Source organism: Arvicanthis niloticus, chromosome X (genome assembly GCF_011762505.2).
Source record: "Arvicanthis niloticus isolate mArvNil1 chromosome X, mArvNil1.pat.X, whole genome shotgun sequence".
NCBI classification, from domain to species: domain Eukaryota; kingdom Metazoa; phylum Chordata; class Mammalia; order Rodentia; family Muridae; genus Arvicanthis; species Arvicanthis niloticus.
Genome location: NC_047679.1, coordinates 11,833,074 through 12,121,431, shown reverse-complemented (window position 1 = coordinate 12,121,431; position 288,358 = coordinate 11,833,074). Strand labels below are relative to the sequence as shown.

Genomic DNA, 288,358 nt, shown 5'->3' with positions numbered 1-288,358 from the left:
TGTCAGAACACCAAATAACTCTAAAATAATCTAGTCACCCAGCTAGAGAAAATACCAAAGTCTATTTACAATAGTAAAAATAGACTCTTGGCTTTTAAACAGGTGTCCTGTGGACTAGATGTCTTAATTCTTTCAGAAGCCATTTTGAGATGTTTCATATTAACTGCATTTTTATGGATGAGAAATCAGAGGTGTGGATTCAATTGCCTTTCTCAGGGTCTGCCAGTAAGTGTGAGTTGAGAGATCCAGATTTACCTCAGGTCAAATTCTATGTTCTTAACATATACTGAGTTCCTAATAGATCTATGCTTATTAAAGAACAAAACTCTGTAAAGCAGTGGTTATCAACTATGCTAATGCTGTGACCCTTTAATACAGTTCCTCATGTTGCTGTGCCCCCAACCATAAAGTTACTTCCGTTGCTATTTCTTAACTGTAATTTTGCTGTTGTTATGAATCATAATGTAAATATTTTTGAAGACAGAGGTTTGTCAAAGGGGGTCTTGACTCATAGGTTGAGAAACACTGCTATAAATCTGAAAGAGAAAACTCAAAAGTAAAGTAAAAAGTAATGAGTGAAAGTAAAGTACACTCCTGATTGGTTAAAAAGCACTCTCTAATATAACAAAGCACATCTTATCTCTTCTCAATTCGGCACACTAATTCAACACATATAGTACAAACATAATACTCTCTAGTTCAAACATACATGTGATGTTAATTTAAATTTATAGGATAATCTTACATATCCAAGGTGTTTAGTAATAGTAACTTTACACTGGAGTAACTTTACTCTTTAGTCTCTTGTTTATGTGCATCTCCTGATATGATATCATCTGTATTTCCTTCTGGCCTAAAAACCATATTACCCAGTCTAAGTATCAAATATCATCAGACTGACACAAAATGAATTCATATTATGTACCACATCTGAGCAGAACAGACTTCAAAAAGCACAAGGAGATATTTTAGGGTGCTAAAAATATTCTACTTATCTTTATAGGGGAAATGCCCAACAGAAAGAAAGAAAGAAAGAAAGAAAGAAAGAAAGAAAGAAAGAAAGAAAGAAAGATGGAAGAAAATAGACAGGCAGTCAGACAGATAGATAGATGATAGATAGATAATAGACAGGCAGACAGACAGACAGACAGATAGAAATACATCTCTCAGGACTCGTCAAACCTGTACCCTTAAATTTACTGAATTTTAGTCACCTAACAGGTCTCAAAAAGGTTACATTATGTACATTAAGTCAAATGTATGTGTAGGGCTAGGAGTGTAGTTCCGTGACAGAGCATACGCTTAGGATGCATGAGGTTTAGGCTCAATCCCAGGACATATGCGAACATATTTAAACTTAATAAACACCTATGGGGAAACAGTTGCTTTCCCTGCTCCCGGCCCTTTTTCCTCCACCAGAAAGAAAGAAAAACTCTTTTTCAAAAAGTCTTCATTTCCACATCTCTCTGACTGGGATCTGAGCCATCTTTAATGTATAGAATCTCTGTTTGGTTCTTTCTTTTTGTCTGTGGTGGACCAGAATAGGATCTTGAATGTTCTTCATTATGGAAACTTCCCTCCTATATCTTAGCTATATCCCTAAGGTGAGGAGGTCCCCAGGTTAACTCCTTATCATAAAAGTTGTCACCTCAGGAAAGGCTTCCTTTATCACCACGTCATCTTGCCTACAGCACCCTGCCTTGTCTCTAATCACACAAAATGATATATTCTGTTTACCACTATTTAGTTGCTTACTGACTGTCTCTTCACACTAGTACGCTGACTTCAGGAGCCAGAGGACCTGTGTGTCTCGCCTGCTACTGTACTCTGAGCACCGAGTACAGTGCTTAGCATATAGTAGCAATTCAATACATGTATATCAAATAGCAAATTTCAATACTCCTTAGTGGGGAAAAATAGCACTGGGTTGTGAATCAGAAAAGTTGCCATTAACCTTAGCTACCTCACTTATATAGCCTGGTGTTAGCTTCTCTACTTCAAAGGGGGAGATGCTAATCAATACATTTCATACACACCTCTCTGGAAATGCTATGACGACCAACAGAGGCAATCAGAGTGAAAACATTTGAAAAGAATGCCTAAATGGCCCATTAAAGCTTCAAGACAAAAATGGTAGTAATAATAATATTTATAGATTTTTTTACTATGGTCCAGACATTCTTCTAAGTGTTTTCTAGAATGATATCACCTAACCTCTCCAGCAACCCTATGATGTAGGTACAATCATTATCTCATCTTAGAGATGGAGTGACTGAGTTCCAAAGAGGCTAAGTAATCTCTGGAATGAAATGAGTACTTTGGCTGAAGGAATCCAGCCTGATAGATAGCCATAAGTTTTCAAAAGGCTTTTGCAGGTATGTGGCTTGGCTCAGAAAGCCAAAAGCTACCTCAAGGCACTGGGACACAGCATAAGTGATATCTGTCCTTCTCCCTAAGTTCAAGTGTTAAAAACACAGCCCAGAGAAAGATTAGCTCACGTGGTTCTTCACTTCTTGTTGTGTGGTAAAGAACAACTAGACATAGGTTTAACATAGGAATGCACTAATGAGAGACAAAGACAGTGCACCCAAGAGTCAGAATGGTGGAGGTGGAGCTTAAGGTAGAAGTAGAGGTAGAGGAAAGGTTATGGGGCATTTGGGGTCAGGACACAGGTACTTCAACATTTTAACAGCTAGTAGGGTGAGTTGTATGCATAAAAATTGAGTGGCAGCCCTAGGTTGGAAATTCTTTACTGCCTCCTTTTCTCCCCAGGCTTTGGGAATTCAGAATTGCACCTGACCTGAGTCTGAATGATAACCAGGGAGAAGGCAGAGAATGTACAAGTTGCATTCTGTCTCACTCAGCTCTGTCCTTGAATAGGTTTCAGTCTTATTAAAGTCCTGGTTTTGTGTCTGTCTTCCAACTGGACTAGAAATAGATGGTAATAAATGGACATCAAAAGCTTCCCACCTACTGGGCAGCCAGATAATCAATGTTTGTTGAGCCAAGCATGACCTGCATGCTGATTTGGAATATCATGCTGTGTTAGACTCTTTTCACAAATTCTCTCATCGTATCTTCACTCCAGGCTTGTTGAAGCCGTGTTTTGCAACTGAAGAAGTGAAGACAATGTTTAGAAGCTTACTGTTATCTACAATCAAGCTTAAGCAAAACGATTCTGAAGTATGCACCTTTAACTCTCATGCTAGACTTTAGTTGGTGGAGGGAAGATATGTGCAAAAAGTCAGAAGCGAATCAAGTATGGCTTGTTTGTGAATATAGTTGTGAACATAGTGCTCAAGAGAAAGTTGGAGGTGACAAAGTCAGGTCAGGTGGTAGCAGATTGCATATCACAGTCTTTTTTTTTTTTAAGATTTATTTATTTATTTTATGTATATGCTACACCATTGCTCTCTTCAGACACACCAGAAGAGGGCATCAGATTCCATTACAGATGGTTGTGAGCCACCATGTGGTTGCTGGGAATTGAACTCGGGACCTCTGGAAGAGCAGATCACTGCTCTTAACTGCTGAGCCATCCATCCAGCCCTGTATATCACATTCTAAAACGGTTTGACTTCTAAGATCAAGAAGACTCCTGGAAGATTTGAACCCTGAGATTTCAGCTGAGGGGTGTACTGTGGGATGCTGACTTCCTTTGCTGTGAAAAGGAAGCATTGGAGTTAGTGGCTTACTTCTTAACTTTAAAAAGAAGTATTTACTTCTCTTCTTCTTCTTCTTCTTCTTCTTCTTCTTCTTCTTCTTCTTCTTCTTCTTCTTCTTCTTCTTCTTCTTCTTTTCTCCTCTTCCTCCTCCTCCTCCTCCTCCTCCTCTTTCTCCTTTCTCCTCCTCCTTCTTCTTCCCCCATAAAAAATGTGAATACAGGTGCCCGAGGAAGGCAGAGGCATCAGACCCACCCAGAGTTTCAGTTACAGGTGGTTGGGAACCATCCAGTATGGGCACTGGGTACTGAATTCAGGTCCTCTACAAGAGTGATATGTACCCTGAACCATGGACCGTCTCTCCACCCCCTTGTTTATCTTTCTGAAAAGTCAATGCCAATCTTGATGAACTTTACTGAGGGTAGAAAGGGTTTCTCTGCACCTGAGGCAATACTGTGTATGAGAAAGGGAGAGAAGGGAGAGGAAATGTGCCCCTCATGTCTTCCTGGAAACTTCCATGTGACAGACACATTGGTCAGGGGGATGTTATGGGGTTCCTCTTTTCTTTCCATGATGCTGCATTTTGCCTCCCAGACTATATTTATTATCCTCACTCCCACTACATGCCAAGAACAGTAGTGTACAGATTCCATACTCTCTCCAACTCCAGATGACACGTGTATGTATCTTCTCTGACACTAGGGTTGTTTAACACAACACTTCCTTGAAAATGTAACTCCTGTCCCTGGACTCAGCAAGAGTAAAACAAAAGACAGAAGCAAACACCTTGCCCTACCAGTCCTCCTCTCAAAGACATTGCTTTTGGAAAAGGAAATTCTCCTGCCAGAGATTGCAGGTATCTTTGTCGTGAAACCCTGTGGCATAAACCATCTGGCAGAGGGAAGTTATCCAGAGAAAATGTCTAGAGCAGCAGTTCTCATCTGTGGGTCATGACCCCATTGAGGGGGGTCACATATCAGATAGCCTGCATACCAGATATATACGTTACAATTCATAATAGTAGCAAAATTACAATTATGAAGTAGCAATAAAAATAATTTCGTTTGGGGGCCACCACAACTTGAGGAACTGTATTAAAGGGTTCACATCCTTAGGAAGGTTGAGGACCACTGTTCTAGAGATACATGATCTACATCTGAACTACCAAAGCAACTTGGTTCTAGTAGTCCTCCCTGAGCACTCTCCAATCAGGAAACCCTGGAGAGATTTAGGGTGTTATCTCTCCATTTGCCACTAAGTATGCTCTCGAGAATTCATTCCTACTTCTCTGGCTTTTCATTCTCTTATATACAATTATATCTCTGTCCATCTGGTCTAGCCCATGATCTGGTCTCATCAATGTTCTTCTTGATGGTCCTACTCCCTAGCTGAGTAGGCCCAACTAGGAAATTGCCAAAGAGAACCAGTGACGGAGTTTGGGTCCTAAAGGATAGAATCAGAGGAGACAGGAGAAAGGGTAAGACCAACTTCTCCCAGTTGTTTCTTCCCTGTGATCCTGGAACAATTAAATGCATGCTCTCAGCCTGCCCTACTCCAAGAAAACTCTCTATTCAGCCTGCAGTGTGGATGTGTGTATTTCAAAAACTCTTTTGTAAGTAATGTTTCATTGCCCCTTTTTATTTTGAATAAATTAAATCCTACAGAATGTTTAAGATTAGTCTTGCATACCCATACCTTTCATCTAGCTCCAACTGCTAATATTTTGCATCTTGCTTTATTTAGCACACAAATAACATGTCATGTATCAATAAAAATTATGACATAAAAATCATTTTGCTGACCTATTTTAAGATTCAAGCAGACATCATGATGATCATCAATGTAATATGTATTTTCTAGAAATAAGGCCATACAATTTATATGCAATCTTCTTAAACATCTCAATAATAGCTTTCAAAGCTGCTACCCTCAATGTCATCCAAATTCCATGTATTGCATTTATCATATCCTTTTAGTCTCCTTTTATCTAGAATATTTCCCTAGCCTTTCCCCACCCTACCCCCCTTTCCTCTTTTGTGATACTGGCACTTTTTAGAAGAGTTTTTTAGCCTGAGAAATTATAATCTATAGCCAAGATTAATTTTTTTAAAACTTGGTTTGGAGGAGTCACGAATAGACAATGAATGAACTGGAAGTCAGAATGGAGAGCTAGGAACTGTGAAGCCGAGGCAAACACTGAGGAAGGATGGTTGGCAAGATATAGTATATGTCTTAGACCTGGAAAATTACTACATTCAAGCCTTTTCAATTTTTAGATGAACAATCCATTGTTAACTACCTTCATCCTACTATCCTTTAGCTAGATATGGAGTGTTGTCTTAGGTCTGTAGAAATGGATTTATTTAGGTTTTCAGTCTTGACTTCACTAGTATGCTTTAGCTCGTGCCAGAGAGGCTTCATTGTGCCATTTGGTTCATTAGCCAATGAACAGCCACAGCATATGGGCATTTACTGAGAACGTAGTAAGTGTCAGGTGGGCCTAAGCACATTGCACGAATTTGCAGAGATGATTGACTTTCCTCACAGGATCAACACAAACCACGGTCGGTCAGTTGGGTCACAAGGAGGGTCGTTTAGCGGAGTTCTAAAAGTGTTGGGTCCGTTAAAAAGACAGTTTCCTGCGGTTTTGAGAACTGTTGATTCACGTGAGAAGGGCAGTTTAAAACGGTTCTGAGCATTGGGTCTGTGGAAGTGGATCTGGCTACATTCTAAGTCTTGACTTCCGGGACCAGTTAGCATACGTCACAGTGTCTTCATCAAGCAATTTAGGCAAGGTGCGTTTGGGCTGAGGGCAGAGTGTTGAGGCGGAGTATTCAGCTTTCATGAATGAGGCCTAATGTTCAACTCAGCCCTTCCTTTTTTTTTTTTCAAAAGGTTCACTCTCTTCTGATCTTTTATATTCCCTCATATGTTTCGCTTTTCTGGCCACATGGGAGGGAGGAGAGAAAACTGAGGAGAAAAAAAAAAAATCTTCACTTTTTGTCCTTACAAGGTTTGTGATTAAGTTCTAGTCTATTCAGAAATAAAACTCATGATACTTTTATAAGTAATATTTTATATTAAGGTTTTTCTAATGAGTTTTTGTGTATGCATCTGTGTATATGCCTGTGCATGTGGGTCCTGGTGGAGGTCAGAGGAGAGATTACGATCCTTCCTCCAGAGCTGGAATTACTGGTGGTTATGAGTCACCAGGGAGGTGTGTTGGGAACCAGACTCTGGTTCTCTGCAAGCGCATCAGGCACTCTCAACTGCTAAGGCCCTCAGCTCGCTTTTAAAACCTGTATCACTATGGCTCTCCAAATAAAGGGCCTTTAGACACACTATGCATTCATTATGTTTTATATAAGTCAGGATTCTCTAGGGGAAAGAATCCATTTATTGAATCATCTTACATGATTGGAAGCTCGGCAGTCCCAACGATTGCTGGAGATCAGTCAAAAGCAGTAGTTGCTAAGTCTAAGAAAGCTGCAAACTCAGAATTTGAGGAACCAATAATGCAGAGTCAGTCTGATGGCCTAGAGAGCTGGAAGTAGGAGTTTTCATTGAAAGGCAATGACGATAGAAATAGATAAAGATGCACATTCAGGAGAAAGGTACTTTCATGAGCTGGCCAGCTTCTTTTCCGATTTTTCAGTACCCCAGACCTGAAATGAGAACATCTACATTCAACGTGGTTCTTTCTCCCTCAGTTCCTATGCCATATATCAATCCTCTCTGGAATCATTCTCAAAGACACACTAGAGATCCATTTTTCTAAGGATTCTCCATGTGTATCTCAATGCATCATGTGTGCCTATAGAATTCATTACCTCTTCATCTAGTCTTCCCTGTTCCAATGTCCCACCTCCCAGTGAACCCCCATCACTTACCCTTCTGTTCAATTTAGAAGCAGGCTAGTAACTTGCTCTTGCTAATGTCTGCACCTTACTCTGTGAGTCCTCATCCTTCCTTCCACCAGCTAAAAGTACTCAGCCCTTTGTTCTCTCTCACCCGGAGTGTTGCTAAAGCAACAGGTGCGATGGGCAGTGCTTTGTTTTCTTTCTTCTGCTTCTTGCAGGCTGATTTCAGAAAGTTGCAGATTTTAATATCCCAAACTGAACCCATCCATTGCCAAGGAACAGAACATTCCCAGCCTCCAGGGATCCCTTTGTGCTTCCTCTCAAACACTACCCATTCCATTCTCCTTGTAGCCAATCACAGCACTGACTTTTAACACCACAGCTGGATTTTACCAATAATAATAATAATAATAATAATAATAATAATAATAATAATAATAATAACCGGGGCTGCAGAGATGGTTCAGCAATTAAAAGCACTGACTGCTCTTCCAGAGGTCAGGAGTTCAGTTCCTAGCAACCACATGGTGGCTTACAACCATCTGTAATGGAATCTGATGCCCTCTTCTGGTATGTCTGATTGTTACAGTGTACTCAAATAAATAAATCTTCTTTAAAAACCTTCATGTATAGAGAGAACTATACTGTGTGATTTTGAGCATCTACTTTCCTTAGCTAAACATTAGGTTTGTGAAATTCAGTGATGCTGTTGCATATTGTTTTATTCTCTGTGCTGTATAACATTTTCAATGTATGTCATATCATTCATCTTAGACATTTGAATAGTTTCTAGATTGGACGTTTTATACATGTCTTTTAATGCTCATTTATACTGGATCTCTATCTAAAATATTTCTAATATATACATGTTCTACATTGATCAACACTATCAAACTCTGTCAAAGTGTTTGCACAAGTATCAAGTGATGACATGTTTATGTCCTTTTTCTATTTGTGTGTTTCTCTTTTCTTTCCCTTCTGTCAAGCAGGTAGCTACTTCTGGCCCTCTTGACTCTCACAGTATTTCTAACACATCAGAGAACTGACATTTCCAACAACACTTACTGAGTTTATTAATAGCCCCCTTGAGCCCCAGAGGGATGAAAGTAAGGTTGGCAAGTAAAGGAAGGAACATGCAGGGAAAAGAATTTTCTCAGCTTCAAGGAGATAGTTCCTCAGGAACAGGGGGAGAAGAAATAGTGCCAGGTGCCGGTCCTAGTTATCCTGGTTCTGGCAAGTTTTCAGCTAGCAAAACCTCAGGACAGTGAGGAAGGGAATCAAGGAAGTTAGGACAACCGGAAAACGTTAAACAAACAAACAAACAAACAAACACCATTGTGCTTCCAGACCTGCAGACCCTGCCCAGGGACCTATGAATAGCTCAGCAGCTGCCAGTGTGAGCAGATGACTTGACAGGATTAGATAGACTTTTGACAGGACAATACTCCAATGCAAATAAAGCCTCAGAACTTGGGCACATGACTCTAAGTGAGGTGTCACAAAAGTAACCTAGGGTAATTTCCCCTCAAGACTAAGAATTAAGAATTAGAAGTGAAATATGCTCTAAATTTCTAAGGAGATGTGATGTTTCTCAGGCACTTTGTTATTCCTAGGGAGTACTACTGGAACACAATCTGGTGGAAAAAAAATAAGGATAAAGACACTACCTCTTGGGATAACCTCTTTTTATCTTGGGCTGGCCGTGTTGTGTCAGGGTAGAATGGTGGACTACCACACAGAACCCAAACAACTACACACAGCCATCCTCAACGGGGGGCTCTTGTCCCAACACAGCCTTCCTGTTATGAACAGACTTTTTGTTTGAGGCATATATCAATCATACCAGTTCAGCGGTGACACAAATGCATTAGCCCCACCTTCAGCCACAGGTGCTTCTGAATCATTGTAAATGTGGCTATTTCAGATTAAAATATGTTGCCAGTGTAAATACATAATGATGTCATGTCCAGAAACACATTTAAATGTCACTGATAATCATTGGTCTTTATTACATGTTAAAATGATAGTTCTGGATGTAACTTTCCTCTTTTATTATTATGTTTTATTTGGTGCTGAGAATGGAATTCTCATGCACTGAGCATGCGCTCTACTCCTGAGCCATATACCAGCCTCCTCCTTTTTTTTTTTATTAGTGTAACTGCCAGGAAATTTTATACTGCATGTGTGGCTCATATTATATTCTTAATGGACAATGATAGTCTAGATAAACTCCAGCCACCTGACTTTACCACTAAAGCACATTATATCTTGGCATTTGCCTCTTTTGTGGCCTTATCTCTCCTCTCCTCTCCTCTCCTCTCCCTCTTTCCTCCCCACACTTCCAAACTGCATATGCACATCACTCGCGCGTGGGATTGCAGGTGCTCTAATCCCCTTATGCATTTCCTCTCACACTGTTTACTTCTATAAAAGCTTTTCCCTCTTCCTCCAAATGTATTTGTCTCCCTTGGGTCTTAATTTCTTCATGCATCAAATTAAGGAAGAACAACAGATCGCTAACAGTTCTTCCAGCTGAGTGGCTCCATAATTCAGCCTCCAAAGAAGTACACAGTGGCCTGGACAATTGAAAATTCATTTGTATTTTCAGTCAATGGGAGAAAATAAGGATAGAGAATATGCACTGTTAGCCTGGTGTATAACAAGCTCTGTTTTCATTATTTTCCAAATTACATAATGCCATCAGCAACCCTATGAGGCAGGTGCCATCACTGTATGCCAGGTGTCCACCCTGGCTCAAAGAGGTAACGGTAATTTGCTAAGGTTACCAAAACCTCACAGCTTACTGTCTTATACCACATCTGATAGTTTCAGAATTGATAGCACTTTCTATTGAAGAAAGCCAACCACACAGTAAAAGGGCAATTAGGGGAAAAATGTCAAACTACCCAGACTATTCTGTCCCCTGTCTTTCAATAACCACTGTCTGGTCTTTTCTCTGACACTGATAGGCAGGTTTCTTTCCCAGTATCATTGCCTGACCTTCCAAGTTTCCTTTCTCAGAAGAGCTAAATCATAGACACTTAGCCCACACTGTAAAACACCTTTGGATGTTCCCGCCCCACCTTGCACAACAGTCTCTAGTGTCTAGAAGGTTTGGCCACAGAGGATTCTCAATATCTTCAAGCTGGATATTTCCTTGTGTTTGGAATTGGGTTACATCGCTACCAGGAAATGTACTGGTCTTGGGGCTGGAGAGATGGCTCAACTATTGTTAAATCTCTTTCAGAAGACCTAAGTTCGGTTTCTAGAAGACACATCAAGCAGCATACAGTTGCCTGTAACTCCAGCCCCAGGGTAACCCAATGTCTCCAGCCTCCATTGGCACCAGCACCTATATGTCCAAACATACATGTATATGTACACATACACACATGCATATATGTATGTGTGTATATGTATATAATTTTATGTATTTGTACAAAATCTAGGATTCACAAATAAGAGAGAACATAAAATATTGGTCGTTTTATGTATTGGCTAGATTTATATCAACTTTACACAAGCTAGAGTCACTTGAGAAGAGGGAAATCTAATTGCTTCAGCAGCTTGGCCTGTGGTTGGCATGTAGTTCTTGATTGATGATGGAAATGGGAGGGCCCAGACTGCAGTAGGCAGTGAAACTCCTGGGCTGGTGGTTCTGAATAGTATAAGAAAGCTATGAGGAAGAAGCCAGTAAGAAACCACATGCATACACACACACACACACGAACAAAAATAATGTTGGAGGGATTGCCACTTCACACCTAAAGATTTATTATAGAGCTACAGTAATCAAAACAGCATTGCATTGTCATGAATACAGTCACGTAGGCAAATAGAACAAAATAGAAAACCTGAAATTAGAGTCATCTGATATTTGACCAAGTTATCAAAAATACACACTGCAGAAAAGTCTACAGCTTCAACAAATGGTGCTGGGAAAACTGGATGCCCACATGTAGAAAAATGAAATTATAGACACACACACACACACACACACACACACACACACACACATATATATATATATATATATATATATATATATATATATGACATAAATATAAAGATGAAACTTTCTAGGAAGAATTTAAAGAAACTAATAGGAAGAGAAAGGGGAGAGAAAGGAGAGGGTAGAGAGGTATGTAAGTGAGCATGAGAATATGTATACAAATATATGTGAGCATGATCATATATATATACATATACATATTCATATACATATATATACACTTATGAAATGCAGTACTATGTACAAAAGTATATACCAATAAACTGGTCTGCAAAAAAACAAAATAGCACCAAACATTTGTATATAAAATCATTTTAGGTGACTGTTACGATTTGAAGAGAAAATGTCCCCCACAGGTTCATGTGTGGAAGATGTGGTCCCAAGCAGGTGGCAATATTTTGAGGAGGTGGTGAAAAAGTCCTTCCTAGCTGCCCTAGGAGGGAAGTCACTGTGGGTGTCACTCTGAAGTGTGTCTTGCTCTGTTGTGCCCTCTCTACCATCATGCTATGCTCCACCAAAGGCCCAGAGTAATGGAGGCAAGGGATCACAGACTGAAACCTCTGAAACCATGAGCTAAAAGAGACCTTTCTGTTGAAATGTTCTCTCAAGTTCTTGCCACAGTCATGAAAAGTCTGGTTAAAGACGTGATTTAGTAATGAAGAACATGCCAGATATGGCTTCCATTCTTGCTTTTGCTCCTTAATATGTGACCTGATGCAAGATAATGGCTCTAAGTCATGTTGTTGGGAACCCATATGTCCTTCTGCAAAGACCTCTCTGTCCCTTCAATTCCCCACCATGTCTCCAACTACCTAGATCCTCTGTGAGGAGAAAGGGAAGAGAGAACGAGAAAGAACCAGAGGGAGGGAGGAGAAGGAAGGAGGAAGAGAGTCAGAGGAAAAGCAGAGACAGACACATACAGAGATACACAACACAGAAGAAGACACACAACACAGAGAGAGAGGAGGGGAGGGAGAAAGGGAGAGGGAGAAGGAGGGAGGGAGAGAGAGAGAGAGAGAGAGAGAGAGAGAGAGAGAGAGAGAGAGAGAGAGAACCTGGAAACTCCACAAATTTCCATTCAAATTTATCCTCTCATTTGTCACCAACCATGTATATAATCTAGAGCAGGACATTTAAATCCTGCAACTCCTTCTGGTTTCCTCTCTCTGTGACATTCCTCTAATCACTTGGAACACTATCTTCAGTTCCCACAACAAGTCCTTGCACTCTTTAACAACTCTGTCTTTCCACATCAATTGAAATGGCGCCTTCTCAGAGAGGCCACATTTGGGCATCTAGTCCAAGTAGGAAGTAAAGCCTTAACCTCTAAAATGCTTTTTGTTTTCTTCCTAGCAGTTATCAAATCTGAAATTTATGTATTTAGCCATATTCTTGCTAGATAGCTGTTTCATCACCAGACTGGGAGAGTTAAACTATGTGATGTTGTATATCGTGTTCCCTGTCTCACCAAACACTAACAACTCACTTACTGCTGGGAACCCTTACATGGATGGCAGTCAACTGTGGAAAGCTTCAGGGGAAAAACAACAAGATCAGTAACACTTATTTGTACATGTCTTTCAGTTCCACAAGTAACCCAATAACAATTAATTTTTCATTCACACACAGAAAAGTAGGTACAGGGCTGAAGAAATGGCTCATGGGTAAAAGCATTTGCCTTACAAATCTGGGGGACTGAGTTCAATCCCCGAACCTATATAAAGGTGAAAGGAGAGAATAAACTCCACAAAATTGTCCTTTGACCCCACACCTGCTACATACACACCATTAACAGCTACATACATGCATTAGCCCCTCTCACCACAGACACACACACACACACATCATATACACACACTGTGCATACACACACGCACGCACACACACACACATACATGCACACACACACATCATTTTAAATGGATTCCATAAGGAGGAAATTCAGAAACTAAGCTATATGTTCTCATCTTATCCACCTGAGTCCTCTTGGCAAGAAAGAATTAGATCTTCGTTAATTACTAACTTCAACCACCCTTGCAGGCAGCAGTATACAACTACAAACAACAAGAACCTAGATTTCTCAGGAGTAAAACTGTCTTATCCTGTGCCAGACTTGTCAAATCAAAAGTCTCATTATCCCAAAGCAGAAGAAATGTTACTTTAAGAAAGGATCAGAAGTAAGGGAAAGAGGCCCCATTCCCATATTGCCTACAATTCTGCATGCTTCTCCCAGAGGGAAGTAGGGATTTGTTTTCGAAATATATAGAAATTCTTTCCACAACAGTTGAGAAACAGCTCAGATGGAAAGCAGAAAAATGTACAGCTATGTGCATTATGTACAGCCTGGATTTCCCCTCTTCACAAGTAGGACCTTTCCAATACAATAGGAATAGAATTGCTTCTTGAGATTCTCAGATGGACCAATTTCAACATACTCGTAAGCATTCACTCTCACACCTAAATCAAGGAGAATTAAATCCATGCATTAAGGTTATATTGCAAGGCGTCCGCTGATGAGATAGCTTAGTAAATAGAGGCGCTTGCAGCAAAGTGTGACAACCTGAGTTCCATCCCCAGGAGAATTAACTCTCACAAGTTGTACTCTGACCTCCAGACATGTGTTGTATTGCAAAGGTAGTAGTGGTAGGACCTTGGATGAGCAATGTTTTACAGATCTAACCTGAACACAGTCATACTAAACCAAACGAGCCCCATTACTAAATAGCATGCAATAAATAATCATACACATGGTATTATTTATGACCTTAACATAAAAGAGATGTTTATTATTAGAGAGTCAGTTTTCCTCTAAGGGGATGGCTCCTGGTAGGTCAACTACACTCCAGTGGATAGCCCTGCATCTGGGAGGATAAGGACTTTACAAATTGAACCTAATAGGTTTTATTAAGATACAAAATTAGATGATAGAGAGTCAGGGTGGATTTTAAAGGAGTTAGGGTAAAAAGTACGGGGTAAATATGAACAAAATTCATTGTATGGATTTCCCAAAGAAATTTAGTATCATTTCAATGACACCATAGTGTCCATTTTTCCAGTCTTGTTTTTGTAGTCATTCCTGGTATTTCCGGCTCTTACCATCTTTCCGCCTCGGCTTCCCTGATGTTCAGTGAGCCATAGATACAGGATCTGTGATATAGATTTGTCTGTAGGGCTGGGCTCCCCCATGATGTTGATCTCTGCATTGTGTCCAGTTGTGGTTTTCAGTGATAGTCTTCATTTGATGTAAAGAGAAGCTTCTTGGATAAGGGATGCTAGTTACACTTATCTGTGGGTATAAAGATAAGATGTAGAGTGTAGTAAGCGTCTTTCTGTCCTTTTGATAAAGCTACTCATTTAATAGTTTTAAGGTACTTACTGCAAATTTTGCAAACTCTATTATTATTATTATTAATGTGATTTTTAATCCATTAATTTGGGAGTTTTAATTTTGAAGATATTATTTATTTATTTTATGTATATGACTACCCTAACTGCACATACACCTGTGTGCCAGAAGACAGCATCAGTAAATGGTACAAAATCAGTAAATGGTTGTGAGCCATCGTGTGGTTGCTGGGAATTGAACTCAGGACCTCTGGAAAAGCAGAAAGTGCTCTTAACTTCTGCTGAGCCATCTCACCAAACCCGAGTTCTAATTTTTTTAAGTAAACTATTTTTACTTATTCTTTGAGAATTATATATGGGCATATAGTAGACATATGATGAAGTTTGAACATATCCACCCTCTATCCCCCATCCAACCCCTTCCAGATCTTTCCCATATCCTGCTCCCAGCTTCATATAATATCCTCTTTACAATTTCTTTCTTTCTTTTTTTTTCTATAGCCTTCTGTATCTAATTCATGGTGCTCACATATACATGGCTGTGAGCCATCCCCTAAAGCATGGTCAACATACAAGGCTCCACAACCCTAAAGAAAAAATGATCCTCAAATGCCTCTAGTAACCATCAACTGTCAGTAACTCCTCAATTAAGGGCCAGGGCATGTGTATTCCTTCTGGATCCATACTGGAATGCTGCCCAGCTTGATCTTATACAGGCAACTCCAGCTGCTACAAGTTCTTTAGTTCAATAGTCTTGTCATGTTTAGAAGACACTTTCACCCTAACCTTCCCCAACTTCTGACTCTGACAATCTTTCTCTCCTCTTTTCTTTGAAGTTCCCCGAGCCTTGGGAGAAGGGTTTGACACAGATATCTCATTTGGATCCTTATTCTCTGCACTTTGACAAGTTGTGTCTGCATTCACTGTTGTTTTCTGCATCAGTAAAAATTCTCTGATGAGGTGAAAAAATTGCACTGGTCTATGGCTATAAAAATAGATGTCTGGAAGGAAATTTGGTACTCTGTCTCTTTAGCATAATAGTAGTAAGTTCCCCCTACAGGCATATGATGTTTGGCTGGATTTGTAGTACCAGGCAGGAGTACTAGTACCATTCCTGTGAAGGAGGCCTTAAACCGAACCAGAAAGCATTTGGTTACCCCCATAACATTTGTGACAATATCGCACCCATGGACATAAATTACTATGCCAGGTATTACTGTAGCTAACAAAGTTCACTGCTGGGTGAGACTGTTGATGGATGTAAAATTTACATCCTAAAAATTTGGTCCCGTGGTATAGCAGAATACTTGCCTCTCTCTCTCTCTCTCTCTCTCTCTCTCTCTCTCTCTCTCTCTCTCTCTCTCTCTCTCTCTCTCCCTCCCTCCTTTTCTCTCTTCCTCCCTCCTTCTCTCTCTCCCCCTCCTTCTCTCTCTCCCCCTCCTTCACTCTCTCTCTCCCTCTCCCCCTCCCTTCTTCTGTCCCTCCCTTCTTTCCTTCCTTCCTTCCTCCCCCTCTCTGTCCTTTTCCTTCCATCTTTCTCTTTTTACCTGTACGTCTTGAGACAGTGTCTTACAAGTAGCCCTGCCAAGCCCCAAACTCAAGCCCCAAACTCACAGCTATCCTCCTGCCTCCGCTTCCAGCATGCTGGATTTACAGAAGAGCACTATCATATCAGGCACTTCATTTCTGATAATGCTTTGACCTACCTGTATTTTTTTTTACAATGGTAAAATTTCATGTAATAAAATATAAAAATTAGATCTGTCCGGGGAACTCACACCTGTAATCCCATCACTTAGGAGGCTGAAGCAGGAGGATGGTAAGCTTGAGACTCTGCTAGTTTGATTAGCCAAGTTACAGTCCACATTGAGCTTCATGATGGGCTCCTGTGTCAAAAGATACATACAGTGAAATTCACTTTGTCCCAGGACTCTGCTCTTAGAAAGCTCCCATCATACTGACTCTGGCTGCTAGTCTAATATGACACCAAGCTAAGGAACTTTTCAACAACCAAAAAAAAAAAATGCTGAATTTTGAATTCTTAGGACTTTACTTATTAGCAACAGCAGGTTTTAGATTTCTAAGAATGTCCAGCTTATTTGTGTTTGTTTTGACCAGCTGTTCTCCATCAGGCTCATTGCATCTATAAAGTTATCATATATGTTATCAATAGCTTTAGATAACTTTTTTAAATACTGCAAAGAAAATTAGATATTAGCACAAGTTAAATCTCTTTTAGAAAAAAATAAAATTGAGTCTAAAGACCAGAGGAGATTTAAACATGTAAATCTGACATTGGATTCCAAACACATTAGTCTCCTTGTAGAAATTTAGAAAGTCCTGTCTGATGCTGCTGGGTTTCACTATGGCCTTTAAAGAAGTCTTATTTACCAAATAGTGAGTCATGGTTTGCCAAATAATGCTTTTGTTGTGACACACATATAATATGGAACAGTACTGAAACAGTCAGGCCTACTTTTCCTAGGCTGCACATGGCCTCTTTGAAGGTCTTCCATTTTAGGAATGGCTGATAAATTTCTGTTTTACCATAATCGTTTATATCACTTTCATTCTCAACGTCTTTCCAAATTAGAGAAAGACATACTTCTCTTTCAACATGTTAAAATTATGTTTTATGACATATTCATATTTTCCTTTTGCTGGTGACATTGATAGACATTTTAAAATCTTATGGGCTTCTGCATGTTTTCAAGAAACTGAAAAATGATCCCAAACTTTCATTTCGAATGCTTTGATTTTAGCAATAAAGCAAACATATCTGTTTTAGCAGAATTTTGCATCGTGTGTGCACGTGAGTGATTTAACAGATTCTATTTTCATCCTCTCCAAATGAATAAATAGTGCATATTCCCAACAATAAAGAAGCTTATAGACTAAATAGAACTATCCAGGATTTATATTTGTATCATCTATTGAATTCACAGATAGATTCTAATTTGTATTATTCCATGCTTTTTGTGGTTTTATTAGTATCTTCATAGACAATTTGAAAAGACAATATCAAACTCCATTACCTAAAGATCAAAGGACCTAATAGCTAGGGGAAACCCTTTTCTTCCTGTGATGTACTACGCTCGTTAATAAAATGTGGAAGTATGATTGCTGGTTAGATCTGACAGAATCTGCAGTGCTGCAGAACAGAAGGGACCAACATAAATGTTGTCAAGATTTCCCCCTACAGGACATTTTAGTGATAACCTCTAACTCAAGAAATACAGTTTAAGGTTTGAATTCATTTCATAGGGCCATCAAGGGAATAACTGAGTGATGCTTTTGTGTGTGTGTGTGTGTGGTATGCTCAAGCTAATTCAGCAGTCACTAGTTTTAGTTAAGCAGGTCATTGTGGGAAGGGGAAGCTTTAGGTTGATGCAGATCTCATCCTGGACTTGTGAGATTCAGCATCTCCATATACCTTCACGTAGCCTCCTCTACTGCACCTACTGGGTAATTAATATGTCATGTTTGGATGGTTTGTCTCTTTAATCCACTTGTCAATGATGTCTGTCATCAAGGCAACACAACTGTTGGTTCTTTTTTAGTATTCCTTTTATAATGGTGTGCTGGAGACTTCATTTTCATTGCCTGGATGTTCACAAAACAGAGTTCTATGATCTAAATTATGTCCCCCTCAAAATTCAGATGTTGAAACCACAACTCTTAGCATCTCAGAATGTGACTGTATGTGGAGATAGAGCCATAAAGAAGTGATTAGTATGAAGTTGTTCACATGTTCCTTAGCCCAGGTGGTTCAGATGTTCTTAGAAGAAAAAGAAACTGGGGCATGCAAAGGTATATCACAGGTGCAGGATCACAAAGGGACATTGATGTGAGGACATAGCAAGGAAAAAAAAACTATCTACAAGGCAAGAAAGGGCACTTCAGAAGAAACTAAACCTGCCAATTCCTTCACCTTGGACCTTGGACTTGCATATAGTTTTCAGAATTTCGAGGAAAGAAATTTCTGGGTTTTCGTTGTTGTTGCAGTGGTGATGATGATAGTGGTTGTTGTTTTATTTTGTTTCTCACACAGTCTGTGATACTGTTATGACAGTCCTTGAAAACTAGTGTACATGTTCACAACATTCATGATGTTAAGTTAGCACTAACCCAAACCAAATCCCAATAGATCCATATGTGTGGTGGTTTGAATGAATAATGCCACCTTCCCCATCATCCCAACATTTGAGTATTTGACTCCCAGTTGTTGACACTGTTTGAGATGACTTTTTTGTGGTGCAGCCTTGCTGGGAGAAGTTTCTCACTGGAGGCAGGCTTTCAGATTAAAAGCCTCAAGCTACTTCCTGTTTGGTCTTTCTACTTTGTGCTCATGGTTGAAATGTGAGCTCTCAGCTTCCTGCTCTCCAGCTCCCGTTCCCACCTCTGCTGCCATGCCTTCTTCCCCATCATGGTGGACTCTAACCCTCAGGGACCATAAGCCCAAATAAACTCATCCTTCTGTAAATTGTTTTGCTCATAGTGTTTTAACACAGCAACAGGAGTGTAACTAACACAATAGGCAAAGTTAAAAAAAAATATTGCTAATAATGCTTACAATTTCTTGTAAACCAGAGATGATGGCTGTCAATATCATCCGTCAGAAGGGAAAAAAAAAGAAGTTAGAGAAATAACAAAGATATATAATCGATGTATCACATCCATTTCACACAAAGCGTTATGCAATTTTCAATCTCTGTTCAGGGCTACCATGTGGATTTTGGTTTCTCCTTCCTCAATCTTCTGTGCCTATCACAGAAAACTGAGACAGATTTTCTAGGAGTTAAGACCTTTTATATTTGGAACAGACCAAGGCAAACCAAGACCTTAGGCCATCCAAGGGATTGTTTCAGGGATGCTGGACAAAAAAGGGTAGTTGTACGATGTTTACTTTATAATGACTGCTAGTTGCTCAGATGTTCTGTGTATTCTTGTGTATGGATATCAGTATTCAAGATATTTGTTTATGTTTATATAGCTGCCTGTGCAAAAGTTGCATAAAACTAAGCCAGTCAACATTCCAGCAGGGATGGAGGTTGGGCTCATGAGGCTCCACCCCTACCTGAAAAGCTACTAGCAATTAACAGCTAACTGCTAAGGTAGGGAGAGTCGCATTTATTCAGAAAGTCCAGAGCCTCTTAAGTTGCCTATGCTTCAGTGGATGACCCCACACTCACAAGCATTGGGTATTACCAATTGGACTCAGTTGATTTTTTTTTTTTTTAAGAAAAAAGGGCATAAAGTTGGAAGGGGCGTTGGAAAGGGAGGTTTAGGAAGAGTTCAAGGAGGAAATGAATATGATAAAATACATTGTATACATTTATGAAATTCTCAAAGAATAAATACATATTTTAAAAGGATTTTTGGTTCAAGGTGGCCCATCTTTATAGTGCCTTAGACACTTATACAGGTAATCCAATATTGCCCTAGGCGAATGGCATCGCATTAGCAAACATTACATATGCCCACCTCCATATGGTCTATTGCTTTATATGGCTCTTGCAGGTAGAATTATTGGGTTTGTTAAGGAAACTTTAATGATGCTCATAAAGCAGACTTTATCCAGGAGCATCCCTATAGGAATAGGGACAACAAACTCAGATTTTTGCACTGGAAGAGACTGTATTCAACTCTGAATACAGTGTGAACACGTAGGACTATATTGCTCTGAAATAATGTAGAGGCAGAGTATAGAAAAATTAATAAGACAGAGGCTGGCAAGGTTGCTCAGTGGGTAGAGGTGGCTACTGCTAAGCCTGTTGACCTGAATTTGATCCCTAGGACCCACAAGGCAGAAGAGAACTGACTCCCTGTTGGGAACCGACCTTTAGCAGAAAGCGGCTAGAAAGCACTTATCCACATGCTAGCCACGCCTCCAAGGCTTACGTCATATCCACGCGCCTATAAGGGGCGTGGCAAAAGTGTATAAATACCCTAGATTTCCCTTAAAGAGACTTGATCAGAGACTTGATCAGAACGTCTGTCTTGTCTCCCTTCCTTGCGTCTTTTCTCCTCATCCTCACTCTCTCTCCCTCTAGACCCTGACCCGAAGACGGGAGTGGCAGTTTGAAGCCAGGCACAGCAGAGCAGGCCGCAACATAGTAACTAACTAGGCTTTTTAAGTCTTTTGTCTCAAGCCAAGTAGAGCGGAGCCGGTTGGAACAACTCCCAGTAGTTGTCCTCTGGCTTCCATACACGCAGGTGTGGATATGCATATGTACATGCACGCACACATACATATACAAATAAAAAAGTGAAGAAAAAAAAGAAAAATTACCAAGAAAAATGAAAGGTAAGATTCTCGGTAATTGTTGAGGACAGACCATCTGGGGATGGTGGAGGATGACAAACCCCATCAGATTTTGAAGGGAATAAGACAGTAACAATGGGGACTTCCTGCTTATAAGGGCCTAGTAAGATATTCAGAGCCTAAGTGAAATTTAGCTAGTCAACTAACTAATTCCTTCCCTTAAAGGAGAAGGAATTAATGGAACAACCTCTCACTTTGTAGTTCAGGCTGGCCTGGAACTCTTCATGCATCCCAGGACAGCCTCAAACTTGCAGAAATGTCCCCAGTCCAGCCTCTTGAGTGCTAGGGTTGCAGGTGTGAACCACTATGCCTGGCTTAAGCCGTGAATCTGTCTGTCATTGACTTCCCACTGCACCTTGTGATTCAGATTACCGATCACAAATTAGAATTCAATATGTGCTCCGTGTATCCCGACACTGGACTAAACTTGTAAGAATTATGCCTTGTTCATTTCTTCATTATCAGCACTTTGTGGCTGTCATTTGATAAATGTTTGCTAAATGAATAATGAGCTTTTATTGAGACTATCTATCAAAATTATCCATTTCTCACAGCCTCTTTCTTGCGCCTGCATTTAGAGCCTGGATAAGTTAGCTGAATCCTGGGCTTGGCTCTGTCTCTCTCACATTTGCTTTCTGAGCATAACCCTCATCTGGCAATAGAGAGCTGGTACAAAATTCATTTCTTTAGGCTATATTTATTGACTGTCCACTGCATGTCCTGACCTGTGCCTGGAGTAGCAAGAAGCAAACGCTAAATTGAAAGTATAATCAAATGCTGAATTTCTGGCAGGGAAAAATTGGTCTGCGTGACTCATTTACTAAGGTTTCTGCATTGATGGTTTCTGGAAATTACTGTTTGGCATCATCTTTTCTAGTCAAACAGAGCTGAAATTTATGAGTCTGATCAATGCTTGGAAATGTTCGAACTTCAGAGGCATCATACCGACTCCTCTGACCTCCATAATTCCTTTTGCTGGTAACAATAATGGATGTACCTCAGTCAAGAAGCCTATTATTGGAGGGTGGAGCTGAAGAGAAATGTCAACAAGAGACTAATGACATTAAAGTGTACAAAACTATTCATAGGCTACCAGACTAGATTAGGACTTGTCTAGACAGGTCAGAAAAAAAGCAGTCTTAGCTTTAGGTGGTAGGGGGAGGAATAGCTATGAACACCTAGAAATAAACACACTTTTAAGCTTCTACTTTACTTCTGCCACAAAATCTGACTGTCATGACCCTGAGCACAGTGTCAAAGGCCTGGAGGCTCCTCTATGACCAGAGTTTACTTCAGAAATGAAATCATCTCTAGCTAATTTCAGCATAAAAGGATTAGTGATATTTAAGTGGCTTATGGAGTCATCAGTAGAGATAGAGAGAAGGGGGTCTAGCTATTGCTTTTAGGAATGCTCCCAGATCCACCCTGTAGAAAGAAGCCACCAAACAGCTGCTACTTCTACTAAACAGGGCAGCTGCCACCCTAGCAGCTGATTCTGAGACTGCACCATCCCCCACTATGATCTGCACTACTGAACAGACTTAAGACCTGCTTCTGTCCCCGCTACTTTCATATCCAGAGGCAAGCCTCAAGCTAGTCCTGTTTCCAACTTAGGTCACACTTAGAATTCAAGCTGCCAAAAAGTGAAAAGCAGACACTTAAACCGTTCCTCCTCCAAACTACAGGAAGGCACACAACGAAGGTTATAATTAACACTGGATGAGTCAATCCAGAGGGCCTGTCACAGGCCCTGATCATTGAGATTAGGAAAAGGTTCTTGTCAAGATGCTTACAATTAACCAGGTATGGTAGCACATGCCCACAACGCCAACACTCAGGAAGCTGAGGCAGGAAGATCACAAATTTGAGGACAGTCTGGGCTACATAAGGAGAACTTATCTGGGCAACAAAAACTGTTCTCAAGTACAAATAACAGAAAATGCAAACTGGCTTAAACAAAATTGGAACCTGAATGGCTCGTGTAATTGACAAGAATAAAAGCAAGGCTGGCTGGAGACAGGCTATCAAACATGGTTTCCTGGATACTGGTTTCATTCATAGGCAGGTTATCTCCTAGTGACCTTAAAATTGTAATGAACGGCTTTCAATAATGTTTCTTTCTTTATGGAGAAAGAATTGTGTCTCACTTAGAGTTCTCGGCAAATGTTTTGAGACCAAATCAGTAACCCACACAGTCCTGAGTCAATCACTGTAGCCAAGGAATAGTTGGGTGCTAACTGATTTAGACCTGGGGTAAGATCTCATTCCTGAACCTCTCGCTGTGCTCACGGGACATGGTTGAAGGAATGAAGAACAGACTATTTTAAAAATTGTTTCCACATGTATAACTATATCCTCACAAAATACAATACTTCTGCTAAGTGGATCCTCAAAGAGTCTCCAGTTTATATACCGCTAGCAACACAGCAATATCTACTTCCTTTTCCCCTCGGTAATCTTTTATATTAGGAGCCATTGACATTTTAGCGGGGAACATTATTGTTTTGCTTGACTTCTGTGATTGATACTTCTCATATTCTTTTTGATCATTTTGTTTCTGTTTGCTATGCTTCCTATTCATATCACTTGTTCATTTTCCATTGGATGTTGGAGATTTGTATGTGCTTTTGGTTTGGGTTCTGCAACACTGGGGATTACTGCATCTAGGGACTAAACAAACCCAGCAAGTATCATACTATCGAGGCATATCACCTGCCCTCTTTTCACTGGTTTCTTTCTTTGATTTTTTTTTTTTAAACAAAGGGTTTCATCTATCTCAGGCTGACTTCAAACTGGCTATGTCATTGATGATGATCTCGAGCTCTTGATCCTTCTGCCTCCGTCTCCTGAATGCTGAGACCTCAGATGTGGCTCACTGTCTCTTTGGAGACTAGGACTCGCTGAGTTACACAGAATGGCCTTGAACTCAGTCTGTAACTCAGGAAGGCCCTCACTTGGAAACCTCCTCTACAGCCTCCAAAGATGCCAGGATTATAAGCCTGCACTACCAGGCCAGGCCCAGCCAGTTTGTATGCGTTCTTCTTGCATAGTAAGATATTTAACTTGGATCACGAAGTATTTCAACAAATTCTAAAACTAAAGTTCTGAGACTGAGTGCACACCCAGTTCCATATGTGTGCATGTGCAGATATTCAACACATTCCTACTTTGGTTTTCTGAGCAATTTCCTTAAAGCTACACTCCAAGTCCATGGCTAAGTTGAATTCATGTGAGTCATTTTAATTAAATCTAAACACAAATAAAAGTACAAATAAAAGCATGAGTTGTTCACAGTTGACACTCTGCATGCCTCCTTCCAAAAGGTGCTTCACAGTCATGTCAGACTTCTACCGGTTTGAAAAGCTTCTGACCATTCATTGTTGCGCTGCACTCTCTCAACAGAGCTTTCCTTTCTACTGGCCACGGAGCTTGCTTCTCCCTTCATGTCTCATAGTAGAAAAAAAAAAAAAAACATGCTGCTTTTGCATTGTACCTTGCAAAGGCCAAAGAATATTTTTGCCAAATGAAATCATTCAGTAATTTTAAAAATTAGTGAAATAACGAGTTAATCTATAAACCCACTTATTGTTTTCATTCTTTCTGTTGGCATCACCATCCAAGTCCTTTCTCCCCTAAGTGAACGATGAGGTTGACACAGATTTCCTTACTCTACCTCAGTCTTCAAACATCTCCCACAACTGCAAAATTCAGAAGAATTACAGTACCAAAGGAAATCACAGAAAAACTTTCCAAAGGACTTTTTACTTTTAACCTATTTGAAACTTTAATTCATTTTTCTCCTCTCGCAACCAAACAGTATCAACTTCTGATCTGGGTGGTTATTTACTCCACAAAATGTTCAAAATCCTCTCCTCTCTTCTCTCTTCTTCCCCCTCCTCCATCTACACCTCATGTGTATGAGTGTTTTGTTTGAAGTTGGGTTATCTGCAAGAGCAGCAAGTGCTCTTAACCACGGATCCATTTCTCCACCCCCACAGGTGTGTTTAAGATACCTGTGCTGGTCCTATGGCATCAAAAGCCTGTATCTGGTCCTTCATGAGATCTTAGCAGGAATAGTCTTATGAGGTTTACAAGTTGTACACTAATAAAATATCCTCAAATAATGTCTGCACACACTTCTGGGGAAAACACAAGGCATTCCAGGAGGCTTCCTGATAGTACTGTTTTCTAGTTTATTAGTTAGTTTGTTTGTTTTTTAGTGTAGGTTTGTGTATGTACCAGACATCAAACTCCAGTGTCATTTCTTAGAAGCCATTCACCTTGGTTTTATAGACTGGACCTTCCATTGGGCTGGGCTTCACTGATTAGGCTAGAGTGGCTGCCCAGGGAGTGCTACGGATCTGTCTTGTTTCAGCCTCTCCAGTGTTGTGATTACAAGTGCATACAAGTACACCCTGGTTTTTATATGGGTACTGGGTATCTACCTTAGATTGTTTGCATGGCAAACATTGTACTGAACCAGCTTTCCAGACAAAGCCTACAATGGTGTATTAAGACAAAATTTTTTTTTAATGAATTAACAAAGTGAAGCATTCTGAATTCCTAATATTAGCCAAAAGACTCGACCAGGTAACAGATTTTTTTTTTTTAACGTAAATTGATTTCTTTGTATGCTACAAGTTCCTTTACCTAACTTTCCTATCATAAAACTCATTTTCTATAAAAGTACAAGTCCCACACACTCCAAACCTGGCTCAGATTTGGTCCCATGGTAAAAATCCACACTCTTAAAAGAAAGGTTTTTTTTTTTTTTTCTTCAGACAGGGGCTACACTAGAAAGAAAACTGAGGCAATCAGTGATAAACTTAGAAGTTGCATGCATTCACATGCTTCACGGCAGCCATTCGAGAAAATTCCACTGTGGCGAGCTGACCCAGGCCAAACAACAGAGCTCTGTCCCTCCAGCCATCCAGCGGGGTCCTCCTCCAGTCAGGTCTCACAGCATACCGAAGGTTGCATGCAAATTCCTGAGTCTCTTGCTTTAGCTTTCCAGGCACTGTGGCTTACGGTGGTTATGAACCCCAACGCCTAGCTTCCCGGCAGCTCTTCTTAGATGGAAACACATACCAATAATGGATCTTCTCATTCTCCAGTGTTTCAATGGAAGCCATTTTTTTAATTTTGTAAAACTTTATCTATTCTTTGAGAATTGTATAGATGTGTACAATGTATTTTGATCATATCCAAATCCCACTACCCTCTTAACTTCTTCCTGATCATCCCTATGTCCTGCCCCCAACTTCATATACTTTTTTTCTTTATAACCCACTGAGTACAGTTAGCCTGTATGCCCATAGGTCATCCACTGGAGCATGGGCACCGGAATAGGTACTAATTCCTTGAAGAAAACTAGCTTGGCTATGCCCAACAACCATCAACTATCAATAACTCTTCAGTTAGGAGTGGAACCTAATAGGCCCCTCCTCCATCCATACTGGAATGTTAACTGACTTGAACTTACACAGGTCTTGTGTAGGCAGCCATGGCTTCTGCGAGTTCATGAGCACAACCACCTTGTTGTGTCCAGAAGACACCATTCCACAAGAGTCCTCCAAGATCTCTGACTCTTGTTTCTGGCTTCTCTTCCACAGTGTTCCCTTCATAAAAGGGGTTGATATAGATGTGTCCCATTTGGGGCTGAGCAGTCCACAGTCAGTCATTTTCTGTTTGATTGGTTGTCTCTGTCACCATCAGTCAGATGAAAGTGAGAGAGCTACACCAGTGGATGAGTATAAAAACAAGTATTTGATGCTGAGTTCATTTAGCAAATGATAAGTAGTAGGTTCTCCCTTGGGGTGCATGACCTTTCCAACAGAACATTCTTGTTCGTGTTCACGTTGTGAACTCCCTCCTGTAGAGTGGGCCCTAAATCCAATCAGAATGTGATTTCTTACCCCTATAATACTTGTGCCTCTATTGGGCTCACAGGGTTCACAGTTAGGTAGGTTCACTGTTGATGATTTTTCTGTCACAGAAGCTTGCCTAGTATCTTCTAGCTGAATATGAAGTCTGCAGATGTTTGTTTCCAGTTAGTAAAAGTGCCTTGGAATACTTCCTGAACTAAGCAAAATTGCTCCATAATTCTTCACAGCACACGAGCAGCCATCTCATGAACTTTGCTGTTATGTATGTGAGAAGGATCTGGGAGCAGATGATGATGAGGGAACCATGATCAAAATATATTTAATAAAAAAATGAAAACTGGAAAACTAAAGAAGTAAGACTTGATATAGGAAAGTCCCGAGTTCTAGGCTGTATTAATTTTCTGTTACTGCATAACATATTACTTATTAGGTGGTATGTATTTCCACCTAGTAAGTTAGTAGATCAAAATATCCATTTCTGATCTGTTTCTATAGTAAAGACTCTACTTAATTGGGTATGTCATTCTGTTCAGGCTTCTACAATCAGTTATCACAGCGTGGCGGGAAGATACACAGTAGAAAGATGCTGCTCGCAGTTCTGGAGACTGAAATTAGGCATATTTAAGGTTGTTCATGGACGCCTTCCATGGTGTTGATATGTAATTTTATTGTATCTCCACATGGCAGAAAGAGGGTAAGAGAGTTCTGTCAGATCCCTCTCACATGCTTGAACTTGGCCAAAAAACCAAGCTGTGATGGAGTGACCCTTTTCACAAGGGTACTAATCTCTATCTAAAAATTCCAGTCTTGTTGGCTGATTACCCCCCAAATGACTTACCTTCTAATGTCATAATCATATCAGGATGAATGTTTTCAACCCAAAAACTTTTGCAAGATCAAAAACATCCAGTTTGTTAACCTGAGTCACTGCTGGGGTCTCACTTGGCTGAAAGCATTGGCTAGGGCTATGAGCTCATCTGACGCTCAAGGATTCCTCTGACCTCAGTAGATATCCATTAAAGTTGCTGTATTTCAGTTCAAGATCTGATGGCCTGATTACTTCCTGTCTCCAAGGACCACTTTTAGCTCTTAAGAGTTCATAAAAACAAGCCCTTATACCATGTAGCTCCCTCCACATTCTGACTCACAACATAATAGCTTATATTTTACAAGTCCAACGGACTTTAAAAGACTGTCCTAGTTAGGTCAGGTTCACCAAGCGTAATACCTTTGAATTAGCTCAGTCATCTAAGATTAGCGACTTCACAGTGGCAAAATTCTTTCATTTTTGCCACATAGAGTGACCTAATTAGGACAGTGCTCTAGCCCCTTCTGTTCATAGGTTCTCTGTCCACACAGGAAAGGGATGCAAACCAGCGATGGGAATAGTGGAGCTATCTTACATTTCTGAACACTACAAAGGCTTGTTTGTGTCTGCCACTGATGCCAAATTCATGCGATTATTGAAGAACATGATTATGTCTGCCATCAGACTATATGTTTTTAATATTTAGTGCCTTTATTGTTCTTTTCTTCCATGACGTTCTTCTTTCTTGCAAAACCTATAATTAGTTCACAGTTTTCCAGTTTGATAGTTTTATGTGGTGGGAAGAATGTAACCCTTGGCCTCAACCCTCCTAAGCAAGTGCCCTATTCCTGAGATAGACCTTGAAACCTGTTGTTTGGGAAGGTTTTCCACTGTAGTTTTTGTTGAGTGTGGGGGTGGGTTGTAATAGGAATGTATAATCAGATTTATTACCAAGTTATTTCTACTAAAACATGAGATTTTGCTTCAGCACGGCACCATTACCCCACTCTTGAGGCTATGAGTTACATACTAGTATCATTGCAGTTCACATTGAAGGCAGGTCTGGTTTTCAATCACTGTTTTTCTGGTGATGTCTTTATTTTGTTTTCATTTTGAAGAACTTTTTCCCCCATAGATATAGAATTCAAGATTGACAGGTTTCTTTTTAATTTTGATGCTCTGGGTGCTCTGGGATTTCTGGTGTCTATAAGTCATTTCTCATTTGCTACTTTCTAGATTCACTCTATGTCAAGATCCTTTGATGATTTGATTGTGATGTGTTCACATGTTAGTATGTATGTTAGGTTTTTATTTAGAGTTCAGTAAGTGCCTTAGATATATGATGTCTACTCATCAAATTTGGCAAGTTTGGGGCTTCCAATTTTTTTTTTGAGTTATCAATGTTCTTTTTATGAAACTCTCATTATATACATGTTGCTATAGTTAAGGATGTTCCATGTTTTCCTAAGACTTTTTGGTAATCCCAAAGAAGTAGGCTCTAATGCCAGTAAAGGAATGGACTTGGTAGCAAGGTGAGAGCAAGAGGGCAAAGAGTAAAAGCTTCCTTCTCCCATGTCCTCATATAGAAGCAGTTCTCAATCTGTGAACTGCAACTCCTTAGGGGGTTAAACAATCCTTTCACAGGGGTTGCATATCAAGTATCCTGCATATCAGATATTTACATTGTGGTTCATAACACTAGCAAAATTACAGTTATGAGGTAGCAATGAAAACAATTTTATGGTTGGGTGTCGCCACAACACAACTGTATTAAAAGGTCGTGGTATTAGGAAGGTTGAGAAACACTGCCCTAAAAGGTCTCCTGCACTCCAGACATAACTTCTCCATCGTGGAAAAGCTATCCAATTTCCCCATGGTAATTTGGATCAGTCATCTCTCCTAACACCATTATTCCTTTCTTAGCTTAAGGGCATCAGAAGCCCTAATGTCCAGGGGAAGTCTGAGCTTCAAGTTCAATGGAATGTTTGTTGTGGCTCCTGACAGGAGTTCCCTACTCTGAAACCAAAACTTTTGGCCAGCAGAACTTAAGGTCTCAAGAAGAGGAAGCAAAAATGTTCATTGTGGTAGTGAGTGAAATTACTGTGTTTTCTACTCCTTGGTCCCTGGACCCATGGATCCTGGCTATGGGAGAAACCATGTCATATATTGGAAACATAGTCAACACATATATACTGCCTTCTGGAGAACCCTGCCCCAACCTACCAGGTTGCTGCCACCTAACTGGCACTGTAATTGTGTCTTCAAAAGGCCATTCCATATTTCTATCAGATCAGCTGCTTCAGGATGATGGGGAACATGGTAAGACCAGTGGATTCCACGATTGTGGGCCCACTGTCATACTTGTCATACTTCTCTGTTTGTGAAGTGAGTTTCTTGGTCAGAAGCAATACTGTGTGGAATACCATGATGTTGGGTGGATAAGGCATTCTGTAAGTCCACGGGTGGTGGTTTTGGTAGAAGCATTACTTGCAGGAAAGGCACATCTATAACCAGAATAAGTATCTACTCCAGTAAGGACAAATCATTGTCCTTTCCATAGAGGAAATGGTCCAATGTAGTCAACCTGCCACCAGTTTGCTGGCTGGTCACCCTGAGGAATGGTGCCATATCTGTGGATTAGTGTTGATCTCTCCTGTTGGCAGATCTGACACTCAGCAGCAGCTGTATCCAGATCACCCTTGCTGAGTGGAAGTCCATGTTGTCAAGCCCATCTCTGCCACTAAGGCCACTTTGTTCATGGGCCCATTAGGCAATGGGATGGCCAAGGACAAAAGCAGACTGTCCACAGAAAAGATCTTCCTGTCCATCTGATTATTGAACTCTTCCTCACCTTTTGATGAGCATTTACATGGAACACAAATATTTTCACATCCTTCTTAGAGGCTATTCGGCTTTCCTTATGAATTGCTGTTCTCAACTGCCAGGCTGCTGACATGGCTGCCTGACAAATGGCCCTAAGACCAATGGTGCTTATTGATATTCTGATGGCATACCATGTATGACATGGTGCCGCCTGAGACTACAAGGTAAAGAGGAAATGGACAGCTCAAGCCCACAGGTTGATGGAGGACACCAGAGGGAAAGATCATTATCTGAGAATGAACTGACAAGACTCTGGTAACTAACCTTCACCAGGCTTCTCATCTGAGCTCCACAAAACTTTATGAGTTGCTCAGATCAAGGTATGTCAAACCTGTACTGGACAGCCTAGCATAGAATGTCTTAGTCAGATGCCAGGTTTGTGCTCAAATAAATCCAAAACATGCCCTTGCCCAGGAAGGGACAACACCCTGAGAACTAATCTTGATTTTCAGCTTCTGTAGTTCTGCTTCTGCCTAATTGTTCATACTAATTGAAGTATCTCAACTCAGAACTTGTCTCTTGTACTTAAAAGCTTACCCTATGAAAGGCTAAGGGCTACAGTGGGATCCTGAACCCCCAGGCTAGTCACCAGCCAGATAATAAAGACTTTCTTTTGGCTTAAATCCATATCCTAGCAATCTTCTTCTTTGGTGGGTACCCCACAACAATATGAAGTAAAAAGACCTATAGAAGCCAATAAGCTTTTGGGGGGCGGGATTAAACCCTAGGCCCATGTAAATACTAGGCAAGTTTTATATCACAGAGATACAACTTTAGCCATTAAAAAATAATAGTTGTATTTCCTCTGAGAACTTTACACATGTATATAATGTATTCTGATCGTATCCAATCCCTACTTTCCCCATCCAAATCCCCCAGGACCATCCTCCAACATGTCTGCCTCTCAATTTCATGTCTTATTTTTAAAAGTCCCACTAAGTCCAATTAGTGCTACCCATATGCCCATGGGCATGATGCCATCCACTAGAGCATAGCCTACCTACTAGTGGCTCCACCCCCACGGAAATAGGACTCTCCTTATTCGGCTTTCCTTATGAATTGCCGTTCTCAACTGCCAGGCTGCACTCACAGTCACTTTCCCTCAGCACTTTGATCGGTCATGAGCTCCGGAAGTAAACGGTGCCCAAGGCAAAAAGAAGCTTCTCTGACCAAAGTTGAGAGCAACATAAATTTGTATTACATAAATACATAAAAGGTACTTCAACAATATGGCCATTTAGCAAAACAGCAGTAATAAGTTCCCCCGCAGAGCATGACTGTCCCAGGTATGGGATTCTGACCATGCTTACATTACAATACTAAGCATGAATTTCCTCCTTTGGTTCAGACCTTCAATCCAGTCACAAACCAATTAACTACTTAATAGCACTATGACACTATTGCACCAGTGAGCACATCGTGACTGGCAGGCTGGTTCTTGTGGTGTGCAGGGTCCAGTGCTAGTAAGACCACTGAATTTAGATAATTATCTGTTTAAGTTTTTTTTTTGTTCTCTGCATGGTGAGAATAGAGGATTGAAGTCAGCCACTACTATTGTGCTGTGGTTAATATATGACTTTACTTCAATAGTATTTGGTTTTTGGAGTTGCGTGCACACACATTCAAGGGTTAGTCCCTCAGTCAGTATGATGTGACCTTCTATGTCTTTTCTTATTAGCTGTGATTTGAAGTCTATTTTGTCAGATACTAGAACAGTGACACCTGCTTTTCTCCTAGGTCCATTTGCTTGGAAACCCTTTTCCCCATAATTTTACATAATACAATATTTTAGTCATGCTGTGAGAATTTAATACATGCCTACAATGTATTTTAATTATATTCACCCCAATTCCACCCTCTAAGTTCTCCTGAATCCATTCCAGATTCACCTGTACCCCAACCATTTAAACCTTTGTATTATTTTTTCTTCCTAGACCTCACAACAACTCATTTGTACTGCCCATATATTTATGGGTATGTGGCCATGCACTAGAGCATGGTTGGTCTACTAGAGGCCATACTCTTTTTCTGTCCCTTTTTGTTGTATATATTCTTTATTTACCTTTCAATTGTTTTCCCCTTTCCAGGTCTCCCCTTTGGGAACTCCCTATTCTATCCCCTCTCCCCTGACTCTATGAGGGTGCTCCCCCACCCACCCACTCCAGCCTTCCCACCCTGTCATTCCTCTACACTGGGGCATCGAACACCCTCAGGCCCAAAGGCCTCTCCTTGCAAAAAGGCCATCCTCTGCCACATATGCAGCCGGAGCCATGGGTCCCTTTATGTGTACTCTTTGGTTGGTGGTCCACTCCCCGGGAGCTCCAGGGGATGGGGTCTGGCAGATTGACACTGTTGTTCCCCCCTATGGGGCTGCAAACTCCCTCAGCTCCTTCAATCCCTCCTCCGACTCCTCTATCGGGGACCCAGTGCTCAGTCCAATGGTTGGCTGTGAGCATCCGCCTCTGTATTTGTCATGTTCTGGCAGAACCTCTCAGGAGACAGCCATATCAGGCTCCTGTCAGCAAGCACTTCCTGCAATAGTATCCTGGTTGTATATGGGATGGATCCCCAGGTGGGGCAGTCTCTGGATGGAGGCCATGCTCTTAAAGAAAATGATTCTCCCTTTCTGCACTTTGACCAGATGTAATTTTCTGTGTTAACCATTTTCCAGTGTACGAAAAAAAAAAAATTCTCTATTAAGATCTGGCAACTACACTAATCTATGGAGATGAAGTTAGAGGGCAGTTTGATTGTATAGCTGTGTAGCAAAATAATAGGAGTAGTTTTAGCCCTGGGGGCCTATGAGCTCTCCAACCATGAGTTGTTAGCCAGATGTACAGTTCCAGGCATGCATTTACTCCTATGAAACAGGTCTTAAGTCCAATCAGAAATCGATTAGTTACCCCTATGATAATTCATGGCACTGTTGGACCTATGGGGTTCTCTTGCTGTGAAGATCATTATTGTGGCTCACAGGGTTCACAGATAGATATAGATCTTACAGGAGGGGGCATAGCAGAACACTAGTGATAAAAAGACTGTAATTGGAATTACCCTACACAGGAGATAATGCTCCTTCCAGATGCTTTAAGTTGCCAAATAAAAAGCCCGGTGCCCCTCTGCACTGATCAGGGTTCGAGAGACCCACAAAACAAAATAGTCTACTGCCATTGATCTTAGCTACCCACCAGAATTTTATGGTAAGACACTATTGCTTACGACACCACATGCTTTGGTCAAAGGGCATGGAGAAATAAAGATGGTACTAAGAGAAAACTTCCGTCTTGCTGGCTTTCTTGCATGTAGTAGAAGGCACTATACAGGTTGCTGGCAAAAAAGAAAGATCAATGGTCTTATCTTTTTCCGTCCTTTCACCTTGAGAGAGTATGTCTCTTTTTGTAAATCATATTTCTCAGAAATAAAATAACAATAATTAATGGTTCTTTCTTTTTTGATCCAATATACCTGTCTCTGTTCTCTGACTGGGGAATTGAGACCAATACTACTCTTTTTTTTTTTTTTTTCTGGTCTTGCTTAACTACTATTCTACCATGGTTAATCCTTCTTGTGGCCTCATAGGTAGTCTTTTTTCTTCAGTCTAAAGGATTCCTAATAGTATAATCTGTAGAACCAGTAGAGTGCTCATATATTCCTTCAGTCTATTTTTATCATGAAAAAAGGTTTTATGTTTTCTTCAAATATTACAGGTAGTTCTTCTGTATGCAGTAGTCTGAGTTGGGAGCTGTTATCATTCAGAACTTGAAATACATCATTCCAAGCATTGCTGGCTTTTAAAGTGTCAGTTAAACTATAACACGGCCCCCAGACCTTAGTAGACCCTCAGACCTTAGCACAACTGACTCCATGATGGAAGTATCATTCAGGCAGTAAAACTCAGCACACAGACAGCACTACCTGCTAAAAAAAACAAAACAAAGTCCTAATCTATCAAAGCCCACAATTCTGGGAAAGTGTCTAAATGTACTAACTTTGCTTTTTGGTTCCAGTAGTTCTGCTTCTGGCTAACTGTTCTTGTTAACTGAAATATGTCAACCAAGAACATGGCTTTTGTGCTTAAAAGCCTATCTCAAGAAGTCTCAGGTCTCTATTGGGATCCAGAATCCAGAACACACAGTGTAGTCACCAGACTGTTAATAAAGACTTCTATTGGCTTAAACCCATGTTCAAGCAGTCTTCTCTGGTGAATAGCCCACAGCAAAATGATCTGTCACTCTAATGTGCCTGCCTTTATATGTGACTTGCCATTTCTCTTTCTGCCTTCAATATAGTTTCTTTGTTTTACTTATATTATGAAAGTGTGTTCTTTTCTGATTCTTCTCCTTTTTCTATGCCTATAACTTGTAGATTTGGTCTTCTCAGAGTGTAACTTGAAATTATTTCTCTTTGTTGCACTGTTCCAGTTCCTCTACCTTGTCTTTAAGTTCAGATGTCCTGTTTGCCCCTGATTCAGTCAATTGCTAAAACTTTATACAAGATTTTTTATTCCCCCAGAATGTCAGATTGTTTTTTATTCAGTGGTTCTAGTTCCTTGTTGAATTCCTCTTTTTTTTTTTTTTTTTATCACCGACTGTCTTCCTGATTTTCTTCAGATATTTGTGTCTTTGAACACACTTCTTTTGAGTCCTCAGTCTGGAATTTCCTCTAATTCACTCTTACTGAATGCTGTTACAGTAGGGTTAATCATTTTTGGATTTGTTCTCATGCTTTGGATGTTACTGCATTGGGATTTATGCAGCTGTTTTTATTTTGTTGCTTGGCTTGTTACTATCAGCTGTATTCTTTCCGTTGAAATATTTGCAAAGTTCAATTGGGACTTGGATCCAGTCGAATGAATACATGGTATAGTTTGGAAAATAATTCCTCAGTTCAGGATCTCAGTGTCCCTGGTGTAAGGTCTATATTATTCTCCAAATTAAATATTAACTGAGAGCGCAACCACAGATGTTTTGTATTATCGATATGCAATTGTCACACTAGTCAATTAATAATGGTGACTGACCTCTTTACGTTTAATAACTGTTGGAGGAAAACCAACCAAGAATAATTAGGAGGATGTGCAGGTTTTAGTTAATAAAATTAAGAGCTGGGGCTGGATAAATGGTTCAGCAATTAAGAGAGCAGACTACTTTTGTAGAGGACCTGAGTTTGGTTCTAAGAACTCATGGCTTGCAGCTAACAGTTGACTAACGGCGGCTCCAGAGAATTCAATGCCCTGGACACCTGCACTCATTTGAACATACACACACGCATGCACAGAATTTAAAATAAAACAAATCTTTTAAAGGGATTAGAAGTGGAAGGGAAGAAGGGTAGGTTAAAAATAATAATTAAAGATTAGATACACTTTCAAAAAAGTGGATAATAAAGTAGATCAGAAAAGAAGGCTTTGATACTATAGGTTTTGAGACTGTTAAATCTGTGGAGGATTAAAACCAAGAAGTAAACCAAAGAGGAGATATAAATAGAAGAATAAAACAAAATATGTAAGAATCAGAGGAGTATCCACTAATTAAAAGAATCACATTTTGGCTCCAGTTAGCCTTGGGGGTAGACTTTAAATTGGGGCACATTACTTGAATAGTCTGCTATCAAGGGTTCCTGTGATCCTTCTGTGTGTTTGCCTATTTTTTCTGGAGTTATTTGGACATTCATATATTGCACTATTTATGCCCATCAGGGACAAAAATAAGCCTCCACTCTGACTAGTCTGAAGTTTATAGCACTGGTGTTTAGAGAGAACACCAAGTGCGGTGATAGATGACTAGCTATTTTAGAACACTAACCAGTTCTCTTAACTCCCTGTCAGTTTCCAGATCTGCCCCTTCAAATATTTCTCCCAACTTTCCCTAACCATCTGCTTAAACAGTCTCTTCTCCCACTTTTCCCAATACTAGAAGCTCCAAGAGGCAACCAACACTGAAGGTCATAGGGTCAAGCAGTTCTAGCAGCTAAGAATTCCTCAAGGGCAAGCTGACTAGCAACCCGGAACTTTTAAAGGTCCAGACACATAAGATAAATCACACTAGCAGTGGCTCGTTGGCTTTGGGGTCACCATGCTAGCTGTGCTGAGTCTGGTGATAGCCAACAGTGGTCAAGACAACCCGCTACTACAATTCTGTGGCTATAATAAGAAACCACCTGGTCCACCAGATTTACATTCTACACATCCACAGACCAGAATATTGTTGGGCTAAATTCCCCTCCAACCATGTAGTTCATGGGTTTTAGGGATTGTCTTTGAAAATTTGAGAAAAGAAAGAAGATAAGGTAGAAAATTAGCTGATAACTGGATTAGATGTTGAACTCAGGAAGCAGAGGCAGGAGAATCCTAAATTCAAGGCTAGCCTGAATGACACAGTGGGACCCTGTCTCAAAAAAAAGCAAAATGCTCAGAATTGTAGCTCAGGTGTAGAGTAGATGCCAGCCATGAAGCATGCTCATGGCTCTGGGTTCTGCCCCTAGTAAGTAGAGTTTAGCTAGAAATTAAAACAATTTATAAAACACTCTTGGAGTTTGTCACTCCATGGCTAGATTTGGACAATTGAACCGTTAAAGCAAGAATCAAACCAGTGTTTGCAGTTTTAATGTGGCTGTTTCCTAGCGAAATCCTTCACGGTAGCTGGAGACTCTCGAGGGTTAGGGTAAACCTCAGTATTCAAACTGATGCAGCCCCTCTGTCCCTGTCATTCTCATCTGAAGTTTCAGACAATGTGAGTTTGGGGCACTTTAGAAAAACATCTTGATGTGTATCTCATCTCATTCACTATTTTAAGGACAATATGCTTTACTTTGTTCTTTGATAAAACAGAACCTCTTTGGGGAAGTTTGGTCATGCTGTCTGTTATTGTGATCTTTGCTCATTGCCAAAGGCGCCATTCCAAACAGCCACCCTGGTTCTCAGTGTTTTAAAAGAATCTTAATCAAATAAAATGTTTACATTTCAAAATGATTTTAAAAATGTTATTTCATTCTTTTGTAAAAGTGTTAACTAGAAAGCAATATATGATTTCCATTGTAACTGTTGCCTCTATTTTTTTTAAACGGCATTTACTTAAGAGAATGCATGAATAACCAATGAAAGCGAGTGAGAAGTGAAGGTATGTTGCTGCTGGGAGGAACAGAGAACAGGACTTCAGAGAGTTTAAGTCTTGAGGTTTCACTTGGCACCTGGGCACTTCCATGTGTATTTATTGATGAAAGGAAGGTCTCAAAACCAAACACAGCCGTACAGCTATTCTTTCTCATAAGGATAGAAAGGGAAGATGGAGAGAGGCTAGAAAAGAAAACAGGCCTCATAGACTTGGAAAATAAGACACAAACCCAAACAATTGTCGTGGTTCACATTCGCAGTCCCAGCTATGCAGGAGGCTCATTAGTTTGATTGCAGTCTAGTCTACACAAAGAGCTGTAGGCGAGCCAGAGACGAACAGCAAGAGTCTGGCTCAAACACCATACGGCTCGTGATGACTGTTGAACATTTTGGTTTTGTCATTTGTATGCACGTTTGTTTTGTTTTGTTTTTCAAGATGGGATTTCTCTGTGTCAGCCCTGGCTATCTTGGTTCTCACTCTGTAGACCAGGCTGGCCATGAACTCACAACTCTGCCTGCCTCTGCCACCTGAGTGCTGGAATTAAAGGTGTGTGCCGCCACCTCCCAGTGACTGTTGCACATTTGATAAAGCCACTTAGCGTTTTAGAAACTATTTCTCTTTCTTGCTCCCATGCTTCTAATATGCTTTCTATTGCTTGAGACACTTTTCCTTTCCATATGAGGAAGCCAGGGCTCCAAAAAGAGAAAGATTCCATCTTGGCGAAGGACTCCACAGCTGATTAATGACTGAGCTGGGGCTAGAGAAAGGATCTTTCCACTACATTCCTATTATGTTCATAAGCAAATGGGGCATGATTAGAACATGCCACATGTGTATAGGTCTTTCTGTTCTCCTCAGGCTTATTTGGTACAATCCCAGGCACAGATAGCATTGTTCCAACCCAGGTTTTGGTTTTCAATCCCCAGGAAGGTTGTATCACAAAGCTTCGGAGGTTTTGTGTGTGGCTTTGGGGGTGGGAGCTGTTGTTTTGCTTTCTTTTAGTCAAAGAGCCAAGGACTTAAAAGTCCTGAAAAGTTTAAATAGTAATAGCGGCTCAAAACTCTGCCCGAAGAATCCCAACTCCTGACCAGATGTTCTTCAAGATTTCTGGCAGTGCTGAGGGCTATGTGTCTTCTGGGAGAGAGTGATCTGAGAATGTTGGCAAGCTGTCTGGTAAAAAACAGTCCCTTCTTCCTTCCATCCCATGTCCTCTGACTCTGGTGGGGGTGGACAAGTGAGCATGATAGATAGAAGAAAGTAATCTCAGCATTGTCTTGCTTTCCTTAAAACAACTGGTAAATTCTCCTCTGGGGAATTCAGAAAGATGAGTTGCTTTCCCCAGGCACCTGGGCCAGAGTTCTGAGAATGATGGATTATTTCCTGAGTGCTCCAATTACCTACATCTGTGCTTTAAAGTCTGCATAAAAACTTAGTGGTGTAAAACAGTCTTACTATGCCTCCTGTGGAAGCAGGTAGGCTGACTGACTGCACATCTTCAGCTCTCCTTCTGGTCCTCCAGATCCCAACCCCCACCTCCCCATCCCCAGCTCTGTAGCAGAACATCTGCTGTGGACTCCATTTCCTCTCTGACCACATCATCACCAACAGATCACAAATATCTTCTCCCCCAGCCTTCCTTCCCCTAACTCACTCCATTATCCCAGCCTCCAACAGCAGCAGGAGACATTCCCTGGGAAGACACCAGCTGAGCCCGCCAGGGAATCAGGTGTACTGAGAACTGTCCTTCCTCTTCTCCAAATGCAATCCCCGGTCTCATCCCTGGCCCTGCAACAGAAGAAACCTTCCTTCCAACCCCCTGCCCACATCTCCGGTGGATCCCACAGACCTTTCCCTCCTTACCTCTCTCCCTCCACTCTTTGTTTTACCACAGCCCCCAACACCAGCAGGCATTCCCTACTACATAGGCCACTTCTGCCAGGGTAGGAGGTAGGCTGACCATACATCTTTCCCTCTCCTTCTGTCTCTCCAGATCTAATCCCCCAGTCTCTGTAGCAGGCCTTCTGTGGTGACCTCTCTTTACTGTCTACCCCCATTCCAAGAAAACTGAACAAAAAATTCTGGTTGAACACTCTGCTTCCTCCATCCCGTGAACCCCTCCAGACCCCTAACCTATCCCCATTTATGTCAGCTGCCAATACTCAGAAACACATTTTACCTGAACCTCCAGTGGCCACATCTACCAGGCCCACAGACCTGATTTCCTACCAGGTAACACCACAAAGAGACCTGTGTTGTGTCTGAATTCATGATCAAATTTGGAGAAGTTTCCAAAGTTTCCTTCTAATTAGAAGATATATTCTTTTGTGTTTGGGTGAAATGTATGATTGATATATATATATAGATAGATAGATAGATAGATAGATAGATAGATAGATATATTCCGTTTGGTTTATATTGTCTGTTAGCTCTAGCATCTCTCTGTTTCAGTTTTTGTTCTTGGTTTTTTTGAATGCTCTAAATATTTTTGAGAGTGGGGTATTAAGTTTCCCACTATCAGTGTATGATTTAAGTGGTAGTAGGGTTTCTTTCACAAAATTTGGTGCCTTTGTGTTTGAAGCATAAGATGCTAAGAATTGCAATGTCATCTTGGTAGATTTTTTCCTTTGAGTATATAGTTTAAAACCCACAATTTAGAGCCCACATTAAGCTGCTCCCAGTGGAACCTCTCGTTTTGCTTCGCCTTGCTAAGTAAACTTCAGCTTAAACTGTCTATGTCTCTTGACTGAATTTTTTTTCAAGAAAACGAGAACTGAGAGAACCCCCCTCATAACATTGCTAGATTATTTCAAGTTTTTAAGAGTGAAATTAACAAAAAATATATCAAGAAGTATTGGAATGGATATATAAAACATTCCATGCTGTGGTTAAAGAAAGTTTCACTGAAAAACTTGAAAAAGTGAATTTTGGTTGAAGATTCAAGTTGATAAAGAGAATAGTCATTTATACATCTGAGGGCTGTTTGTATACATTCATACAAATAGTCATTTATGCATCATCTTCTGAAAGGAAGAAACAAAAAATGCTCAGGTAGAGAATTATGTGATTGATTGATTGATTGATTGATTGATTGTAGTATCGGAGATTGAACCCATCGTCTACTGTAGACAAGTGCTTAATCACTGAGCTACAACTCCAGTTCTGCAATGTTTTACTTTTATTTATTTATTATTTTTACTTATTGCGGGGCACTCATATGCCATGACATATATGTGGAAGTCAGAAGACAGCCTACAGGTGTCAAAACCTGCACAGCTTTGTGATTGGCCTGACGAGGGCGACAGGAAATGAAGAAAGAACAGACACATGTACAGAAAAGTAGGGATTGGGTGGCTCACATGCTCTGATGGAAATGAACCAGCAGTCTGGAAAGTCACTGTTACACTTACAGCTAAACAAAAGGTGGGCTAGCTAATCAAGACTGGAGGGGGTGAATCTCAGCTGCAATCATCTTGGGGGAGGAAGTGGAAGTTGATACTTTCTGCATCCATGTCAACATCTGAGCTCAGCTCTGGGAAAGATTCTGCCATTAACTTGAACATGACCCTGGGAAGACCTAGTCAATTCCCATGGGTCTGAAGCAGTGGTGTCCTTGACATGGTTGTGTTCATGTCATGAATGATCGTTCGTACAGGGTTGAATCACTCCCCACATAGAGATGTCCTTTCTTTTTATCATGTGGATTCTGGGGGTGAAACTCGGATCAGGTTTGAGAACAAGAAATTTTTATCTGCTGAACCATCTTAACAAACCTGTGATAGATATTTTAAAGGGATCATTTGGGCTGTTCTATAGAGGGGGGAAAAGGCCAAAGAAAACCAAGGACAAGGGGCTGGAGAGATGAATCAACAGTTAAGAGAGTTTTGATGCTTTTCTAGAAGATCAGAGTTTAGTTCCCAGATGTTGTGTAACAGACTTTTCCTGCGGATCCACAGCACATAATCACACACACAGACACACACACACACACACACACACACACACACACACACTCCAGAGAGATAACCCAAGACAGACCAAAGTAATGATTGTACTGAATTCTAACTTTCTGAACTGTCGAGGATTTGTGGGGATTGGGAACAGGAGTATGGTATGGATATATGGTTATTTGCAAGATGATTCAGAAAAGCAGCTGCACTGCTGACAAGCCCACCCCAACACAGACAATGAGACTCCCAAATGCTACCCTGAAGCTTTCTGTACAATATTATATGCAGGCAGTCCATAGGTCCACAAAATCTCTTTTCTCTGAACTCAGCTGGTCAATCTCATATCCCAGCAGTGATTTACTTTTATAAAGCTGGGGAGGAACCTTCTAGAATCCTACAAGTTTCTACTCTCTGGTATATTTGATGTGTTGTTCGTTTTTTTTTTTTAAATTTCAGGAGTTTCATGAGCCCCCTCCTTCCTAGGGGGAATGTTTCAATTAGGAGGAAACTGCTATAGAACACAAACACCTAAATCTAAATCTGACCTCTCAAAATGGGCTGCAACTCCAGTTCTAGGGGGTCTCAAGCACTCTTCTGGCTCTATGGGTACACACGTGATTGCGTACACATGTGATTGCGTGCACACGCACGCGCGCGCGCGCGCACACACACCACATGCACATAACTAAAAATAAAATCAAAGACAAAAAAAATCCAGTTGACAGGTTCTTGCAATCATTCCATCGAAGATGATTTGTAGTAGTTCGTAGCCAAGTAATAGCCATTGATTAGCATGGTGAAAATGATTGAACTCTGGAGAAATTCTTCAAAGGCAGAATCATCAGGACTTACCAATACTAGAGATATAAGGTAATATTAAGGCTGAAAGCAAACAAGTACAAAAATATTACTTCCTTTGAAACTCCAGTGAAATCTCAAGTTTCTGCCTGTATTAATCAGGATTTTCTAGAGAAACAGAATAGACAGGGTTTTCCGTATACAGGCTCAGAATCACCTAAGGAGACAAGTCTCTGGCTGATGAAGGAATGTCTAGATTATTTTAGCCTATGTGAATGCTTGTTCAAAATTATTTAGATTAGACTGATTGAAGTGGAAAGAGCTACCTTGAATATAGGCAGTGCTATTCCTTAGGCTTGAGTCCCAGACAGCATAGAAAAGAGGAAGGCAGCTGAGCGCGAGCATCCATCACTCGCTGCTTTCTGGCTATGAACACCATGTGACCAGCTGCCTCCTGTTCATGCCACTAGATTCTTCCCGCCATGATGAGCTGTATCGCCTACAACTATAAGTCAAAACAAGCCTTTTCTCCTCTAAGTTACTTAGAGTACTTTATCCCGGCACATGGGAAAGTAGTTAATACAGGCTCCCTGATAACATTTTGCATGCAACATATTTTAGTGGAAAGATTCAAGCAAAAATGTCTGTAGCAAGCTTCTGAATAAGCAGCATCCCACAACATAGCTGCTGGACTGGCTAGAGTCTTGTAGCCCATGCAGGTAAACACTGAATGCCTGTATAATAATTTTAGCCAATCCACAGGTTTTAAACGTCATAATTTAAACATCATTTCACCAAAGGTTTAAAAAAGCGCTTCTGATTCTCATGCTATTTCACAATCTTTCTGGCATGAATATATATATATATGTATATATATATATATATATATATATATATATATATATATAATCTTAAGTGGAGTATGGGATTCTTCAAATAACTTTTCTACAGAATGTAAAATGTAAATCCAGATGTTAACCAATGTTCTTAGGATGTGGAATGTTGATGAACACGAACCAGATATGTTTATGCTATATCCATAAAACCGCCCTGTGTATGTGTATCCTGTTGCGTTCTCTCGGCTAACATATTTAAATACAAAATTAACTCGTTTTCTTTCTGTTGCTATGATAAATACCTACCACCAGAAGTAACTTGGGGGAGAAAAGTTTTGTTGGACTAACATATCCTGATGGGCATCATTGAAGGAAGGCAGAGCAGGCACTTGAGGCAGTCACTGAAACAGAGGCCGTGGAAGAACGTTGCTCATTGCCTTGCTCCCACAGCTCGATCAGTTTGCTTGTTTATACAATGCAGGACCACTCGCCCAGGGACAGCTTCACCTACAGCGGTATTAACTCCCACACATCAATTCTTAACGGAGAAAATGACCCCAAAGGTCATTCTGCTCACAGGCCAATTGAGAAGGATATTCTCAATTAAGGTTTCCTCTTCCTGGATGATCCTAGTGTGTATCAAGTTCATTAAAAAAAAAAAAGTTGGCTTCAGCTCTGGAAACCAGAAGCAATCAGTTTCTGTGAACTTTTAGAGATGTCCTGAGTTTTGCATCTAAGGGCTTAGATTTGTGTTGCGAGAGCATGGTCTCGTTAGCCTAAATTCTGTTCTTTGTGCCAAACTAAGGTCACAGAGAGCTCTGAGTGCATTTTCAAATGCTCTTTTTCTTTTATTTCTTTATTTTTCGTATTGATCTTTTTTTGAGACAAGGTCTCACTGCGTAGCATAGGCTGGCCTAGAACTTATAATCCTCCCGCCTCAGCCTCCCGAGTACTGGGATTACAGGATGAGCTTTCTCTGCACCACTGCTCCACCTCAACCCTGTGCTTGTCAGGAATTATTTTCCTGTTTCATTTGCAGTATGTAGAAGGAACACCACCAGAGCTTGTGGGTGGCACACCTCAAGTACCTCAGGTCTCAGAGTTAGCTTTGTTTCCATGGCAGGGATGAGAACTTCCTGGATGTTCTAGGGAGCAGCTGCTGATGCAGTGTATGAACAGCTAGTCTGGACCAAACACACTTCAGACATTATAAACCTGAGCATGATGACTCAAAGCTAACTAATGTCTTTCAGGCGGGCACTTTAAGAGGACATTAAGGGCTTGATGTCCCCTTTGCCTATGTACAGCCGGAGGGCCAGAGGGAACAACCTGAGGAAAGACACAAACATGGAGAAGAGTAATTGTCATCTTTGTCTTGCTTACCACAACCCAGGCCCCAAAGCCTGCACTCTCTGGGAATGACTAGGCAAGCTGAGACTCCATGGAGCCCTTCTTTGCCCGTTTCATCACAAGCAGTATACAGCTTTCCTCCAGCACGTTGTTATGGGCATCAAGAAGGCAGACTGCTGGGGAAAACATCACTGCTAAAGGAAGACCAGAAAGACACGGGTCTTTGCTGATTCGGAGCTAGAGAATTGTCTGATCGCATGTTTGAGCTGTTCTTTTTCTTAATTTATACATTTTTGAAAAAATAATTTTTCCTTTTTTTAACTTAAAATTACATTTATTAATTTGTGGGGTGCGGGGAGGAAAGCCTTGTGGAGGTCAGAGAGCAATCTGCCAGAGTTGATTCTTGCCTCCCGTTTTGTAGGTCCTAAGAAGCAGAGGTCATCTGGCCTGGCCACAAGCACCATTTATTATCCACACCTGGCCACCTCACCAGCCCTGGATCTGTTGTTGTTGTTGTTGCTTATTTGTGTTAAGTGAATAAGGAAAGCTACTAAAGAATCTTGTTGCCGTCTCTCTTCTCCTCTGTAATTTATTTGTTTTTTTTTTTTTTTTTTAAGTAGAACAGACTAACTCTCACATTTTAACCAAGCCGATTTCCTTTCTTTCGTCTGTAATTCTCTCTAGGCCCCAGGTTCCAATGTTGTTACAAAGGCCCAGTTTTATGCCTAGCACTTCAATTAATATTTAAGCAGTTTTATGAAACTAGCATGCTCTGGAGCCTTCTGGCCTCTGAGTTGGGCCCCAACCCTCTGACAGGCTTTCACTGAATTCTTCTGCTGTGGGAAAGATCTTGCACCTATGTCTCTAGTTCCTTCCTGTAAATGGACCAACAATTCAAGACTTCCAAGCCCACAACTTGCTCTGTCCAGACTTGCTCTGAAGAGGAGGCCATCATGCTTCAAGATGCCCAAGTGGCCTCCGTTCTGAGACTTGCCACCAAACTCCTGAACATTCAAAAGCTTAGTCATTAGGAGTACAGTTTCCTCTGGCCTGGCTAAATTGAACAATTCAAAGGCTGACTGTTGAGAATTTTTCCATCCATATATGCTTCCAGTTTTGCAAAAAAGATTTTCCTATTCATCGTGCCATTACTTTGTCCCAGTAGTTCTGTGACATGCCAACCCAAGCTTGTTCCCACTTAAGTGGAGTCTAAGTGAGCAGATCATCCTGTAGTCATACCAATGAAAGGTGTCACATATCCCCCCAGTTAATACTATTCTTCAGTTTCATGATTATGTTAGAGAAGAATATTGATTTTGGTTAATAAAATTTCTGATGTTAGGGGTGGGCAAGATGGCTCAGCAGGTAAGGGTGTTTGCCATCAAAACTGACAACCTGAGTTTAAATCCCCAAGACCCCACATGGTTCAAAAACAGAACCAGCTCCAGTAAGTTGTCCTCTGACCTCTACAATTCACTGTGATATGCTTCTGCCCCACATAAATAAAGAAATTTTTAACATTAGAAATATATAGTGCTATATTCTGATTCTCAAAGTAATGCTTTTAAAATATTTTTTATAATTTTTTTGAAATTTTCATAAACTGTATTCTGATCATATTGACCCTCCCCTAGCTCCTTTTGGATCCATCCCTCTTCCCTCCCCACCTACCTTTTTTAATCAGTCAAGTCCAGTTTGTGCTGCCCATGAATTCTTGGATGTGTGGGCCTCTCATTGCAGTGTGGTTACCTACCAGGAACCAGACCCTTGAAGAAAGCTCTCTCTCTCTCTCTCTCTCTCTCTCTCTCTCTCTCTCTCTCTCTCTCTTTCTCTCTCCACCTATCAATTGCTAATAGCTCTTCACTAGGGGTAAACTTACCCTCCATGTTGAAAGTTTTGACTGGCTGGAGCCTGCTGGGTATTATGAGTTCATATGTGCAGCTGTGCTGCTGTGTCTGAAAACCACTGTTCCCCTCTGTTCTGTAGCCATCCACCGCCTCTGGTTCTTACAGTTACTCTTGCCCTTCTTCTGCAAAGATCTCTGATCCTTAGAAGGAGGGAATGTGTGATATAGATGTCCCACTTAGAGCGGTTCATCCCATAGTCTCTCGCTCTCTGCATCTTGACCTATTGTGGATCTCTGTGTTAATTTCTATCTATGCAGAGAGCAACTTCTCTGATGAGTGTTGAGAGATGTACTAAGCAATGGATAATAACAATAAGTCATCAAGAGTCTGTTTAATACTATGTCAGTGTAGCTGAATTATAATAGCAGCAAGCTTGATGTAGGATATTTGAAAAATATAGACTGTCTCTTAGTGACTGGGATACCTTGAAGATCTGCCCTGCCAAGGACAGAAGATCACATTGACTTCTTCAGACCTTCCCCAAGCCTCTGAATAAAGTATTTTGACTCCAAAAATTAGAAAAAAAAAGAAAAAATACAGTATTGCACAAGGAAGAAAAAAGTTAATTCCCTGAAATCTACCATCTGGCCTAAGCATTGTTTCCTTCTAGACTTTTCTAATAGCATACATAACAGCTTCAGTAATAACTAGCAATATTTAATGATACTTATTGTGAAGCAGTGCACTAAGGAGTTTGTATTTATTATCCAATTTCATCATTAGCAAAACCCCTATGTGGCACATAGCAGCATTAGTCTCCTTATTAAAACTGATGAACTAAGGCATAGAGCATTGCAGTTGCTTAACAAAATTTACCACAACCATTTCTACCTGCAGTGCAGTGAGCAGATAATGTGGAATTTGTCTTGAAAATATTCACTCAGCTATCTTTGCCACGCACATTCCTGTTCAACATAACTACAGAATCTTAGACGTGTTCCCACCCCACGCCCCAATCAGGCAGTGGAGTAGAATCTGCAAATCAGCCTCATATTCTACAAAAAGGGGGAGCGAGAAAGGAAACTAGGGGGCAGATGAGAGTGCATGCAGGTTAGAGAGAGCCAGGACCAGACAGAGTAAACCAGTAAACCAGAGTAAGCCTATATCTTCCTTGACCTTACAATTTGCTGTAAACAATTTGGATAGGAATTCTTCTATCTCATATTTATTAGAACTCCAATGCTGATCAAGTGACCAGATGTCATCTACTGGTCTCAAAGAAGATAGACTAACACTAGAAGACTAACTATGACTAGCTTACAGCAATGACAGCAATACTCTCCTCCTTCTCCAGTGACTGGCCCCAATTCTGTCTGGGGACATATAAATGAAAGTCATCTACAGGGCTTCTGTGAAAGCTCTATATCCCCACCTGGTAATGCACATGGCTTCCAAAAGACATTTCTGTTCGTCTCCTTGGGAATATGAGATTCAGAGTCAGCAGAGACTAGGAAACTCTTGTGGCTGGATGGGACAAGTTAAAAATCACTACTAAAGCCATGTGGAAAGCCTAAAAATATGGGAAGAGTTAGATGGACACATTATGGATGGGAAGAAGGAGTCCACAAAGATGCAGAAGGAACTGGCAGAAGAAACTGAACTTAGCTACGATATGAAGTCCTGTGATCAACCTAACATAGATCATATGCTCACTAATAATAAGTTTGGAATGGAATCTATTACTGCCAGGAAAAGAGAGAGAGAGAGAGAGAGAGAGAGAACACTAGATGGATAGAAAAAAAGAGGTAGCTATTACTAGGATTATCCACTATTTGTAGTTTTCTTTCCTTTCTCACACAGTGTTTGTTTTGAGGGACATATCAAGCACCAAGCACCCACACCCACTTCTCTAAGAACTGTGTCTCTTCCAGACAAAAAGGCAGGATCCTGAGAGCCATGTGAAACACCCGTATGCTGTAAGCCTCACCCTGGACAAAATGACTAAACTCCACTAAATCCCTAGTCTGTACCAGGAAAAGCAGGTTCCATCCAGACAGTTTGTAATTAGAAAACAGATCCTAATCAGTGTCAACTACCTTCAGAAATTGAAGATCGAATTGCTGTGGGAACACTATATTTTGTCAAACTTATGAAAAGGGAAAGAAATCAGGATTGCAAAGACAGGATGAGTAAGTGTGGAGAGACAAAGGACCACGTGGACCAATGTGATTAAAAGTGACAGCCTTGCCTTGCTTGGTTCCTGATGACTTTCGAGATTTTGGCTTCAGTCCCTCCCAAAGCATGGGTTTTCTTACTGATCTTATGTTCCATGACAGTCCCAGAACCTTATAACATTTAACTACGTTAGCTCAAATAGATTTCCATTAACAATCACAGGGATGTCAATGCAGATACTACAATGTCTAGTCATCAGAACAAATGAAGTCAGTATGCTTGTTTTACAGGCGATGAAGCAAGAGGCCACTAGAGGAGTGGTGTTTTTTTTGTTTTTTTGTTTTTTTGGGGGGTTTCTTTTTGGTTTTTTTTTTTTTTTTTTTTTTTTTTTTTTTTTTTTGAAGTATAGCCAATGTGTTCTGCTATCTTAGGAAACCACAGGTATTTACTGGACCTAAGTCTGAAAAATATTTTGGAGCAATCTCTAGATTTCTTGGGATCATTGAATTTAAAACCCCAGGAATGGGCATTTTGTTTTCCTTCCTAATAAAAAACATTCCACGACAATAGGTAGCTTCAATAGGGTCCTTCTTGGTAGTTCCAAGCCCACCTGGGACTCTGCTCCAGCTCCTCTAGTGTCACAGTACGTCCATTAGGCTGAAGTCTTCACACACTGTGGGCAGTGACCTGCCCACATCAAGTGCTCAGTCAATACACACTGAACGAAACCACAAGTGGTGAGACGTATTTGTAATCACAGCACTTGGGAGACTGAGACAGGAGGATTACCACAAGTTCAAATCCAGCCTTGCTATGTGTCAAGATGGAAGGGAGGTAGAAAGGAAGGTAGGGGGAGATAAACACGTATTGAATGTATAACATAATAAATGGATATAAACCTGTCACACCAGAAATCAGGAGGCTGAAACAAGACACTGAAACAAGAGAATGTGAGGTCAGAGTGGCCTGCATAGAAAGTTCGAGGCCAAGCTGAACTACATGTTAAGACCTTGTTTCAAAAACAAATTTTGAAAAGACCTTTGCTGTTCCTGACTGACTACATCCTGTGTGAAATTCTATATGGCACTGTTAGTGCCACAAAGAACAACGCCTGTCAATTCATGGGACTGAATTCACAAATGGCATCTAGGATTGCCTCTGTGACTAATGACAGAGCTTTGTGATATTTGGAAAGTTATTCCTCTATCGGGAAAAAAATAACAAGTTGGATTACATCGTTCCCATGGTGGCAAGGTAATGTTTTATGATGTCTTTGCGCTATCTTCCTTTGGCCATATCTTTACTTATAAGTCTACATCTTTTCAAACCAGACACCAGAAACCAGAAATCTACATTGTCAGCTTTCTTTGTCACTAGATTACAAGCTTAGACTTAGAGTCTGCCAAACATATGAACTCAATTGTGACTTGGAAAACTATTCCTACGACAGCCTCCCAAGTGTTTGCATAGGTCGTATGCAAAGGCAATGGCATTTAATATAAGGATCTTAAGTATCTGCAAATTGCGGTGTCTGTGGAGTCCTACAACCAGTCTCCTGTGTGAACTAAGGGAGGAATGTACTATGAACGTACTTCAGGAGTAGGTGGCAGGCAGGAGGCATGGGGAGGCAATTTTTCAAAACCTACCAACCATCAGCTCTGATGCCAGTTCTACCAGGACTCTGAGTTCAGCTCGGATGCCCCACCAGAGCACCATCTGAACAGATGCTACTAACTGGTATGCACACTTAATTCAGCAGAAGCTTATAATAAGGCCTGTTGGTATAATCTTTTCAGTGTACTTGCTTATATTACAGAATCAAAAGTAATGAAAGCCAGTGTGGTTTCATCATAAAACACCGATGAGGTCCTTGTTCTGTGTTTATCATTGCTCTAGGCACTGTCCTGGACATTATCTTTAATCACTCACTTACCTTGACCTTTGTACCATCTGTGCAGTAGATGCTAGTAGCACACAGACAGAACAGTGTGTTCTCCTAAAAAGATGCTGGGAGGAGATGGATGCTCATTTCATATTTGTTGACCTTATCTTCCACTCAGACTTATTAAAGCTACCTTTCACGACCAAGATATATGAGATCAGTTGTCTGTGGAAACAGACCTTTTGTGTGTAGTATTAGACAGGATATCATTGCAGTGTCTAAAAAAAATGAAAAAAGAAAATAATGATGGCTCAAACAAAATGGGAGGTTGATTTTTCTTATAGCTGTCTAAAGCTGCAATGAGAGCTTCATTCTTTTAGGTTGCCAGGGAGCCAGGCAGCTTCTGGCATATTGTTCTGAGTCTGTAAAGTAGTCTTACCTTTGTGGTAGTGTGTGCTTATCATCACTTCAGTCACTGAGACAGAGTGGGTTTTCCCCCCTGCTTTAAAAACACAGCTTGTGGCCTTTTTAAGTATCCCTAGTGTTATCCCCCCACTTCTGAATTGACCTGTCTCTCTTTCCACAATCAGCCACCCCTATTTTGACATTTCATATTATTTGAATCCTGCTATTCCTCTCTCTAGCACTCCTCTGCCTCGGTCCCTTTTGATTTCCCTGAACCAGAATTTCTACCTGCATCCTAAATCCTCATCCCCACATCTACAGATAACTGTAGCTCCCAATCCTCAGCAAAGAACCTTCTCTTGCAACAGACGGAGACCATCTCTCAAATCCACACTTGGTCAAAATGCAGAGAACAAGTGGTCATGGGTGCTGGTGGCATGCAGCCACAATGGCTACATTGACAACACAACTCCTGTGCCCTAGGCTCTGGGGATGTTTCGGAAAAGACTCTGTGGTGAGATTGTGTCCCCTAGAAATGACAGGGAATGTGCCACCGTAATCCCGCCACAATAAACAAGACATGAACAAATGACAACACCGAGAAACATGCTGACATGGAAAGGGTAAAGATCATGGGGCCTCGCCCTGCAATGAAGAATTGCAGGCAACTGAGGGATGCTGAGAGAGAGGGAGAAGTAGTCTTCCCTCCAGGAGAAGCTTCGTTATTGATTATCCAATAGCATGTGGTCAATCCTGAAATCACATTCTGGAGCAACACTGAGGGGATTAAGAAGATTGTGTGTGTGTGTGTGTGTGTGTGTGTGTGTGTGTGTGTGTGTGTTAGGGAAAAGGGGGACAAAGACATGGGAGAAATTGGAAGAAGGGAGGAAATGGAGGGAAATTATATAATTATATTTAAACATTTTAAAAGTAGCTCAGCAATGGCCCATATCATTTCTACCTTCATTGAATTGCCTTTCATTGGCAAGTCTTACCCTTACCTCTATATTTGTCACACCACCATACCTAGCTATAATGAAAGATGAAAAATGCCTTTATTCTATGCTGCCATGTACCAGTTAAGCCCTTGTGTGCTCTATTACTGTGAGGGAGAAGGAAAGAACAGATTTGGAATAGCATCCAGCAGTTTCTGCCACATTTAACAGTTCAACAATTTTTAAGAAGGGATATTGTCAAGGAGCTAAAGATGAGACTTGAATATCTTCTGACTTTTGTAGAAGAGCCCAAGGGAATCCTTAAAACATCACCCACATGATATCAATCTACAAAGTAATTAAGCTTCAACTACATTGAGCTTAAGGTTATTTTATAGTGACTAAAAATCTATTGAGAGACCATATAATTGCTAAGAAGTGATGGGCACAACCACACTGAGCAAGCTAACACATTGTAATCCTCAGAAGAAACACCCTTGGAGTAGAGAGGGTACATTAGATCAGTAGCACCTAATTTTGATTGCAGATCACACCTCTCCACTTCCTTTGTTTATTACTGTACAATGGAAGTAGCCTTTGAGATTTCCAAAGTATTCATTTTCAGGACACAGTAATCTTCACAGTGAATCCATGGGTTCTGACAATGTAGCAAACATGTTTCCCAACATAGCACCTTGCTCTGCTAGAGCATTCTCTTGGCATTTTGCCCAGTGAGAGACATGTCCTGATATCCTTTTACCCAAATATCTATTGAATCAAAACTTGTTAAATATCTACTTAGGGCCAGGTGTTGTGCTAATCACTGGTCCATTCTGTGATTTTAGCCTATGGCTGATATTCAAGGGAGGCCTCCCCTTTTCTGAAGAGAAGGGTGGGAAAGAGAGAAAGACTTGGAAGACAGGAGGGAGGGGAGGCTGGGATCAGGATGTAAAATAAATAAATACCTTAATTAATAATAAAATTATTTAGGCTACAAAAGTGAAGGCATAACTCAAAATGATCATTAGAAGAATGGACTGTGTGGCTGAGGGTGTGGCTCAGTGGTAGTGTGGATACTTAACATGTTTGAAGACCTAGGTTCCATCCCAGCACCAAAACAACCTTGACTTTCTCTAGGATTTGTTTTTTTTTTAACGCTCTATCAGTGTCGTGTCATTAATGAATCATAACCACAATCCATACTGACCAAGTGAAATGACCTAAATATCGCCCTCTTCATACCCAGTAAAAATCTGAAAGGTATTCCATACCTCTAAATGACACTGTAGAGTAAATAAATACACTCATGAAAGCCATTTAGAAATTATGCACAGTTGCAGCCCAGAGAAGATAAGATGGTATTTTCCAGCATCCAATTTAGGAGATTTATCTAATGGATTTAGTGAAAAAATTGATTTCTTCTACATAAGTGAAAAAATGTTGGGCAATTATCTGGTCAACTCTGAAACTGTATACATATTTAATATAAACTCTGCCTTCATTACTTCTTACTAGCTGCTCTGTCTCAGCACTCAACCACACTCCTCTCCCTCCCCTTTTTTCCTGTTTGCAATGACTTAATTCTGAGGCTCATGTAAGGGTCCTAAGTGTGGTGGTTTGAATAAAAATGCCTCTCATAGGCTCGTATATTTGAATACTGAGTCATCAGAGAAGAGAGCTATGTGAGAAGGACTAGGGGGTGTGGCCTTGTTGCAGTGGGTGCGGCCTTGTTGGAAGAAATGTGTCACTAGGGGTGGGCTTTGGGGTTTCAAGAGCCTAAGCCAGGCCCTGTGTCTCTCTCTCCCTGCTGCCTGTGAATCATGATGTAGAACTCTCAGCTACTTCTCCAACATCATGTCTGCCTGTGTGTGGCCATGGTCCCAGCTATGATGACCACAGAGTAAACCTCTGAAACTGTAAGCACCCCCCCCCCCAATTAAGAGATTTTCTTTTACATGAGTTGCTGTGGTCATGGTGTTTCTTCACAGCAATAGAACACTGACTAAGACACCCAATATTCTCATTTTAATAATGACAACAATGTGTAAAAAACATGTTAGTAAACTGATGGCCAGCTATTTTTTCATACAATATATACTCATACTATTGTCACTTAGGAAAACTTGGACAGAGTTACTTAAAGTTATTTTCTAGAACAGATCCATGTTCCTTGTCACCCAGAGATGGGTGTGGGCTACCTTTATTTGATGCAGATTTTATACACATGAGGTATGGTAGCAATGAAGCAATGTAAGGTCTTTAAATGAAAACTGAACAAACAGAACACTACATAGATTGCTATAGCCACCCAGAGTCAGTATCTTTTACTAATTACTTTTACTTGGCATCAAGTTTTTAACTTTGCCATTTATGTTAATTAAAATAAGGCCAGGCGTGTTGTCTCGGGCCCATAATTCCAACACTCAGGAAACAGAGGCAAAAAGATCACTGTGAATTCCAAGCCAGGCTAGACTAAATAGCAAGACCTTTTCTCATAAAAACAAAATTAACAACAACAACAAAAAAAAAAAAAAAAAAACAAGAAAAATATTTCCTACTCACTTTAAGCAAGCAGCTTTACCTCTCAATTCCTTTATTTATAAAACAGGGATAACAATAAGTGTTTTCTGTCAAAAAATGGATAAGATAATATATGTAAAGTGCTTTGCACAGAACATAAGAATATGTGCTTAAAAGATAGTAGCTATTCCTAAGCAGGGTTTACTACCAAGGGCCATCTAGTCAGCTCCCCAATTCAAAGCAATATAGAAATTGTCTTTCACACGGAATAGGAAACGTAATGCCTTTGTGGGCCACTGGGAATTAGTTTATAGGTGAGAGAAACACTTTCCTCCTTTCATTTACCTTTTTCCAACTATTCTATGGTCTCACTACAAATCTACGAGCCAGGTAATGTTGTCGCCCCACATAACAATGAGGAAAGCTGAATCATGGGGCATATTATCGACATAGCTAGTGAGTGTTGAAAGCATGTTTTCAGTTCTGAATGTTTGTGCTGCTTAGTTTTGTCAACCTGACACAAATTAGAGTCCCCTGGGAAGACAGAGCCTCAACTGAGGAATTGCCTCGGTGATGGTGTGGATAGGACTGGCCCCATAGACTCATGTGTTTGAATATGCTTGGCTCATGGGGAGTGGCACGGTTAGGAGGTGTGGCCTTGTTGGAGGAAGTGTGTCACTGTGGGGTAGGCTTTGAGGACTCCTAGTGTTCAAGTTCTGCCCAGTGCAGAATTTCAGAGCCCCTCCTGGCTGCCTGCAGAAAACAGTCTCTTCCTGGCTGCCTTCAGATTAACATGTAGAACTCTCAGCTCCTTCTCCAGCATCACTGGCTGCCTATGCTTCCTGCCATGATGATAATGGATGGAACCTGGAACCGCTGAACCTGTAAGCCAGCCTCAATTAAATGTCCTCTATAAGAATTGTCTTGGTCATGGTGTTTCTTCACAGCAGTAAAAGCTAACAACCTCCATCTAATTAGCTTGTAGGCAAGTCGGGGGGGGGGGGGATTTTCCTCCTTTTGCTTCCTACTCTCTCATTCTCTCTTCTTTTCCTTCTACCCTTCTCAGAAGCAAACCTCCCCCCCTCTTCCTCTCCCTCTCCCTCCCCCTCCCCCCTCTCATGCATAGATTTCTTAAGAGGAAATGAGAAAGCCCAGAAAGACATATTTATCACTTTCTTGTAGTTCTTATTTGGATAGTTTTTTTTTCTTATTTAACTTTTTTGTACTTAGTGATCATAAAAGCAATACATGGTTACTTTATTTTTCCCAAAATATAAAATAGTAAATGAAAATATTCCTCTGATCATCATCTTACTTTCTAGAGGCAAATTCTGTCAGTCTTTGAGTGTGTGACCTTCCAAATGTCAGTGGAGAACTTTTTCTTCCTCCAGACCTGGGAAGTTTGGTATTCTATCCAAGGTGTCTATGGTCACAAGGGTCACTTGGTCTTTCTTGACTTGAAGAACCTACTGTTCTAGTGATCTATTCTTTATATTTATTTCATACTTTCTAAGGCCAATATTTTCTCCTTTCACTGAAACAGCTTAATTTCTACCCAAACCATTTACAATAGCCAGTTTTTGTACTTGGCAGACACAACTGAAAGCTTAGAAAAGAGGAAGGGGTGGGTGCAATATCATGAAGATAACAAAAACGCTTCCTTTCAATATTTAATCCCATTCTCCTTAAAATACTTTATCACCTCTCTAATGGAAATTTTCCACTTTTTACCAAGATGCCCAACTTTCTAGGGCCTCATTTTCCACCTCAGAAGAGTCTTGACAAGGTATTTTCCTTTAAAAGTGGACTGTTCTCCGTAATGGCACGCCATTATTAAGATATTCCATTAAAAGGACAAATGTTCAACCCACTATGTACAGAGAGGTTTTTGCCTCCTTTTCATTTTAGAAAATTGAATTATAATTCACTCAATCTTCTGCAAATCGCTCCTTTCATTAAGTCATCATTCTTGATTATCTATACCAGTTCACAGCACTGTCTTCTCTTCAAAGCACAGTTGAGCCATAATGCTCCAGTACCTCCTACAGTGATGGATATTTCCATTCTAACCATTCTTTCACATTACAGAGACTGCTTCAATAAATATCCTTTTATATAAAGTTTTGCACAATTACTTGGTTATCTTGGCAGAAATGTTTCCTAAAAGCAGCACACATGTGACAAAGATGATATACAGATCATGCATGCCTCGCTGGCCCCCATGAAGACCAACCACAACAACCTACTTTTCAGTTTACAGTATCTGGGGGTGTCTCTTTGGCTGTGCTCTTTCCAACATTAGACAGCAATATTTATCAATATTACTTTGTATTTCTTTAATTATGAATGAGAATGAAGAGTTTTTTATGTTACTGACCACTTGTGTTAGTTATTTGTGAATTTCCTTTAATGGTTTCCCACTATTTTCTTGCCATTCGTTTTCCAAACATTCAGTTCCCTCGTGTAGTTTAGATTTCCAAATCAGGCTCAAAACACAAGTCCACCACTTGAAGTTTCAATTCGCCTGAGATGTTCTGTGTTACTTAATACATTTTTCTAACATTGTTACTATGGGGGGAAAAGTTAGTCTTGCAAAAATACTTAATGAAATGGAAAACCCACAGGAAGGTTAAAATAGCCATTTCTCAAGAATTTAGAAAATGTCAGTAGCCTCTTAGTGTGACTCATGCATGTTTTGCTAAAGTTAAAATCACAGGCGTGGGGATAGAGTGCTGACGGTGCACTTTAGTGGTGGGGGACTTGCCTAACATGGGTGAGGTTCTCAATTTGTCTCTATCATCAAAAGAAAAGAGAGGACTCACACCTGGGGTATACATACAACTGGATTATACCATTATAATTAGATGTTTATTAACCTTGGGCATCTCTCATCAGCTTGGGGCTCATCTGTGTTGCCTTACTTCCTGAACACAAACTCCAGCTTTTGCTTTGGGCTCCATTAACATGCTTTAGGAAAGAAAACTGGATTCCATGACTCAAGGGGGTCACAGATGCTGGTTTGCTCCTCTGACCTGTCCCAAGAGCCATTTTTTGGTTTCTATTTCCCCCCCCCCAAGGAGGTTATAGGTGACAACATGATTACTAAGAAATCACATGGTCTGACCCAGGTCTGCAAAAGCAAAGAGCCTTTTAGCTCCAAGCCTCAAACAAGCTGGAACTGGCCCAGAAGCAGCTGGATGAAGTCTTGGAAGTCAAAAACCCAGGAGGGAAATCATTATGAAGGGAAAGGCATCTGCAGAAAGCTCTCTGCTGCAATAAATGTTAAGCAAGAAGGGAGGAAAGACATGTTTAAGTTGCTATAACACAGCATCATCCCAGGTCAGTTTCTGCATATGAATTCTCATTTAAGAAATTGTCATTTTTTGTTTTACTTTTGTAAATGTTTGCTGTGATTCTCCAATTTGTTAGAAATTCCCTAACATTGTCTAGCTTTTGAACAATAAATGTATATCTACTTTATAATCATAGGAAAATGAATATTGTTTTGAGACAGTTTTGGTATGTAGCTCAAGCTGGTTTTGAACTCAGATCACCCTGCCTTAGCCTCTTAAGTGCTGGGATTACACAACTGTGCCACCATGCCCAACTCAACACTATTGTTTTAAGAAGCATATTTTTCCCCAGGCCAACCAGAGCTACAGTGTAAGCTTGTGCATCCAAAAGAGAACCAACCAAACAACAAAAAAGTAGGTCTGTGCTCTCCAGGGTACCATTGTTCCTTTGTGTTGTTTGGTTGGTCCTCTTCAAAGGAGAAGGATTTGATCTTTCAGTTCTAGTGGCTTCAAACAAACAAACAAATGCAAAAGAAATATTAGTCAAGTCAGGTTACTGTAGCAAAGTACCATACATCAGGATGGGGGTTAAATAATAGAAATTTAGTTTCTCACAGATCTGGAGACTAGATCCATATGATGAGGGTTACCTTCCAAATTCATAAATGGTTACATTCTCATTGCATCCTCACATGGAGACACGGGGCTGAGAGATTTTTGTGACATGGCAGGAGAAAAGCCTAGTGAGGTTGTTTCCTTCAGTTATGTAGAAAGTACAATGTGCACCTGGCAAGCATAGTTACTTCATTAAGACTTCTAAGCAGAGCGTGAAAGGTGTGGGCTGATTTCCTTTCCTTAATGCTTATTGTAAAACATACAGAGAGACAAACTGGTAAACTACAAACAGACCAGCACTTGGCTTTTTTACTTCTCCAGAAGTCAAAGAAAGCTAAATTTGAACAACAATAAAAAGCCTCTGAGCACTGTTAGGGAACACATGCCATAGAGAAAAAAGATAAAGGTGTGTGTGACTGGGCAGCAGCTAACATGAAGTCCCAGAAGGACAGAAGGACTGGAGATCATTTATGGGATTCTTTCGAGTGATTAAAGGTGTGCTTTGATCACCCTTTAGGAAGCATAAGACCTCCGTCCCTAAGCCATCTCAAATGCTAAGGTCAAAAAAAAGTCGGAGGGGTCATGTCTAGCAGATGTGTGGGCAAGAACTTTCTTTAAAGGATTGAAGCCCAGTTTAAATCAAACTGAAGCTTCAAAAGGGACTGGGGGGAAAGTTGTTTAAGCAGAAATACAGTGTTCACCAAGTACAAAATTAAAGAGGGTCACTGGGATCCTGGGTCTCAGAAGAATCGGGTTGACAAGGAGCAATTCAGCTGCAAACACACACTTCCTTCAGGAGGAAGAAAGGATAAGTCAGAGAGCAAAGGGCATAGCCAAGAGACCAGAGAAACCTTCAAAACTGACCAAGGAGCCAAGAGCGAAGATGCTCACTGGTAATCCCAGCACTATGCAGACTTGCAAATTTGGGGGCCAGCTTGCATAGACCAGTCACTCTTTGATGTTCCCCACTTTTGAAAAGAAGTGTCTGCCTCAGGTATGCTAAGTCTCCTTACCATGGTGGTTACATATGAGCAGATAGATCAGTTGTGTTCTTTTTACTTTTTATTATAGTTAAAAATGTGTATTTAAAATTAGCCAACTATACTCAGTTGAAATCAGTGGTTCTCAGCCTTCCTAATGCTGTGACCCTTTAATACAGTTCCTCATGTTGTGGTGACCCCAAACCATAAAATTATTTTCGTTGCTACTTCATAATTGTAATCTTGTTATGAATCATAATGTAATATCTGTGTTTTCCGATGGTCTTATGTGACCCCTGTGAAAAGACTGTTCCTCCCACAGGTTGAGAACCACTGATTTAGATGTTCCCAACACATCTGGCAACATTCAAAGCATCATAACAGAAGCGAACCAAACATACGCCTTCCTCTCCTCATCACACCTGAGTAGGATATTGACTTTGGACAGATCACTGTCAGAGAGTTTCCTGCCTGTTGGATCTGCTGTTTGTCAGCTTGACACATACATCAAAGTCTTCTATCATCTTCCCTCTGACTCAATGGTCAGGGGGAATTTGATGAGGGCATAGGTTGTTTCTCCTAAGCATGTGCCTGCCAGGATATTTGGTCTCTACCTGAAACTTAAGGGTCTTGGGTTACTGGAAGCTAGGTAACATGTGGGTATATTCTTTTTATGGCTACGGACATCTTTCAGCACTGCCTTCTTGGCTCTCAGTGCCTTTCTTTTGGCTTTGGCTTTGGGTATGATGGGAAATTCTTTCTTTGTTTTTAGATACCATCTTGCTGAAAAGCTATTTCACTACACAGCACTGGCTTGCCTGGAACTCTCCATCTAGATCTGCCTGGGTTCAGATGCACAGAGGCCTGCCTGCTTCTGGCTCCTGGTGGATTTACTATTTGTTATTTGTATTCTATTTAGGGGTGTGTGTGTGTGTGTGTGTGCGCGCGCGTGCGCGCGTGTGCGTGCACAATCCCTACCTCCTGGAATTCATGCTTTAGTGTAACCCTCCTCCTGTTGAGTATCGGTGGGACATGTGACTGAGTTTTATCCAACAGAATACAGCAGGGAAGCAGAATGCCAGTTCCGAGATTGTATGTTATGTAATCTTCAGTTAGCAGGCTTTGATAGTGAGTGGTCATGTGACCCCATAACAATAAGTATAGTGGTTAATGTTGTCAAATTAACTGTTCTCTGGTACCCAGATATGTAGTCCAATATTATTTTGGATGTTTTGTGACAATGTTCTAGGTGAGACTAACAGCTAAATTAATATAATTTGAGTCAAGAAACGTGTGCTGTATAATATTGGTAGGCTCTATTGGCTCAAGGCCTGACTGAAACAAAAGACTGGAATTCCCTGTGCATCTTCTAGAAGATGGACTTTGAACATGAACTACAACATCAGCTTTTACCCAAGTCTCCACATTTCAACCCACCCTACATATCTTGAACTTGGCAAGTTCACGGTCACATGAAACAATTTCTTAAAATCAAACTCTCAAGCCACAGCTACCCATGATCAACTACTGGCTCTGCTTCTCTGGAGAATCCTACACAGTCCAGAACAGAGAGGGGCAGCCGCTGAGCAGCAGCTGAGACTTTTGCTCTAGCAGACCCCAAGAAATGTAGTGCCACTGACAATAGGGCGAGCAATCTTGAAAGTCTTTTCTCACCCACTTGAGCTTCAAATCAGAGTCTTGCCTTGACCAGCACCTTGTTCTCAGCTTTACAGAGATCTCACCTAAGCCATTATAAATGCAATGTTTTAAGTTTCTATGTTTGTGACAACAGTATTGTGGATAGTATGGAAGTATTGTGGGAATTGAACCCAGTGCATTCTTATACTAGGTAAATAATCTGACAGTGAGCTGCAGAAGCAGCTCCTATGACAGTAATAATATACAATAGATGGATAATACAAGAGGGTATTGGAGACTCTTCACTGAATGCACGTGATTGATCCTCCTCCAAAAGGGATCTTCTACCTTCCAGTAAGTCAGCCCTGTGTAACGACTCCTTAGCAGAAACATGCTATGGAGACATGGGTGCATTGCAGTATTATACAAAGCTCATCAGGCCTGATGGTGCCGGCATGGAATCCTGGTTACTTGAGTGGCTGAGATAAGAAGATTGCAGGACCAGAGCCATCCTGGGGTAGAGAGTGAGTTCAGTTCAAGGACAGCTGTGACAACTTAGTGAGACTACAAATGAAAACAAATGGAATGGCAAGGGCCCAGCCATCCTAGAGAAACATAAAACGGTGCCAAGTTTCAGAGGCAGTAAACTGATTGATGTGTGCGAGGAACTAACCAAAAGAAGATAGTTGGCTGGGAATAACTGTGGGAAGGAGGAAGTGGGAAGAGATGGGGTGTATTCATTTGCTCAAGCTGCCCTGACCAAGTACCACAAACTGTGGGCTTTACAGAACTGTCTGCTCTTACAGTTCCAAGAGTTCCCAAGTATGACCAAAGAATCGGTAGAGCTAGTTCCTTCTGAGAAATATGAGGAACCATCTTGTCACAAACCTTTATTCAAGCTTCTGCTGGACTAATACCACAGATCGTTGTCTTTACTTTCATATGATGTGCTGTGTTTGTGTCCAAATGTCCACTTCTTACTCTTGGGAGCCCACCTTCTACAGTGTGACCCTTCTGAAGACCTTAATTATATCTGCAACAACCACATTTCCAAACGAGGTCATTTTTTTGAGGCACCAACAGCTAGGATTTGAACATGACATTTTGGAGGATGCAATTTAATGCTTAGTGCAAGGCCATGTCTGATGAAGGCCAAAGAAAGCCTCCGAGACCAGACGAACGGCTTGAATGTTCTCTGAATGTAATGAGAAATCATCAAAGAGCTTCACATCAGACAAGGGACATGATGTGATTTGTTTTAAAAGGGTCATGTTGGCTTCTGGGTTGGATTAGGAGGGACAACAGCACCGTATGCCGGCTGAATGACTCATGTGGCTGCCCTGCAAGTGATGGGAATTCTCGTCATAACAACCATTTACTGGACCTGAGGGCTCGGGTTTCATTGTTTATCATTAGTTCACAGGAAAAACAAATTTAGCTGTCAACCGATAAGATGAACACATCCTCATGACCACATATAAAATATTGTCCTACTTGGATGTTTACTTTGAAAGTATGAAAGTAATATAAGCTCTTGGTTAGGAACTCCGAATAACACTAAGGGAATACACATAAAACACCAGACCCTGCAACCCCAGCCCTACTTCATCCCCAGCTCGAGACTATTTTCATTCATTGGAGATACCTGATCCATCTTTATACATATTTATTATATTAGTATCCACCAGAATATGCTAACAGTATACTAACTGTCCAACTTAATCAAGACAGACTCTTGCTGTCTTCTCTCTATGGCATGGAAACTCTTAGGACAAAGAAGAAAACTGACCTGCAAGATTAGTAGAAGAAATACCATTGAGGGCTGGAGTGTAGTTCAGCAGTTAGAGATCTTGCCTAATATATACATCTATCCCAACAGCATTTGAAACAAAAGTCATTAGACTTGAGATCAAAAACTCCATATCCTAATTTCTGTTATTTCCTGCCCCTGAGATGTTGAGAAAAATCACAACCCAGGAAAGTCTTGTTCCCTTATTATATTTTCCCTATTCGATAGGGTTGTAGTGTAATTCCAGGCTGTGTGTAGTAAAACATTAGTGCATATATACAGACAACCCTCTGCTTCTAACACACACACAAACATGTGTGCTGGTATCCACTCACACGGGGAATGTTTATTTTGTAATATAGAATTGGTGGGAGGGGTACTGATGAATGGCAGGCAGTTAGCTGGAGTGCAGTTGACTTTGGCAGGCTGGGGGATATCTGGAGTGAACTTTGAAGGCCTTCATAAACTGTGGTCCAGTGGGAGGTGAAACAGGAGGGAAGAACATAAGCGCAGCCCTCTAAGTAACTGTATGAGACATACTGCTTTGGTCCTTCAGATGATCTAGTGTAGCGGCTTATTCAGAGCCTCAGAAACAGAAGTGATCAGGAAACATGCTTGCATGAGAGGAATATCTAAGACGGTTGGGCAAACAGAGAGCAGATGCTTCCCAGCCTACACAGTTTTGGGGAAGTTGGATTTTTCTTTACTACAAATAACTATTGGTTTATACCATTCGAGGTAGTCTGATTTAGAGTGTTACCAAGGCATGGCTCTGATTTTTCTCATTGCATACCACAGTCCCTAGCATAGTATAAGGCTCCAAGTGGGTACTTAATGAATGTTGGTTGAGTAAACCATTTTCCTCCACACATTATCATTTTGGGGACAGTAATTTTTAGTGATTGTTTTTTATCATCCATTGTGGTACTTTGAATGAAAACGACTTCCATAGGTTCATATAGTTGGTGAAACTGCTTGGGATGGATTGGGAGGTGTGGCCTGGTTGTGGGAGGTATGTCAGTGTAGTTGGGAAAACATCAGTGAAGTTTTGAAACCTCACTTTTTGAGGTTACGAAAGCCCACTCCATTCCCAGTTAGTGCTCTCTGCTCATGCTTGTGGGATCAAGATATGAGCTTTCAGCGATGGCTTTAGTGGCATGTGTGCCTTGTCTGCCTGCTGCAATGCCCACTGCCATGACAGTCTTGGACTCACCCTCTGAAACTATGAGCCATAATAAAGTTATTCTTCTGTAAGTTGCCTTGGTTGTGGTGTCTCTTCACAGAAACAGAAAAGTAACTAAGACATCCCTGAACACACATGATGCTTAACTATGAATATGTTATATTATGTCCTAGAACACACATGCTGCTCAGATATTGTGCATTTCTTGAAGAACATGTACCAAAGGCCTAATCCCCGGTTATTGGGAGGCACAGTACTGTTAAGACTGCCTAGTTTGGAAGTCTTTAGGTCATGCAAGGTGTGTTCTTGAAGAGGACTGTCAGCTCAAATGGCAGCTTTTCTCTCTTCTGCTTTTTCTCCTTTGTTCTCCTACGTGATTGCCACCATTATCATCCAGGACCCTGGCCAAACATCCAAAAGTAATAGATCAACCTGGTTTTCAACTGGCACCTCTAAAACTGTGAGTCAATATAAAAACTGCCTAAGTTAATTGTCTCAGCTACTTCATCATAGTGATATACGTACATGCTCACACACTATCATTTTTACTTTCAAAACCAAATCAGTAATGGTGACACTCACATAGGCAATTGTAGAGGTCCAGTTGTCATATACAATTTTGACTTGTCAATGCCCCAATGAGGCAAGGTTTTCTTTGGAAAGGTTTAAAAGTTATGTATGTGTATGTGTGTTTGTATGGAGTTACATCCATGGGAGCACAAGTGCCCTGCACAATCAGGGGTGTCAGATATCCTGAGGCTGAAGTTAGAGGTAGTTGTGAGCTACCCAGTATGGGTGCTGGGAAACAAACCGGGGTCCTCTGCAAGAGCAGCGAGTGCTGTTAACCTCCAAGCAATCTCCAGCCCCTCACCTAGTTTATAGGTTGTTAGTGGGGTCCAGAGAGATCAAAGCTCAAGATAAATTCACCTCATCAATAAAGAAAAGAGCAAAACATAGTTTTCATCACTAACAAAGGACTGCATGAAGATGCTAATAATCAGGTGGTGGTGGGTTTTTTGTTGTTTTTTTGTTTTGGGGTTTTTTGTTTGTTTGTTTGTTTGTTTCACTATGAAACAAGGTTCTGCTACATAGCCAAGGCTAGCCTGGAACTCTCGGTGCTTCTGACTGCATTCAGCCTCCCAAGTAGCTGGAATTACAGGGATGCACCACCACATCCAGAAATAAACTCAATGCTTCCATACTTTTTTTTTAAAGCTCTCCTATCCAGCGGCAACTCAGGCTGTTTAGTGTGAGAGAAGAGTCCAGAAGATCCACAGGAGATCAAGCAAGGGAAGGGCATAACCTGAGACCCTAGGGAAGGAGCTTGGGTAACTTGGTGCTAGAGTGTAAAAGCAAGGAGTTAAAGTGGCCTGAAGAATAGTGATCACACTTCTGTTTGCCTGGAAAAGTTTCGGTCTATACCTCTTGTCCAGTTATCAAGGCCCTCCCATCATCAAAGGGGCTGAAGAGATGGTTTAATTGGTAAGGGTACTGCTCTTACAGAGGACTGGAGTTTGGTTCCCGGTATATCAGGCAGCTCACAACTGCATATAATCCAGTCCCAGGGGATCTAGCATACTCTTCTGGCCTCCGCGCACACCTACATTCACACTTGCACACAACACACACATACACGCACACACTGAAAAACTAGCAATATAGTTTTAAATTGTCTGGGTCATAACATTAGTGATACAGGCATCCCGATGAGACAGAATCTTGCTGTATCATCCAGGCTAGGTTTAAACTCAAAATCCTCTGCTAGAATTACAGTAATACTTCATCACACCTGACTCTTAAGTCTTTTCATAAGAAAAAGCATATATTTTATTATGTACATTAAGTAAAGTGTCTAATAAACAAGAATTATGATTAAATTTAGTATTTCTGTAACTCGGCTATAGATATAAATTACTGTTTCTTGACCTACCTGCCTTCCTGTTACCTCCGGACAAACCTTAGCCACACAGTAGCTTCATGATTGCACTGACATCTGGTGGCCATTCTCAGGTTTTTCTATGGGCACACCTGTACCAGATAATGGATCAGTCTGCGCTTCGTGCTCCATCAGTGTTTAGCTGAGTCCTACTGCCCTACAGGCTCATCACTTTCATCTTTTCTTGAGAGGTAATCATATTAGAAGCAAGAAGGGTGGTATTATGGAATTCACTGCTGCTAAGTTGAAAACTGACATCTGGAACCAAAATATTGTTTGGGTGTGGTGGTAGGTGCTCAGGAAAGGTAGAAAAACAAAAAAATGGTGAGCCTTCAAGTTTTCTTAAACATAGTTAATTTTTGCATATATGCTTGGGTGGGTGTATGTATGTAGGCATGCACACGTACCACAGCGCCATGGATATGTAGGTCAGGACAGCCTGTCGGAATCAGTTCTTTTTCTACCATGTGAGGAAAAAAAAGTGCCTGGAGATTGAACTTGGGTTTTCAAGCTTAGTGACAGATGCTTTTTACTCAGTGAGCCATTTTACCAGCCCAGGATTTCAGGCTTCTGAGGCTTATTTTGATACAGAGAAGTCCTTCCTATAATGATCCTACGTAAGCCAAGGGTAATAATCTTCTTGGTAGGAACAAAATGTCCAGGCAGGTATTGTATAGATATTTTCAAATATCAAAATGGAGAAAGCTTAAATGTTTTAAAATAGTTTACTTGCGTGTGTATGTGCCACATTAGTACAGTGTAGTGGTTTGGATGAGAATGGCCCCCCATAGACTCATAGATTTGAATACCTGGTCATCAGGGAGTGGCGATATTTGAAAGGATTAGGGGATGTGGCTTTGTTGGAGGAAGTGTGTCAACTGGGCTAGGCTTTGAGGTTTTCAGAAGCTCAAGCCAGGCCCAGCGTCTCTCCTGCTGCCTGGGCATCCAGATGTGGAACTTCCACCTCCTTCTCCAGCACCATGGCAGCCTGTGTGCCACCATGCTCCCCCACTGTGGCAATAACGGACTAAACCTCTGAAACTGTAAGCTAGCCCCCATGAAATTTTTCTTTTATAATTGTCACAGTGGTCATGGTGTCTCTTCACAGCAATAAAAACCCTAAGACAGGGCAGGTACCTACAGTGACCAGAGAGCATCATCTCCCCTGAAACTGGAGTGGCAGAGGGTTGTGAGCCAGTGACATGACTGCTGTGATTCAAATTTATGTCCTGTACAAGAGCAACGAGTGTTCTTAATCCCTGAGCCTTCTCTCCAGCTCCATCATAGAGAAAATATTACATTAATAAAATACACTTGGGATGCATGTAAACTGCATTACAGGTAGGGTCTGACTGAAAAAGGGAAGGGGTATTGAGTCGCCTGCAGGCAAAAGAGAGAGCATAGCCTTCGTTTTCTAGGTTTCATAGAGGTGTGGAAATAATTGTTGCATATCCAATCACTTTCCCATGCCTCGGCCCACGTTAATTTACATGGCAACTCTGGGAAGTTCTTCACCTAAGGCATTTTATTGTCAACATATCATAAAGAGGTTCCTAAGAAGGGTGGCTGCTATTCACTAGAGAACATCACTTAACACTTTTAAAACATTTTGAAACGTCTGTGTGTGTGGTGTGTGTGTGTTGGAGTTTGAGTGTGTGAGGGCTGCTCAGGGACAGCAGAGGTATTGGATCTCCCTGTAGTTGGGAGTTACAGGTGGCTGTGAGCTGCCTGCTGTGGGTGCCAGGAATAGAATCAGGATCAAATGCAGATCCTGAGAGTTGCACATGCTCTTCTAGATGTTCTTTGTTTCTTTGTTTTGCTTTTCGAGACAGGGTTTCTCTGTGTAGCCCTGGCTGTCCTGGAACTCACTCTGTAGACCAGGCTGGCCTCGAACTCAGAAATCCCCCTGCCTCTGCCTCCCAAGTGCCGGGATTAAAGGTGTGTGCCACCACCGCCCGGCTTAGCACATGCTCTTAACTCAAAAGCTATCCTTCAAACCGCGGGGAAACATTTTAATCACCCATCCTATTCCTCATCTGAAGCCATTGTAGGCAGTAAGTCTGCGCAAGGTTACTATCCTGCACCAGTAAGAACTAAAGAGAGAAAATGCAGACCCTAGCTCATCCTCCTAGCAGGGAAGAATTACCAATACAGAAGAGCATGGAAGAAGACATAATACATAGAGTAGCCAGTGTCTGCAACGCCTCAGAAATACCAGGTGTCCTTCATTGTCTCCTTACAGGGAAAAATCACTACTGCAGCTGGGGAGACAGCTCGGCAATAGAAATTTTGCTAAGAATATGCAAGGCCTTAAGATTCCATCCCCAGGATCAGAGTCAGGGGTGTGTGTTGGGGGTGGGGGGTGGGGCACCGAATCTAGTAAGTGTAATGATTGGTATTTCACAAACATTTTTAAAGAAGTGAGCTTGATGATGGATTTAAGTTGCTTTACTAATATTTTAGATTTTGTTTTTAAATTTTTTGCCTGCAAGTATGTATGTGCACCACGTGTGTGCCTGGTGGCTGTGGAGGCCAGAAGAGATCCTCAGATCCCCTGAGACTGGAGTTGCAGATGTCTGGGAGCCATCATGTGGCTGCTGGGAATTGAACTTGGGCCCTCTGCAAGAGCAACACGTGCTCTAAACCACTGAGTCATCTCTGCAGCCCCTCAGTTGCTTTTAAAACTAGTCCCCAAGGCCCGCACGCTGTCCTTGTGTTTTTGATGATCAAAGATGAACACTTGAAAAGTTCAAGGTCTTCAGAACCAGACGAGAATCAAGTTGGCTAAGGCTGTGCTTTATTGCATGCAGAATTACAAATCTGTGCTAAGTGAAAATGTATAAAGCAATGGCAACCAAGGTTTAAGCCACACAGAGAAAGGGCTGGACGATCCCATTAACCCTTCTGCTAATGTCCATTCCGTTGCCTTGAACAAGATTGTTTCCATTTCTTAACAATTTGCATAGCACTTACTCGTCAAAGTGCTTTCCATTCATTGTCTCAGTTTATCCTCACAACAACCCTGTGAGGTAGGTAGGGCAATTTACACTATCCCCATTTTGCAGATGGGAACACTGAGGCACAGAGCGGTTAAGATCTTGAGGCTAGTTAGTAGAAGCATAGGGAATACAAACCAGGTCACCTAACTCCCCAATCTTTTTTTTTTTTTCCTTTTTACACTATGTCACTATACGTGACCAGGGAGCAGAGCAAAGTGAGCAGTAAGCCACAGCTTTGGATCGGGCTGTGTCTATGAGCAGGTGAGGATAAAGCTACGAAAGCGTGGCTGAAAGATTGGCAACCCTCTGATAAATGACTGGTCTGAACAGCTCAGCACTAAGCTTCCTGTGGAAACTCAGACTGTATTCACTTTGGCTGAAGCTCATGTCTGGATGCCAAGTCACTACAGATATCTATGCGTAAGCTTCAGCTGAACTTTGACCAACTCTTAGGAATTCAAACGTCCGGTCAGACAGATTTTCTTTGGCTACTGCGACTGAAGCCAGCTCTCCGAATGAGCTTCCTACAGAGAAATTCACATGGTGTCCATGGGCTGGACCCTGGCCCTTCTGATCCTCCTGGCTTCAATGGCTCACCCAATAGCTGGTATATTTCCCATGGCCAGAAATGAATGGGCAGAGGTATAAACAGGAGGCTGGCCTTGGTCAAATCAATAAGAGTCATCATCACGGACATCAGAGTCACCCTCTGGTGACATGACCAAGACGCTGTCAGGCCCAATTCCTTTCTGGCCTGTACCTGGATAGCAGCATAGCTTCAAAAGACAATTTTAGAGAATACAATATTAAACATATAGTTTTATCTTGAATGGAGTACAATATAATCATCACACAGTCCCAAAGGACCAAATATATAGTTTAAAAAAAGTAAATACTTATATATAAAAAGCTGAGCACTAAAAAGGCAGGACAATGGAGAAGAAAAAAAAAATGGAAGGTAAGAAAGAGAGTGAGGGACAAGGACCATATATTTGAGGTACCCTCTACTTGATGGCAAGGCTGAACACTACCACTTTGATTAAAAAAAAAAAAAAAATCACAGGTTCTGTTTTCTTCTCCATTTCACTAAATGGCATTTTTTCTCATTATATCCTAAACTACCACTTAATCCAGCGCATTTGAACTAATATAAAATACAGCTAAAGCCCTCAGCACTCCCATCCCAGTAAGTATATTTCTGGCTTTGGCCCCTATTGTGGACTGAGCAAACTGCCAATGGCCTCTCATTAGCTGAGGAGTTTCCATTCTCTATTCTCAGGGCTCATCTCGTCTCTACCTGCCACAGTCCATATTCAAACAACATGGTCATAAAAATGGGAAGAGAGTTGAAGGTAGGATGTGCATGGTAGGAGGAGCAAAGGAAGAGGCAGAGGCAGATTGCCTTTTTGCCTATATGTACCATCACACAGTTTCTCCTCCAAAGGCCAAACATTAGTCAGGGCATTCATTTGACAAGTGTGCACACACAGACCAAAGACCCTTTGGTAGCAACTTAGAGGTAGGAAGTTTTGACTGTAAGGTTGGGCTGGACAGGGTAACCTGATAGGCCCCATAGGGGGTGGGGGTGGGGGGGGAAGAAAAGAGGGAAATGAAAAAAGGAAGGAAGGTCCATATATCACATCCTTCTTGGAGGATTTGGCAAAATCCTACCAACATCATGGGAAAATCTCCTTTTCTTCCCTTTATCTCTTTATAACTCTGCCCAGATGCAGACGCTTAGGAAAGAGAACGTGGCCAGCATATGTATGGGGAGTAGCTTGAAACTGCGAGTACACAGTTTCCCAAGAGCTTCTCTCCTTAGAACAAATGGCTGAATGCGAAGCAAAGCCCAGCAACCGTCCAGCTCTGCTGTGCCCATTCCTCTCCAACCCTGCACAGCTCCTGAGCTGCAATGGGAGAAAACAGCTTATATAGAATAAGGACAAAGTAGGGAGAGCTTAAAACAAAAATGGTCAAACGTTTACCATCTAGACACTCCTCAAGGGTTGACTGTCTCCATAAAGCTAGACTGCCATTAAGTCAAATAGAGCTTTGAGGCTCTAGTTCCTTTGGGGATCCTGGACATGATTTGCTTCCCTCTCCTTTTGGGGCATGTGGGTGGCTAAGCCCTTCTGCCTACCTTATGCTAAGATGTATGGACTGGACTGGGGAACGGGATGGCTTTCTTCATACCATCAGGTACCATCCAGACAACCCCAGAGGTGGTTGCAAACATTAAGGTTTTAGAACAGTAATGTTGAGCCCATGCATTCAAAGGCATCAGCTCTTCCTGCAAAGACTTTCAGCTTGGACTTTAGTGCCAAAACAATTGGCCTACTTTGCAGTTAAACCAGCAAATTAATTGTTTGCTCTGCCAGATGGCCAATTCAAAGTATCATCAATTTCAGCTAACCCACCAGAGGCGCTCTCTGTTCTGTGGACTACGTCAGCTCTCCTCTGAAGCTGGGCTGAGCCAGGACACTGGCACCAGAGAGAGGAGGGTTGTTCCAAATCGGCTGTTTCTAAGCAAATATCCAAGTATAAATGATCTCTATTAGCGATTATTTCACATCGCCAGTCCTCTGTTAATCTCCAATTGAGCTCACTATGCAATCTCTCTCAGCTTCATTAAGCTCTTTCCATTGAAGGTGTAAAGATATAAACTCTAGCAGTTAAGACTGTTAAAAGATCCATAAATCTAGCCCTCACAGCTAGACTCCCTCCAGATATAGTGCCTTGGAAAATTCACACTCTTGAGGCATTTATTGGCATTCTTCTGTAAACACTTTCCTCACATCAGGCTATTTCCTTTTCCAGTACCAAAATAAACTTGTCTCAATTTCTTTGAAAAGCTTAACTTCTCCAGTATTTTACCCTTGAGGTATGTAGTCATTCGAGGCCCACTGCCGGACGGACTTCCCTCTATTGGCTTTGTTTTTTGTTCTTTTGATTTTATGAATACCTAACTGATGGAATGGAATGGCAATGACAGGAAAGAGTTCCCTTTTACCTCAAGACAAGAGCCACTGTGTGTCCAGGTGCCAGGCTAGCAATCTTGGAGAGTACTCCAGGCAGAACTCCTCAACCTTTGAGCTAAACCATAGGAACAGACAGACAATGGACACCATACACTACAGCTATTTCTAGCATACAAGCTACAAGGATTCCTGAGAAACTAAGGTTAATGAATGATATTTCTAAGGAGTGAGGTATCAAAGGGATATTGTCAAATTTATCTGGAGGACCCCATTGGTGCTTAGCATCTAGAAAGTATCCATTCGCACAGTGTTATCTGATTTCTTAGATTTATTCTCTGAATTAGCACCTTAACACTGGCTCGTCTGAGTACAATGAAAAAAAAAAAAAAGAACTAGAAGAGACACAAAAGCAAACAAAATACTCTCCATGCCACCGCTGCTCTCTGAGATAGGACCAAACTTTCCCTTGCTATTTAATACCAGACAAACTAACATTTCCGGCTTTGCAAACCTTAGTGAGGCAGGATCACCAAAGAAAGGTACTGACTGAACTCGAAATACACAGACAAGAATTTTGATCCCCACATAATACACTAGGTGGTCATGCAGTGGCATGGAAGGAAAAAGACATAAAGTCACAGAGCCATGGTGATAATACCATGTACCCCTAAGCGTTCTTTTTCATTAAAATGCCAGAGGAATATACTTAAAAGGAGAAACTCTGGTGGCTACCTTAATATAGTAAAGATAAAAATCAAAATATGTCTTGGCTACTCAGCCCTGGATAATAAAGGACTTTCTGATTTGGGAACGATAAAAAATGGGGGTTTTAAAAAAAATGTCCTTGACTTGGGGATCAACAACTTTTAAAATGAGGTACACTGAGTTGCTTGGGAGGAGTGGGTTACCCATGGGAATGTGCCAAGGGCTGCTGGTCCTGGACTAGAAGGACAATAGGGAATAGTAGGAACAGACTTGTAAGATAAACAAGGCTGAACTGTCACCCAACCACATAGTCTCACTACCATGGGCACTGGAGAGGGAAAAAGAGGCATGGCAGTAGCAATGGGACCACATGGCAAACAAAAAGGCTGTGTCACTTCTAGTCCAAGTGCCAGGAGACTGCTGGGCCTTGGCTTACAATTTAACTAACCCTAATAGGTATGTTTCGTTGTTATTAGGAATGATAAAACTAAGAAGACTGCTCCATCCTAAAGAGGATTTGGTGCTGAGAAGAGAGGCAAACAGAATGGAGGGAGAGTGATTGCGCATGGATAAAATGATAGAAAATGAAAGAGTGGTTGGAATGCTGGTGGTGGCTCGTGAATTCCACCAGTTGTTTCTATAATGTGATTTTTTTTTAACTGCCACAAATGTGGTAGGAAATTGAGACAGGCACCTTTTTTTGTTTTAACTGGGTACAAGCACCTTTGTTGTCATCAGGCCTCATCCCTATACCTAGGTTTTAGGATGCTCTTTACTTTCGTTAGATTTCCAAGGATGGCACCTCAAGGTAATTGCAGTTGCCTATCCCGTTCCAGTTCCTTCCATACATGTAAGTAGCTCAAGCTTGCTTCCTGCTCACAGGAACAATGGCCTGTTGTGCACACTCCACACCGGGAGGAGCACAGGCATCCAGTTACTTTAGTACTGGTGGTCTTTTCAAAGAAATGCACTAGGATGCTAAGGTAGCTCTGAACCTTCCCTACTTTACCAGTATTCAGCCTAGACTCAGTTCCAGATACTGTTCTTATTCCAGATGCCTGAAGCACCATCATCCATGGAGGTGACATCTGGGTAAGAGAATGGGTTAGGGCTTCACAAAACCGTGGTATTCCTAGCCACCGACTTTTGCTCAGAAGTTATCAAGAAAACTGGAATAAATGATTCCTAGCTACTAACAGATTTCTAACAAAGTTCTTGTCTACTAGTTAGCATTGCCATTTGGAAAATTAGCCTTTCTTCGGCCAAGGAGAAAGCTCTGTAACTTAACTTTGTGCACTTCAAAAGACCAAGACAAGCAGGCCCACAAGGTCAACCCCTCTGCTTCACTTGGAGGAGATTAACCGAAGCAGCACTGTCTTCTGATGAGAAGGTAAACGGAACAAACTAATAACGCTAAATACTGTAACAGGAGTAAGAATTTAAGTAAAACTTCACAGTCTAGAAAATGCCATTGCTGTTTCCTTCTGGCTTTCCTTTCTGTGGCTTGAAAGGCAAAGCCCCTTAGTTCACACTTCATCTCCCATCAATGACAGTTAGAGTCTCCCTCCAACACATGGTTTTTACCATGAGTTTCCTGCAGGCTATTTGTCAGAATAGTTGGAACTTTTCTTGCATAGTTTTCAGTGATTGCATATTGGCTAACGATTAATTTTAAATTAAAAAAAAAAAAACTATTTGAAAGAACAAACATAATACAACCATAGCCATCTTGCTTACTCTTTCGTGAACCCTTCCTAACGCAGTATCACAGAAGCCTAACTGTATTTTCTCCTGAAGAGATTATTTTCCAGAAATTATGTAGTGCAACTGATTAACTTGTAGGAAACAGACAACACACTAATATGACTTCACCATCCAAATATGGGAAATGTGTTTTGGGTACCCAGTTAATAAAATATATCCATGGTCCGCAATGTCCTTGTTTTATATCCAAAACAACCCGATGATTCTAGTTGAAGAGAATGGAATCAGGGTCTTGGTTTGCCATCTGTGCTATATGTTTTAAGACATCCTTTTTGGTAATGATTCCAAGTAAACGCCTGGAAGACAAACACATAAAAGAAAACCATAAATGTACAATGAAAATAGTGTCCTTAACTAAAGGTAGTGCTTGTCCTCCTTAATCCTTCTCAAGTTTTTTTTTGTCCATACTATCTGTTCTTGGAGAACAAGGAGCTAACAGTAGGATGTATATTTACCCCAGACTAATGGAGCAATGCACCTGTCCCTTAATACACTGACGTCTACATCTAGGTCTCAGGGCCCACATTTTCCTCTGACTTAAATATTACTCTCTAAACCTATGAATGGTACCTACTTGCTACAGCCCTGTTCAAATGCTCCCCCAACCCCAAACATCCCTGGTCCTATGAGCCAGCTGACACCCTGCCCTGCCCCCAGCAATGGCATGCTCTGTGCAGGCTCATCTATGGCCCTTATTCTTTTTGCTTTTGCCCTATGATCATTTGTGTGCTCCTGCTTTCCCTGTAACCATGCACAGTACTCAAGGACAGAGAAAAGTTTATTCACTCTCATGTCTTCCCAGAATCTCACAGAGTATCTTCTTACATGAGGTTAGGGTTTCGGTAAATACTGAATATACACCTATCAGAAATTCTTCTGACTTAGCTCTTGTAAGATTTTTTTCTATGACATTTCCAAAGTTTAGAAGCAGAAGTTCTTATAGAAGGTCTTATAACTTATACGAAGTTAACATAAAATGTTAAAAATAAGAAAACTTTCCAATACTCTCCTCAGCCTGTACCTTTTTCCAATAATAATAGCATAGTTTCTTTGCTAGAAAGCATGTATTAGAGGAAGAAAAGAGCCTTCGGCTTGGAAGTTCAAAGACTTGTGATTTACACCCTACCACTACCATCTATTTAATCAGCGGCCATTGGCTAAAGCATCAGGCCCACTAAAACTTAGATTTTTTTGTCCTTAAAAATAACAAAGGGATTTTAAGTATCAAGTACAAAACTCTTCTTTTGGAGACAGAGTCTCATGTAGATCAGGCTGGCCTACATTTACTACATAGCTGAGGGTAGCCTTGAACAACTAACAGATTCTCCTGCTTCTACTACCCAAGTGCTGGGATTATAGATATGTGCCACCATCCTAGTCAACAGTCTCCTGTAACTAACCATGGCTTTGGTTACTCAAAGTCAACCATAGTCTGAAACCACAGTACAATACAATAAGTTATTTTAAGAGGAAGGGGAACTTCACATTCCTAAAATTTTTATGACAGTGCATTGTTATAATTGTTCTACCTTATATTTACTGTTTTTACTGTCTGACTTAAAAATTAAGCTTTCTTGTATAGTTATCCTCTAATTGTATTTTAAGAGAAAAGTTTTATTTTAACAGGAAGGGTGATATGTAGGATGAGCTAAGGTGGGAGGAGTACAGAGAGGAGGAGTAAGGAGAGGAGAAGAAGATGGAGAGGAGGAGCTAGGTGACGAGAGAGAGATGGGGGGACATGGAGGCAGATGTTCACATGCCTCCACCAGTCAAAGATAGTTGATATATCTAGGTTGGGTATTGGATTACACTTCTGATTGTATGGGCATCTTGTTATTGAGCATTACCAAACTTATGAAGCCTTTGAGTAACATTAAAAAAAATTAAGCTTTCTCATAGGTGTGTGAATATACAATAAAAACACATTATATATGAAGGTTAGTACTAGCTACAGTTTTAGGTTTCTAGTGGTGACCTTGGAAGACATTTCTCAAGGGCTAGAGGGACCACTGAACAGCTCAGACACCATTACAATTTCAGTGATGCCTGTGCACAAGAGCACAGTTCCTTTCTTGGTAGAGAATCTGAGTGACTGATAATATGCAATAGTTTGCACCCCTCAAACACATTCTCTTCCCTGAAGGCCATTAATCATACCTACCTCCTTCTTGAGGCTTCAAAAAGGCTTAGAAACCTTGGTTTAATTTGGGGTTTCTCCCCTTTACCTCTCTATTCAGTTTCTCCCACATTCCAATCTACCTTTATTCAAGGGTGCTCACCCATTGTGTGTAACCAGGCACTGGCGCAGTCCCAGCTTGCGGAAGATATCCACTACGATCTCCATTGGCGTAAGGTCTGTCACAGTGAAGGGGCTGAGATCCAGGATGTTCCGAAGCTTCAGGGTAGGTGGGGCGTACGGAGGCATTGGAGGCGAGTGCTCCGTGAAATAAATGACGGAAGTGCTCACAACCCCGTCCTGTTTCTTCCGAGCATTTTCTGTGTGAAGAGAAGAAAATGAAAAGTTGAAAGTTGAAGTGCTAGTTCTCCATTCTGTCCCTTAACTGGACCGACCGACCCCTCCCTCCCTCCCTCCCTCCCTCTCTCCCCTCTGTCTCCCTGATTTCATGTCCAATTATCAAGTTCCTTTATCCCTTTTCTGAAATCCTTACCAATTGAAATAATGAGATCTCTTCGAAGAACAAAGCCCACAAGTCTTTGCGACTCTCGGGACACTACCACCGGAAAGCCACTGTAGGTGGTTTCACTGATTATGGTCTCTACATCTTCTACAGTCATACTGTCCTGAGTAAGGACAGTCAGCAAGGGATCATTTCTCCGGGGCTTCATCACATCCATTGCCAGAGTCTTATGAGCAAATTCTTCTTTGGCTTCAAGAAACGGGTATCCATTGAGACGGATGTGGGCATCATAAATGCCCTCTCGCCCAAGAGCATCTGCCACCCACTTGCTTGTCATGGCTGCAGCCATCAGAGGCACAATATATTCCAGGCCACCAGTCAGTTCAAACATTATGACAACAAGAGAAACAGTCATCCGAGTCACCCCACCTACAAAGAAAACAGACATAGGAGTCATTTAAGATTGTAGGCCTATTGTATATTGTAGGTCCTGTTCAGAAAACCACTAGAATAGATGCTAGGACATCATCTCAGCAACAGCTGTACAGATTCCAGATTGCATTAAAGCAACACCCTCCAGTAGAGGTGACTCCGACTTCTCAAAAAAGTAGAAGCAGCCTTCTAGGATAAAAAAAAAAAAAAAAAAAACCTCATTGCTTTTTTTCTAATTGTACATGCTCATTATAAAAATTTAGCTGCCAACAAGCAGAACAAAATTTTCAAGTATTTTTCCAATACAAACCCGTGTATTTCTATATATAAGCAGAGTAAAAAAGTTTTTTCAAATGTAAAAGTACATATTTTTACATATGTGAGCTTATATTATGTTTAGTTCCTTACCATACTTTTTTCTCCTATTGTATGTTTGGTATATTCAACATCATTATCAATTTAAAATTATATTAACAAAAAAATTTAAAAGGTTGGGTCAACAAGAAAGCTCCACTGTAAAAGTTACTTGGTGTCGAGTCTGATAAACTAAGTTTAACCTCCAAGGCACAGGCTTCCCCGTTCCCGCCGTAAAAGAAATGCAGGAAAGAAAACTCAACATCACACTGAAGATGCTAAATATATCAGCAGCCTGTGGCACAGGTCCACAATTCTAGTTACTTAAGTGGTGGAGGCAAAAAGGGTCACGTGTGCGTGCCGGAAGAACTTAATGAGATGCTATCTTAAAATAAAAAAAAAATGAAAAGAAGTCTTAGAAGATAATATACTCAATGGCAGAGAGCTTGCCTAGCAAGTATAGCTTGGCTTCAATCCTTAGCATCACACACAAATATATGTTAAAGAGAAGAGAATCGTGTTTAAGGGCTGTATAATGTAATATATGGATGGAGCATAATGTATTTTATATGTTCCTTAATGTTCAAATTTAAGTTGGGTTTCACTGGTGAGCATGGGGGTTGGTTTGGTGTACAGACACGGTCTTACTATGTAGGTTAGGCAGGCATGGATCTTGAGATTCCTCCTGGCTCAGCCCTCCAAGGGCTGACTACAAGCATGTGCCACATGTGCCTAATTTTTGTTTTTATAAATACTGTGATACACATTCTTATGCAGCTATCTCTGTCCAGATTTCTGATGACTTCCCCTATGAAAGACATTAAAATTACCTTTGTTAAAATATTTGAGAAATAGTAAACCAAGAAATGGATAATCATGACAAAAAAAAAAAAAAAAAAAAAAAAAAAAAAAAAAAAAAAACCCACTCTGCAGTCCACGGTGTTTCCCAGTAGTCTTCATTCGATTGTCACTGGCAGAGTGACTTCTTTGAAGCAAACACTACTCACCTAAGCAGGCAGCAGCCCCAACCATGGCATAAAGGCCAGGCGTGATGCAATCAGCTCCCTGACTACACCAGCTATTGAAGATGCCCCAGTCGTGGTGGTAATAAGCCAGTTGCTCCATTCCTACTCCTAAAAGACGGCCAGCTATAGCACCAACAGCCATGCTGGGGATAAAGAGACCAGAAGGAATCTGCAAAGAGAAAGCACAAGGTGGTTAGCGAGAAATGACGCAGTTCTTGGTATATGGTAGGGTAGAGGACTGACCCTCTGCGAAGCAAACAGGCCAACGACACTTTAACTATGCACTATGCTACCAAGTGGCTGCAAAGACTTGAATGACACTACAGGGACTAGAGGTTCTCTGGGACGTGCAGGCAAGGATGACTTCGAAGAAGCTTACCCTGATTCGGGGTCCATCAGGCAAGAGCCTGAACTCTCCAGACCAACACAGAACTGGAGGCAGAAATTAGGCCTTTCCCAAAGAAAAAGGAAAATAGATGGAATTTCTCAGATATGCAGACATTTCCCCAGTTCTGAAGTTTTATCAGCAACAATCTACTCTTTGATGACTATTGTATTCTATGCAGGATGGTCTACATATAAGATTTTATAGATGTTCTATAATAACCCCAGGAATTAGACATTACTATTCCCCAATGACAGACCCTAAGGCTTAGAGAGGTTAAGTCATTTACCCAAAGTGAAGAGTTAGTGAATAGTAACACTGGTATTTTCATAGAATATTTATAATGACACTTATATATTGCATCTTAACCCATCACCCACACCAAAAAGATGGCACAGGACAAGTTTTTATTCTGTCTAACCTCTAACAACACAACAGAAAATGAAACTAAATTTTAAAATGAGATAGTCGCTATAGCTGCATGCTTAACCCAAACAGGGACCATTCATCCACCTTCCTGTTTTGTTTCTTGGCTTCTAGGAGTTATCACTATGAAAGGAAGGAAATGATGTAAACACAATCAGAACACCTTATGGTTCTTGGTGTGTATGTGACATTGGAATGAAACTGAACATGGTGATGTCTGAGGAGCTACAGACCCCCTTTAAATAAAACAGTGAAACAACAATGTTGAAATTAACCCAAGAAGCACCCAGAAACTTTTTGGGTGTTTTCCTATCCCTGACTCAAATACCCTTCCACGGGGAAGATAGGGGGGTTTGGTAACAGGGTGCTGAAGAGAGGAAACAAAGAAGAAAAACCGAGGATGGAGGAAGCAAATGCTTTAACTGATTTTCTATTTTCATTTCCTCTGAAACACAGATATTATAACAAATATTAAAGATAAAGACCTGCTTGGAAGTAAGACATAATGATTGTACATATTTCTTAAGTACTGTATAATAATTGGATACATGTATACAACATGGAATGATCAAATCAGAATCAATACCGTATCTATCACTTGAACATTTATTATGTCTTTGTCTTAGGAACATTCAAATCCTCTCTCCGTTTCTGAAATATGCAATCAATTATAGGTATCGTTACTTTACTTTGCTATAGAGCACGAGACCTAACCCTGAGATAACTATACTTCTCTGCATGTACAAGATCAATTACTGTAGCTTTTCCATGTAAGAATGTGCTTAGATTGGTTTCTACATTTCTTGTGGTGTGTGAGTGTGTGAGTGTGTGTGTGTGTGGTATGTCTGTGTGGAGGTCAGAAGCTAACTTTCAGAAGTTAGTTCTTGCCTTTTACCATGTGGGTTTGAGAAATGAAATCTACAGCCTTGGTGGCTAGAACTGTTGCCGCAAAGCCAGATCACGGGTCAGTGTTATGTGATGTTGATAGTTTAAATACTTTACATCAACATGTGAAGTGGATCCTACTGCTATTAACTGTAAAAACTTCACTTAGCCATGTTGGGTTGAACTTTATGAAGTTGCTAAAAACTAAAATGTGTTCAGGATGGTAGAATACTGGTAACCTCATGGAGTTCAGGCTAAAAATCAAGCTTCTTTAATTAACTCTACCATGTATCCTATAAGGACTAACTGTGGTAGTCAGACATTGTAGAAAATGATGTAGCATGAACACCCCACTGCCCTTTTAGTGGGGAAAATGTTTTTACATAGAAAAGGGAAAAAAAATGTTTCTTTTAAAAACTCATTGGTGAGGTTTGCATTTGACCTAAATAAAGGTATCAGTGAGCTGAGACAGTTATCATTGTCCACAAAGTCATGAGAGCATTTGGAGATAAAAGGGCTTCTGGGGAACTCTGATACCACATGTGCTATCAGGATTGTAGGATACTTTGGTGTTGCCCTGTGAAGGCCACATCCATACAGGACAGTCACACAGAATTCACCAACAGAATTTCTCACCTTCATGCCAAAGGTGAATATAGTAATAACTATTTTCAGTATGAGTGTCAAAGCCAGCTGCCACATGGCACTGTAGACTCCGACGCCAGCAGGTCTGTCAGGCAGCTCACCACCTTTGCTTGTGTTGAAGCGGTTCTCATAGTCACAGAGCTTGGAGGAGTCCAGAAGACCGCAGTCATTGAACAGCTCGGAGATGAGCTCACTTGTGCTCATCCGGGTATATTCGTTGGGGAAAGCCAAGATGGCAGTGATGGCTGTCACAATGAGTACCTCGACTACAGGATACTTGCCCAGCTGTGTGGTTTTACGCTTCCGACACCAGGCAATGTTTGTGCGGATAAACAGAGCTCCCCAAAGGCCACCAAATATGCCTAGCACAATGAATGGCACAAGCTCAAAAAGATGCCATGGGGTGTGGAACTCCACGTAAAACAGAACTAAGCGGCTGTTCCCGAATGGATTGATGGAGCGGAGTGTGAATGCTGCCACCAGAGCAGCGAAGAATGAACGCCAGAGTGTTTTGAGGGGAAAATAGTAGCTGACCTACAAGACAGAAGGTGAGAAAGCAAACTTAATCAGTATGCCAAAACAGTTTCAAATGAAATGCTGGGGCTGCTGACATTATAGTCAAGATTGAAAACTTTCCAGAATTTTCTGGTTACATGCCAAAGAATCAACTTGGGCAAAATACCCAAGGACTGCAACATATATAGATACCAGCCAAGATTTCTAATATAAAGGCATATGCATGCTCTACAGACAGACGTCATTACCTCTTCCAGGCTGAATAACACTCCACCAATAGGGGCCCCAAAGGCTACAGATACACCAGCAGCTGCTGCAGCGGATAAGACCTACAATCCAAAATAAAAGACCAGCAATGGAATAAGATGGCTTCCTTACATTCAATCACGGTTTTCAAGCAATGGTAATACCACAAAGAATTAAAAAAAAAAAAAAAAAAAAAAAAAAAAGACCTACACAGCTAACCACTTTCACATAAGCAACACTAATTGGATTCAACAGGTTATACTGAAATGTGTGTGTGAACAGTAATCAAAGAAGATACCATCACTTTGGGAAGGAATGCATGGAGCTGATAGAAGAGGGTGGAGAGAGTAAAGGAGAAGGGAAAGGATGTTCTTATATTTTAATTAAAAAGTCTTAAAAGGAGCAAAAATACAAAATTTACGTGATCTATACCATAAAAAGTGATATGCACTTGGAGGGCAAATACTGTGTGCTAGAAGTTGACTTATATACACAGTTCATGTGTTTAAACAAGAACAAATGGTCATTACTCTGTGATTGAGGCATGTGTTTAATTCTAAACTGAGGCCCTGTTGATGACCTTCCTTGCTCAGTAACTGAACTTGAGTTTGGAGACCAAGATAAAGTACTTTGCTATGCTGTTTCACTAGCACACTGTTTGGTTTATCTTTGAGATTATAATCATATCATTTCCCCTGCCCTTTTCTTCTCTCCAAAAACTCCCATATATTCCTCCTTGTTCTCCTTCAAATGTATGGCTTTTTCTTGTTACTAATTCTTATTACACACACATATTTCTCTCTATATACATAGACATTTCTAAGTGGAACCTGCTCAGTCTGTATAATGTTATTGTATGTATGCTTTCAGAGCTGACCGCTTGATACTGAATAAGCAATTGCTGTGCTCGGCCTTGGGGAAAACTATTTCTCCCACTTCTCAGTAGTCCTGAGTTGTGTGTAGGTCTTTGTGTAGGGCTGAGGCCTTGTGGGCTTTCTCCAGAGGCCAGTTTAGGAAAAATTTTAATGAGATATTACAGAAGGCTTAATGACATAAAAGCAGTTACAGTTTAGAATTGCCTATATAGCCTATTCCAGTCTCAGTGGCCTATAGAAACACAAACAGGGAGACAACTAGATCTTTGAAGGCGGAGAAGACAGGTTGCAAGGAAAGCAAAGGGAATAAAGCATCGGCAGGAAAGTTAGACAAAAGGGGTGGGGCGGGGACAGCAAGTGGTGTTGAGAGGATTGCCCTGTGTGTGGAAGTGTAGGCACAGGAAATGTGCAGGACTCGCACTAGTGATGTACACACTAGTGATGTAAACAGACTAGAATTAATAGGAACAAGTCATTTCCTTCAATACTAGTAGCTGTGGAGAGAGATGATTTCAAAGCATATGTTAAAGATAAAATTGAGCAAAATTAAGAATTTCGTAGAATAAAATATTTCTTGAGACAAGTGAATCATAGGCGGAGTCATAGTGACCTGACTCCTGAACCTTTACCCAGCTGATACCATGTTCTGAAAGATATCTGTACTTCCCCTGGACACCTATGCTCCTGAGTCATCCCCTTCCCCACATCCTGCATTTTTGTGTTTATAACCCCTGTGTTAAAAAGTAAAAAATTATGATTTGATAATAAAAAAAGATAGAAAAAGAAAAAAAATTTCTTGACAAAATAGGCAGTTTTCTGGCTTTCCAGTCCTGGTTTCTCCAGGACTAGCAGAGTATCTAGGGAAAATTAAGGAGGGCGAGGAGGGGAAGCTCTGGTGCTAACCTTCAAAAAAGTGAGAGCTTTGAAAAGTCGAAGCTCAAAGGACTGTCGTTTGAGAAGGACAGGGACGCCAAAACGCAACTTGTAAAAGGAGATTTTCCTGGATCCATTTAGGATGAAACAGGAGCAGGGCGGGAGGAACAGGACTCTTGAGTTTTATATTAGCGAATGGAATCTGTGCAGCCCCTCCAACTCAGATAGATCTGCTTTATTTCCACCAGTCTGCTCACTGTGATAAGACTGCTGCTCATGAACAGGTTGTACTACTATTGAGAACCACAAGATAAGATAACTTTCACAAGGCCTTGGGTTCAGACCCCAGCACCATAGGAAAAAAAAAAAAACCATTAGAGATATAGCTGTGTTTCAAAAAATAGACTGAAGATCCAGATGTTCAGAAGAGACCATGTCTGGCAAGTTTCAGAAAAGCCGTTTAGGTTTTATAAGGAATCTAGTTTCAAGCTCAACTCCATCCCTGTAAGGCAGCAACAACCAACACCATTTGTGTCCCTTAGAACGGTGTTCTTTTCGGGATTTCACTTGTTTAATAGCTTGTTTAATTCCACATAGCTTCTGTGTCCCTCTGCCATGTGACAATCTCCTCACACTCCCTCTACTACTCCTGGTTGCCTTACTCTCCTTTCTGACTGTTCCAGAAACTTCCCTACTTAATGGTCCACACTTAAAACCTCTAGCATTTCAGTTTCCAGAGCCTGTCTGTGGTCAATTTTTTCGTGGTTTCCCCCTCTTCAGGAGAAATCGCTGGGTTTCAGTTTTACAAGAGGTCTTTTTTAATGAAATGATTTTGGTCTTGACCTATTTCATCCGTGATTTTTTTTTTTTTTGGACCCTTCAAGGAAAATAAAGCAAGAACCACTGCTTCCTTAGTCCTTAATTATTACCAGATAAAAGTAACCAATGACTTGGGACAATTTTTCAGAATATTCTTCCTCCTCAGAAATAGTACATACTAACACCTGGCTGATTTAGGCACAGGCACAGAGATGCTACAATGAAAACAGTTTAGCTGAGCTGAACAAAGCAAGAGGCAGGCAGAAAGAGGTCTAACACAGGGAGGAACTAAATCAGGTGTGGCATTTAGTAGCAAGAAACGATGAAAACTGCCATTTGGAATGTGCTCTTTCTATTTACTCTTCTATCTGCAGCAAGTTCCTCAAAGTCTACCATTTTCTGTAATTTTTTTAAAAAAGAATTAGCACATATAAATACAATAAACAGTTCAAGTCCTCACTTTCCTTCCCTTCTGCCCCATTTTCCCATGTACCATAACTACATGCTTTTCACAGTTTAGAATAAACTCATTTCCAGGTATATGTTAGGGCTTTGTGGATGGTCACCTTCATGCATGCAGGTATGCACATGTGGGTGCAGGCACATGTATGTGCAAGGGGAGGTCAGAAGTCAATCTGCATCAGGCACCATCCACTTGTTTTTTTCTGAGAAAGTGTCTCTCATTGGTCTGATACCTGCCAAGCAGATAAAACTGGCTGACCAATGAGCCCCAGAGTTGTATCTATCTCTGCCCCCCACCCCCAAGGCTGGGATTAGAAGTATGTACCACTTTTTTTTAAAAATGGGTTCTAGGGGCTGGAGAGATGGTTCAGAGGTTGAGAGCACTGACTGCTCTTCCAGAGGTCCTGAGTTCAGTTCCAAGCAACCACATGATGGCTCACAACCATCTGTAATGGGATCTGATGCCATCTTCTAGTGTGTGTCTGAAGACAGCTATAGTGTGTACTCATATACATAAAATAAAAATATTTTTTTAAAAATGGGTTCTAGGCCCCCATGTTTGCAAGGTAAGTACTTTATTGACTAAGATATCACCCCAGCCCTAGATATGTTATTCATAAGTGCATAGAAATACATTTTTAAAAATTACTCAAAGTATCTCACAAACTAGCTTTAGTTTCTGCTGTCTGTTGTCAGCAGTCCATGTCAATATACTTAGGGCTATCTCACTCTTTTAAATGGTTGCATAGTTTCCTATGATATGAGCAGAACACAGTTTTTATCAAGCTCCTATTTGATGATCTTTTGCTAATTTTAGACTTGTACAATATCAATAGGTTTGTATTGAGTATCCCTAGACACCTATGGATATACACATGCTAAGATGCCTAGAAGACAGACTCCTGGAACTGAACTTGCTGAACCAAAAGCCACCTGAATTTACCCAAGTGAAATCCCCAACTTCTTATCTCTGAGAGCACAGTACTTTTGCTCCTGAGGGGTAGTGCTAGGTGGTGCTATTAAGGTCGCATGTCCTTACCTCTCTGCGCTTGGCTTCATTCTTCCTGTACTTATTGAAGCAGTGGCACAGGATGTTCCCACAGCAGCAAGCCACATGCACTAGGGGGCCCTCTTTGCCCAGGCTCAAGCCAGATGACACCGCCAGCACCAAAGTGATCGTTTTGATGACAAGGGTCCACTTACCCAGATAGCCCCTAATAATGAAACCACTCAGGATAGTTTTGATCTGCAGGCCAAACACAGAGAGATTTGAACCAGACTACGTAAACAAACAAGGCTAAACAATTAAAATCTACGGCCCTCACAAAACTTCCAGAGATTTGAGGAAGAGTAAAGAGCTGTGTGGCCGCAGGAAAAGTCCACTGGAAGGCAGAAAGTGTATAGATGAAGAAGCAGGAGCAGCTGAGATGAACTACTTCCTCTGGTTATAAAATATTCGGAGGATAAGTTCAATGTTCAAGAAACAGCCCGAGGAGCAGATACAGCCTGGAGTATTTGCCAAAGAACTCTGACTTCATCAGACAGCAGACACGAAGTAAACTTCTAGTTTCTTGAGTAAAACAATCTAAGGCCCAAATAGGTAGGTATGGGATTTGATACTGACCCCCCCCCCCATCTTTCCTCTTCCAACCCCAATTCTGTGGCCCAGGCTGACAGGAGACTTAAAGGAAAATTTAGATGGACTGTAAATACCCTCAGACCCTGCTTACCACTAACCAAGCTATACTATATGCAAGAATACACAAATCTTGGCAACAACAACAAAAAAGACCCCAACTGGTTTATACTGTACTCACCTCAGGGATTCCAGAACCACAGGCATAAGGTGCAAATGCCTTGACAAGAGATACAGCAAGGAAAGCAAACAGGAGAGCCCAGAGGACATACATGAAGTAATTGACTATGTAGGCAAAGGCTCCCTGGGACAAGACAAAAAGACAGTGGTTTAGTGGAGATAGCTGGGTGGGCAGCTCTTCTCAGTGACTTTTCACCAGGAGAGCAGGCCAGGAAAAAAAGAACAATAGTAAATTGCTTAAACATCTCTTTGCAGGCCATTCATCAGAGAAACTACTGAAACGTGATCCGGTCTCTTGGTACTGAAAATCACATGCTTTGTTGCAATCAAAGGAAATTCTCAGAGGATTGAAAACTGGAAGCCTGCAAACATGATTCACTTTTGACTTGGAGACAACATCCCCCTATATAGCTCTGGTTGGCATACAACAGTGGCTCTCAACCTTCTTAATGCTGTGATGCTTTAATATAGTTCCTCATGTTGTGGTGAACCCCCCCCAACCACAATATAATTCTATTGCTACTTCATAACAGTAATTTTGCTACTCTTATGAACTGTAATGTAAATATGATCTCAACATTTCACGTTTCAACATTCCACTGCCCTTACCTACCTGATATGCATCTTAAGCAACCCCTGTGAAAAGGTCATTCAACCCCTAAAGGGGTCGTGACCCATAGATTTGAGAACCACTGGCCTAGAACTTGCTATGTAAACCAGACTGGCCTCAAGGTCACAGAGATCCAACTGCCTCTAGCCAGAGGCAAAGACCAGGAGGCCAAATTCTTGGCAAGGGAAGGCTCAGTTAGTTTATGACGCAGGGTCTTGATGTACAGCTTTGTCTGGCCTCTAACTTGTAACAATCCTCAGGCCTCTGCCTCCCAAGAACTGAGACTACACACTGAAACCATAACTGGTCCCAATTTACTTTTTATGAGTGGTTTTTTTTTTTTTGGTCAGTTTTGCAGTCACATACATATGATTCTATGTCAAGTTTAACAAGAATGACAATAGCCTCCCCAGTTTCTGGAATGGGTGAACTCTGACTACATATTTAAAGTGATGACAGGTTTCAGCATTCCATTACCCTTCCCTTACGTGGTGTTAAATTCTCACAGATTACACTAACTAAGATTTCTAAACATTGCTTTGTTCCTTAATAATTGTTTACTCAGCATGGTTAGTGTACGTGGCAGGATATTTGGTGGGAGTGTTATTCCATTTTGTTTCATTTTGAATTCTTAAGATTTAACCCCGAGTCTCACACATGCTAAAACACATGCTCTCCCACTGAGCTACACTCCTAGCCTCCGTGGTGTTCATTTATCTGAGTTGTTGTTGCCTTGAGACTGGGTCTCGTGTAACTTGTGTTAGTCTTGAAGTCATTATGTAGCAGAGGGCACCCCTGAACTTGTGGGTGGTCCTGCCTCCACTTCCCAAGTGTTACAATTGTATGTATGAGCTACCATGTCCAGCTCTAGGGCGTGAGTGCATACAGATGTCTACCACACTAATGAAAGTGCCAGTGGAGGCCAGAATGTGGCATTAGATCCTCTGGCTGGAGTTACAGGCAGCTGTGAGCTGCTGGATGTGGGTGAGAATCAAACTTTGGTCCTCTAGAAGAGCAGCAAGCACTCTGCACAGCTGAACCATCTCGAGCCCACAGGCCTTGATATTTTAATACGTATATGAATAATGAAATAAATGACTGCTACAGTCACCCTTCATAATTATGCTTCTTTGAATGAATAATACATTTGCAGTGTTTAGTATTTATTGTTTTTCCTGTTTTGTTTTTGTTTTTCAAGACAAGTTTTCCCTGTGTAGCCCTGGCTGTTCTCGAACCAGTTATGAAGACCAGGTTAGCCTTGAACTCACTGCCTGCCTCTGCCTTCTGAGTGTTGGTGTTCTCAACTAGAGTTCTCATGTGGCACATGTGATCTCTAAACTTATTCATCCCACCTAATTGCCAGTTTATACCTTTGGCTGCCTTCTCACCATTTCCCATCCCTCCCTGCCCCTGTAACCACCATTATAGAGTGTTAAGCCTCTAACAACTATTCCACATGTCATGATTACATCTTAAGAGAGATTGCTACCACAGACACAGTAAGAAGTTCCTGAGAAGAAACTATCTGACCCTGAAAATTCCATGATGCTCCGAAGAATAAAAAGGGAATACTTATTTTCATATGGATAAAATATACTTTTGATATATACATATAATGTGTATATATGTGTGATGATGAAGCAGACACCTAGAAACTTTAGTTTTAAGCACTAAGAATATTTCATTAGCATTAAAGGGCTGGCAAAGGGTGATGCTTTACCACAAAAGAATATCGAACACCAGGGGTTATACTTCAGATGGCAAGGCATAAAAAGCTCAATGGCCTTCCGACTTTGCAAAACATCAAGCACTGTGAGACTTTAATAGCCTAGACAAAGAGAATCAGGGGACTCTGCAGGTTTCTTAGTTGTGAGTTTGACACAACTTTTCCATGATCTTAGGTTCTCGGAGAACAATTCTTTCTTTGTCCTTTAAGAGTAGCTGGTGAGCCAGTGGACTCCCGAGGTAGGAAACAAAGAAGGAAGGCAGTGAAAAGGAAAGCAGCAGAAGCGGGCCAGAGGCAGAGACCAGGAGGCCAAACTCTTGGCAACAGAGGACTTCTTCAAGCACAGACTATTTCCCCCCAGGCAATGATTTCATTCATAAAAAGAGCCAAAGAAATCTGTAGTTGGAGCAAATCTCAAGCTCTGCTTTACAAGGAACTCCTGGAGCAGAGCAATGCTAAAGGGCTAGTTATTCAGGGACAGCACAAGGGAGCTGTGCCACATCATCATAAAACTGCAGCTCTCTAGGCCTCCCTCTTTCCCCCTGCTTTTGGTTATCACTTTGTATATATAGCTAGAGGCATGAAGTGGGCTGGTGATCCTGATCATGGGTAGAGAGTTCACCCAGTATATTCAAGACCCCAGGCTCAACCTTCAGCACCACAAAACCAAAAACACCCAACAAAAAGAGGGAAATAAGTTCTATGGTATATATATATATATATATATATATATATATATATATATATATATGTATAAATATATATTTCCTGTACTATTGTTACGCAAAAACATAGCAAGAGAGGCCAGATGAGGGGATAACGCTTTTTTGATTATATAACTGCCTTAGAAATAAGTTGCTGGCACGATTGCTCAGTGGTTAAGGATGCCTACTGTCAAGCCTGAAGACCTGAGTTCAAATTCCAGAACACATGTGACAGGAGTGAAACAACTCCTGCAAACTGTCCTCTGACCTACACAAGTGCCATGGCACACATGTTCCCGCATACATGCACAGGAAGTATATGAATCTATTTTTAAGTGTTTCCTGGAGCTGGAGAAATGGCTCAGCAGTTGCTGTTCATGCAGAGAGACTGAGTTCGACTCCTAGTCCCCTCATGAGATACAATGTCTTTTTCTGGTCTCTCTGGGCACCAGGCACATATACTCAAGAAGACAAAATATTCTCTCTCTCATTCTCATTCTCTCATATTCTCATTCATATTCATTCATATTCATATTCTCTCTCTCTCTCTCTCTCTCTCTCTCTCTCTCTCTCTCTCTCTTGCCCTAAGTTGCAAGACTTCTTAAACTTTTTTGCCCAGATCTTCTTAATACATAAATAGAGATGTCAGAGTAGAAGGTGGAAGTACTTGGGAATTTAAGTAAAACAAAAATGTTGTTTCTCCCTTTAAAAAAAAAATCAAAATACAGTGAAGGGTATGACAGCTCAAACCTCTAATCCCAGGACTCCTGGGAGTTCTAGACTAGACTAGGCAAGACAGTGAGACTTTATTTTAAACAAATAAAAATCCATGGAGCTACCCAGGAAGCTGAGGCATGAAGATCACAAATTTGAGGCCAGCAAGGCAACATATCAAGAGCCTATTTCAAAATAATTTTAATTTAATTAACTAACTTGTTTGTTCATATAGTTATTGTTTTCTTGAGATACAATCTTACTACGTACCCATAATTGTTCTGAAACTTGATATTTAGAGTAAACTGGCCTTGAATTTGCAGTGACCCTCCTACCACTGACTGAGAGGCATAGTCCACTAAACCCAGCTCAAAAACAATTATGATGATTTTTTCAAGGCCAACAAGACTGACAGTATAGGTTCATACCCCAGAAACTACATGGTAGAAGGAAAGAATTGATTCCCCAAACCTGTCCTCTGACTTACACTGAATAAATAGATAAGCGCATTTAAAGATTTTTAAGTGTTTTTTGTTTGGTTTTGTGGGGATTTTTGTTTTGGCCTTTTGGGGGGGGGGTGTTGTTTGTTAGTTTGTTGTTTCTTTTTGAGACAAGGACTCATATAGCCCAGGCTGCCCAAGAATGTAGTCAAGAATGACTTTGAACTTCTGATCCTGCTTCCACTTTGCAAGTGTGTGCACCCAAGCCTGGCTTTCACAATAAAAATATTTAAAATACAGGAGATAAAAATCAGTTATAGAGTACTTGTTTAACAAAAGTAAGGCCCAGAGTTCAATCTTGAGTACACAAAAAGAAGAATATGTGTGTGTGTGTGTGTGTGTGTGTGTGTGTGTGTGCACGCGCACGTGTGTTCCATTTTAAAACCATTGTTTATGGAGGGTAGAAAGACAGTTCAGTGGTTAATAATATTTGTTGTTCTTACAGAGGACCAGGATTTGATTCCCAGCATCTATATGATAGCTCACACCATCTATAACTCCAGTTCCAGAGGATCCCAAGCATTCTTCTGATCTCTGCGAGCACCTGGCACATACGTGATGCACATACACACACGCAGACAAAACATTTATACACCTAAAATAAAGAAATCTAAACAAATATTTTAAAAACTATTGTTTACACTTAATTTTAAAAATTACTCCAAACATTCAGGAAAAAAAAAAACATTGTTTTGTAACATTCATCCTATAATTTAACTAGACTATAGTTTGAGAAGCATACATGTCTTAGTTAGGGCTACTATTGTTATGATGAAACACCATGACCAAAGCAAGTTGGGGAGGAAAGGATGTATTTGGTTTACACTTCCACATCACTGAAGGAAATCAGGACAGGAACTCAAACAGGGTGGGAACCTGGAGGCAGGAGCTGATGCAGAAGCTGTGGAGGGATGCTGATTACTGGCCTGGTCCGTATGGCTTCCTTAACCTTCCTTTTAATAGAACCGAAGACCACCGGCCCAGAGATGGCACCACCCATAATGAGCTGGGCCCTCCCCATGAACTAATTAAGAAATGTCCTCCAGGCTTGCCTACAGATCTTGCCTCCTGATCTTATGGAGGCAATTTCTGAATTGAGGCTCCCTCTTCTCTGATGACTTGAGCCTGTGTCAAGTTGACAGAAAACCAGCCAGTACTATACACATAAAACCCTGTTCCCCAAGCCAATAAGTATAGTTATATATGGATGCGAATAAATTCTCTTATTTATGGCTTTATTATTATTTTTTTATCCTTTTCAAATGACTTATTGCAGTGTATGTTTGTGTGTGTGTGTGTGTCTGTGTGTGTGCACACCACCTCAAATGTTTTGTGACCATGGTGGGTGGTAAAGTTATTTAAAATTTATTTTTAGTTGACTTACGATTGTGTATGCTTTTTAAAGTATAGTATGATACTTTGATACTTGTTTAACATATAGAGATCAAATCAGGATATTAGCATTTTTACTTAAATATTTCATATTTCTTTATGTTTGAAGCCTTCTAACTCCCTCTACTTCTTTTTAAAATATATAAGAAGGGGGTGTGGTTCGCTATTAGAGCTCAGATTACCTAGCACGCACATGGCCTTGGGCTCAATGCTCGGCCCTCTATTGATCGATCATTAGTTGTTGTAAAGTACAGTTACAGTAATGTTGCTGTTTGAACTGCAGAATTTCTTCCTCCTCTCTGTTTGCTGTTCATTACACAACTTCTCTCTGTCCCCTTTCTTTCTAAGCTGCTAGTGACCTTTACTCGACTCCTTACCTCTATGCAATCAGATAAAAGATAAATTTTAAGAGTGCAAGTACATATTCTGGTCTTATATCTACTTCACTAACAGAACAGATGAATAGGGAGGGAGTTAGTTCAAGGGGTACCCATTTCTACCGGTGAACCTGATAACTAAAAGTTTGTTGTTGTTGCTTTGTATGCTTTTTCTATGGGAGAGATCTAACATATAACAAAGTACTGAAAGAAAGGAAAGAAGCTGAAACAAAATTATTATGTGTTGAAAAATACTTGTTTAGGCAATAATGAATATATTGATAAAACTGTAAAAGAGACTGGACAACTTTATTTCCTAGATCTCTGGTATTTTGACACAAAACACAGACCTTTTGATTGTTCTAATTCAGTGCTCAGGGATAAACTACTTTGTGTTTCTATATGATAAACATGTTTTAAAGCATTCCATAATGTTTTGTTAGAAATTACATCTTACCTGTTGTCTACCTCTGACATTTCTATTGAAATTGGTTGAGAAAGGCAATGTTAGCTACACTATGTACTAATATAGCTAAGCAGTAGAAGAAATACAAGACTTCTTTAAAATAAGTCAAACTTTTAAATACAAGCAGAAAATGCTTCCAACATGTCTTACTCGATAGAAATGGGGCTGAGCTTAAACCACAAAAGAAGACAGCTGAAGACAGTTGGCTCCACTTTCTTTCCCATGAACGAAAATAGGGGAAGATTTCATAATTGTCAGGAGTACAGTACAAAAAATGAAATACATATAAGGATGAAATTCAGTGGTACAGAAATCAGTGCTGGACATTACCTGATCTGTACTGATGATAAGCTGGGACCAGCTATTCCACTCTGGACATTTGTCTCTGTCTTCAAAGGTAACATGGTCAGAATTCCAGCAGCAGTGCTCATGGTTAAACCAGAATCCCCCTGTGCATATCCCTTCTTTTAAGTCTGTCATCCAGTGAGCAGAGATGTCTATGAGGCCAGCTAAGGAACCTGGTTTAGTCGTGAAGAAAGGGAAAGGCAAAGGCAAAGGTAAATTCCACTTCTGAAATTCTCTCTTTGGAATTAGAACAAGCTCTAATCAGTCCCAGTTCACCTAGAACTTCTTTCTGATTGTTGACTTGCTTGCACTTTTACTTACTAGCCCTCCTCTGACACCAGAAGAGATGCTTAAAAACACATCCTACTCTTACAGAGGACCTGAGTTCAATTCCCAACACTCACATTACATACCTCACAACTGCTTGCAACTCCAGCTCTAGAAATATTTCTGGGCTCCAAGTATCTGGGCACCTGCACCCACATCTATATACCCACATACAGACACAAACTCATATGCATGATTAAAAATAAAAAGAAATACCAGTATCTGTGAAATATGTATACTGGGGGGAACTAGGGAGTAAGCAAATTATTCGGAGGAGAGGGAAGAATTTGGTCTTGAAACTCACTTGACATAATGCTTTGGTATAGTTTAGGACTGGCATCCATAAAGTAAGTCATTTAAGATTATGTGACTTGAGGCAGGCGGATTTCTGAGTTCGAGGCTAGCCTGGTCTACAGAGTGAGTTCCAAGACAGCCAGGACTATACAGAGAAACCCTGTCTCGAAAAAAAAACAAAACAAAAGATTATGTGACTTGCTAGGTCTTCAACCCCAGTACTCTGATAGTTCAAGGCCAACCTGGTCTATTCAACACGGCAGCTAGGGTTAATGAGACCCCATCTCAAACCAAAAACAATTAAAACAAAAAGATTATGTGACTTTCCCTCACATCAGGTTGAGTGAATATAAATTTCCCACACTGAAGAATCTTCTGTGATGTTTATTTGCAATGTCTATAGAGAGAAACTGATAGAAATTGTGGGTGACAGGCAAATCCTGGACAGCAGGATTTTGTACCATGGACAAGAAGAACTTGTACAGTGGTAGGAAGGTACCATAAGCTAAGGACATTCTATTTTATAGCAGTATAGAGTGGTGTGTGTAAAGAAGGTGGGCTGGAACCAGAGACACCTTGCATGTCTACTAAATCTAGGCTATGAACAAACTAAACTGGCTTCAGTATTTATGCAACTTGGTCTTCATGCAGGTCCCCCAACAACTTGAGCCAAGGCTGTCCCTGAATCTGTTGCCTGCTTGTGGGCTGCCCTATCTGGCCTCAGTGGGAGAGGATACACATAGTTCTGCAATGACTTGATGTGCCAGGAAGGTGGGGGGATACCAAAGGGGGCTCCCCTTTCTCAGAGGAGAAGGGAAGGAAGGAATCAGAGGAGGATCTGTACAAAGAAATACTAAGAGAAGGGCTGATATTGGGATATAAAGTAAATAAACAAATGTTTAAAAAATGAATCAGAAGAGAATTCTCAAAAAGGGGTCTCAGTCTTACCAAGTAAACATATACAGAATATCCAAAGAAATTGATGAGAAAGGGAAGAAAATTTTAAAAATCGGACCATAAGTACTATGACTGGTAAGCTGATAGGCACTAAGATAGTTAAAGTACTTTACTTCTGGCTGTCATATGCCAGTTAAAGGAAGAAACACTGGCCAAAGAAATTAAATGGCCCAGAATCATGCTTTGGGAAAAATGGTAAAGGTGTTATAAAACTCCCAGCCTCTGAATCCCCAGACTGTTCCACTCAGACACACTGTTTCTGTTATAAGTCTCCAACATTTAAAAACAAAATGTCCTGTGTGTATGGGAGGGAAGAAAGAGTCACTGACAAGAAACACATTAAACAGTTGAGGATATTGTGCCTACATTCCGTCAGGTGAGAAGGGCCACGTCATGTGTATGTTTTGGTTAAATACTGCAAGTGTTACCGCCTACTTGAATGCTCTAGTCAAATTCAGCATTTTCTAATAGCTACTTTTGGCCACTCCAGCCCTAAGACTTCTGTTCCAACTTTTATTACACTGCCTGCCTGGATTCACAAAATTAACAAGGCCTTCTAGTTATATGCTTTGCTTTAGCCGCTGGTTGTTTTATATGTGCATCTTGTACTTTACAGTACTACTATCTTCAGTCCTGTCTTTTTTTATTTCTACATCTCCCCCTTTTCACACATGGCTCTTTCTTCTCTATAGATTTTATTAGTCTTCCCCACCCCCAAAGAATAATGCTGTGTCTTATCCTTCGCTGCCATTTCAATGTCTTGTCCTTCCTTTCTTTCCAATGACTATCAACACTTGAGATCTGGCTCCTAACATATAGCTGAGGTTCCCTTGAGAGCACTGATGTTTCTAGTCACCAAATGTATGACCTTTCCTCCTCTATGCTCCTTGTAAAATATTTGAAATATTTGAGATAGTCATAAGAGCAGCACCACCAAGTCAAGTGCTTTATCTCATGTAGTCCTCAAAAAAAAAAGCACTTAAAATGGATACACGTACTATTTCCATTGTACAGATCAGTCACCAAAGTCTCCAGGAGTTAGGACACTTGTCCATAGCCAAAAATATACCAGTAGCAGAACAGGGATTTAAATACTGACATTCTGAAACTAAAGTCTGGGTTTCGAAGTGAGATCTTATCTTTTCCAGCTTTCCCACCTAACTTCCTTTTAGCTCAAGATTCCAGATCTTCCTAGGTACCATCTTTAATGCTACAAGGGTATGTATATTTCTTGGTCTCTTTGCCTGATAACCTTGCTTCCCACACAGGAGGGGAAGTTTACATTGGAACTTGCTGCAAGCTATATTTGCAGACCAAGTATGCATCACACACACACCGTGTGTGTGTGTGTGTGTGTGCTTGGTGAGAGGATAACTTGTAATAATTGGATCTCTCCATCACGGGACATCATGTGGTCCTGGAAATAATCAGATTGGGGCTGTCAAGCTTGGTGGCAAGCACCTTTATCCACTGAGCAATCTCACTAGCACTTTGTATAAGGGATACTCAATTTATAGTGTTTGGAGTGGCCAGAGAAGGTTGATAGAGCTTTTAGGAAAAGGTGCTTCCACACTACCACTCAGAAACCATGAAAAAATGTGATAAGCTCCTGAGAGTAGGAACCACATCTTAATATGCCTTCCTATTGCCACCATGAGAGAGGCAATAACAGCTTAAGAGACAGTTAGATCTATATGTTCTTGCCTGTGATATCAGCACTGAGGAGTGGGAGGAAGCAGATCACAATTCCATCCAGCCTGGATTATACATTGAGTTCAAGAACAGCCTGGGCTAAATAATGAGACCCTGTCTTAAGAAGAAGGGCTGTGGGGGTGACTCCATGGTAGACTAATATACATGCTTGAGCAGCATGTACATTAGTTTGGGGTTTTATTTGAAGAACTGGAAACAAGGACAACAAACCATCTCAGGAAGCTATCACTGCATCTAAACCTCATGCAGAATGTGCCAAAAAGTTGTGTCACCAACCAAAGGGCTCTTCCACAAAAGCAGGACAATGTTAGGGCTGGCTTCTACCTTAAAACAATCATGACATTATACAGCAAACAAACTGAGCTTAGATGTGTTTCTTCTTTTATTTGAGGAAGCTAATATCAGGTATTAGTTAGAACTCATTTACAGATGAGACACTGAGTTCCAAACGTTCAAGCAGTAGTTCATTTCAGATGAGAGAGCACAGTACTTGTCTCAGTTCAGAAGGGGCACATTACAATTCTGGGAGACTAATTTTTAAAACAACTGGAAGAAGAATTGTAGGAGCCAGGTGGGGATCAAGGACACCACAAGAAAACTCACAGAATCAATTAACTTGGCTCACAGGGGCTGAAACCAACAATCAGGGAGCCTGCATGGGAGTGACCTAGGCCCTCTGCATATGTTACAGTTGTGCAGTTTGGTCTTCCTGTGGGACACGTAACGGTGGGAGCAGGGGCTGTGTCTGACTCTTGTCGCCCGCCTTTGGGACCCTTTCCCCTATTGGGCTGCCTCCTCTAGCTCAATAGGAGAAGATGCGCCTAGTCTTACTGCAACTTGATATGCAAGGCAGGTTGAGATCCATGGGACACCACCCCTTTTCTGAAGAGAAATGGAGGAGAGATGGGGAGGGAGAGAGGGGAGAGGGACTGGGAGGACAGGAGGAAAGGGAACTGTGGCTGGGATGTAAATGGAATGTAACACCTCCCTAGTTTACCATACCTGATAAAAGGCCAATGAGGAGCATTAACAACCAACCAGAGAAAGCATCGCTCACACTGTGAATTAAGGCCCATGTGGACTCTTTGCTTTTATTGGTAATCTAGGAAAAAAAAAAAGAAAACATTGGTATACTCTAAACATATTTTTTCTTCATCTCAAAATTGTTCAGCAGAATAATATAAACTATCTGGGACTAGAGAACAATTGAGAATTATTTAACTGAACCAACTTTACTAAGAAGGTTATTGAAACTCCACCAGTTTATTGTAATGTCCAAGGTACACTCCACATAATACCATCAACCTGTGTATTGCAGACTTCTTTTTCTGCCCTGGATAAGAACTGTCTCAAGAAGAGTCGATTCACAGCAAAGATTGTTTTGTAGAAATAAACAAACAATGGCAGACCTGAGTGGTAACCTGAAGTTTACTATCCTGGGCTGTGATTCAGTCAGGAAATTCCTAGGCCTTGATCCCACAAAACTCTAAAGGTAGTGACCCCAGAGTCTAAGTAGTGTTGGTGCTGTTGCTCCTTTGGTTTCAAAGATCAGCACAAATGCAAAGCTTGACTGTTTAGCTCTTACCATTGTTGATTTAAAGCCATAGTCTTCAGATTTTTGTTTTATTTTAGCTTTAAGTTTTTATATTGAGCCGGGCGGTGGTGGCACATGCCTTTAATCCTAGCACTTGGGAGGCAGAGGCAGGTAGATTTCTGAGTTCGAGGCCAGCCTGGTCTACAGAGTGAGTTCCAGGACAGCCAGGGCTACACAGAGAAACCCTGTCTCGAAAAAAGCCCAAAAAAGTTTTATATTGAGAGAGAGAGAGAGAGAGAGAGAGAGAGAGAGAGAGAGAGATATGAACCCATCAGAGAATAACTTGAAAGTACTTCTATACACTGATCTAGCTTACTCGGCCATGTCCATATTTTTGAGACCAATATTCTGGCAGCATTCTTACTGGTGCTTCCCTTTCTTTGAACCACTATTCCTTATCCTGAAAACTCATTTACCCCACTTTCATCTGCAGCAATATCACAAAGAATAACAAATTATAAATTATCAAAAGGAACTTTATAGCATATTTTGAGGGTCAACATGATGGCCCAGTGGCATGTGAATACATGCCTGTGCGCGCGTGCGCACACGCACGCACACACACACACACACACACACACACACACACTACATTACACTACACTAAATTACAAGATTTTAAAGAACAGAATCTAAAGAAAGAAAACTAAGCCAGGTGGTGGCAGTGCATGCATTTAATCTCAGTACTCTGTAGGCAGAAGCAGGCAGATCTCTGCGAGTTCCAGGCTAGCCTACAGAGCAAGTTCCAGGACAACCAGGGCTGTCACACAGAAACACCCTGTCTGAAAGAGAGAGGGGAGAGAGGGGTATGGGAAGGGAGGAAGGGAATAGGGGGAAGGGGTGGGAGGGGAGGAAAGGGGAGGGGGAGAACAAATGAAGTGAAATTAGTTGGGAGGCTTAGGCTAAACCTGTGTACAAGTAAGTTCAAGGCCAACTTGATTAACAGTGAAAGCCTGTTTCCAAATCAAAAGTAAAGAGGGTTTCAGTTAGAATACTGCCTAGCCTTTGCAAAGCCCTGGATTCAATCACCGGTGCTGCATCCCAGAAAAAAAACAATTTTTAAAAACCTGTATCTGGGACAGACAAGCTAACTCTGGGGTTCATGTGTTTGTGAGAATACTTGGCAGAATCTGAAAGAGGATAGATCAACAGTTCTAGCCAGTTTAGATTATCTACCCAGTGAGTTCCAGACTAGCCTGAATAAAGTCTCAATAAAACAATAGATACTAACAATAATAAGAGAATCAAAGGACCCTGGCAGATGGCTCTGAGAAAATTTCCCAGTACTTTGTTGAGAAGAGAGGTGATGAAATTCTTTTGTCAGACTTACAGAACCTATACCGGAGCTCTGAATATCTACCATATTAAATTAACATCTTGGATATGACTTTGATCAGTCTTGTGGTTTTTGTTGGTACTGAGTGCTTAAATTTACTTTGGTTTTATGGTTTTACAAGAGTTATAATCATATGGAGACGAACCCATATTCTTCAGTACAGTATAAGGTTAGGGTAATTTGGTTATGTATTCCTTTGAAAGAGGCCCATTTACTTTCCTTGGTTTTAGAGACCTTGCTTTAGGAGATGGGAAAAGAGAATCTTGAACATTCCCTTTCACCTAGGCAGAGGCATGTGCTGTATTTCCAACCCGTGAGTGTCCCTTTCAACAACCTTCTACAGGAAGAGAAATCATTAAGGACAACTTCTGAAACCAAGGATGAAAACAAAAACATCTTATAAAACCAAGCCAGGTATGGTGACTCTTGTCTGTTACTCAAGCACTGGGGAGGCAAAAGGGTATCCAGGAGTTTGAGGTCAGTGACTATGTAAGTGAGTTTCAGGTCAGCCTAAAACTTATCTCAAAGAAAAAAAAAAGATGAGAAATTAAAAGAAAAAGAAAGAAAGAAACCCTATGTTGCCAGATTCTATCAGCTCTGGGGCTGAGAAAAAGTATACAACGGATTTAGTTCTTTAATGCCCCTCCCCCATGTTTCTAAACAGTTACTCTTGCACCATCATTGCCTTACCTCTCGGTGCCTATCTCGGTCTCGAGATTTCTCTCTCACCCAATCAATTGTATTGAAATCGTCATAGGTCCCTACACCAGGGATTGGCTCCTCCAAGAAGTCCATGATTCTATTTGAAGAGCCTAGTCCACCACCATTGTATGACTTGTTCCCTGTATTGAAGAGCAAACAGACATTAGTATGTTGGACAACCAATATTTTTAACGTCCCCATAAACTATGTGATGATTATAGTTTAGGCGCAATGCAATCACCTACTGGGAATATCCATCACATCCACAAGTTTCTGTGATCTAGGCTCAGATAGGGAGCAACTAAAGGCACTGTGAATGGACAGGAACCCAGGACAGCAATAGTATAAAGAAAGAAATGGCAGAGGCTAGTGTGTAATGAGAAAAGTATCTACAGAACAGAAGACAGGAAGGAGCTCAGAGCAGTTTAGGTATTTCAGTTCATGGAAAGGAGATGAGAAGCTCTGAGGCTTTGCAAATATATTCCATCTCGAACCATCTTATACTTTGTAAGGCAGTAATTTAATCCTCTGAGGTAGTTTTTTACCCAGTTGGAGACATGAAAGAAAGAATGCTGGCCTCTTCAAGAGTTAAGCTGATTGGAATGTACAAATTTTCCTTCAGTAGATAGAATGCTTTGATCTCCAATATAATGGGCTGGTAGAGACTTTCACAGTATGTCTGAAAGTTAAATATTTACAAGTAGAGATTTAGACAACAATGCTTGGCTTAGCAATGAACTGTCCTTCCTTGATCCTTCAACTAAGCAACATCCGAGTGCGCTCACTAATCATAGTTCTTAGTCTGCATGGCATTTAGTTTTTCTATTACAGCTACTTAGGTGTAGATATGTTTTATCTTCCTTTTCTAGACTAGCAGATCTTCAATCGTTTCTCTATGTTGAATTCATCATAGCCATCCTGCAATGTCTTTCTTTCCCCCTTTGAATCAAGTCTTGCTATGTAACCCAGGCAGGTCTAGAACTAGTGATTGTCCTAACTCAGCCTCCTGAGTAACTGCTGTTATAAAACTGCGTCACCATCTATCTCTTACTCCCCACACTGCCTTAGCACATATGTGATATTCAGTAAACATCAGATGATCCAAAATGCATTCAACAAATGGCAAGAATGAGGGAATAGTTAAAACTAAGCAGTTGTACTGACACATGGTAAGTATTGCTTATAAACTTGCTAAAATATTTTGGCAACATCATCTGATGGAACAATATTTTGCTAGTAAACTAAAAACGTAAAAAACAGCATTGAGGAATCTATATAAATGCACACAAGGAGAATGCAGAGTAATTCCACCGTTCAACTCACACAGCCAAATCTCTCATTTGCAACACCCATCCTGGCAGGGACAAAGGCTTCGTCCAGACTATTCGGTAATAAACCTCTCTTTAGCAAAGACCCAAGTTGGCCTCAGCTGACTCTTTCTCCGTCATCTCCCTGCCCAACTCAGTTAGCGGCACATTCATGGCAGAAGTTTAAATGAACAGGATAAATGGAACCTGTTTGACCAACTGGAAGTCTGCTGACTGCCTAATTCAGCACACTTTTTACAAGCAATTCAGAGGTTTGAAAGGAAAAGCTCAGCAGAGTCCTAATCATGTGCGGTGGGTGAGTCACTGAGGTGGCTTGGAGGAGGTGAACAAGTTAATCTTAAAACCTCAAACCAAAGTCCTTTTCCTATCTTCACTTCTACCTGGCTGTAAAATGGATGTCTGCTGAATCACCACCCCAGCCTAGGCTAGCCTGTCAGTGGCACGCTGATAAAGATGAAAGCTGCTATGCCTAAGAGCTTGGAGGGAGAAAAAGGGCAGAGAGAGAGGAAAGTATGTGGGAAGGAGGGAGCTGAATGAAGCCGTTTCCATTCTCAACTTAAAAAGCTGACGTGAACGCAGGACAGCAAACAACCAGAAACTGACTCCTTCAAAGCAGGTTAATGCTTCCATTGAATTTCTAGTTTCAGAGTTCTTCTTTCCGGAAGGGGTGGGAGGAGACAGGATTTTGTGAAAAAAGCATCAGATAGCTGTCTAATGTTACAATATATATCAATGAGCTCCTCCACCACCCCCCCCAGTTTTAAGGCAAAAAAAAAAAAAAAAAAAAAAAAAAGAAGATCTGCAACAGAGTCCTGGCAGAAAAAAAGAGAATCCTATTACATCACTAGGTAACATGAGCAGCACCGCATCCTCCTTTGTCGTCTGTCTCCTGCTAGAGAGGCAATTATCAGGGCCCTAACGCAGACAGGCAGTGATTAGAATCCTACTACAGACTACTTGCAATTCTCCAGATCCCCTGCTCCCGGAGCATGCTTCAGTCCTGGGCTGGGCTCAGTCTGCTTACCTTCGTTCACAGTTTTCTTTTTTTCTGCCTCAAGGAAGAAACAACCTTGGCAGCAGCCCGCATTTGCTCATTTAGGTTGAGGTACCTTTACAGGAGGCCCGCTCTGGGGTGCTTTAGAAGGGCACTTGCTGCTTTCTCTGCTTTTCACAGCAACAAACGCCACCTAAAGAGCCACCAGTGCTCCTGGTTGGTCAGAATGTGATGTCACCAATGAGATCACATGACCAGACCCTTGGACCGGCCTTGGAGAAAGGAAGATTTTTTAACCTAGCACAGAAGCCTTAAAGATGTAGTCTCATCTAAACAAACGCCATCAAATGGGTAGGGAGAGGCTTTGTCAGCTCAGAAGATTAGAGTTCGGACAAGTTTTATACTTCATACCCCATTTAGCAGAAAGAACCAGACATCAAAGTAGAAATGTCCAGGAACTTCAGAATTACCAGGATTTTTAAAATGAGTACTTTTAAAGTCCACCTCTTGCATGGGCTTGGTGGCATATGTCTAATTCTAGCACTCAGGAGGCTAGAAAGTTTGCAACTGGCCTGGGTGAAATAGGAAGACCCAGCCTCAAAAAAAATAAATAAATAAATAAAAATGAATGAAATAAAATAAAAATGAATTAAATCTCACAAACATAATTTCTCAAAGATTTCAGACATAAAAGGGCGTATAGCAGCATGGCTCTACTCCTGAACCCAATGGCAGGCAAGCCGAAATTTTAAGATACGAATCATTGCGATTCAACCAGAAGGGAGAAAATGACACAAAGAAAGATAGGATCTCCTAGACAAAGTGGCAGTTTGTGAAGAATATGCAGCAAAAGAAAGCCCTTTGAAATGCTGGTCATTTTTCTTCATATGGTGACAAGTGACCAGCTTTCAATTATTCTTTAAATCACACATACATGTATTATATATTTAAAAATACACATATGTGTTGTGTGTCCTTTTATATGTACACATTATAACTAAAGAAAATAATGTGAAAGCAGGTTCACCAGCACATACCTAAAGTCTCAAATTACTTTGTGAGGCTGATGACTTGAGCCTAGGATTCTGGGTCAGCTTGGACAACATAGCAAGACTCTGTTTCAAAACTATCACTGTTTGGGGATAGAGGAGGTAAGTCAGTAGGTGAGAGTGTGTGCTTCTCCAGCGTGAGGACCTGTGAAGGAAACCCTCAGCATTCAGGTAAAGAGCTGAAGCTGGCTGTGCATGCTTATAGATTTAGCACTGGGGGCCAAAGCAAATGGATCCCAGGAGCTACTGTTCAGCCAGCCCAGCTGAAACGAGCTTCATGCTAAGTAAAGCCCACTCTCAAAGGGAACAAAGCAAACGGCAAAGAGAGCAAAAGAGGATAGCACTTGATATCTTTCTTCTGTCCTCCTCCCCTGTGTGTGCACGCGCGCGCGCGCGCGCACACACACACACACACACACACACACACACTCACACACACAGAAAGAGTTGTTTGGGGGCTGGACATGTAGTTCTGAGGTAGTACATGTTCAGCATGCCCGAGGCCCTGAGTTAAACCCCAGTACCGCATTTTTTAAAAAGAAAAATGCAATAAAAACTAAAATGCATATCAAATTAACACAAAAGCCATTTTTTTAAAATATAGGCTTTCATGTGGCACAGGTTAGCCCTCAAACTTCCTATGTAGCTAAGAATGACCTTGAACTTCTAATCTTTCTGCTTCTACTTCCTGAGTACTGAAATTACAAAGTGCTGGCATTACAGACATAGGCTACCACACCCAATTTTATGTTATACTGGGGATTAAACCCAGGGCTTCATGCATGCTAGGCATTCTACCAAATGAATGACATGTCCAGTCCCAACGTCAGTCCTTGACTAGCACTTAACCACTTGGAAACCCTAGAGTGCATCCAAGAAGATAGAGAGATATATACTAGTTGGTAGAGCACTTGCCTGGTAGGACTTGAATTCAATCCTCAGTACTGAAAATAATGTCAGGGATAGCAACACAGAACTGTAACTCTGGTACTTGGAAGACTGAGGCAGGAGGATTGCTGTAAACTTGCGGACAGACCAAGTTACAAGATGCGGTCTTGGAAAGAAAGGAAAGGGGAGGGAAAGAAGGAAGGAGGGAGGGAGGAAGGGAAAGAAGAGGAGGGAGGGAGGGAGGGAGGGAGGGAGGAAGGAAGGAAGGAAGGAAGGAAGGAAGGAAGGAAGGAAGGGCAAGGGGAGGGAGGCAGGAACAGAGGAAGATGGAGGAAGAATAGAGGAAGTTGGGAAGGAAGGCAGGGAGACAGGTAGGTAGGAGGGTAGAGAAGGGGGAAAGGCCTCTCTTAGTTGTAGTGTTCTTGTCAAGAAAAAAAAAAAAGCAGGATGCTCTATAATCATTAATCCAACCTGGCTGAGCAGCTACTGCAGTCCTGATAGTAAATTCACTCCTAAGGTTCCCTTACTGTAAAGCTTTCCCATCTCTGGCCCTATCCTGAAGGCTATTTTTAAGCAGGTCTTAATTAATTGTGCAGTAAGGCCAGTCCGATAAAGAAGAATAAAACTGTCATCTCTTAACTCCCTAAGTGAATCAGCAGGACAGCCACCATTTAACATTGACCCAGTTACAGTGTGCTCCAATAGTCAGGCCCTACATGCAGAGCTCTGAAATGTTATTAATCTCATTGGATCTTTCGGCCCAGCGCATCCTGAAATGTTAATGTAACACCACTTTATGAAGTGCAAGGCACTGCATGAGGTTTATACTCATTTAGTTCATCATAATTATATCTCGATGAACTAAGAGAGCATTAATGAACAGAATTTAAATGGAGTGGAAGCTACATTTACGTGGCAATGAGTTGAGACACTGCAAAAAGCAACAGTCGTTTGTAAGCCCAGAGTGACTCATACACAATTGAATGTTTAGTTTGTCAGATTCAAAGAAAATTATACACCCAGACTCAAAGGCCTCCTACAAATTAATCCTTATTAATCACAATTTTAACTATAATGTCTGAAGACCACTGATAACCACCTGCATTATCAAGCAGGACTTCGGTTTTTATAGAATTTCACATTTCAACAGACATAGACTATAGCAGCCAGTTTAGCAAAGATAACATATTTGGGCACTTAAGTAGTTTAGATTTCTGTATAGTCTGCATAGGTAGGCTTGTGTTAACAACATGAAGTGACAATTTCTCATGACGTTCACAGCTTTAGCAACAACACAAACAGCACTTCTATACTAGAAACCTTTTCTATCCGAAGTAAAGCTCTTTTGAGCACTAGAGGGTTAGTAGGCATGGTGTAGCTTTCATGCTAAAATGAGGTTTAATTACAATTTAGATTAAGAAATGAGTCACTGGGTTCAGTTTGACATGCTGAGTGTTTAAAAATTCTTTTCTTGCCTCTACTCCCTTCTCCGCCAGATTTGTAATCTGCAACATATGTTCACCATAAAGAATGCTCAGTGTAGATCGATTCAAAGTCTGGGAAATAACATAAAATGCTTACCAGTTTTTGATGTATCATATGATTAAAAACACAACAAAGTAAATATTTAGAGCCAAGCAGAGTTCTCTCTCCGGAACACAGATCTAGCCGGATCGTTTGGGAGCTTCAAAGGAGTGACTCCTACTGTGATGTTTTGAAAACTTTGAGCAATGATGACCTTTCAAAGAACATTTAGGACAAGTTTGGACCAAGGGACTTAAAAATATTCACAGTAAGGTTTAGAATGGAAAGTAGAACATATTTAAAATGTGGTGAAGACAATGGCGACACTGCTGCTCCTCTGAGCTTCCTTCGGGGAGCTGGATTAAGTACCTTACACTCTTTCACCATCTCTCTCTATGTCATCTGACAAATAACTGAAGCTCTTGCGCATGCCCCGCTGCAGGCTGACTTCTCAACTACACAGAGGAAAGTCATAAAACTTGCTGGTCAAAAGGGGCGGCAGGAGCAACTATCGAGGTGTAATTAAAGCAACAAAATGCAAGTGCCTTTAAAAAAAACGCTGTGTTATGAGTTCATCTAATGTATTCATGCAGTGAGAAGAAAGTGGAGTAAGATCAATAAACTCTACTTTCCAAATTAGGCAGTAAGGTGGCTCTAAATTTTTGCCTCGAATAAGTGAAGAACAGTAAAATATATCTCAAGCTTTGATAGCATGGTGAATATTGCATACAGAAAGTAATTTGGTGTCCTAAAAGAAAAATGATTTACATTAAAATCCCGTTAAATGATAAAAGAAAAATTCCCTCAAAGAGTGATTTGTATTGCCCAACTGTGGAGAAAGCATACAGCTACAGTGAGCCAGTCAGAAAAGGGGGAGTGAACTTTGAACTGGCCTCTCTATCAGTTATATGTAGGTCTGAAGACTCAGCAGTGGTCCTTAGAAACACACTGCCTGAATAAGGTGGCATACAAATGAAATCACTGAACGAATTTTGTGCTATGGAAGGCCTTTTCCAGGCTTCCCCATTCAACAAAGTCAACTTATGTTTAAAACTAGAAAACCCCTTAAATACAAGAATATAAATTCTGATTTGGGAATAATGTTTATTCCAATCCCCAAACAGCAAGCCATTAGAAATTTACCTAGGGGCCTGAATAGTAACTGATTAAGAGAACTAGTTAAACACTAACAAAAACACAGAAGAGAGAGAGAAGAAAAACCTCTGGTGTAGACCTTGAAGAATTGTTTTAGTGACATCAAAAGCTGTGGGAGGAAGAATTGTTTTAGTAATATCACAAACTGTGGGAGGGTTCACTGGTTACTAAATCAAATACGTACTTAAAGGTACGAACTAGGTTACTGTCCATAAAATAGTTCTTTTTGAAAGAGTTTTTTGGGCTTCTGGGATATTATATCCCAATACAACTCCACCTATGAAAGGCAACAACGATACCTAGCACGAGATACTCATCCTTTGGTCATTTAGAGGACTTCCATTCAAGGGTAAGGATGAGGAACCCACTATGGGCCACTCACTTCTCACTGCCATGACTACTTTCCCTTTTCCAGTCTTCCCCTGGTTCTTCCACCGATCACTCCATAACATACACGTTCACACTCCACACTTCATCTGCATGCTTAGGAACACAGTCTAGGCAAAGTCCCTAATAATTAGTCAACATTTGAGGTGCCTCTTCATCTGCAGTGTGTCTTGTTTTCTATTTTGGTTTGCCACTTACCAAATGCGGTGGCCAAAAAGCACATGTCAGCCAACTGGGCCTCACCTCTAAACCCTAAAGAGTACAGCTGAAGGAATATACAATACCCTGAAATACTTTGATGGACCTTGGGTAATTCTGTTGGTCTGTTGCTGTACGTCTATAAATGTGCTGCCGGTTTTTAAATACTAAAATACCATCATATCCCTCAATAACCTCTTTCCCAAAGAGTGCCCTTCACATGCCTCAAAAAACGCCTGAGCTTCCCCATAGTCCAGCGGTTGGCTAGACAAGTCCATCTACAAATAGACCTAGACAGCACGCCAGTACAGGATCCAACAAGCAATCACTGGGCAGTGTCCTGTTTTGATCTGACTATCAAACTTCACTTAGGAATCTTCAACTTGGCTTTAATCACAGCACAGCTTACAACTGGCAGTATTTAAGACATAGGAAAGACAGGGAAGACAAAACTCTTTACTGTAACTCTGAAGAGAGACAGACAATAAAAAGAGTTATGAGGGAACTAGATAATAGAACTGTAACACATTCTACATATATGCTATTAAAGGGATCTTTGAGGATTATGAGACAAAAAAAAAAAATGAGAATGTAAAGCATAACAGAAAGGAACAGAGGAATCCTGGAAGTGAGCAGGGATATAAATTCTGGTACTCCTACCCGCATCCGTTGTCTCCAATACATATATCCCTATGCCTGAAGCTGTGGACATTTGTTAGGGTTTCCATCTCTGTCTCCTGCTCCTAGCATCTGCTTGAATCTGAAAGTTCCTCACCCAACACGGTTTCACTAACAGTAGAGCCAGGATGCTACTAGCCAATGTTAGGACAAACAATGCAAGGATTGCTCTCTTCATGCCACGTAAAGTAATGCAGAACTGGAAATAAAGGAGCTCAGCTACCAACCTAGGGCATCACACATGGGACACAATAAGTATTCTACCAGTGAGTTCCATTTTTGGTTATTTTGAGACTGTTCCTCACTAGGCTGTCTGCGGTCACTCTGACCCCTTGTTAGTACCAGCGAGCACTCCTTGAGCTTGCACTATTCTTGCCTCAGCTTTTTCGGCTGCTTGACATTACAAGCTTCACCAGGCCTGCTCGAGCCAGTACACTGTGCCTCTATTCGTCCTCTCTTCCTTCATTCCCAAAGTCACACATTTATGGGGCTGACATAAGGATATGTAAGGTAATAGAGAGAAACTGCCCTAAAATACACACTACAAACCCAGATGAGTGCTAAGAACTCATCTGGGTAGCCTGACTTTGCCTAGTAACATATCTAAGTCTATATGGGGTTTTTCCTATCAATACTCAAAACACAACAACAACAACAACAAAAAGCATAGAGATAAGAGATTGCCAATTAAAGAATACCAACCAGGAGCCTCTTTCTAAATCCACAAAAAGAATGTGATATCATGTATAGAAAATGAGTATTAAACACCATATCTGGGGCTATCTGTCACTGTTAGAGCACTTTAATTAGGAGACATACATACAAGGCCTGGGATCCAATCCCTAATGGTACAAAACCAACCAACCAAAACATGTTGGCATGCTCCTGGCATCCTCGTGTTTAAGAGGAAGAAACAGGAGGATAAGGAAGGCATTCAAGCCGGGCGGTGGTGTTGCACGCCTTTAATCCCAGGACTTGGGAGGCAGAGGCAGGTGAATTTCTGAGTTCTGAGGCCAGCCTGGTCTACAGAGTGAGTTCCAGGACAGCCAGGACTACACAGAGAAACCCTGTTTGGAAAAACCAAAAAAAAAAAAAAAAAAAAAAAAAAAAAAAAAAAAATGAAGGCTTTCAAGGTCAGACTCAACTATATAACAAGTTCCACACAAGCCTGGACTACACTCAAAAACAAAATGTGGGCAAACAAAACAAGACAAAAAGTCACATGTAGAACTGAGCTGAGAATTACTCTATTTGGACAGAGCAGTACGTGTTCCTCACTGCAGTGCTGACTGGAATACTACAAATAAGGGATTAATGCAAGGGTCTAGTCCCATGGGACTGATGTGCTTTGAGATACAAAAGTTCCCCACACACAGTATGTGAATAAAACTTGTCTTGTAAAGCCTAAGTAGGGCTCAGTGTGATAACTCCAGCTTGCAGTCCTAGTACTTGGAAGGCTGATGCAGGAGGATTATCCCCGATTTGAGGGGTGTGAGGCTAGACTAGGCTACACAGAAATACCTTGTCTCAAAACCCATCATAGAGTATGTTTCTCTTTAAAATGTATGTCTGGCTGGAGGAATGGAGATGAGTACCTGGTGTGCTCAAGGCCCTGAGTTTGGTACCTATTACCATGGGGGGGGGAGGGAGAAGAAAAAGAGTATGATGTGCATGCCCATAAACCCAGCACTTGGGAGGCTTAAGGCAGGGAGGATTGGCACAAATTTAATCTTAAGACCTTTAAAAATCAAAAAGGCCGAGCTTGAGAGAGTCAGAGATAGTCAATCAGTCTATGGGCATGACTAGATACAGAAAGAACTGAACCAAGAGATTCCCTGTTAGTTATATCTGGAATAGGAAGAAGGGGACTTCTGCATGGCATTGAAATAGGCTTTATTTTCACTGATTATGTATCATATGAATTTATGTATTTTAGGTGCTAAGACTGAAACCCATGGCCTTGCACACACTAGGCAAGTGCTCTACCCACCACTGAGCTACTTTTCCAGAGCTCACAGGAATGATTTTAAAAAGAAAGAAAAGAGCTGGGCATTGGTGGTACCCACCTTTAATCCCAGTACTCGAGAGGCAGAGGCAGGTAGATCTCTTGAGTTTGAGACCAGCCTGGTCTACAGAGTGAGTTCCAGGACAGCCAGGGCTACATAGAGAAACCCTGTCTCGAAAATAAAACAACAGGAACAACAACAAAATAAATAAGTAAAAATAGAACAAAGAAAAATTGTAACAAAGAGGAATACAGATAGGGCGTGTAAAGAGCAGACTCATGTCCAGGAGGAAGACCAGTGGAATATTTAGAGACAGATCAAGGGACAGTTTCTTGTGGACACTAGGACAGCCTTAACAGAAAGCTTAACAGAAAGGTGACTTCGTAAATGAGGAAGTCTTTCTGGTGGAGGGACATGTCACCCAGAAGGAAGAAAGTTGAACTTGTAATTGGAGCGCCACACTGGATTAGCTGTATAATCTTGGCAACTGCCTTAATATTGCTAGATTTTACAGATCTGCCAGCGCTAAAACAAAGCAGACATTCATATTATTTTTATAATACACACAAACACAAAATTTGTTCTTTAAGTTTCCTAGATGTTTTAATCATATTCACTCACCAACAACTCTTCCAACATGTACCCACCCAACTTTCTATCCTTTTTAAAATATATATATATTTTTTTACTTTTAAAGATGATGATATACTTGCATCAGTTTTTCTTTCCCTTTCTTCCCTCCAACCCCTCCCCCAACACACACACACATACCCTCCCTTGTGCTGCTCAATATTCTTGGATGTGTGGTCTTCCACTAAAACTCCCCATCTTCTAGCAGGTAACAGGGTGACAACAGCCTTGAGGCTGTGGCTGGGATTTCAGCCGTGCTGAGATCTGCTCTGACTTGGGCTTGAGCAGGGCTTGTGTATGCTGTCACAGCCACTGTGAGTTCATACTGCAGATGTTCTGCAGTGCCCAAGAAACACTGTTTCCTTGGAGTCCTCTACTGCCTCTGCCTCTTACAATTTTATTTTTGGGTGCCTTAGAGCTCCAGGTAATATTATTTTAGCCATGCTTTTATTCCGTCATTCCTACTATACTGAGAGACATTTGAGAGGACCTTAACTTTGAGGAATTTAAAACAGTATAATGGTTGCATAGTTATCTGAAAAGTACTCTGTTGGCAAATTCATAAATTAGCACTACCAATCCTTGGAAAAGAAAAGCTTGTTAATGGAGATTAGAACAACCCAGCCTCTCACTGGGATCCAGCGTGTTTAGCATATGATTAACTAGACCTTCAGGTGTATAATAACATGACTAGCACATACATTTTGAGGACCTACTACTAGCAATGATCTCTGTACCTGGAACCATGCAGTCCATGCCCCTGAAGCCTTACAATACCCTCCTACTTTACCGTTTAACATGAATAAATTGAACAAAGTAATCTCACAATAATCTCACAAATGTCAGTACTATCAAAGGATCACTACAGTAGATTTACTGTTTCTAAATAAATAGGAGGCTGGGGTGGGGGTAATCCAAATGGTAGAGGGTCTGCATAGCATGCAAAAGATCAATCCCTTGCATAGAAAAAAATCAGCTACTAATACCCCAGAGAGTAAGGAATGAGGATTGCCAAGAGTTCAAAGGCAGCCTGGTCTACATAGTGAAATTTCGACTAATCTGGGCTATAGAATGAGACCTAGTCTCAAAAACTCCAAAGCTAAATAATCAAAATAACAAATACAGAACTTTCCAATTCAGTTTTCCCAAGTAAACAGTTTAGAAACTCTTGTTCTTATCCTTAGAATAAGAAAGGGCTAGATAATAAAAAAAATCAATTTTTTTTCCTGGACCCATCGGAGAACTGAGGCTACAGAAGAAACCGTGACCCTGAAGTCTGAAGAGATAGTTTATCCAAAGACTCCCAGCCGAGGTCTGCTTACCTGGAATAAAGCGGATTAGAGCCATAAGAACAACAAAAGGTAGCTGTGTTCAAATGGCAATGTGACTGAACTGCTGGAGCTGCCTGGACTAGCATCAATCTGAAAAACCCAAGGTCTCCAGAGTCCCACACCAAAACTCTACTGCCAGAATCTTCCCCAAGTTCTCACAGTGACAATCCTTGAAAGATGTCCTGACCTTGACTAGGGGAGAGATAAGTAGTCCTTGTGAAATTTCTTCACAATAGACAAATATGCTCCAAGGGAAAGTACTTTGCCTGTGCCTTATTCCTGGTTGGGGGAAGGGCATTCCTCCCATTCCAGCCCCCATACAGCTTTCCAGTTTAGCCTGAGGGGGGATACATACTCAGCAGGGCCAGGGCTTCAAGGAAGTTCCAGTTTAACCTGGGGGAGCTACATACTCAGCAGGGCCAGGGCTTCAAGGAAGTAGACTGTGAATTCGAAAGGGTGGAGAGAAGGCAAGAACTTTTAAAGTTCACACCCACAAGACACAGTCTCAGTAAAACACTAAGAATTAATCCAATTGAGGTGTTGCTTTGTGCCTCAAACTTGAGCACCACACCAATTACAGTTGAAAGAGTTGCAAGACACACCATTTCTGGAGGAGCTAGATGTAAGCAAACTCAGAATTGAGAAGGGAAATAGAACAAAGTCACTATAGGAATTTGACCCCTGTGATGCCTAGTTATTCCAAATAGGAAATACATCTCAATGCCTAGTTGCTTTGCCATAGATCCCAACACAATGAAATTAAACTATAATACAGCAACAAAAGAAGAGCTGAACTCCACTCACTCATCCCTAGAAATTATACATCACACTTTCATTTAAACTATGGATTAAAAGCTCTCCAAATAAATTGGAGTTCAATGCAAGCCATAGCTACATAGTAAATTTGTAGCCAATCTGGGTTGTATGAGACCATCTCTCAATATCACACACACACACACACACACACACACACACACAGAGGTACCTATATGAAATGAAAAATAACATATCAATATTATAGGAGGTGCTAAGCATGTACATATAAATCCCAGCTACTCAGGAGGCTGAGGCAGGAGGATCACAAGTTTGAGGTTTACATAGGTTATACAGTAAGTTCTGTTAAATGCCAGCCTGGGTTACTTAGAAAGAAAAGATGCTAGGGTTCAGACAGTAGAATTGATCGGTCTGCATGGACGAGACCCAGGCTTTAGTCCCCAGCACCAAATAAATAACAAATACAGTTTAAAAGTAGATACAACTCAGTAGCAGAGTGATTACCTAGCATGTATGAGATCCTGGTGAAGCCAGGCGGTGGTGGCACATGCCTTTAATCACAGGACTTGGGAGGCAGAGGCAGGCGGATTTCTGAGTTCGAGGCCAGCCTGGTCTACAGGGTGAGTTCCAGGACAGCCAGGGCTACACAGAGAAACCCTGTCTAGAAAAACCAAAAAAAAAAAAAAAAAAAAAAAAGAGAGAGAGATCCTGGTGCTCTGTCCCAAGAACTGCAAATACATACATACATACACATACATACATCCACACACACACACACACACACACACACACACACACACGGCTTTTAAAGTAGTTTTAGAGGGGAATTTATATCATTAAATTTAGAGTATCTATTAGAAAAGAACAGAAGCCAGGAATGGTGTCTCACACTTGAAATCTCAGTGCTTAAGGACTGAAGCCATAGGTTCAAGGCCAGACTGAACTATGGAGACCCTAAATCAAAATAAAAACAACAGTAAAAATACCAAATAAATGATTCTGTTGCCACTATAACCTGATTTCAAAGCTCATGTGGAAAAGAAAAACATGTAGAACAGTCAACCAACACAGTCCTGGAGATAAACCAAGTTGGAAGACTCACACAAACCAGTTTTAACATTTACTGTAAAGTTAAAGATAACCAAAACAAGGTGGGCTTTTTTTTTTTTTTTTTTTTTTGGCATTACAAGGGATCAAACTCAGATCAAGAAAGAATGATGTTGTCAAAAGAAAAGATGTAGAGACCAAGGGAACAGGATACAGAGCCCAGAAAGATTCATGAATATAGTAACATAATCTATGATGAAAACAGAGAGCTAATTCAATGGACAGAGGAGACTGTTTTCAACAACTGCAAAGCCTAGGCACACATTAACCACATCCAGCTGTGCGTGGTTACCCAGGTACCCTGAAGAAGGCAGGAACACATTTATTCTGTTAAGATCAACCTGGGCAACAACACCGACTCAAGGGAAAAGAGAGGGCACAAACATTAACTCAAACTAGATAATACTATGTGGGGTGTAGGTTTAAAATTACCATTATTAATCCCTGACCATGGTAGGTTTTCTTGTAGGTTAGCTCCTGGAAGTTTTACATCTTTCATTTAGGTTAGTTATGATACATGAGATAAGTAATAAAAACAAACAATAAAAATGGATTACATTAAAAATTGCAGCCTGGGGATGTAATGTAAGGGCAGAATGCTGGCCTAATACACACAAGGCTTAAGTTTGATCTTTCGTATGACAATTAAAATGTTTGGGATTTCTCCATTTCAAAAACTACCATTAAGAGAATAGAAAGCCAAGCCACGGACTTGAAAAGTACATATCTAATAAAGGGCTGGGATTCACAGCGAAAAGAGCCCTAAGACTCAACCCTACAAGGAACTATGGGCAACAGGGAAATGCTGAAAGCAGGAGGCATGATCTTCCCCCAGGGAAAAGTTCTGGAAAGGGTTAGCCAATTTCAAGTGGTCAGCTGAGAGAGAGAGAGAGAGAGAGAGAGAGAGAGAGAGAGAGAGAGAGAGAGAGAGAGAGAGAGAGCGCACAACAATTAAAGTATTAAAAAAAGGGCCATGAATTTGAGTTGATAAGTACATGGGAGGGATTGGAGAGGGAGGAAGGGTGAGTGAAATGGTATAATGGTATAATTATAATTTTAAAAATACATACAAATCATTATAAAATTGTGCTATAACCATTAACAAGACAATAAAAGAGTAAAAACCTGCAAGGAAAACCTCAACAGCAAGAAGACGTCCAGCCGAGGGAGCCTGTAGGCCGACTGCAGGCTTCACCTCTCGTTCTGGTTTCTCAAATCCAATCCCTGAGTGCCACGTGCAGCTCTGTAACAGAACACCTGCCGGATCCCCCCCACGTCCCCACCCCCGCCTCTGCTCCAAGATGGTGGCTGCCTCAGATCTTCCTCTCCTGACCTCCCTCTCCAATCACTGTTTTATCACAGCCCCAATCTCCAGCAGGCACTCCCAGCTAGCCCACAGGCTACTCCAGCCAGAGAAGCAGGATCTAACTACAGATCTAAGCCCCTCCCTCCATTCCCCCCGAACCAATCCCCTAGTCTCATTCCCACATCAACAACAGAACACCTGCAGTGGTCTCTTCCCACCTAATCTTATGGTGGATCCCACAGATCTTCCTTCCCTCCCCTAAATCTTCCCTTTGTCATTCCCCACCCCCACCCCAGCTCAAGCAGTCACTCTCTGGGAAGCCACAGGCCAGGCTGGGCTGGGAAACAGGTAGGCTAGGTTAATTAGATCTTCAGCTCTCCCTCTGCTCCTCCAAATTAATCCCTCAGTCTCATTTCCAGCTCTGCAGCCTCCCTTCCCATTCTACACCCATATCCAGAGGATAACACAGATCTTCACTTCCAAATTTTATTGCCCCAATGGACTACTTGGTCCCAGCCACACTCCCTAGGAAACTGCAAGCTACTCCACACACACACACACAGGACAGCAGGACAGCAGGCAGCCTAACTGAAGATCTCTCCCACATCCCCAGCGCTCTAGCAAACTTTATGCTGTGAAATCTCCTCACTCTCTACCCCCATTCCCAGGGGACTAACTAAGCAGATCTTGCTGGAACACCCTACTTTCCTCCTTCCTGTACAGACCTTCCACCATCACAAGCCTAACCCCACTCCTAAGTCTCAGGGAGCAATACCCAGAAACACATTTCACCCTAGTGCCCATTATCAGGGCCCCAAATTTCCCCACAGGCAACACACAGACAACACACTCTCCTAAGAACCAGAGAGGAAACAGAAACCAAGGAACAAAACATCCACCCAACAAAACCCTAGAATTATAATCCTCCACACAATCACAATCACAGCCATGACAATGTCTCCTCTAGACTTCAGCAACCCTTCCACAGCAGGCCCGGAGTGTTCCAACATAGCTAAAGCACAAGAAAGAAAAAGACCTTGAAACAGCATTTTTGAACATGGTAGGAGTCCCTAAATAGGAAACAAAGAAATCCCTTAAAGAAATGGAGAAAAACACAAACAGTGGGAGGCAATGAATAAAACCATTCACGACCTGAAAGTCAATATAGAATCAATAAATCCAAAACTAAGGGAAATCTGGAAGGGAAAATTTTAGGACTCTGACAGGAAGCACAGAGGCAAGTTTCACCAACTGAATACAAGAAATGGATGAGAGAATCAGAGGCATTGTAGACACACATGAAGAAATGAATGCCTCAGTCAAAGAAAACATAAAACCTTAAAAAAAAAAACCTGGCACAAAACATCCAAGAAATTTGGGACACTATGAAAAGAACAAAACTAAGACTAATAGGAATACGAGAAGAAAAATCCCAGGTCAAAGGATCAGAAAAAATTTTCAACACACACACACACACACACACACACACACACACACACCTCCCTAACATAAAGAAGGAGATGAATATCAAAGGACCTTACAGAACACCAAATAGTTGAGAACAGAAAAGAAAGTCTCCTTGGCGCATAATAATCCAAACACTAAATGTACAGGACAAATAAAAAATATTAAAAGCTTCTAGGGAAAAAGGACCATGTAACATATAAAGGCATACCTAATAGAATTACATCTGACTTCTCAATGGAGACTTTAATAGCCAGAAAGGTCTGAGCTACAGACTGTCAGAGACCACAGATGCCAACCCAGACTTCAATACCCAGGTAAAGCTTTCAACAATTATATATGGAGAAAACGAGACATGCCGTGATAAAAGCCAAATTCAAGCAATGTCTATCTATAATATTTATCCAGCACCTCAGAAGGTAAACTCCAACATAAAGAAGTTAACTACATCCAAGAAAACAGAAGGAATAAATGATCCTTGGCCAGCAATATCAAAAGAAACACAAACACATACATACAGAGAGACAGAAAGAGAGAGAGAGAGAGAGAGAGAGAGAGAGAGAGAGAGAGAGAGAGAGAAAACACAACACCACCACCACCAAATAACAAGCATCAATGATCATTGGTCATTGATCTCTCTCAATATCAGTGCTCTCAATTCCCCCAATAAAAAGACAAAGACTAAAACCACATCATGACATCAAGGATAGGATCACCTTGGGGTTAAAAATAATGGGAAAAAAAAAGGATAGTCTAGGCGAAGGGACCTAAGAAGCAAGCTAGTGTAGCCATTTTAATATCTGGCAAAATATATAAAAGATGGACTCGATGTGATACTTAATATGGGTGTTAAGTGAAAAGAAAGATTCTTTCTCTAAAGAATTGGATTCTGAGAAGGCGGGCAAGATTTTTTTCTGTGTTAGGAAAGATGTGAAATGGTTTCTGTGACCACTGTTTGGATCTGGAAGTGTTCTGCAGTGGGTAGACATTGGGCCATAGTTTGTTAAGCTCAGCTAACGCCTACATTACATTCTCCTTGATTGTTCTTGTTATTATGCTGTTTTGTGAACCTGTAGAAAACAAGTGCTTTTTATCTTGAAATTCAGCAAATGGAAAGACTAAGCATAGAGTACTGCATCCTATGTAGCCATGTCACCGTGGATAACAATTTCTTGCATATTTAGCCATTTTAATTCCTGTTTGATTTTTACTTCTCTATTGCTACGCAAAATGATCAAAGGAAACTTGTTTTACAATCTGTATGCCTAAAAAGCGGGTACTACCGCTTATTTTACTGACTTGTTTAAATGATTCGCTTTTGTAAGAATCAGATGGCATTATGCTTGTTGTACAATGCCATATTGTACATGTACTATTTAGTATCTAGAAAAAAATCTGGCAAAATAGACTTCAAAAGTAATCAGAAGATAGAGCAAAGAACACTAATTCCTACCAATGGAAAAAAACTACCAAGAGGATAGATACTGCAATTCTTAACACCTATATCCTAAATACAGGGGCACCCAAGTTCTTGAAAGAAACACTTCTCCAGCTTAAATCACATATTGGCCCTCACGTACTGAGAGTGGGAGACTTCAATACATTACTTTTACCAATAGCACGTCATCCAGACAAAACCTAAACAGATAATCGCTGGAGATAAATGATTTGGTAAACCAAACAGACCTAACAGATATTTACAGAACAGTTCACCCAAACTCAAAAGAGCATACCTTCTTCTCAGCACCTTTTGAAAACTTATCCCAAACTGACCACATGCTCAGGCACATAGCAAGTCTTAATAGATACAAGAAAACTGAAATAACACCCTGAATCCTCTCTGAACACCACAGATTAAAGCTGGATATCAACAATAGAAAGTTTATAAGCTCATGAAAACTGAGTGAGTCTCTACTGAATGAAAAATAGGTCAAAAGCAGAAACGAAGAGAGGCTTTCTAGAATTGAATGAAAATGAATAGACTACATACCCAAAGTTATGGGATATAGTAAAAGCAGTGTTAAAAGGTAAGTGCACAACACTAAGTGCCTACAGTTAAAAAATGGAGAGATCTCCTAACAGCAAATAAACAGCACACCTGAAAGCTCTAGAACCAAAAGAAGTAAGTACACCCAAAATGAATAAACAGAATGAAACAATCAAACATGGGCTAAAATCAATAAAAAAAAACAAACAAAATACAAAGAACAAATGAAACAAAGACTTGGTTATTTGAGAAAATAAATAAGAATGACAAACCCTTATCAAAATGAACTAGAAGGCAGAGAGGCTCTAAATTAACAAAATTAGAAATGAAAAGGGGGAGAGACTGACAAAATACAATCATTAACGAGTCATTCCTTGGTAATCAATCAAAATCTGATTTGACATAAGACCTACTTTACAAGATACAAGCCATACTGGCACTACTTGGGTGACCAAGAACCAAGAGACTAGATAGCCCAGGGACGTAGGAAAAATCAAATACTACTGATTAAATAAATATAATGTAGCAATGACTCCTAATGGCATTCTTCTATACTCATAGATTGGTGCCCTTTTCAGTTATCATCAGAGAAGTTTCTACCTGCAGCAGATGGGAACAAATACAGAGACCCACAGCCAGATATTATACAGAGAGTGAGATAGCCTGGAGCACTAAGCCCTAAATGGGGTGTCTCCGTCAAATCCTTCCCCCTCAGAGATCAGAGAATCCACAGAAGTGGAAGTAGAAAGTTTGTAAGAGCCAGAGGGGGTGGAGGACACTAGGAGAACAAGGCCCTGTAAAGCAACATGATCAAAGCCCATATGAACTCACAGAGAATAAGTAGCTTTCACAGGGTCTGCACCAGGTTCCTTGTATATAGTGTTTTTATGGGATTCCTGAGTGTGTAAAATAGTGGGCCATGATTTCTTATGCCTACCCTTGGGTTCTTTCCTTTTTTCATTTGTTTTGTCCAATTTTAATGATAGCTTTTGTTTTATCTTATATTTTACTTTATTGTTTTTTAAAATAAGGGAACTGTAAGCAGGCCTATATTCCATTTTCTTAATTAGTTATTAGTGATACATAGGGGGAGAAAGCTCCATCTCATTGTGTGTGGTGCCGCCCCTGGGCCACTGGTCCTGGATTCTGTAAGAAAGCAGACTGAGCAAGCTGAGTAAGCCTGTACTCAATGGAGTCTGCATCAGCTCCTTCCTCCAGATTCCTTCCCTTTTTGAGTTCCTGCCCTGGCTGTTTTTGATGATAAACTGTTATACGGAAGTGTGACTGAAATAAACCCTTCCCTTTCCCCTTCTCCCTTCCTCCCCCCCCCCAAAAAAAAAAAGAAAAAGGAAACTGCACTCGGATATTTATGGCACCTTTTTCACACTGCAAAAAATAAAATAAAAACCTAGAGACAATCACTATATTCTTCAGTAAGTGAATGAATTTTAAAAAAAACAGTATATAGATAAATCTAGATAATGGACTATCGTACATTAAAAGACAGGACTAAGCTATCAACCCACATAAAGACTTTAAGGAATCTTAAAAGAACCATTTCTTTATTTTGTGTGTCTGTACACTTGTTTGCACATGTGAATGTCAAAGGAAAACCTGTGGGAGTCAGTTCTCTCCCTCTACCACATATGACCTGGAGGTGGAACTCAAGTCTTCAAACTTGGGAACATACACCCTTATCCACTGAGCTATCTCACCACTTCTGATGAGTCCTTTTGCCTTTTTTTTAAAAATATATGATCTTGTTGCATAGCCCAGGCTGGCCTGATCCTTATGACTTAAGTTAACCCTCTTGAGGGCTGGGATGTTAAGCATGGAGCAACACACCCAGAGACACTGGTGAATTTTAAATGTGTACTGGTAAATTGAAGAAGCCAGTCAGAAAAGACTACATGGTATATATGGTTCCAATTATATGACATTAAAAGAACAATGACAAATTTATGAAGCTAATAAACAGATGTGTACTTCCTAGAGGCTTGGCGTATAAGGGGCAAAACTGGTAAAGCACAAGAGGTTAATTAGGATAGTGAAACTACTCTCCATGGCAGCATAATAGTGAATACATATCAATATACATTTGTCCAGCTCACAGACCTTCAGCTCAAAGAATTATGTGTGTAATTTAATGTATGCCATTTTAAAGAATCATACTAAATGTCTGAGGACCTCAAAATGGAATGTGGTAAGAAACAAAAGAATCTATCTGTATCACAAGCATACTGAGGGGGAGAACGGAAGAAGGATATAACTTAGCCATAGGAGAAATGAATAGAAAGTCTAAGAGCAAAGACAAAAGGGTTGGTGCATAAATCCTGCTAGCTATAAAGTTGTCTCTCCTGGTGGATACCTGTTAGCAACTCTGAAACTACTATACGTGTATACTAGAAAAGAATTAAGAGTTAAGCAATGGATGACAGATAATGCAAGGCAGGTTTCTCAGTGTCAGAGTACGAGATTATAGGCAAGCAAAGCAGAATGGCTAAAATGATCAGTGTGCTAATAGATTGTTTCTAAAAGTAGAGTAGGAGATGAGTATGGTCTATTCAGCTTAATGTAGACAAATGTGACCACACACACACCCCCAACCACACACACCACACACACACCACACACACCACACACACCACACACACCACACACACATTTTATGCCACCAGAGACATTATCTATTCAGTTGACTTTGGTAGAATGCTATAGGCAGAGTAGTACATGCCTATAATCCCAGCTTTTAGAAGGAGGATCCGTAGCTCAAGCCTATCTACCTACATAGTGAGTTTGAAGCCAGCCTTCATAAAATCCTACCTCAAACACATGGCAATGCATTTGTGGAAGTGGGCATAGCTAGCTCCCTGACTTCATTTGTAACTCAGTGCTAGAATGAAAGGAAAGCAGAGCTCCTTGAGAGATAGCTAACGAACCTTTCCTGCCTCTGTACTAGAGCAGCAAAGTAAGGGAGTACAAAAAACAAACCCACAGTGAGAGGGAAGCACTGGCAACTCAAGGACAAAACTGGAACAATGTAAGCAACAAGGGCTTCCCACTCCTTTCCGGGGAGTACAGCATGGAAAGGAAACAAAACTAAATCAGTCAGGTGACCAAAGTTACCATCAACAACAGTATGTCATGTTGATGGGCCACTTGATTTCTGGGATCTTCATTTCCCAAAGCCCCAACCACCGCCTAATCAGGAGAAAACACCGGGTAAGTTTCAAATGGAGGAGCATTTTATAAAATACCTGACTACCGTTCAAAACTGTTGAGGTCACTGAAAACAGGAAAAACCTAAAGATGTGTCACAACTGAGTGGGGCCTAAGGAATATAAACTGTAATAAACATAAAGAAATAAATGGGTGAAACACTGGTGGGTATGGAGTCCGAAATCTTCCTATTTTCCTATGAAGTAAAAGTAAAGGCAGCTTTTAAGTCTGTGAATATCAGCATATGCATCATGAAGCCTGGCCTAGTAGCTTAGACCTATTCATTCTCAACTTAGGCAGAGGGATACACTGGTTTGAGGGCAGCCTACACCACATAGTAAGTACCATGTGCTTCAAAGTGAGACCCTGTATCACAACTACCAAACCAAAAAACAGCAACAAAGACAAAAAGATTTAGTGTTTAAAGCGCATGTGGTTTGTGGCCCCAAGGTCCTTTTGACTCAGGCCTAACCACCCATTTTCCCCAGAACATCTGTTTAGGAGAGTTCCACACACTTGGCCAGGTCCTATAGCTTGGGGAGAAGCCTAACTGAGGGCTTCTTTTTCAGTCTTCCCATGAAGCACAGGCTAGCCTAGAACCCACTATCCTCATCTACCCTGAGTACTTGGATTCTGGGCCTGGACTCTGAGGTGATGAAGGTGGGTTTCATCTGGGGCTAGAGGCCGAGGTTTGAAGGGAAACCATGAATTCTTTACAGTTTGGAAAAACAAAGAGAACTGCTTTGTCATCTCCTTGGTGGATTTCAAGTCCTCTGAAGCTTTTCGTTCTATCACCTTATGTTCACTGTCTGCTCTGGCAGTGGGAAGTTACACTGCGACTCAGTAGCTGGTAAGGGAGAACTCTGTAACCAGCATAGGCTTTGAAGACACGCCAGTACTGTCGTTCCTATTAATGTCTCTTCTACAATTTCTCCGGAATCTACTATCTTGTCCTCTTGGTTCCTGTTGCCTTCATTCGGGCCTTCTGATCTTTTGCCTAGAATTTAAGCAGTAAAAGTTTCACCATCCCCAGAGTTGCCCTCAATTTGCCCTCTGCACTGTCAACTTTCCAAATCTGATCATATCATTCCTCTGCTTTTAAGTCATTTGTTGGTGCTTTGGCTACAAGATAAGATCCCCAAGTGTACACAATGTTATGCCATCTAGACTTCTAGCTAGATAGCCTTCCTTATACCTGCTATGCCACCTGCTGCTCTAAATGGCACCATCCTCCCACACACCTCACCCTGGGAGGCTTAGACCTCAAAAAGACAGGTTCTGTTTCTGTAATTCAGTAGCATTATGAGACTCCACAATGTTAACCTCTTGTATGGATGAGTGTTCCACACATACTGATGGATGGATGGATGGATGGATGGATGGATGGATGGATGGATGGATGGATGGATAGATGGATGGACGAACTGCTGGCCTTGCCCAGGCAAGGGAGAACAGATGGAAAACAAGAACAGATCCAAATATTTTCCTGTAGCTCAAACTCACTTTCCACTTCCCTCGCCCTGCGTGGTTTCTTTTCTAAGTTACAGACTATCTCAAATGGGTTTAGCTTTGCCATGCATAACTGATTTATTCATTCTTCATAAATCAATTCCTACATAGCCATCTGGAAAACAAGAAGCATTTTTTACTAACTTTTAAGTTCCGTGGAACTTACTTTTTAGTATATGCTATCATACACTGTAAAAAAAAAAAACAACTATGGCATTTTCTGCATAATTTCACCACCATGTTTCAATGACTTTCTGGCCTTTTCTTCTATTAATGGTTTCCTTACTAGGAAATCCTATGTGAAGACGTTAAATAAGGAAAGAGCACTTTGAAAGCAAAGCAAGAAAAATGCATCACTACAGAATATATGGCAAGTGGGCTAATTTTTGCATGTGTCTCATAAAAAGAAACCTCTTTACTTTGTGGACAGATCTGAATAAACTGCAAGGCATAACGCTTCTAAGAATCTACTTAGTAGTGGTGGAGGACTACTTATTTAAAAACATATTGCATGACCACAGGCAATGTCAAAAAGCATGGCTGGCTTCAGTTTTCTAGCCCATGAAATGGGAATAATGAGCAACGACTTACCCTGATTGTGTACTGCCAGCCAAATGAACACATGAAAGACTTGGTGAGAACGCCATAAGCAACTGTCTTTACTAGACAAATAGGTGAGTTTTGGTTTGGCCAGAGGGCATATATTGAGGTCTCAGTTTAGTGACAGCCTAGTGACCAGTTACTAAAGTCAGTTCCTGCTATAACTAACATACTATGTTTATAGATGCATATACATACAAGTGTTTGCCTTTTAAGAACTATGCTAATAAGAAAACCCACAATTATGAAGGCACAAATATCTCTTCTTTTATGAACTTTAAATTCACAGATTATCTCCTAAGGTAACTTTCCTACTCAATTTGAGTCATCCTTGCTTTTGATTTCAGTTTGGTTTTGGGGACTTCTGTACTTCTGTAGCCCAGGTTGCTCTTGAACTCTCCCCATTCACCTACCTCAGCTTCTGAAGTGCTAGGATTACCAGTGTGCAGCAACGAATCTTGCCTGTTGTTATCCCTTTGAACCTATAGTTTTATTATTTTTTTTTTACTTTCTTTCCTTTTGGGAGGAGGGGAGATTGGCTATTTTAGATAGGATCTCATTAGTGAATCATAGCAGACCTATAACTTACTATGTAGACTAGGCTAGTCTTAAATTTTTAGCAATCCTTCTGTCTCTGCTCTGAAGTACTGGGATTAAAGACATGTATCACACACCTGAAAACCTGTTCCATACTGCCATGTTCATTCTTTGTCATGTTGTCTTAGGCTTTCATTGCTATGAAGAGATGCCATGACCAAAGCAACTCTTATAAAGGCAAACATTTAATTGGGGCTGGTGTACCACTTCAGAGGTTCAGTCCATTATCATCACAGTAGGAAGCATGGCAGCATCCAGGCAGACATGGTGCTAGAGGAGCCAAGAGTTCTACAACTTGATCCACATGTAGCAGAAGGATACTGTGTGCCACACTGGGTATAGCTTGAGCATAGAAAGCCTCAAAGCCCACCGCACAGTGACATAATTCCTCCAACAAGGTCACAGCTACTCCAACAAGGCTATAACTCCTAATTTTGCCATTCCCTATGGGCCAAGCAATCAAACACATAAATCTATGGAGGCCAAACCTATTCAAACCACCACACATCTTCGGAATCCTTCCCTATCAGTCCTTTAAAAAAAGTGTTGGGGTATATTATTTTTTAATGTGTATGGGACTTTTTTAAAAAAAAAGATTTATTTATTTTATGTATATAATATACTCTAGCTGTCTTTAGACACACCAGAAGAGGCATCAGGCCCTGTTATAGATGGTTGTGAGCCACCATGTGGTTGTTGGGAATTGAACTCAGGACCTCTGGAAGAGCAGTCAGTACTCTTAACCATTGAGTCATCTCTCCAGTCCATGTGCATGGGTCTTTAGCCTGCATGTATGTTGGTGCCAACAGAGGCCAGAAGAGGACATCAGAAAAAAAAAACAAACAAACAAAAAAAAAAAAACGAAGTTGAGGTGTGCATGATGGCAGACACCTATAGGCCCCTAGGTCTCTAGATACTTAAGTATGAAGATCACTAATTCAAGGTCATTCTTAGCTGCATCATAAATTTAAGGCCAGTCTTCAAAATAAAATGTTTGAAAAGAAAAAGCAGCTGAACACAGTGGTTCATAGCCATAGTAAACAATTGCCACAAATTAGAGGTTAGCCTGGGCTACATAGTAAGTTCCAGGCCTCTCTGAGCCAGAATGAGGCTCTGTCTCAAACAAGAAGGGAGAGGCAGGGAGAGAAGGAGGGAGGGAGGGAGGGAGGGAGGGAGGGAGGGAGGGAGGGAGGGAGGGAAAAAGAAAGCAAAAGAGGAAAATATAGTCAAACAATTTAGACAGAAAAATTAGTGATACTTGAATGGGTCAAATAAGAACACGTGAACAGAAATCTTTCAGGAAAAGAAGCTAAACTGTTTAGCAAATACAAGAAACTATGTTCATATTCACTAATTAAAACTGAAATTTGAAATAACAGATGCCAGACATTTGGTGCACACCTTTAATTCTATCACTCAAAAGGCAGATATCTATGAGTTCAAGGTCAACCTGGTCTACATAGTGAGTTGCAAGTCAACCAGAGAGCCACAGTGAGACCTTGTCTCAAAAAATAAAAAACAAAAGTAATAATAAACATTCACATTGTAAAGATGAAAATTACAATATATAAAGATGAAAAATATGATAATGTGGCAGAAATTAACGGTCATATATTCATGCTATAAAAAATGTTCTCATATGCTTAAAAGATACACATATACACAGTGGTGGTTTGAATGAGAATGACCCGCATAGACTTATGTTTTTAAATGCTTGGTCCCCAATTTGTGGAAGTGATTAGGACGAATTAGGTGGCTGTATGGCCTTGTTGGAGGAGGTGTGTCATAGGAGGTAGGCTTCAAGATTTCAAAAACACTCTCAATTCCCTGTCTGGCTATCTTTCTCTCTCTCTCTGTCTCTCTGTGTCTATGTCTCTCTCTGTCTATCTGTCTCTCTCTGTCTCTCCCTCCCTCCCTCTCCCTCTCTTTCTCCCCTACCCCTCCTACTTGCAGATAGAGAGGAGATCTCTCAGTTGTTGGTACCACATGCCTTTGTTCCACCATCATGGACTCTAACTTTCTGAGACTGTAAGTCAATTAAACATGTTTTTATAAGATTCATGGATTATAATGTTTTGTCATGGCTACAGATAAGTAACTAAAACACACAAACCCAGACATACACACTCCTAATATGGCTGTTCACTGTAGCATTATGTGTAATAACAAAAGATGGGAGTACATTACAATGTGTATCAATAGAAGCTTGCTTACATGGGAAAAAAGCACAGGCAAACCATGGCATTGTATACAGCTATAGAAATGACAATGAAAGTAGGTAACCAAATAACCACTGAGACATTACCTAACTTTCCTGATAATATCCTGTTAATGAAAAGTAAAATTATAAAAAGTGGAGATTTATAAAAATGTAAGATTTGAGCACCTGCTTTGCCAAGGAGGATCTATGATGAGGGTCAATAAGCATGTGATATGCTATTTAACATCATTAGCCATTAAGAAAAGAAAACTGAAATCATGAGATAATGGTGCATACTTATTAGGAAAACAAAGATAAACATTACTGATAATAACAAGAGCTGCCAAAGAACACACAGAATGTTCATATAGAGTTAGTTAAAACACAAAATTTCATAAGCACTTTGAACACTATTTTGGCATTTTCTTTGAATGTCAAACACATTTACCACGTGACTCAAGGCTTCCACTCCTGAGTACGCATGCAGCAAGAAAATGAGAAACCTTCAAGGCACTGATTGAGCTGAGTAAAAGAATTTAGTCTTAAAAAGAGGATACAGGCCAGAGGGCTAGGAAGATAATTCTGTGGACAACAGCATTTGCTGACTTTAATTTTATCCACAGAACCTACATGGTGTAAGAAAGGAACTGATTCCTTAAGCTATCCTCTGTCCTCCGTGTACATACCATGGCCCATGCATGCCTTACCTTCCCCACACACCCCACACACAAAGTAAAATAATATAGATTTCATTAATATAATCTCCTTAATGGGAAAAGAAACTACTAGGACAGGGAAAAAAAAACAGTGGTACCAAGGAGAAGAGAGGACAGAGGTCTAAGAGCAGAGGGATAGCAAGAAAGAATTTTTCTATGGGTCAACACAATTCTATATCCTGTCAGTGGTGTTGGTTACAAGAATGTATTTAAAAGCTCCAAGGCTATGTGCCTGCTGTATACAAATTACAAATAGCTTTACAAGTAGCAATAATGATACCTTCTATTTCTCGATCTAAAGGCGGCACGTCATCTCTCATAGAGAAGTCCATAGCAGTCCCTGGGATGTCCATCAAGTCTTCATCACTAGAGCTGCTCTGGAAGCTACTAAAGCTCCCCTGATGAAAGCCTCTGTTATCCATGGCTCCTGTGTAGAAAGAAAAATATTGGCCTTATAACAATGAATAATTAGCCCCTTGTTCATTGTGATAAGTACACATAATACAAAATCTCCAACTTCAGGGCTTATTTCATTTTCAAACCTTGTTATTTCTCAAGGCACTCACAGTATGCATAAAATCACGACTACTTATCTTATTAGCAGCAGACAGGGCCACACAATACAGGGTAACATACAATATATAACAATTGGGTCTGGACAGATAGCTCAATGGTTAAGAACACATGTGCTTTGCAGAGGACCTGAGTTAGGTTTCCTGCACTCCCATGGTTGTGTACAACCATCCCCATCCGTAGTTTTAATTTCAGGGGAGCCGATGCCTTCTTTTCACATGTGCAAGAACCAAGCATTGCTGTGATGCATGTTCGTACATGTAGACAAAGTGTACATACAGATTAAAGAAAATGTAAAATCTAAAATTAAAAATGAAACAAATATATAGCATAGCTACGACTAAGGGTAATGGTTTAAATCATAATTTTTTTTTCCTCTTGTAACCTCCACATTCCTTGTCATCACATCATTAACCATCGTTAATCTTGGATGTCAACTCAACTGGATCTGAAATCAACTAAAAGGCAAGCCTCTGGGCATTTCTTTGAGGGATTTTCTTGATGAGATGATTTGAAGTGGGAAGACCCACCCTAAAAGTGGGTGGCACTCTCCAGTAGCAGCCCACATAAGGACAAGGATGAAGGAAACTTGGAGTTTGCCTGTTTTCCTTCACTGATGCAGGCAAGTTCATCTATTCTGATGCTGCAACTGCTACATTCCTTCACTGATACTGGAATCAGGTACATCAGATACCCAACATAGACTGAAGACCAGTAGCTTTCCCAGAATTCTCCAGGCCTTCAATGCCAGACTGGGACTGCTAAGATATCCTGTTTAGCCTTCTTGACTGAGCAAATACCAGATTCTCAGACTGCCAGACGTGAGACAGCCATTATTGGACTATCCAGACTTTACCCTGTAAGCCAATTGATTAAATCCAATTTATATACAATATATTCATTCTATTGGTTCCGTTCCTTAAGAACACAGCCCCCTCTCTGGAAATGCTGTATTGAACCTTTGGCTCCATCAGTATTGGGAGGGGGGTTGGGGGAAATGCTAAAGATCAAATACAGGATTACGCATGCTATGACTACACCTAGCTATGGGTTTTCTCTGATAGCTGTATGTTTTCTGTACTTGTTCTAAATATGACTTCAGTAGATTTCTTCAAACAAATAGCTATTAATTGGTAATTCTTTCACATTTTTGTAATTTTTAAATAAACTTTGGAGGGTTTCAAAATTAGGTAAAAATAAGCCAAATGAAATGGTTCACACAAATCATCTCAATATTTGGGAGGGGGCAAGCAGACTGCTATGATTTCCAGGCTGGCCTGTGGAAAAAATGAACCAATAAACGTCCTGAACAGTGACAGATGGGTAGCATGTACGATAGTTTCTTGGGGGTACTTCCTCAGCCTTTTCATGAGGTTCATGAATTTGACAGTTTCAAAGATTATAGGTCACAACTGGTTTGCAAGCAATCTCCCACTTGTTATTATAGAAGCTCTTAGGTCAAACTTACTAGGTAGCTAAAAATAACATTGAATTCCTGATCTTCCTGCCTCTACATTGTAAGCACTGGGATTAGGCCTCTACCAAGAGGTACAACAACAGAATGTCAGCTTGTACCAGTGATTATTTTCTGATGTGATATTCTGGCACTAATAAACTTTCTTATAAAATACTTCATTTAATCATTATGTATTTTCATAGAAGTAAAATATTCTTTTGAACAGTGTGTCCTAATAGATTGCTGTCATTTTGTGTTCAAATTGCTCAAAATTTATTCAGTAAGAACTTCTTCATGGTGGCTCCACTGTGATCTCCTTCAAATTCATATCCTCCTTTTTTCTTAACTATTGCTGCAGGCATATGTGCACAGTCTCCAGCACTCTGGGCCACATACCTTCTCACATCACTTGGGCTTGATTCTATAACCTAGGCCAACTACATGCATAGGTTTTCTCTAGAAACAACAAACTTTCAAAACAGAAAATTAATGACTCCTGTACTTAGATCTCAGGTCCCATCTGACTGAGATAAAAGAAGAGTCCCAACCTGAAGTCCCAAACCTCATTGCCTTAGTTGTCCTTTAAGGAAACCTACTGTACACTGATGATTTCTGATCCCAAAATCTCACATGTAAAATGCTTCAAAATCTGAAACACTTGAGTTCCAACAAGATACCAGAAACCACATCTGGTCTCCTCTGATAGGCTGCAGTCAACCTGAGGTGTACTAAAATATTATATAAAATGATCTCTGAACCATGTAAAAGCTATATACAAAATGCAAATTAGTGTCATATTTAGACGAGTCATTTCTCAAAGATATCTTATTATATATACAAATATTTCAAAATCTGAAATTTCTGGTCCCAAGTATTTCTGGTTTTGTGTTGCTGTTTTTGAGACACAGTTCTCGTTATGTAGCCCAGGCTATGAACCTGCAATTATCCTTCCTTTGTCTCACAAATAGTGAATATAGGCATGTACCACCATGCTCTATTACTCTCAAGAATTTTGATAGAATATTAAAGGATATTAAATCTATATCTAAAGACCTCTTTCTCAAGCCCATTCCTAAGCTCATAAGAACTCTACATGACAGTTTGTTGCCACTTCAAACTCAAGACTGGAAAAAACAGAACAGTAGTAAAAATACTAAATTAAACACAAATTATAAAATCAATAGAAGGCATGATCTTGCCCTTCTCACATCCAGACACCAATGTTCCTTTTAAATGAATGTATCATCAATATTCATAATTAATGGTTATCTAATTCTAGGATTCCCTATCTTCAATGAACCTCAAAAGAGGTTTCAATTTCAATTAGTAGGGCTTTTTAGGTTTCTAAAACTCTCAATTGGAAACAAACTCTATTTTAGGGTCTGTATGACATCTGTTCAGCATCTTCTAGCTTTTATAGTATCTGGTGAGAAGTCTGGTGTCATTCTGATAGGTCTGCCTTTATATGTTACTTGGCCTTTTTCCCTTACTGCATTTTTTTTTTGTTTGTTTTGTTTTTTACAAGACAGGGTTTCTCTGTGTAGCCCTGGCTGTCCTGGAACTCACTCTGTAGACCAGACTGGCCTTGAACTCAGAAATCCACCTGCCTCTGCCTCCCAAGTGCTGGCATTAAAGGCGTGCGCCACCACCGCCCAGCTGAGTTTCTTATTGATATATTCAAATTGAGCATCTTCAGAGTTACTCCAGTTGTGGGGAGACAGCCACTAGGCAAGAATTGCCTCTTTTCATCTACAGACAAATTACTGTCCAGAAAAGGACATACTTGCAGAAGAGTCGACTGATTATATCTGCCAAGACAGAGTAATCAGCCCTTAATAATTCTGCATCACTAGGTCTGTCAGATGATCCTGGGCCAGAAGGCTGAAGATCGGATGCTCCAAAGTTTTGTAGTATAGGGACTGTCCAGGTATTCAGCGGTCTCTATAAATTGGCTAAGTTTTAGAAGCTATGCTTAGTGCTTCCCGTAATTTCAGTTAATTCAGTCATTCTGGATTTCTGACGGGGTTGAGGACTTATAGTCTCATAGCCAATCCCAGCTATTTACTTTGAGAGAACAGATTTGAGAAGATGGTTTTCAGCTGACATTCATTCTAAAGCCAAGAAAAAAGCCAGAATCAGAACTAGGTCTTTTAGTTAGGCGAGATGACAGGGGTTCTGGTTAGTCAACAAAATGATGGACTGGGTATTAGGTCTATCTTATATCTTACTGATACAAATTGGTATAGTTAAGCTCTAATTGTATTTTGATAGAAAAGTTTTATTTTATTTTAACAGAAAGAGTGATATGTAGGAGAAGCTAAGGTGGGAGGAGTAAGGAGAGGAAGAGGAGAAGGAGAGGAGGAGCTAGGAGACGAGAGAGGGAGAGAGAGTATGTGGGGGGTGACATGGAGGCAGATGTTCGAGTGTCTCTGCTAGTCAAAGATAGTTGGTATATCTAGGGTATACCAGGGTATTTGGTATTGGGTTACATTCTGATTGTATGGGCATCTTGTTATTGAGCATTACCAAACTTATAAAGCCTTTGATTAAGATTTTTTAAAAGTTAATAATAAAACAATAAATAAAGATGTATTTAAATTGAAAAAGAGAATAAAGAAAGGCAGGAAGGGAGGAAGGGAAGAAAGAAAGAAGGGAGGGAGGAAGGAAGGAAGAGAAAAGGGAAAGAGGAAGATGGAGATACAGAGGGGGAGAGAGGGAGGGAGGGAGGGAGAAAGAGAGAGAATATTAAATGCCTGGGAGACAGAAATGATTGATACCTCTGAATGAAACCAAAAGAATCTGTAAAGTGACAGAATCCTTTCCTTCCTTCTCTCCCTGTGGTTGTTTCATTCAGAACATGATTTAAAATACCCAGTTCCAGCAACTCTATTAACCACATAAATCATGGAAAGAAAGTATGCGAAGTCCAGAAATAACTTATGTTTGGCTTTGGAATGCATCCTGTATTCAGGATTTCAGATGTGTGTACCTATTGTGCTAAGAATTTGTTAGAACAAACTAACACAGGAGAAGATTCATTAAAGGAATAGCTGGAAAACTTCTAATTTTTCCCCTCAGGGACCTTACAAGCTCTTTCCTGTAAAGCACTGACATGGAACAACTCAACTAAAGTGAGCTAAGATTAAACTGTTCCTGAAGCAGCCATTTGTTTCCAAGTTTGGATTGTAAAGTGTTTCTTAGTAAATGCACAGAAAGACGGGGCCAACGAAAGCAGCAGCCGGTAACTCAAGCTAAACAGATGAATGAGGAGGAGTTCAACAAAGGAAATAAATACCATAAGTAAAGGTGAATGTGGTATTTCCCTGTGGCAAATTCATTTTGATACAGCAGTTACAGTTATTTTGTGTATGTAAAGATGTTCAAAGAAAAAAAAAAATAAAGCATCGGAATGAATAAACAAAATTCTCTAAAGTTGACATTTGAGTTGGACCAGGTGGTTCAAGCCTATAATCCTAGCTATGCCAGAGAGCAGCAGTAGGATTGCAAATGCAAAGCCTATACAAACCACAGAGTAAGTTCAAGGCCAGACTGGAAAACTTAGCGAGGTGTGTCTCAAAAAAAAAGTATTAGAAGGTGTGAGAATATATCTCAGTGGTACAGCACTTGCATATCATGAGTGAAGTTATATGTTCAAGTTCTGGAACCATTAAATAAATAAATAATAGCTTGTCTTTTAAAATATTTTAATTAAAATACAATTACCTCCCCATTCTCTTTCTATCTTCCAACCCCTCCCATACCACTCACTCACTCTCAAACTGTTTTTTATTATTATAACATATATAAAGAAGAATGTACAGATATATAGATAAAACCTACTGAGTCTGCTGTTTATCCAGTATGAAGTGGTCAACCTTATACACAATCAACAAATAATATTTTAAAAGTTGATATTTGAACTCATATGTAGTAAAACTCCAAGCCAAGGATTATCGTAACATATATACATAGATGTACAAATATATAAATACAACCTACCTAATCTGTTGGTCATCCAATACAAAGTGGTCAGCCCTACACACAAATAACAAATATTTCTAAACTTGATATTTGGACTCATGTGTAGTAGAAGATCCAAGGCTCTTTCCATAAGACTTTATGACTTCATTGTGATGTTTCAGTCCAATGAAGGTATTATCTAAAATAAATCAAACCTCCAGATGGCTAAAAGCAAGAAGTCAGCCAGAATTTGGGGCATGCCAGGAATAAAATAAAGCGAGGGGGGCTGTTTGTTTATTCTCCCAGCTAATACTGGGGTTGCAGGTAGAACTTGTCAAGCAATAGAAGGCCAAGGAGAGGTTAAGTGTTGAGAGTGTTATATGGTTGACATACACCCATTGTTACTCCTATGAATAGGCCATATCAGGTTGGCTCTCTGTATCTCTGAGTGCTGTATCTGCCAATTCGATCAACTATAGATCAAAAATGTTTTAAAAGTCAGTTCTATAGTGATGAAATAACAGATTTTTACTTCTTGTTATTACTACCTAAATATACTATAACAAATAATTTCATAGCATTTATATTTCACTAATTTACAAATTTCTAGAGAAATTTATAATGTCACTTCATTTACAAAAAATGTAAAGATTGAAAGTACATTAAGAAAGATGTATAAAGGTCATATGTAAGTACTGTATGCCATTTTATATAAAGAACCTGCTATCTTGGGCAGGAGTTCTGAAACTAATTCTCCATAGATAAGGAAGAAATGATTGTACTTCAATGCCTCTGTGTCTTTACAAAAGCCAGCTGTTTTCTGTGGAATCCTGTCTCTCCTCAGCCCCATTTCTTTTCAGACTGGTGGAATGCTACTGAATCCATGTAAGAGTGGCTCAAACAGGCTTTGCCTTCAATGCTCCCTTTGTTCAGACTCCCATGTTGACTGCACCGTCTTCTTTCACTTTAGTCTGTGTCTCCAGTTATGTTGTTTTAGCAATTTCACGTTGTCTCAGAATAGGTGTTCAATAAATGTTTACTGCAGTTGAGGAGGGAGGGTTAACAGCTCATCAGCACATGTATGTGGCGGCTGACACTTAACAAATCTTACACTAACAGGGAGGGGAACTGAGGATGCAAAAGGAGTTTATGACTCTGTCACTAACTGTCAAGGAATTTATGATCTAGGTGGGGAGAAGCCTTAAATGACTCAACAGCAGTGCTGGACTGAAGAGTAAGAATACAGTTGTCATGTGGAGGATGGAGGGGAGGTGGGAAGCTAAAGAAGGCTTCATGGAGGAGAGAGGTTAGTTCAGGCCTGGGAAATGAAGTCAGCCAACCAAGCCTTGGAGATCCATGTCAGTCTAACATTTACTCTTAACTAGAATACAGGTAAGGTTGTCTGTGAGAAATTGGAGGACTTGGGTGGCCAAATGGAGGCACTATGGTTTCCACCAAGAAAAATGATAAAAATAATATTTTAATCGGCAAATGTGGCAGCTGCATGAGAGAAAAGAGAGACATGGAACAAGCCTGGAAGACCCTTTGCTACTTCTAGTTTCAATGCTGGTGATTAAGTTAAAAGAGAAAGAGGGCTTTTGTTTCTTGATTCATTCACTCAGACTGTGTCTTTTGATTAGAGAATTGAAGCCAATTGACAGTAAATTTAATATTAAACTTACGTATTTTGGAATATGCATGTAAGTATATACATATACAAGTACGTACATAACAATAATTAATGAAGAGAGGACATATATTTGACAAAAGAATAAAGGGGATATATGGGAGGGTTTAGAGGGAGGAAAGGGAAAGGGGAAGGGGAAATAACTATATTATAATTAAATCATATTAAAATCATAAAGAAAATGAAATAATTCATTTTTTAGAAAGAGGAAGAGAGAAAAGGGAAGGCGCACACCTTCCCAGAATTTGTATTGGACCAAAACAAGAACCAGCTGGTGGGTGTGGACAGGGTGGTGTTAGTTTGTGGTATGACTTTTCTGTCCTGTTTTACTGTGAGGATTTATATATGTTGGTTCAAATAAATTAATACTCCCACAACAACTAACTTATTTAACAAAAACAAATATTTAAAAGCCAACATGTGAGTGAGCTAACAACACACACAATCCCTTAAATAAAAATACTGAGTGCACTATGTATTTCAGCACCATCATGTGAAAAGAAACAACAGACGTCTCCAGTTCTCATTTTTATTCCAGTAAAATATTTATTGGCCTGCGAATGACATTCTGAGTAACTACAGGTGCCAGATATTACAAATATGGAAAATAGAGACTGTGAGTAGAGGAAGTAGGGTGTGATGGTTTAAATTAGAAATCCCCCCCCCCCCCAGAATCATATATTTCATTGTTTGGTCCCAAGTTGGTGGAACTGTTTGTGAAGGATTAAAAGGTCTGGCCTTGTTGGAGCAGGTCTGTCACTAAGGGATGTCTTTGTGATTTCAAAAGCCCACTCCACTGACAGTTATCTCTGCCTTTCTCTATGCTTCTTGCTTATGTATCAAGAACCACAGCTCCAGCACCATGCCTGCCTGCCTGCCTGCCTGCTGCCATGTTCCCTACCATAATGTTCATAAGCTCAACCTCTGAAACTGGAAGCCCCAATAAACTTTCTTCTATAAGTGGTCTTGCTCATGGTGTCTCTTCAAGTAAGACATGGGGAAAGAGGCGCTGCATACATTACATTGATTTTAAATAACACAATTAAGGGTATTACTTAAAATGAAATCTGAAAATACCCTAACTGTGATAGGAAAAGTAACTGCAGCAGAGACAGACAACTAGCTGCTATATGCCCGCTCTAATCAAAGCCGAGTTGAGGAAGAACAGGCCAGTTGGTGGGGGTGGTATTTCAGAGGTATCAAATTTAGCATATGGAAGAAACCAATGACATGGAAAAACAAACAAACAAACAAGAACCAGAAAAGGTAGTGGTGGCGTGCGCCTTTAATCCCAGAACTTGGGAGGCAGAGGCAGGCGGATTTCTAAGTTTGAGGCCAGCCTGGTCTACAGAGTGAGCTCCAGGACAGTCAGAGCAACACAGAGAAACCCTGTCTCGAAAAACCAAAAAATAAAAAATAAAAAAATAAAAAAATAAAAAAGAACCAGAAACTTCTCTACACCAAGCCCAACTTGTAACAGAACACGTGCAGGGAAAAGTCTGTGCTGTACAAATGACCCCAAAGCCTCTGGTACAGGGATTAAAGATCTTAATCCTTTGCATACCATTAGGCTTTCTCAGCTCTGGCTGACTTGTACTCTCTGAAGGGCATTTTTGCTTAATAAACTATGTTGTCTTCTGTTACTATCCAGATATCTCTGTCCAAATCTTTGTTCAAGAACCTGAGAACCTAAAGCCCCAGCAAATGTCCTCCAAACTCCAATATCTTTCTAGCACAGGTTTCCATAAAACCTCCGTTCTTCAGTGCCTGTCACAAACAGAAGGCTTGACAACACTCTAGCTTATATTCCAATTCCAGTTTTGATTCTCTCATATTGAGAAACAGAAATGAACTGGATATCTGATATTAATCTCTGAGACACCATATAAGATGCTTATTTCAGATGCTTAAAATCCCCAGGTGGAAATCACTGTGCTGCTCCTCACTGGGTGGTCTTTATTAGAGGCTCATCCTCTGCTAAACTTTTATTTATATGGATTATATATCTGTAGGTAATTATGGTTCTTAAAGCAAGAACTGAGAAATGCTTACATATACATTTATTCAGTTATTTAAAATGTAAAAAGCTGGGTGTGATGGTTGACAACTCTTATCCCCGTAGTCAGGAGGCTGAGACAGGAAGATTGCTATAATTCTGAGGCCATCCTGAGCTGTGAGTTACAGACCAGACTTGGAGACCTTGCCTCCAATAAACAAATAAATGAAAACTAAGTAAATAAAATACATTAATACTCAACCCAAAACCTTACCATGTTTTGTAAAAATAACTGCATTTTCCCCAAACATAATATTCCTAGAATATTCCAGTGTATGCCTGAGTTAAAGGGACAAGTAATGTCTAAACACTAACACGAAAATACTCTTAACCTTGTAGGTTGCCTCAAAAGGTCTCAGGAACCCACATACCACAGTAGAAAATTTGTTGACAAAGACAAAGAGCTAAGCTGGGAGAAGCCATACAAGAATTGATAAGAAGGAGAAAGAAGTCACATAAGCCAGAAGCAACTGTGAAATGCTCAGAGACAATTGTGAAATGAAGCAAATCTTTCCTGTAAATACTTTTAAAAGAATTGACAACCTGGGTCTATATCATTTGGATCATTCCCAACAGATAAATAAGCAAGAGATAATTTAATTAAAGTGGCTTTAAAACTGCAGATAAAACATTATGCTATCTTCTCTCAGAAGACTAGCCTTTCTTTAGTTTTATCTCCAAGTTGTTCAGATGAGGCAACAAATGTTCTGTCATACAGACTTTTCAAACGGGTGACAAATGACCTGGGGGTAGTCTGTACAACCTGTGCCTGTACAACCAGAACAGAGGCTAAGTAAGGGGAGGGGATACTGAGTTGGAGGCAAATGTGGTGTGATCCAATCTCAAAAGGCAAAAATAAAGTAAATATAACAATGAGGTATCTAGAAGATCAAGAATGAGGGAATGTCAGGCCTGACAAAGATGATGCTACATTTATAAGTGTTTTTCACTTTGACTCTACATATAAAATTCCTGAATACACTTCAACAAACTGCTATCAAATCTTGTTGAAAGACTTGGCTATCCTATCTAACAGGGAGTTACTTCAGGAATGCTAGCCTGGATTCACAGGAAAGAATGTCTGTAGCAGTCATCTGGCAGATATAGTGTGAGGAGCTGGAGGCTTACTCCTGCGGCTGTGCCTTCCCAAACAGGATGGAATGATCACATTGTAAGCCAGAATAAAGCCTTCTGCCTTTATAAAGAAGAATGCCAACATGTCAACAAAAGTTCTTAAAGAGATAAAAAGGTCAAATTCATTTGGGTGTGGTAGAATATGCCCATAATTCCAGTTCTTGGGAGTGTGGGGCCTAAGGATCCCACCAAGTTTGGGGCAAGTTTGGACTATACAGTAAGACCCAGTTTCAAAAAAGAAAAATGAAACAGAACCTCAAGCAGATGTCAAGAACAGATTTTTAATTTACTTTCGTCCTGAGCTAAAACTTTGAAAATAGTCCATCTAGAGGGTTTCTTTTTAGACATGAAGTAGAATATTGGAATTTAATCCAACAAGCAAAATGCCATCCTACTTAATACAGGAAGGCACACCTATAATTATATGCCTGTAATCCCAGCACTTTAGGAAAGTAAGGTAGAAAGATCAAGATGCATGAGTCTTTCTCAGTTATACATACAGCACAGGATTAGTATCTATAATATACAAAGAACTCAAAAACCTAATCATCAAGAAAACAAACAAACCAATAAAAAATGGGCCATGGATCTATGTAAATAACTCTTAAAATAAAAAATACAAGTGGTTAATAAAGTTTTAAAAATATTCATCATTAGCCATAATGGAAATGCACATGAAAATTTCATATCCAGTCAGAATGGCTATTATAAAGAAATCAAATAACAAAAAATGTTGGAGAGGTTATAGGGAAATATGAACCCTTATTTACTGAGAAGAGTGCAAACTATTGCAGCCACTATAGAAATCAGTACAGAGGTTCTTCAAAAAGCTAAAAACCAATCTAAAAAATGAGCCAGCTATGTCCTCCTTAACATATACTCAAAGAATTCTATCACCTCCTAAAGAGATATCTCAACATCGTTCATTGCTGTTCTAGTCACAATAGCTAAGTAATGGAAACTGTTTGGCTATCTATCAACACATAAATGGAAAATGAAATGTACTTACTCACAACAAAATTTTACACAACTTTAAAATAAACATGACATGCATGAACCATGCAAGTCAATGGATGGAACTGAAATAATTATTCTGAATCACGTAACCCAGATGCAGAAAGACAGACATGTCATATTCTCCCTCATGTACAGATCTTAGTTTCTAATCTTTAGGGGTGTGTGTGTTTGTGTGTGTGTGTGTGTGTCTGTGTGTGTGTGTTTAAATTAGGATAGCTTCAAAAACCAGAAAACTAGAATACAGTCATTGAAGTAGAACCTGGTTCAAGGGAGAAAGCATAACAAAACACAGGTAATGTAAAAGCAGAGTGAAAATGTAAGAAGGGGAGCAATAGTGGGATGGAAGAGGTAAGGGAGTGATGAGAAAGGGTTAACCAAAATGAAGAATGTGTATCTATATAAAAACCTACTAGGGGGCTGGAGAGATGGCTCAGAGGTTAAAAGCACTGACTGCTCTTCCAGATGTCCTGAGTTCAATTCCCAGCAACCACATGGTGGCTCACAGCCATCTGTAATGAGATCAGATGCCCTCTTCTGGTGTGTCCGAAGACAGCTATAGTGTACTCATGTACATGAAATAAATGAATAAATCTTTAAAAAAAAAAACCTACTAGTTGGAAAGCCATCTAAAAAATAAAGGGTGATAGCCATTATGCATGGCTAAATAATGTTATCTTTAATAACCATGAGATAGTTTAAAAATACCTTCCAATCCCGGGAGGAGTACCTCCTCATAAGCTGTTAGTCACAGAGATGACAGAGGCTCCCAAAACAATACATGTTATTACCATACCTTTTGGTTACCCATCAGAACTAGTTGCTAAGACTCATTGCTAAAGACACCATAGACCTTGTTTGTAATACAGAGAAATCAAACTGTAACTGTGTTGGAAGCTTCCTCTATGTTGGCCAGCTCTCATCATCCCAGATGCATCAATGTAAACTGATTGGGGGAGAGACATAAATGGTCTTACCAGATGTGGACCCTAGGAATTACAATATCAACCTACCAGCCAAGATTTGTAAAGTTGTATGATAAAGTAACTGTTAGAGGGGCAACCACGCACTTTGTTGATTCTGAGCCTGTTCTCCCAAAGGGAATTCATGCCTGGTTAAAAATACAGTTAATAACCCATGGCTGAGGAGGTCATATATCCTATGGGGGAACTCACTACTACTATTTAGCTAAATGAACATGTCAAGCTGCCTTCTAAATACCTATCCCTATATCCACAAACAGGTGCTACTCTCAGTCCTAATCAGAGAAACTTTCTCTTCACAACAAATGGTAATGAATACCAAGATACAAGCCTGTCTAAGGTGCATGAAAATAAGTTACAGGTGAGTTTTTAGCCTCAAAAGGACATCTATACCAACCCCTCCAAGACTCAAGGAACAAAGTTAAGGATGGAGTGGAAAGAATATGAGTCAAGAGAAGGAAAAAGGATGTAAAATGTCATCTTCTGGATATCACATGGCCAATGCATTAGAAAGTCTAACTGTAGCAAAAATACAAGCATCTAATTTGAATTATTTTAGATCTATATATTATAATTTTGTTTTGTTTGAGATAGGGTCTTACTATGTAGCCTGGACAGACCCAAAGCCAATATGTAGACCAGGCTGGCCTAGAACTCATGGTCCTCCTGCTTCAGCCTTCTAAGTAGCTAGTTACAAATGTGTACCATTATGACTGGCAAAAGGGTCAACAGAAACTCAAGGCCAGTCTTGGCTATATAGTGAGTTCTACTGCAGCTTGGGAAACAGAGTAAGAGCATGTCTTTAAAAAGTAAAGTAAAATAAACAAATTCTAAAAGAACATGGAATATCAGATTTATCCCAGACAGGAAGAGCATATAACTCACAGGTATCCCATGCCCTGTATTGAAATTTTCATTTAATATCATTGTTTCTGGGAGCAGCACTGTTCATCCAAACAGAGTATTTCCATTTGAACTCTTTGGTTTTTTTTTTTTTTTTTTTTTAAGTCAAATGCTGAAATTAGCTTAGTGGGCTTCCACAAGGCTTTTTCATACATTCTTAGTTTTAAGTAAACTCCCCACTACTTATTCACCTCCTTCCCCTGTTCACCTCCTTCCCCTCTCCTGTCCCTATTCCTTTTATTTCAACATACTCCCGTTGTCTGTCATTTCATGTGTATTCTACTGTTTTCCAAGCAATTTTAATTGAGCTGTGAGATAGTAGGCTTCCATACAGAGTTTATACACCCATCCTTTGGGTTAGCCCTCTACTGTGACCCCTACCATCCCCAATATTCATTCCTTTCTGCCCACTTAAGCCTTTGCACGCCAATATTCTACCTCCCTGTTTTTATTTTACCTATAATCTACCATACTCCCTCCCTTATCATGCCCTAGCTTCTAAAAGACGCCTTTCTAACTTCTTGGCTTCTGCTTGTTTTTCTTTTAAGTTAACATGCTAAAGATTTAAAGCTAAAAAAAAATCTTAAATTCATTAGCCGGGCAGTGGTGGCACACGCCTTTAATCCCAGCACTTGGGGGGCAAAGGCAGGTGGATTTCTGAGTTCGAGGCCAGCCTGGTCTACAAAGTGAGTTCCAGGACAGCCAGGGCTACACAGAGAAACCCTGTCTTGAAAAAAACAACAACAACAACAAAAAAAAAAGATTTAAAGCTAGATCTATATGCATAAACATAGAACATTTGTCTTTCTGAGCCAGAGTTACCTCACTCAGCATAATCTTTTCCAGTTCTATTCATTTACCTTCCAATCTCATGATCTCATTTTTTCTCAACAGTCCAATACTCCATTGTGCATATGTACCACATTTTTCTTATCTCCTCATCTGTTAACGAACATCTAGGTTGGTTCCATTCACTAGCTATTGTGAATAGAGCTGCAATGAAGCCACTAAATGACTAAATGGTCAAGTAAGTTTCAACAGGAGGAAAGAAAGGAACAGTCCTAATGCTGTGTCACCAGAACAATGATGAGAATGGTACAATAATGTTAAGAGTGTAGCAGCAGCTTACATGTGTTGGTGGTAACCAACAGCTGTCTACTTTGACCCAAGACCCTCTCCATAAGAGGGAAACCATGCCTGTTACTGGAAACCTAGCCAACTACCCAGGGCCGGTGAGGTCATAAATCCCAGGGGAGAACCTACAACCACCACTATGCTAAATCAGAATAATGCCTAACTGTACTCTAAATTTTTGTTCTTATACCCATAGATAGGGAGGATTTGAAGGAAGGAAAAGGGAAATGATGTAATTATACTATAATTTCAAAAATTACATAAATATTAAATAAATAAATCCTTTTTTGCAACCTAGAATCCATTGTTCAGCATGAATTTTGATACATATAAAAAGAAATATGATACACAAAAGAATTCAAAAGACTAATAGTGTTGATAATGCAGCTTGTTTCCAGCATGAGGTCAGGAGTTGAAGATGCCTGTCTTACTGTGAAAGGATGCTTGTTTCAATGGAGTGCTGCCATATTCTTTCTACTCACAGATCCATTGTATACTGAGTATGATCAGAATGAATATGTTCTGAACTCAATTCTTAAAGAGATTATGGGATGTCAGAAAGTGAAAGGCAAATCTATCTTTAAAATTATTCTGAAAGTGAATTATTTGAAGAAATTATTTCCAAATATCTCTAAAAGAGAACTCTGGAGTTGTCATTTATACATCCTTAATTCATAGAGAGATAAAAGAATGAAAGAATTATAGGCTAGTAGCACAACTGGATAAAGCATCAAGTCCTTGAAAGGAACTTCAAGAAAGGGTCTTAGGAAACCTTGAACTTCAATGACATTGTTGAACAGCAAAGAAACTACATGTAAAATCCCTTAAGCAAAAATTTATTGGCTTTTTAAGAAAAGGAAATGCTAGATATAAAAAACAATGCAAGAGAAATTAAAACTCATTAGATGGGTTCATGAATGAACTGGACAAAGCAAAGGAAAAAAATGGGTAGGCTTTAAAAATTAACATTTTTAAAATTCAGACTGCCTAAGAACTGTGGTATAAATAGGGAAGACACAGTGGAAGTATTAGGGGAGGGAATAAAGAACAAAAGAAATGTGTGACTTAATAAGGACCTAAACTGGGGAAGGGGTTTGGTGGGTAAAAGTGCTTGTAGCAAGCATGAAGACCTGAATTCAAATCTCCACCATCCATGAGAAAAAGCTGCATATGGCTGTGTATGTCTAGAGCCCAGCACTGGAAGGCTGGCCAGCCTCCCTAGCCAAACTGGCAAGCTTCAGGCTCAGTGAGAGAGAGATCCTGTCTGAAAGGAGTAAGGTGGAGAGTGACAGAATATGATATCTGTGTCCTCCTCTGGCCTCTACATGAGTACATGGGCACATGTAAACAGACATACACACATGCACACATACAACCCCCACACACATACATGCACCCACAAGAAATAATGGTAACAAGCAAGAATTCCCTAAAATTAATGATCAATGCAAATATAAGTCCAGAAAGCTCAAAATACAGTGAAGAAGATCAAAGCCAAACCATAGAAAATCAAAATGAAAGGATGGAAAGAAAGGAAAAGAAGTTGGTATGTGATAAAATAAAAATGTTCACACTAGATAGATAAATCAAAGCAGAAGCATCTAAAAATCAGTCGCATTTCTACTTTAGAAAACTAGAACATACTGACTGTATAAGTAGAACAAAATTAGAGAAAGGGAAGAGGAGTAAGTGTTTGCCTCCCCGAGCTTATTGTTGAAAGCCTGACTCCCAAAGCAGTAGGATTCAGAGGTGGAGCTTGTGTAAGGTAATAGGACTGTGAGACTCTCGCCTTATAAACAGATCAACCCATAACGAATTCATATTTTGATGGCATTACTGAGAGGCAGTAGAAACCATAGGAGGTGGGCCTAATTTGCTACATGTTCGGGAAGAATACACCTTTTTTTTTTCGATGTTGGGCATTGAACCCAGGCCATCTTGCACATGAGGCATGCACTCTATCAACTGAGACTATGCCATGCAAGTGTATATCCAGTACCCGACCCAGCCATCAGAGGAGTAATTTTGTTCTATGTTCTACCTTACTTGGCCTCAAAAGCAGAGGACCTAGCCAACTATGGACTGACATCTTTGAAATCTGAACCAAAGTAAACACATCTTCCTTCCAGTTGATTTCTCACTAATATATTGTCACAGTGATGGAAAGCTGACTAACAGAAAAGTCAGCAAAATAAAAAAAGCCTGTTCTTTGAAAAGAAGAATAGCAGGTTTAATAACAACTTTATTAAACTAGTCAGATCAACAACAAAAAAGGTAAAAATCAATGTCTTAGTCAGGGTTCTCTAGAGTCACAGAACTTATGGAATGTCTCTCTCTATATTAAGGGAATTTATTGTGGTGACTTATAGTGTGTAGTCCAATTCCTCAACAATGGTCAGCTGTGAATGGGAAGTCCAACAATCTAGTAGTTGCTCAGTCCTACAAGGCTAGTTGTTTCAGCTGGTCTTCTATACAAGTAAATTCCAACAGATGTGCTGACAAGTAAATTCAAGTGGCAAAGAGTGAATTTTCCTTCTTCCAATGTCCTTATATAGGTCTCCAGCAGAAGGTGTGGCCCAGATTAAAGGTGTGTACCACCATGCCTAGATCTGGGACTTGTTTTATCCCAGGCTGACTTTGAACTCAGAGATCTCCTTGCCTTAGTCTCCTAGGATTAAAGGCATCTACTACCTTGCCTGGACCTCACATTTTCAAGGCCAGTATTCCACAAGATCTGGATTTGCCAAGATCCAGGTCAGAAACTTGTATCTCCCAGCCTCAAGATCTGGATCACAGGTGAGCCCTCCAATTCTGGATTGTAGTTCATTCCAGATATAGTCAAGCTGACAACCAGGAAGAGCCATTACAATCACTAATACCAAAGACAAGATAAAAACTGGATATAGTGGCACATGCAATCCCAGTACTTAGAAGGGTAAAGCAAAAGGATCATTGAGTTAAGGCCAATCTAGATTACACAGGAAGTTCAAGGCCAGACTAAGCTACATAGCAAGACTATATCTTAAAAATAAAGGGGGAAAATTGTCACTATTGGTTGCATGGACATTTCAAACATAATAAAGACATATTACTAACAGTTCTGTGTCTAGACATTTATTATAGCCTGTAAAGTATCTTTTATTCACTTGATATAATTGTTGTCTCAGATACTTACTGTTGAATAGTTCACCCTCTCTAGCTCTTTCTGAACTGTGGCTGGCTGGTTCAACTCAGCTATTCTGGCTCAAACTCCTCTCCAAACTGATTCAAACTTGCTTCTCTCAGCTTCTGACTTAATTGCTCTGCCAAGCCTCAAACTACCTCCAGCAATTTGTTCTAATCTTCTGGCTCCTTCTCACTCTGTAACTCATTTTTTCTTCTGTGTCTTGTTTGTTCTCTGCAACCTGTCTGTAAAACTGTCCTGGTAAGCTGCCTCTAAACTCCAGGAACTGAAATTTCACCAACTCAACTGCCACCAATTTAACTCTACTACAGTGCCTCACAACTAACTCTGAACTCTGTTGCACTGAACTCAACTGACTAAACAGAACTGACTCTACTAGAACTCAGAGAGCTGCATGCCTCTGTCTCCTGAGTACTGTGATTAAAGGCATGTACCTAAGCTTTTCTTTACCTGAAACTTGCTCTATAGTAGGCTGGCCTTGAACTCAAGAGATCTGCTTGCTCCTGTCTTTTAGGGTTAAAGGTATGTCTGTATTCTAGTCAGATTACACAGACCTAGAAGGTTTTTGGATATGATCCCTTACCAGAGCAGTCATGTTGCTGGATTAAAATTCCTCTACAATAGCCTAGATGAAAGAAATTAATAATTCTTGAAAAATATAATTGACCCACTGAAATTCATACAAGAAACACTAGATTGTAAAAACAGGCCTCCATTTATTTAAATAAACTGAATCAGTAAAACTCCAAACCAGAAAACACAAACAAGTTCACCAGTGTATTCTACTGTACTAAACACTTAAGCAGAAATCATGTATTGTTGAATCCAGGACTAGCCTAAGACCATAATTACATTAAAATAAGAAAACTATAAACCAGTACCTCTTGTGAACATAGAAGTTAAAATATTGAACAGTCATTAGAAAATCATATACAATACATAAAAAGGAATCATATACCATGAAAAGGCATTGAGGAACCTTAAATGCATAATGATAAGTAAAAAAAGACCTTGTGAAAAGGTGAGACACAGTGTGATTCCAAAGACTGTGGAAACAATAAAATGAGCAGTGGTTACAAGAGATTTAGGGTAGCAGAGGAGAAGAGAGTGAAGAGGCAAGGTGCACAGGATACTATAATGGTAGGTGGTTAATATATGTTATTATATATTTGTCTAGACCCATAGGCTACACAGCATAGAAGGAAACCCTCCCAAGCACATTGGTGCCTGCCTATATGCCCAAACATTTAATAGCTCAAGCCCATAAGTTCCAGTCTACACTAGACAATATAATGAGAACCTATCCCCTCCCCAAATGGCATGAGTTAGTGGTACAGGCCTATAAAGTCAGGACACCAAGACAGGGGGATCTTAGGGCCCAAGCCAGCCTAGGCTCTATAGCAAGACACTGTCTCAAACAAATAAGTTTTTTAAAAAAAGAACTCTAATATAAACTATGAACTTTTGGAACATATTACAATGTATTAACATTGGTTCATTGTTAGTAACAAATGTGAAACACTAATATAAAATGTTAGGAACAGGGTATGCTGAGGTAGGAACTATATGGAAACTTTGATATTTTCCAGTCAGCTGTTCAGGTAAACCTAAAACTGCTCCCCAAAATTAATTCTGTTAGTTTTTTTAAAAAAAAAAAAAAAAAAAAAAAAAAAAAATTAAGTAGACCAAATTGCGGTTTACTCATAAGGAAACAGTGGTGATAAAAGGTACCCTGTAAGGGGGCAGGAGAGATGGCCCAGTCATTAAAAGAACTTGCTGTTCCTCCGGGTTCAATTCTTAGCATCCACCTAGTGGTGCATAATCATCTGTAACTCCAGTTCAGGAGACCCAACAACATGCACATGGTGCACATATGTGCTCATAAAACAAATAAATACATTTTGTAAGTACCCTGTAAGGGTGGAACCAGGAGTAGAGCCAGGAAGATTGACAGATCCTTGGCCACACAGGGGACTTAAAGTCAGCCTAGGCTACATGAGACTTCATCTTAAAAAAAGAAAGTCATCCTCTGTGCAGATATTCCTCTTATAATTTAAGAATGGAAGCCCTGAGATATCCATTGTGCTTACAGCTATGAACTATTGCCCTTTAATAGCACGGAACGGATGACAGAATCTTGAAGTAATTTAAAGATAAAACAGTCATTCAATTTTGTTATTACAAAAATTAAAAAAAAAAAAAACTCAATGGGTCAAGTGGCAGTGGTAATTACCCCTATAATCCCAGCATCCAGAAGTGCTAAGAATTCAGGGCCAGCCTAGGTTACATAATGACCCTTTGTTTCCAAAATATCATCAAGAATCTAAGGATACTAGGCACTGGTCTACATCAGATAAGAATCCTGTTCTTAAAATTCCTATCACAGAACAATATGCTAAGCACCAAGGATGGTGGAGGGGAGAAAATGCAATCTTAGGATGTACGTACAGCCTATGTAAGAGAGTAGAGGCAAAGGCTCTATGGAATGAAACCCTAAGTAATTACAATAGACAAAGAAAGTGATGGACAGACAAAGATGGAGATGAAAACATAATACATCACTATATGACTATAGTATGGTAATATCAAGATCTAGGAACTTTTAATTTCCATATTATATGTTTTGCATATAAGGTTAGCAAAAAGATAGACACCTCCCTATTTCTCATACCAGACAACCTATGGTAGATATCTCAAGGCAGTTCAGTCTCTTGCCTGCAGGCCTTAAATGATAATGGGTATTCCACAGGCTCACACTGTAAAACCTCTTGTAAATACAGATTCTGTAAGAATGTGCCTCCAAAGGCATGGTGAAGAAAACCAGTTGTAGGAAGAAAACTACGTACATGTGTGGGGAATCTGCATATTTGCAGGGTATATAGGCATTTGAGCTTATACTCTTATCATTATCACTATTTGATGTCTTCATGGTGGCCATGTACACTGTTGATCCAGATGGAGTTCGTTCCCTAAAGGTACCTACCAGAGACTACATATATGCAGTAATTTGGCCTGTATTACCCATCCATTACTGTGTCCACAACATTAAACTGAATGCTCAATACATAGTAGAAACTAGATGTTGGGAAGGGGAGAAGGCAGATCTAATAGTTCTTTGTCCTTCTAGTGAATCTTTAGCTGGAAACCATGCATGAGACAACACTCACATCTGGGCTGAAAAGAAGTAGGGAAACATATCAGAAGGTTTGGGCTCCTGACCCCATCCTGTATAAATAACCATACAGGACAGAATACAGAGAAAGCCCACACCCTCCCATTCTAGGTACCTGAATATTTTATAACAATAGTGAGTCTAGAAAGAAGCCAAATAGAGTGCCTGAAATCTTTTAAATAATCTGTTAGGGGTTTCCCTGATATACATAAATCACTCAAACAACTATTTTACACAAGAGAGGGAAGGAGGGGGAGGGATAGAAAGGCTGACACACAGGGTCTCTGGTCCTTCTTGATGTAGATGAGCTCACCTTCTCTGAACCCTTGCCCAGGTGCATTGCATTGAGATAGCACTAAGCACCCAGATAGCAAGGATTAGAGAGGAGGAGCAGAGGAGAAGGATCAGGGCCTTGAGTGCTCAATGTGTGTGTGGGGGGGGGGGAAGTACTGTACTATAAACCAATATGAAAGCAGAAATGAGAAGTCTTACACTTCGTGTGTTTCTATAGATAAAAAGTCCCATTTTGTGGCCCACCACCAACTGAAAACATGGACATTCCCCTCCCTACACATCTCTTTTGAGGGTAAAAGCTAGTCTATCATGGGGACTACCACCTGCTCAGCATGGTGTCAGCAAATCTGTACTTGTTGGGGGAGAAATGAGGAAGCATGGATTCACAGGTAATTGCCCTTCTATAAGAAGTAAAAGGTCCCTCTAACTGTCAAAGAGTAGAATGTTGTCACCAAAACAACATTCATATCTAGATGACAAGGACAACAGAGTGGAAACCAAGTAGAAGGCTCGTCTGGATATGCATACCACATATGTGTGCACAGGTACATTCTATATGAACAGATGAAGAAAAAGTCTACATTGCCATACCCTGAGCTCATTCCCTGCCCACCACAGGAAGCTGGAATCATGGAGAGGCATAAGCTCCATAAGCCAGTAGACAGTAAAGCTAGCATTTCAGACAGCTTAGTTCACTGCAGCACTACCAAACATCAGGAATTCAATCAAACTGTTAAAGGATAATGACCAAAACCAAATACAAATACAAGCAACCCGTTAAAAGAGCAAGAAAAATAATGAGAAGTGGTACACAGGCTTTTCCTATACGTATGCAAGGCTTGGGGTTTGTATTTTTGCATAATCCCAATGCACTGATAAGAGCAGTTATGCATAGCAAAACTGCACAGGCCTCGAATACCAACACTTGGGAGAGTGAAACAGGAAATTTATGAAATTGTAGCCAGCTAGACTATATTGCAAGATTTTTGTCTTAAAAAGGGAAACAAATAAAAAAAAAAAAAACCCAGACAACATTCATGCCAGGTCATTAAGAACAGGCAAGGGTGAGCCAAACCTGGGGTTTAGACACCTATACACCAGAGATGTGCATTTTAGTGTGTAAGAAGAAAGTTCCCTCTCTTGCACATATGCATAGGTAAAGATATGTCTCCCTCCTCTCCTGCCTTTTTGGTATTCAACGAAATACATCTACACTTCCGTATATCACGTGTACACATGTGCATCCACATTGAATATATATGAATGTGTGTGTGTGTGTGTGTGTGTGTGTGTGTGTGTGTGTGTGTGTGTATGAGAGACTGGCTGGGAAGGCTTGCTTCCTAGCTCCCTGAATGACTTCTCTCTCAGTAGGAAAGCAGCTTTCACCACACATCTCTCCACTGGAGAGAAGTCCTGGAGAAAGCTATGTTCCTCAGCAGAACACTCCTGCAAAAACACATAGCACAGCATAGTGAGCACCAAACATGTGCTAATTAAATCATCTGGCAGAAGATTCACGATGACAAGGCTCATTCTCCTATAATCCATGCACACAGGAGATGCTTGAGTTGTTTTTGGTTTTTGTTTTTGTTTTTGTACACCAAGTATGTGTCTGTCTATAGTATTAGGCACAGGCCTACAGACATCACGCTAAGGCTCTCTGTTACATAGTCATTTAGCTGCATGCCACCAGCAAGTGTGGGGATGAGAAGGTGGGAGGGACAAGATGAGCTTTTCCCAGACATAGTGCATGACCATATATGAAGAAAGGGGAGGCTCTTTCCTTTCTAACCCTTCATCTGACTTGATTCTGTGATTCTAAAATTTGAATAATCACCAGGCTTAAAAGGAATATAAACTGCTATGTGTTATGACTTGATAGGTCAGGGGTGGAACTCCGCACTTTGAATGATTTCCCATGGGATTCTGATGCTGCTGGTTCGAGGACCATGCTTTATGAAAATCACCAGAGTAAATGGTCATTCAGAACATGAAGTATCTCAACACAGTGGCACACACCTATAATCCCATCACTCAGAGTCTGAGGCAGGTGATCAGGAGATCAAAGCCAGTCTGGAATATAGAATAAATTCCAGGCTAGTCTAAGCTACTTAGTAAGACCTCCTCTAAATAAAAAATATTTATATGATACTACTCTTTTTAACATGGAGGAGATTCACTTTTCTTTTTGAATCTCATATTGCCCAGGCCAGCTTCCAAATCTACATAGAAAAGGATGGCCTATGGAGGTGGATATGGGAGTATCAGTTTGATGGACAGAGCTACGCAGTAAGACAGTAAGATCCTGTCTTCCAATGGAAGCAGTGATGGTAGTAGACAGAAAGTCACTCAGTCTGCATACTGAAGGGATGAGGATGGCAGGAGAGGGACAGCACAATAGGTTCCATATCTGCCCTTCCTGTGAGGGAGTGACTCCACTCCATGTAGGCCCCATGTGTTTAGGTGTATCTAGGGTCATGGGAGGGGGAATAGTTTTTAAAAATCTCATCTATCAGACCCTGCACAGAATCATTCATACAGAATGGAAAACAAAGAACAATAAATCTAGGTCATTCTTTTGAGCAGCAGCCTGTGCATCTATAATATTCAAGAATCTTAGTGTGTTTATTAGTCTCTTAATAAAGTAGCACCTCTGTTCATTTTGTTTCCTGCTACATCCTCTATGACTAATACAGCTGTACCATCTAGTGAATAGCTGAATATCTGGGAAAGAAAGGAAAAGAAACAAGAGTGTGGGCATATAAGGGCTCTGTCCTTTAAAATGCAGGCAAAGTACCACCCTTTGGATTCCTTGGACAGGACTTATTGAAAACAGCACTGTGCTAAGCATTAATGTTCCTGATGAACCAGGTCAGATGATTCACTCTGTGGGCACAAGTCTGTGAATCCTTTCCTCTGCCTACCCTGCATTTATATGGGATTGTGCTAAAATATGGAAGAATCCATGTGGAGAATGCGCATGAAGTCCCAATCTCCAGTCCACCCATGCAGGTGTGATGAAGGTGAAGCAGCTCATTCTCCCTGGACCATCTTACCCTTGAAGGAAGGAACCATATGTGACTCATGTTCCTGTGGACCAACTATCTAGTTGAGTACCTAGCATACCTAAAGAATAGATAAGAAACAACGGAAGGAGGCTGTAAAGGTCTGTCCTAGGTGAAGATGACTCAATGGCTGAACCCTTGCCCAGGTGCACAGCATTCGTAAAGTGCACTCATTCAAGTAGCAAGTAATAGAAAGGCAGAGCCTGCGACTATGTCTCTGGCATGTGGGTTCAACAAGAAGGCTTACTGTTCTTGTCCTGTGCATTCCTCCAAGAGTTGAACTAAAGAAGAATTTCTCTTACAGGTGTCAGTAGGGAGCTAGAATGAAAGGCTGTGCACTTAGGTCAACACAGAGTTTACTATGTACCCCCACTTGTCCTCGATACCTGCTAGGGCCATAGGTGCTAATAAAGTGCTACCTACAAAATCCAGGTGGGAAGAGACCAAATTTGTCACATTCATTCTACCATGCACTGCGTCTGTTGTATTTGTAGAAGGAACAAAGGCAGCAGGGGGAAGTCTGCAAGCAGCAAACAGATGAGACAGATGCACAGACCTCCTGTCCTTCTCCATGCAGATCAGGCTCACCTTTGCCAAATCCTTGCCCGGGTGCATTGCACACAAATAGCATTTTCACCCAGGGACAAAGGACTAGAAAGGATGAGCAGAGCAGAAGGCCCAGGCACCTGGACCATGTGTGTATGGCTCTGTATATGATATTTAATTTTCCTTGTCCTGGTCCAGCCAAGCATCACCACCTTTAACCAAGCCTGACACCCTCGTCTGAGGTTTATATATGTATCTGCCCCCCACATGAGCAACTCCCTCAGAAAAAACTTCTATATATACAAAATGGTATCTTTCCCAGATCATACTTGAGAATTTGTGTAGACCTAATGTGTGTTTGAAAGGTAGCAAGAAGGCTGTGATCTGAGTATGCATACACATGCTGAAAGCGGGTACAGTGGATGAGGACACTCCATTCCTTTCCAATGCCTTTATACAATTCAAATCTTGTGGAACAGGGATTATCATTGGATGTAACAAATGGGTTGCCTGGGTAGCAGCACCTAATGCGTGCTCCTCATTACATGATCTGACACTTAGCAAGCTGGGAATCAAGAAAGCTCACATTGTCAAGTAGAAGCATGTCTACTGATCACGATGAAGTCCGTTTTCTTATCAGAAAATGTACAGAACAAAGTCTGGCAGCTAAAAACAAAATCGACTGTTGGACAGGAGGAGGAAAGGTAGCAGGTGTGATGTACAGGTATGAGCCATTCTCCATGCAGACAAGGCTCAGCCTCTTTGAATCCTTGAACAGGTGTGTTGCACTGAAGCAGCATTCACACCTAGGTTCCAAGGATTCGAGAGGGGGAGCAAGTAAGAAGGCTCAGGAACCTGCCCTTCCTGTGTGTGTGCACGTGCATGCATGTGTATATTGCCAAAACAAGAGTTCCGTGTAGTCATTTATGACTCTTCAGACAAACAGAGAATGTTCTCTCCTTCACAACCCCATGTGCTGTGCGACTGTAAAACAGAAGTGTTAATAAGAAGTCCATCCTGTGACCCATACACTTTCTTAAAGCATGGAGATGAAATAGCTGATAAAGAATTCGATTCTTCTAGCTCAACTGTGTGCTGCACAATGGCAAGGCCAGAGGATTGCTTGTTCACAACTCTACACGTGTTGCCGAGCTTAGAATCCCAGGTAGAAGTTGTGGTCAACAACGCACAAAAGGAGGAAGAGAGATGCGCTCTGTCCTTTACAAATACAAAGGTGTGGCTCTCAGAATCCTTACTGAGGCAACACTCTCACCCAGGTAGCAAGGATCAGAGAACTGAAGCAGGGCACATGGCTCACAGAAGATGAATGCATGGGCTCATCTTTGACCCAAGGTGAAGAGAAAGAAGACAAAGTGAACCTGAACTTCACATTAAGCAGGTCTAGGCACCTGAGTTCAACCGCCAGCTTCCACATAAAAAAAGCCAAGCATGAGGAGTCAAAGAAAGGTAGATCCCTTGGCCTAACTGGTGAGTGCCAGGTCCCGATGAGAGAATGTTTAAAAAAAAAAACAGTGTAGATGTCCCCTAAGGGAAAGCACCTGAGGCTGACCTCTGCACCCTACACACACAGACACAGAAACACAGGCAGACACGGAGAAACATGTCTAAATAAACACATATTTTGTTCTGAGATAACAAAAATATAAAGCCAGAGATACAAAATACTGAGGTGGGGGAGGCCATCAGCTCACAAGGTGGCAGTAGAGATTGGCATCCTTACCTTTAACACACATCAGAATCTTGTTAAAGTTACTTCAGTTACCTGGAGGACTTGGTAATAAGATAGCTTACAGAGGTTTCTGATTAGTGAGCTCAAGATTTTGTATTTCTAAAAGAGGCTGGGTAATGCTGGTGTTTATACCCTGGGACCTCATCAGCATCATGTATATGACAGGGAAACCATGGAGTTTGGTATCTACAAACCCTGGCTCAAACCTATACTTCACCATGTATTGGATTAAGGAATCCACCTGCTTTCCCCAAGATCATAGACTGACTACTTTTGAAAAATGAAAATAACAATACTTTAAAGAGTACCAAGAAAATTAAATAACATGCAAGCCTAGAGTAGAGTGCAGTACGTGGCCCCTAGCTATTATTATCTTTACCTCTTACACCCCCATTTTTTGTACATATGTGTCTGATGAATATTCTTTTTACAATAGTATGGTCATACTCATACATGCAAAAGACAGGTGACGGAGGCATGAATATCGGTGACTGGGACAATCTGTAAAAGATAGTGCAATCACTGGCTCTCTGGTAATTCGTCTTCAATGTGCCTAAATCAATCGTTCACAACCCTTCCTATGAGGGATATGAAAGACAACATCACAAGTTTCAGTTTTTCACTTTCCAGTTATACGTCACAGAGAGGGGAAGAGAGTGGGAGGGAAGGAGGACAATAAGGCATTTTTTCTCTATGACAAAACAAGGGTATCAAACAACAAAAGAAACCTTCCATGCTCACAGGCCTGTATATAGTGTACACCATAGGTGGGCCTCTTTCATATTTATTCTCCTATCTATCCAGTTTATGCACAAGCACATCTATGACTGTGTATGCATGAATAAATTTGCCAGACAGTGTTAACAAACAAGTATACCTTCCTACAGCTCCATCAAAGATGAAAACCAAGAGAGCCCACTGGCCTTCTTTAGAGGTCTAAGAAAACAAAGTTAGGGTAGCAGGGCTCTGTTCCTGCTAACCTGACAGTGGGACTCTGTATATGTAGGTTCACATCTCAAGGAGGTGCTTATGTGTGTTGCGAATGTGATGAATAAGGTTTGATGCTCAAAAAATGAAGGCTAGAGTAAGTTCATTCTGTAGCATCCCAAGCATGGATGTGATCGTAGACAGTGAGAATGATTTGCATCCTCCTGTATGCACCTGCTAGTCGGGATGCTCAATCGACTGGACTGCCCAACTTACCACTGGCTCCACACAGCAGCACACTGGCATAGTTTAGAAACTATAGTCACACATAACATGATGCTTTGATAAACCACAAACTACATATACAATGGCAGTCACACAAGATTATAACACCTAGTGATGTCACATCCCTATTACTTTAACTCCCATGGTAGTTTAATGAGAATTGCCCTCACAGGTTCATATATTTGAGTGCTTGGTCCCTAGTAGGTAGACCTGTTTTGGGAAGGACTAGAAGGTGTGTGGAATTGTTTGAGGAGGTGGGCCACTAGGGGTGAACATTAAGCTTTCAAAACCCCAAGCCAGGCCCAAGCTTGTTTGTGTTCTCTCTCAGTCTCTCAACCAATATCTCCCCTGCCTCTGCTTATAACTTACTGCAGTAAGATATGCACTCCCAGCTCCTGCCTCGGTACCATGCCTGCCTGCCTGCCTGCTGCCATGCTCCCTGACATGATGGTCATAGACTCACACTGTAATTTTAATAAGCCCCCAATTAAATCGTTTCCTTTATAAGTTGCCTTGGTTATGGTGTCTCTTCACAGCAATCGAACAGTAACTAGGCAACTCCATAACATTCATACAATGACAAAAAACACCTAACAACCATATTTCTCAAAAAAAAAAAAATCCCATTGTTAAGAAATACTTAGCTATAAATACAAGCAGGCAAAGAGGAGAGCCTTCCATGTTTAAATCTTTTCTGAATCCCAGTTCCATATACTGCATGTAGAAAGCACTAGCAGCAGGTATCACAGGGAAAGAGCAGACAAAAAAAGCTGGATCCCAAGGGTTGCATAGAGGAATTAAGACAAAATTTGCTTTTTACAGCCCTTGAACACATGAAAGAAGGGAGACTTTATAAGAATAAGGAATTTATTCTTAGATACAAACCTTACCACACAATACATTCATAACCCCTCATGCTTTGCCTACTTTGGGATATGCAAATCCAAGAAATGCCCAAAACTCTCTGTAGAAGTAACTAGGAGAGGTGATAAATATATGCTTTCTTTGTGCAGAGGATGCTTGCTCTCTGTGAGTCCTTTCCCAGTTACTTTGCACTGGGAAAGCTCACAGTGTTAAGGATTAAAGAGAAGGTAGAGGTGGTACCCAGACATGCATACAATTCATTCATGGGAAAGAAGAAAAAGAAGTCTGCCTTTGACTCCTCCTCTCATATTTCACATCCTCCAACATCAGAAAATCCAAATGGCTCTACTTTTGAAGTATATTCATAAATGACTAGTTTTCACAACTGTCAGAATTACCACCTTGCCCCAAGCTTTCATCAGACTTCACCTATATTATTTCAGTGGCTTCCTAGTCAGCCCCTGGAACTGTTTTGCCCCTACTTTCCTTATTTGCCACACAACAGTCAGAAAGAGGGTTGTGAAACAAAGGAATATCAAATCCCTAATAACTCTACCTTTGAATTATAAATAAGAATGAGCTAAATATATTTTATCTATTACTATTAATTTTTGTTTTGTTTTTTCAAGACAAGGTTTCTCTGTGTAGCCCTGGCTGTCCTGGAACTCATCTGTAGACCAGGCTGGCCTCGAACTCAGAAATCCGCCTGCCTCTGCCTCCCAAGTGCTGGGATTAAAGGCATGCACCACCACTACCCAGCTATTTTATAAACCATTATTAACAGTATGAGCCAAATAACTATAAACATTTTGTTGATGCTCTGATCATGACGAAGCCTAAAAACAACTACCAATCCAGATGCAATGAGAACCCCAATGCCCACATAATATATGAACTCTAATACATTATCTGACTTAAAGAAACAAATGCTTGTTAAAGGCATTTCAGATGTTAGAAGTGATGATGACAATGAATAGGAAGCATTTTTGTATCCCTGAAGGCAGAGAAGTTATCAAATAACTATTGAGGCCAAGGGACTGAAGGTCAACTAAGTTTGACTTTCAGAGAAAGGGTCTATATTGGCAGTACTCACTATGCAGCCTATAGTGGTCTCAAACTTGCAGTCATATCTGCCTCCATACCCTAAGTATAGGACTAAAGATATGTGATACCATATTTGAAGAAGCCCACACTGGCAGAAAGTGGAACATTTGGGTTGTGTTGGGGAGAAAAACTGCAATGAAGAGGAAAACTAAATACATTTAAATCCCCCTGTTTATCAAAATAGCTTTTGAAAACATTTCTTTGCAATATGCCAGTGAACAAACTCATTATTTTTAGTCCTGAAAAGAGATTCAAGCATTTACCCCGTCTTTCTTAAGAAAACTGTTATTAGTACATAATCAAATAGTAAATGAGGGGAAGTTCTACTTTACAGAAGTAACCCAGCTATCGAAGGGAGGGTGAGCAGTGGAATGCCATCATTTTACAACTGCTAATGAAATAATGGCTCTAGGATTTGAGCATCAATGGCAAACTACCACACACAGAGACCCGGTGTCTCTGAATGGAGGTAGTTCTTCCCTCCCCACAAAGTAAGCCCAAATCTAATCAGGCTCTTAGATACAACTCTCAATTAATAGGAAATGCAAAGCAAAGGAGCTTGGAAACTACATCAGAGGAATGCGCTCATAAAAACCCCAGACCGTGGAAGACCACTGCAGATATATGACCTACTTTCTTCCAACAAATAATTACGGGGTAAAAAAGGAAAGATGGGCTTATAATTCAAAGGTATTTAAAATACTGGCCAATCAAATTAATGCAAGAACCTTATTTAGATCCTGGTTTGTGATGCCTCTGAAAGAAATGGAAATTTGAACAATGGGTATACGATGTCAAAGAATTGGTAATTACTTCTAAACATGATAATGGCACAATGGCTTTTGTTGGATTATAAAAAGAAAACAACCCTTCCTTTGTACAGATTCCCACTAATCATCAGTACTCTTTCCTCCATCTACGTCTGAACCCTTCCCACACATTTCTGCTGCTGCTTCAATGCCTTTGATGCTCTAAGAACACAGCTGTCCTTTCCTGAAGACTCTAGTGGAAACTGAGACACCGCCACTCTCCCTACTATTATCACTCCATTCATTATGTGCCCGTTTCCCTTGCTTTTTCATTCTCCTGGGCAACAATGACACACTGTATGTTTAATCATTTTGTTTACTGCCTTCCTCCCTAATAGTCCTGATTAGTGGTGTGTACGTGGTGCATAGGGAAATACCCAAAGTAAAAAAAAGATAACTAAGCAACATTTGCTGACTAGCCCACCAAACAAAGCAGCTGTGAACCCTAGGTCTTGGACAAAATGAGATAAAAGCTCCAACTTTCAAGAGAGAGTTTCAGTATCAAACAAAAACGAAATACCCAAATACATGTCTAAAAGCCATCATACACTTTCCTATGCAAAGAAGTATATATGTGGGAAGGCATGGCATAGTAAGGTTCCCACTTCCTGAAATGTAGTGTATATGTGAACAAATGAATCTAAAGAAGCAGGTGCAAATTCCCTCACCGCACAAGTCGGTAAGAATTAGCTAGATGTCTTTCTTTCCAGCTATCTTGAGTATGAGAGTCCTAAGAAGACTCTCTCTGCTCCTCTCTATATAAGACAAGCAAGACCAGGACAAAAGACTTCCCTTCTTCCTACGCAATAACTGGCACCCAAGGCAAGGGACCATACTCTGTGCAAAATAAAATAAAATATAAAATAAAAGGGTAAGAAGGCTGGAAATATAACTCAGTTGATAAGAATATACCTAGAATTCACTGAACCCTGGGTTCCATCCTCAGCACCACAGAAACCAGGTGTGGCAGTACATTCCTATAATCTTGGCATTCAGGACAAAGAGACAGGAAGATCAGAAATGGAGCATCAAGCCAGGCATAGCCACTCCAGTCTTTATTTCTAGCACTGAGAAGGCAGAGGCAGAGGCAGATAAATCCCTGTGACTTTAAGGCCAACTTGGACTACAGAGTAAGTTCCAGGACAGCCAAGACTACACAGAGAAACCCTGTCTCAAAAAAAAAGTGCTAAGTCATCATCTTTAGCTATAAAGGGAGTTCGAAGGCAGCATGGGACACATGAGCTCTGCCTCGAGAAAGAAAAAGTGAGATGTGCATGCCAGGTGGAAGAAAAGACAGGACTGTTTCCTTGGGTGTATGTGTGTGTTTTTTTATGAAGTTGTGTCTATGCATATGTCCACCATGCACAAGAGAGCAAGGAAAGCTGAAGCTCACCATCCTGCAAACCCTGCATGTGGGAGGGGTTTTCAGAGAGCTCACCCTCCACCATGCAAGGGATGTGAGAGAGGGAGCAGGGAAGGGTTCACTCTCTTGGCACAACAGGTAGGTACTTTCTATGGAACAAGCAATAGAAAGCAGCCCAGGGGTCACACAGAAACAACAAACCGCTACATGAAACTGATGGTGGATAAGACAGGAGGAACACACATGCTGACCCAGAGGGGCACACAGGCAGGAAAGTCACTTGGAAGAGATGGCAAATGGCAATGGTGTATGTGTATATATACATGCCATACACAGAGCAAATGAGAGAGAAGCGACATGTCTTTGCTGTAGATGTATATGCAGTCATGCCTATGCACAGGAGAGAGAAGAGAAGGCTTGCTCTCCTGCAAGCCTTGGGTGTGGGAGGGTAATTAAGATGTCAACGGTCCTACACTCAAGGCATGGAAGAGAAAAAGCAAATCTGTAGGCTTGCTCTCCTGTGTACACATCAGCATGCATATGAAAGGGTGTGTCTTTGTCTTTGTTGTGTGTTGGTCCTGAAAGGTATGATGACTGCCTTAGACATAGAGCAATGGAAAGAAAGATGTGTTTGTGAACATGCACATATATGCCTTTAGGAATGTTCACTTCCTATGGACTATTCATTTTTATACTCTTCTTTTAATTTTTTTATTTTACTTATTCACTTTATATTACACTCACTGCCCCCTCCCAGTTGTTTTTATATTCTTTTTCTTTCTTTTCTTTTTATTCCCAATGCCAGTCTAGTATTTGCAGAGTATTAAGTTGTGGTAATTTGTTAAACTGTTCCATGTTTCCGGTGGGTATGTGTACCTCCCCTACACCTGCATAAGTGTTTTGGATTCACAAATAAAAGATACATACATGTCAGCTTATTTTTAATATGTCATAAGCTAGTTCAATGGCTGGGCCACTCCTGAACATCCACATGGCTAACACACTCCACTCCCACATTCCCGAGTTAACATTTTCCCTCCTGCACCTTCCCTGCGAGGTCTGTCTCTTACTCCCATGTCATGGCAGAATCCCCTCTTCCTTCTCTCCTGTGTTTCTTGCCCAGGCATCCTAAAAGTCCCGCCTCTGTCTCCCTGCCCAACCATTGGCTGCTGGCAACTTTATTTCCCAATCAGAGCCAACTGGAGGCAGAGACCCTCAGCACAGACATGTGGGATCCCATATGATTTCGAGAGTCGAATTAACACAAATAGCATTAGAACCAATCTATAACATTAAGTACTTTTCATATATAACTAATTTGCTCTCACAAATATCTATGAATTAATGATCATGTTCCCTGTTCTACAGATGAAACACTACCAGGTCATACATAAAGAACAAATAGCAAGAATGGTTAGGATATGATCTGAGTGCAGCAGTACACCTCCAAAATCTCAGCAATGGGAGGCTGAGGCAGGGGAATGGCAAGTTGGGGGTCTGTCTGCTTTACATTGGGCGATCATGTGATCAAAATAAAAGTCAACAAACAAAAAAGACTGCTGAGAATCTGTAATGTGAGTCATGAGAAAGAGAGCATGAAAAGTAGGCTCTATCTCCTCATCATATTTGTGTGCTCACACAAAAGGTAAATAGAGCACAAGGTCTTTTGAGCTCGGGGAAGAGGTGATGAAGGTGGAAGTACGAGGCAATAGGATAGTAGTTGTGAGGACAAAATTTGAAAGCAGCATTGTAACAATAACAAAAATTCATGGTCAGCAAAGACCACCAACAATTTGTTAAATATAGTCATAATAAAAATATTAAGCCCCTGCAGGGGCAGGGTGACCCAAATGAAAAGGCATGCTAAGACGTGCCCAGATAAGCCCAAGTGAGTAATGGGCCATCTGGTGTTTACTTTTCTCTCCCCCTTTCTGAGAAGTCCAAGGTTTCATGGTCAAAAGTAACTAGTCATCTGCCAGCTCACACGTAGCCGCTTCTGCAAGTTGCTGATGTTTGAAATATCCAATCATATGTAAGCGCACCAAATTTTCCCACTCCCCTCAACCCCTACCCATAAATATCCCAAATTTCCTGGGTTCTGGGCCGGAACCTCTATCTCCTGTGTGAGATATGTTCCGGCCCAAGGGCCCTCGTCATTAAACCTCCTCTGCAATTGCATCAAGAAGGTCTCTCGTGTGTCCTTGGGTTCGTGCAGTTCCGGACTTGGGTGAGGGTCCCCTTGAGGGGGTCTTACATAGTCACTTCTAATGTATGTCAGATTGGACACAAGTTTCAAAAGTACAGCCAAACACATTTCATAATGCTTCGGACTTAAAGAGTAAAAACATAAATTTCAAAGATATGTCCAGAGAGTCTAGCCTACTCAAATGTTCTGCTGCCGTGGCTTGAGCACCTAGGGAATGCAATTGGAGTTATACAACACTGAAAGAGGAGCTGGACTTTTTGAAAGGCAAGGGAAGAAAACCAGGATTTCGCCTTTGGATGCATTAAAGTTTTAGATGCTTATTATACAACTGGGACAGATGTCTAATATATAATTGAACAAAAACATATGGAATTCGGCAACATAAATATGAAAGCCATCTCTGAAGGAGGTATTTACTTACAGCTGCAAGACCAGATTAGCTCAAGATGGATGAGAAGTGGGGAAAGTCCAAAGCTTAAACCAGATACGATAGTTAATCTTCATTATCTTATCAAGCTGATTGGATTCAGGATCACCTAGGAGACATATCTCTAGGCCTGTCTGTTAGCATGTTTCTGGCAAGGCTTAACTGAGGAGAGAAGATCCATCCTGACTGTGAGCTGGACCAACCTGTGGGCTGGGGTCCTGAACCGAATAAAAAGGAAAAAGCAAACTGAGCAGCAGCTCCATCTCAGTTTCCTGACTGTGATCCAATGTGATCAGCTATCTGATGCTCCTGCCTCTATGCCTTTCCTACCTCAATGGACTGCATCCCCTCCAACCATGAGTCAAAATAAACCCTTTCTTCTTTTAGTTGCTTGTGTCTGGTGCCTTGTCACAAGAAAAGTTGCTAATATGTCCCTATCTCCCTAATGGTAGACTTCAAGATAAAGGAGAGGAGCTACTAAAACAGAGTTAAAGGCTGGGGAAATGACCGAAAAATAAAGACAGTAGAGTGTTGTAAGGCAGGTGTGGTAGCTGGCAGAGCTGTTTGTGCAGTTTATGGGGGGGGGGAGGCCTTGCTGGAGGAAGTATATCACTAGGAGGGACGAATTCGAGGTTTCAAAGAATCACTTCATTCCCAGTTAGCTCTGTAGGTGTGCACCTGAGGTTCAAAAAGTAAGTTGTCAGCATGCTCTTTCAGTTGCCACACCTGCTGCCTCTGCTCGGCCATCACAGGCTCTTGCACTCTGGTAATGTTAAGCCCAAATAAACTCTTTCTTCTAAAAGGTGTTCTATAACAGCACTAGAAAACTACCTTATACTGCAGGCAAGAAATTTTCAAGCAGAGGGGATGATGGTCAGACAGAGATGTGAAAGGCACTGGACTTTAATAAGGATAAGTTTACTAGTGAAGGCTGAAACTTTTCGTAAGACGCTTTAATAAAGAATGGCTAGCACTGCGGATGGCGACAGAACCTACTTGGGGCTGCTTAGCACGCACGGAGCTCTGGGCTACATGAGGAAAGGGAGGTTAGTGGAAAGGAAAGCAGGAAGGGAAAAGGGAAAGAAATGGAGAGAAGAGAGAGATGAAGGAAGAAGGAGGGAGTGTAAAAAGTAGAAATGGATGCCAGGCCTGGTACACGCCTTTCATTCCAGCACTCTGGAGGCAAAGACAGGCGAATCTCTGAGTTCAAGGACAGCCTGCTCTACATAGTGAGTTCCACACCATCCAGGGCTACACAATGTGTCCCAAGTCAAAAACAAAAAAGAAAAGTAGAAATGGAGATAGTGAAGGATTTCTATAAGAAGAAGAAAGGAGTGTTTAGAAACTTAGAGGGTTTGAGGGCTGGGTTTTGATAGAGAAGGAAGTACTTTTTCCCCCTACTTTCATTTTTTCAGCAATACTTTGAGAATTTCAATGTATTTTGAGCATAGATACTCTCCTACTATCTCTCACCCAACTTGAGATTCCCTTTTTTGGAGTTGGGGATTTAGCTCAGTGGTAGAGTACTTGCCTAGCAAGTGAAAGGCCCTGGGTTCGGTCCTCAGCTCTGAAAGAAAAAAAAAAAAGACAGAGATTCCTTTTTTTAACCTTCTTTCCACTAGGAAGTGTTTTTTTAATTTCACAACTGCTTTTCAGCAATTTGTCAGTACATTTAAATATAAATACACAGAGGTACAGATGAAGTAAGAAGAGGGAGTTAGTTGCTGAAGCAACACATTGAGTAAGGATGGGGGGGGGTGGGATCTGCCACACAAGTGGAGGATCTGACTGTGGCTACATATGTTGGCAGTGAAGGGCCTGGCCTTGGCCACTGCTGATGGTAGCATCAGGAAGCAGAGCTCACATTCAGGCTCACATCTGCACGTAACTGGAAGACACTGTGAGAGCACTGGAAGACCTCTACTGATTCATTTTCTTCTAGGACAGAGAAGGCAAGGTCAGCAGCTACAAAACAGGAAATGACACTGGAAGCTTCCGGGGAAAGGGGGATTGTCAAATAGTCACCCGGGAAAGCATTTCTTAAACATTTCCATATAGTGAGACCAGGCAAGTAAGACACATTTTGCTTTTAGCTTCAATATTGGAGCTTCAATATATGCTAATCTCATTCCATGTTTCAATATTTACAACTCCACAAGGTTAGTACAACTAGTTATCTCATTTACATATTATGAAAATTTGAGACACCAGGTAAGTTGCTAACCAAACCCCAAAGCTTTGTATACTCACAAGTGGATGAGAACCAAAGGTGACGTGGATCTACATTCTGAAAACCTGGACTCATGTATGTGAGTGGAGGAAAGAAATGAAAGACAAAAAAAAAAAAAAAAAAAAAAACAGGAAAGCCGAGGGAGTACTGGGGTATAGTTCAGTTATAGGGTATGTGCCTAAGATGTGCAGGGCCATGAGTGCAATAGCCTGTTAACCATCACCCAAAAATACAATAAAACAAAGCTCAGGGACTGTCATAAATGTGTGTTTGCTTTAGTTATGGTTTTGTTGCTGTGAAATGACATCATGACCAAGAAAACTTATCAAAGAAAGCATTTAATTCGGGACTTATAGTTTCTGAGAATTAGTCCATTATCATCATGACAGGGAACATGGCAGCATACAGGAAGACATGGTGCTGAAGAAGAAATTGAGAGATCATGTCTGATCTGCAAGTGACAGGCTGACAAAATCAAGCTTGGCCTGGTGAGGGCGTATGAAAATTCAAAGCTCATATCTATTGACGCAACTCCTTCAGCAAGGCCACATCTACTCCAACAAGGCCACACCCCCTAATCTTTTGCAAAGAGTTCTACTCCCTGATAACTAAGCTTTCAAATATATGAGCCTATAGAGTCATTCTCATTCAAACCACCACAATGCATAAACACGTATGCATACATGTATATGGAGGAGGCAGAGACAGACACAGGGACAATGCATATGTGTTTGTTTCAGAAATATTGTGTTGTTTTAAGTTCATCATCCTACATGCATGCAGGCATGGCACTCAGAAAGCACACCAGGCTAAAAAGACAAGAGTGCAGCTCAGAAAGCATACACACACACACACACACACACACACACACACACACACCATGTGTGGGACAGAATTGAGACAGCTCACGTATCAACATGTGAGACATGTAAGACAAGTGGGATTCTTCTTGTCTTCCTCGCTGACAGATGTACATGGACAACAGAATGAGGAGGCATAAGTAAGTGGCCTCATTCTCTTATACCTATGTGTGTATCATCTGTGCCTACACCTGAGGGTAAGGAGGGTATCATCAGAATAACCAAGTCTACAAGAAAAGCACTAAAAACTCCCAGTCTTCATTGCTTCTAGGTAACAGAAAAGGGACATGGGGTCTCTCTATTCTGGTGCTGCTGCTGTATTTTCTGTTTTTGTTTTTGTTTTTGTTTTTGGTGTGTGTGTGTGTGTGCGTGTGCGTGTGCGTGTGTGTGTGTGTGTGTGTGTTTCACTCTCCTATAAGCTCCATGTATAAAAAGGAAGATGAAAAATATACATATTTATTTCACCACTCAAGACATGAGAATGAGTGAGTCAGATGTCTTAGACTATGTATCTGTGGTCCTGCATGCACATACATATACACACACGCACACACATACACACACATATACATGTACAAAGGCTTGAGCCCAGAAAACCATGTGCTATATCAGGAATATATGAATAAGTAAAAAAATAACAAAAATGTTTACTGAAGCTGGCTTAGTAGTGCATGACCTAATCCTACCACTACAGACACTGAGGCCAGAGAACTGTCTTGAGTGGATCTACCCTGGGCTAAATAGATAATGCCAGGACAGCTGAATAGCGAGGTCCCATCTCATGATTGATAGATAGACAGACAGATAGATGGACCAATGAACAAAGGGACAGATGGACAGACAGATGATAAATGGGTGGACCAATGGACAGAGGGACAGACGAACGAATAGACAGATGATGGATGGATGGATGGATGGATGGATGGTTGGACCAATGGATGGGAACAAATGAACAGACAGATGATAGATGATGGGTGGGTGGGTGGATGGATGGACCAATGGGTGGACAAATAGATGGACAGATAGACAGATAGATGGACATGATAGACAGATGATGGAAGAATGGGCCAATGGGCAGAAGGGCAGATGGACAGAGACAGACAGACATGATAGACCGATGATGGATGGATGGACAAATGAAGGGATGGACAGACAAATGGACAGACAGATCTTGCTCTCCTCCAAACTGCGCAGTTAGAAGGAGGAGTTGCAATGTTCACTTTCCTACACTTAAAGACATACAGAAAGGATGGAAGGTTCTTTGCTCAAGCAGAAAAGCACAGCAAGGTTCACTCACCCATAAATGCCATGGAAGAGTGATCCGTGAGGTACCAAGCAGGCTAGAAGTGGGAGTGCAATGGGTCTGAGGCAGAAGATCTGTCCACCTGTGACTTGTGGGCATGTCTGCTCATGAGAAGGCTTACCTCATGTACATGGATGCCTATGTCAAAGCAGGAGTGAGGATGTGTCATGGGAGAGTGAAGATGGTCTAAGCATGTCTAAGCATGTCTAAGCAACAAGATGACAGTAGGAAATAGGACTGAAGCTTCCACACACCTCCAGCATTTGTGTCACTCAAGCAGCACAACATAGTCTAGGCTTTGGAGTTTCTAGTTCTTCCATTAACAGACACATCTCATCTCTCCATACTTGTACTTTTTTCATCAATAAAATGGACATAGCAGTAGCTGTGAACTCTTAGGGACACTGTAAGGACTAGCCAGAACACCACAGCCAGCATCAGTATCTAGAAGAGTATAAATACTAAATATGACCCATCAGCCTTGGCAGCAGGAGCATAGGGCTCTCTGGGGATCTGTCATTAAAAGATACCCACAAATGCCTTATACCCCAAGAGTTTATCTTCATTCTTATCTGGAATCACAAGAACAGCTTGCTTGTAGCTATGTCCATACTTTTATGTTCAACAAATGCAATTAAAGGAGAGAGAAAGAGAGCTAAGGAAAAAGACCCAGATGTGGAATATTCAATTAAAATGCTCACTTTTGAGGAAGAATATGGCAAAAATAGATCAGAGACTGAGAAAACCGTATGTATGCATCCAGAAGGTAAGGTACTTGGCACATTGTGGGGACTGAACTATATAACAGTGACACATGGCAGACAAGATATTAAAAGTAATTTTTTTGACACCTGTAGTAGGGACATACCAGCAGAACAAACCAGAAAACTAGCTCTTAAAATTTCTTGAGATGATGGTGCCTCCAGAATCAGGAATACCCTAAAAGAGAAATATACATTTGGCACTTGATATGTATAATATAGTCACTATCCTTGAGCCTAAAGTATCTGTTTCAAGTGATGGTCCTATGAAAAGCTAAGATCCAGCCTGATTTGATGACTTCCTAATACGAGGACAGAATTAGCCTAGATAAAAGGATATGCTGAACCAAAACTACTTACACAAAGCAGTGGGTAAGCAAACAAAGAAAAAAGCAAGAATATAGACCTGCTCTGATACAAACTAAATAGGTTTAAGTGAAGAACAACCAGAGGGTAGGAAAGACCACATATGTCAAGAGAAAGATATAGAATACTGGAGGGTAAGGCAGGGCATACAGCAAATGCAAAAACACTAAATAAACTAGTTTGGCAGCAGTCAAATGTTCTTCCATGGAGGGAAAGGGGAATACAGTCAAGGCCATGTTGCAGTCCTTCTATGTTAGGGATAATGAGCCTGACCATCCCTATGATGAGAAACAACTTAGGAGAAGAAATTTTAGGTGGTTTGTTATTTCTCCTAATGAATGAATCCATTTGAATGTGAAGAGAAATAAAATAAAACTAACCTTGATTCAAATGGCTATGGGGTTCACTACTTGGTAAGACTAACATCAATAGTACAATTTTTAAATGGCTGATTTAAAATCAGTTATTCAAGCAAGGCAGCTAGTCCAGATAGGTAGAAAGTTTCTGATGACAGTATTCAAATCACTAGGCTGGCTATGAGAGAGAGCTACAGGCAGTGGGCAGTATCAAAGTCTCTCAAGTTGGAGAATATATTGCTCGGTCAGAAAGTTTAACCTAGTGGTCAGTGGAAATATAAACATGCGCTAGGAAGATCTGAAAACAGTCCTCAAAATCTACTGATGAGAAAGTTTAGTATTGATTAAAAAGATGTCAGAAACTCCTTCCTGAACTAGAAACCCTTTCTGCCAGGTTTTATGAAGATGAATCTTGCAATAGTCTTTGGAATAATGCCTGAATAAAGATGATTGCCAAACCAATATAACAAAAATGAGTGTGAGGTATATTTTCAATGATTTTACAGACCTTAAGTGGTCAAGCTAGAGCAAGATTACAGAAGAAAATGCCAAAGATAGGACAGGAAATATGGAGAGATGGCTCAGCAGTTAAGAGCACTTACTGCACAAACATGAAAACCAAAGTTTGGATGCCAGCATCCATATTAATAATGTATGCCCCCACATAGGCCTATAAGCCCACACTGAAGAGAACAGAAACAGAAGGAACCCTGGGGCTTGCTGGCTGCCAGACTAGGTGCACTATGCAAGATTTCCATTCAGTGAGAGATATTGCCTCAAAAGAACAGGTGAGCAGTAACAGAGGAGAGGAACCTCATAGCCCTCTCACATGCATAGGTACATACACATGTGCACATAACACACATACATGCACATGAAAATACAAATACATACATACATACATACATACATACATACATACAGAGAGAAAATGCCATAAGCTCCAGCACTAACACAGCTAATGGCTCTGAGATCAGCAGCAGGAATGGAGTGGTCATGGCACCCTTCACTAAATTGCTCATGCTGCACTGTTATGAAGAAAGAGCAGACTACTGTACACTGCACATACACCAAGGCATTCGATGTGTTTTTCCTGCCTTTGGCCCTGGGCAGGCCACCTGTGCTGTGCCAGTGATCCTCCCAAAATATATGAAACACTAATACTTTCCTCATTTCCCATTGCTAGTAATTCTAAAGCCAAGACATAATACATGGTACAATGGCATCTGAGTGAATTTCATTTTTATTGCTTAAGGGAAACTTTAAAAAATCCTGACAATTTCCGAGGAGCTTACTCATGAGCTCAAGTCCCCTCTAAAAATAGAGACAGTTACACCATTCATTTGGTACATAAATACATTATATCTCACCATTTGGCTGAGGGGCAGAATGAGTAGATTCATTCTCTCTCTGTTTGAGCTTTTTCTTAGGAGCCATCAGTCCTCTGCACTTCCTGTTCCTCCCAAAGTCTGATCTAAGTGTGTCTTTGTTAGTAATGTTTCATAGAGCTTGTCCATACATCTTGCTTTGCATCCAAGTTATTTGCACTGTGCCTATCTTTCCCCAAGTGCAGAGACTGACTGCAATTGCTCCAGGCCTCAGAGACAGGTAAGGTCTCCCTAACTTGTTAGGAAAGAAACCTATTTGGTCCCCATTTTGTCCTAAGTATTGTCGTTTCACGAGCCCCAAAATGTCTTATCAGCAGCTATTCAAATCGCTTTTCCTTATCCATATTTCACAATATGGATAAAGTGGTTTACTAATTTAAGAGGGTTTCAGGGTGTGTCATATTGCATGACACAAACTTCATCCTTCAGTCTCAGTTCTAGCCACCCACCTAAGGTGTGGTGGCTACTAATATGACAAATACCGCCTGCATCTTACGCCATAATGATACAAGTTTATGAATAAGTCTTGATCTGAAATTATGTCCACAGATAAGATACACTGAGTTAAAAATTACTCTTCATTCACTCACTTACCAAGAAAAGAAAAAAAAATATTAAATAATCTGGAGAATTAGATTTTCCTAACCCTGTTTGACTTGAGCTGACCCTTAAGAGCAAATGCCTGACACTTCTACATCTTAATTCCTTCATAATAAAGTTGACATTAGGAACTAGGGGTGTGGCTCAGTGCCCATAAGGCACGTACCTAACATGTGTAAGGGGCTGGATTCCGTCCCTAACTCCCTAGAAAAAAAGTTATTATGAATAAATGGTTTCAGTAGGGGAAGAAGATCTGCTGAAACTGTTTTAAGAAATCCTATTTTGCTTGAGTTTTGTGACTTAGCGTTATACATTTTAAGAAAGTGTGCACAGGCTTCTGCCATATACTGTTTGCCCCACAGCAGACTCAAGGTACCACCTTCTATAAATGACAGGGAAACTCCACCCAGGAAATCTCAACAATATGGTTCCTTAAACAAGACCTAAAAAAAAATGACAACACCAATTAACAAGCCGATGTGGCTAGGAAAATTCTCACACGGGTTTATCTGTATATGAAGAGCTACAGGCAATTAATGGTTACTGAGAGAAGGAAAATAAGCCTTCTCTAGGGATGAGCCCCTGATAGGTTAGTCACTCCCAAGAGGTCAGACCTGGACACATATGAGCAGGACTAAATGATCTCAGCAGGTTCATTTATAAACTTATGCACATATGTATAACAATAATGAAACTATAAGAGGCAGTGGATTTGAAAGGGAATGGGAAGGATAGGATGGAAAGAATAATGTGAATACAATGCTCATATAACATTCTCTTAGTTTTTGCTTCTTTCAATCTTTCACATATTACAAACTGCAGTTTCCCCTCCCTCCTCTCCTCCCAGACCCTCACTCCTCACCTCATAACCCTGTGCCCCCTCCCATCCACTCCTCCTCCATTTCTCTTAAGAAAAGGGCAAGCCTCCCAGAGATAATAAATAATAAATAAATATTAAGCCAAAAAATTAAAATATGTTGCTTTCAGGGTTTCGGCAGCAGAAAAAATCATGAATATTTCTAGGAATATCTTCTCAATCAGAATGGAATGTAAGAGTGAACAGGGCTGTATCAAATGATATACTACTATTAGTTATATTATAATAAACTTATAATTTTACAAAGAGGGTACAATAGAGCACTAACATTAATAAGCTACAAAGATTTTTAAAAAACAAATAAACCAAGCAACTTGCTATTCCCCTTAATTCCTTCTTTGACTCTGCTATAAGGTGGCTCCCTAATTCTTGAAATGCTCTCATGCTCATTTGTGTAATCTTTGCAAGGGTTTCTGGGTTCCCTGTGCACCTCTCTAATGCTCTTCCCTTTCCATCTCTGTTGCCATCTCACGCTCAATGTTCCGAATGCGCCTCGTCTGTATATGAAGAGCTACAGGCTCTGATAGGAATACATCTTCCTAATCAGCTCAAAGTTCTGTTATGCCTTTCAGACATCATTATTCTCTAATGAATTTCAAATTCTAACTATCTAATTCCTGCTCTCTCATTCATGCCATAGCCTAATTCAAACCATTTACCACCAGATAACAAGGCTGAGACCTGAATCCCATATCTAAAATGAAGTCATTATACTTCCTCAAAGGCAGACTCTTCTTTCTCAATGTTCCCTGCAATCACTAGTGTTAATTTTGTTTAGCTACTTAGGTGTTGGGTTTTTTTTTTTTCTTTTTTTGCTCCTTCCCACCTTCAGCCCTATAAATGTAATTTATTACTAACTCTGGACTTGCTTGTGTCCAATACTTTCTTATTCCTTTCCTTTTTTAAAAAAAATGTATTTAGTTTACCTGTATTAGTATTTTGCCAATAGTACAACTGTGTATTATGTGCATGTCTTTTGCCTGGGGAAGCCAGAGGATGGTAGGGAGTCCCATGAGACTGGAGCAAAACCTGGCTGTGAGTTGCCGTGTGGGTGCTGGGAATCAAACCCAGCTCATTTGGAAGAACACCCAGTGCTCTTAACCACTGAGCCACCTCTCCAGCCCCATCTCTTTACTTTCTATTCCCACTCTCTGCTTAGATGCCTAGGATCTGATTGTTTTATGTCATTTTCTCAGTTATTCCTCTTCAAGCTCATTTCCTGTTGTTTGTTAGCTGAATTCCTCCCCTGCCTGGCAGCTCTCCACAGTCTTCTCCAGTCAAGCCTACTTCCTTGGTCATCCCCCACCATCAATCTCCAACCAGACTTGTATTTCTCAGCCACAGTGGATTCTCTCCCCCCTCCTTCCATGTGTCTAAATATTAAGTGTTAATTAAAGGTAAGCCTGAGCCTCATTTATTCCTTGATATTCTTCTCTTCCTTCCCTAACCTCCCTTTGGACCATGGCAGTCACTACATTATATTTACATCAGCTCCGTGAACAACAGCAGAATTCAAGGCATCGTCCACAGTGCTACACACAATGGTTGCTCAGGAAATGCTTTTGGATCATATGATAATGATTGTTCAAACTATAATAATATTTTTAGACAAAGTCTTGCTATAATGCAAACCCTGGGCTGGGCTAGAACTATGTAGCCCAGACCAGCCTGAAACACCTAATCCTGCCTCAGCTAAGAAAGTGCTAGGATTGCATACATAAATCACTTAATTAAAAAAAACTCGTGCTTTTATTTCTCTCCTCAGTTATCACATACTGAACCTAAAAGAGCCCATGAGACCTGTTACACTCATCCAACTTCCACTTCTCTTGTTGCCATGGAATTTAACATACATACACACACACACACACACACACACACACACACACACTACACATCACATAATGTTAAACATGTACAATTGTAGAACTTTTGTAACAAAAGACCACAAAATGCAACTAGATTCTCTCCTTATACGTGGAAAACCTGCTTCTCCCCAACTCCATCCTGGTTTAAACAAAGCCCTTAAAAGAAAAAGCAAGGAAACCCAGAAACCCTTCCTTCTCTAGATCTCTGGAGAAACACTGCTCTAAAACTGACCCTAATGGTGGAGTGGTGGGTGTGGGGAAGAAACCTTAAATTCAAGACCTCAAACCAAGGAAAGAAGAGACCCAAATGTACTGGAGCCCAGCACATCGCTCTCAAAGGCCAGAAGTTCACAGCCGTCTTATTTTCTAACTTGCCTTGCTGGATTCTTAAGTCTGTTTAAACTATCCTATTGCTCAATATCACTCAGCCACCAAATAACAAGTCCTCCATCGTTAACTCAAGGAAACAGCCTGGCAGCCACACACCCTGATTGTACTCTACTTCATGTACCTTCATGAGCTGGCTTTTCACGGGCAAACAAAACTTAATTAACTACTTACGAAAACAAGGAAAAGTTATAGCCCCACATACGCCAACCTTTGTGATTATAATATATTCCTTAATTAATCATATAGGTGGGCAAACTTGGAACCTGCTGGTGTTTATCTCAAGGTTAACGTAACATTTAGCTAAGCAATTATTGCAGGGGGAGGGGTAAGAAAAAATGGGCAAAACATTTAGCAGACTTGCCCAGTGAAGTGTTCATACTACGTCAGACGATCACATGGGCGCTTTTCTCCTTGAGTCAAATGCTAACAATGACATTGAAGTATGTCTTCCTTATTCCTAAACAGCGATCTTAAGAGTTTTCTATCAGTGACACACTCGGATAATTGCTGGATTTTTTTTTCTTTTTAAGATTTAGGATAATTTAAACCTGTATCTCAGTAATCTTTTAGATTTTATTTTGGTTTGGTTTGTTCTAAGACAAGGTCTTAAGCAGTTCAGGATAGCCAAGGATGATCTTCAACTTCTGATCAAGTTTCATTTCCCAAGTGCTGGAATTGTAGGCATGTGCAACCTAGCTGGTGATCAGCAGGAATTTTACTGTGTGCTGATTAAAATGCCAATCCTGTAAGCCGCACAAGGTCTTTCGAAAGAAAACAAGCAGGTTTCCTAGCCACAGAAACCTCATGAGGGTTATGTCTAATTCTACCATAGGACACAAATAGCAAGTGAAAACTCACCATTTGAAAGTTAATAGTTGGAAAATGAGAATTTTGTTTTCATACTGAAATTTGAGAGGCAAAAATACTTTCTATATTATTTATTAAGTGTTAAAATAGTAATCCATGTACAGAGGTCCTGCCTATCTGAATATTTCATGTATGTGTATATAGATATGAGAGAGAGAAAAAGAGACACACTGAGAACCTTTTGTAAATTCTGTGGCTCAAGTCAAAACGTAGCCAGCCAGCTCGTAAATTGCCACTAACCACAGCTAAATATAATTCAAAACACCTGGAAGTCTCTTTTTTAAAAAATAAATGAACTGAAAAGACCCTACAGATCTGGGCAGTTGTCAGAGTTTGGGCTGCCAGACAGATGGCATCAATGCTCTTAGAACAAAGAAACAAGTCAAGGGCTTCATTCCTTCGACCGAGCAGCACCTCTGCACATGGATTACTATTTACAGCTCATAATACACACCCTCACTAATGCCACGTGTTTAAGAAGCCATCCTTGGGGGCTGTGAAAGAAGGTAAAGTTCCCAAGCAAATTCTTGCCACTTTTGGTTACACACCTGTCTATGTTCACTTCATGGCAAATCGCTGAGCTGTAACTGTGGATTTGTCCACTACTTTGCACACATGTTATAGTTTAATTTGCTAGTTTTAGAATTTCTCGGTATCCTTTGTCTAAGGTGGCAACATCATCAAATGCCTTGACACACAAGTGTTTAAATGGCACAGGAGAATTCACTGGTTGAGATGGAGCAATGGGACGCCAAAAATAAATCCTGACCTTACAACCGATGCATAAAGAAGAATCTATTGGCCAATCAACATGTGGAGACTGGATGATGATCTAACCTGAAACAGGCTAATTCAGCTTTCTAAGGTAATACTCTCTTGGTTTAATGTTTTCTCTAGCCTCTAAAAAGAATTGTATGTTCACACACAGGTAAAAATTGGGACAAATAAAAGTATTTGAAGTCTCACAATACTCCTAATACATGACAGTATAAAATTGTGAGTAAATACAATTTGTGTGAATCAGGATAAAATGGCTAAGAAAGGTACAACACCCCTATGAAACCTTACAGCACAGTCAACTCTACAGAGTGACCAAAAGGTTCCATAAAAGATAATATTGGTTAAGTGCTTTATATGTGCCTGGACTATAATCAATCAGTTTAATATACTTTTTAAATACAGATCTTAAGTACCTACTTATATATTATGGACAACACATTTCAGAGGCAATAAAATACTTTCATTTAGCTTCTATGTATTGAAAGACTTCCATGGCCAGCTGCTAAGATACAGTATTTAAGTTTCTGAAAGGAAGACATGTTTCATTGTTTGTAGGAGCTCAGGCTCCTTGCAAAGGCACGAAGTAGGGTAGTCTAACAGAGAATGGATTGTTGTCAAAAAATAAAATGTATTGAGTGTATTCAGTGTTGAGCATTATAGTATTAAAGGGACTCCAGAGCAATATAAGAGTTGGAAAAAAAAAAAAAACTAGATCCATTCAATATAGCTTCATGGAGATACAAGGTAAATCCAGCCCGGACCTGTAGCCCATGCAGATAAAGCAGCTGAAATGAGACAGGGCATCATGGGGCAGACCAGAGTAGAGAGCAAGGCAATGTGAGAAGGCAGAGGGCAGAGCCAATGCTACTCACACTGTGGCTCAAGGCTTATGCCAGTCCCAAGCTCCCTATTATGTATGTTTATGGAAATAAATACAGACATCCACAAGCACTAAGGAAGTTCTATAACAATTTGACAGTGAGTTTATATCTTATAACTCTAATAATAATGAAGCGTATCTTTTATATGGCTTTATAAGTTTCTTCTGCAGTGATTTTATTATATTTTGCAAAAATGACAACCTGTAATGGTTTAAACAAGCTAAAACCGTAATTAAGAACAGCAGGTCTTTGAGCACAGCTGTTTCACGGAGTGGTAGTGCCTCCACCTACAACTGGAGACACTAAGGTATTTTAAAGTGCTAAGTGAGTTAAGAAAAGATCAATTAGTTGAGGAGAGATGCCAAAAGCCTTGAAAGTTAAGGAAATTACAATAGTTTCTGGTTCAGTCAATAAATACTCATGGATAAGGAAGAGACGTGAGCAGAACAGTTATTTTGCAGGACAGGTTTGTTGAGTTTAACTGAAAGAGAGAAAAGAAACCTAGTCAGCCCTGATGGGATTTAAGTAACTTGGAAATATGAGGAGCCAGCTGCACCAGAAACACTTCCGGGCCAGGGTGATGGACAATAACAGCACTAGAGGGGTAATGCTTAGATTTGCTGGCTATATGGGATAAAAAAGCATAATGATAAACCAAAAGGATCCTGTTTCTCTAAAGGCAAGACCTAAATCCTAACAAGGGGACATGTAGTAAGAAATTAGGAGATGCAAGATAGAGGTGATTTTCTGCAACGTGAGATGGATTGGGGTTGTAAGCACAGAAAGCAAAATGGGTTTAGAAAAGCAACACTTAAATCATGACAACTCCTGAAATCTATGTAATCTGTAAACTAGCCTGCATGCTTCCTTCCCTGGCATCCCCTCACACTTAACAGCTATGTGCTCTGCCTCCCTAGCCCTCCTTCTCAGAGGCAGGCAACAGAATGGTATCTGAGATTTTAAACAGAGCGTGATTAGATTGCCCCTTTGCATGAGGACTTCCAGAAGAGCATCTGAAGAGTCTTTGGAAACACTGTCACATAAAGTAACCCCAGTGGTCTGGAAGCATTCAATTTGTGGCATGTAGATAGTGCCAAAGGCATCATATATAAAAGTGGTCATTTTCCCCTTGCTAAACTTGTACCTTGCAGGAATAGATGTAATAAGCAGCATTTAAGAGATTGCTTTTTAACTTTTATTAAATTTACACTCTGATAATTTTATACATGTATAAATACATTCTAATTATCACAGACTTCTTTTAACAGTGTGTTGCTGTTAGTAACTCAAAAATGCACACAAATAAACTCTGAATCTAGTTAAGAGATGGTCTTACAAGATGAGATACCATATATCTTGTATAAGAACTGCACTGCTGAATCCCCAAAGGGGAGATAGCTGCAGAAGATAAGAAAAGACCTACATATAAGGAAACTATGAGCAACCTTTAACAAACTTAGCAGGAACAAACAATGAAGTGGCTTCAGTTCCTAACAAGTTACCTTCTTGAAATTTCAATAAGCAGATGATATGGATGAATTTTGGCCAATGAGGTATTTTAGGTACATATAGCAGTATATATAACATACCGTATATATAACAGTATATTATATCATTTCCAAAGTGTGTTGGCACTATCAGCTGGTTCCCTCCTCAGTATTCAGGCTTCAACTTCTTCTGTGTCTGTGTTAACTTTTCAGGATCCTACCTCCAACTTTTCTTTATTGTGTAATTTTCTGGCTTGGAACATCAGCAACATAGTAAATATACAATGGTGGTTAGTCTTTATTATCAACTTGACTAGTCTTGAGATTGCCTACTCACTTCCAGAAGGGTTTAAATGAGGAGGGGAAGATCCATCTGAAAGAGGGATAATATCAGCCCTTGGACTGAAAATAAAAAGAACAGGATAAGTCGAGCTGAACACCAGCATTCCCCCCCCCCACTCTCTCTCTCCTTCTTGACTTCACATACAATGTGACAATCTTCCTTATGCTCCCTCCACCATGCCTTTCCCATCCTGATGGGCTATGTTCCCTCAAATCATACATCCAAACAAACCCGTCCTTAAGTTGCTTTCATCAGAGCAATGAGAAAAGAAAAATGCACAGAAATCCAGCAGTAAAGAAACATATTTAGACCGGAATGGTGTCACATGCCTTTAATCTCAGAGTCAGGTAATCTCCATGAGTTCGAGGCCAACCTTGTCTATATAGCAAGTTTCAGGCCATACAGAACTGCACAGTAAGACCCTGTCTAAAAATGTATCAAAAAGAAACACTGAATTTTTCATTAACTCATTTTTGAAATGATTTATTATAAGAGACAGAAAGATAGATTCCTAATTTATCCTATAACTAAATTTTATATGAACTAAAAATGAAAAAAATGGAACCAAACTATAATTACAAAAAGAAACTTCTTCCTTAAAGATTTGCCACACAGCCAATAAGATGACTCAACAGGTAAAGGCACCTGCGGACAAGCCTAACAACTGAGTTCAATCTCTGGAATCCACAGGGTAAGAGAGAACCAATTCCTGGGGTTTGTCCTCTGACCTCCACATACATATATGCCATACATACATGCACCACACACAAAAAAGATACTATGAAATAACACAAGAAAACCAAGTAAAGTAAGATGGACAACCTAACAAGCATGTGACACTGTAGTTCTACAGCACGTAACCACTACATTACAGCCTGACATCTATCTTTAATCCTCAAATCTGAATCTGCAATGGTTCAAACTCTAAAGCTGTTTAAGAAAATTCTAAACCATGAAGCTTCATGTCATGCAAAAAATATTAAAAACAGTATATAAAATTATCTCCAGACTAATGTGTCTAAGGTTATTTATACAAAGCATAAATAAATGAGTCCCATCCAAGTACCTTAAGTACCCACAAATTTGAAATCCAAAACATTTCTGGTTCCAGACATATTCAGCCAATATTTGAAATAAATGAATTACTACATATAACAGTAATAAGATAAGATATCACAATAAATTAAGAAACTGAAGCTATGTTTTCACATTATTCAACTACCCCTGAAATCAAGAGAAATAATAAATTTAAACAAAAATTTCATTGCCAAGTACAAATTTGAAAATGTAATGCTAACTTTCAGATACTAATCATTATTATAAAATAATTATAAATAAATTGTAAACCAGTGAATATGGACACTCTAAAATGATAAAGACACTAGAAATGATCTTTAAATAACCAGTCAATATCAAAACCTAATTATTGTTTACAAAATAGTAAAGTGATTAACTCAACACAACAGAAACAAATGTAAACATATTTAGAGAATTATTACATTGTTATAATGATGGTAAGTCATATTAACAACAAACATGAAAGAATTCATGTGCTTAAATAAGACAATTAAAACAATATAATCATCAGGTTTAACATAAGAAAACTTTGAGGAAATGTACTTTTTCATATGAATTACTCAGACTGAAGAGCTGAAGATGTTCATAGTAAATATGAAATGGTCAGGTTTTTACACAGACAGTGACTGCAATGAGAGAGAAAGACTACAACTAAGCCATATAGAAGTCCATAAAAGTGTGTATTTCTTACCTGGCACCTGAATGAAGAAAGTAAAGACTGTTTGAAATACAGTGAATCAGCAGATCCTACAACACTATCATGTGAAAGCAGCTTTTTAAAACATTTTAAAGTGCTGGTACAACTAAACAAGGAGAAAAACTAATGAATGATTGCCTTGGTCTACAGAGTGAGTTCTAGGACAGCCAAAGCTACACAGAGAAACCATGGAGAGGGAGGGAGGGAGGCTTATTGGATTTTAAGTTACAGATAGGTAGAAGAAAGAAGCTGCCTGTGGTGGACTATTGCCTAGTGAATAACTGTGGATATAGTATTTCTCAAAACAAAAAGAATCTATTTTTAATATTTTTACCATAAAGAAATGACTAAAAAGTTTTAGCTTCTTTTCTATGGGTGTAATAAAATACTCTTGACAAAAGCAACTTAAGGGAAGGGCTAGAGAGCTGGCTCAGAGGTTAAGACCATACACTGCTCTTGCTAAGGACACAAAATCAGCTCTTAGCACCATGTCTGGCTCTCACAACCACCTATATAACTCCAACTCCAGGAGATCTGAGGTCCTCTTCTGGATTCCACACACACTTGCATTCATGCACATAACCATATACAGGTGCACACAGAGATATAATTAAAAATAAAATCAATATACTTTCAAGATTCATTTTTAATTGTGTGTGTGTGTGTGTGTGTGTGTGTGTGTTCGTTCTACAGGTGCCCACAGAAGCCAGCTGTCAGACCCTGGAGTTGGGTTTACAGACCATTGGGAGTTGCCCCACCATATGGGTGCTAGGCAGATATGAGTCCTCTTAGAAGAGCAGTATGTGCTCTTTATGGTTGAGCCATCTCCCCAGCACCAAATAAAGTGAGTATTCCATATTTTTTTGCTGTCATAAACCACTTTTATTGAAGAAATTTTGTCTTTTAAAATTCTAATCCCCTTTTCGACACATGGCTAAGCATAAATAAATTGGTGATAAAGTTTTGTGAATGAGACCAGGAAAAATTGAAGGCTCTTTGAAAACATGGGGACAAATTGGTATCACTTCCTCAGTGAGTATTACATTTTTAAAACAACTTGAAGGAAGAAAGGGTTCATTTTAGCTCACAGTTCCAAGTTGCAGTCCATTGTGGAAGGGAAGTCAAGGCGCCAGGAGCTTGTAGCAGCTGGTCACTTTACATCTACAGTCTGAAGACAAGGGCCTAGGCATGCATGCCTAGGGCGCCCTGCCTAAGGAATGGTGTTCCTCACAATGAACAGATCTTCCTACCACAACTAATTCCCCAAGAACATGCTTCAGATCCTTCACCCTGGTGATTCCAGATTGTATGGATCAAGCTGGCAGCTGAAACTGAACATCACAGTGTTGGAGAAGATAGATAAGTTTAACCTGAGTTCAAGTTTATACAGTGTACACATGTACCAAACACTCCGTGGTACCCTATTAATATAGACATGTTTATCCTTTTACTCATAATTTCTGTTAAGATAAAATTTATAAGAATATATTGAGTGAAAAAAGGCACATGTTTCTTACCAACAATAAAAGACATGTAAATTGGAGCATTCTATATGAAAATATGCCAAAAACCATAAGCAATAACTTTCTCAAAAGAAAAATAGGTACACAGGGTTTAAAAAGTATAATAAAACAAGAAATAAGCAATGTTACCAACAAATTTCCAAATAAAATAATATTTAAGTATTTTAAAGATGTCAGCTTCATTTTTAAACCCAGTGTCCCTAAAACCTCAAAAGGAAAACTACAGATTTGTTTTATTTGTGAGTAGAGGTACAAAATGGTAGCCCAAGTCTTAGCAAATGATATAGCAACTTTAAAGGGGTTGTTCATTCATCTTGCCTAGTTAGATTTCAGTCTGTGGTTGAAAAGTTTATTTAAAATAAACACAAGTAGTCAAAAATAATAACTGAATAAATATAATTTTTCAAACCTAAACTTCAGCAGTCAATTCTGATTTTGATCCTTCCTCAAAAAGAACAAAATTGTAGAAGTATTTTCTTTTAATATTGTATAGAACAATAGAGCTAAAGGAAGTCAACATTCTTCTGAAGACAGATATTAAGGGTGCTCATCTCAACCAAAAAGGAAAACATGTATTCCCAATTCCTAATTAACCATTTGATCACTATAAACAAGTATGAAAAATAATGAGTAAGAGTCAGAGTATTCTCACACTATAGAGTTATCTAGCATAAACACTGAGATATTTAAGAACCAAAATTAAAAATAATATGTTCAAAAAGTAAAGCAAATTACAAAAATAAACTACATTCCTATTCCTATATTACACATCTGCCCAATACTGAAAAGGGGAAGAAATCCCTTTTACCATCACAGGGCATTCACAGACACACACAATACAGATACACACACGTACAGACACACAGAGACAGACACACACAGACAAACACACATACAGACACAGACACACACACAGATACACACACAAAGACACTCACACAGACACACATACATACAGACACACACACCACTCAGAATTATTCTAGTTGAGCACATATACACCATGAGGACTAAGTATGGCCAAGATGACAGTAATTTGGGCCTCTAGTTTTACCCTGATAGTTTTCAAATCCTGTCACTATTTCATGACAGTATGACACCTTCAAAAGCTTGCCTTTGAAATATAACGACAGCTCCTCAAAACAAAGGTTATTGGCAGATGTTTTTAATGAAGAACTAATGAAACAAAGCACAAGTAAATGCTTATGACACATCAGTGACACCTACACTGTTAGGTAGGAAAAAGACCCAATCAAATAAACAACATGTGCTGACTGTTCTGATGAAGTACTCCCAGTTCAGGGAATATGCCTACTCAAAAATAGACCTTGCTTCTTTATCAAATGTACTTTGTAACAAGCACGTTTCTCTCACAGCTATATTCATTCGAATGTTTCTTGATCCCCAAATGTGATTAAATCATTACTTCAATTTATTTGATTCATTGATGACTCAATTTGAGGTATCTGCACGGGGACAAAACATATAATCTCTGTCTCAAATGATTTATAATGATTATAGATATTTTTCTTTTCCAATTACACTTCAATAGAGCTAGAAGAATGTGCAGACTCGTAAGGAACTTGGGCAATCCCTTAAGTCAGCCATCAAAATAGGCATCAGTGTCCTACTGATGCATAGAAATTAATAAAATGTTAGTTGAAAAAGTCTCCCCACAATGGTGGTTCTCACTTATAATCACAGCACTCTGCAAGGTCAGGCAAGGATCACTTAGAGTTCAAGGCCAGCCTGGGCTACATAGGAAATTCCAGGTCAAAGGAGTCAGGCCCTCAAAACAAACATCAGAAAAGAAAGAAAAATCTAGGCCCAGAATGCTAATGTATGCTTCTAATTCCAGGATTAAGAAAATAGGGACAGGAGAATCAGGAGTTCAAACTCATCCTTAGCTTAAACAGCTAAGGATGTAAGTTCAATGCCAGCCTAGGCTATCAGACCCTGTTTCCAGAGAGAGAGAGAGAAAGAGAGAGAGAGAGAGAGAGAGAGAGAGAGAGAGAGAGAGAGAGAGAGAGAGAGACTAATAATAAAAACAAAACAAATCCATGCCTAACAAGCAATATAAAACAACAAGACTTCCTCAATTGGAAAACATACAAGTAGAAACAAAAGAATTTGTGACCATGCACATAATAATATAAACAGTTGGGATTTCAAATGTGTCAAATAGTCTTGTATGTGTGCACACATGCTTGCATTACAGCTTCAAGAATGCTCTGAAGAGCAAACGTTGGTGGTATGCTTTAGCTGCATGCACTCTAAATCTGTACTTCTCAACAGGAGCGCAGTCTTTACATAAGTCATTCGATATGTTGCTGTTTTCCTCTCTTTCTCATAATTGCCTTAGCATAAAGTGAGGTACTTCTTGCAAATTACTTGCTGTACTTATGGGGGGGGGGCTTTATGGTCTCTTTTCCTAATTTAACAGATGAATGAAACCTGTTTTACATGACTTTACTTTCTAAAAGGTGCTCCCCGCTGCTCCTCCCCACGACCCTTCATTGAATCCTTTCAGTGATCAGCAGCCCTTGATAGGGAAAAATACATCTCCCATCCTGTTTCATATGATTGCATTTGTTGGAATTTAAAAAGAAATCCTGAAAGCAGAAACCGAAGACCCCCATTTAGGAGCACTTCACATCTATGCTCCTTGTGGCTCCTTAAGATATTCAAAGAGATTTTTTTTTTAATGATTATTCTGAAATTTTCCATTATTTCCCTAAAAGCCATCTGCATTAAAAGCAGTTTTTTCATCTCTGTCACTCTGGGAAAGGAAAAAGAAAAAAAAAAAAAAAAAAAAAAAAGAAAAAAAAAAAAAAAAAAAAAAAAAAAAAACAGCCTAAACGTGGCAAACAGAGAAACCAGCCTGATCATCCCTGTTCCCTCCAGCACGTAGCCTAATGGGGCTATGAATCTCAAAGATTCTAAGCCTAATGGTTCTAAGAATCTCAAAGCCATGAATAACATTAGAAGGCAAAACACACTGGGCCCAAGGACTTACACTACTTTCCTAAATGATGCTTCCAAGAATCTGATGACTTGGAAATTGAGAACGTGCATGCTGCTGAGGCTCAGTATTTAGCTTTAATAGGAGTAACTATAGCACAAAGCACTTCTCATTACCCTTTTGCTATTCTGTTCAAAGGTCAACTGTTGCTATTTTCAGGGTGCTAGTCAGAGAAAGAAACAAAACTGTTAACATTTGGATTTCCATCATGAATCTTGAAAGACTTTACAAGTCTTTTACACTTTAAAGAATTCGCTGAACCTATAACTAGAATGAAAACCTCCTCAGACTAACTCTGAGCTGGAACAAACTGAATATCATGGTGGCTTTTGATGCAATTTCAACACCAGTTTGGAATTTGTTTACTTGATCATTACTTTTTTCTCTTTTGGGGGGTGGGGTAGAGTATGAGGATTCACCTTCCATTAAAAAAAAAAAAATGGAGTAAGACATAGATAAGTCCCAGAGACAGAGCAATGCATTAAACCATGAAATCAGATTTTAGAATAGGATGTAAGCAACTTCAACTGTATGGGAGATTAGAGAGAGAAAGCCAAGTTCACACTATGCCTTTGGGTCACACTGTGAGAAATAACGGTTCTATAAGAAAAAGGAAAAATGGTTAAAATGTATTTTAAATGAGGCAATAATTCAAATTTATAATTATGAAGGCCTATCAAAGTGCAACAAGGGACTAGAGAGAAGATAATATGGATAAAACCAGTGGCTAAGAACACTTGATGTTCCTGCAGACAACCAAGAGAACCACACCTCCTAATCCTTCTAAGTAGTGCCACTCCATGATGATTAAGCATTCAAATATATGAGCCTATGGAGGCCATGCTAATTCAAGCCACCATAGAAGCTAACACTTCAATTGTTCCCATTAGACTACAATGCCTCCAGTAATACACAGTAATCATTTTATCCTCTCTGGGAATCTACTACCTTTCCACATACATTTTGCTCTTGCCTTGACTGTCCATATTGGCTTTAAAAAAAATCTAGGTTTGAGAGCTGGAGAGATTCCTTAGAGTATAAGAATGTATACAGGTCTTGCAAAGACTCCCAAGTTTGATTGCTAGAACTCGCATCGGGCAACTCACAGCTGTCTGTAAGTTTAGTTCTGGGGGATGCAACATTTTCTTCTGACCACCATGAACACCTGCGTTCATGTGTATACACACACAGAGAGGGGGGGGGGAGAAAGGGAGAAAGGGAGGGAGAAAGAGAGGGACAGAATTAAAAATTCACTTTTCAAAAAAATATGTAGGCCTGGTGTCATAAAATACAACTATGATATCAATATTTAGGAACATGAAGTAGGAAAAATGCAAGTTCAACTTAGCTGGGCTACATAGAAAGAAAGTGCTCTCTGTCTCTGTCAGTCTGTCTCTGTATCTGTCAATCTGTCTCTGTCAGTCTCTCTCTCTCTCTCTCTCTCTCTCTCTCTCTCTCTCTCTCACACACACACACACACACACACACACACACACACACACACACCTGCCATTTGGGGGGAGTCAATAGGCCAAATCTTTCTCTTCAACAAATGACAGTACCTAAACAAAAGGTCCACTTAAATTAAATAGAGGTCAAAATTTGTATGTAAGTATTTTCAAGGAAGATTTAAGACAGGCAGATAGAGGCTATAAGCAGACACAATTAATATGTACATGGTTTTTAAAAGTCAAGAGTGGTCCTAGGTTCAATCCCCAACACCAAAATTAATTAATAGTGTAAAGAGGGAAAGGAGTGCTCACATTTAAAGAACAGGCTATTGTGTGGTCCAGCAGTAGAGCATTTATCTTGAATGTTAAGTCCCTGGGTTCTGCCCCAGCACCACAAAAACCAAAAGATGAAGAGCACCTATTTATGCTTTTCAAAGTGTTTTCCTATTAGTTAGCATTCATGAAAAACTGTAAGCAGATGATATTTGTAGAGAAAAGTCTCGGACATGGGCTGATCCTGCTCTTATTTTGCAGATATAGGCATTGAAGGTGAGAACCTTTTGTTAGCAAGAGCTAATAGCCTCACCAAATAAATTCTTTACATATCTCCTCTTGTCAAAAGCATCTTTAAAAAGGCAACAGAGAAGATGAAGATGGAGGAGAAAGAGGAAGAGGAAGAAGAGGAGGAGGAAGAGGAAGAAAAGCTGAGTCTAGTGACGTAGACTTGTAATCTCCAGAGCTCAAAGCCGTGGCAGTAAGACTGCAAAGCTCAACACCTACCTAGGTGACAAAGTGAGTTCAAGGACATCCTGGCAACTTAGTGAGCCCAAGTTTCAAATGTTTTTAAAGAAAAACAAAGAGTAAGATATAGATCATTAGTAGAATACTTATGTACCATGTACTTAACCTAAGGTTAATTACTAAGGAGAAAACCAAAATCTGAAACACAGAAGTGTTGTATTGTGTGTAGCCAACATGAACAGTCATACCTGGAGACACTCAAGTCAACAACATGAGCTCAGGAAAGGCACGGCTCGCCATCTGTAAAGGGACTACACAGACCTTTATAGTCCCAAGAATTAAGCAGGTAGAGTAATCAGGTAGGCAACCTATAAAAGGACGAGGAAGGCCATTGAAGTAGGTCAGTAGTAAAGCATTTGCACAGCATGCACAAAGCCCTGGGTTTGATCCTCAACATGAACTAAGAAAGGAAGGGAGGGAGGGATGGAAGGAGAAAGGAAAAGGAGGAGAAAGAGAGAAAGAAAAGAAAGAAAGAAAGAAAGAAAGAAAGAAAGAAAGAAAGAAAGAAAAGAAAAGAAGGAAGGAAGAAAAGGGGAGGGGGGAGAAAGGGAGGGAAGGAGGGAGGGAAGGAGGAAAATTGCTTCACAAGATTCAACTCCTTCCCAGCCTCATAATTACATAAAAATGCTAAACGAGATTCAGGGACAGATAACAACTGGTTATCAAAGAGGCCTAATTGACCCTAACAACTTAGGTTTCTTAAATAACCCTTCCCCTCTCCACAAGGCAACAGTGCCTAATTAATATCATTGAAACCTAGAATCTAAAATGTAGCTCCTTTGAGGGATCTTCAGTTCACACTCTCATATATGCCTCAACCAACACAATCCTCATTTAACAGCTGAAATACTCAAAAGAATTAAGCACCTTCACAAGTCACACATGACATGCTACATAATTTGAGGAACTCAGTGTTAAATGAATCCATAAGACCCCTTGTTCCAAAATGATTAAGAATTTTAAACTAACAACAGTAGAGCTTCAAACCAATACAAGGCCTTCTGGAGTGTCAAGCCCCTAGCTGCAGCACAAGTCAAATGCCTGCAAAATGAACACTAGGTATACAGTTACTAAGAACTGTAGGGCATCAAATTAAACCAGTTTACCACAAAGATCTTATGAGTGCATCCACTACGTATTCTGTGTCATTAGAGAATTTAAGGAGCCAACTTACCCATGGTCACACCACTGGTTTGCAGCAGAGATAAAATCTGAATGTAGGAAGCTCCACGACAGTTACACATGGACACAAAAGAACCTTTTACACCCTGTCCCTCCTCAGTGACTGAGATCAGTTGGTTGTGGGCAATTGAAGAGGCACAGCTGTCACCATCACAGCTGAATTGGCTCACTGCTGCTGGCCTAGCCCTGCCCACCACCTGCTCTACAAATTTAAAATCAGCCTTCTAGCATCCTAGACTTCTGGGAAAAAGAGAAAAGGCATTAAGAGGGATGTCCCTCTTCTCCTCCTCCCTCTCCATCCATCCATCCATCCATCCATTCATCATCTCTTCCTCTCCTTCCCTCCATTCCTGGATCCCTGCATAGATGCAGTGAGTCCATGAGGATACAGATAACTTGAGAGACTTAGGTAAGGACCACTAATTTAGTCTAAGAAAGGGAAGAACAGAGGAGTCTTAGATACTCTAGGGATGTTACTGCATAACTGGAAAATTTAGTAGATTTAGAGAAAAACATCACAGTTTAAAATTCTAGCACTGACAATTACCTGATGTCAGAGCCTAGCATTTCACTTCAATGAACCTCAGTTTCCCACATCTATAAACTGGGTAGGTGTTGTCAGTTTCCCTGGGTTCTAAAGGACACTTACATTCACTGCACTGTTGCCAGATTCAGATCTTGAGAGAAAAGATCCTCTAAGTACAGCTACTATTTTCTTTCAATTGTGTATACAATATTAGGGTTAAAAAAAATCCTTCACCTCTGGACCTACCCCCATGAAAAAAATACAGTCTAAAATCCTTCCCTGTGTCCCAGCTTCACCCTGTCTACAAACACACATGTTCTAAACCCTTCCCTGGCCCTAGCCTCCACTCAATTAGAAACTTTAGAAAATGATCCAAATGGATAATCCACAAGAAGTATAGGTGTGCTATTTATGATAAAAGCTCCCTCCCCAAAGGAGACCTATTGATTCACAATCAGATCTGTGTTCTCAGCTTCCTTAATGGGACTTAGGGAAAAAACGGTTTTTGAACCAGAGGTTTTTTCCTACTTTTCTCTCAGATGATGAAATTGGCCGAAGTGTGCTTTATCTATTACATCAAATTTTAAAACAAACAAACAAAAAAACCCTCTTCTCATACAGAATGAACTGAGCATGGAGTCAAGTATATCCCGCCACACCAAAGTACTGCCTATTGCTCTGCCTAACCCTTGAGAATGTCTAGAAATATTTATACACAAAGACAAAGCTTGGAAGAAAATACAAAACTATTAACACCAGTTGTGTGGGAGGGAATCATACTGGCAAGTTATTCCCACATGACTAATATTAAATATAAATTTTAAAGTAAGTTCTCTGACAGATATGACTGCAAACTAAAAGCTTTTGGGACCCCTCCCTGCTCAAACATATTACTTCATAATGATATCACCCTTGTATCTATCCATTTCAGCAGTCTTAACTAGCACCATGTCCTCTCCTTTGCTCTTGTCCAGTTTAGCAAATCTCCAGGAACACTTGATAACAATAAGCACTTCAACCTGCAAACCATTGCTTCCTGAGGAGTTTCCTAATATACCACCTTTAACTTTCTTTGGCTGGCTTGCTTCCCTGGGGTTCTATTACTAAAGAGATTATTTCTCACTTTTTGCATTGATCTCACACTTGAACATGCATCCTAACCCTCTAGAGGGCTTGTCAAAACAGCACTGGGCCCCATTCCCAGAACCTTCTCCCTCACTAGGTCAGGGTTTTGCCATAAGAATTTTCCTTGTGAATATTTCCTAGGTGATGCTGCCACTGCTGAGGCCCACTCTTGGAGAACCAAGCGAAAGAGATAAAGCAGATTCCAAGGCAGATTTCACAACCTCTATGGAATAATGTTTGATTTAGAAAGCTGTCTTGGACAAGACATCATTAGATGTCCCTAGCTAGCTGACAACTGGACATTGTCAAAAGGTCCCTGGAGAGTCCTGAGTGTATGAATGAGTGGGCCTTTGACTCTTGTGCCTTGTCTTGGGCTCTTTTCTGTTGGTTTGTTTTGTCCTATCCCAATGTGCAGGTTTTTATTTTATTATTATCCCACAAAAGCCTGTTTGTTTTCTAAAGAGAGACAGAAAGGGAGTGGATCCAGTGAAAGGGGAGATGGGGGAAACTAGGAGGAAGAGACGAAGAGGAAACCACAATCAGAATATATTATGTGAGGGGGAAAAAATCTATTTTCAATAAAAGGGAAAATTCCCTGAAAACTCATCCCTGTTTAAGAAAAAATTAGTCAGAGGCAGGCAGATCTCTATGCGTTCAAAGCTAGCCTAGTCTACATAGCTAGTTCCAGGACAGTGAAGGCTACACAGAAAAAAAAACATGTCTAGGGGAGAAAAATGGATAAAAAAATAAAATTAGTTATATTTACAATCTAATTTTCTTTCAATGAAGCAAAGGTGGCTCTTCCTTTTGTATAAAAAAAATTAAATTTTTTTTCTCCCAATCTTGTCCTTTGGAATTTGTCCACACATCCATACTACTATGTATCAGGTACTATGAAGAGACTTGAAGTGATGAACACATCTCTTCTTTTTTAGCATAGTCACAATTAATGGAAGACAAAGTGTGATAAGCAAGCCCAGTAGGCTATCGGGACAGGGAGCTGGGATTAATGGTATGCTCTCTGTAAACTGATAATAAAGATAGACAGGCATTGGCCTGGCAGTGGTGGTGCACGCCTTTAATCCCAGCACTTAGGAGGCAGAGGCAGGTGGATTTCTGAGTTTGAGACCAGCCTGGTCTACAGAGTGAGTTCCAGGACAGCCAGGGCTATGCAGAGAAATCCTGTCTCAAATAAATAAATAAATAAATAAATAAACCAAACAAAAAAGATAGACAGGCATCTACAATACAAGAGTGATGGAAGATGAGATCTCCAGACAGTAGATAAGATGTATTTAAAGGCACAAGGGCAAATAAAATGAGATTCAAGAACCAACATTCCTTCCATGTGGCTGCAATCCTATCCCTTCCCTTTTAGGAAAAGAAAAAGTGGAAGAAAACAGCATTGGCAACTATGCTTTCTTATGAATGATTCCTCAATCTTTTTATTTCCAACTACCTTTAATAATTTAATCTTTAATAATAAAGGTAAATTTATTAAAATAAATTTTAATAATTTAATAATTTAATCTTTTAATAATTTAGTCTTTAATAATTTGATGCCTCCACGTGTGCCCTAAACTCCTGGCACTGTAAACTTCTCTATCAACCTCAGACCCTCAAGGAATCACCCTCCTCTCGACTCCTTGCAGCGCACTCATTATACTTCATTACAATTCTTTTTCATCTGCCTGCTTTACTAAAGCCATATACGCTCTACTACGGCAAGAACTATGGCAATTATGTTCCTGAATGTACTGCCAACATCCTGTACTTTCCCTGGCACAATGAAATGCCTTGACTATCAATTAAGTGACTATTGTAAGTATTCACAAACTCATCCGTTCTCTCAATCCTGTGTTCAACAGCCCAGATCTGCTTCCTTCTACCTGCTGCATACTCCACTCCCATATGCTCCTCCGAGGCCTGGCATTCATTCTTCCTCCTCCTGGCATCCAGTGGCGGCTCATTCTTCTTCCTTCATGCATCCATTTGTGTTGTCTCAAGTAAGATCTGTCTTCTGAACACTTCATAAACACCTCATTTGGGACACAGGCAACATAATAACTTATGGAATTAGGCAGAAGTCAGCACATCTCAAATCTCACATCTGCCTTTTAAGTACTGAGTGACTTTGAACAAGTTATTTATTCTCTCAGTCTTAATTTCTCCATCTTTAAATCTATTTAATAGAGCCAAGACTTCCTGTTGATAGATATTTCTCTGCCTCACAGCATCTCTCACGAAGGGAAGTGAACAGGAAAACAGAAAGACCAAGTCAAAGATGATAATAAATGGGACTGACTGAGAAAAATAATATTGAAAACCAAAGAACAGCCTCCCAGAGTTATACTCATTTCTCCATTGCTATTTCTCTCAAAATTTAACATGGGATTTAGTCAATCAAGGAACAAACTACTATATCAAAAAAAAAAATAAAAGTATTTTATTAATTAATTTATCAATAGCAAATAGTTTAAAAACACAAGTAAACACATATCCACAAACAAAATATGGTCTATCCAAATAATGGGATATTAAGCAATGAAAAGACTGAAGCACATGGTGTATATTACAGCACAGAGGGACCTTGAAGACATTATGCTAAATGAAAAAGGTGAGACATGAAAGGCCACATTACTCATTTATGTGAACCATCTACTGTAGGTAAATTTATAGAGACTGAGCAGTGGGTGGATGGGTGGATGGTTAGCTGTGGCTACAAACTGAGTCCTAACAGACAGGGAGCTGGATTCTTTTTTTTCCCTTTCCTTTTTTGTTTTGTTTTTGCCTTAAAACTCAGTAACAACAAAAACCAAGTCACATGTAGACAGCTGAGAGCTTATTCAGCAAAGAACTGTGACCGGAAAAGTTTAGACTTGGGGATTAGAAACCCTTGGGTTGGGGCCCAGATGTAATATTTCCTGCGCTTTTTATCTTTAGTAAATTCCTCAGTGTTTCTTCATATTGGATATGAGTGGGAAATGTATTTTGCCTTTGTCACAGATGATGTTGGCAGGATCTGCTGAGCTGATATGGTAACAGTATTTTTTTTCAACCTTTGGATTTGTTGCCTCAGAATTATATGACACATATCTTCAGCAGAAAAACATCTGAGTGTGTCTGTCCACCATTGACTGTACCACAGTACTTACAGTATGAACAAACTAAAACAAAAACAAAGGAACAAACTGTACAAATGTATGGAATTCTCAATAAAAACTTTTCAGTTAAATTTTTATGCTAAATGAAATTAGTCAATGCTGATTTATTGAAAAAAAAAACGTAATTTTACTATGGCTATGTAAAAAAAAAGAGCTTCTATTCCTAAGAAACAGACACTTGTGCAATTATCTGAAGATAAATTAGCCATGAACTATATGCCTTTATCTTCAGATAAAGAATTTGCAGAGCAGGTCACAGAGAACATAAAGCAAAATAAAACAGGGGAATCTGAGTAAAGGATATAAGGGTTTTCTTGGTTCATTTTGTTCAGATTTTTAAGTAATTTCCATTTTTAAAATTCTGAGCTTTGCCAAAGCTTTTCCCCGACCCTCAGCGATTGATGTCAGAGTAAGGACCTTGGCAGACTGTCTTGCTAGAAGAACAACAGTTTAACTGATTTTTAAGAAAAGGTAATTTTGCCGGGCGGTAGTGCACACCTTTGATCCCAGCACTTGGGAGGCAGAGGCAGGCAGATTTCTGAGTTCGAGGACAGCCTAGTCTACAGAGTGAGTTCCAGGACAGCCAAGGCTATACAGAGAAACCCTGTCTAGAAAAAACAAATATTAATTAATTAATTAATTAATTAAAGGTAATTTAAAGGCAATCACTCCAAGTTTTTGGAGATTTTCCCAAGGATATTCAGACAGTAGAGAAGCACACATTCCAGGAAATCTAGTAACTCTCAACATGAACAGGGAGAGGGCTGGAATCTCATCTTAACCTCCTTTTGTTTTTTTACTATCAGCCCTCATTTCTAGGTTACAAAGATGTCAACATGGATAGCCAAGAAGATCAGGATGCTTCTTTTTCCCAGGTCCCAATCAGAGGCCACAGTTAAATCACAAGAGGAGTAGGTTGCTATTGTTTCTGGTCCTTCCCCACAGCCCAGAGCACCAGAGTTCCATTGGGAGAAGGTAGAAAAAAAAGGCCAGCTCACCTTTCCTCCTACCATCTTCCACCTCCAGGGTAGCTCTACACAGGTGCCTTGGGCTAAGATCACTGAGCCCTGATCACACTCACTCGAGCTCCCCTCTCGTGGTACAGGTTTCAATACCCTTCACAACACAAAACCACTCAATTAAAGACCTATCTCTGAAAAGCCTAGAGCTAGCACCATAATCGATACTAAAGGACCAAATCAGTATGTACAATCACACAGCTATTCAGTTTGGTCTACAAGTTCTAGCCAGGCCAATTAGGTAGGAGAAATGGTGAAAGTATCTCTAACTATAGTTGCCATAACCTTTTCTGTTGGTTGGTTTGTTTGTTTGTTTGTTTGTTTTGAAATAGGATCTAATTAGGTAACTGAGCCAGACTTCAAACCTGCTATGCAGCTGAGGATGACATTGAACTCCTAAAACTCTTACTTCCATATCCTAAGTGCTGGAATTACAAATGGGAGCCACCTTATAGAGGCTGGCATGATCTTAATATACAGACAGTCCTCAGAAAATCACTTTTTAAAAAGCCAACCTGAACAGGCAAGTGAGTTCATTAGGATTGTGGGTTACTAGGTCAGTAGGCCAGTAAAAAAATCCATGCAATTTTATACACTGTAAGATCTGAAGTGGTATTTTAAGAAACAACTGTATTTAAGAATTTCGTGAAAGTAAATAAAATACTTAGCAGTAAATGTACTAGAAAAATGACAACAACGTTTGTATTGGGAAAACTCCAAACCACTGTTAAAAGAAATTAAAGAATGCCTACTGAAACGGAACAGTAACATGATAGACAATAACAACTGTGAGCAAAGATGAGAATCTGGAGCCTCTGTACATGACTGCTGGAGATGCAAAGTGTGCAGCTGCTCTAGCCAACAGCTTAGTAATTCCTCAGAAATACTAAACATAGTTACCACATGACCTAGAAATTCCTCTCCTAGATGCACAGCCAAGAAAAATGAAAACCTATGTCCACCCAAAACTTTATAGGGGAATGTTCATAGTAGCATCATTCATGATGGGTGAAAAATGAAGCAAGCCAAACATCCATCAAGTGATGAATGGGGAGCCCAAGTATGGTGCTACTGCTCAATGCTGTATTATTCAGCCACAAACCGAAGTACTTTGCCTGCTGCAGCATGGGTAAAGCCTGAAAATAAATGTGCTCAGTTAAAAGAAGCTACTCATAAATGACCACATACCATATGGTTCCATTTATAGGAAACTTCTAGAATAGACAGGTCTTTAGACAAGAAGTAGATTGGCAGTTGCCTAGAAAGGGGCTGAGGAAATGGAAATTCACGGCTAATGGGTACAAAGTTTCTTTTAAAAGAATGAAAATGTAAAGTTATATTTTGTGATGGTTTTTCAACTATAAAATTTTTTTAACTATTAAATGGTACACTTTTAATTGGGCATGGCAGCAGATACTATAATCTCAAAACTTAAGAGAGGCAAGAAAACTGCTTTGAGTTCAAGCCCAACCTGGGCTACATAATATGTTCTTGGCCACATAAAACCGTCTTGTCTCAAATGAATCACTTGTACATTTTAAAGTGGTGAATTGTAGAATATGAAAAGTACATCTAAATAAAGTTATTTCAAAATGTAAATGATCCAAACAGATGAATTAAAGGTAGAAATCTGAACACTGGATTTAAAAAGCAAAAATGCACTGACTATATACAAAAGTGTATTTTAAATATAATGAGACAAATAATTACAAGTACAATGCCAGGAAAGGATACAGTGCATGAACAGTAACCAAAAGAATGCTGAAAAGTAGATTTTGGAACAAACACTACCAGCAGGCACAAAAAATGTTCACTTGACACAATCAATCGACACAATAATCCTAAATTTATAGATACCTAACAACCAACCTTCAAATAGTACAAGCTAAAACTATGAACACAGATGAAAAACTCCATAACGTAATTACAGTTGGAGATTTCAACCCCACTCTTTCAACAACTGACAGAACAAATAGAAAACCAGAAAAGAGAGAAGAGTCTGAAACTTTCTAGCAAACAATTGTATCCTACTGACTTTTACAGAACACTCCACCCAAAAATAGGATATGTTCCCTTCAAATAGACATAGAAAATTTACCAAGATAAATTTATCTTGGATAAAAATACAAATATAAATGAACTTACTTTTTGTCTGAATGGGTTTAAAAGAATCCAAAGCATACATAGTATATTCTCAGTCCAAAATAACACTAAATATGAAATCAAAAGCATAAAAGACAAGATAAGAATTCACATTGATAATCCCAGCATTTGGGAAGATCTCAAGTCTGGAAGTCAACTTCAGGCCAGTATGAACTATAGCTCTCAAATAAAACCCACACCAAAAATAAACACTAAGAAATCTAAAAGTTAAAGAATACAATTTAAACAGCACATGAAGAAACCTTTATACCACTGAACGCCCATTTCAACATCTCCAATCAATGTTTCAACTTACACCTAAAAAAATTAACAGAGGCCAGAACAGTGATGTATATGGGTCACCAACCAACACTTAGGAAGGGAAGGCTTGAGGATGAGGAATTGGGTCAGCCTTAACCACATAGGGAGTTGGAGGCCAGCCTGGGCTACATGAAACTCTATCAAGAAAGAGGAAGGGAGGGGATAGGAGGGGAGGGAAAGAAAAAATAAAACTAACAGAGAAAGAGCAACTGAAACCGAAGATAAAATGAAAAACTAAAAATACTACAAGGGGAACCAAACGAGAAGGAAGATCAATGAAATGATAAGACGGTTCACTGGGAATCACAATGAAATAGATCATCTTCTAATCTTAGACAGGACATGGAAAAATTAAGAGAAGACAGGTATTACTCTACCAGGAATGAGAAAGGAAAATCATTATGGATTCCACAAAATGTTTAAATGTAGGAAAATACTATGAATAATTTTATTATATTAGATTTGAAAACAGATGAAATGGATAAATTTCATTAAAAACACAAATTACAAAAAGAGAGCAAATAAGAGATAATATGAATATAATATGCCTATTAAGGAATTGGGGTTGATAATTAAAAATATTCCCCCTACCATCCCACTCGAAATCCAGCTGGCCTCACTTGGGAATTCTTCTAAATAATTACAATAGAGAAAACACCAACTATATTGACTCACAAAGTTGAAGATGTCAGAGAGTTTTCCCCTACCCATTCCATGAGACCAATATTAATCTGATATTAACCTGGGAAACATATTTTAAGAAAAAAAACTAAAATTCAATAGCACTTTGCGTAAACATCCCTAATTGAATCCTTTTTAATGCAACAACATGTAAAAATTTATAATCAAGACTCAGTAAGGTTCCCTCAGGAATATAAGAGTGATTGATAACATTGGGGGGGGGCGGGTCCATTTAATTCACCAGATTAAAAGATTTTTAATAAAGTGGTCCTAGAAAGACAGAAAATCCACTTGAAAATCTAACATTTGTTTCTCATACTTTTAAAAAACCACTCAACAAATTAGGAACAGATGAGAACATTCACCTGACAGATGGAACTTCTCCAACCTGATAAAGAACAAAGGGGAAAACAAACAAAACAAAACAAAACAAACAAAACAACCCTCCTTTCTAGTGATCAGAAACAAAGCACGGATGAATACAAGCTTTCAGCACTTCTCAATATTGTACTGGCAGTTCCAACCTGTGCAATCAGGTAAGACAAAGACATAAAAGCATGTAGATGAGAAAGGCAGATAGAAAAGTCTTATTTGCAAGAGGCATGCTTATCTCTATGAAGAATCTATAAAACTGCTACCACATTAATTTATTCCATCATATTGCAGGATATAAAGTTAACGACTGTCTTAGTGTGGTTTCTAGTGTGGTGAAATGCCACAAACAAAAGCGAATTGGGGAGGAAAGGATTTATTTTCAACTTATGACTTTCAGGTCACACTCCATCTCTGACGGAAGGGGCAGAAACTGAGGGCTGGAGCTGATGCAGAAGTACCACTTACTAGCTTGTTCCCCATGCTTTGTTCAGCCTGCTTCCTTATCCTATCCTCCAGGACCACCCACTCAAGAGTGGTACAGCCCACCATGGGATGGGCCCACCCACATCAATCATCAATCAAGAAATTGCTGCACAGGCTTGTCCACAGCCCGATCCAGTGGGAGCATTTTCTCAGAGGAGGTACCCTCATTACAAATGACTTTAACCTGTATCACGTTGACATAAAAACTTGCTAGCACAACATCTACAGATCAATTCTGTTTCAACAAATAAAACATAAAAATAACATTTTAAATAGCACAAGAACCATAAAACAGTGATATACCTGAAAAGAGATATTTAACACGCATACTTACACTGAAAACCACAAAATATTGCTGGAAAATATAGTTCAACCTATATGGACATACCTAGGTTTACTGTATGCTACTGTGTCTCAGTACAGCTGATAAGAGTAGATAAGGCTCGAATATTACTCTCAGAAACTCTCAGAAATCACTAGACCAACACTAGACAGATCTTCTAGCTTGTGACTTCAGTGTTCCAGGTCTTGAACAGGATGAGTATGACCTGATATGTTGACCTATCAAATAACACAGGTTGGTTGACTGACCTAGCCCAATCTTGCTGAACACCTCAGGAACACAGACACAAGACTCTGACATATTATGACACATCCAGTGACATAATACTCAGTCACTGTACATACTGATGAAGTTGAAGAAATGCTTACTCGTGGACTTTGTAGAGTCATTAGGAGACTGAGGCAGGATAAAGTACGATCTGTGGGAATCTGCTGTTGCAAGAGCCATGGAAAAGACAGGGCTCAGGGAAGTGACTAGTGTGCTAGCCTTGAAAGAAGCAGCCTTGGAGACATGTACCTGGCACATAGCAAGTGCACTCACCCACAAAAGCTAGCTAAAACAATGTAATAAAATAATCTAATTAAATCACATACCACTAATAAAGAATTTTCCCTAATCTAAATTAGAGTTGAATGCAAAATAATCTTTATACAGTGATAAGGGGGGTTCAATAAACTCATTGATAACAGAAACAAGATTTCAAGGGACAAAAGAAATATCTTCAAGCAAATTGACCTCACAGGCAAGAAACTTTTTGCAGTTTACTCCAGGCAGCAGAGATTATGAGAACAGATAGCCTGAACTCAAATCCTAGCATCAAAACTTAATACCACAGAGACCATGGCAAGATACTGATTCAATGTGACTCAGTTACTTCTCGTATAAAGACAGAGGGCAAGAGTGACCTAAGCATGTGGCACATGCCTCTAATCGAAATTATTAAGGAGGAAGAAAGGCAGGAGGGTCACAGGTTCAAGACTTGCCTGGAAAATACGAATGAGAGCCTGGTCAAAATGAAGTCTTGGGGATAGAGCAGAGAGTAGAGCACTTGCCTAACATGTGTAAGACCCTGGATTCGATCCCTAGTGCCAAAGAAAGATAGGGCTGAGGGCAAAATAGCCCCTTTCATAACGTTGTCACAAAGATTAATGACTTGATATTTGCATGGTGTTTAGCAGCCTAGAACATAGTCCATCCTACTTAAGCAAAATGAGAATAAACACATTGCTACTTGTTCGTTAAAGTATTCACTGGCAAACACTTATCCATGCTGCACTTTTCACTAAAAGACACTCTGTTTACTTAAAGCCAGACTGAATTAATGAGGTTTCCAGTCAAAAACTAGCCTCTTACCTACTTCTCTTACAGTGATTCTTCCTAAAGAACATTATCCAGGAAGGAGTTTTGCTGCTCTGTTTGGAACTGATAACAACTCACCCCCCACCTCACCAAACTGAGACCAAGCTCAAAGACCTTGTGCTTACAAAGCAACTCATTTTGAAGAAACAATTAGTGGACATTTTCTGACACACACACACAGAGCTATTCATTGGACATCTTTCCAAGCCAAAAAAAAATATTAACAAACTTATTGTTGTTATTTATACAGTTAACTAAAACTCTGAATATGGAATAAAGGCTTCATATGAGATAGTTACCACCTATTAAGTTAAGCAACTTTAATAAATTTGTGCAAGATAATATTAGTGCTATTTAACTGCAGATTTACAGCTTTAATTTCTGTCAAAATGGTAATGAATGCAGATACTCCTTAGAAGATAAAAACAAACAGGAAGAAGATTCTCTATTCTAAACTGTCTCACTAGAAAATGTAACAGGGCTTCAGGATAATTCTGACACTAATTGACCAGTCAGTCCTCTGTTAGGGGAAAATACTGAGATCATCGGGCTTAGCAAAATAAGCAGGATTCAGGTGACAAATGTCAAACTTCCTGCTGAGACAGGAAGAACTCTGAGTTCACAACTAACCTCATCAACTCATGAGTCTGAAGCCAGCCTGATCTATTTAGCAAGACAGTTCAATTTTAAAGGGGGCTGAAGCATCCATCTAAAGATCCTGGAGAACAGGCCTGTAGTGTGACTACATCAGATTTGTTTGCTCTTCACAAAGGACCACACTCAAGGAATGACATTTAACATGAGAGTAGAAGCGAGTTTCTGTGCTTTCCTATTGGAGGACTAGAAGGAGGGCCTAAGGACAGTGGAATCCATTCTGGATTGGTCCCTGGTTGAGGGCTAGGAAAAACTGTCATACACTGGAAACTAACTGGGTAGGTTATAAGGCAAACACAACTCAGGAATTGGGAATCCCCACAACAAACAGAAAAGCAAATCAGAGCTGGAGACATCATAATGAATGAAAGAATAGTACCTGAAAGAGAGAGACCTTTCTGGCATCTTACAGCTGTTGCAAACCCTTTAGAGAAATGGCTTTTCTCTTAACTTTGTATGTGTCACCTCAGGCAACAGGACTACTATTTTCTTTCTTTTTTGGTTTCAGCTGATTCTCATGTCACAGACATTTTTTTTTAATTCTTTTCCCTGACATTGGCATGGATGCTGAGAATCTTCTAGTTTCTCTTTAGTCATACAGATGTTAACATCAGAGACACAGTTACATAAGTAAATATTTCAACTTTATTTACTTGGAAATCTTAGGGAGATGACTAAACACTTTAGTGACATATGGAAGATTTTCATCTACCTAAGATTTCCAAGTAAATAAAGTTGAAATATTTACTTATGTAACTGTCATATTTTTCCCCTCTCTCAACTCCTCCCAGGGCCTCCCCTCTACCTCCCTACCCACCCAACTTCATGTTCTGTCCCTCTTAAAAAACAAACAGCATGGGGTCCAACTTGTGCTGGCTATAATTACTCCTAAGCACGAGGCTTTCCCTGGGATGTGGTTAATGAACCTAGTGTGTCGCCTCATCAAAGACAACTGATTTTTCCCAAGAAGAGCTTCTCCTTTTGATGTTGAAAGGCCTGACTTGTGACCAGAAGAAAGGATGGGGGAAACGAGCATCGTGCTACTTTGACAACGTTGAAGAACAAAATATGATTTTTCTAGATGATGACTAAGATCTTAAAATTGTGGAGGAAATGTCACAGACACCAGGAAGAAATCATTTGCTATAGATTTGCTAAAATGATGAATATGAACTTAAATGAAAATGTAGAGAAAAAACAAAAAAATGCCAACTGTGAATAGAAGGAAAACTTGTAGTAGAAGAGCATCCATGTTTTCTAGAGAACAAATAAGACCAAAGGTTTTAAAAGCAGACCTAGGACTGGAGAAGTCTAGACATTGATTTCAGTATAAAGGTAACAAGGTCACTAGAATTCCTGGATTACAAAAAAAGCAAAAGTGGGATGGAGGGCTGATGGCTCCTTGGTAAAGAGTGCATATGACTCTTGCACAGAACCTGTGTGTATTTTCCAAGACCAAGACTGGGTGGCTCACAACAACCTGTAACTCAAGCTCCAGGGTTTCCAGGCCTTTGGCCTCCACAGGTACTTATACTCATGTGTACATATCCATACACAGATACACACATATAGACATAATTAAAAACAAATCCTTTTCAAAAAGAAAACAAAGGGACCTCACAGTTATCCAGAATTGCTGAGGTTGTATCTAGCACTTGGTCATGGAAGGAAGTGATATATTGATTAAAGAAAGGCATATTGATTAAAGCTTTGGAGAGACACTGACCAGGATTCAATGTCTGTGCATCTTCATATTTGTTCTATAATCTTAGTCAAGACATCTGCCTGCTCTGAACCTTCATTGGCACATATATAAATTGTGTATTATTAGAGTACTTGCTTTATGAAATTAAAGGTTACATACTGCACTCATCACATCACCACAGTAGCTAACCAAAACAGGAATAGTTCAAGCTCAAGCCAGAGAGAAAAGATGGGCACAAAGTCCCAGCCCTAGTTAAAGTGCTATTAGGAATCTAGCAATATTGGTAGAGGGAAAGTCGGTTTTCTATAAAGGTGTGGCCCCTGCTAGGAAGGCCACACTTGAGACTTGATGGATTAAAAAAAAAAAGTTGGGTAGGTAAGGAAGGTCACGTGAGTTTGGAAGAAGTAGGGAGGGATGAATATGATCAAAATACATTGTACAAAATTCCCAAAAGAACTAAAAAACCCATAAACACTATGATCATCATCACCACCAACAACAACAAAAACAACATTACCTGTGTAGTAAAAAGGTAGTTCTTATGAAATTCAACAAACCAAAGAGTGGAACCATGGTAAATATTTGGTTGGGAATGAAAAGCAAAAAGAAAGAAGTATTGTGGTTATTGTAGCACATTATGAACATCCTTGAAACAGAATAAAAGTACAGTATTGAATTCCACGGCTCCCCTACTTCTCTTCATTCCTAAACAGAAACAGGCAACGTCAAATACGGGAACGCACACATGTGCGCGCGTGCGCGTGCACGCGCGCACACACACACACACACACACACACACACACACACACACACATATCTTCCCACCTGTGCTCTCTGTATCCTGTGATACCTACTCTGAATTTGTGAGTCATGATAACCCGTGAAAAATGAATTCTTAGTAGAGAGACTACTGGAGGACCATACTGCATTATGTGAAGACTGAAAGGTGAGGAAATATAGACAATTCTTTCAATGTGTTTTAAGATAAAGCAAAGGGACCAGATAGCCCATTTGTCTCTGACACTGGTAAAACCAAATGGATTTGGAGGAAGTTCAAGAGAAAATTCTTTGGTATGTTTGCAATTCAAAAGAAAATGAGCCGTTTTTAAAATACAGCAGATACGAGAAAGAAGGAAGGTTATCAGTGGAACAGAGTATCTTACAGGTGTCATCAGAGGATAGGTAAGTCTGGCTTGGGAAAGATAACATAAAAACAAAGCAGCCATGGATCTGTATGTTTAGGAGAAAGGAACATCTGTAACTGATGGCTCTTTCTTTGTAAGGAGGTATGGAACTAGATTACGTGCTGACCAGAGTCAGGGAAAGAGAGGACTAAATTAAAGGGCTGGAAGACATGGTAAGAAAATGGAACAGCTGCTGTGGGGAACTGAAAAAGAAACCAACCAGGAATGTGTAAAGGGATTAGTAAGCGGCTGTTCAGGATCCAGCTGTGGTTAGAAATCATAGTCTGGCCATGGATATAATGAGCATGATGAGGCAATTTTCCCTAGTATTTACTCAGAAGCCTGGGAACCGGACAGAAGAAAACAGATGCTAAAATCCATTTAGGTTTGGGGATTGGCAGGGCAGGTGCAGCGGAACAAGAAGAACGTGAGGGAATTGGGGATAGTGTGGGAATTAGTATCAAATGGCCGGTGGAGCCAAGGGAAAGAAGGGAATGTTCGTTGGGTGGGAAAGGACATGAGGCTGGAAGTCAAGGAGAACGGAAGATGGGGTGAAAGTGTTTAAGCACTCAAAGAAATTCTGTGAAAGAGAACAACAGAGGTGGAACAGTTCCAGATGATGACATGATTCATTGGTGTGACCAGATGAGGAGGTTGTTTGGGCAAAGTTGAAATGAGAGTCATATGACTGCAAGTCAAGAAGAGTTATGTCACAGGCGCATCTGGGAACTCTGAAGAGGCCTAAAGTGATGCCCGAAGTCAGCATGGCAAACAAGAGTAATTTAAGTGCCAAGGGAATCAAAGAAAAAAGGCAAACAAGTAACCCAAAATTTGCTCTGTGCCTGTGCAGGACCTGGTAACATGCATGTCAAAAAAGGGGGCAGGGAAGAAAAGTGATGAACAACACTTTGACTCCGGAAGTTTTCTTGAGAATAAGGAATCTACAGACTAAGCAGCTTCCAACTGAGAGGGTTGTGAGGTGGGGTAGGGAACAGTGTCATCAAGGGTAAGAACTTCAGGGAAATGGTTGTAAACACATGGTTTAAAAAAAAAAAAAAAAACAAAGAACACAGATTCGGGAAGACACGTAGATCAGAGGGGGAAAATAGTGTCATCCAGGAAACACTATGGTTACAAAATGGGAAGGGATTGTGTTGAATTTATACCAGAGACATTTCATCCTTTAGGATGCTGAGGAAGCAACAGAGGAACTGGAAACTCTGTGAGTTTGGCCAAGAAAGAAGAAGTGATTAGTTAAAAAGCTGAAGTGAAAGAAACTTTAGGAACCATGGCCAGATTACTGTAAACACTTCTTGGTAACAACTATAGACAGAACAATGAAGACATAGATATGAACATACCCCACCGTAAGAATTTTGATAAGTGATCACAGTGATCTCTGTATGTAAGAATTTTGATAAGTGATCACAATGACCCTTTAGTAGATCAATGTTTTAGAGAAATAGAAAGTAGAGGAACAGTCTCACAATATTAGTAGTCCCCCACTCCAAATTGTAAAGAAATAAAAAAAAGCAGAGGCAACTAAAGACCACAGTGTAACTAGACAGAAATCATATCAGTATGCAACAAGAACTGATGTAGCCATAACAGGTGCACATTCTTCAATGTAAGATAATCTACTCTGAGTAGAAAATATATGTGAACAGGTGATGGAAAGACAACAAGCAAGTGAGCGAGCATGGACAACAGTGGGATGACCTAGTTCCTATTTCTATCCCATCTTAAATGATAGGGCTAATTTTTCACACTGGTAATGGCAGGACAAACATGAAAAAAGATGCTAACCTATGGGCAATCATGTGCAGTTTCAAATGAATTTGGCTTCATGGGCCCTAATAACACATAGCTTGTGGTCATAAGGTAACCTGCATTCCTGATTAAGAAGTTTCTCCTGGTTATCTCTTCAAAAGAATCATGGTGGGCAAAGAGGTAGCTCGGTGGTTGAGTATTTGCCTAGCACATTCGAGGCTCCAAATTTGATGCCAAGTATCACAAAAAAAATATGGCTGACTAGAATGCTGAAGGAAGGCTATAGTTTGGTAACTAACAACCCAGTTTTCCAAAAGCTAAAACACTTCCAAAACACCTTAAAAACAAAAGTAGCCAGGTGTGGTGTTACATGCCTTTAATCCCAGCACTTTGGAGCCAAAGGCAGATGGATCTCTATGAGGTGGAGGCCAATCTGCTCTAAATGGTGAAGTCCAGACAAGTCAAGTTTACAGAGAAAGACACTGTCTCAAAAAGGAAAACTAAACAAAAAATATAAAAGTTGTTATCATAATGAAAACAGTTCATAATGGACCGTTAAACAAAGTGTTGTGAGCAATTGAGAACTGTGTCATGAGAATTGTAGACTATGTCACTGGCTCAGTGTTTTGACTTCCTGCACGTCATTTTACACAATTTTTCTTTATAGAACACACTCACAACAGACATGTGATTAAATTGCATACAGCAATACACATATTAAAGCTTTCTCTAACTTGAGTCTCATCCCCCCATAACCTCTGTAGATTGTACCAATGTCGTACCAATGTCGAGTTGTTGCTTTGATGTTCTAGCAGAGTTCATATATGATATTATTGATATTGAAGGAAGCTAGAGGAAGATGTACATGAGCCTTGCCTGTATACTTTTTTGCAGTTACCATGATTACCTAAATGTATGATTATTTTAAAATAAAAAGGGTGGGTTTTTTTGGTTTGCGAGGGGGTTTGTTTGTTTGTTTGAGGAAAAGGTCCCTCTATATAGTTCTGGCTAGCCTGGAACTCAGTAAGTGGACCATGCTGGCCTTAAACTCCAGAGCATTCCAGTTTCTGCCTCTTGAAGATTGGGATTAAGGACATATTCACCATACCAACGTAAAAAGATTTGTTTTAAAAAATAATAACAGATCAATGTTTACCTCACAGGAGTTCTGCTGGTAGGCCTCAGGACTCTGCACTCAGCACTATTAAAATGCCATTTTCAACCAACTTAGGAGGGAAAAAAAGCAACACATGTATCAAAGAGGGAGAACCAGGAGGCAGAACCCACTTTATATCCCCTACCTAGGGCACAGTGTCTGACACAAGGAAGAGGACAAAAAAAATCTGAAAAAAAAAATGAATCCAGATTTGTCTCCAGCATAAAAAGGAGCTGCATATGTAGTTTGATTGACAGAGTGCTTTCATAGAATAAAAAACATTTGGGTTTAACCTCTAGCACTACAGAAACCAGATGTGCTGTGTGAACCTCTAACCCCAATACTCAGAGGGTGGAGACAGGAAACGAAATGTCATCTTGGGATTCAGGAGAACTTGTCTTTTAAAAAAAAGTAAGTGAATGAAAGTTTTTTAAAATATCAAGGGTGCCCAGTGGGATAGCACACACTTTTAATCCCAGTACTCAAAAGACAGAGGCAGACGATTGCTTTGAGGTCAAGTCTAGCCTAGTTTACACAGTGAGACTCTGTCTCTAAGAAAATTTAAGATTAGTGGAAGTGCATTGCAAAAGATTCTGTAATCAACAGAATGATAATATTCCTCAAACTATTACAACACTCAATCCTCTTTGCCTCTGCCTGTCAAGTAACTAGGATTACAGTCATGGGCCACCATGCCCAGGAATAAAGTATGTATGTTTTAAAGAAAGTGGAGTGAAGTTAAATATTATACCATCATTGTGCTCTGAATACATACAATAAATCAGGTCTTGGAGAAAATAAGTGTTTAAAGATCCTGTTGTATAAAGAACATAATATCCAAGCATGATGATACATGTCTATAATCCTAGCACTTGGGAGGTGTAGACAGAAAATCCAATAGTTTATGGCAACCCTTGGCTACACAGAGAATTTGAAGCAAGAATGATACAAAAGATCTGTCTCCAAAAAATGAGGAAAAAATGAACACTAAAAGTAATACAAGCTATTTGGCCTGGTAAAGATAAAATATAACCAGTAAAGGTGACAAGTTAGTAACTATTATGTATGCCATAAAACAATGGTAGGATTGACTTCATTGTGGATTACATAATGCTTTACCATTTACAGCATACTTTCCTCCCTTTTTCTTTTGTGAGGGGGGAGGTTCAAAATAGGGTCTCAAACTACAGCTTAGGTTGGCCTAGAACTGACTATGTGAGGAGGCTGCCCTCCAGCTCACCTCACTCCTCCTGTCTCAGTCTCTGATTGATGGGATTACAGGTGTGAGCCATGATGCCCAGCTACAAATCCCTTTCATACCCTGCCTCCTTCCTTACCTATGCTATGTCAGAAAGGGAGAAAATTAGGGAAAGGGGTTTTCTTCTGCTTGGCACTAGAGGTTAGAGAGCAGAAACAGACTTGAGCTCTGCCTGACCTAAAGAAGGACTTTCCAACATTTTACTCTTCGTGAGACTAGAATAACTATTATAAAAGCACTCAGGACAGGCTAATAGACAGCTTAGGCACTGTATGTTTCATTATCTGATGTAAACATCATAAAAGTTCTGTGAAGTGGACACTATTATCCTTTCACAGATGAGAGAACTTAATTAAAACACCAAGGACTTAACTGATCTGCCCGAAGCTACAGCCACAGCTAGCAAAGTGTCAGACCTAGAAATCAAATTCAGGCAGCCCCACTCCAGAGCCACTGCCTCTGAATAACTACAACAATCACCACAGTCATTGGCTAAAGCCACTGCAGGGTGAGTGGTCTACTCATCTTAGCCATAGGCTACACTAAACCAAGGTATACACAGGTAACAGGGTTCTAGGACTCTTGAAAGATAGGTCAGTTTGTACTCAAAAACTACATGGTTTCAGGATATGGCTAATATTCGATCTAAAGCTCCAAATCATATTGTTCGAGAGTACATACAAGAGTATCAGACCATTTTAAGACAGACCTTTGGTATAATGGTAGATAGCTAGATAGACAGAGAGATGGCAGTTACTTAGTTTTGTCAAATTGATACCATCTAAATCACATGTACATTTCAGGGAGGGATCATCTATACTAAACTGACCTGTGGGCATGTCTAGCTAGGGGTTGTATTGGTTACTGAGTAGATCTGCCCACTGTGGGTGGATTACATGAGTGAGAACTAGCACACAAGCATTAGTGCATTGTTCTCTGCGCTTGACTATGGATGTAGCTGCTTCAAGTTCCCGTTGCCTTGATTTCCCTGTAACGATGGACTACAGCCTGGAATTGGGAGCCAAATAAACTCTCCCCTAAATTGCTTTTGTCAGGCTATTTTATGTCATCAACAGGATATGAAACTAAGACAGACAGAGATTTAAAAAAAAAAAAAGATTAGACTTTGGCTGTGCCACAATTTGCAGCTTGAAAGCCCATTAGTGCTATTTTATGTTGTAAAATAATGGACTTCACAAAACTACAAGTATGCCTGAAAAAGTATGTATGTACTATTTCTTCTTCCAACCCATGTTTCCACCAACTGTTGCTACATATATTAAAACCACAAACTGCTTAACTACATAAGCAAAGGCTAATGCATTTGACTGTGTAAAATGAAAACCTTGTTGGGGACAGTGTGCACTGTTGTATTCCCAACACTTGGGAGAGACAAGCAGAAGTTCATGGTCATCCACAACTATATAGCAAGTTAAAGGCCAGCCTGGGCTATATGAGACTATGTCTTAAAAAATTGATTTTTAACAACACTAGATTATAATCATTTCTAATTTTTAAAAGGAAAGAAATACACTATCACTTCTCACTAAGAGACAGCTACTGTAACATCTCACAAAAGGACTCCTTTGCAGCTTTAACATTTTAAGGTTTTATAAAAGGAAAAAAAAATCAACTAGCTGAATACTATCCCCAGGAGAGCAGGAAGGAATCAATGTAGCATATTCTATATTAATGAGGCAAAACTCTATTAGCATAAAACCAAGCAGGCAAAAAACTTAATAAAAACAACCTGCTTGCAGTTACAAACTGAAGAACCCCTACTAGTTAATTTGTATTTATTTTATTTTATTTTATTTTATTTTATGTGTGTATGTGACTATGTGTATGTACGTTCACAATATGCATACATGAACAGAACATCAGAAGAGAGCATCAAACAGAAGAAAGCATCAAACCCTCTAGAACTGGAGTTATAGGTGACTGTGAGCCACCTCGGTGATGCTGGAAACTGAATCCAGGTCTTGTCATGGGTCCTCTGCAAGAGCAGTCAGTGCTCTTAACCACTAAGACATTTCTCCAGCCCCTCAAAGCTACTTTTTGAGTACCAAATATATTCCACACAAAACAGAAGCAATCAGCCAGCCCTGGTGCTTCATGCATATAATCCTAGTACTTGGGAAAGGAGGAAGGAAGATCAGAAGTTCAAGGTCACTCTCAACACCATAAACACCATACTGAATGCTAGGCTAGCCTAGGCACATAACATTGTGCCTTAAAAACAAAACAAAACAAAAAAAAACAGGAAAATAGGAACAACAAATGAACCAATTTGTTAAATACCTGGAAGCTGGCAAGAACTGGACAGAGTAATATTAGTGCAGTAAGAGGATATTAGGACATTTTTTTACTATTCCCACTTCAAAGTAAAAACACTTCTGTCAGAGTAGCCCTCCTGGCCTCTTTCTGTCTCATTACCTACTCCACCCTGTGAAAGGAGCTACAGTTATTTGCCTGAGAGATTAGACAAGAAAAAATTTAAGTTAAATATAATTTCAAAGACAGGCCCATTTTAACTAGTTTTAAAACAAACAAATCATCCTCCAGGCATAATAGTGCATACCTTTGATCCCAGGGCACCCTGATCTATGTAAAGAACCCCAGGCTAGCCAGGGTTACACAGTGAGACCCTAGCTTTAAAAAAACACACAACATGAAATTATATGCTTGCCTGTCCATCTCTAGTACCCAGAAACATAAGTGAAACCATGAGCTCTAAGTCTACTGAACCTTTACAGCCTGGCTGATACAGGAGGTCAGAAATCCAAAAGGCTGTTCTATAGTAGGAAGTTCCTATGTGGGTACAAGAAAGCAGGGAGATGGGGAAGGAATAGCAAGCAATACAAAGAGATCACCCCAAATGCACATTTCAAGCTCTCTGACTTCTCTCCAATGTGTGCCACACCAAACATCCATTTGGTGAGCAGACAACCATCCAAACTCAGGGACCTGTCATCAATATCTGGACTTTCCTTTGAGTATGGAGGGTATCACTACCTAATTTTCTTCAACCAGCTCAAATGTCACCTCCTTCCTAGACTTCCATCCTTAACCTAACTACAAATTACTACTATTCTCTTAGGATTCTGCATTCATTGTTTCTACTACTCATTCTACAAGTGTAATCCTTTTACTAGATTATAAGTTCTTAGTGGAAAGATTCAAGCCAATGATTTTGTATGAACCACAGTTTCAACACAATGCTTTACGCAATTGTTCAGTAGATGGGGGTAAAACACTAATATGTTCCTAAACTTAAAAGCTCCCTTGCTCCTCACCCCTTAATAAAACAGTCATTAGAGAGTAGGTGTGATATCCTCCTATGAAGGGATGCAGCAACTAGCTTCAGTCCAATGTATTGAAACTTTTTTTTTGCTTCCTCTGCTTTTCGTCTCCTGTACATGATGAGATACAAGGGTAAGATCCTGCACATTTCTCAGAGATGCCTTGATAAAACACTCTATGGCAATACTGTCTAACACAAACAAAAGCCATTCGGGCAATTTTAAAGTTTCTAAATGCTGTATTAAGAAAAAAATAAGTGAAAGGAGATATAACACTGTATTTACTGAATCAAATACATACAAAATGGTATCTACTTTATAGGTAACCAATAAAAACATTAATATGTTTTTCAGATTCTTCTATATATGGAGTCTTTGAAATCCACTGTACATTTTTTACTTATAGCATATATATACATTTATACCAGGAATTATTTTTAGTTATTACTTAGTTTCTCTCTGCCCCACTTTCTGCAGTTTAAAAAGAAGAATATTACTACTAACCTTTGACAGCTGGATTGCAGTGGGAAATGTGTGTAAAAGATTTAAAATAGTACCTGGGAGCTGGTGAGATGAGTCAGTAGGCAAATGCTCCAGCGGCCAAGCCTGTCTCCCTGATTTCATTCCTGGATCCAAATGGTGGAAGGAGAAAACGGATGCAGCAAGTTGTATACACACACACACACACACACACACACACACACACACACACACTTAATTCGTTAATTAATAAACTATAATTTAAAACAGTACCTAGAAAACTGTAAGGCTTAGTTAGTAACTATTAACTACCATGATAATCATCCATTTAAAAAATAGCTAAAAAACAATACGTCTTCAAAGTCCATAAAGCAGATGAATGTCAGTTCTACTTTTTTGTCTTTTAAGTAGTTAGTTATCTACTAAGCCAAGCAGGGCAGCTGAGAGCAATGGGAAAAAATCTTATTTTGCACATTTAAAAAAACCCAAACTACTAGACAATAGAGTTTAGAAGTCAGCCCAACAGGTTTTCTTCAAAATGGCAGCTTAGAGCAATGCCATCCAGCTATATTATACTGATTGTTACTCTACCCTAAAACTTCCTTTAAACTCCATCCCTATTTGCTGTAATATTTCTTTTTTAAGATTTATTAGTAACGTATTTTGTGTATATGAGTGCTCAGTCTTCATGAGCATCTGCACGCCAGAAGACATCAGATCCCATTACAGATGGTTCTTAGCCACCGTGTGGTTGCTGGGAATTGAATTCAGGACCTCTGGAAGAGCAGTCAGTGCTCTTAACCGCTGAGCCATCTCTTGATATTTCATCTGTGTCAACAGGTGAATAATGTAACTTAGGTACACTATGAAATACACTCATGCTTTGTAAAACACAACAAGTTGAATAATCTTTCCCATATTCAAACAATGTCCAAACCCAAGAATATCTATATTTGCCAAACATTATTATGGTCTTTAGGAGACAGAAAGCAAAGATAAAATACAGAAACCAAGGCCAAATAATGAAGGGAAGAAACAATGACTTTGATATCAAATAGTTGGATGTCTGCCTTCAATCTTGAGTAAATCACTGCACTCTGGAGCTGCTGTATCTCACTTTATGATAAGATCTATTAAAATATAAAAATTAATTCATAATAACATTTCATCATCTTAGCTCCCCTGTTTAGCTCTGAAAGTTTCCTGGGGGGGGGGGTAAATATTGATAATGTTTACAGATAAGTTAGTGGTAAATAACCACTATATAACCAGAATACTTAGGAAAACAAATGGTTCATCTATCTGATATCGATGCTGCTATCATGGAAATCTAAACAGCCATCATATCACCCAGCTTTCAACTAGGTAGCAAAGCTTAGAATTCTAGGACATTAGAGGACATTAGAGGACTAGAACTCTAAGGACTTCAAGGATCAAATCCAAGATCTCCCAACTATTCCAAATTCCCTAGATCTGGGTTCCTCAGCTCTAGCCAAAACTGGCACTATTATTTACAAAGAATTCTTTGTTGCAGAGGGCTGGCCAGTAAAATATAAAATACCTAGTGTCTTCTTGGTCTTCTACCTGCTAGTAACGCCTCTCCACTATTGTGAGAACCAAAATACCTCCAGATGTTGCCAATGTCCCTAGAGACTAAAACCATCCTTGGCTGAAAACCAGTACTATAGGTTGTCTACTACTACTACCTACAATCCTTTGGCATTAAGTTGGCATCATCAAGTCTCAATGTGTCACTAATTTTGACACAGACTCAATCTAATATGCAACTTTCATGGGCAATCTGGGTTATACAGAGGCAAAGCCTTTTGAGTTAATTTGCATTTAGTACACACATAGTGAAATATACTCTTGCAAAATGAATTGACCCATGTATGGTTTTCAAATAAAAAAAATAAATGTTTTCACACAAGGGATGACTTTTGTAGCTAATATTTGAGAGTAAGATATTTAACTATTAGGACTTGTGATAGATTTTTTTAAACATGAGTACACTGGCTTTAATTATTGAACAAAGCTTCCAATATATGCTATCTGTCACCTACATCATTTTCATGCTTCCTGTTTCCCTCTGAACTGCTCACATGTTCTGGCTCCCAAAGACTAGGCCCTGTACTCAGTCACTAATAACCACAAGTTTTAAAATAAAGGTTATACAATGGGCTTCAAATGCCACTCTGCACAACTGGCAAGCTCCTATGGCATTTGGGTTAGTTACCTATCCATTATTGGAACAGACACTTGAGAAGAATGGACTTACACTTCACTCTGGTTCATACTCTCTGTAGGTTTCAACCAATGTATTGTTGGACCACTGTTTTTAAGTCTGTTGTAGCACAGTACACACATGGCAGAAGCATGTGACAGCGGAGGCTACTCACTTCATCAAAGCAAAAAAGTGTTAAAAAAAAAAAGAGGCAAAGCACTCAAAATTCACTTCATATCATCAAATTATGCAACTTCCATTAGACCTACCTCCTAAGCGTTCTACCACCTCTGTATAGCACCATGAGCTGAGAACTGAGCCCTTAACATGGGCCTTTGGTAGACATTCCAAATCCTCAAAAAAAATCAGTATTCCAAAATGTTCCTGGAATGCATCCCTCGCATTAATTTTATGATGGTTATTTGTGCAGGTGTTTGAACTTCCTCAAACTAGCATTTTCAGGGAAGGGCACTGTGTGCTTCTGAATCTTCCTGGTCCTACATATGCTATGTACTAATGTCTGACAAATACAAGCTAGTCACAAGATTACTTAAACTCAGAAAGAATGAAGAACTTTGCCACAGTATAGTCCAGGTATTCCCAGACCCTGTAAGCTTCTGTAACCTTTCTTACACACCTGCCCTCCTCCCTTCATTTGCTATTAAGACCACAACAAGATGGTCTGGAGAGATGGCTTCAGGTGTTAAGGGCTAGGCTGACAACCAAAACTACAAGGCCACCACAACAGGACTTCAATAGGAAGTTACTGCAGTCATAACTGGCCACCACCCTTTTTGTCAGGGAGGCAGTGGAAACAAGATTTCTGGCACTGTGCTCCTAGGAATAAAAAGTAACCAAGAGCACAGGTTCCACGGTGAGGCAGCCATGGATCCATGCTCCACCAGCTCCAATTTCAGAATCAAATGTAACCACTGCATGCCCTACTTCCTGACCCTTAAATAGTTATGGTGAAGATTAAAGTTAATCCACATGAAGCACTTTAACTTACACATGGTAAGTACTCAATAAATGTTAGTTGTTTTTGATCCTCTTTCTTGGTGCCTGTTGAGTCAAAATATGTTACTATAGAGTGGGAAATTTAAACAACATCCATTACCCAGGACAGCCAAGTACAGGTTTCAAGCACACAAAGTCAACTCACTTACAGCTCAGATTTTCTCTTGTATCCTTCTAAGATGTCTGTTTTCTTCTCCCAACTCCTCCCTCCTTCATGCCTGGTCTAAACTGGGGCCCCAAGCTTCTTCAATCACTGGGAAAGGTGAGGACTTCCTATCCTTGTTCACTATGCATAATCTGTAGGTCCAGGTTCAAGTTCAACCCCAAACCACTTTTAGAAAGCTCATCACGTTCTCTTGTTCCCCTAGAAAATCCTCATAAGTTACAGAGTTGTTTTATTGGTATTTTGAGACAGGCTCTCAGGAAATGCAGGCTTGTCTCAAATTTGCTGTACAGCTAAAAATAACCTTGAACTCATGATCCTCCTATCTCCCAAGTACTAGGATTACAAGCTGTACCACCATACCTAGCAAAGGTTACACTCTGTTTATGGGCTTTCTATTCCCACCTACAGCCTTAAGTGACTGCTTCCTTTTCTTTTTAACATCCATTAAGCTGATCACCGAAGTTTCCAACATCTGCCTCTTACAGAGTTTCATCAATTACTGGAGTAAAGCATGTCCTCCTTCTTAATCAATCCATCAAAGTTTCTTTCTTATAGGTGATCTCTTGGTTAATATTACAAAGAGAATTAGGGTCATTTAGCACAGGATAACCATTCCTGCCTCTGAATGCCCATAACTCTGCAAATGGCTAGTCAAATCAAAAGGGACATTCAGAGAGACATCCCTTTGACTTCTTTTATCACAAGCCACAGTCTTCCTTTTGAGGCAGATGGGCCCCCTAAAAGCCCTGAAAGATTTGAAGACTTAATCAAAATCTTACAAGGTAAATATTAGGCTACTTACATAGTCTCTCCTTCAAGCTTAAGTTTATACTTACACTCCATCTCAGGTCCTTAAGCCAAAGGGCCAAGAAATTTTAACTTGAAGTTCATGAAAAATATTCAAACAAGTTGAACAAGAATGGCAGCTACTACTCCAGACACTGACGAATTCAACTTTTAACTTTGATCCGGAATACATTTACGATGCTATTTACATATTAAAGCACCCAGATATCAAAGTAATGCTATAACTATAATTATTTCATTTTTAAAGTCCAATAAAAAATAATTTCAACAATTTATTCTTGTTTCTTTTCTCTAAGCACTATTAGTTAATAAACATCTCCCCTAATCTAGCCAGCCATCAACCTTGGTGGCTTTTCTAGAGGCCATTAGTTTTTGGCCTTAGCTTCCTGAATTTCAATGTAACCTCCCAACTCAACCATTCCACCAGCTTCAGGCATAATTTTTATGTAAACTTTGTTATTTAAAGACATAACAAATATGAGTGTTGTTAAATCAAGTATTAAACAGACACTAAGAGAAAATGGAAAAGCCTTAACCCCATCACCTCTAATCCAAGAAAACTGGAACTGTTTTCTGCAAGGTTGCACACATTTCCTAAGCATGCATACATGCATACATACACACACATACATACACATACATACACACACATACACACACATACATACACACATACATACACATACATACACACACTCACACACACACACACACACACACGCTAAGAGGACTGGAGGTGTGAACAGCTCAGAGGTAGAGTGAGTATCTAGCATGTACAAGGCCTTGGGTTCCATTCCCAACAGAAGAGGAGAGAGGAAAGAAATGACAGAAATGGAAGGCAGACTTAGAAAGCCCTATCTCATACTACTCCCTTTCTTCCAGTTATCCAAATAGGATCCTATAATTCACAGTGTTATGCATCTTTTGCCCCACTTAAAATGTATCATAAGCCAGGCAGGGTGTTGTACACTTGCAATCCCAGCACTTGGGAAGCTGAAGTAGAAAGATTAAGAAAATTACACAGTGAATTTAAAGGTCAGCCTGGAATATGTGAAGCCCTCTCTCTTTAAAAACAAATGTATCTTGGTTATCATTCCCTATCACTATATATAGACATACCTCACCCCATTTAATTAAAGGAACAGCTTCCCATAGTGTAGATATATCACAATCAATATACCTGGCAATAATGAGGTAACCAACTCACTTGCAATAATAAATGACGTCCCTGCAGTTCCTCTTTAAAACAGACTCACAGAGTCAAAAGGTACTCACAATTTACATTTCAGAACGACTTCCAAGCCAATGGAGTCTAACTATTTATACTGCCCCCAACTGTGCGGGGGAGGGGGGGCTTTTACATCAACTCTCAAGTCTGAAGTTCCTGAAGCAGAAATGGAGAACCAGCTATTTAGCACAATAATAGCAAACTACAGGCCATTTGCTTGCATTGTTTAACAGTTCTTTTAACAGTTTCCAAACCAACTGTTGTAGTAGTGGCAGGTACACCCTGCTGTGATTTGCCTTGCCTCCACCCAAATTCAAATTCAGAGGGTGTGATTCCTCAGTACTAATCCAGCTCTTAAATGATGGGTTTTTTTTTTTTTTTTTTTTTTTTTTTTTTTTTTTTTTTTAAGATCCAAAGATTTAGTCAGTGGATTCAGACTAGATGAAAAAAAAAAAAAACCTCCTAAAGCCCTTGGCAACAGCACCCATAATTATCTCTAACACCAGGAATGCATGCTACATAGTGGTGTGACACAGTGTACTTCCCACTCAGCCATGATTAGTTATAACGGCATTAGAGAAGGAGACAGGTTTTGAATATGTAATAACTTAATATATCCATATATATGTATGGCACAGGATGACCTAACTGAGAGTTTTTGCTAGTGTAACAGAGAATAAGGTTTCCTAGTGACCATAAATGTCTATCAGCATCACTGTATAGAATATAATGAATGACAGGAGGGAATACCACTGGTTGTTTCCTGTTTTAAGAAAACATCTTAGCATGCCTTATCTTATTTCATTCATTACCATGGTACTTTAACAGAAAGGCCAAGCAATTTTTACTCATTAAAGGAAGATTCAGGGAGCAGTGCCTTCAGTGGATGGTGCCTGTCCTAAATGCTCTCTGTCTTGTTAAGAGAAGTACTAGATAAATAAATCCAGTGACCTTTAGGGCTACACACTGGAATAAAGAACACACCCAAAGAATCAAAAGGCTGGTTTTTACCAAAGAACAGGTAGGTTCGAAAGCTGATAGCTAAACGAAAGGAGAACTCAGAGTCAAAGAGTCTGACCTACCTAAAGTAACTACTTCACTTCTACAGGATGGAATACTTTCTGATTGCTCTATGATGTGATTTCTGTGTTGTTCTACTTCTCATGAAGTAGTCAAGACAGAAATCCTAAATAAATACAATAGAATGCCACTTAATGTCAGACAGGTTTTTGTTGTTGTTGAAAAGCATCAAAATATGACATTACAAAGATAATTAGCTCACACTATTAACTACTCAATACATTCTTTAGTCTTACCACAAGTCTATAAATATCTGGGGTATGAACAAAAGGTAGAAAAAAGAATCTGCCATTTGCTGCCACCAAAAGGGAAACATTTAAGTCCTGCCTTGCCCTACTCATGACAGACAGAGTAGCATTATATGAAACAGGAAGTTCTGAATCATAATTCTGGCTAAAACCTAAGAACCACAACTTATCTCAAAAATGATAGCATACTAACAAAACCAAAAAAAAAAAAAAATCCCAGAAACCTCATGAAAAAAATTTTTTTCAGAGCTAAAGGAAATCTCTCCACAGTAGCAATAAGGCACTGTAAGGAAAGATAAACATTTAGCAGATAGCCCAGCTTGGTAAGTACATGTGGGCCTGCAATCACAACTACTCAGGAGGCTGAGGGAAGAAAACCAAAAGTTCAAGACCTGCCTAGGCAAGTGAATGAGACCTTGCCTCAAAATTAAAATAAAATGTAAAAGTTCTAAAGATATAGCTCATGGGCTGAGTGCTGGAACACTTGCCTAGCATGTCTAATGACCTTGATCCAATCCGCACTAACAAACACACACACACACACATTAGAAGAGCTTCAAAGGCAGACAACACAGTAATATAAGGATAAGTAGACAAATAGACAAAAAAAAAAAAGAGTGGTTATCAGGAGCCCAGGGACTTGGCTGTAGGTGCCCTGTGACAGCTGTGTGGCCTTGACTGACTCACTAGATCTCAACTTCTTCCTTTGCAAGATTAAACATTTGAATTGGATCACATGACAGATCACTTTCCAGATTAATAATGCCCCTTCAATAACTTTATTTTTTATGCTACAGCTACTGACGATTCTATTGTTAATTCAATCACATCTACAATCATCTACAATAATCATATATATATGTGTGTGTATATATATACATATATATATATATATATATATCTTTTGCATACTACTAGCATTTGTGATTCTGAACAATAGTCAGGCAATGGTGAGAGGGCTATAAATGTATATTAACTCATTCCATCCTTCCAGCCACCTTTAACAATTGTTACACTGATAGACTAATTAGTAGCTATTTTTACTGACCCCATTTTACAGGTGATGAAGGTGAGGTACTTAACATTAAATAACTTGCTCAAAGCTAACAGCTAACAGTGACAGAGCCAGGACATAAACCAAGCAACTGTCTCCCTCAGACTATATTTGACCCACAATGAGACAACTTAGTCTTTTAAAGTGGAGGTAATTTTAGTAGGTTCAAATCCAGTCACATCAGATACAAGACCCTGGGTTTCTTCCATAGCTGTATGCTTGGGAAAGAACAGTTAGATGGTAACATTTCTGAAAAGGTGTTTTCCTTTACTTCTGATTCAATCATTGTCTCCATACTTGCCCCCGTGAGTATTTTGTTACTCCAAGAAGGACCAAATCACCCACACTTTGGTCTTCCTTCTTCTTCTTGAGCTTCATGTGGTCTATGCGTTGTATTTTAGGTATTGTAAGTTTTTGGGGCAATTATCCACGTATCAGTGAGTGTATACCATGTGTGTTCTTTTATGATTGGGTTACCTCACTCAGGATGATATTCTCCAGTTCCATCCATTTACCTAAGAACTTCTCAAATTCATTGTTTTTAATAGCTGAGTAATACTTCATTGTGTAAATGTACCACATTTTCTGTATCCATTCCTCTGTTGAAGGACATCTGGGTTCTTTCCAGCTTCTAGCTATTATAAATAAGGCTGCTATGAACATAGTGGAGCATATGTCCTTGTTATATGTTGGGGCATCTTTTGGGTATATGCCCAGAAGTGGTATAGCTGGGTCCTCAGGTAGTACTATGTCCAATTTTCTGAGGAACCACCAGACTGATTCCAGAGTGGTTGTACCAGCTTGCAACCCCACCAACAATGGAGGAGTGTTCCTCTTTCTCCACATCCTCGCCAGCATCTGCTGTCACCTGAGTGTTTGATCTTAGCCATTCTGACTGGTGTGAGGTGGTATCTCAGTGTTGTTTTGATTTGCATTTCCCTGATGACTAAGAATTCATTCCCCATTCATTTTGAGTCCTCTGGGGAATTGCAGAAACATGATAAAGTGAGACAAAATGCCTTTGTTTACTTATTTTGATTATATTTATAACTTCTTTGTATTTTGTAATTGACAACTCAATTCTTGAGAGCCTGCCACAGGGAGGCACTGTGCCAGACAGAGAGGGAAATGGGGTGGATGCTGCTTCTTTGCTACCACCATAAAGACCTGATTCTCACTTGAGAGTCAAAAGGATGCTCCCATTTTGGTCAAGTCGGGAGCAGATGGGTTTTTCTAGGTAATAATGGTTCAATTAGCAAGCCAGATGACGCAGATTTCACACTGAACCTCTGCAATCACCTCCTGAAGTGCTTTGTAACGATCCATCTTGTTAGCCAAATCACCACAGCACTGGAATATTTACAAATACACTATGATGGGAAAGAAAAGAAAACTCCACAAGGTCTAAATTTCTAGTTTTTTTGCATTTGAGGCCTGCAGACTTGTTTGCCATTGCAACTGTGCATCCTACTACAATCTCCCTCTGCTTTCTTTTCACACATACAGTGACATATTTTTCATCAGATGCTCTGTCATTTCCCATGTTGCTGTGCACAGTCACTTTGTCTGCACTTTCACTCCCCCAAGGAATTTTTTTAATCAATTGTAGAGGCAGCCAAAAATTAAGAGTCCTTGCGGAAGTATTAATAGCAAAAAGCCTGCTCTAACCAAACACTCAGGGGCCTGATTTCTTTTCTCTTCTTATTCAGAGGTATGAGGGGACGCCTAAGTGAAGCAGACACCCAGTTGTGTGCTACTTGTGATAGGCATTCTTTGGAAGTCCACAGACTTTTCTGTCTCCTTTCCAAATCACTTGTTTGCTGCATTTAAAAGCAATACAGATTGCTTGTACAAAATTTGAAAACTAAGCTAGCATATCAAAAAAGAAAAGAGTATAAGCATAGCCTAATACTTGGGGAAAGGCGCTTTCTTTGGAGCACTTCTAGTGTGAATTTCTCTCATAAGCATTTACCACATCAGTCTTGATTTTTTTATACAAGTTTTGCTTTGTAGCCTAGGATAGCCTAGAATTCTTATTTCTCTTGTTTCAACCACCCAAGTACTGAAATCACAACACCGGGCCATTAGTCTTTATTCTTTATGGCCAAACACTATACTATATAGACCTGCCATAATTTATTTGCATTTCCCGTTATTGAAGCTATATCTAGTTTTTGCACTATAAATATCTTAAGGTAAAAATGTGTGTCTATGTGTGTATGTACTTCCTTCAGAAATTAAGTTTTTTAAATTAACAAGTAATCCATGTAATAAATAAAGTAAATTTATAATTTATTTTGGTTTTTGTTTGTTTGAGACAGAATTTCACACCACTGTCCAAGTGCTCCTCTTGCGTCAGCTTCCTGAGTGCTAAGATTGTAGACATGTGCATCTCAATATCTTTTATTTAATATTGTTTTGCAGGGCTGGAGATAGATAGATCCTAGGATGCTGCATGTGCTAAACATACATTCTTCTAATGACCTACACCTATTAAATAATTTTTATGTAGCCTTGCAGATAATTCTTGTCTGCTTTTGTTGTTTTGAAATAGGGCCTCACCCTATAGTCCAGGCTAGCTGGAATTACATAGCTAAGGCTATCTTTGAAATCAGGACAATCCTCCTGCCTCAGCCTCCAAAGTGCTGAGATGATGGAAGTGTACCACCATGCCTGGCTTTCCTCTCAGACTTTTTTTGGTATTATGCATTTGTGGACACAAAAACATACATTAAAATGGGATCACACTACTAATAATTTAAAATTCCAACCGTAATAGTTATTATACATTGAACCCATATATGAAACAGTTACTTTTCCTATTTAATCCTTTCTACCACTACTTAGTGATTCCCAAATTTGGCTGCACACTGAAATCATGGGGGGAGGAGCTTTAAAAATACTAATTAAGCGGTGGTGGCGCAGGCCTTTAATCCCAGCACTTGGGAGGCAGAGGCAGGTGGATTTCTGAGTTTGAAGCCAGCCTGGTCTACAGAGTGAGTTCCAGGACAGCCAGGGCTATAGAGAAACTGTGTCTCAAAAAACAAAAAAGAAAGAAAGAAAGAAAGAAAGAAAGAAAGAAAGAAAGAAAGAAAGAAAGGAAGGAAGGAAGGAAGGAAAGAAAAGAAAAGAAAAGAAAAGAAAAGAAAAGAAAAGAAAAGAAAAGAAAAGAAAAGAAAAGAAAACTAATTAATCTCCACCCATTCCAAGAGAATGAAATTTTTTTTTAAGACATAGTCTCACTATGTGCCCTTGACTGACCTGGGGTCACTAGTGTAGACTGGCTAGGTTTGAACTCAAAGATATCTGCCTGTCTCTGCCTCTCAAATCCAAGGATTAAAGTCATATGACACAACACCTGGAGAGAATCAGATGTAATTAGCCTGAATATATTTTATTTTATTTGTATGGTTATTTTTTTTACCTGCATGTTCATCTGTGTAGCACATTCATGCAGTGCCCTCAGAAGCCAGAACAGAGTGTCAAATCCCCATGGGGCTGGAGTTAAAAGATGGCTGTGAGCCACCATGGGAATTGAACTCAGGACCTCTGGAAAAGCAGCCCATGCTCTTAACCACTGAGCCAGCTCTCCCGCCCCAATTTAAAGGGTTGTTTTTTTTTTTTTTTTTTTTTTTTTTTTTTTTTTTTTTTTTTATCCAAGATGATAGTAATGAGCACAGGAGTGGAGAACTTTTAGGCTAGCTACTATCTTACCAATATTTTACTGAGTGTAAAGTTGAGAAATACTACTACTAATAAACACAATGGGCCAGACTTTTAACTATTAATCACTTAAAATCTGCTCCCCCCACCATATAACACTATATGATAAATCAATTTCTAAGTCAATAAGTCGGGCACTATGACTTTTAGGAACTACAGTATTCCGCTGAATGGTATGACTGTAATAGAATACAAATAACACCAATTTTTCCAACACAGAAAATGCTATAGTTAGTATCTTGATTCATATATTCTTGGAGCACCATCTTTAATTCTTTCCTAGGATAAACTAAAAAAAAAAATATTATCTACTCTCCAGGTGGAGGCAGGCAGATCACTGAGTTTGAGCCCAGCCTGGTCCATAGATCAAATTCTAGGACAGCCAGGGCTACACAAAGAAACCCTGGGGGGAGAGAGGGAGAGAGGGAGGGGAGTAGAGGGGAGAAAGAGGAAGAGGAAGAAGAGGAGGTGGAGTAGAAGGAGAAGAAGAGAGAAGAGGAGAAAAGGAAAAAGAAATTAACTACCCATACAAAATGTAAACAGTTTTAAAGTATTTCTCCATTGACATTCTCAGGAGAAGTTTGTGAGAATAGCTGCTTCCTCATGGGTTTTTTTTTTTTTCCAACTTTGAGTTCTGCCATTCTTTTTTAATCTTTGCAAAACTATGCTGGAGAAAATTGCGTGCTATTCTAATTCCCCTTTCTTTCATAACTACCGAGATAGTACACTTTTTGTGTTTACCGGCCACTTGAATTTCTTTTATGTGTTTCTCTGTGCATATCTCCCCCCCATTCACTGCATGCCTTTCTAGTAAAATAATCACATGTTTCTTCTTCCTGTGTTAAATACAATGGACCTCATTGCAATTCTTCCTAGTTTTCTCATTAACTTTATTTGTTTTATGTGCAGAAGTTTTAAATTGTTACATAATTAACGATGGTAATCTTTTTCTTTATTAAGTCTACCTTTGCTATTATGCATATAAATATCTACCTGGAGATTATGTCCTTCCCTATTTTTTAGTTCTTTCATCATTTCACTCTCATTTAACTTTTAATTACTTAGTGAAGCAGTTCTCAAACAAGATTAGACATCAGAATTGTTCATAAGGCTCCTTTAAATGCTGGGGTCTTAGGACTGAATTCCAATGGAGGGGGTGGTGAGACCTGAGCAGAAATACGTTTTAAAGCACAGAAAATTTTGATAGCCTCCATCCTTTAGTACTAAAAAACTATTTGACTCCTTCTAAATGTATGTAGATATAATTTTTTCCAAATGACATTAGCATGTTTGTTAAATAAACTATTTTATTAACTTGAAATGTTACCTTTATCTTAGTTGGTCAATTCCAAGAGCTCAGAGTCTATAGCCGTTTTCCTAGACTACTGCTGCATCTGTGGGGCCCAGCAAAGTGTCCAGTATATAACTTGGGTTCAGCAAAGACTAATAACTAACCTGAGTCTCCTTATAACTTCAAACTAGCTAGTCTCCTCTTTGGTGTTTTCTTAATCATTAGACCAAAACCCCCTGATGTTTTTAATACTGACTTTAAGTTACCAGAACTATGAATGCACCCTCTGTATATTCTGTTTAAAGTAGGCAGGCTATGCATTAGAGTGCTCTACTGGGTGAACTCAAAATAATATGTTGACCATGTTGAAGAGGAACATGAATTCTGATCAGATTTTCCATGAAGAACTAATCAATAATGATCCAAAAAAAAAAAAAAATAACAGGAAGATTTGAGATTTTTTAGCTTTTAAAATTTCCCAACAAATTGCCTCCAGAAATTAATGCAAAAGCTTCCTTGAACTGAGGACAGATTCCCACATTCCCTCTTCCATAAGCGCATGAAAAGAACAACAGAATAGGAAATCCCAAGACTGAGTTCAAGTCCTGTCATTCAGCTCAATGTAACGGAGTTACCTGTTTCCTAAGTATCTCTTCAGATCTAAACCTCTACCTGAAGAGCCAAACTTTTTTATTTATTATATGGCTGGGCTTCCAGAGACAACATGAAATGACATCTTCAGAACAGGGCTCCAGTCCTATCCAAACTAATGTAAATCAATAGTAATACCAAGTGATTGTAGTAGTAGGAATAGCTATTACTAAATTACGAATACTTTTACACACTAAATTACATTCTGTCTCATGATTAGAATATGGGCATACAGTTGTCTAAGTTAACTGTTCCACATATAACTCAATTCATCTTCACAAGCTTATACAGCAAGTTCTTTTCTCATGCTCATTTTACAAAGGACGACAATGAATCACAGAGAGCTCAAAGAAACTGCCCAAAGCCTCGCAGCTCTGAAGTGATAAAGCCAAGAGTTCAATCCACATTCATGTGGCTAACGCTGGAACTATCATTTTCCCTTTAAAAGTTGCCCCACACAGCCAATAAACTGCAGTTATCCTAAATGCTAAATTATGTAGAGCCCTTCCCTCTTAACGAGTAACCAAACAAATGAGGTTTCAGTCCATGTAAAGTTAAGTCGATCACATTGCAGAGCCTCAATTTTTAAGATGTATTGCTAGGAAAATATGACATTTTATTTATTAATAATTATTAATCATTAAACATGACAGTATTTTTTTTACAGTCAATTAAGACATCATTAACAACTATCAGCGCAATTGTAGAGGAAAACTACAAACTTCATGCACATCATCAGGAACAAAAGCCATCTCCACCCGCACACACTCCGGGCAAGAGACTTTTTCAAAAATGCCTTTGAAATATCAACCTGACAGCCCAAAGGAATCAAAAGGACGCAAGGAGGTCAAAAGTTTAGTACACTAGTGTCTAGAGTCCCCTTCAGCCCCTCTCATGTTTCCCATCTCAGAGCATAGCACTTCTAGTTCCCATGCCCAAGCTGGCCGTCAGTCCAGGGTCAATTCTTCAGTCCAGTTGTACAGCATGCGCGACGAATACAGCACCGGATTCTTTCCAACCTCACTACCCTTGCTTCTCTTCTCAGACCCTCGCTCCCTTTTCCCTAAACCACTTGTTCAGAAAACTTCTCAATGAGAGCAGCCTTTTACTGTCTCCAGCACCAGCACTGCTTGCCAGAGTAATCTTTCTAAAACCAAATCTGCTTGTGTTTCTTCCCTGTTTAGAATCTTTGTCTCCAGGATAGAGTATAAAAAGCCTTCCTAGAACATATAAGGTTCTTTATTTTCTGGCCTCCAACTGCTTTCCTTGATTCATCTCACACCGGGCAAACAAAGCACGCTGGAAGTTCCTGAACAGTGTTGCTCTGTCTGCCTAGAACACCATTCTCTCACCGATCCATATGGCAACTCCTACTCGGTTTTAGAGCAGCTCAAACCTCAAAGTTCACCATGCTTTTTCTCTAGGCTTGCATCTCATTTTCTACCTCTCCCTATGGTAATACTTAATGTGACACAGTTTATTCATAAGTCTGTCTTTCCCAGATCATGAGGAATCCGCCAAGCTTCTGTGCTTTACTCTTGCCTGTATTCTGTTTGTTGAATGAAAAGAATTTCTTAGGACTTAACTGCATGTGCATGCTCGCGGCACGCGCGCGAGCACACACACACACACACACACACACACACACACACACACACACACAGGAACGCACGCACACCTCACACCACATGTCATAGATAAGGATGTCAGAGGACAAACTATGAGAAATCTCTTTGTCTCCTTCCATCATATGGATCTCAGGGACAGGACTCAAGTTGTCTGCCTTGGTGGCAAACACCTCTACCCACTGGGCCATCTCACTGTTTATGATAATTACCCATCAAAGCCAGCATACAAGCCAAATCCCATGTCAAAAAAACATCTTTAAACTGACAATCCATGTATGTCAAAACTGTTTGTTACATTCTGGTATGAACATGTTTTAAATCACAAACTCAAGAAAACATTTTTTTAAAGACTCATTAACCCCAGAGACAAATCTAGCTTCTGAACACTCACAGCTACTGAAGCTATTTTTTTTTTTAACTCTGTTTCATGTAAGTGGTCATGAACCTTTTGTGGGTCACAGACACAGTTCGGTAGTTTTTTGTCAATCATGTCTTAAACCCACATTTCTTCTGTGATCATCATAAGATTTGATTCTAATGAAAATTCTGAACATCCTGAAGACTGATGGCCAACCTCACTAAAAATAACAACTTTGCATGAGACAGAAACTCACAACAGGAAATATAATTTATCACTCAAAGCATTGGTGAGCTTGGCTTTGGGTACATTATAATACGAAAATGAGCACCAAAATATAAACATAAGATTCAATGAGCCTTTCAACACTGCCAAAACCCAAAACTTTCTTCAATGAGAAGAGGAAGCTGGAGAGGTGGCAAAGTGTGTCTCCCCCTACTTTCAAGGATCTTACAATACAAATTTGCTTGAAACAAATGAAAACCACAAATAGGAAAAAAAAATCTATCATCTCACATATAACCCCCAGGAATACATGTTTAATTGAAGGAAATTCTTTTTAATGCTTCTGGTATAACATTTGTCTGATTCCCCACTGACATCCACTTGAGAATCATCTGAATAATCTAGCTGACAACAGCTTCTCTTAAATGAATGTGCATTGTCCTGGTAAAGAAAGGGTTAAATTAAAGAAACAGCTGGCTGGCAGCCACTGGCTCTGGGGGTTGGGTGGGGGTGGAAGACAGCAGGAGGAAAAACCAGTTAGAGGAATAAGTGCTAATTTCTTACCCTGCCACATGGCCATGTTGCACCTATCTTCTCCCACGCTGGGGTCACAGGCTCAGAGCTTTCCAGAGGCCCGCCCCCCCCAGTTTTGGAGGGGGACTTAAAGGAGGGTATAGATGGAGATGCAACTGTGTGGCTCTGCTTTCTGCAAGATTCTAAGGCCCCAAACCTGAAAATGTAAAACAGAAAAATGAAAATCTGCAAAAGAAGACAAAGAATTTCCAATGCTTGAAAATGAGCCCCTGCCCTGCTCTGAACCTCTCTTTCAAAGACAGCATACAGAAGCAGTGTCAAGCCCCCACCCTACTTCAAAGCATCGAGGTATTGCTGGTGAGAGAGTGGAGATCTATCATCAGTTAACATTGTCATTCACTGCTGTCTGTCGATCCTGTAGGAATCACTGGGAATTCAGTAAATGGGGCTGGAGGAGTAAGGGGTTGGTTGAGATGAATTGTGATACCCATGTGCTTCCTAAAGTTCCACCCTCTGCTGAATGAATCTTCTTCTGCCCATAAAGATGCAGTGTTACATGAAGACATCAGTATGAAAAAAGCAGACTCTGTGAATAAAGTATTTTTTAAAAGGTTACATAAAAAAAGAGGGAGCGCAGTAAAAAAGCAGGAAGTGACAATACCCGTTGGGAGGTGGGTCTTCCATTCCACTTTATTCTGTACTGTTCTCTCTTTGCAAAATTCCTATAGTGAACATATTCTATTGTTTGTATAATGAGAGAATGAGTCAAGGACAAAGAAAAACATAAAACTAGAATATTAATGTCACTAAAATCGAAGTAATTTAGCTAACGCGCACTGATATATTTTCAAATTCAAAGCTGTTGAGAAGGCTCAGAGCTTGGTGCCCAAGCCTGAGTTCAATCCCTGGAATCCAAGTAAGATGGTAAGAAAACAACTGACTATGTAAAGCTGCCCCCCCCCCAAGCACACACACACACACACATCCACAGCCGTACCGATAAATTCTGAATCTTTAAATTCAGTCTTAAAACAATACTATCTCCAGTTATATGAAAGGAGTTAGAAAGCAAAGGAAAAACTAAAGGGTGTGATTACTGGTCTTAGTTTGGTTTGGAAGTTTAAGCACTTGGTGAATTTAAACAAGTTTTTAAATAATTTATTTTCGTCATTGAGCATAAAAGCTCATTTGAATTTTTTTTTTCCAGAAAGGCCCTCACCTTTTTGGCCTGAGGTGAATTTCTTCTATTTCCATTGATTTTTACATAACCAACTCTGAAGTGGAAAAGCTAAAGCCCAAATGCTCAAGGCTAATACTAGTTTGAGAACAGTGTTGGCCTTCTTTAATGACCTCCTTTTCTTTAAAGAACAAAAAGAGTTCATGTGTGCGCCAGTCCTCAAAACTCCAACAAAGACTGGGCTTTGGATGAGGAAAGGCTTCTGAAATCCAAGAAAAAGAGAGCTTAAGAAACTTAAACTCTGAGGATGAATTCACCAGGAAAAAGTGCTCCAATGAGTTATCTGGTGCATGGCACAGTTTAAGTGTGCCCCCACCCCACCCCACCCCGGCCCCTTATTTTGCTTACTGTTAAGAAGTACTGGTCAGCGCGTCTTGGAACAAGGGGAAATTTAACAGCTCTGAAATTCAACCCGGGAAATTACTAATACATTTATGAAATATGTGTAAAGGGGAGTCTCACTGGTTTTTAATGCTTCACCTTCTGGCTTTCCCCCTCATTAACTCGGTGCAGCTTCCACCGACGTTATCACACGGACACGGACACACGTCCAACTTCAGGCAACTGATTTGTTCTGCCACGTTCATAAAGGTAAAAAGCGCGTCAAAGTTAAGCTAAAAAGCCTTCTTTCCATCCCTCGGAAAGGCGCTGGAGCGCAGGGCTCCAACGTCTGGAAGCAGCAGCTAAGCGCACTGGGCGGCAAAGGGAGAAAACGCAGATCCAACTTCTTCGCCCAGACCGTCTGGACCGCGCTTCACTACGAACCCCTGGAAACCTGTGGCAGGTCCAAAGCAGGGGACGAACAGGACCTGGCCTCGGCTGCGCTTTCCCAGCCAACGCCGCCCCAACCCTGTCCTCTGGAGAAGCGACGCGGGCAGCCAAGCTCCCGGCTTTCAAAGCTGGGCAGGCTTGGCGCCGCTTGGCAAGGAAACTTCGATCGGCAGCCTGGGGACCCTGCTCCCAGAACAGGGCTGGGCTGCCAAGGAGATGCCGCCCCGCTCTGGCAGGAACCAGCCTGTCCACCTCCTTCGGTGGCGGCCGGGCAGGGAATGCCAGCTCCGAGGACCGTGGTGGCAGGCGAGCGCTCTCCCCTTGCTCGCTGTACCAGGGGGGCTCCTCGGGTGGGCCGGCGGCCGACGACCGGGGAAAGACCTGTTGGGGAAGGGAAGCCCATTTGCCTTTACCTGTCACCGAGGTCCGGCGCGGCGGAGCCTGTGGCCACCGGCGGTGGGCAGCGCGCTCAGTCGGCTCTGGCGTTCCACACGGCGAGTAGAGCTAGCGCCCCACGTAGCCGGCAGAGCTTCATTCACACAGCCCAGCCGGGAGGAGGGGGAGCCGAGCGGGAGCCAGGCTCATGTGACAGGCGCCTTGGAGTATTAGCTCTGCCAAGACGGTGTCTGCGCATGCGCGCCACGGAGGGCCCTCTCCAGGCACCTCAGCCCAGCCTGGGGGAAAAAGCGCCGCCGAGAAGCAGCGGCTGGGAGGAGCTTCGGCATGCGCAACCGCAATAGGGTAGCTGGGCTTGCAGCCATATTTAATGAGGACTGGGCGGATCCAACCCAAGTGCGGGGCGTGTCAGTTGCTTTTAGAAAAAAAAAAAAAGCAATGCACCATTCGGTTTCATTGTTTGCAGATTGCCTACCTTGTTTTTTGCTTTTGTGCTTAGAGCAAACTTTATCCTGAGCATCTTGCCCACAGCATAATAGTAGAAATATAATACTAATGGCATCAGACCACATATTTAAGCCTCCTATATGTCAGGCATTGTTCTGGCTGCTATACTTTATTCGTTGCATTTAATGCTCACAAGAACTCATGAAGGATGATGTATCATTATCCATTTTCCTTCGTAAAAAATACAGAGGCACAGAAAGGTTACATAGCTTTTCCAATCTCACATTGTAGTTGGTGGCAATGGGAATAATGATCAAATACAGTGATGCTTGCAGAGGCCAATTTAATCTAAGACAGGGAAATCTATATTGCAGTTACTTATCGGTATTATTGCCAATTTAATCATTACCAAGCGAAAACTCAAGGTGACACATACTCCTAATCAGAATTTTTAGGGATTGGAGGCAAGGTCATCCTAGGCTATATTGTAAGTGTGAAGGCAGGACACTGTCTCAAAAACAGACAAACAAAACACGAAATAAAGCTCAGATTCTAACTGAGGTCTCTCTGCTCCAAAGCCATTCCAAACAATTAGAAGAAATATCCTATCCTTATAAAGAATGAACAGGTTCCACAAATAGAGTACAGCTTATTAATTTATTGTGAGAACTAACACTAGAATCCACGTCATCAACACAAGTAATCTACCTAGAAGCCAAATACTCAAATTCAGAATTCGGTATAGTAAACAATAGTTTTTCTTTCAATTTTCTTGCAACAGGGTGTCACTATTTAACCCTGGATGCCTGAAACGCACTCTGTAGACTAAACTGGCCTTGAGATCACAGATATTCACCTGCTTCTGCCTCCCAAATGCTGGGATTACAGACCTGTGCCACACCCCTAGGATTTTAATTTTTTGAGATGTTCATGCATGTATACAATAAACTATAATCCTATACACTCTCATTTGCCCCCCCCAATTCTCCCCAAGAAACCCATGTTCCCCCCAACACCTCCCCTCCTAATTTCAATTTTCTTGTTTTATTAACCCAATAAATCCAGTTAGTGTCACCTATATTTGCAAGAGTGTGGGACCATTCAACAGACCAGGAAAAACCTACCAGAGGTCACACCCTCAAAGAAGAGTGATTCCCTCTCCCCAGGAAGCTGGATGGCATCTCCGTAAGAAACAAGCCTGGGTATCATCTCTCCCCATCTCTGTAGGAATGTTGGTGGCTTGGTCTTGTTCGGAAGTTCAGTGACCTTGTGTACAAAGGACAGTATTTTACAGCACTCGTCTGCATCCTCCAGTTCCTGCATTCTTTCAATCTCCTCTTGTAAGACAGCCCTTAGGCCTAACTGGGGTTGGGGGGGAGCGGGTTGAGAATTCTGTCATTTGGAATTAGGGCTGAGCACTCAGTCTCGTCTCAGAACTTTGACCAGTTGTGAGTCTCGGTACTGACTGCTGCCCACAGCAAAAAGAAGCTCCCCTGACCAAGGCTGAGAACAGCCTAGATCCATAGGTATAAACACTACTAGTATTTGGAAGGCAATAATTTAGCTAAATTAAAATGGCAGGTTCTACCCAAGGATCGACCTCTGGCCTCCCCAGACATGGAGTTACAGTATTAGGTATAAAATTCCCTCCTGTGATGCAGGTTTCAAATTCAATCAAAAAGTGGAGAGTTATTCTAGAACATCACACCGCCACTACACCTGTAGGCACATCTTGCCTGGCAGATCAGCATTGTTAACACGCAGGGACCAAAGTTGGGTAAGGCCATGTATGTGCAGTGAATTTTGAATGCCACTTTGGACAAGCTAAGGGTTTGGAAATATAAAACCTGTATCTGAGCCCAACCCGTGTAAAGCTTCCAGAGATAAATCTATAATCAAACACAAGGAAGCTTTTGGATTATTTTAATACAAAACCTAACAGGAACAAAAACAACAACAAAAAAAAAAAACCCATAGTTGTCTCACAAAGAAAAACGATAGGGTCATGGGAGAAGACTAAACTTTGGTTGAATTTCAAAAGAAGCTGTGCTTCGATAACCTCAAACCAAGGCAAGGGTCTCACAGGATCACCCTTGTGTGACTCTGGACTGGGAAGTGAATCCAGAGTTCTGTGTTCTTGGGAAGCCTGGAGTAGATATGAAATGTTGGATCCAGATAGGCTTTATCTAAAGCTCTATACCTGAGCCCCAAATCAAAGCTTCTCCTATGTGCCAGCTCCATGTATGGCCTCCACAGAAATGGGGTGATTATTGAGGGCAACCCTAACGGATGATTACAAGTAGCAGACAGCAAAGCTTCTGCTAGCTTGTGACTGTAGAGAACAAAGGGGATTTTTAAACCACCATGGTCACTCACACTACAGTGTAGCAAAGCATAGAGGTTGACAGTGGTGTGGATACAAAGGGAACTGGGGCTAAATTGGAAGGACTGTGAATGCTGGGCAGACATTTGTACTTAATTCAGCGATTCCCTCGTGCATGGTACACACTTTACCATTATGCCCAATACTTAAAACGTTTGAACAAGGCGATCCTTTTGTTAGAACTCTTCCTTAAGAACAAAAATCAGAAGTGATGTTTTTGTGAAGTTTCTATTTTCTGCCTTTTCTTTCCCCGCACCCCTCAACACTGCAGGATAGGAAAACAAGAGCTCACTTGTGGATCGATCAGGAAGCACCCCCACCCCGACCCCTGTGGATTAAAATACAAGTAGCGGTCAAAAGAGTTTCCTCTGATAAAGGGGTATGAAAAAGAGCAGGCTGATTGGAAGCAAATTGATCCCTCGAAGGCAAGAGTCTTTGCTTGAAGTGTAGGATTATTTGAGAGGCCTATAGTCTCATAAAGCTTAGGCCGGGGCTGCAATACATGAGGATGGCCACGTGGTGTCGCCACTGACCGCCAACAGCTTGAAGGGCTCCAACGTTGAAACACACCCAATTCCTACGCGAGCGCGCGAGCGCGCGCGCGCACACACACACACACACACACACACACACACACGCTCACGCGCGCGTGCACACACACACACACACACACACACACACACACACACACACATTTCATCTTTTGTGAGTTACAAAAAGAAAAAAAGTCGTTGACAGCAGGCTCTGAAGTCAGATTGCCTGGGCTCAAAACCAACCCAGCCGTAGAAACGTATTAGCTGTTGTTCCTTTTTTTTTTTTTTTTTTTTTTTTTTTCTTATTTTCTTATTTTCTTTTCTTTTCTTGTTTTGTTTTGTGTTGTTTTTGGTTTTTTTTGCTACCAGGTTTCACTCTTCAGGTTTCTTAACAGTAAAATGATACATCATGTTTAAATGTATTAATAATGTGGACTGTTTATAATAAATTAATCACTTGATTAATGTTACCTAGTACTAATGAAGATGAGAATGATGATGATGGTGTGGGGGGATGGTAGTGGGGGGGGATAGTAGTGGTGGTGGTGGTGGTGGTGGTGGCAGAGGTGGCAGTAATAAGAAAGACTCCTTGATTAAGGTCCCTAGATTTAAGAGGAATTATTTATGGGGAGATATAAATGTCTATTTTTCTAAGAGAGGAAATTAAATTGTGGTGCTAATAAAGCAAAGTTAATGGTTTCTTTAAAAGCTATAGAGTGTGGACTGGATGTGGGGACTCATTCCTTTGCAGACTAAAGCAGGGGGATCATGAATTCCAGGCTAGTTTGGATTATATAATGAACTATAACTTTTTTTTTTTTTTTTTTTTTTGGTTTTTCGAGACAGGGTTTCTCTGTGTAGCCCTGGCTGTCCTGGAACTCACTCTGTAGACCAGGCTGGCCTCGAACTCAGAAATCCGCCTGCCTCTGCCTCCCAAGTGCTGGGATTAAAGGCGTGCGCCACCACCGCCTGGCGAACTATGACTTTTATTCTGCTTAAATGGACACAGTACCTAAGTGCCTTCAAAAGTGTCTCTCTGCCTATAGATCAGCACAGTCTCAGACATCTTCAGAGAAGTCTCTTTGTGAGGGGACAGTGTTTACTGCAGAAACAACTGGACAAAGTGCAGAAAATAAATGTCAGGGAGTGGAAGGCTCAGACAGAAAGGGGCTGTCTATAGCACACACACACACACAAACACACACACACATGCACATGTGCACACATATACATCCTTGATACACATCAAGCCTCGGGATTGTGTACAAAAGGGAGACAGGAAGATTATAAGAGCCAGAGAAAGCCTGGGGAAGAGCAGAGTAAAAGAGTCTTTGGGATACCACTGTGGCTACCTACGTACATAAGACCCACACAAAATCAAGCCATTCAACATTTCAACATGGAATAGGAAAGGGTTCCTGAGTGCATGCTTACTCCTGACCAAGGTGCCATGACAAGCTGATGCACTCTGGAGAAGGGACAGTCAGTTTTCTTTAAGAGCATAGCTCCTGGTAGGTCAGCCACGCTCCACTTGATGACTCCACATCTGTGAGTTTATGAGTGGCACACATCGGACTCAATCGTGTATCCCTTTATTTAAAAAAAGGACACAAAGTTGGAGGAGGTGGAGAGGTGGAGTGGATAAGGAAGGAAATAGTAGGAGGAGGTGAATATAATCAAAACATATTGTGTGAAATGATAAAAGAATTAATAAAGTGTTTTAAAAGTCAATTATATAGAAATAATACGAGATTGTCTCCATAATGAAATAGCATTCATGTTACAAAAGCACATCACTGACCTCTGAACTGTCATGTCAGCATGGATTTCTTTAACCTTCAAATTAGCACTTTAAGTAAAGGCTCAAGCAGATGGCTATGTGGCCATGAAAAGGAAAGCCCGAGTTCAGCTATTGTGCCATCTCCCAATGACACTTTTGTCTTTATTTTGTGGTGCTGAGGGTTAAACCTGGCATATGTTAAGCACTGTACCAGCTGGGACATTAATTTTAAAGCCAAATATCTAGAGTGCTCAAGAAATGTCAAGGTTAGTTTTAGAAAAATGAGACGGAATAGAAGGCAATGAACAGATTTCCCTAGCTCCCAGCTTCTTAAACTGTTGTTCACTTCTTTATATGGGGCCACAGAACTGAATGTGAGGATCGGGTTAAAAAAACAACAACAACTTGGCAACAGTAAAGGATTTCTGAATATACAGCAAACAAAAATTAACTCAAAGGAAACAAATAACCAGTTAAGGATATTTCCAGCAATACAAGCTCGTGCTGCACTACGTGCTTGCACTGTAGCTTCGGTTCTAAGCACACAACCTGTTCAGTTTGCATGGCACATGTGGTGATACTATGCAATGACACAAACATGGGCTCAGACTTAAGAGTCATATTTTATCCTGTGAATCTCTCTCTCTCTCTCTCTCTCTCTCTCTCTCTCTCTCTCTCTCTCTCTTTGTTCTCTCTCTCTATCTTTCTGTGTGTCTATGTCTCTGTGTGTGTGTGTGTGTGTGTGTGTGTGTGAGAGAGAGAGAGAGAGAGAGAGAGAGAAAGAGAGAGAGAGAGAGAGAGAGAGAGAGAGAGAGAGAGTTAGTTCTAGGGCCATGGATGTAGTTAAGTTGGTAGAGTCTGTGACTGGCATACACGGAGACCTGGGCTTTGTGGTAATTGTTCAGGTAAGGGAGAAAAATAAGTGGGATACATCCTTGCCTGACAAGACTGGGAATAAGTGGTACTGTACAAACAGTGAGCAAGGGAAACAGAAGTTGGTACCAAGGTCAGAGAGAACCCCAAGCATCAGAGATCCTGCCCAGCCATGTTAACATTTTGGCTATTGTTCCTGTTTCATCCAAGCCTTGGGAGGCATGGGGGCAGGTAAGAAAAAAAATGACAGCAAGATTTGCTTTCTTTCTTGAAATGACTGCAAGATCTGCTCTGGCTACTGAGTTACCAAGGAAGGACAAAGGGAGAAAGAAAAACAACTCTGCAGAGATGATTTTCCCAAGCTAGGCAAGCAATAATGGAAGCTTGGAGCAGGGCGATTGCAGTCAGATGATAAGAAGTAGCCAGAGTCTGCATTTTCGTCCAAGGCTGCCCTATCAGGATTTGCTGATGGATTGGATGTGAGATAGTAGATGAGAAAACAAGAATGGCCAAAGTCTGTGGCCTAAGGACCTGGGGGTTGTGAAAAACAAGTGGATTCGGAGAAAGAGGTCAGACTTTAGTTTTCTTTAACCATTTGTTTGTCATCCATGATGAAATGGGCAAAGGCACCAGGAGAGAACAGGAAAGAGCTGAGCCCTAAAATATACCAGGAGAAACTCAAATTAAAAAAAAAAAATAAAATGTCAACCAATACTATGGTCCGTATGGTACAGATGTTGAAACAACATTTAAAAGGATTTTAAACTGATGGATGGAAGGAGCAGAACAAAGTGGAAGCTTTAGAAACAAAATACATACTATAACAAAGTTTAAACTCCACTGACTTGGCTCAGGAGTACAGTGGAGAAAACACAGAAGATACAAACTCTAGAAACGATGCAGTTTAAACAACAGGTAGAGACTAGACTTGAAAAAAATGAACAGAGCCTCAGGAACTTTTGACACTGTATCAAAAGAAGGAGCATTCCTGTGTTAGACCTACAAGGAGAGGTGGGGAAAATGTGGGATTGAAAATATATTCGATCAACAAGAGAGATCAACTCTGACCTCGTTAGAGACACTTCTCCATGCAAAAGATAGCCATTAACAGAAAGACCCATAGCTGTTCAGTGTGTAGAAAACAGACTTTAGGATGCTGTGCCTTAAATGGAAACTATATCATGTCTCTCCCCTCAAGATTTAGGGATATATGCAAAAAAATTATAAGATCCAGAGGTGGTAACTAACCTCAAGAAAATAGTGTTTTCCTAGGCCTGCATAAGCTCTAGTGAGATAAAGCCCAGTATAGAGGTTAGGAGGTGGACATAACACCCACCTTTAGCTGAGGAACTGCTGACATTTGATTACTGCCAAGAGAGGGACGGTTTTCTCTAAGTGGTCCTTGGTAGGTCAACCATACTCCTTCCAGGGCATGCCCCACCAGCCCAGGCCTCACACCCAACACAAACTGGATTCCATGGGTTTAAGAGTAAGGGTGAGAAAGAGTGAGCAAGAAATAGAGAGACCAACAGACAAAGACAGAGAGAGAGAGAGAGAGAGAGAGAGAGAGAGAGAGAGAGAGAGAGAGAGAGAGAACACATGCAGTTGGGTAGGTAGGAAGGTGAAGAATGTGGAAGAAGTTAGGAGAGAAAGGGTGAATATAACCAAAATACATTGCATGAAAATTTAAGAGCATTTTTTACTTTTGCAGAAGGCTAGTGTTTGGTCCCAGCACCCACATGGCAGCTAGCAATCCTCTGTAACTCCAGCTCAGGGGATATTCTGCCCTCTTTTGGACTCTGTGTGCACTGCACACATGCAGTAGATGAATAGAAAACATTTATACATAAAAAATTTAAATTTTAAGTTAGCTAAGTGTATCGCATTTTTATTTCTTTGATGTATAGTCGTGTGTGTGTGTGTGTGTGTGTGTGTGTGTGTGTAGGACATGTAAGCACATATCCCAGCAAGGATGTGAATATCATAGGACAACTTTGTGGAGTCAGATCCCTCTTTCTACCTTTACATGGATTCCAGGGTTCAAACTCAGGCAGTCAGGCTTTCTCGGTGAGCTGCCAAAGCATCTCACTGGTCCTATACAACATGTTCTAAATCAGAAAATTACAGAGATGGAGAACAGATTCCCTGTTACCAGGAGTTAGGAATGGACAGTGGGAGAGAAAGAACGTGGCTCTAACTGGGAAGAAAAGGGTGATGGGTTTTGGCACACTTGTGTCTTAGTTGTCATCGGCCTACACACATCTACATATGTAATGCAGTGACGTAGAAGCATGAATATGCATTATTATCTATGTTGATTTCTCAGATTTGACATCACCGTATAGCCAGCAATGTGCAGCTGCTGCAAAGACCTAAGTGAAATTTACAAAGGGCTTCTTTCTGTTATTTCTGCAACTTTCTGTGGATTTATATAATTCAAAGTAAATGGGTACAAAAAAAGAATGGCGAGAGTAGTTACAGATATTGAATGTTTTAGCAATGGATAATTTTAGCAAGGAATCTTGCTGTAATGGGGGACAAAAATGTGGGGTGAATGGGAACTAAAGCATAATGACTCAAAATGTGGGTTTTTTTTTTTTTTTTTTTTTTTGGTTTTTCAAGAGTGGGTTTTTTTTTTTTTTTTTTAGAAAATGCTTTTAATGGGAGAGACGATAACATGATTATAGCTAATGGAGAAGACCCTGAAGATTGCAAGAGAAGAGAAAATTGCCAGGTGGAAATGTCATGAACAAGTGGAGGGGTGGCCTCTCCCCAAGCAGTACTGTGAGGGGGGCAGGGGTATATGCACTGATTTAAGTGTGTGAGTAGATGCGGTGACCCAAATTTGTGAGCTTTGTTTTCTGATTGCCTCTATTTTCTCTCTAAAACCGGAAGCCAGGTCATGGGCTGAAAATGAGGATTATGCAGAGGTGCTAAAGGTTTGAAGGGAGAGGAGAAGGTATGAAGTAGTTGTCTAGGAAACCAGCATCGCAAATGGACTAGGATAATACTATGTGATTTCCTGGCAACATTAAGTGCCCACTTGAGATTTACGGTCCTGAATTTAAAGTGAGAGTGCACTTTTTTGTTGGTTTTTTTCCCCCTAGCCATGTTCAACTGCAAAGATGTAAGAAAGAGGTAAGAGAAATTGGTAATGACAAAATGGATGCAAGGAGCTGCAAAAGGGTTGGGAAATGACTTGAAGAGAAGACATCAGGGAGCTGAGAGGGTTGGGTGTGGAAGGATCAGGTAACCCCATAGGAAACTCACAATTGGTAAAGACAGAATTCATTGGAGCAGAAACTAAAATATTTTTGTTTGTTTACTGTGTTTTTATTGTTGTGATTGTTTACATCTTTGTAGATGGTGTATCACTTTATAGATTGGCTAAGCTGGCCTCAAACTCACAATGCTCCTGTCTCAGCCTCTCCAGTTCCAATATTAGAAGTGTGCACTAATGTCTTTGAAACCCAAGATGGGCACCTGTTGGGCACTTGATAATAACAGAATGCAAAAGAGTAGATAAAATATTCCGTGCCAAAGAATAACAGACAGGAGCTTAAGGGATGAAAAAGTGGGGGTGGGGGCAGGAGAAGGATCTGAAAGCCTAGGTGAAGAACTCTGGCTGGCTCTGGGATTCTTGATAAATCCTGGTCTGAGTCAGATCAAGAAGATAAGCAAACAACGAAAGGATTCCAGTACGTTCTGATTGTGGCTTGGGCCCTCTTTCACTCTGAGACCCATTTAAGAATGTCACAAGTGGGGCTGGAGAGATGGCTCAGTGGTTAAGAGCACTGACTGCTCTTCCAGAGGTCCTGAGTTCAATTCCCAGCAACCACATGGTGGCTCACAACCACCTATAATGGGATCCAACACCCTTTTCTGGTGTGTCTGAAGACAGCTACAGTGTACTCATATAAATAAAATAAGTAAATCTTAAAAAAAAAATAAAATAAATAAAAGAATGTGACAAGTGTCACATTTAAGAGTGTGTCAGAAGTAAAATGAAGACCATAAAGAGTTCTGGTGCTCCCAGGAAGGGTAGCATGTGTTCAGAGGGTAGCATGTGTTCAGGGTACTTAAAAACAATGACTGGCAAATTCACAATAGCTAGGAGGGAGGATTTTGAATACGTTCAACATAAAGAAATAAAATGTTTGAAGCTGATAAGAAGCTAATTCCCCTTAACTGATCCTTCTATATTGCACACATGCATAAAAGCCAGACTGTAACATAGAAATAGCTACACAGGAAACAACTACCCCAACAAGAGAAAGGATAGAGTCCTCCTCTTGAATACAACAGTTAAAAAGATCCATAAGTGTTCAGTTTATGCTCCTTTCCCTTTTCTTTTTAAAAAATGCCTATTGTAACTGTGTACATGTGTACATGTGGGTACATACGTGTTCCGGTGCTGGAGGTCAAAAAACAACACGTAGAGTCAGTTCCTCCTCCCACTTTACATGAGTTCCAGGTATAGAGCTCAGGTTGTCAGACGTGTTCGACAAGCCCTTTCCCTGCCAAACTATCTCTCTGACAACCTGTTTACATTTCTATGCACAGTCTTCAGTTGAGCTCATTGAGCCTTATAGATTTATTTGCTATTGATAAACAGATTAGAACTCAGGTAGATGAACAGCAAACCTTCACCTCTCCCCTGGTCCTCCAAATCATAGCCCCCAGTCACATCCACAGCTCTGCCAAGGAAACGCCTGACCCTCCAAATTCAATCCCCAAATCTCATCTTCAGATCTGCAGCAGAACACCTACTGCAGCCCGCTTCTTTTCCTGTACCCACCTCCAAAAAGGATCATACAGATCTTCCCCTCCAAACTGCTTTTCCTCCTGCCCATTGCTTTGTCATAGCCTCCAAATCCACTGTACATTTGCAAAGATCCCTCTGGCCACTTTGCCCAGGGAAGCATGCAGATCTTCCCCTCTCCCTCCATTCCTCTAAACCCAATGCCCCAGTCTCATCCCAGGCTTGGTAGGAGACCTCCTACTGTCAAATTTCCTCACTCTGTGGCACCATTCCAAAGGGACTAACTAAGCAGATCTTAGTGGAATACACTGCTGCTTCCCTCTTTCTTGTGGCGCTGTTCCCCCCTCCCCACCCATCCCCATTCTTAGGGGTCGGGTCCCAGTAACCAGAAAATCATTTCACCTGGAACCCTCAGTGCCCACACCTATCAGGATCCCAGAAGGTTTTCCTACCAGGCAACATGCAGCCGCCACACTCCTAAGGACCAGAGAGGGAACAAAAACCAAAAAGCTAAAAACAAGAGCCAAATTCAGTACCTAAATTACAATCTTCCCAATCCCAGATGCCTAGGTGCCAGCATAAAAACACAATCAATAACAGCCAGGACAATGTGTCTCCACTAGAACCCAGCAACCCTGCCACAGAAAGCCCTGAATGTTCCAACATAGCTGAAGCAAGAGAAAAAGACCTTAAAATAACCTTTGTGAATATGATAGAAGTTCTTAAAGAGGAAATTAATAAATCCCTTAAAGAAATCTATAAAAACACGAAGCAACAGTGGAAGGAAATGAATAAAGCAAATGAATAAAACAGTTCAAGACCTAAAAATGAAAAGAGGTGGAATCAATAAGGAAAATCCAAACTGAGGGAAATATAGAAATAAGAATTTTAGGAATAGGAACATCAGACCCTGAGATGACAATTTTCAGCTTCATATGGAGACACACACACACATACACCCACACAAACACACATACACACAAAGACTGCTAAAACAACCCTGAACAATAAAAACTGCTGAAGGTATCACCATCCCCAATTTCAAGTCATACTTACTACAAAGCTACAGTAACAAAAACAGCGTGGTGTTGCCATAAACATCAACACATTGATCCATGGAATGCAATTGAAATCCCAAACGTATATTCAAACACCTATGGACAACTGATTTTCCATATGGAGGCCAGAAATCCATGCTGGTTCTGGTCAAACTGGGTGTCTGCATGTAGAAGAATGCAGATAGACCCATACTTACCAACCTGCACAAAACTCAACCCCAAATAAATTAAAGAGCTCAACATAAGACCAGATACACTACATCTAACAGAAGAGGAAGTAGGAAATAACCTTGAATGAATTGGCACAGGAGAGAACTTCCTGAACAGAAAACCAATGGCATAGGCTCTAAGATCAAAAATTTATATATAGGACCTCATGAAATTGAGAAGCTTCTGCATGGCAAAGGACACTCTCATTTTGATAAATCAGCAGCCAACAGAATGTGAAAAGATTTTTAGCAACTCCACGTCTGACAGAGGGCTAATATTCAAATAAATAAAAATTCAAGAAACCATATATAGAGAAACCCAAGTAATCCCATTAAAAATAGAGCACAAATCTAAACAGAGACATCTCAATAGAGGAAACTCACATGTTTGAAAAACTCTTAAAGATTAAATACTCTTAGCCATGTGCAAATCAGAACTACTCTGAGATTCCATCCTACACCTGTCAGAACGGCTAAGATCAATAACACAAGTGACAGCTTACTCTGGAGTAAGGGAAACACTCATCCACTGCTGGTGGGAAAGATGTGGATAGATCCTGAGTGAGGTATCCCAGGCCCAGAAAGATAAATATGGTATATGCGTCCTTATATGTAGATATTAGTGGTTAAGTCAATGATAACCACCTGTCTTAATTAATGTATAGGTATGTATTAGTTAGGGTTTTACTGCTATGAACAGACACCATGACCAAAGCAACTCTTATAAGGACAACATTTAATTAGGGTTGGCTTACAGTTTCAGAGGTTCAGTCTATTATCATCAAGGTGGGCAGGGCAGCATCCAGGCAGACATGGTACAGGAGGAGCCCAGAGTTCTACATCTTCATCTGAAGGCTGCTAGTGGAAGACTCGATTCCAGACAACTAAGAGTAGGGTCTTAAAGCCCACACCCACAGTGACACACATACTCCAACAAGGCCACACCTCCAAATAGTGCCACTCCCTGGGCTGAGCATATACAAACTGTCACACCAACCTACAATCTATAGAACCGCAGAAGGTAGGATAGAATAGAGGACTAGAGAGAATGAATAGAACTCGTGAGAAAAGGGAAATAGAATAGTTATTAATGGACAGCAGAGATGGAACAGGAGGATCAAGTAGGGTGTGGGATTATAGTAGAGAGAAATAGCTAACATTAAGGGACATTTGAGGGGTAGTATGGAAACCTAATGCAGTAGAATATTCTTAAAATATATACATATATGAAGGTTGTGTCAATTAATGGGGGAGACAAAGTCACAACTCACCAAAGAAAGCTTCCAGTACCAGGACTGACTTACATCTAATTGAATTGTTGGCCAAAGGGATCCCATGGGAATCACCAAAAAAATAAATAAATAAATCCAGGTTGTTGCCAAGACTAAAGGTTGCTCTCCACAAACTGATGGCAAGGCCCCATTGCTGAAGACAACACTACGTAACTCAAACATGGTAAAGTCAAGCCGGTACCTACATAGAGCCTTCACCCCTACATTCTAACGTCTTTGGTACAGGAAAAGTACTCTGCTTGCGGCCACAAAACAAGAGTAAACATCAAGCTAGCCATAAATTTTTAATCTACTGTTGAAGATTTGCTTTGTGCTTACCTGGGAATTCGAACGTCCACTTCGGGTTCCTACCAACAGTTGGTATTTCCGACTGACCAACAACGAGCCAACGACCAATGGCTGAGCAGGGCGGGGGATAAAGGCGGGACTTTGAGGGTTCCTGAGAGGAAACGCACGGGAGACAAAAGCAGAATCTTCATGACAGGGAAGCAGAGAGATCAGACTTAAGAACCCACCAACATGTAAGAATCCGGGAAAATGGCCCAAAAGGCCACTCCCCCGATTGGGTGTCGGGTAGCAGAGATAAAATATATAGATTTAGCAAGTATCAACTCAGGAATATCAGAGAGGAGTGTGTTGCCACGTGGAGGTTCAGAAGTAGTCCAGCCATTGAGCTAGTAAGGCTCAATTATTTTGTGTGTGTGTATATATATATATAATGCTGCAATTGTGTGTCTTTCATTCAGGGCAGGTGGCTGAGAAGCGACATCACCGATCACTCCAATCACTTCCTGGGAACTCAATGCGAATTAAAGATTTACTGCTACAATCTACAGTGGCACCCCGCCTGCCAGGGCAATCATGGCACAAAGCTTGTGAGAGTAACCAACCAATCTGACTCCACAAGATGGAACCCATACCTGATACTGCTTGGGTAATAATGAACCAGAGACTAAATAGCCCAGGGACCCAGGATAAAACTAAATAATACTAGTCTAACAAAAGAAAGGAAAAAAAAGAACATGTGGCTCCTAATGACATTCTGTGATACCCATAGATCGGCACCTTGTTCAGCCATCATTCAACAAGGTTCCTTCTGCAGCATATGGAAACAAATATAGAGACTCACAGCCAGACATTACGCAGAGGATGAGAGACCTTGGAACAACCTGCCCTAAATGGGATGTCTCCATCAAATCCCTTCTCTCAGAGCTCAGAAAACCCCATGGACATGGAGGCACAAATAGCATATGAGCCAAAGGGAATGGAGGACACCAAGAAAAACAAAGCCCTATAAATCAACAAAAGGCAAGTTCATATGAACTCCCAGAGACTGAGGCATATCCACAGGGTCTGCATGGGTCTGCACCAGGCCCTCCACATATATATTATAGCTTCCAGATTAGTGTTTTATGGGATTCCCGAGTGTGTGAATGATTGGGTGTGATTCTTGTGCCTTCTCTTGGGCTCTGTTCTTCTGTTGTCTTGTCATACTTCGATGTGATAGTTTTTGTTTTATCTTATTATATTTTATTTTATTATATTTTTAAAAAATGAATGGATGGATGGATGAATGGATGGATGGATGGATGGATGGATGGATGGATGAAAACCTAGCCACTGGGGTAAAAGTTAACAATAGAACTGGTATTTATAATTACTGGGAAAGTGTAAATGGTTGACCAACAAACAATAGACTCTACACTTAGTTTGTTGGTTGGTTGGCTGGCTGGCTGGCAAGTGTGTGTGTGTGTGTGTGTGTGTGTGTGTGTGTGTGTGTGTGTGTGTTTGGGGGAGGGTATTTGGCTATTCTTTGTTAACAACTTTATTACATCTGGAATTAACTAAAGCCCGAAAATGGAAAGGCATACCCGTGAGGAATTTTTGCTTAATTTCAAGTCAAAAGATGTAGAAATTATTTAATCCTGACCCAAGAGTGTAGTCCTGACCCTGCATTGACCATTTAGTTCCCAGATAAAAGACACACACAACCTTTATATTTACAAGAGACATAGGAGGGGTTTAGGATTCTTGGGTTTGGGGTCGGAGGAGAACCAGGAGAGAAAGAAGAAAGTGAGGAGGAGGGAGCAGCCTCCATGGGTTAGATGTGTCCAGAAAGCATGGCCCTGAGGGCTGGCCAATTGAAATTAAGAATAGCCCAGATGAAACATAGTAATAATAACTCCAGGTTATCAGTGCAAAAGTAGACATACACACATAAGACCTGGTGCAGGGCCATGCAGGTTCTGTGCTTGCTGTTTCAGTCCCTGGGAGCCCATTTGAGACCTACTTGGTTGATTTGGTGAGCCATGTTTTCCTGGTGTCCTCCATCCCCTCCGACTTCAGTCTTTCTTCTTCCTCTTCTGTGGGGTTCCCCCAGCTCTGAGGGGAACTCCGTAGGAAGGGACTTGATAGAGACCTCCAGTTTAAACTCTCTGTCCATATGTCTGTCTGCAAAAGATCTACTTCTAGTCTGGATCGTTGAGGTAGGAAGATACACCTTTATTCTAGATCTTTTGAGCTGAAAAACCTCACTTCTAATCTGGGCTATGACATCTGCAGGAAGCCTATAAAAACATGGAAGAAGGAAGCTTTTGCACATTGGCTGCTTGCCCTCACCTTCCTAGCAAGTCCATCCCTTCACTGGCATTAGAGCCTAGTCCTTTGGGATTCCAGCATGTACTGAAGACCAGTTGATATATCCAGATTCATGGACTGGATTCTTGAACTTTCTATTCATAGCAAGCCATTGCTGAATTAGCTGGACCACAGCCTGGGAATCATTCTAATAAATACTCTTTTCTATATGTATATAGAAATAGATTCATTCTATAAGTGCTGTTCCTTTAGAGAACCATGACTAATACAGATTTTGGTACCAGGAATATTTCTAGAGTAACAGACATATAAGGATGAATCTTTTATGTATCTGAAATAGGCTTTCCAGTTTGCCAACACTTAAGATTACCGAATCCTCTACAGTTACTGAAGCTTCTCCTGAGATCTCAGATAATACTAAAAGCCCCTGGTGTGAACTGTTTTACAAACTTAAGTAGATAAATGCATTGGATTATCCTGATTCCCAATTGTCAGTGGCAACAGATTTGTTGACTCTGTGTATAAAACTTTTGACAATTTGTGAAAACATAAGGAAAATGGTGACGCTAGTCTGCTGCTCTTAGCATCTCTGAATAAATTGACAAAGGATAGGAATGAGCTCCATGATAAAATTAGCTTCTAGCATCTCAGAATAGGGTGGAGAGCAACAGTGAATTCAGTGGTAAAATTGATCAGGTCCTCATGTTCATCAACAGTCTAAAGGTTTTTAAGTGTGCCCTGGGAGAGACTCTGCTATCCAGCAGCCACAGACCTCAAACCTTAGAAAGTCATTCTGAAGCCCTTTGTATAAGATTGGTTAAAGTACAGTGAAAATTCAAGTCCCAACCTTGGAGGGTTTCAGTGATTAAAGTAAGGACTTTAGTCGGGATCCTGTATCATGGGATGGGGAAGTGTGGGGGAACCCTACAGAAGCAGACAGCAGACCAACTTTGAACAATAAAACCCTGGGGTTTTATTTCACCCAAGGAAGAAGTCTCTCTACCCTATGCCCCATCCCTTGAGATATTTCCCTTTTCACCTTTGATTGAGGAAATTAATCCTTCATTGTCTGCTAAACCAACAGTGACTTTCTCTGAAGGAAATGCCAGACAAGAGACTTCCCTCAAGGTCCAAAAAGTTGCCTCTACACTTATAACCAGACTTAAGACAAAGCAGGCCCCTAGAAGGAAGGTGGAAAGTGCAGTCCACGAGGAACTACTACACTACTAAAGAGCTTAATGAGTTTGTTAATTCATTCAAACAGAAGTCTGGGGAATATGTGTGGGAATGGATTTTAATGGTGTGGGACAATGGTTGTATTAGTCAGGGTTCTCTAGAGTCACAGAACTTATGGGTAGTCTCTATATAGTAAGGGAATTTGTTGATGACTTACAGTCTGTAGTCCAGCTCCCCAACAATGGTCAGCTGTGAATGTAAGTCCAAGGATGTAGCAGATGCTCAGTCCCACAAGGCAAGCAGCCGACAAAGAGTGAGTCTTCCTTCTTCCAATGTCCTTATGTAGGTCTCCAGCAGAAGGTGTGGCTCAGATTAAAGGTATGTATCAACACGCCTGGATCTGGGACTTACTTTGTCCCAGATGACTTTGAACTCAGAGATCTCCTTGCCTCGATCTCCTGGGATTCATAGGCACTATGGCTTAAGATCTCCATGCCAAGATCCAGGTCAGAAATTTGTATCTCCCAGCCTCAAGATCAGGATCACAGGTGAGCCTTCCAATTCTGGATTGTAGTTCATTCCAGATATAGTCAAGTTTGACAACCAGGAACAGCCATTACAATGGTGGAAGGAGCATAAAACTGTATCAGGATGAGTTTATTGATCATGGATTCTCTGCATGAGATTCTTAACCCACACTGTTAAAAAATGGTGTCAAAAGTTTATTGGAATAATTAGCTGAAGCATTCATTTGTCAAAAAACAAATAGTCTACTGAAAAGGAGTTGGAAATGTTGGATATCTTTTGGCTTGATGTTGATTAAGGGATTTCAAGGCTCAGGGAAATTGCAATGCTAGAGTGGGTGCACTGTGTAAAACCTAATCCCCCACAATGAGAAGGCCCAGAAGACACGCCCTTCACTAATCCTATAAGACTGCTGAGAGGGGCACCAGCACATGTGGAGAGCTTTGTTGGTGCCCTTTTCCTTGTGCCAGACCTTAGGGTTGGAGACAATGCTGCACAGTTGGATCAATTAAATGCAAAGGGTTTAATTGTGCCCCATGGTGGCAGGGGCCGGGTGGCAGCACTGAATTGTCAAAGGCAAAATGACTGTACTTATCATAGTGGGCAGCATAGGCAACAGAATGTTCATACTGGCCTAACCTGTAATGGTCAGCACAAGCAAAGTGAATTTTATGATAACGTTGACTCATATGGACCTTTGGTACGGGCTAATCAATCACAGTATTTCCAGGGATGAAATAGATAAGAAGCCTACTGATTTTTAAAAATCTGTTTAAGCAGAAAAAAAAAATCTCAAGTGAAAGAAAGGCTACATTGAATCATGGCAAAAAGGAATCTCTGTGAATCAGTTTCCAGACTTGAGCCAGTTTGCGGACCCAGAACCCATTGAATGAAGGGGTGGCCAGGTCCCCCAAGGAAGGGCCTTCATAAAACACCTAAAAGCTTTTCTATAAGCCTTTCTCCAGTTCTTCTGCATCGGGACCTAAGGCCTTTTACAAAGGTAACTGTACACCAAGGGAAAGGAAACAATCATACTTTCCAGGGTACATTGGATACCGGTTCTGAATTGACACTGATTTGGGAAGATCCCAAGAAACATTGTTAAACAATTAATTGAGTTTGGGCCAAAGTTCACCTCATAGTGTATCTAGTGTGTCCTTGACCTCAGCCTGTGGTCATTTCCCCAGTTCCAGAATGTATATGGGATAGATATACTTTGAAGTTGGCATAATTCTTTCGTGGGTTCCCCTGACCTGTGGAGTGAGGGCTATTATTGGTTGGAAAGGCTAAATGGAAGCCTTTAGAGTTGCCTCTGCCAAAGAAAATAGTGAATCAAAACCAGTATCATATTCCTGGAGGAACTGCAGGAATTACTGCCACCATCATGGACTTGAAAGATACAGGGGTTGTGATTCCCACCGCATCTCCCTTTACCTCTTCTATCTGGCCAGTGCAGAAGACAGATGGATCGCAGAGAATGACGACTATCGAAAAGTCAATCAGGTAGTAACTTCAATTGCAGCTGCTGTACCAAACATGGTGTCCTTATTTGAGCAGATTAACATGTATCCTGGTGCATGATGTCCAGCTATTGATCTAGCAAATGCCTTTTTTTTTTTTTTTTTGGAACCTGTTCGTAGGACCACCAGAAGCAATTTGCTTTCAGTATTCCTTTACAGTTTTACCTCGAGGATATATTAACTCTCCAACCCTGTGTCATACTTAGTTAGAAGAGATCTTAATCGTCTGTTTCTTCCACAAGATATCACATTGGTGCACTATATTAATGGCATTATGTTGATTGGTCCAAGTGAGCAGGAGGTAGCAACCACTTTGGACTCATTGGTAACACATATGTGTGTCATAGGATGGGAAATAAATCCAACCGAAATTCAAGGGCCATCTACCTCAGTGAAATTCTTAGGAGTCCAGTGGTGTGGGGGCATGCAGAGATATTCCCTGTAGGGTGAAAGATAATTTATTGCACCTGGCCCCTCCCAGCACCAAGAAAGAAACACAATGTTTAGTGGGTCTATTTGGATTCTGGAGGCAGCACATTCCTCACATAAGTCGGAAAGCTGCTAGCTCTGTGTGGAGCCTGGAACAGGAGAAGGCTCTTTAACAGGTCCAGGCTGCTGTGCAGGCTGCTCTAGCACTCGAACCATATGATCCAGCAGACTCAATGGTACTTGAGGTGTCAGCTGCAGATAGGGATGCTGTTTGGAACCTTTGGCAGGCTTCTATAGATGAATCACAGAAGAGACCTTTGAGATTTTGGAGCAAGGCTCCACCATCATCTTCAGAGATTGGTTTGCTATTGGGCCTTAGTGTGAAGTGAAAACTTCTGGTTTCTTTGGAAAGTCAGTTATGTCAAAGGGTGTTTTCCTGAAGCAGACACAAGTGAAAGGATGTTTTGCTAAAGCAAACATGTGAAAGGATGCATGATGTTAAGAAGGCCCCAACACACGATGGACAACACTGGATGGTATGCCTTGCCATTCTCTAATGATCATGGTTTGTCATGAGTTCATAGGAAGAAATGTACCAAAAAGCTTCTGATGGTATTCTGGTGGCTTCTGGTCATACATGTCTGGAAAAGAGAAATAGCCTGTTCACTAATTCATGGGCTGTAACCAATGGATTGGCTGGATGGTCAGGGACTTGGGGCAGATATGATTAGAAATTGGTGAGAAAGACATCAGGGAAGATGTAGAGAGACCTCTCTGAATGGGCAAAGGCTGTGAAGATATTGTGTCCCATGTAAATGCTTATCAAACGTTGACTTCAGCTGAGGAGTTCAATTATCAAGTAGTTAGGAATGCCTATCTGTAAGAGCCAGCCTCTTTACCCAGCCATTTCTGTCATTGCCCAATGGGCCCATGAACAAAGTGGCCATGGTGGCAGAGATGGGAGTTATGAATGGGCTCAACAACATGGACTTCCACTCACCAAGGCTCACCTGGATACAACTTAGCTTCATGTGGTCTGTGAGTTGTATCGTGGGTATTTCGAGCTTTTGGGTTAATATTCACTTATCAGTGAGTGCATACCATGTGTGTTCTTTGTAATTGGGTTACCTCACTCAGGATGATATTTTCTAGTTCCATCCATTTGCCTAAGAATTTCATGAATTCGTTGTTTTTAATAGCTGAGTAGTTCTAGATATGGCATCATTTCCCAGAGTGACCAGCCAGCAACCTAATGACAGGTTGGCTACATTGAACTATTTCCTCTGTGGAAAGGACAATACTTTATTCTTACTGGAATAGATAACTTATTCTTGTTAAGGATTTGCATTTCCTGCATGCAAAGGTTCTGCCAAAACCACTGTCCATGGACTTACAGAATGCTTTATCCACCCACCATCATGGTATTCCACACAGTATTGCTTCTGACCAAGGAACTCACTTCATAGCCTGAGAAGTGCGACAGTGGGCCTACAATCATGGAATCCACTGGTCTTACCATGTTCCCTACTATCCTGAAGCAAGCTGGTCTGATAGAAAGATGACCCTTTGAAGGCTCAGTTATAGAGCCAATTAGGTGGCAGCAGCCTGGAGCACTGGGGCAGTGTTCACCAGAATGCATTATATGCTTTAAATCAGCATCCAATAAATGGTATGGTTTTTCCCAAGTCTGGGATCCATGGGTCCAGGAACCAAGGGGTGGAAAAGGGAATGGTCCCATTCACTGTCACCCCTATTGACTCATGGGGGAAAATTTTGCTTCCAGTTCCCTCAAACCTAAGTTTTGGTGGCCTATAAGTTTTGGCTCCAGAGCAGGGAGCACTCCAGCCAGTAACCACAACAAACATTCCATTGAAGTGGAAGCTCAGACTTCCCCAGAACACTTTGGGTTTCTGATGTCCTTAAGCCAACAGGTTAAGAAAGGAATAACAGTGTTAGGAGGAATAATTGATCCAAATTACCATGGGGAAATTGGATTGCCTCTCCACAATGGAGGTAAGAAAGATTATGTCTGGAATGCAGGAGATCCTTTAGGGCATCTCTTGGTGCTAACATCCTGTGATTAAAGCCAATGGGAAGCTATAACAGCCTAATCCCAGCAGGATGACTAAGGGCATAGACACTTCAAGAATGAAGGTATGGGTCAGTCCTCCAGGAAAAGAGCTAAGACCTGCTGAGGTGCTTGCAGAAGGTGGGGAAAATACAAAATGAGTAGTAGAGGAAGGTAGCTATAAATACCAGCTAAGGCCATGAGACCATTTGCAGAAAAGAGGCTTATAACTGACATGAATATTTATATTATATTTTGTTAAAAATGCACTTGTACAGATATTTGTGTTTTCTTTCCTCAATTTTCTTTATCATGTGACATAAACATCAATTAATAGAATATCAATGCTTATTATGCTTAGGTTTGAAATACTAAAGGGATATCTATCTCTCAAGGGACATTGCCACCTATTCTAAATTAATAACACATTTTCTGATACAAGAAATAATTATATCATGTTTTGGCATTATTATGACCTGGTTATTGTTATCATTTGGAAATTAATTGTGACATAAGGAGATGTAATTGTGTATCAAGTTGACATGGGGTGGACTTGTGATGGATATCCTTGATTATCAACTTGATAACATCTGGGATATTAACTAAACCCAGAAATGGAGGACACACCTGTGAGGGGGGTCTTACTTAATCTGAAGTCAGAAGATCCACTTCGAAACCAGATCTTTGAGGTAGGAAAACACACCTTTAAGCCAGATGTTTTGATCTGGCATATACTCCCTCTAAACTAGGACACACTTCTGCTGTACATGTAAAGACCTGGAAGAAGGAAGCTTTTGTTTTTTGCCTGCTTACTCATGCCTCTATACCAAGTTTCTTCTTTTTTACTGGCCTTAGAGCCCTACTTCTTCAAGATTAGTGTGTGCTTAAGACCAGCTGAGACATTCAGCCTCCTGGACTGAGCCATAACTGGATTCTTGGACTTTCTGTTCTTAGCCAGTCATTGTAGGATTAGATGGACCTAAACTGGGCGGTGGTGGCACATGCCTTTAATCCCAGCACTTGGGAGGCAGAGGCAGGCGGATTTCTGAGTTCGAGGCCAGCCTGGTCTACAGAGTGAGTTCCAGGACAGTCAGGACTATACAGAGGAACACTGTCTCAAAAAAAAAGAAAAAGAAAAAAATACAATTATCAGACCACAGCCTGTAAGTCACTCTAATAAACCACCTTTATATATCAGGGTTGTTTTATTTTGTTTTCTTCATTTTAGATGTTTCATTTTTATTTTCTGTTTAACCTGAGATTTTTTTAACTAGTGTATATTAATTATACAAAATAAATGAGATTTATTATGACATTTCCCTTTGGGTCTTGCACACCCCCTGAATTCCACATGGAAGAGAAGACACAGTATTTGTCTGAGTCTGGCTTTTTGTTTAACACGATGCTATCCAGTCCCGTCTATTGTCCTGTGAACATAGTTTCATTTTTCTTCATAGTTGAATAAAATTCTATAGTATATTTACATGTGTATGCATGTATACATGAGTATGTATGTGTATATGGGTATGCACATTGTCTTCGTCACTATTCTAAATTCCACCTGGAAAAAAGACATCATGACCACAGCAACTTTATAAGCGAAAGCATTTAATTGGGGGCTTACTTATACTTACTGAGGCTTAGCCTGTTATCATCAGGTCAAGGAGCATGGCTACAAGCATGACATTGGAGTGCTACCTAAGTGCTACATCCTGTCCTGCAAGCCACAGCAAGAGAGAGAGCTGGGTGTAGCATGGGCTTTGAAACCTCAGTGCCCACCCCCATGACATGCTTCCTCCAACAAGGTCACATACCTAATAATCCTTCTCAATTAGTGCCACTCCTTGATGATAACACACTCAAGTATCATATGTGAGCCTATGGGAGTCATTCTTACTCAAACCACCACACATATACATGTGTATACAATATGTGTGTGTTTGTGTGTGTATTACCTTTTTACACACAGTAGTGAGTTTCATTGAGTTTCATTACATTTTCATATATATGTGTGTGTATACATATATGTATGTATATGTTGGGCCTTGGATGAGGTAACTCCATTTAACCTGCCACCTTCAGTCATGTAACACACAGGTAGAGGGCGTGATTAACAAGTCTCCACCTCCAGAGATTTAAATATTAATGAATTATCAAAAGGCCAGGGGCGTAGCTAATTAGGTTATTCCCTCCCTCTTTCCCCTCCCTATAGAAGTCCTGCTCCCTTGGCTTTTGGCGTGGGATGTGTGTACCACCTACATCTATTTACCATGCCATGAACAATAAAAGCTTTGGAAAACCGGATTCCACATGTCGCCTGATCTGCCTGATCTGCCACCGCCAGGTTCCCAGCCTTTGGAAACGTGAGCCGCCCACCGCCAGCCTGAGGCGGCTGTACCAATGTGGGACCCTCCGCTGGCAGCGTGGGAAGCCCGCCCGGGACCCTGGTGCCAGACCGCCGTGGGATCCGGCCACCAGACTCCCTCTTCCCCCCGCCCGCGAGATTTCTTCCCTACATGTATATATGTATATACATATATATAATTAGTATTTTGACCATATGCAATTGCCTTCTTGATATGTCAACTTGAATATCTAATAAATATCTGAAACTTAATATGCTCCACGCCTGTTTCTAGAAAACTGCCTCTCCAGTCACTCAGGCCGAAATATGTCCACCATAACTTTAACCTTGGTTCTATTGCAAATTCTCTTCCATGTGACACCTTTTCTGTATCCTGCATTCAGACTCCATATTACCAAAATATTCTTAGTTCACGTCAAACTACACTCAGGGCTGTATTGCTTTCCACCCTCTCCATCATGAGCACAGTGTTCCTAGATACCATAATCTCTGGCTTAAATGACTCCAGTGTTCTCCTAGCTGCTCTGTATTCTGCCTTGCTGCTCTGTATATTCTCTTCACAAGAAAGAAGTTGTAATAAGTAGTCTTTTGTGGCACAAATTGAATTAGGCCATTTCTTTGTTCAAAACCCTTCAATACCGTCCCCCATCTTACTCAAATGAAAGTCCAGGGGCTGAGGTTATAAATGATTGATTGAGTGATTGCTTACCATGTGTGACACCCTAGGTTAAATTCCCATCCTTGAAAAAGGGAAAGGATGCTTTATAATGCACTACAAGAAAGGTACTTATGATTCACTGCATGAATAATTTCAGAGCCTCATCCCAGCTGTTCTCCACCTCATCCACTCCTGTAGAAGTAGTGATTTTATGCTCCTACTTTTAGACCTCTCAGTCTTTACTTTAGTCTTCTCAGCTCAGGGCCTTTGTACTTGCTACTCTTTCTCTATGGAAACTTCCCCTCCCTTTCCTCTAGACACCCTGTTGTCAAGCTTCCCCCTTCTGGGTCTCTGTTATATGCCTCTCCCTTGCCATCTACCATCATGGCGAAAGCTTTGTTTCATTAATCATGGCATTTCTTGGATCCAGAACAGTACCTACAATATACTAGGCATTCAGAAACTCTTTTCTTTTCTTTTCTTTTCTTTTTTTTTTTTTTTGAGGCAGGGTTTCTCTGTGTAGCCCTGGCTGTCCTGGAACTCACTCTGTAGACCAGGCTGGCCTCGAACTCAGAAATCTGCCTGCCTCTGCCTCTCAAGTGCTGGGATTAAAGGCGTGCGCCACCACCGCCCGGGTATCAAAAACTCTTATTGAATGGAAATAAAAGTATAAACAAATAGATTGGTCAAAATAAAATTTAGGCTCATTCAGATAGATAGATAGATAGATAGATAGATAGATAGATAGATAGATAGACAGATATTCTTTGGTTTTAGATCTAATTCTAGATACATTATAGCTTCTATTATACTGAAAATTGGATCCTTTTTAAGATTTATTTCTTTTCTGTGTGTGAGTTTTTGCCTGCTTGTCTGTATGCACACTATGTGCATATGCATTCCCCTGGAACTGGAGTTATGAATGGTTTTGTCCACCATTTGTCACCATGTGAATGCTAGGCACAGAGCTCAGGACCTCTATAAAAACAGCAAATACCCTTAGGGGCTAATCCATCTCTGCAGCCCCTATACCCTTCTTTTAAATTGTATTTAATGAATTGCTACAGTGTAGGAATCATATATATATATATATATATATATATATATATATATATACAATCTCTTATTCTACTTAAATTATATTTTTAAATTTGTTAAATATTTGTTCCCTTTTTCCTTTTATCTCTTAGTGCAGGTCCTAGTTTGCTTTCCTGTTCTTTTATAAACTTATGACCAAAAACAATCTGAGGAGGAAAAAGTTTATTTCATCCTTCAGTCTATCACTGAGGGAAGTCAAGGCAGGAACTGTAATCAGGAACTGAAGCAGAGACGTAGCAGAACACTACTTACTGAGTTTCTTTCTCTCTATGGCTTTTTCAGCTTGCTTTCTCATATAACCAAGGACCACCTCGTGGGGTGGATTGACACCCCTCACAGTAGACTGAGCCCTCCCATATCCATCATTAATCAAGAAAATACACAACAGATTTGGTTACTACCAATTTATCCACACCATTGCAGCACCCTTTGAGTTACCGTTTCATGATGGTCATTGTGGTCCATCAGCACCACATCTAGGAAGGACTTCTTGGTTGCTTCCCTCCTTTGGAAGCTTGCATGAGATCGTCTGGTACCATGAAAACTAGTTCTCAACGAGGAGAATTTCAGGTCAGTTCCATTTCAGGGGCCTCTGGGCCCTGCATCTGAAGTACATGGTATCTTCAGCAATAGAACTTTTCTTCCACCTCTGGGGGACAAACAAGAGCCATAATAATAGACTGGATTATTTTGGAAGCTCTTGGATAATTTATTTATTTATTTATTTATTTATTATTTTTTAATTAAAAAATACAGGGCAGGGGGAGACAGAAAGAGACATATGTGTTTTATATTTTTTTTTCAGACATCCTTACTGTTGTCTTGCTCTCCTCACTCCTTCTGTATTTATCTTATTCCTCTTTCCCCCTAATTAGGGTCCCCCATGTCCCTGCATCCTATCACTTGAATGTTATACTCCTCTCTATTATCCCCCACTCCTCACCCCAAAGTTGGCCTGCTTTTACTTTCCTGGTTTCTTTGGTTACTTCAGGCTGTGTACTGACATCTGAAGATTTGGTGCTAGAAGCCTCAGATGAGAGAAAATATGTGATGTCTGTTCTTCAGGGTCTGGATTACCTCACTCAATATGAGATTTTCTAGTTTGATCCATTTACCTGGAGAGTTCATGGTTACATTTTTCTGTGCAGCTGAGTAGTATTGCATAGTATATATGTACCACATTTTCTTTACCCAGTCATCAGTTGAAGGACATGTAAGTTGTTTCCAGTTTTTACTTATTGCGAATAGAGCAGCAATGAACATCCCTGAGCAAGCATCTGTGGAATAAGATGCCAAGTCTTTGAGGGGAACAAGCCAAGGAGTCATGTGGCTGGGTCATTATGCACATCTTTTTTTTTTAAATGCATCTTTTTAAGACTGCTCTACACCAATTTCCAGAGTGGATGGACCAGTTTGCATTCCCACCAAGGGTAGATAAGGGATCCCTTTCCCTCACAACCCCTGGAGCATTCGTTGCTGCTTGTTTTGTTGACTTTGACTTCTGACTGGGGTAAGATGAAATCTCACAGCTGTTTTGATTCTCATTTCCCTATTAACCAGGGACAGAGAATAACTTTTTGAGATATTTCTTTGTTTTTCTTTATTCTTTATTTTTACAGTCTAGACTTTATCCCCTTCCCAGTCCGCCCTCCGACTGTTCCACATTCCTTACCCACCCATCTCCACAAGGATGTCCCCATCCCCTCACCCCCACCCTGCCAGACCTCCCTACTCCCTGGGGCCTCGAGTCTCTTGAGGGTTAGGTGCATCTTCTCTTACTTGAGTTCAGACCTGGCAGTCCTCTGCTGTATATATGTTGGGGTCCTCATATCAGCTGGTGTATGGTCCAGTGTCTGAGAGATCTCGGGGGTCCAGGTTAGTTGAGACTGCTGGTCCTCCTGCAGGGTCGCCTTCCTCTTCAGCTTCTTCCTGCTTTTCCCTAATTCAACCACAGGGATCAGCAGCTTCTGTCCATTGGTTGGGTGTAAAGATCTGCATCTGACTCTTTCAGCTGCTTGTTGGGCCTTTTGGAGGGAAGTCATGATAGGTCCCTTTTTGTGAACACACCATAGCCTCAATAATAGTGTCAGGCCTTGGGACCTCCCTTTGAGCTGGATTCCACTTTGAGCCTGTTGCTGGACCTTCTTTTCCTCAGGCTCCTCTCCATTTTTGTTCCTGCAGTTCTTCCAGACAGAAACAATTCTGGGTCAGAGTTTTTGACTGTGGAATAGCAACCCCATCTCTCCACTTGATGTCCTGTCTTTCTACTGGAGGTGGGCTCTACAAATTTTCTCTCCCCACTGTAGGGCATTTCCTTTGGATTCTGAGAATTTCACACCTCCCAGGTCTCTGGTATATTCTAGAGAGTTCCCCCACCTCCTACCTCCTGAGATTGCAGTCACCTTTCCCACCCAGGTCCCTCCCTTCCTTGCCCCCTCCTGTGATTGCTTTCTTCTCTTTCCCAAGTGTGATTGAGACATTCCTACTTGGGCCCCTCAGCTTTTTAGCCTTCTTGAGTTCTGTGGATTGTATCCTGGGAATTCTGTACTTTACCCTAAAACAAAAGAATACACCTTCTTCTCAGCACCTCATGGTACCTTCTCCAAAATTGACCATATAATCGGTCACAAAACAAGCTCAACCAATACCAGAAGACTGAAATAATCCCATGCATTCTATCAGATCACCATGGCCTAAGGCTGGTCTTCAATAAAGACAAAAACAATGGAAAGCCCACATACACGTGGAAACTGAACAACTCAATACTCAGTGATAATTTGGTCAGGAAAGAAATAAAGAAATTAAAGCCTTCGTGGAATTCAATGAAAATGATGACACATCATACCCAAACTTATGGAATACAATGAAAGCAGTGCTAAGAGGAAAATTTATAGCACCAAGTGCCCTGGTTAAAAAACTGGAGAGATCCTACACTAGCAACGTAACAGCACACCTGAGAGCTCTAAAACAAAAAGAAGCAAACACACCCAAGAGGAGTAGAGATCAGGAAATAGTCAAACTGAGGGCCAAAATCAACCAAATAGAAAGAAAAGGAACTATACAAAGAATCAGCACAACCAAAAGCTGGTTCTTTGAGAAAATCAACAGGACAAACACCTAGACAAACTAACTAAAGGGCACAGAGACAGTATCCAAATTAACAAAATCAGAAATGAAAAGGGAAACATAACAACAGAAACAGGAAATTTAAAAAATCATCAGATCCTACTACAAAGGCCTATATTCAACAAAACTGGAAAATCTAGATGAAATGGATGATTTTCTAGACAGATACCACATACCAAAGTTAAACCAAGAGCATGTAAACTATCTAAACAGTCCCATATCATCAAATCAAGAGCATGTAAACTATCTAAACAGTCCCATATCCCCTAAAAAAATAGAAGAAGTCATTAAAACCCTCTCAACCAAAAAAAAGCTCAGGGCCAGCTAGCTTTAGTGCAGAATTCTACCAGACCTTCGAAGAACTAATACCGCCAGGCAGTGGTGGTGGGTGCCTTTAATCCCAGCACTTGGGAGGCAGAGGCAGGCAGATTTCTGAGTTTGAAGCCAGCTTGGTCTACAGAGTGAGTTCCAGGACAGCCAGGGCTACACAGAGAAACCCTGTCTCAGAAAAACAAAAAAGAACTAATACCAATATCATTCTATGAAGCCACAATTACTCTGATACCTAAACCACACAAAGATCCAACCGAGAGAGAAAGAGAGAGAGAGAGAGAGAGAGAGAGAGAGAGAGAGAGAGAGAGAGAGATTTCTTAGTCACTTTATTCTTCATTTGAGAAATCTCTGGTTCAGGTCTGAGACCCATATTTTGAATGGGCTAGGTTCTTGTATTTGTTGTTGTTGTTGTTGGCGGCGGCATCTGCTATGGTGGTGGTGGTGGTATTTGGGTTCTTTATGTCTTTTGGATATAAATCCTCTGTTGGATGTATAGCCAGCAAAGAAAGTTAGGTCATTGTGGGCTGCTTGAAGGAGATATAAGAAGCCTCCTTCTCCTCCTTCTTCCCCTTTCTCTCCCTTTTCTCCCCTCTTCCCTTGGGCTGGATAGTTTTACGTCAACTTGACATAAGCTAAAGTCATCTGACAGACAGAGCCTCAATTGAGAAATGCCTTCATAAGACAGGGCTGCAGGCAAGCCTGTAGGACATTTTCTTAATTAGTGACTGAGAGAGGAGGGCCCAGCCCATTGTGGGTGTGGTGCCATTCTTGGGCTAGTGGTCCTAGGCTCTATAAGAAAATAGAGCTGAGCAAGCCACTGGAGCAAGGCCAGTAAGCAGCACCCCTCCATGACCTCAGCATCAGCTACTGCCTCCAGGTTCCTACCCTGCTTGAGTTCCTGCCCGCACTGCTTTTGATAATGAGCATAAGCCGAATACATCCTTTCCTTCCCAGCTTGGTTTTGTTGTTTGTTTGTTTGTTTGTTTGTTTGTTTGAGACAGGGTTTCTCTGTGTAGCCCTGGCTGTCCTGGAACTCACTCTGTAGACCAGGCTGGCCTCGAACTCAGAAACCCGCCTGCCTCTGCCTCCCAAGTGCTGGGATTAAAGGCATGCACCACCACTGCCCGGCCCTTTCCCAACTTGTTATTTTGTTTTTTGGTTTTGGTTTTTTTTTTTTTTTTTTTTTTGTCATGGTGCTTCATTGTAGCAATAGAAACTCTAAGATACCCCTCTTTCCCCCTATTTCTCCCCCTCCCCCTCCCCCCTTTTCCACATCTCTTCATCAGCCATCCGACACATACCCTGTGAGCCTAATGACTTGCTTTTCCTTCCCCCCCCCCCAGATTTATTCGAGTGTGGATAATGTGATTTTGTGTGTGTGTGTGTGTGTGTGTGTGTGTGTGTGTGTGTGTGTGTAAGCATGTGTTTGGAACACTTGAGATCTCACCTGGTGAATTTCAAATACACAGTACACATTTTTAACTAGTCAGTATGTTACTACCCACTAGATCTCCAGTACTCCCTTGTGTTTGTGTTTCCTTGGTGCAGAGAGACAGTTAAACTCTGATGAGATCCCGCCTATGCTGCGCCCTGGCGTAGGCAGTGAGCTAAAGTGTTCATGGGCTCATTTGGGTTCCGATTTCTCAAGTATCAGTATGCTTTGCAGCCTGATGCCCAAGGCCTTTACTATAATTCTTTTATTCTTTTTAGTTGTTTATGGCAAGAAGATAAACCTTGGTCAAGAGAAAAGGAGAAAATTCTGTGTCTTCTTTTAACCATGTTTTTCCTTCCTCCCTTCCCATTTTAAAATCTCTCTGAATAGTCACTTAAGAATTTTGTCTGTTTCCTAATTTATTGGGTTTTGTTTTGTTTTGTTTTGTTTTTTTATCGAGACAGGGTTTCTCTGTGTAACAGCCCTGGCTGTCCTGGAACTCACTCCCCAGGCTGGCCTCAAACTCAGAAATCTGCCTGTCTCTGCCCCCCAAATGCTGGGATTAAAGGTATCTTAATTTATTTTGACTTTCCCCCTCCTCACTCATTGTCCTGGACAGCTGGGAACTGTCCAGGACAACTGGACAACTGTGGTTAAAATTTTGCCAGTTTGCTTTGTAAGAAAAGCTACTTTGTGGTGGTTCAATGGGTGGAAATCAGTTTTTGGTTCATAGACTCATCTTCTACCTCTGAGAGTATATTAAAATTCCAGTGTCAATGGCCTGCAATGTAGCTCAGTTGGTAGGATGTTTGTCAAACATGAACAAGCTCTTGAGCTCAATACTCAGCATGGCATAAACTGGGCACGATGGTACCCGCTGGTCATCAGAGCATGTGGGAGGTAAAGGCTGGGCAGTTAGTAACTCGAGGTCATCCTTTGATACTTAGCAAGTTTGAAGCCAGCCTGTGCTAAATGAGACCCTATCAGGAGTGAGGTAACCCAATCACAAAAGAACACACATGGTATTCACTAGCTGATAAGTGGATATTAGCCCAGAAGCTTGAAATAGCCAAGATTCAACTCACAGACCACATGAAGCTCAGGAAGAAGGAAGACCAAGTGTGGATACCTCGGTCCTTCTTAGAAGGAGTAACAAAATACTCAAGCGAGCAAATATGGAGACAAAGTGTGGGACAGAAACTAAAGGAGGGGCCATCTGGAGACCATTCCACCTGGTTATCCATCCCATGTACAGTCACCAAAGGTAGACACTGATGTGGATGCCAGGAAGTGCATGCTGACAGGAGCCTGATATAGTTGTCTCCTTAGAGGTCTGCCAGAGTCTGACATATTCAGAGGTTAGCTCACAGCTAACCATTGAACTGATGATGATGGGGTTCACAATGGAGGAGTTAGAGAGAAGTTAGAGAGAAGACTGAAGGGGCTGAAATGGTTGGTGGCCCCATGAGGAGAGCAACAATACCAACCAACCAGAGCTCCCAGGGTGTAAACCACCAGCCTGGGAGCACATAGGGAGTGACCCATGGCTCCAGCTGTATATGTAGGGAAGGATGGCCTTGTCAGGCATAGGTGGGAGAGGAAGTCCTTGGTCCCATGAAGACTGAACACCTAGTGGGGGGAATTTGAGGGTAGGGAGGTGGGAGTGGGTGAGTAGGTGGGGGCACATCCTCATAGAAGCAGGAGGGGTGGGATAGAGGGTTCCTGGGTGGGGGGGGTGGGGAGAAGTGGGGTAAAGGGATAACATCTGAAATGTAAATAATGTAAATAAATGTAAATAAACTATCCAATAAAAAATTTTTAAAAAAACAACAAAAAAGAAATAAAGTTCTAGCCCCCAGATGTATTGCTTCTGAAGTTTTTTCATCTTTAGAGCCATAGACACTTAGAAATTACTACATTTTGTTCAGGGTAATATAGAGTAAACCAAGTTTGTACTGTCTCTCACGCTAAATTCCATAAAATCTAGACAGAATGCAGGGAACAGCTACTGGAAGAGTCTAGAAGTAGAGAACGGACTGAGAAGGAAGATAGATATCATAGTATCGTGGAATTTTTCAGTGTGTTTACCTTTACAATTCTTGGCAATCTACAACCCAAAAGTGTATGTTAAAAATTTTAAAGTGCTAATGGAAAAAATCAGGAAAGGCCAAAATAAATATAAGAATTTATTAATTTCATTTATTAGAACATCAACATAATAATGTCAAATTGATGCATGTTTAACACAATTCCAATGAAAATCCAAACAATACTTTTATCACCATTGGCAAATGGTTACCAAAATTTGTATGAAAGAATGACAACAACAACAAAAAAAATAACCATAAGACCATTTTGGAAAAAAAAATAATGTCAAAATAATCATACTACCTGACTTTAAGATTTAATTTGTATGTGAAATGTCCTCACCAGGATTATATGTTTGAATCCTTGCTCCCTACCTGGGGAAGGCTCTTAAACATTGAGGATATGGGGCTTAGCTGGAGAAAGTGAGCTGCTGGCAGGGGCGGGAGGTAGTCCTCAGGAGTTATAGCCTGGCTCTGCTTTCTCTTTTGCTATTTCTAATCAACCAAGATATGAAGAAGTTTGCACATACTCCCACCGCCATGCTTCCCAGTCATTCTGTACTGTTTCTGCTCCAACTGTGAGCCAAAATAAATCATTCCTCTTGTGAGTTGCTTCTTGTGAGAAATTTGGGTACAGCAACAAAAAAAAGAAAGGATGAAAGGAAGGAAGAAAAGGAGGAAGGGAGGAGAGAGAGAGAGAACACTATGAAGTTAAACAAAGCAAGGCAGTGTTGTACCAACAAAAGAACACACATGATGATTAATGCAGAATAGAGTCCAGAAAGCCCCACACCAATGGTAGTTGGATCTTTGGTGAAGATACAAATGCAATTTAGTAGAGAAAAGGTGGTCTTTTCAACAAATGATTTCAGTACAATCGAGTTATTTTTACACAAAATAAAACTATAAACTCTCTGGCTGTTACACTCTTTCTGCCGCCTCTTCCACAAACTTCCCTGGGCACTGAGGGCAGTGATTTGATGGAGATTTCCCCTTAGGGCTGTGTTTTCCAAGGTCTCTCACTCTCTGTGTGATGCTTATCTGTGGGTCTCTCTATTTTTTTCCCATCTGCTGCAGGTGGAAGCTTCTCTGATAATGGCTGAGCAAGACACTGATCTGAGTAGAACAGAATGTCCTTAGGACTCATTTTATCACTACAGGAATTTTTGCTTTTAAGGCGCTCTAAATCAAAATGACCAAAGCTCATATGAACTCACAAGACTACACAGCGCCTGAACAGGTCCGTACCAAATTCTCTGCTATATGCCATGGTTTCCAGTTTAGTGTTTTATGGGACTCCTGAGTGTGTGAACAAGCAGGTCTAATTCTTGTGCCTCCTCTTGGGCTATTGTCCTTCTGTTTGTCTCATCCAACTTTGATGTCATGGTTTTTGTTGTATTTTATTATATTTTACTTTGTTGTATATTTTAATTGACCTTAACCTTCAACCTTTTAACCCTATGTCTTACCCAAAATTAATTCAAAAATCAATGGGATACCTAAATATAGAACATAAAACTACGAAACTTTCCAAGGCAAGCAAAGGACAAATACTGCAGCAATCTGGTGATAGATGAGCTGAGATTGACTTTATCAAAACCTATGATTCTGCAAAAGACATTTTTTTAGAGAATACAGAAGCTGAAAACAGAAGAAAAAGTTTCAAATAGTACACCTGACTAAAGGCTTATTTGCAACGTAAGTTGACAACTAAAATTTCATTAAATATGGCCAGAGGACTTGAAAACTCCTGTGAACAGGATGGCATGTGGGACACACACACACACATGGACAAATGCGCACACACATTATATATATATATATATATATATATATATATATATATATATATATATTCACTATACACTGATTAAAATAATGAGAATTCAAAGTGTGGAGCCAAACCAACTGGCAGCAGTATGGCAGAGCCACCAGAACACTGACATGCTTTTCAGAGTGCAAGATGATAAGCTGCTTTAGATGACAATTTCAAATTCCTCATAAAGTTAAACATACGCTTACCATATGATCTAGCAACCCTCCTCCTGGGCACAGGAGACAAACAAAAATGGCCATAGTAGTTTTGCCTGTAATAGCACCAAAGCAGACACAATCCAAATAGTCTGCAGTGGGTGAGTGGATAAGCAAACTGTACTACTCAGCCACTGAGATGGGAAAACACAACAAACTGAATCTCAAAGGCATTATGCTGAAGGAAAGAAGTTTGTCTCAGAATGTTACATGTTATGTAGTTCCACTTATGCAGCATGCAGAAACATAGAACTATAATGACAGAGAAAAGATTAGTGGCTTTGGGGCTTAGGGCAGAGGTATAACAAGAAAGAAGAGGAGAGAGGGAAAAGGAATAAGGGATGAGAGGGAACAAGGAGAGAAGATGAAGGGAAAGGAAGAAAAGGAGGGAAGAAAAAAGAAAGGAAGGAAAAAGCCTCTTTTTTTTTTATTATAGTGATAATTACATGAACCTATACAAGTGTTAATTTGTCAGACTGTATACCAACAAAATCAGAATTTACCATGTTAATTTAAAAACAAAAATTAAAGGTTCTTTTCTTTTTGTGGGTTATATCTACTAATATTTTTCAATACTACAAGTTGAAAGTAATAACAACTTCTAATTTTATTTTATTAGTTCATTTTAAAATGATCATACCAGAAAGACATTGCACATTCTGTCAGTGTTTTTAGAGAAAGTATGGCTCAGAAGTAAGCAAAAAAAAAAAAAAAAAAAAAAAAAACCTTTACTTCCATTGTTTTGCAAAGCTCTTTTTTATCTGGCTCAATAGATGACAGCTGGATGCTCACATCTGCTTCTGCATAAAATCCATTATAATATTATTGGTCATTTAGTCTCGGTTATACTCCTCTGAGCACTTGATAGAGAGAATGATAACATCAAATGTCCCAGTGTTGTTGTGACAGTAGTTTTGACTTCATGCATTTCCAGAGGAGCTTGTGATTTTCCAGAGGTTCCAAAAGTCCCTTTTCATGATCTTTTCAAATGTATTCTGATGCCCACTTGAGGCAGTTCAGCTCCATTTGAGATTTTCTGAACAAACTTCTGCTATCTTTCTTCTTTATCCCTGGAATGTGGGGTCACCCTTTCTTGATTTTGAAGGAGGACAGACCTATTATCTCAAACCTGTGTATTTGACATGGAATGTGCGACTCCTCACATCAAGCATATCTTCTTTTTACCAGTTGTAATTTGTCTGTTACCATGGTGATTTTGGCAATCTCCAATTTGCTTGTGTGCTTTCCTCCTGCCTTTTCCTCGTGGTTTCCACCTTTTAAAAATTGTGTTTCTTGGCTTCTATTATAGCTCTGTAATTTATTTTTCTTCTCCTGTTTGTTCTGAGATTTATAAATGTGATTTCTAAATATCTTAGTGTCTTATCTGAACCTTGAGTGAAGCCCTACAATTCTGCATTGGACCCTCCTAAAGAGCCATCATGTACCTGTAACATTTGATATCTACAATACTTACAGTGTTTCCTGGGGAAGAGCCTCCCTTTTCTATGCTGTCCACCAGTCTTAGCTTGGGTTGCTGTCTCTTTTCCTCATTCCCCACAGGTTGTATGCATGGGCCTTGAGCTGCTTCCTTGTTGATTATCATTCATCATTTGATAAGCTGGGTATCTGTCTTAATGTTTCTATTGCTGTGAAGAAACACTATGACCACAGCAACTCTTATAAAGGACAACATTTAATTGGAGCTGGCTTACAGGTTCAGAGGTTCAGTCCATTATCATCATGGCAGAAAGCATGGCAGCATGCAGACAGGCAAGGTGCTGGGGAAAGAGCTGAGAGTTCTAAATCCAGACCTGCAGGCAGCATGTCTGGCTTGAGCATCTGACACCTCAAAGCCCACACCTACAGTGACACACTTCTTTCAACACGGTGACACACCTACTCCTGCAAGGCCACACATCCTAATATTGCCACTCCCTGTGAGCCTATAGGGGCCATTTTCTTTCAAACCACCATAGTATCTCTTTAAAATGTTGTAAAGTAGGAGCTTAGAGATAGCTTAGCCATTAAAGGCTAGGCCCACAACAAAAAACAAAATATTGTGACAGTTCATATTCTTGATATAGGTTTACTAAAACAAATACCCTGCATCAAATTATATTAAGGTTTTTTTTTGTTCCAAGAGAATGTCTTTCCTTTATATTTGGCATATCCTACTGTGGTTGTTTGAATGAGAAATGTCCCCTATAGGTTTGGCTATTTAAACACTCAGTGCCTAGTTGGTGGTAGGTTTTTGTGGAGATTGAGGAGGTCCGCTTCAGTATTGATAGAGGAAGTATGTCACTTAGAAGCAGGCTCTGAGAGTTTATTTTTAAAATGTCTATTTATTTAATTGTGTGTGTGTATATACATGTATGTGCCCTAGTGTATGTATGTGCAACGTGTGCACACAGGAGCCTGTGGAGGTCTGAAGAGGCCAAATGCCCATGGAGGTTAGAGGAGGGCTTCAGGTTCCCTGGAAGTTCATTTACAGATTGTTATGGCCCTCCACGTGGATATTAGGAACTGATTTGATGTCCTTGCAAGAGTAATAGATGCTCTTGGTCACTGCATCATTTCTCCAGTCAAGGCTTTGAGAGTTTAAAGCTTGTGCCACTTACAGTTTGCTTTCTGCTTCTGGGTTGTCTTTGGAGATGTGAGCTCTCAGCTTCCTGCTACAGAAGCCATGCCTGCTGCTTGCTGCCTGGCTTCTTTACTCCGATGGATTTCCCACCATGATGGACCTAACCTTGTGGAACTCCAGCCCAAATAAACTCTTCTATAAGTTCCCATTGTTGTGTTTTATCAAAATTAAAGAAAAGGAACTAATACAGTTACCAAGGGCAGGGGTGCAGGTGACAACCTTCTGACTGGATGGCACGGCAATGAAGACAAGTGTATTGCCCTTAATTTGAAATCACTCTAAAATAATAATGTAAACTGTTAAAAGCTGATCTGTACTTTGTTATCTGCGTGCACCAGAAATCCTAAATAATATCTATCAAAATGATTTCGCTCTCCAAAGAAATGGTCTATTGCATCCATCCACGTGCTACCTGGGCCACTGATTAAATTGGATCCGTGTGATCCAAGCCCTGATGGCATACTTCATGAGGACTCATCCAGTTTTTGCTGGAATATTTGTATTCATTTGGGCAAGAGACTCAACTACCTGTTCCATACACAGAAATTTACTTTATTTTTCTGTTTCAGACCGACCTTTTTTTTTGTTTTGGTTTTTCGAGACAGGGTTTCTCTGTATAGCCTTGGCTGTCCTGGAATTCACTTTGTAGACCAGGCTGGCCTCGAACTCAGAAATCCGCCTGCCTCTGCCTCCCAAGTTCTGGGATTAAAAGCATGTGTCACCATTGCCCAGGCAGACCGACTTCTTATTCCTACCAATGGCCAAGTCCTATCTAGGCCTTTACTTGTAAGATGACTCTAACCTCCTTGTACATGTTTTTCCTAGTCCTGGGCTTCTCTTCTTCCTCTCAACACGTAAGTTCCCTGAAGACAAAGGTTTTCACCTTTGTTGTTTACTGCTAGATCCCTAGAATCATGTATAATATCTGACACATAATGGGTTCATCTATCTATCTATCTATCTATCTATCTATCTATCTATCAAGCAACTGATCATACATTTTTCTGTCTTATCACATAGTGATTCTTAATAAATAGAATCATATGCAGCATTGTGAATGAGTTATGTGTCCCAAATATGGCATAGAATCATTTAGAGCTACACTGAGGTCATTTGGGCTGTAAGACCTAAGATCAGGTCAGTGTTGTGCTATATGGACAGATGATTGAGAACTAGCTTCCAATCTTTGATATCCTTGTACGCCAAAGATGTCACACTACATGGGATAAATTTGAAAAGTATTAATTGGTGATGTGGAGGCTCAGGTATACAAATTAGGTGACTTATTTGAAGTAAAGCTGTTTATTTTCACTTAAGTATAAGGACAGACATACCAGATATACATATATAGTTCATATAACAGAAACCACATTTTAAAAATAGGTAATGCACCGGGCGGTGGTGGCGCATGCCTTTAATCCCAGCGCTTGGGAGGCAGAGGCAGGTGGATTTCTGAGTTTGAGGCCAGCCTGGTCTACAGAGTGAGTTCCAGGACAGCCAGGGCTACACAGAGAAACCCTGTCTTGAAAAAGCAAAAAAAAAAAAAAAATAGGTAATGCATTCACATGTGATAGTATCATTTCGTGGTTACTCTTATATACATTGTTTTTGGCAATTAACATAATTTGTAAATTATTTTACATTAGTGATAGAGCCTTCTCATTTTTAACAGCTGCATTTTAGTGCATGTGTTGAGGTGCCATAACTTATTTAGCCAGTCCCTTATTGAAACAAAATTTGATTGTTTCCAGTACTTTAATAACTTCATGTATGTGTAAAGATGTATATACAGGACATATGCAAGAGGCATTATCTACATCTGAGTAAAGTATAACTGGAAGATAAATTCCTAGAAATTGTACTTTTTCTTTCTTTTTTCTTTTCCTTCACATGTTAAAGAGAGGGTTGTAGTAAACATTTTGTTTTTTTTTTTAAACAGAAATATTATAAGAATATGTTTTGTTTTAATCCAAGATATGGGACATGGGGCCGCTTTAGATTGTTCACAGCACCTGATTATGATTTGCCTCATGCTCTAGCAGGGGTGTGATTTTGCCAGCTGCAGATAGTTTTTGCAAGTGTATGTTTGGAAATTTGGGGACTCTTGAGAGGGTATATAAATGCTTGGACTTGAGAGGCATGCTGCTGCTGCTGCTGCTGCTGCTGCTGCTGCTGCTGCTCCTCCTCCTCCTCCTCCTCCTCCTCCTCCTCCTCCTCCTCCTGCTGCTGCTGCTGCTGCTGCTGCTGCTGCTGCTGCTGCTGCCGCCAGTTACTGGTTGCTAGTGTTGTTGCAGTTTGTCAAGTGGTTGTGAGCAAAGAGACAAGAAATTAGATAGCCTGACACAAAGATCAAACTTGCCCCAAAGAACTTAACCCCATGGTCAGCAGGAAGTAGTCTAATGATAGCACTGCCCCTTTCCCCTATAGCCTTCTTTCTGGCCAACCTAGTGTTGGGGGGGGGTTGGAAGTAGGGTGACAAACAGTGGTCAAATAAGAAACCCATAAAGTAGCCAAAAGTCAAGTTCCAAAGGGTCTCAATCTGTACCATAGGGGCCTCTTGATCCTCCTTCCTCAGCTTCTTGAGTGCTGGAATTATAAGCCTTTGTCACTGTGGCCAGCCCCCTCCTGCTCAAAAGAACACTTGGGATGGTGCCAGGAAGTACCTTAAAGAATATACATGTATCATTTCTTTGAATGTTCACAGCTCTTGGATAAAAATTCTATTAGTATAGTCCACATTTTTAAATTGAAATATAATTTATATACCACAAAACTCACACTATCTTGTAGTATGTCCTCATGGTTGTAGAGAAATCAATACTGTTTCCAGAATATTATCATTATTATTATTACTCCCAGTATTGCTGGTGTGTGTGTGTGTGTGTGTGTGTGTGTGTGTCTGTGTGTCTGTGTGTCTGTGTGTCTGTGTGTCTGTGTATGTGTTTTGATATATATGGATGTTTTGCCTGCATGTATGTCTATGTACCATGCATGTGCCTGAAACCGGGGAGAGGGGGCTGGAACTCCGGAACTGGAGTTAAAGGCAGTTGTGAGCCAACAAGAAGATACTGAGATCAAATCCAGGTCCTCTGGAGCAGCAGCAAGTCCCTTATTCACAGAATCATCTCTCCCGCCATATTGCCAAACACTCTTCTTTCCTCTCCCTCAGTGTGCAGCAACGACTGGTGTATAATTTGAAGCCTTTTGTATTTACCTCCTTTCACTTATCATGAAGGTCTCAGGATTTACTCCTGTTGCTATCAGTATGTTGTCCTTAATATACCTATCATTCTGTTACATAGGTATGACACAGTTTGTTCCCTTACTCATCAGGTAATGGTCATTTGGATTTTTTCCCACATGTCAGATATTATGAATAAGGCTGCTGTGAATGTTCACATATAAGTTTTGTGTGAGTGTATGTTTTCACTTCTCGTGAGTATATACCTAGAAGTCAACTTGCTAGACCATATGGTAACTCCATGTTTAACACTTTGAGGAAATGACAAGCTGTTTGCTAAGCAGATGTTCTATTTCTACTCCTATTGCCAATGGATGAGGGTTCTAATTTTTCCTTATCATTCCATTTTTTTTCTTTGTGACTGTTTTGTGTTAAGTATATTTCTGCATTTATTTGATAACATGTTTCCCTTCACTATATTAATATTGTACATTATATTGACCTATTTCCATATCATTTTTTATAACACTGATTTTTGAGCCCAAGGTCTTGTGCATACCAGGCAGTCTCTGATATTCACAATTCGAACCAACTTTGCATCAAAGAATAAATTCCAGTTAGCCATAGTGTACAATCCTTTGAATATGCTGCCTTTCTAAGTATTAATATTTTGTTGAAGACTTTTACATTCATTATATTTCTTTATCTCTCTTTTAATTTTTAATTGATTCTTTGTGAGTTTCACATCATGCACCCCAGTCCTGTTCCTCTCTCAGTCCCCTCATATCTGCCCTTCGTCCTTGTAACCTCCTCCACAAAGTAAAACACACACAAACAAACAACAAAAGCAAAGCATAGAAAATATCTCATCGTGGAAGCTATACTATATCACCTTGTGTCCCACGTTGTATCCCTCTGTCCAGACATCTGCACTTGCAAATGTTCATTGCATAGGCTTCCTCGGAACTGTGAAGTCACTTATTCATGCACCTTCTCTCTCTGCTTTCTTTCAATGTGGGCACTGTCTTTGGTTTTCTTGGTATGCTTAGGTGTGAGCTTTGCGGGGGTTTGCCTTGATGTTTTCTGTTTCTTGGTATTCCCTAAGCTTCCTGGATTTGGGATTTGTTGCCTGTTGCTACTTTTGTATGTCTAAGCCATCCTTGTTTCAGATAAGTCTTCTGCCTTTTCTTAGTGAGAGCTCTCCAGGGAACCAGGATGAACAGGAGACAGACAATAGATATAAACTTTGTTTACTGCCTGTTGTAGCTGAAATGACAAGAGGCTTCAAGTCCTTCAATGCCCTTATTTTAGTTTCCGTTCCTTGCTTTGGGATTTCTTTGCATATTGCTCCTCAGAGAGCATCTGCCCTGCAGTTCTTTCCATTGTAAGTCCCGACTATTCAGGAGGCTAGCTGGTGTGGCAATGCCGTGCTGGGGAAGGCATTGGCCTATACTCTTCTGATTACATTTTAGTCTCTTCGTGCCTTAACCACTGTGGCCTACATGAATGTTTCTGTCTTTTCTCGGGAATTTGAAGTATCTTCCATAGTAAACCTCCCCCCCCCCAGCCCTTTGTGTGGCATTTTAACTTTATTTCCAATAAGCCTTCTCTGTTACAACTGTGGGGTGATTGAAGAAGTCCAGAGTAGGGTAAGGTCATCTAAGATAACGTTTCTGCACTACCCTATAATGAAGCTTCCTCTAGCCAAAAGGTCTAACACGCGCCTCCCATGTCGCCCCACGCCCGTGGACGAAAAACACGAGAGACGCAATTCGGGTAGTTACTGCAAAACGAGGACTTTTTACTCTGTATCAGCAAACATGGAAGACGAGGAAGGGCTGAGATCCGGAAGGGGCCTAGCTTAAATACAGCCTAGAGTGACGTATTCACTTCTGATTGGCTGTTCGCTCACCACCCAATATTATGCCTCGGGATTGGCAGTGACTTTGGCGGGCTCTCTGCCTTTGCATCTGCGCAGAAAATTGTTTACATCTGGAGAAGACACGAGGCCAGCGCCATCTTGAAATGGAACCACTGACCCCGGCTTCCTACAAAAGGGTAGACTTCTGTTGTAGAGAAATATTTTGTGTTACTCTGTATACCTACTAGAGCCTCTATTGGTTTTTGGCTTGGTTTGGTTTTGGTTGGTTGGTTGTTTGTTTTTTCTTGGGTCCTCACATTGCTGGCTAGTTTTATGACAACTTGACACCAGCTACTTTTATTTTGGAACAGGGAACCTCATTTAAGAAAATGTCCCTACCAAAACTGGTCTATGGGCAAGCCTGTGGGGGCATTTTCCTGATGGTTTATGTGGGAAGGGCCCAGTCCATTGTGAGTGGTGCCATCCCTGGGCTGATGGTCCTGGATTCTATAAGAAAGCAAGCTGAGCAAGCCATAGTGAACAAGCCAGTAAGCAGTATCCCACCATGGCCTCTGCATCAGCTCCAGCCTCCAGGCTTCTGCCCCAACTTCCCTAGTAAGATGAACTAAACACTTTCTTCTCCTACAGTGGTTTTAGTCATGGTGTTTTGTCACACCAGTCAAAACTCCAAGACACTCACCCTGAGAACTAGGTGAGGTTATTGTAGAGGAAGTCTTCCAAAGAGTGGGGTTTCTGGAAATGCCCCCCCCCCCCGCGTGCGCGCCTGCCAGATGTTCTCAGCTTCATGTAACTCCACACTCACATTCCAGCAATTTTCCAAATTACCAGTCAAGTACATGGCCTTACCATCCATTTACAGATTCCACGAACTCCTGTTGCACTTAAGCACATCTCAGGCACTGAATTTCTTTGGATTCCTGCCTTCTCCAGATTTCAGGAGACATTTTGCAAGTGATTTCTGCCATGATTTCAATTCTCTGCTAAGGCTCCAGAAGATTGGTTTCTGTTTACTCAATTCTCATGTTGTAGGGATCTTAGCACTGCCATCTCACGCTCTTACATGTCAGAACTCAAAGCAGAGCTGCTTCATAGGTTCTCAATACTTTATCATTGCATTCCTCTTGACTGCATGTGCCCTCTTGGGATCTTGTTATCATATTAGCGAGGTCTCAGGGTGGAGGAAAAGCTAACCAAAAGCCTCATTAGGCTTGCTAGTATTACACTGTCCTGTACTTTTTTTGAAATAAATAAAATGTCACCATAATATAGCACTCTCATATACACCACTAAGTCACCTTGCTGGTATTTTTCACATTTTACTTTTTATAAATGAAATTAGCGAAAATATTCTGGATACAGTTCTTACCCAGTTTTGAAAAGATCACATCATAGTTGCCATCAGATGATATGTGATGGTTTCCCTCAGTTTCCTGGACTAGCTTTTACACAGAAAGGTTTTGCAGATACAGATTTAGAAAACGTGTTTTTACAGTTCTAAGACAGAGTGCATTTACACTACTGATTCGATGTCTTAGAAATATTTGCCTTTTAGACTTCGTGTTTTTCAAGTTTTATAGTTATAGTCTAGAAAATTGCTCACATTGCCAACTATTTTATACGTATTGGTAAACAAGTTGGCTGTAGTATTTTTTAAAGTTATTTTTAGCTTTCTTGCTATGTCTCTGAACTTTTCACATGAGCCTTCTCTTCTGTTTTCTTATGGAGTCTAGAACTGTGCCTTTTTGTCTACTCAGAACCTTGTCATGTTTGTGTTGTTACTTTTCTACTGCATTCGTCTTTCTGTTCCATCCATGTGTAATCTCACAGGGATTCTACTTCGTCTTCGGCCTCCATGAAGCTTCATTCTGTATGGATTTCCTAACTTGTGAAAATAAATTATTTGATAATGAGGAGTACGTTAACTATTTCTTACAAGTTTTGACTCCTGTATCAGTTCTAAATGGTTTCTGTTTACATTCTGAGTTTTTCCTCAACCCAGATGAGTTTCTAAAATATTAAACCATTAAGGAATTTTATATTTGCTTTTATTTCTAACTTAATCACACTATGGTTAGGGAATTATGGGAATGAAACCACTCCTGTGATATTTGCTGAACTTTGCTTCATAGCAAAGAATGCGCTCAATATCCCAGTGTGCTTGCTGTGGGTGGGGGAAGTGTATGTATTAACTCTTAGATACATAGAATGTATCAGTGTGCCCTTATTAGATCAAACTTGATGACCGTGCAGTTCAAATCTATGTTTTTATTGCATTTTTGTCTGATTTATCAAACAGTCTATGAAGTAAGAATGTCTAACTCTTCTGTGGTAGTTATAGATGGGTTAGCCTTTTCTCCTTGTAATTCTGTCCATTTTGCTATGTCATTTGAAACTATGCTATTGAAACTCATGGTTTGTTTTTGTTTAGTATGTGTGTGCGTGTGCGTGTGCGTGTGCGTGTGCGTGTGCGTGTGTGTGTTTTAAATCTTCCTGCGAAATTGTTTCCCTTAGCTATTTTGGTCTTATACTCTATTTTGTATAGTTTAACAGCAGACTTACACTAGCTTTCTTTCAGTTGGGATTTTCATTCTTTTTTTCCCCAAGTTTATCTCAATAGCTCCCTCATCACTAATATCCACAACTCTGCCATATACGGTCATTGAGTTGGTGGTTTGTTCTTCTACAACTCCATTTTTCCCCAAAATGTTGTCTCACATTTTAAAGGCTTGTCTTCCTTGTAGATGTTTTTTTAAATTAGTACCCTGCCTCTTTAAAAGTTGTTTCACACAGTTGTTTCAAAGTAAATGTGCAGTGACCAGGATCTGAGTCTGTATGGGTTTGTTTTCATTGTTTCCTTACCCAGCATGCTCTCTGGTCATTCTCCATGAATGTTTGTTGCAAAAGCTTTGCTTTTGTTTTTACTGAGCATCTTGGAGTATCACTTGTCTGATTGTCACTGAAAACGGAGTGTGTGGCTTGAAGTTCACTGGCTCCCCCGGCCATTGGTAGTAGTGCATAAATCTATGTAAAGGCTGGAGTGTCAGGAAAGGATGTTTAACACAGGGTCCTAAGTTGCCTTTTTTTTTTTTTTTTATTAAATGGGCTCTATTAAACGCCAAGGCAGCCTTCTGTGTAACTTTCTAGAATTGTTAGTTATGGGGACAGGCTTTGTTTCCTCTCTCACATTGAATCAGGCATACAATATAGGTAAATGCTCTCACAACAAATTGGCTTAGATACTCCAGTGGCCATCTTACCTGTCTGGTTACAAGCTTCCATTTAATAATTAGCCTGGAAATTTCTGCCTTCTCGATGCTTTGTTGTCTTAAAGTGGTTTTGAAGGATTTTATCCAGCAATTTTCATTACTTTACTAGAAAGGTTGAATCAAATTACCAACTCTGCTTTTGCCAGCCACAAAAGGTCCCTGCTCTTAAATGCTTAAACATTCTTGACAATACAGTGCAACCTCAGGCAATATTCCTACTGTCTTTCAAATAACACAAGAACTTTAAAATGCTTCCAATATTAGCAATCCCCTACTGTCTGGCATGGTTTTGCACGTTGGTGGTCTTAGTGGCAACTTGTTTTTAATACTCTTATTCAACATTATTACTAAGTTGTTTTGTTGGTTTTTTGTCTTTTTTCTTTTTTCAGGCTCTCACCTTTAAGTCTAGACTAGCTTGGGACTTGCTATATAGCTAAGGTTAGCTTTACAATCCCCATCCACCCACTTCAGCCTCCCCAGCACTGAAGTGAGCCACCACTACAACAGGTCTTGTTTGGTTTCTAGATGGATTTTTGCTATTTTATCCATGTTGGCCTTTAACGTCTGCATTCCAGAAAATCCTTCAGCTTCAGCCTCCCAAGTAGTTGGGACTTTTGGTGCATATCATCATAGTGTTCTTGTTTTATATACTTAGTTAATTTGATTTCCTCGCATTTATAGGTATTTTTCCCCTGTTCCTTGTCTCCCATTCACTCCTCTCACTTTTCCATTTCTCTCTACGTGAAGTATAGCTCTCAGTATTTTCATGCGAGTATGGTGTTAGCTAAACATTCATAGTATTGGTTTTCTAAAATTGTCCTTACTTCACTCATCTTCAGAGCACATGGCATCTTTGTGAGACCTGTGTCCCCCTGCCTCCATCAGTAGTATTCTTTTCATCTATTCTATATTGTTTGAGAATGTCATACATGAGCATCGCATCTGCATCACTTCCCCCACTTTCCCCCTCCCGAATTCATGATCTCTTTTTTAAAAAAATATTATTATACATATATTTGCACATATATGCACACAGTGTGTATATAGCCCATAAGTTAGCTTTGCTCATATATGCATGCATCCAGGGCTAAACACTTGGAATTGGACAAAATCTGTAGGACTTGGTCCCAGAAAGCAACCAATTCTCTTACTATAACTATTAATACATATTAAGTGTAGTAATTAATGTGTTTCATTGCAACACTTACATGCGTGTATATATCCTGCAGGGATTGTATGCTTAGTGTTGCATGTTTCTAAGTACATCTTCAGCGGATATGTATTTTTTCAATGGAGGTTCTACATGGCCTATTTTGTCAAAGATTTTGCTTATGTTCTAGATATTTTAATGTTTCAACACATGAATCCCGTAAGAAACAGAGGGGTAAATTTAGACACCCACATTCACACAGGACAGATCCGGGCATTTTCTTTGTCCTGGTTGTTCAACATAAGACCTGTCATTACTTATTGTCTAACTCCCGTTTAATGGACAAGCCAATCGACTAAAAGCTTCACCCTGAGATATCAGCTGTGACTTTTCTTCCTTGGGTGGCCTTGAAGCTATGCAGCTGATACCTGTGTGACCACTGACTCCTCACAGCTCAAAGCATCTAGCCCCTGGGGCCTGAAACCAGAACTAAAACCATATTGCATAGTTGCAGTGTTGCTGGCTTCGTTTTGTTTCTCTAGACATTTTACATAAATTTAACTTTTCGTTATAGTTCGTCTCATGTTAATATGTGTTGGTACTAGGAGAGGCGCTATTCATAACATGTAAGTGTCACTAGAAGTCCTTCTTCACACACATGATTTTGCATCTTTATAATTATACTTTTTCCTTAACAATTTTATCCACATAAAAATCCACTTATTTAAGAGGCAAAGAAACACCCTCCCTGTAAGAAGCATCTAGATAACAGGTATATGAGATGCCTGGTCTCTGTAGGATGTTGAAGTATATTCCAGAAATATAATCATGTAGGTCAACTATGTCATTGCCCCGAAGTATAAAGTTTTTAGCACAGTGATTGGCAACCTTTAAACATTTTAGTAGCAGAACGCTTTCTTCAGATATTCCTAGGAGCCCCCAAAACATAAAACAAAAGTAGCCGCTGTAGTTGAAATGGGGTCTGATCCTAGACCTTCCTCCCCAAACCCTTGTATCCTAAGGTGTTCCCCAGAGCATCTTTGTAGAATTCTTAGTTTCAAGTATTATTAAGTAAAAACAAATAAGCAAGATCAGTGGCTCTCAAAATGTGGTCCCAGAATCTACATGGCCATCACCTGGGAATATGACAGTAATGCATCTTCTCAAGGCCCCATTCCCTATCAAGTAAACCTCAAACCCTCCAAAAGTATGAGTGAGCCATCAGTTCATATCTTTCTTGTGACTCTGACACTTGTTAATTGGAGCGCTTACTAGAGCATAGTATCTTGTTCAGCTATCATGGAAAACTTTGTAATGTTGCCCAAGATTGGTATTTCAGGATATTTACCCAAGCTTCTGCTGAAAGGGGGGTTACCTGAGTGATATTCTACATACCCCTGAAGTCCAACTTCACAACAGCCTGGATTCCTTGAAATTGCTAAAATATATCAGCTATCACAGGAAAGTCTTTGGGTTCCTATTTTTGGTGCAATGGATGAAAATGATTCCGCCCAATTTTTTCATGACAAAATAACTTGAAATCCTAGGCTTATAAAACTATACTGAGCAAAAGAAGCCCCACATAAAAGATTGCATCCTGACCAATTAATTGTCTCCATAGGAAGTACAAAGACAAGCATGCTGACCCACGCTGAACAAAGTTAGGATCAGCGATTCCGAATCACCAGTATGCTCTGTTTCTCACTCTGAATGCTATTTACAGGGGTGTGTTCATTTGCAGAAATTCATCACATTCTAAGTCATATGTGCATGTTGTCTGTTTAATGCACATAAAATTGCTCAATACGTGGGCAATTTGCAGGAGATGTTAACTGTGAAATGACAGACCACTCTGAGTCCTGAGCCTTCACTCCTAGGTGTGAAATGTAAATTGGAGCAAGCAATTTCCAGCACTGGTTCTCAGTGACGGCCTGTGGTGTATGGCTGCCACTCTGTTTTCTGATTAGAAAGAGCTTTAAGTTGATGGCATCCTTTTTGGGCCCTCAGAGAGTACCAAAGTAGTCTGCAGGCCAGAGTCAGTTCTAGCATCTGGATAGTCTAGGAAACTGGCAGTGTCAAAATTCCAGAACTCCAAACAGATTTAGGCCAAGAAACTGTAGAAAGAACGTGTGATGGGTGATAATGTAGTCCTGTGGTCCTTCATTGTCAGCTCTGTGGGTTAATAAGGACTTCAGTCACAAGCAGCCATCTTTTACCTGTGCTCTCTGAGGGCCAGATCATATACATAGAAACCAATTCTTTCTGCAAATTGTGACTATATGTGGAGTCAAAGAATGAGCTTGACTGGATTTTGCTTTATGTGCTCACGAAGAAGCACCAGCTCAAGTAAAATAAGCCAGTTGTGTCTCATAGCTCAATAAGTCAAAAGCCAGTTTATTTTTCACCATCTTGTACAACATTTTTCTTATTCTGTGTACTCTGTCTATATAGCTGCTTAAGACGTACTTACTCCTATCCCGAAGCCCCAAAGCACTATCTCTGTGTTCAACATGAGAACATCCGTGAGCATGCCTGAGTGTTACTTCCTGATCCACTTGGCACCCCAATAGTGAAGGACCACATTGGTGAATATGCCTGTTACCTCCTGATTCACTTGGCACACAAATTGTGAAGGAGCACGTTGGAGAATGCGCCTGAGTGTTACCTCCTGATCCACTTGGAACCCCAAATTGTGAAGGAGCACATTGGTGAATATGCCTGTTACCTCCTGATTCAATTGGCACCCCAAACTGTGAAAAAGCACATTGGTGAAGACACCTGGCTGCTACCTCCTGATCCCCTTGGCACCCCAAATTGTGAAGGAGCACATTGGTGAACACACCTTAGTGTTACCTCTTGATCCCCTTGGTACCCCAAAGTGTGAAGGAACACATTGGTGAACACGCCTGAGTGTTACCTCCTGAACCACGTGGAACCCCAAATTGTAAAGGAGCACATTGGCGAACAAGCCTGTTAACTCCTGATCCCCTTGGCACCACAAATTGTGAAGGAGCACATTGGTGAAAATGCCTGTTACCTCCTGATTCACTTGTCACCCGAAGTTGTGAAGGACCACACTGGAGAATACGCCTGAGTGTTACTTCCTCATTCACTTGGCACCCCAAATTGTGAAAGAACATGTTGAATACGCCTGAGTATTACCTACTGACCCCCGTGGAACCCCAAACTGTGAAAAAGCACAGTGGTGAACACACCTGGCTGCTACCTCCTGATCCGCTTGTCACCCCAAATTATGAACGACCACACTGGAGAATATGTCTGCTACTTCCTGGTCCCCTTGGCACCCATAATTGTGAAGAAGCACATTGGTGAACACACCTGAGTGTTACCTTCTGATCCCCTTGGCACCCCAAATTGTGAAGGAACACAGTGGTGAACACACCTGTTACCTCCTGATTCACTTGGCAACCCAAATTGTGAAGGAGCACACTAGAGAATATGTCCAAGTGTTACTTCCTGAACCCCTTGGCACCCCCAAATTGTGAAGGAGCACAGTGGTGAACATACCTGAGTGTTACCTGCTGATCCACTTGGCACACCATATTGTGAAGGAGCACATTGGTGAACATACCTGAGTGTTACCTACTGAATCCTTTGGTACCCCAAATTGTGAAGGAGCACATTGGTGAACACACCTGTTACCTCTTGATTCACTTGGCACCCCAAATTGTAAAGGAGCACATTGGAGAATACGCCCGAGTGTTACCTCCTGATTCACTTGGCACCCCAAATTGTGAAGGAGCACAGTGGTGAACACACCTGTTACCTCCTGATCCCCTTGGTACCCCAAATTGTGAAGGTGCACAGTGGTGAACACACCTGTTACCTCCTGATTCCCTTGGCACCCCAAATTTTGAAGGACCACATTGGAGAATACACCTGAGTGTTACCTCCTGATTCATTTGACACCCTAAATTGTGAAGCACACTGGAGAATATGCCTGAGTGTTACCTCCTGAACCCATGGCACCCCCAATTGTGAAGGAGCACATTGATGAACACGCCTGTTACCTCCTGATCCACTTGGAACCCCAAATTGTGAAGGTGCACAGTGGCGAACACACCTGAGTGTTACCTCTTGATCCCCGTGGCACCCCAAATTGTGAAGGAGCACATTGGTGAACACACCTGAGTGTTACCTCCTGATCTGCTTAGCCCCCCAAATTGTGAAGGAGCACATTGGCGAACAAGCCTGTTAACTCCTGATGCCCTTGGCACCCCAAATTGTGAAGGAGCACATTGGTGAAAATGCCTGTTACCTCCTGATTCACTTGTCCTACGAAGCTGTGAAGGACCACACTGGAGAATACGCCTGAGTGTTACCTCCTGATTCACTTGTCCTACGAAGCTGTGAAGGACCACACAAGAGAATACGCCTGAGTGTTACCTCCTGATTCACTTGTCATCCCAAATTGTGAAGGAACATGTTGGAGAATACGCCTGAGTGTTACCTACTGACCCCTGTGGAACCCCAAACTGTGAAAAAGCACAGTGGTGAACACACCTGGCTGCTACCTCCTGATCCGCTTGGCACCCCAAATTATGAACGACCACACTGGAGAATACGTCTGCTACTTCCTGGTCCCCTTGGCACCCATAATTGTGAAGAAGCACATTGGTGAACACACCTGAGTGTTACCTTCTGATCCCCTTGGCACCCCAAATTGTGAAGGAACACAGTGGTGAACACACCTGTTACCTCCTGATTCATTTGACAACCCAAATTGTGAAGGAGCACAATTTGGAGAATACACCTGTGTTACCTCCTGATCCCCTTGGCACCCCAAATTGTGAAGGAGCACATTTGTGAACACTCCTGAGTGTTACCTCCTGATCCTCTTGGCACTCCAAATTGTGAAGGAGCACAATGGTGAACACACCTGTTACCTCCTGATTCACTTGGCACCACAAATTGTGAAGGACCACACTGGAGAATATGTCTGAGTGTTACCTCCTGATCCACTTGGCACCCCAAACTGTGAAAAAGCACATTGGTGAAGACACCTGGCTGCTACCTCCTGATCCCCTTGGCACCCCAAATTGTGAAGGACCACACTGGAGAATACACCTGAGTGTTACCTCCTGATCCCCTTGGCACCCCAAATTATGAAGGAGCACATTGGTGAACACACCTGAGTGTTACCTCTTGATCCCCTTGGCACCCCAAATTGTGAAGGAGCACATTGGTGAACACGCCTAAGTGTTACCTCCTGATCCCCTCGGCACCCCAAATTGTGAAGGCCCACATTGGTAAACACACCTGAGTGTTACCTCCTGACCCCCTTGGCACCCAAATTGTGAAGGACCACACTGGAGAATATGCCTGAGTGTTACCTCCTGATTTCCTTTGCACCCCAAATTGTGAAGGAACACAATAGTGAACACACCTGTTACCTCCTGATTCACTTGGCACCACAAATTGTGAAGGAGCACAATGGTGAACACACCTGTTACCTCCTGATTCACTTGGCACCACAAATTGTGAAGGAGCACATTGGTGAACACACCTGAGTGTTACCTCCTGATCCCCTTGGCACCCCAAATTGTGAAGGCCCACATTGGTAAACACACCTGTTACCTCCTGATCCCCTTGGCACCCCAAATTGTGAAGGAGCACATTGGTGAACATGCCTGTTACCTCCTGATCCCCTTGGCCCCCCAAATTGTGAAGGAGCACATTGGTGAACATGCCTGTTACCTCCTGATCCACTTGGCACCCCAAATTGTGAAGGAGCACATTGGTGAATATGCCTGTTACCTCCTGATTCACTTGGCACCCCAAATTGTGAAGGAGCACACTGGAGAATACGCCTGAGTGTTAGCTACTGACCCCCCTTGGCATCCCAAACTGTGAAAAAGCACAGTGGTGAACACACCTGGCTGCTACCTCCTGATCCCCTTCGCACCCCAAATTGTGAAGGAGCACACTGAAGAATACATCTGCTACTTCCTGATCCCCTTGGCACCCCAAATTGTGAAGAAGCACATTGGTGAACACACCTGAGTGTTACCTCCTGGTCCCCTTGGCACCCCAAATTGTGAAGGAGCACAGTGGTGAACACACCTGTTACCTCCTGATTCACTTGACACCCCAAATTGTGAAGGAGCTCACTGGAGAATACACCTGAGTGTTACCTCCTGGTCCCCATGGCACCCCAAATTGTGAAGGAGCACACTGAATATGCTTGAGTTTTATCTCCTGATCCCCTTGGCACCCCACATTGTAAAGGAGCACATTGAATATGCCTGTTACCTCATGATCCACTTGGCACCCCAATTATGAAGATGCCTGGTCATGTGTTAGACATGCCCATGCCTGGATCTGTTTGGACTCCAAGCTAATACATAGCTGCTGATTGGATGTTCTGGGTCCCGCAGTGGCTCAATTTAAAAACATGCCCTGGACCACTACTGTATTTCTGTGCCACAGTTTGGGGGTTAGTAATGAGCAAAAGCATGGGACCAGGTTTTGCAGTGAGACAGTTGGTCTGTTGCTGAAGTACAGGGTGTTTTTGTTTTTCAAAAATAGATGTGAGGTTTGTCCAGGAAGTACCAGCCTTAGATGCTCTGGTGGTCTGTGCATTCTACTAAAGGAACACTGAGTTTCGATTTGCTGCTCACCCATCAGTGTGTTCCACTTACAACTATTCATGACTGCAGGAAATTTACAAGAAAGCTTCTGTATTGGAAAACCTCAAAATGAGGAATTTTCTGTTAAAGAATCTATATGCCATAAGACATAAGACAAGGACTATGAAAATGTTACTAGTCGGAGGAGACTTAAGATACTTGACAAATGTTAACACCTTACCCTAGACCAAATCCTATGATGGGAGAAGTGCTATTCAGGACATTTGGTGGCCAAGGGAGAAACCTGGCTTTGAAATGATAGATTACATTGTAACAATGTTCACTTGTCTAAAGCTTCACATGGTGATATATGGAACAGGTCTATTCTTAGGAAATTCCCATTTAAGTGGTTTTGGCACAAAGGGCCCCAATGTATGTACTTTATCCATATTGAGTTTGTGTACACGCATGCACACACACACAAACACACACACACACACAAATACACATATAAGATGATAAAGGGGATGGAGCAAAATGTTAATGGGTAGAGTGTAAAGGGTGTTTTTGTTATTTTTATACATTTTCTGTGAGTTTGAATTTGTTTCCAAATTAAACACTTGGAAATGTTAAAGGACAATTTCTGTGCAAACAGTCAAAAATCGGCTGGCACACGTCTGACTGAATTCTTCACATGGCAGACATGAAGAATGGGGACTGTATCTTCCTAAACAGGACTACAAATCCCAACCCCCAAAATTGGCCAAATAACTTACCAAATGGCATCTGGAGCTGCCCATTTATCTCCCCAACCTACAAAAACACCCCCAAAATAACAGCAAAACATTTTCTTCTGAGGATTGTGGTGCTAAAAATATTTGGGTAATGAAAGGAAGGAGTATGTTCCATCCATCCATCCATCCATCCATCCATCCATCCATCCATCCATCCAGTAAATGTTTTAAGTACCTGCTTGTTATGCGCCAGGAACTGTGCCAGGGGCTGAAGATGTAACCCAGGATCCAAAAGAAAACGCTGCTCCTGTCTTTAAAAGGACTCAGATGTACTAGGGGATACACCTCAGTGGCAGAGTACTTGCCTACCATATACAAGGCCCTGGGTTCAATCCCTACATCAAAGTAAACAAAAATTATGAGATCAATGAAGTATACTCACAATCATGTAAGTCTATATTTTCAAGTGAGTTGACAACTAAATAGACTTGGAAGCCATTGGGAACCCCACCCTTTTTATTAGAGACAATGGACCCAATGCCCATGCATCTGAGCCACAATGAGCAAACTCCCAGGATTTTCTAGGCAACAGTTACTGTTTGTAACCCATGCTGAGATAAGGATGCACAGTGTCTTCCCTATCCCAAGGTCTTCCCATCTGTTTCAGCTTACCTGTCTGTAGGCTGCTCTGCCCAGTGTAGCAAGACGTTCTACCAGCATCTCTAAGCTGATGGAGCCCTGAGTTGTGGAAGTCTTTCTTCTGATCTCTGCTTGTTGGTAAATATTGGAGCTTTGCTCACAGTGGTTTCTAAAGGCAAAAACAAAACAAAACATCCCAAACCACCAGACACCATTCAATGGAAGCCTGAGTCATTAAAACAATATCATTACCTTTCAAAGGGGGAAAATGTGATAGTTGTGGACCCTGCCCCCAATCAATCTGAGGTGTGACACTGACTAGGATACCCTATATGCCATAGTGGAGTCTACTGCCCTGGGGAAAATTTGTAAGATTGTTCTTGTTTATGACTGCATGTGACATGGATGTGTCATTTCTGTCCACAGGTGTCAGGTGGGATTGACACTCACTTGCCTCTGATACATTCTGGCCCAGTCGAAATAAATTTCAGATTCAGATCCAACAAACAGTTTACTGAGTTTCTACACAGCTCCAAGCCTTTTGACTTTGACACATTTTATATCATTTACTCTTTAACAACAATCCATTAAGGTAGGAGTTATCTGCATGTTACAGATGAGACAATAATCGCAAAGAGGTTCACTGATTTGCTCAAGTATATCATAAGGCTTTAAAAAACTGCACATACACACACACATAAACACATACACATAAACACACACACACAAACACACATACCTACACTGTCAGCTGAGGCCTGTCCTTGTTTATCACTCATCTTACAGCATTGCTAACCTTCTCTACTTCTCAAGCCCCTTCCACAAGCCCCGTTATTTCTTCTTTCACTAGCCCAGGTGAGCTTTCTTTTTTTTTTTTTTTTTTAATACTGCATTTAATAGCACAAAAATCACGAATACAAAGAAACTGGCAAAGGTGTTTGTCAATGAGATATCCTTGCTTCCTCCACTTCTCTGCTTTAATCCCCATGTACACGGGCTACGTTTTAATAAACTTTTTCTTCCCCTCCCCACCACAAACATGTGGCTGTTACATGATTGGTCAATTGAAACTGAAACACCCATGGAGAAAGATGTTTTACGGTTACAAGGGCACACCCCCCCCAACACCACCCCCTCCCCCCATACCTTCCCACACAACCTTTTGGAGGAATATAGGCTATAAACCAGTGTCACAATTTCCCTGCTCTGCCTTTCCCCATTCAGAATATTCCTGCCACGTAATTTCCTTCACATGATTGCTTAGACTAGCACCTTTTCTCCATTTCCTCCTATTTCTCTTCTGATCAGGACCTTTTGGACACTGGGTACTGTTCAATTCTTACTCTGTAAGGCCCATCGGCCTCAGTCACGTAGATCAATTAAATCTCTATGCCTGTTGTAGTACAGGTGTCATCTTCCACTCTAGGTAGGCCTGTGTGGTGCTTCAGTAGGCTTGTGTAGTCATTTCTTTCACCTTTTCTGGCTCAGGTTCCAGGACCTGTTTGTGATAGAACAGTAAATACCCTTCACTGTCCAGCACATCCTTAATACTGGCCTTGGTGATTACGGCATCATCACACTTGAACCACTGGTCCCTGTGGTGCCGAATGAAGCTGGTGTAGTGGCCACTCTCCAAGGTTCCTTGGTGATTAACCACAGCAAACAAGGAATACTTATTCTCGTTGTTCCCACTACTGGTTGGGAGTGGCAACTGTCCATTCATCCGGGTCTCTTTACTTGATGCCATAAATGGTGTCATATCAAGCTCCAGAGGAAAGGAAATATATGTGGTGATCTTGCGCCTCTGTTTCGCTGAGTGTTCAAACCGTTTGAAATGAAAGCAGGCAACGACTGGTAACTTCTTCATAGTGAGCTGTTTGGTAGATTCTTGGTAGCTTTGGCAACTACCACACTTGATTTTGGCACTACTTCCTAAGTGCTCTGGCCTTGTAAACCTCCGCAAGCAGTCTGTGAGAGTGGTGATGCCTGGTATGTGGCTTTCTCCATTAAAGTTGCTCTCCCTCCCAGGACTCATGGGCCAGAAGGATGTGCAAGAGCCAGGCAAGTCCAGACTAATGTCCCAGCATGGGTCTATAGTGGTGGAGACACCATGGCAGGCTTGACAGGTGACATCGGACTGCAGGCCACCTGTGAAGATTTGGTCTATGATGCAGTTACAGTGGTTGGGGTTGCTGGCAACCTTGCCAACGTCGTCACCCTTGCAGTGCCTGTGCAGGACATCTAGCGCAGCGATGAGGAACTCGTGGGCATCCTGCTGCCTGTACCCTGCTAAATGACGAGCGTGTATCCACACCAGGTGCAGTAACTTATAGGGCACATGAGGAGATGGGTTTCCAGAATACAGCTCCCGAAAGAGCGAAGACATCTCACAGACCAGACACAACTCGGGGCTGGGCATTTCACACCGGTGCCTGTCAGAGAGAAAGAAATCTCTCAGTATTGGAGTGTGGGTCAGGGCCTGGACAATGCAGTTCATAAAGCACGTGTTGCCAAGATTAATTAGTCCTCGTAAGCCGATGGTAAAGCTGGAGGCGATTCTTCTTCTCCGTGGGTTGTGCCCCAGCAGTTCTAACTCAGGTTTGGTCATTTCCCAGGTGGGATATTTCTCACCAAGGCCTGGCACTGAACACTGCTGCTGAGAAACCTCTGTCGAGGTGGACGCTTGTAATTTCAAGGCTTCTCCATGCTCTTCTTTGGCAATTTGCTCAATGTCTATGTCATACACATAGTCTTTACACATGAAGCAGTATATGCCTCCATAATAAAGATCTACCGCTAAGTTGTGCTGTTTTGTCTCAGCGTGCTCGTGGATGTGTTTCTCTGTGAAGCAGCCAAAGAAGACGCAGGAAAGGCAAGAGTGGAGTCTGTTTAAATGGGTGCCACACACATGGCAGACACAGGACTTTGCCTTGCTTTTCCTGGTCTCTGGGGTTCCACACCACACGAAGCACTGGTAGATAACCCGCAATTCCTGCCTCCAGTTCTCTCCCACCTTAAAGCTGTTCACGTGGGAACAACCTGGTGGCCCCAGAGCAAAATCCACATCCAGGCATCCGCCCCCAGGACCGCGCCGGGGTCGGGGCCGGGGCGGGGGCCGTGGCCTAGGCTGCGGCGGGGTACGGAGCCTAGTGTGGGGCCGGGGCCGGGGTCGGCGGCGCGGGGCACGACTGCGACGCGGAGAGGGATCAGGGGGCCGCGAAGGATCGGAGGGAAGGGTGGGGGGAGGAACCTCGTTGCCACTGCCGCCACCGCCGCTCTGCGCTGGGTTCTCATCCTTCGGCTCCTGCTCAGGCTCCTTCTTAGGCTCCGGCTCAGGCTCCGGCTCGGGTTCGGGCTTGGGCTCCGGCTCGGGCTTCTGTTCGGGTTCCGGCTCCGGCTCCGGCTCTGGCTCGGGCTCTGGCTCCGGCACGGGCTCCGGCACGGGCTCCCGCTCGGGCTCCGGCTCGGGCTCCGGCTCGGGCTCCGGCTCGGGCTCCGGTACGGGCTCCGGCTCGGGCTCCGGCTCGGGCTC

The 288,358-nt window shown here is 40.6% G+C and overlaps 2 protein-coding genes and 1 pseudogene across 3 annotated transcripts in view; 1 reads left to right on the top strand and 2 right to left on the bottom strand.

Annotated features, from left to right (window-relative positions):
* Positions 1-68,796: 68,796 nt before the first annotated feature.
* On the bottom strand, positions 68,797-230,174 carry Clcn5 (chloride voltage-gated channel 5). Of its 2 annotated transcripts, XM_034485351.2 has the most exons (14): positions 229,978-230,174; positions 227,587-227,752; positions 128,550-128,696; positions 100,611-100,762; positions 97,993-98,092; positions 93,685-93,872; positions 86,867-86,989; positions 86,089-86,295; positions 82,023-82,103; positions 81,250-81,792; positions 78,900-79,086; positions 77,137-77,535; positions 76,747-76,963; positions 68,797-74,763 (listed from the first exon to the last, which is right to left on the bottom strand). In XM_034485351.2, exons 2-14 carry the CDS (start codon positions 227,600-227,602, stop codon positions 74,673-74,675), a joined length of 2,451 nt encoding a protein of 816 aa, XP_034341242.1. In that variant the 5' UTR covers positions 227,603-227,752; positions 229,978-230,174; the 3' UTR covers positions 68,797-74,672. The 2 variants fall into 2 exon arrangements, with proteins under 2 accessions (XP_034341242.1, XP_034341244.1); XM_034485353.2 differs by lacking the exons at positions 128,550-128,696; positions 227,587-227,752; positions 229,978-230,174 and adding an exon at positions 102,975-103,155.
* Positions 143,437-143,513, top strand: LOC117695653 (small nucleolar RNA SNORA40; annotated as a pseudogene).
* A 55,144-nt stretch (positions 230,175-285,318) lies between the features above and the next one.
* Positions 285,319-288,358, bottom strand: part of Usp27x (ubiquitin specific peptidase 27 X-linked) — a gene marked incomplete at its 5' end in the record, with an annotated part of 3,262 nt that continues 222 nt past the window's right edge. Inside the window, one exon of the mRNA XM_034485099.2 lies at positions 285,319-288,358. This exon is cut by the window's right edge and continues 222 nt beyond it. Within this exon, the coding sequence (XP_034340990.1) occupies positions 286,271-288,358 (2,088 nt within the window).

What these genes read in the sequence shown, in the direction of transcription:
- Clcn5 (XM_034485351.2), bottom strand. An exon ending in GTGGTTCTGGAATCCCTGAG is followed by an intron (nt 86,296 to 86,866) that starts GTGAGTACAGTA and finishes TTTGGCCTGCAG; the next exon opens with ATCAAAACTATCCTGAGTGG. An exon ending in TGGGGCTGCTGCCTGCTTAG is followed by an intron (nt 77,536 to 78,899) that starts GTGAGTAGTGTT and finishes TTTTCTTTGTAG; the next exon opens with GTGGGGTGACTCGGATGACT.